General features: G+C 45.9%; 1 protein-coding gene across 1 annotated transcript; it reads right to left on the reverse strand.

Moving 5' to 3' along the window:
- Positions 1 to 14,519: 14,519 nt before the first annotated feature.
- LOC115475142 (band 4.1-like protein 5) lies at positions 14,520 to 217,976 on the reverse strand. Its single transcript, XM_030210881.1, has 27 exons — positions 217,694 to 217,976; positions 216,621 to 216,911; positions 194,827 to 194,931; positions 170,256 to 170,298; positions 169,898 to 169,976; positions 158,585 to 158,629; positions 147,054 to 147,106; positions 143,423 to 143,543; positions 138,851 to 138,938; positions 138,506 to 138,594; positions 138,165 to 138,234; positions 134,419 to 134,588; positions 132,130 to 132,236; positions 124,118 to 124,145; positions 119,900 to 119,942; positions 117,321 to 117,421; positions 103,608 to 103,790; positions 73,902 to 74,056; positions 68,837 to 68,934; positions 60,383 to 60,511; positions 48,764 to 48,825; positions 48,393 to 48,503; positions 39,657 to 39,750; positions 32,526 to 32,603; positions 24,332 to 24,376; positions 19,973 to 20,103; positions 14,520 to 15,276 (listed from the first exon to the last, which is right to left on the reverse strand). The coding sequence occupies exons 2-27, from the start codon at positions 216,798 to 216,800 to the stop codon at positions 15,213 to 15,215; spliced, it is 2,472 nt and encodes an 823-aa protein (XP_030066741.1). The 5' UTR covers positions 216,801 to 216,911; positions 217,694 to 217,976; the 3' UTR covers positions 14,520 to 15,212.
- Positions 217,977 to 218,540: the final 564 nt, after the last annotated feature.

Below are 218,540 nucleotides of genomic sequence, written 5' to 3' on the forward strand. Positions count from 1 at the left end.
TACAACTGCGAATTAAAATACCAGCCAGCACCACTGATTACGCTGCACTCCTTGACTGTCTAGATCCAGACCCGGGTATATACCCAGCAGACAGAACCTGGACCAATTTCGAGACAATATCGGAGGATCTTATCTCCCAAACGCTTAAAAGATTTGCCAAATCACACTGCAAATTGGATATATGCCCAAACAACCTTATGAAATATGCCCCTCACCAATTCATAACAGACCTCACAAATCACGTAAACTATATGCTAAAAATTGGACTCTTTCCGAAGGAAAAAGGAAACATCCTACTCACTCCCATACCCAAAGACACAAAGAAAAGTGCCAGCAAACTAACCAATTACAGACCAGTAGCATCCATACCCTTAATAACCAAGCTAACAGAAGGGATGGTAACAAAACAACTCACAAATTATTTAAACAAATTCTCAATACTACACGACTCCCAATCAGGATTTCGGTCTAACCACAGCACGGAAACAGTACTAGTCACCCTCATGAATAAATTTAAACAAATGATTGAACGTACTACTGCTACAATTCGACATGTCTAGCGCCTTCGACATGGTTGATCATGGAATACTACTACATATCCTCGACTATTTTGGAATCGGAGGAACTGTTCTCAGCTGGTTCAAGGGATTCCTAACCACACGATCATACCAAGTGACATCTAACTCAACCACATCAGATACATGGATACCCGAATGTGGAGTTCCACAAGGATCTCCCTCTCACCGACTCTATTCAACTTAATGATGATACCCTTGGTGAAACTACTATCAAACCAAAACCTTAACCCATACATCTACGCAGACGACGTAACGATCTATATTCCATTTAAACAAGATCTAAAGGAAATCTCTAACGACATTAACCAAAGCCTACACATCATGCACACATGGGCGGACGCATTCAAGTTGAAACTCAACGCGGAAAAACCCAATGCCTAGTACTCACCTCGCAATACAACACGAACAAAACTCACCACCATTGATACACCAAAACTCAATCTTCCAATTTCGGACACCCTAAAAATTCTTGGAGTAACCATTGATCGACACTTAACACTTGAGAGTCACGCGAAAAACACAACCAAGAAGATGTTCTATTCAATGTGGAAACTAAAAAGAATAAGACCTTTCTTCCCAAGAACCGTCTTCCGCAACCTGGTACAATCAATAGTACTCAGTCATCTAGATTACTGCAACGCACTATACGCCGGATGCAAAGAGCAAATAATCAAGAAACTTCAGACAGCTCAGAATACTGCAGCTAGACTCATATTTGGCAAAACAAAATACGAAAGGGCTAAACCCTTACGAGAAAAATTGCACTGGCTCCCACTTAAAGAACACATCACGTTCAAAATATGCACCCTAGTCCACAAAATTATTCACGGAGACGCACCAGCCTACATGTCAGACCTGATAGACTTACCACTCAGGAATGCAAAAAAATCATTCCGTACATTCCTCAATCTTCACTTCCCAAATTGCAAAGGTCTTAAATACAAACTAACGCATGCGTCAACCTTTTCCTACCTGAGCACACAATTCTGGAATGCGCTGTCGAGAAACCTAAAAACAACCTATGAACAAGCCAACTTCTGAAGTCTACTGAAGACCCATCTCTTCAACAAAGCATATAACAAAGATCAACAAATATGAACTCCTGTACACATATCCAGAACTGCCCCTACAATATTGGCTTGCAAAACCACTATCATATTTTTTCGCTATCACTAAATGCATAATCCTATATAATCTCTCTATATAAAACGCACCTCCAACATTCTAATGAAGCCTCACTTTCCCAACATTCTAAAAGTGAAGCTGCAGAGACCACTTTTGATCCATGAGTGTCTGCCCCGCCCACGCATCACAACGTGATAACATCGAGGGCGGAGCTATGACATTCACCCAATCGCATCACTCACCCTATTTCACACGTTGGAGGTGCGTTTTCAACAGAGAGATGACGTCCCATTGGAAGGTAGGAAGCGCAGGATCCGCCCTTCCAAATGCCCCCCCCCCCAAAAGTCGTCGAAACTAGCCCCTACACCCACCGGTACCATCCTGCACCCCCCCAAAACAAACAGCGAACCAGGCAGGGGGAGGAGTAGGGAAACACGTGGAGCGTGTTTCCCTACTCCTCCCTCCCCCTGCCTGGGACTTGCTCAACACTGCTGCCACCCTCCCGAACCAAACCCCCCCCCACCCCCCCTCCTCGGCGCATCACCAAACCCCCCCCCACCCACCAGATCCACACACCCGCCCCCACCCACACACGTCACTCCCTCCATCCCTCCCAGTTCAAAGACCCTCACGCCCCTCCCACCGAGTTCAACACTGCCCCCTCCCTCTGATTTGAACACCCCCCCTCCGCGTTACTGAACCCTGGACCGCCCTGCTGCGACCCTCTGTTCACTTTCCCCACACAGCTGTCATCCCCGTCTACTCAAAACAAACCAAGGAATCCTATGCCCCACCGCCTTCCAAGATACACCTCCGAACTCCAGCCACCCACCTCCCGCCAAGGCTCAGCACCCAGCGAATCTAAACACACAGACTCAGGCCGCTCACACCAGGCAAGTTCCTCACAGCTCCGTCATGCCAAAACCAATCAGGTCAGTTTCAGTTTCCCTTTCCCCGCGTAGCCGTCATCCCCGTCTATGCAAAACAAAGCAAGCAAACCTAGGAGCTCCTGCATCTACATTGTTCTTTATTGTTGGTACCATTTTTATTTAATCTCGCTTATATTTTCAAACATGCCAGCTTCTACAGCATATGGATGTACACAGAGAAGGCATAAAAATGGGATCACTATACTAATTTGTTCTAATTCTTCATCTGTGGTCAGTTGGAACGCCTGGTTACAGGGACACCCTACCACCTGTTATATTGCTGCACACATATTTTTTTCTCCTGCTAATGGACCACTACAAGTCACACAAACAAAAGGGGTGGGTCCCAATACGACATTAGGGGGGGAGGGAGGGGGGAGGAAGGGGGGGAGGTGGGAAAGGAGTAGGGGACGTATCTTACGAAGGGGATGGCCAGAGAGGTGGGGAGTGGGAGTGGGGTCCTTAAACGACAGGGGGAGGAAAGGGCGGATCAACACCAACACCAGCGGGTAAGGGGGTCCTGAACCTACACTCCCAGGAAAACCTTGCTAGTGCCCGTTTCATATCTGCCAGAAACGGGCCTTTTTTTTACTAGTTCTTATATAATTCTTAAATATTTCTTACTATGATTATTTGCTAAAATACCATCATGTTTTATCATTATCATGTACCCAAGATCCTCTGTCAGTACTAAATGTACACTTTCTAATGTACTTTCACTATTCATGATATATTGTAAGCCACAGTGAGCCTGCAAAGAGGTGGGAAGATGTGGGATACAAATACAATAAATAATAATAATAACTAATTTCAGTAGAGTTAAGGTTCATCGTAACATAAAAGATGATTTTAGGGAATACTTGGAGGAGTTGAAGTCCCTTCCCTTATACTCCCCCACCCTTTTTTCCACTGTGGGGGATTTTGCTTGGAGTTTAGGCACCTTAAAGGAGTCATCTGAGTTTGAGGCACTGAAACATCAAGCATGGAAATGCTGACTCAGACCCTGCCTTTTACTGTATTATGTTGAAAACAAAGTAAGGCACAGAAATTGAAGCCATAGAGGTGCTGATTCAGACGCTGGGTTTGCAACTTATTATGCAACAGAGTTGGCACCACTTTGCCTCTAGGTTCTCTGCCCACGCTTCTGTCTTTTCCAGCATTGGTCTGACCAGCAGCTGAGCTCTAAATGAGTGCTGAGGTACGGTTTTAGCAGAGTACTGCTACTACTTATCATTTCTATAGCGCTACTAGACGTACGTAGACACTGAAGTGATGGGTTGGTCTCTGAGTTTTGAGCACAGTGTTGCATAATACAGAAACTTGGAATGAGCAGTACAGTACGGCTCCCTGACTGAGCTAACCGCGTACGTTTCTGAGGTAAGTGGGGCTGATCTCTCTAATGAATAATTGCTGCTCCTTATTGGCTTTTGCTGCTCCAGCCTTTTTGGCCTGGTGAGTCATAGGCAGACTTCCTGTTTGATGCTAGTTTTTATTTTTGCTGTAGGTTACCGGCTAACCTCTCTTTTGTTGTGGCCTTAGGGAGAATCCAATACACTCGATAGCTGAGCGCACTATGCCACTCATCTGTAGTCTTCCTTTTCAATTTGCAACTTCAGGGTGTTCACAAAAGAGAGGGTTTTTTTTGTTGTTGTTGTGTTGTTGTTTTTTTTCTTATTCTGTCAGGATGCTCCTCAGTTTCCTTTCTTCACGGAAACTAAGGAATTGGGGTTGGTCTAGCTGTTCCACATTCCTCTCAAAAAAGAAATATGGTAACTGGCCATTTTTCTTTTCCTGCTCCTGTGGCTATTCTTTAGTAAACGGGTCCTCTGGAAGTTTTCCCTTAAGGCGGAGGACTTATGTTTATTTTTTCCCTTTCTGAAGGACTATACTTATGCAGAGGCATTTTCCCAAATTTCTTGTAGATTTGCAGAGTTCTTACCTCGGACTCTTAAAGCCTTCCAAGTCTTTTTACAATCTCCTTCTGGGACCAGGATCCTGTTATGTGTTTGGTTTGTTGGAGACTTCTAATATTATGGAACCACTGGGACTCCAGTACTCAGCGAGCTGCATGTTGGTCAATTGAGTCTCACTAGAACAGCCTCCTGAGTGTTGATACCTTTTAATGGCTGGAAACTGTGTTCCCCAGAGTATATCTTTCTTACAAGAGAAGTACTTTCAAGCTATCTCTAAGTTACTGGAAGTCCCTTTGGTCCTCTAACCTGTGCATTGAGTCCCAATTTTTGAGCAATCCAGAGTCTTCATTTTCTGAGTTTTGGTCCTTTCAGTAAAGGAAGTTTGACCCCAAAGATTGAGCAGTATAGCGCTCTACAATTTTTCCAGTATCATATTGTGTTTTTGCAGTTGTGGGATGCAAAACTGAAGCCTAGCTGTGTATGATTCAGCAGTACCATACGTTTCTCCCCTAAATCACATTAAGACTTTATGGGGTCCAACAGTATACTGCAGGGCTTACTTGGAAGGTTTTGCCTTATCTCTTTGTCTGCAAGAAATATAGCTATTCAAGTATAGAACACACACAATGGGCTACTGGATTATCTTTACTTTGCATGTCTCTAACATAGGGGCCAACTCTGTGGGTGCTGAGCACCCCTAATATTGAGCAAGCTTCTTCATGGTGTCCAGGTGGGGTGGGGGGCAATTTGTGTTTGGCACCTTCACTTTGAATTGTTGGCCCATATGGTCTCAAATCAGTACTTTTCCCTAGGGTTGCAAGTCCTAGCCTGGTTCATGCCTAACAGCTTTTGAGCTTTTCACAAAAACTTTCCAGAGGCAGTTTAGCTGTTCTTCTGGTTTTCAATTACATTTCTTTATGTTGTGGTGCTTTTTTGGCCTGTTGGAGGTCCTTAGGGGTTAGTAGGAGATAAATACTTAAGAATTACTAGCTCTCTCCTTCTTTTCCATCAGTTGTAATTCTGTTCAGGTTTCTTCCTTTTCCTTGTATATTGCTTCTACACTCCCCATAGAAGCACTCTGTTAGGTCTGCAATTTGAGGAGCCACACCCTCACTCAAAGGAGGTGTTAGCAGATATCTTAATTTCTTCTAGAAAAATTATGAATGACTAATGGTGCCAGTGAGACCCAGAACCGTCCTGCCTTGAGTTTCTGATTTATCTTTCCTACAAAGATTCATTACTTATCACATCACTGCAGTGCTAATTCTGTATACTAAGTTAGGATTTATCTTGGACAAGACTGCTTCAGTACATAGTAACATAGGAGATGACGGCAGAAAAAGACCTGCATGGTCCATCCAGTCTGCCCAACAAGATAAACTCATATGTGCTACTTTTTGTGTATACCTTACCTTGATTTGTATCTGTCATTTTCAGGGCACAGACCGTATAAGTCTGCCCAACACTATCCCTGCCTCCCAACCACCGGCTCTGGGACAGACTGTATAAGTCTGCCCAGCACTATCCTCGCCTCCCACCACCGGCTCTACCAACTAATCTCAGCTAAGCTTCTGAGGATCCATTCCCTCGGAACAGGATTCCTTTGTGTTTATCCCATGCATTTTTGAATTCCGTTACCGTTTTCCTCTCCACCACCTCCCGCAGGAGAGAATTTCAAGCATGCACCACTCTTTCCGTGAAAAAATACTTCCTGACATTTTTCTTGAGTCTGCCCCCCTTCAATCTCGTATCGTGCCCTCTAGTTCTACCGCCTTCCCATCTATGGAAAAGGTTTGTTTGCGGATTAATACCTTTCAGGTATTTGAACGTCTGTATCATATCACCCCTGTTTCTCCTTTCCTCCAGGGTATACATGTTCAGGTCAGCAAGTCTCTCCTCATACGTCTTGTAACGCAAATCCCGTACCATTCTCGTAGCTTTTCTTTGCACCGCTTCAATTCTTTTTACATCCTTAGCAAGATACGGCCTCCAGAACTGAACACAATACTCCAGGTGGGGCCTCACCAACGACTTATACAGGGGCATTAAAACCTCTTTTCTTCTGCTGGTCACTCCCCTTTCTATACAGCCTAGCCACCGCCTTGTCACACTGTTTCGTCGCCTTCAGATCCTCAGATACTATCACCCCAAGATCCCTCTCCCCGTCGGTACCTATCAGACTCTCCCCGCCTAACACATACGTCTCCCGTGGATTTCTACTCCCTAAGTGCATCACTTTGCATTGAATTTTAATTGCCAAACCTTAGACCATTCTTCCAGCTTCCGCAGATCCTTTTTCATGTTTTCCACTCCCTCCCGGATGTCCACTCTGTTACAAATCTTAGTATCATCCGCAAAAAGGCAAACTTTACCTTCTAACCCTTCAGCAATGTCACTCACAAATATATTGAACAGAATCGGTCCTAGCACCGATCCCTGAGGCACTCCACTACTCACCTTTCCCTCCGAGCAAATTCCATTTACCACCACCCTCCGTCAACCAGTTCCTATCCAGTTCACCACTTCAGGTCCTATCTTCAGCCCATCCAGTTTGTTCAAGAGCCTCCTGTGGGGAACCGTGTCAAAAGCATTGCTGTAATCTAGGTAAATTACATCTATATCATATCCCTGATTTAATTCTCCAGTCACCCAGTCAAAGAATTCAATGAGATTTGTTTGGCACGATTTCCCTTTGGTAAAACCATGTTGTCTCGGATCTTGCAACTTATTGGCTTCCAGGAAATTCACTATCCTTTCATTCAGCATCGCTTCCATTACTTTTCCAATAATCGAAGTGAGGCTTACCGGCCTGTAGTTTCCAGCTTCTTCCCTATCACCACTTTTGTGAAGAGGGACCACATCCGCCGTTCTCCAATCCCACGGAACCTCTCCCGTTTCCAATGATTTATTAAACAAATCTTTAAGAGTACCTATTAGTTCTAGCAGTAGCAGGGATGGAGTATGCTTCCTGATGTAAGTGCCACTGCTTGCAATTTTAGACATTTATACCTGTCTCCCTTGCACCTATACACAGTTGCTACCTTAATTTATGGTTTCCTCATGTCTACATTTTATGAATAGTTTCCACTAGATGTGGAAGATTATGCAGAGGGAATTTCAGCCTTGTGCTCTGTACTGAATAGAGAGTCTAAGGTTCCTCTATTCAGGGTACTTTCTGCTGTGGGCAGTCAGCCAGTCAAGATTTTGTAACATAAATGAGAGGTTTTCCTTTCTCTCTTCCAGCTCCTTCTCTTTGGAAGTTTGCTTGCATCCAGTTTCTTCTCTTTCTTTTGGGAAAATATCTTCAAATATCCACAACTTTGCATGGGTTCCGTATTACTGCATAGAAAACTGTTCCATCTCCTTGCTTGGGCAGAAAACCCTTGCTAACTCAATCTCCAGCAGGTTTGTTAGAGGCTTCTGGGTCAGCTGATGAGCTTTTCCTAATAGAATAAGGAATGGCTTATTTGGTATGCGGTTGGGGGAGGGGGGAGGCAAAAGGAATTAAATTGATAAACTGCATTTTTAACAAGAATGAAGGAGTTGACTCAGAGGACTCTTAGTTCCGCGCATGCTTAGATACACTGACTGACCCTGTTTATTCTTGCACACTTTTAGGTCAGTTGACTTCTCTTCTGAATAAGAACCATTCTCTAAGGATAAGCAGGCTTCTATCTTCTCAGAAATGGGTGACGCAGATCCGCGTCACCCGGTCTGGCATTTTGCCAAAGATAAAAAGAGAGCTTTGTGAAGCATAAGTTGAGCTCCACCGCGCATGCGCAAGTGCCTTCCTGCCCATTGTGCAAATACGGTCTCTGTTCTCTTTTTTTCTGCGTGAGGAGACGATTCGTTTTTTTGTCCGTGCCCAGTTTATGAGAGCTGTTTAGTGCCTTCCTGATTTTTTTTACAGTTTCCTATTGTGGCTCCTTTAAATTGGGCCTTTTTCAAACCCGTCCTTTATTTTCCTTAGTTTTAATTTGCCTGGGTTTAAGTTTTCTTGTTTTTCCGTCGTCATTGGACCGTTTTTAGCCCTGACTTCGGTCAGATCGTTCCCTTTCTTTTTTTCTGTGCCTTGCCCCTTTTCTAGGCACCATTGAGTAGTTTAATTTAGCAGGTATTCTCCGAGGACAGCAGGCTGATTGTTCTCACAAACCCGCCCTCCTCCCCTTTGGAGTTGTTGTTTCTTGCTTCTATGCATTTTGATTAAACTGAGGAAGCATGCTCACGCGACGGGCGGGAAGTCGTCCGCGCATGCGTGCGATTCGCGCGCTAGAAGACTCTAGCACAACTTTGTTTTTATTTTGCTGGCAAAATGCCGGTTCCTGGGCCGACGCGGACGTCGACCCACATGTGAGAACAATCAGCCTGCTGTCCTCGGAGAATACCTGGTACAGGTAAGTATCTTCGCTTTGACTTCATCTAAATATTTAGAACCAGGAGGAGAGGTCCCTATGCCTCAGTCCAGGAGAATTTTGGAAATCTGATTTCACTGGGCCATTGGGGGAGGAGCAAAAGCAGGAACAGTTTCCTGGAAGGGATCACCTGAGCTTCCCATATGGTTTGGGATCATGTCCAGCTTCCGTGTACTCACTACTGGAGATCAGTGTGTTGGAGGGCGGGGAAAGGAGGAGAAACAGAGGACTTTTGGATGCCACCATGTGCGTGTCCAAAATTCCTGTGGCAAAAAATTCCTGCACCCAACACAGCCAAAAGTCCTGCTTCGTCCACAAAAATACATGCACCTGAACTACACACAGATTTCAAAATGAAATTCCTGAGCATACTGTCTTTCCTCAGAATTGTTTATTGGGGAGAGGGGGATCCATTCAATTTTCAGTGTTTCATTGGTTTGTTCAATAAACTTATTACATACTATAGTGGTGGTATTTTAGTACTTTTATGCTATTCCTGGTTTCTCCATACCAGATCATTTGTTTGATTACTACTTCCCATAGGGTACACATGTGCACTGGCTAACAGTTTCAAGAAACCAAGGTAGGAGTTGCTAGAGACGATTTATGAAAGATTCCTTTTAACCCCTGCCAATAATATTTTCTGCCAAAGAAGGCAAAGGCTCTTGTATGGATGAGTGAACAAGTGGATTTTGCTCATTTTCTCTTACCACCTTGAACCCACTGTTTTAACCTGCTGCAGGGAATACCAGGGATGACAGCAGCTTAACTGATACACAGTGCATTTCTCCTCTTCTAGTAAGGTCCAGCACAAGCAATTTACTTCTATTGGCAATGTATTAGTAGAAAATAGTGCAGAAAGCTGTCTTTTTTTCTTTAACTATGTTTTCTATAATTAATACATTTCATCAAACCTTATGTCTTGGCTAGGTTTTGTCCCACAAAGAGCAGAATCTGTCATCTACGGATTTGTACAGTGCCATATATAGGCAGGAATGGTTCTACATAAAGGCTTTTTTTTTTTCAAGTTTTTGAGACATTAAGTTATACATCTGAAAAAAATCACCCATGGTTAAAAACTAAAATTGATCTACAATAGTCCATAGTGTTCTCTGGCTGCCTTGTCTATTCCAAGTGTCATAGAAGTGCCCTAATACGATCAAATACCCTCTCCCTCTTTAATCACAAGGTATCCTAATTCAAATTATTATAATGATCATTGATACATTTTTTTTTGCAGTTTATGGTGTTTTTAATTTTATTTGGAATTATACAGACACACACTTGCCAGTTTATCATCAAATAATCACTCCCCCCTAACCAGCACCAAGCAGGTGGTAGGGAACATACTTTTTTATGTTTAAATCTTCCTTACCCCCTTCACAACAATATGCAGTTCATTCCTATATAAGCTACTTCCATCTGTTTGCTTCAGTTACCTCAGAATCTATGCTTTCACGTCAATATTATTTACACATATATGAAAATAAAATTAGAAAGTGATATGGCCAGGAAATTATTCCATCAAAGGGGATAAAAATGGTAAACTACTTATTAAAACATAACCTTACCCAAAGAACAGAAAAATCTTCAAATTCTTACTTTCAAAGTATTTGGTCATTTTAAGCAGTTTTACAGGCCTATAACAGAGGGATCAAATCATTTTCTCTAGCAGATTATACAGAATGGCAGATTGATTTGCACACAAAATACTAGGGCTAATCCAATACCCAAGTGCTCTAGAAAATACCAAAATACAAATAAAACACCATGTACAATAAACAAGAATATAACCAAAAAATTAAGGGCTCTAAGGTGCACTAAAAATTATGCTAGTGTGCCTACAGCGCAGCTTAGTAAACAGGGCCATAAATAAATTATGTATATATACACTAACAATAATCTAAAATATTATGTGAAATGCTCAGTTCACCAGTGTGATCATCTATATTATACCAAAGTGAAAACTGAATTGGGAACCATCATCGCACATCAAGTGTTCTGTATACGCCATTAACTGGGGAGCAAACAATCCCTCCAAAGGCAAATAAGCTAATGCTGCATAATTGAGTCCAGAAGATCAAAAACACAGTCACATTGATCAGCTGGTTGGAAAAAAATAAAGTATAACTCTAGTCCTTAAACAGCATAAAGCTACAAACCCAAGAAAAATAAAAATAATTCACTTATCTGTGGCGAGTATATTGGTCCGGAAAGCCTGCTGCTGTGAGTATTCCAAACATTTGATGCAAGGACCCAATAAAAATGTATAAAAAAAAAAACCAATCCAAAATCACTGTCACCAGCGACAGTCAAATGTTATACACCTTCCCTGAACACCGATCTGGTTTCACCTTGCGCTTCTTCAGGAAGAAAGGGTTGGAAGAAGAACCACCAAAAGACCCTGAGGAAGCAACGCTGAAATTCTACACATTTTTTAAAAAAATTTGTTTATTAGTATATAATCAATTTACAAGTCATAACACTTGAACATGAAAATCAGAATGGTAAATTACATCAAATAATACAAAGAAAAGGCAAATGGTTTATCTTCTTTTAGACCCCAATTTAAGGGGACCTGTGTAACATATCACTCAGGAGATAAGCTTCAAAATATTATTTCACAAGTAAACGCTATAACATGCTATTACCCTCCCCTTATTATTTATTCTCAACTATGGGTAATACTGTGTGGACCTTTTTTAAATCTATGAAGACACGTAATAGTTCTGGAAGAAAAAAGTCATATTTTATCCCAGTATACTCAACACATTTGCATGGATAATTAAGATAAAAAGAAGCCCCCAATGCCAATGTGTCCATTCTTAAAGCCAGAAATGATTTCCTCCTGTTTTGTGTTTGCTTTGTGACATCTGGAAATATCCAAACTTTTTTTCCATAGAACAAAGTTTGCAAATTTCGGAGGGATAGCCTTTTCACTGCTTCCAAGTCTTGCTCAAACACAAACGAAACCAATAAGGTCATCCTATCCAAATCTGCTGATGATGATGTTTCTAAAAGTTCCGATATATTTAATGAATCTTTCTTTTCTTGACCAATCATTTCCAAAGAGTTCGCCGCGATTTTCTTATTAGGTATATAATATATCCGATTGATTTATCGGTGGAATAGTTTCCAGGGTAAATTTCAAAACTTCAAATGTTTCTTAAACACTTCCAAAGGGGTAATGCCTGGAGATTTTGGAAAATTCAGGAAGCAAAAATTTAATCTATGATTGTAATTTTCTGTCTGTTCAATCTTTCGATGTATTATCATTTTATCTTTTACTACCATAGTGGAGTCTTGTAAGTTCTTTACTTCATCTTAAATTTTATTCACTTGAGTATTAAATCTATCTTTATGGCTTCTAATGAGTTAGATAAAGTATCAACAGTACTCACTAACGTCAAAACTTCAGTTGTAGATCTGGCCACTGTATTATTCAACGGTTGGAGAGCTTCCCAAATGCTCTCCAACGTTACCGACTCTGGCTGTTTTAATGGCACTATGCGCTCAGTCGAAGCACAAACAGGCCTCAGACCTCCCTGGGGTCCCCGTCTTCTCAACACCTCGATCCGGAGGTCTTCCCTCAACTTTTTCAAGTTCAGGAGGCCTCCATTGAGACAAACGTCCTTCGGGGAGAGGCGGTGAGTTGAAAGCCAGGGGAGAGAGAGTAACATCTAGCCCCAAGTCGCTGGGGTCTCCTCCACCTGGAGCAACATCAGGGCTCCTCCCGGCATTCTGGGTAGGGGCTCTCGTGGCGACATCAGGGCTCCTCCCGGCATTCTGGGTAGGGGCTCTCGTGGCGAACCTTTTGATGGACTGCTGCTGAGGTGAAGAGGTTCTGGCCATCGAGGAACCAGCCTTAACCGTCCCCTTGCGTTTAGTATGAGGCACCGGATCTGGGGAAAAGTTTTAATTCAGAGCAGAGAATCTAACCACAATCAGCAGCATGCCGCCATCTTGACACGCCCCCCCTGGAATTTTTTCCTACATATTTTTATTGGGTCCTTGCATCGTGTTTGGAATACTCACAGCAGCAACCTTTCCAGACCAATATACTCACCACAGATAAGTGGACTATTTTCATTTTTCTTGGGTTTGTAGTTTTATGCTGCTTAAGGACTAGAGTTATACTTTATTTTTTTCCAACCAGCTGATCAGTGTGACGGTGTTTATTTCGCATTTCTCATTTGTGGAATTTTTAAACTTTTGGACTCAATTATGAAGCTTATTTGCCTTCAGGGGGTTGCTTGCTTTCCAGTTAACGGCATATACGGAACACTTGATGTGCAATGATGATTCCCAATCCAGTTTTCACTTTGGTAGAGGTAATCACACTGGTGAACTGAGCAGATCACGTAATATTATTGTTAATGTGTGTGTGTATAATATAAGTGCAAAGTGATGCACTTAGGGAGTAGAAATCCATGAGAGATGTATGTGTTAGGCGGGGGAGTCTGATATGTACGGACGGGGAGAGGGATCTTGGGGTGATAGTATCTGAGGATCTGAAGGTGATAAAAGAGTGTGACAAGGCGGTGGCCGTAGCTAGAAGGTTGCTAAGCTGTATAGCGAGAGGTGTGACTAGCAGAAGAAAGGAGGGGTTGATGCCCCTGTATAAGTCGTTGGTGAGGCCCCACCTGGAGTATTGTGTTCACTTTTGGAGGCCGTATCTTGCTAAGGATGTAAAAAGAATTGAAGCGGTGCAAAGAAAAGCTACAAGAATGGTATGGGATTTGCGTTACAAAACGTATGAGGAGAGACTTGCTGACCTGAACATGTATACCCTGGAGGAAAGGAGAAATAGGGGTGATATGATACAGACGTTCAAATATTTGAAAGGTATTAATCCACAAATGAACCTCTTCCGGAGATGGGGAGGCGGTAGAACGAGAGGACATGAAATGAGATTGAAGGGGGGCAGACTCAAGAAAGATGTCAGGAAGTATTTTTTCACGGACAGAGTGGTGGATACTTGGAATGCCCTCCCGCGGGAGGTGGTGGAGATAAAAATGGTAACGGAATTCAAAAACGCGTGGTATACACATAAAGGAATCCTGTTCAGAAGGAATGGATCCTCAGAAGCTTAGCGGAGATTGGGTGGCAGAGCCGGTGGTGGGAGGCGGGGCTAGCTGGGCTAGTGCTGGGCAGACTTCTATGGTCTGTGCCCTGAAAATGGCAGATACAAATCAAGGTCAGGTATACACAAAAAGCAGCACATATGAGTTTATCTTGGGCAGACTGGCTGGATCGTGCAGGTCTTTCTCTACCGTCATCTACTATGTTATTTATTTTTTTGTTATATTTTTGCTTATTGTACATGGTGTTTTCTTTTTATTTTGTAGATTGATTTGCATCCATGAAGTAGATTTTTGGTTCTTTCTGGATTCTGCTTACTTGAACAGTGAAAGGGGATGGGATTTGATATACTGCCTTTCTGTGGTTACAATCAAAGCAGTTTACACATTATATTCAGGTACTTATTTTGTACCTGGTGCAATGGAGGGTTAAGTGACTTGCCCAGAGTCAAATGTAGCTGCAGTGAGAATGAAACCAGGTTCTCAGGCTACTGCACTAACCATTATGTTACTCCTCCACTCCAGTAAAAAGGTGCAAAGTGTAAACCAGATCAAAGAGAAGATCAACAGTGACACCAGAAAAAGTGCCAAGCAGCAGTTCAAATGTTAGGCACCAATTCTAGAACTTCCAGATGACACTACTTTTTTTTTCTACTTCCATTATTATCAAGTCACCAAGTACAGCACTGGGCTGGTTCCCATAAGTTCACTGGGCCCAGATTGCTAAGATCATTTCTAACAGACAGCCTGAAGCTGGGCTGTCCTGAAGGCGATGTGGCTGTATAAGGCACGAGGGAGAGAGGGGCACAAAAATCACTCCCTGTATATTATCTCTCCTGCAGTTGCTGTGATGCAGTGGGCACACACTAGCACGATTCTGGCTCGGGATAACCCTGGATTGGTCCTTCCAGTTTGTCAGTGATGTTGTGCTGTCACACAGACTTAACCAAACTGCCCTTAGAAGTCTTTTGTATAGCTTGAGGAGACAGACATAGGGGGTTCTCTCAGCCCCGGGAAACTATCATCTTGTCATTCACATCTGTGCTTCACGGCATCCATCCAGAACTCCTTCACAGTGTATTCCAGCAATGATTTTTTTTAAAAAGCTTTTGTGAAATACTAAAACAATATTCCAGTGATCAGAAAGGCAGCAGTCACAAAAGCTTGTTCTCCTTCAGAGTTCCGTGGTTAATAAGCATTTAGCAGTGGTAGGGTCCTCAGTGATCTGGGTAACAGCACTAAAAAAATAAATTTTGAAAAGTTAAAAAAAATAACCGTCTAGATGTAAAGCTTATTATGAAATCTGACCAATAACTGATCTTCAAATTACAATAACTTTTATTTATCTTGGATGAAGAGAAATAATGCTTTAACAAATAAAAACAGGCAAAATACCCTTTTGGTAACTTAGCTCATGAAAGCTGGTCAAGAAATGCGTAAACATTACTTTCATTAAGTCAGAACAGATGGGCAGATAATTGAAAGCCTCGCGTTGTTCCAAACAGCGCTGTAAAAATAGTGTTGGAACAGCATGGGGCTTTACCGCCCCTATGATCAGAGATAATAGCATGCAAATTTAAGCACGCTATTCACTCTGATCATAGGGTAAAAGTGCAGGATTGTGCCTGAGCATGCGCTTGAGCACAATCCTCCTGCACTTGACAGGTCTAGGCTGTCAAAAGCCCAGAACTGTCAAACGTAGGGGCTAGAAGTACATGGGACCCTCAAGTACCCACACTCCAAGTCCAGCAGACCTCCAGTCCCCCTCGACCCCCCCCAACACAAGTTCAGGGGGCCTGGAGATCCAGTGGGTCTCCAGACCCCCTAACCCCCCTGGGCATCCCCTCCCATGAATGGAGCCCTGGTGGCCCAGTGGGCCTAGAGTCAATCCTCACCCCACCCCTGGTGGTCTTAACGGCCCTTCCCCTTCCCCTACCTTTGGTGGAGGAGGAAGGTGGCCTCCTTCCTCTCCATCGGCACCACCTTGAAAATGGCGGGCTTCACATGTGTCGCATGGGGGGGTGTCAAGTTGGGGTTCCTGCTCCTGCAACGAGGTGTGGGCTGCCGCATTGGGGGGAATGGGGGGCCTGCTAGCATGCAAATGCATGCTGGACAAGGCTCATCATTCCTCCCCAATGGTCTGCAAACCCTAACGCCAGCTCCGAGCTGGCCTAGGGTTTGCCGTGGCCAGCGGGCCAATGTTTATTGCACTGGTTGCTGATCATTGGGGAGGAATAGGTTTAGCATGGATTTGCATGCTACTTGCGCTAAGAGCCCTGTTTTCCATGCATTTGCATACTAGTTGCATTCAGAGACCATGAGCACGTTGTTTCACACGCTCGGGGGCTCTGATTACGGGGCGGTAGCAAACGCAGGCGCTAGTATGGCGTTAACAGCCTCTAGTACCTGCGTTTGCTTCTGATCATCGGCCCAAGAATGAGCAAAATATGACAAGACTAGGAAATGTATGTGAATCATAAAAAGCATTCCAATGATAAGTCTGAAAGGGAAAAGTGGATTGGGGGAGGGGAGGGGAGGGGTGGGGTTGAAAAGTGACAGGTAACAGAATTTTATGGGTCACAAGAAGTTAGAAGTCTATATCTTTATTAGGTACTGATTTTTTTTAGTTTCAAACTGTCTGATCATTACAATATGTGGAGGGTAATTTTATACCTGTTGTGTATGCTGTCTTAGTTGAATCCCAATAAATAGATATAACAGATTGCATAGGTAGGGAGGCCAAGTAAGTGCCTAGTTTGGAGATATTTAAAGACATGTGCTTGTGCCTTTATAAAATCTCAGCACAAAAATCTGCCAAAATTACAGCTACAATCAACTGTATACATTTACACCTGTTTGGGAGCTGACATAAACGTACATAGCTGAAGTATCTGCATAGGAGCATATCTATGTGCATACATCATTACTCCGCCTATGAACCACCCAAACTCCTCAACACAGCTATAGCTGTGTCATATACACGTAGAGCCTATGTATGTATTTTTCATAGTGCATACTTATACGTAGGGGAGTGGTGTAATTTTGTAAGAGGAATTGTACTGCATGGGTGTTTGTGACATGGCATCCTCCAAAGATCAGGTGCTGCAGAAGACATGAGAACCCTTATGGAGCACCACCAGAGGCACGTAGCCAAATCTTGAATTTATAAACGTAGCAAGATATTCAGCTTTGGACAATATTGCATGGGCTGTCTTTGGGAGGGAGGGTGTGTGGGTGGAGGGAAAATATTGTTGTAAAGTTTTATTTATTATGAGAGCCTCTTAAACGTTGCATATCTTGGACCATGCCCAGAAAGCCAGCTTTACGTTAGTTTAACTTGTGGAAGGGGAATTTTTGAGGTTTGTGAAATGTTGTACACTGTTCACGTTCATATCGATTGCTCTTATCAGAGGAATTTTACATGTACATACTGGCAAATATGTATGAAAAATCTTTCTATAAAATTATGCCCCCTCCCCCCCAAACAAAATGCTATCCTGTATTGTTTTAATTTCTCTAAGTATCTCAGTCTTAAGGTTATTTTTCTCTAATCTAATATAATAAAACGCACCATGAACGTTCTAATGAGGACAACGTTCTGAAGTCACTAAAATACTCCCTGAAGGGTTCGTGGCGTGAAGCCACCCAGCTGTCTCTGCCCCGCCCTCGCGTCAAACGTCATGACGTCGAGGGCGGGGAAAACACACGGATCGCGAGGGCAGAAAAAAAACCAAATTGGATCGCACCCACGCACGGTGCGTTTTAGTATATTAGATTTACCTCTGTGGTGGCGGTTCCGGCAGCGCAGCGTCAGGGAAGGAGGCGGCGCTCCCGACGTCTCTAGCCTTCCCTTCGCTGTGTTCCGCCTTCTTCTGACGTCAATGATGACGTCAGAAGAAGGCGGAACACAGCGAAGGGAAGGCTAGACGTCGGAAACGCCGCCTCCTTCCCTGACGCTGCGCTGCCGGAACCGCCACCACGGAGGTAAATTTAAAAAAAAAAAAAAGAAAAGAAAAGGGATGTTGGGGGATAGAAGAGGGTGGGCAGCAAAGTTGAACACTGGGAGCAGGAGGGCAGGGGAAAAACGACAGCATGGATGCGAAGAGGGGGGGGGGGAAGAAGAGGGCGGGCCAGGCTGGGACATGGGACAGAGAGGAGCATGGATGCGAGGGGGGGGGGTCATGGAAGGAAGAGAGGGGAATTACAGGAAAAGGAAGAATGGAGGGGGCAGGGGACAGAGGAGCATGGATTGGGAGGGCATCCCTCAGGGAGAGAGGGAAATTGCTGGAAAGGGATGAATGGAGGGGGCAGGGGACAGAGGAGCATGGATGGGCATGAATTGGGAGGGCATCCCTCAGGGAGAGAGGGAAATTGCTGGAAAGGGATGAATGGAGGGGGCAGGGGACAGAGGAGCATGGATGGGCATGGATTGGGAGGGCATCCCTCAGGGAGAGAGGGAAATTGCTGGAAAGGGATGAATGGAGGGGGCAGGGGACAGAGGAGCATGGATGGGCATGAATTGGGAGGGCATCCCTCAGGGAGAGAGGGAAATTGCTGGAAAGGGATGAATGGAGGGGGCAGGGGACAGAGGAGCATGGATGGGCATGGATTGGGAGGGCAGGGCTCAGGGAGAGAGGGGAATTGCTGGAAAGGGATGAATGGAGGGGGCAGGGGACAGAGGAGCATGGATGGGCATGGATTGGGAGGGCAGGGCTCAGGGAGAGAGGGGAATTGCTGGATAGGGAAAAATGGAGGGGCCAGGTGAGCATGGATGGGCATGGATTGGAAGGGCAGGACTCAGGGCGAGGGGAATTGCTGGATAGGGATGAATGGAGGGGACAGATGGGTATGGATGGATATGGATTGCAGGGCAGGCCTCAGGCAGAGAGGGGAAATGCTGGATAGGGAAAAATGGAGGGGCCAGGTGACAGAGGAGCATGGATGGACATGGATTGGAAGGGCAGGACTCAGGGAGAGGGGAATTGCTGGATAGGGATGAATGGAGGGGACAGATGGGCATGGATGGATATGGATTGCAGGACAGGCCTCACGCAGAGAGGGGAAATGCTGGATAGGGATGAATGGAGGGGGCAGGTGACAGAGAAACATGGATGGCCATGGATTGGGAGGGCAGGGCTCAGGGAGATAGGGGAATTGCTGGAAAATGATGAATGGAGAGGGCAGGGGACAGATGGCCATGGATTGGGAGGGCACGGCTCACACTCTCTCTCTCATATTCAATGTCTTTCTGACTCTCACTCTCACACACTCTGTCTCACACTGTATCACATTCACTCTCTATGTGCCACACAGTCACTCACACACTCGCTTGGTCTCATACACTCACTCTCACAGAGAATCTGTGTCTCACACACACTTTCTCTCTCGCCCACACACACACACTCTCTCTCACACTGTGTCTTACATACACACTTGCACACACTCTCATTCTCACACACACACTCTCTCACAAACACACTCACACCCAGACTCACTCTCTCTCTCACACACTCACACTTTCACTCTGACTCTCAAACAGTCACTCTCACATACACTCTCCCAAACATTTAATTTGTGATGTGCTATCTCTCACTGTTACTAATAACCTACCCTTCAATTATGGGCTGCTCATGTCTTTGTCAGTGGGCAAACTTACAAAATCAGCAAGGGATCAAATACTTATTTCCACCACTGTACGTGCGAGTACTTTATCAGCTAATATTCAGGTCTGCTCCTGAGCAAGCCGAATACCAGTGACCTCAAACTAGGTGCTATTTCTGCAGGATCTGTGCTAGTATTTTATAAAGACACGTTAGATGACTACAGATTATGTCTTTATAAAATAGGTGCCGTTTTCTAAAAAATACCCTCTTAAAAGCACAAGTGGTAAATTATTAGATCTAAAGGAAATATTAGGATCCAGGTTTCCCTTGCCTTTTAACAGCTGGTACAGGCTGTGCCAGTAATGATGTTGCTAATACTGGCAAAGAATCAGGAGTATCGTTGGGTATCTTTGCAGGTAAGGTGATCTCATTTCCCAAAAGCCCGTTCAAAATGGATCCACTCTAAGTAGGAGAAAGAACAAAACATAAAAACACAACTGTAACACGACAATTCCAAGCAAAGGGGAGGGGGGAAGAGTATTTTTAAAAAAATAATTTTATATGGTTGGAGACAAAAACTGGATAAGTTGCTCTCGCTATGGTGTTAGGAGGTCCTCAGGTTTCAGAGCTCCAGGGGTACAAATGGGAGGAGGGGGGAAGTTTCAAAGTTGGGGTGGGTTTAAACTCAAGATTACATGGGCACAACATACCTTTTGAGCTGTTGGCCAGCCTGGCTGGTGTATAATGTTACTATTTCATGTTTCAAGCTGGGACTATATGGTCGGAATAGGAAAGGGGGGGAGAGGTTGGGTGGAGAGGGGATAAAATTGAAACATTTTGATGATGATTTATTATCTTGTTCCTATGAAGCATGTTCTGATTTAATTTTTGCAATATGAACTTGTTGGACATGTTTAACATGCTGAATTATCAATAAAATAGTTGAAACATAAAATTATATATATATATATATATATATATATATATATATATACACACACACACACACACACACACACACATGCACAGTGCAATCTGCTTAAGTGCAAGGGTCTGGGACCAAAGAAATGCATGCAGTTAATTGGAGTGTGCACTTAACCGTTGTGACCCAAAGAAGCTTGGCATCTGATAAACATGTACAGTACTGTTTATTATTATACGTACAGTATACAGTCTCCGTTAACTGACGTTAGGCTTACTTGAAGTAATCAGTTATAATCCTCTACACTATTGGGTCTGTGAGTTCCATAGAATACGTCTACCAGACGGTAAAAACTGTCATAGCACTGACATCCAATGGCCTCCAGATAGGCCCACATGGTGTTGAGACTCTCCAGTGCTCTTGCAAAAGTGACAGGAGGAGGTTGTTGAATTTCGTCAGCATGTGCCTCGCTGCTCATTTCATCATCTGTTTCATCATCAGCTGTTGTTACCTGCCTGTAGGCGCATATCTCGACATCAGTGCTGTTGTCAGCTGTTTGTAGATTGTAATCAACAGCTACGTAGCAATGAAACTCCTCTTCAGTAACATCGGCTGGGATGTCAATAACCTGTTCATCTGACATGTTTGTAACAGCTGCATCTGTTTCGTCCCTCTCCACATCCTTAACAAAGCTTGCCCGCTTGTAGCAGTTCACAATGGTTGCCTGTGTAACATGATTCCAGGCTTCTTTCTGCATATGTAGGGAATCCAACAGTGATAGATTATGAGCCAGTTCAACAGCATGTTTATCCTTGCCAGTTTGGTCATCCATAACGCTCATCAGACAACGTAGCACAAGAGCCCGATAATGTTGTTTGAAATTGGCTATTATGCCCTGATCCATAGGTTGGATCAGAGAGGTAGTGTTTGGTGGCAGGAAGACCACCTTGACGTTAGACAGCCTGACATCATCCCTGTGTGCAGCTGCAAAGGACTAAAATACAAATTAACACATGCATCCAGCTTTTCCTACAAAAGCATGCAGCTATGGAATGCACTACCACTTGACGTGAAAAAAATGCGTGACAATCATCTTTCGGAAATCATTGAAGACCTGCCTCTTCAACAAGGCATACCAAAACGACCCATCATATGAACTTTAACGCAATACTACTTTCTCTTATCCTGAATTGTGATCTCTTTATACTTGTTTGATTAATCTACTATGTCACTCATGATCTTTATGTAATACCACTTGTATCTCTCACTCTGGAATGGCGATCACCACGACAGAACAATGTAAGCCACATTGAGCCTGCAAATAGGTGGGAAAATGTGGGATACAAATGCAGCAAATAAATAAATTATCAAAAAGCAACAAAATCTGACGCTTTTGTGTCCGCATTCTAGTGTCTAACTTCTTTAGCTACTGCGTTAACCTCGTATGACACAGGAAGTTGCTTAACTTTCTTGAAGCAACGGGCCTGTTTGCTCTTTCCAATGACGAGGGGTTCCAACTTCTCACTCCCATCCATATTGCAGCAAAGGAGGATCGTCAGTCGGTCCTTCGACGTTTTACCTCCAGTAGTTTCAGCATCAAGTGTTCCATCAGGAATCGCTCGCCAGTAGAGACCGTTTTCGTCAGCATTGAAAATGTCACTAGGTTCAAACTCGTTCAAGATGGTAGGAAGAACTGAAACAACCCAATTTTCAGCACCAAAAGTCATCAGCGTCATGTATCTCACCATGCTGTTTCTTGAATTTTAAGTTGTTCCTCTCCTTCCATCTTTCCAACCATCCAACAGTGGCTTTGAATTCAGTTACTCCAAGACTTTCAGCTAGCTGGTTAGCTTTCTCCATAAGCAGTGGACCACTGACAGGAAACTGTCTGCTCCTGCCTCGAGAAAACCACCGAAGAAGAGCATCTTCTACCTCCTCAGCTTTTCCCGCCCTTTTACGTTTCCTGTGTGGATTTGTATTGTTTTGCCAGTCTTCCAGAAGCTGATCTTTCTGCTTCAGGACACGTGAAATGTGACTGGGATTGACACCATATTCTTTAGCAATAGATGCTTGACTTTGTTTTCTAATTTTTTAAGAACTTCTATTCGTTCAGCCAGTGTTAAAGTCTTACAGTTCCGCCGCCGCCACCACGACGACGACTCCAGTGTACACTCTAACAACATTCTTTCGCTTATTCTGCCTGTGGCAGTTAAAGGGGTGGTAAATTTGAAATCTTGTTGGTTGTCACGCACCAATCGGCTTCCATATTCCGTGCGCGTGCTTATGTGGAGTCTTCCCTGCATAGGAGCGGTCTTAAACCACCAGGTCATTCACACTATATGTCTCAGTCTCTCCCTATACTTCATCCTCTTTTTCTTAGCCTCATTTCACATGCTCACTCATACTCCTAACCCATTTAACAACCCCCCCCACCCCCCATTCGTACCTACTCACTTGAAATTCCTATCTGTCTCACTACTCCCTAACACACATACAAACCTCTCTATCCCCTCCAAATTCCTGCTCAGTCTCTCCCATCCATAATTCCCTGTTCCATCCCCCAACATATTCCCATTCAACCACCAAGTTCCAGTTCTTTCAAGTCCAGTTTTTTTCTGCTTTGTTCCACTTCTCCCTTCCTAGTCCCATCCAGCTTCTGCTCTATTCTCTTCCCTATCCCTGGAGTCACATCCAGCTTCTGTCCTGTTCCCCCCCCCCCCCCAAGTCCCACCCAGCTTCTGCTGCACTTTCACCCCCCAAAACAACAAAGAGAGTCCAAAATCTCCCGCAAAAAAACACAAGTTCATTTTTCAGTGCCGCCGCCGAGCCGAAGATCGTCTCACTTTTGTGAGATCCTTTGGAGGAATACCCTTGTGTGTGGCGACTGATCTCTTGATATTTGGTCCTCTCCACTCCATTTTTTTGTTGTGGAATACCTGTATATGCCAGTCTGAAGACCCCTGAAGAAGGCCTTTTCGGCCGAAACACGGACCGTGTTGGGTCGTAATAAATTATTTTGGTTTCCAACATCTGCGGCATCAGTCTGGTCCTTCTGGATATCTTCCGCTTGTTTTGTTGTTTTCTTGTACTTCTACCCCCACCATCATCACCACCAGTCGCATCCCTATTGCTCTGTTCCCTTCCTTCAAGTCACATCCAGCTTCTGTTGTGTTCCCTTCCTCTCTTCCTCCCCCCTCCACCACCAGTCACATCCAGCTACTGCTCTGCTCTCCTTCCTCCCACACCCCTGAGACTCATCCAGCTTTTACCTTGCTCCCCTTCCTTCCCTGGAGCCCATCCAACCCAACCTGCTATGCTTGTGCCGGCAATCATTGATGCAAGCTCCATCTTCTCATCTGGGCTGGGCTGTGTGATTTCTCTGCTGCATTTGAACTGCGGGGCTCTATGTCTATGGTGGGGGGTAGGGATTGAGATGAGAAACTGTGGGCTAGTGGAGAGAGGGAAGTAGACATTCCAGATTGTGCCAGCAACAGAGGGTGGGAGGATTGATTTTCTTAGCGCTACAAGGAGTTAACCATAGATAATGCATTTTAGAGCAAACATTTCTCGACTTATAGACAAGTATATATGGTAACACTAAATTCCAATGACATTTTGTAGGTCTTTTTCCAAAATTCATAACTACACCTATGATTCTTATATACTTTTTCTTATATGATCATTTCTGCCTTTGTCTTCAGCAATCACACTTTGATAAAATAAAGAGACATGGATTATAACAGAATCAAAATAAAAAAAAATACTCACAGGCACTTTCCATATGGGTGCAATGGCTGAACAAGATGATGACACCTATTGAAGTAAGGAGATGAACTGTGAATAATATTAATTTTATATAGTCTATAATCTGAATAGTGGAATGGCTTAAATATCAACTAGGGGTTTGCAGACCATTGGAGAAGAATGGTGAGCCCTGTCCAGAATGCATTTGCATGCTAGCAGGTCCCCCCCATTCCCTCCCATACAACCCCCCCCCCCCTTCAGAAGCAGGACCCTGATCCCCAGTCAACAATACGGGGCTGGAGGTCTGGCAGTCCTCTAGTCCCCCCCGACCTCCCCATGACACAAGTTTGTGGGGGGGGGGGGGGGGCTGGAGATCCGGTGGGTCTCCAGCCACCCAACCTCCCCTCACCCCCCCCCCCAAAAAAAAAAGCCCTGGTGGCCCAGTGGGCCGCAAATCAACCCCAAACCTGGTGGTCTAGCACCCCCCCATCTTTGTTGGAGGAGGCAGGTACACTCCCTCCTCGTCCAGCAGCGCCGTCTTGAAAATGGCGTTGCCCAGCCCAGCCCTGCCCAGTATATCTGTTTCTCCTTTATATGGTGTGAAGCCCCATCCAGCACATCCCAGGATGCACTGAGCAGGGCTGGCATTTTCAAGGCAGCGCTGCTAAGAGGAGGGAATGCACCTCCCTCCTCCAACAAACGTAGGGGGGCAGGAAAAGGGCCGCTAGACCACCAGGTTTGGGGGGGGGGGGATTGATTTGCGGCATACTGGGCCACCATGGCTTTTTTGGGGAGGGATGCGCGAGGGAATTATGGGGGCTGGAGACTCACAAGATCTCACGAACTTGTGTTGGGGGGGGGGGGTGAGGTCGGGAGGACTGGAGGTCTGCTGGACCTCCAAGCCCCCGTGTCGATGGCTCAGGGTGGGGTTTGACGGGGGCACTAGGCCAGGAGTCCTCTTACTAAGTTGTGGTATATAGTGGCCTTAGTGTACCCTTATATGGGTTTTTCTGGTGTGCTAAGGCCATTTTTACCTCAGCAGTAAAATGGCCGATTTTCTCATTTTTGCATTAATGGCTATTTTTTTTGTGTGTGCTGGTTTTTGCACTGATTTTGTGTAATGATCACATGTTTGTCAGCAAGTTGAGCAGGGAATTTTGATTTGGTAGTTTGCGTGTTTCTTCTGTGGATTATTGCATTTTTGGCATGCATTAATATTGCCATTAGCACATGAACATTAAAAAACAGGTGTCAATAAGTGCTCACGAGCTATTTTGTACGCGGTAAGGGCTCATGTGGTAATCCTGCACCAATCAGTTAACACACAGTAATGTTGATTAGCACAAAAACACCCACTCTCTGCCCCCAGATAAGCCCCCTGTGCGATAAAATTAAAAGTACTTTTTAACAAGCTGTTTGCATGCACAGATCAGGAAATTACCATAGGATGCCTGATTGCATCACACAGCAAGCCATTTTAAGTTGTGGTAAATGCACGCTTACCACAGGTTAGTAAAAAGACCCTTTAATCAGTGGATTCACTGTAATTTGTATTAAGAATCACCCTGTAAATAAATATATTAGTCACATTATTTTGTATGCTAATGTTCATATAATTACCCTTGATTGGTTTACTTATTTGGCCCTTGCTGCTATCTTGAATATTGTTTACAGTTGTATTTTAAATTTGTTGAAGTCAATACCCAAAATGATGTATCCGTTTAACTTTGGAGTTTATTTAGATTTAGCTCATGCCTTTTCAGTAGTAGTTCAAGGTGAGTTACATTCAGGAACACTAGGTATTTTCTTTACTATTAAAGGCTTACAATCAAAGGGCTAGGTTTACTAACAGGCTCGTTTTCGAAAGAGAAGGATGCCCATCTTTCGACACAAATCGGAAGATGGGCATCCTTCTCACAGGGTCGTCCAAATCGGTATAATCGAAAGCCGATTTTGGGCGTCCCCAACTGCTTTCCGTCGCAGGGACGGCCAAAGTTCAAGGGGGCATATCGGAGGTGTAGCGAAGGCGGGACTTGGGCATGCCTAACACCTGGACGTCCTCGACCCATAATGGAAAAAAAAAAAAAGGGCGTCCCTGACGAGCACTTGGACGACTTTACCTGGTCCTGTTTTTTTTACAACCAAGCCACAAAAAGTTGCCCAAACTGACCAGATGACCACCGGAGAGAATTGGGGATGACCTCCCCTTACTCCCTCAGTGGTCACTAACCCCCTCCCAGCCTCACAAAATATCTTTAAAAATATTTTTTGCCAGCCTCAGATGTCATACTCAGCTCCATCACAGCAGTATGCAGGTCCCTGGAGCAGTTTAGTGGGTGCAGTGCACTTCAGGCAGGCGGACCGAGGCCCATTCCCCCCCCCCCCACCTGTTACGTTTGTGGAGGAAACAGCAAGCCCTCCAAAACCCACCACAAACCCACTGTACCTACATATAGGTGCCCCCCTTCACCTGTAAGGGCTATGGTAGTGGTGTACAGTTGTGGGTAGTGGGTTTTGGGGGGGGGGAGGGTTGGGGGGCTCAGCACACAAAGTAAGGGAGCTATGTTCCTGGGAGCAATTTATGAAGTCCACTGCAGTGCCCCCTAGGGTGCCCGCTTGGTGTCCTGGCATGTCAGGGGGACCAGTGCACTACAAATACTGGCTCCTGCCACGACCAAAGGGCTTGCATTTGGTCGTTTCTGAGATGGGTGTCCTTGGTTTCCATTATCGCCGAAAATCAGAAACGACCAGAGACGACCATCCCTAGGGACGACCAAAATTTCAAGATTTGGGCGTCCCCGACCGTATTATCGCAACGAAAGATGGACGTCCATCTTTTTCGATAATACAGGTTTCCCCGCCCCTCAATCGGGATGTTTTGTGAGGACGTCCGCAACAAAGCTTGTGCATCCCTTTCGATTATGCCCCTATAAGCGGCGCTATGGGTGCGTTAGTGTTTTTAACGCACGTAATTGGTGTACGCGTGTTAAAATGCTAACATACCCATAGAAATGTATAGGCGCATTAGCATTTAATGTGCCTTAAATTTACAGGTGTGTTAAAAATGCTAACGCACCTTAGTAAACACACCCCTAAGCAGGTACCAAAGTCAACGGAAGTCTAAGTGAATTGCATAAGGACATCAGTGGAATTTGAACCCTGGCTTCCCTAGGTAGAGGGGTGGGGTTTGGTGGATGGGATATGTAGGGTGGGTGAGGATTGTTAGTTGCTTTGAGGTTCCTTGGAAGCAGTAAGTAGGTGATTAAATGTCAGTAACCTATTCAGTTATGTTTATTGTGTCAATAGGACCACATGTGTAAATGGCTGTCCTAACAAATGGATAACTTATAGTATCTGTTAAAGTAGGACCTTATATTCAGTCTCCTATGAGGCCTTGTGGTTCAACTGGTAGGCTGCTTGACTACTGTACACATGACGTTTGGTCTACAAATGAGTACCTGACTATAACCATGGGGTAAAGATGAGAGGAAGGCAATGGCAAACCGCCTTGCTAATAAGTCTGCGAAGAAACTGGCGCACAAAGTGGCAGCCTCCATAAGTCATTCACGACTCGATACTTGTGTACAAGGGACCATATTTAACTTTTCTATCTTACTTAAACAGAGTGTGGCTGTAAATCATCCATTAATCTTGTATGGCTACTATCCCCCTGAATATTAGCCTTGTTATTTTTATATAGTATTACTTTGATTTTTGCTTAATGGCTGATGCTGTAACTTGTAAAATATAAATGTAAGTGATCCGAACAGGAGATGCGTATAGGGATCTGCTAGCACATTTCAGGTATAGTTTGTTTAAAAAAAAATGACCAAGCCCTCTTCATCAGAGATGATGGCTGAAGATTTGATTTATATTTGTGTGTGGGTCACAGAATAACAGTCGAGCTGAATATGCCAATAAAAACCCCATCTCTCCCTTAGCCTGTGTCTTGTCTGAAGAGAAGGTGAGCCCTTAGGTCCTGCAAGGCCCCGAAGGACCTCAGAGGACAGCCGTGCAACCCCAAGTCTTCACCCGCGGCGACCGCCGTTCACCGAGGGTTGAGCCCCCAGCTGCAGGCGGCCAACGGGACTTCCGGAACCGCGGGGTTGACGAACTGACCCAATACTGGAACCAGGAGCCCGGAGGGCAGGAGGAAAACAAAGGAATCCAAAACAGGCAACAGGTCAGGGCAGGCAGCTCACAGCGTAGTCGAAACAGGCAATAGGTCAAGGCAGGCAGCTAGCAGAGAAGTCCAAAAACAATGCAAAGGTCAAAACCAGGAGAACAAGGAAAACGAACTGAATACTGGAACACACAGAGACTGGCCTCGGGAAACAGAACCTGAAGCAATGTCCTATCTCAGGCCTGCTCCTTAAATACTGTCCGAAATCAACCACCCAGCCCCAGCCGACATGGCCGGCCAATCAGAACCGGTTACTGACAGAATCCTTCTGATTGGCTCTGTCCGACCTCCCAGGCGGGACTACAGCACCGGCCTCCCAATCAAACTCCTCAGAGGCGGAGCTTCGGGTTCCCGCGCCCGAAAGTGAAGGAGACGCCGGCCATAGCGTCTCGGCGCCATTCTCCCCACTGGCGCGAGTACGGACCGCATAGCCGGCGATCGAGAGCCCGGCAGCCGCGATCGCCGGCACACGGCCTGGGCCCCGGCTCTCCGCCGCGGCCTCAAGAAGGCCGGCCATCGCCGCGATGGACACCGGCTCCTGCTTCCAGCGGAGCAGCCGGAGGGAGCGACGGATGTGACAGCCTGGCTAATTCCAGATCAGAGCAGGCTGCTGGAAGCATCTCTTCCTGACATGTTTAAGAAATGACTCGTGCTTTACAGAGGACATTATAAAAGCAGTTCATCTGAGCGGATTCAAATCTGAATGTTCCATGCTTTTTATTAACTACCCAAACATTTATAACCACCTCTTTCAGATCCTGCCATAAATTCAGAGCATCTTCCGGAGTTGGTGGCATCGCAAGAGACAGTGATAGGGAACACACAGCTGTTTACATTGCAAGACAATCAGCAATCCATCAAGCCCAACCTACTTAACAGTGCTCTCTAAGTTATGAAACCCAACCCCAATGCATCTATAGTCTATTCCACAAAAACTCCTTTTCCATTCCAAATATGTTACACGAAGACCTCTCCATCCCAGAGGTGGCAGGGCTGAATTTAAAGAAGAAATTAAGCAGTTACATCATGTTGCTTCCCTCAAGCTCAAGTGACCACCTTGTTCTCTTTACCCTTGTATTTCTTAGCAGCACTCACTTTCCTCCAGCTGCTCCGGAATAAACCTCTACTGGGCTCCAAATGCCAAGAATTTCCATTCATAACCGCTGTGTTTTTGCCTCATTTTATAGCAGACTTCATTCCAACTAGCCCAGGCATTGTAACGCGTTCTTGACACAATGGAGGGGGTACAGACCAAGTCTCCTCTGAGAACCCAGTACCCTAAATCTGGCCAATAAGTGTCATTGCAGTGGAATGGCAAAGTCCCACCTCCACCAGGAGCGGTGAAAGCCTCCCCAGCGTTTAAGACATGAGAAGATCTGGGATTTAAGGATCATTGAGTAGAAGCAATTAGACATCTCTGTTCTTTTATATTCTTTACACTTGTTAGTTGCTCACTCCTTATGAAATAACAAATAAAGCTATAATAAAACTAACTAAATAAATAAATCAATTCAAAATGTACTTTGGAAGTAAAACGTTTTCAAGACTCTTCAAAAAGTAAAGGAAGAAATCTAATCCTAAAGTTTAATCTCTTGGCATAGGAAAGAGAATTCATACTCTTAAATCTAATCCCTCTCCCTGAGGGAAAAAGTAAGTAGATATGTGTTTTTGATTCCAACGCAATCTTTTTTCCAAAGTCCCTCTTTGCCTTCCTTATCAGCGCTTTGCATTTGACTTGCCATTCCTTACGCTGTTTCTTATTATTTTCAGTCGGATCCTTCTTCCATTTTCTAAGGATTTTCTTTTAGCTCTAATAGCTTCCTTCACCTCACTTTTTATCCATGCCAGCTGTTTGGTCTTCCTTCCTCCTTTTCAAATACACTGAATATATTTGGCCTGGGCTTCCAGGATGGTATTTTTGAACAGCATCCATGCCCGATGTAAATTTTTGACCTCCGCAGCTGCTCCTCTATGGGTTTTTTTTTCCACTGTTCTTCTCATTTTATCATAGTCTCCTTTTTGAATCTTACATCAAAATATTTTTCTCCCTGGTGGTATTCTCTTGCATCAGGCTTCAGCCTTGGGTAGTAGAGCTAAAAATCAGAAAGCTTGGGTAACGAAGGCTTGCATAGTGGGGAAAGAGTGGAGTGGAGGAGTGGCCTAGTGGTTAGGGTGGTGGACTTTGGTCCTGGGGAACTGAGGAACTGAGTTTGATTCCCACTTCAGGCACAGGCAGCTCCTTGTGACTCTGGGCAAGTCACTTAACTCTCCATTGCCCCATGTAAGCCGCATTGAGCCAAACAAAAATAAAATAGATACTATTGGAGATTCTACATGGAATGTTGCTATTCCACTAGCAACATTCCATGTAAAAGCCTGCGCGGCCACATTGGTGATCTGCAAGGGCCAACTTCTACATGGAATGTTGGAATAGCAACATTCCATGTAGAATCTCAAATAGTAGCAACAGTGGAGGAGTGGCCTAGTGGTTAGGGTGGTGGACTTTGGTCCTGAGGAACTGAGTTTGATTCCCACTTCAGGCACAGGCAGCTCCTTGTGACTTTGGGCAAGTCACTTAACCCTCCATTGCCCCATGTAAGCCGCATTGAGTCTGCCATGAGTGGGAAAGTGCGGGGTACAAATATAACAAAAAAAAAAGTAGGGAACTTGCAATACTGAACCAAATCAGAAGCCCTTGAGTACTGGCATTGGAGGAATAAGCTTCACGGACTGTTTCTGATAGAGCTAAGCAGTTTATTTTTAAATCCCAGCGTTACTTTTGGGGGACTACTGTTTGGGGGATGTACATACATTCTTTGGCTCCTCATGCACATAGACATATCTTAAATCAATTGGGTGTCCTTTCAGCTCATATTGGGTGAGGTTTTTGTTGTTGTTTTTCTAATTACCTTGTTGTTTTCTTTAGGAAGGTGGTGGTTGGTTCCTTTATTCCTGATAGTCGGCATTTCTGATAGTGGGAGGTCATAAGAGTCCAGATCCTCCATGAAGGGTGTTTTTCGGTCAGGATTGGGTAGAGGGGGAGTATACGGGGTTGTAGGTTATCTGAAATTTGTTTACATTTAATCTAGAATGACATATCTTACTGTCTTGTTCTTATTATTCCTTCATAATAAGTTCGCAGTACCATTGAGGGTAGGGGTTGGTAGTGGGTAGGGCAGTGTAGGGGGGGGGGATAAAACTATAAAAAGGTTTGATGATGAGATGTATCTTTCTGTCATTCTTGGGTATGCCTTGACATTTGATTGTCTGTATATTTATCTTGTTGTATACTACATGGCTGGTTGTGTTTCACTGAAATGTCATCAATAAAATTATTGAAATATAAATGGCTGGATGCTAATACTAACATTTTCACATGGCCAGAAACTCAATAAATAGAAAAATGCCTCTTTTACGGTCACACTGGAAATGGGCTTTGCACATGGGAAAGACCCACGATAGAACATGCTAAGCCCGTTCACTAGTGCAGCTTAGTAAAAGGGCCCTTAAGTAAAGCAACACTATTAGTAAAATCTCTCTGAACTGGAACAATATAAATGTCATTGACACAAGAACCTGAACGAATCTGGCACATTTAGGTACTATGGTAGCAGTCTCTAGAGGTGTACCTCAGCCATAGGAGCCGACTCTGTGGGTGCTTGAGCACCCCTAATTATTGAGAAAATTCCTTGTATGTGTCCAGGGAGGGGTTATTTCCACTGGGCTTAGCACCCCCAATAATTTTGAAAAGTTGGCTCCTATGACCTCAGCAAATAACATTCCTTTTCTTTTCAAATGTAAACAATGATTTTCACATTTGGAAATGGATGCGTCCTCCTCTCCTGGTACAGGGGACTGGACCATAGGAGTCATCTTTTCAAACGAGTGGGGGTCCTAAACCCAATGGAATTTCTCTCATCCCTGGAGACAATCAAGGAGTTTGCTCAATATTGTGGGTGCTCAGGCACCCACAGAGCTGGCTCCTATGGACTGGACCAGTCTTGCCTCTGAATTATTAGTCTGTTTAACCTTTACCTGAGGAGCAGTATCTGTAAAATCAATTAGATTCTCCATCAGCGAAGCCATCAAATTATTCAGGTCATCTGCGGTGCTCTGGACACACAAAAGAAATCGATCAGCCTGATTAAGTCACTGGTCTGACTTGCTTAACAGTTCAGTAATTACTGGATTTGTGAACAACTCTTTAATTGCTCTTGGAATCCCAGGCTCAGCAGTGGGCTTAGACTTGATCCAGCAACGTAACACCAACAGAGAAGCAGTCCCATCCCTCCCCTGGAGTAAAAGCAGACAGATCTGAGATGGGGACAATATCCTAAAATCCTGCCTATACCCTATTTTAAAGAACCACATCTCAAATGGAATGGCTCATTTGCAAAACCATCCAGGGTATGTAATGCCCACGTGGACAAAGTTTATCATTCAGGCTGGCCATGCAGTATGGTTTTTTTTTTTTTTTTTAATTGGTAAATTTTATTGAGAGCAAAATATCACAACTGCGTTATAACTTATCATAACATTACATATCACTTAATAGCGTAACAATGCTCAGCTACATTTTGAACAATTTTCCCCCCGTCCCTCTACCCCCCTCCTCCTCCCTCCCCCCTTCACCCCCCCCCTCCCTCCTTTAACCCTCAGGATGTCATACCGTTTTCTTCATTCCCTTTGTCTACCAGGATTTCCTGCACCGGTACCCATTCTTTCGCCTCGGTGTTGTATCTCCCTATCCTTTTATCTGTTAGTTTGTCTAGTTCTATGATGTCCCTCAACTTAACCTTCCGATCATTGATTGTGGGCCCCCGATTGCTTTTCCAATGACGTGCTATACTACTACTACTACTACTACTACTACTATTAAACATTTCTATAGCGCTACTAGACTTACGCAGCGCTGTACAAATGAACATGAAAAAGACAGTCCCTGCTCAACAGAGCTTACAATCTAAATTGGACAGACGAGCAGACAGCTAGGGGTGGGGAAAATGCAGTGGTAGGGGTGATAAGTGAGGGTGTTGAGTAAGAGAGTCATGGTTAGGAGTCGAAAGCAGTAGCAAAGAGGTGGGCTTTAAGCCTAGACTTGAAGACAGCCAGAGACTGAGCCTGACGTACTGGCTCAGGGAGTCTATTCCAGGCATAGGGAGCAGTGAGATAGAAGGAACGGAGCCGGGAGTTAGCAGTGGGGGAGAAGGGGGACGACAGGAGACATTTACCCAGCGAATGGAGTTCACGGGGAGGAGTGTAGGGAGAGATGTGAGCGGAAAGGTACTGAGGAGCTACGGTGATTTAACCAGAGCTGACATTGTGATGTCATAATGCCTCAGTCCACCAATGCCTAAGAGCCAACCTCATCAGTGATGTCACAATGACTTGACTGTCCTATACTTGGCTCATACTACTACTATTAAACATTTCTATACGCTACTAGACTTAAGCAGCGCTGTACAAATTAACATGAAAAAGACAGTCCCTGCTCAACAGAGCTTACAATCTAAATTGGACAGACGAACAGACAGCTAGGGGTGGGGAAATTGCAGTGGTAGGGGTGATAAGTGAGGGTGTTGAGTAAGAGAGTCATGGTTAGGAGTCGAAAGCAGTAGCAAAGATGTGTCTCAAGATAAAGAGGGAGTTGGTGCTGCAGCCCAGGAACTGACTCTATGATGTCACTCACAAGGAGGTTAGATTGAGAACAAGGAGGTTAGATTGAGAGCACAGGAGGAGAGGGAAACCACGCCTCTTACATTGATTGGTCACAACATTCGTGAGGCAGGGGATAGGAGGCTAAGATCCCGCCCCTCTGACACTGTGATTTGTCAGATTCCACCTAGGGCGGTCCTAATGGTCCAGGGGTTCCTTCCTGCTTCTCTCTATAACCGTTTTAGCTGCAGCTAGCCCCATTCGTTTGACTCTTTGTTGCCATTTTTGCCCTCTTTGGTTTCCCCATCCAAGCAAAAACCCCATTTAGATTCATATGGGAAGGGAATTTCCAAAACTGTTGATAGTTCTTTCACTATCTCTCTCCAATATTCTTGTATCATCGTACACTCCCACCATATATGATAAAATGTACCCTTGCCTTTCCCACACCGCCAACAGTCCGCCGAAGCCCCAGGGTACATTTTATTGACTTTTGGCCATGCAGTATGTTACTTGGGCAATGCCACATCTTGAATACACTAGAACTGGCTCTAGACTAACTGGTGCCCAGTGTGAAAACTGAAATTCCACCCTCTCGTACTACTACTTATAATTTCTATAGCATTACTACATGTATTCAGCGCTGCACATAAAACACATGAAACAGTCCCTGCTAAACAGAGCTTCAAGCTATTCAAGACAAAGAGGAGAAAAAAGGGGCAGGGGAATTTCTCTCTCCACTCCACCCCTCCCCCCAGTGAAAACCATCAGTTTCATACAAGCCACCACCTGCAACTTCTTAGAGGATCTCGCCTCTGAATTTTTTTTTAATGACACAAACTCCCCTACCTTAACCATTTTTGGACCTTTTGCCACCTCAATTCATGCTTGTATTTTCTCCTGACTGGATTACTGCAATTCTTACCTGGTGGATTTGCCACAAATCTCTTAGGTGTCTCCTCCCCTTACATCTTCGAAAGCTGTTCCTTCTGCTTCCCGGGGATTCTCTCCTCTCACCTTCCATTGTCCCCCCTCCTCTTCCTTTTTCTTACCATCTTCGTGTTCCATCATCCCAGTGGCATAGCGAAGAGTGGGCCCGGGTGGGCCTGAGCCCACCCAGTAGCAGCACACCTATGATGTGGCTGGCAGGGATCCCCCCCAAGCCCCACCAGTCAAACTCCCAACAATTGTCTCTCCTGCATACCTTGTAAACAGCAGATCTTCACCTGCAGCGGCCCCCACAGCCTTCCCTCTGATGTATTTCTGCCTATGCAGAAACAGGAAGTTGCATCAGAGGGAAGGATGTGGGGGTCAACATGAGCAGTGCGTATTAGCTGCTGCTCACCGCCGGTGAAAATCTGCTATTTAAAAGGTATGCAGAGGAGGGGGGATGTTTGAGAGATCATATGGCATGCAGGCGAGAGAGGAAGAGACCCAATCACTTGTGGGACAAGGCAGAGTTCTTCTGCCCACCCATCTTGGGCCCGGGCCCACCCAAAATTGGGTGTCTGGCTACGCCCCTGCATCATCCTCTATTTCCCTCTCCTCCCTTCTCTCAGCTACCATTCATTACCTTCTATCCCACCCTACTTTCCTCACCCATTTTTATCCTTGTGCTCACAGCCTGACCTGGTTCTGCCAGTGCTTCTCCGTCCTGTGTGATTCACTGTTTTAACTGCAAGGGAGAGAGGCGCTGACTACAGCAGGTGGTGTATAGAAGCCATGCATCACTCTTTTACTGGAAGAATCAAAGGGGAGGGGAGAAGGGGGGTCAGCAGCACAAGCCCTTAAGGGTGACGGTTACTGGCTCTATTGGGAAGGAGTAGCCACATCATGAGGGGCACTGATGCCCATTAGTATTTATCGCATTATGTTGCCACCTAGGTCGCATACCTCAAAGGCTGGCCCTTAACACAGAAAACAGACCAACTGAGCAAAGCACTCAAAAGGTTTTTAAGAAGGGTTCCAGAGGAGATCCGGGAAATTATAGACCGGTGAGTCTGACGTCGGTGCCGGGCAAGATGGTGGAGGCTATTATTAAGAATAAAATTGCAGAGCATATACAAAAACATGGACTGATGAGACAAAGTCAGCACGGATTTAGTGAAGGGAAGTCTTGCCTCACCAATCTAATGCATTTTTTTGAGGGGGTAAGCAAACATGTGGACAATGGGGAGCCGGTTGATATTGTATATCTGGATTTTCAGAAGGCGTTTGACAAAGTGCCGCACGAAAGACTCCTGAATAAATTGCAGAGTCATGGAATCGGAGGTAGGGTATTATTATGGATTAAGAACTGGTTGAAAGATAGGAAGCAGAGAGTAGGATTGCGTGGCCAGTATTCTCAGTGGAGGAGGGTAGTTAGTGGGGTCCCGCAGGGGTCTGTGCTGGGTCCGTTGCTTTTTAATGTATTTATAAATGACCTAGAGATGGGAATAACTAGTGAGGTAATTAAATTCGCCGATGACACAAAATTATTCAGGGTCGTCAAGCCGCAGGAGGAATGTGAACGATTACAGGAGGACCTTGCGAGACTGGGAGATTGGGCGTGCAAGTGGCAGATGAAGTTCAATGTTGACAAGTGCAAAGTGATGCATGTGGGTAAGAGGAACCCGAATTATAGCTACGTCTTGCAAGGTTCCGCGTTAGGAGTTACGGATCAAGAAAGGGATCTGGGTGTCGTCGTCGATGATACGCTGAAACCTTCTGCTCAGTGTGCTGCTGCGGCTAGGAAAGCGAATAGAATGTTGGGTGTTATTAGGAAGGGTATGGAGTCCAGGTGTGCGGATGTTATAATGCCGTTGTATCGCTCCATGGTGCGACCGCACCTGGAGTATTGTGTTCAGTACTGGTCTCCGTATCTCAAAAAAGATATAGTAGAATTGGAAAAGGTACAGCGAAGGGCGACGAAAATGATAGTGGGGATGGGACGACTTTCCTATGAAGAGAGGGTGAGAAGGCTAGGGCTTTTTAGCTTGGAGAAGAGACGGCTGAGGGGAGATATGATAGAAGTGTATAAAATAATGAGTGGAATGGATCGGGTGGATGTGAAGCGACTGTTCACGCTATCCAAAAATACTAGGACTAGAGGGCATGAGTTGAAGCTACAGTGTGGTAAATTTAAAACGAATCGGAGAAAATTTTTCTTCACCCAACGTGTAATTAGACTCTGGAATTCGTTGCCGGAGAACGTGGTACGGGCGGTTAGCTTGACGGAGTTTAAAAAGGGGTTAGATAGATTCCTAAAGGACAAGTCCATAGACCGCTATTAAATGGACTTGGAAAAATTCCGCATTTTTAGGTATAACTTGTCTGGAATGTTTTTACGTTTGGGGAGCGTGCCAGGTGCCCTTGACCTGGATTGGCCACTGTCGGTGACAGGATGCTGGGCTAGATGGACCTTTGGTCTTTCCCAGTATGGCACTACTTATGTACTTACTGTATGTACTTATGTAAGGTGCTGTGTTGCAAAGTTAAAATATATCCTGGAGTGTCTTACTGCTAACAAGAAATCTAGTCAAAAGAACCCTTGATTTTAAAACTGTGCGATATCCCCGTCAAGCTCCCAGTTCTCAGGAGAAATAACCCGGATATACAGAGAACACAACATTCAGTTCCCAAAGTGGAGAGAGACAATACATACATAAGCAATGCTATCTGTTAGTTATGAGTGGAGGAGTGGCCTAGTGATTAGGGTGGTGGACTTTGGTCCTGGGGAACTGAGGAACTGAATTTGATTCCCACTTCAGGCACAGGCAGCTCCTTGTGACTCTGGGCAAGTCACTTAACCCTCCATTGCCCCATGTAAGCCGTATTGAGCCTGCCATGAGTGGGAAAGCGCAGGGTACAAATGTAACAAAAATAAAATAGATACTATTGGAGATTCTACATGGAATGTTGCTACTATTGGAGATTCTACATGGAATGTTGCTATTCCACTAGCAACATTCCATGTAGAAGCCTGCGCGGCCACATTGGTGATCTGCAAGGGCCGACTTCTACATGGAATGTTGCTAGTGGGACTCTGGGCAAGTCACTTAACCCTCCATTGCCCCATGTAAGCCGCATTGAGCCTGCCATGAGTGGGAAAAGCGCAGGGTACAAATGTAACAAAAATAAAATAGATACTATTGGAGATTCTACATGGAATGTTGCTACTATTGGAGATTCTACATGGAATGTTGCTATTCCACTAGCAACATTCCATGTAGAAGCCTGCGCGGCCACATTGGTGATCTGCAAGGGCCGACTTCTACATGGAATGTTGCTAGTGGGACTCTGGGCAAGTCACTTAACCCTCCATTGCCCCATGTAAGCCGCATTGAGCCTGCCATGAGTGGGAAAGCGCAGGGTACAAATGTAACAAAAATAAAATAGATACTATTGGAGATTCTACATGGAATGTTGCTACTATTGGAGATTCTACATGGAATGTTGCTATTCCACTAGCAACATTCCATGTAGAAGCCTGTGCGGCCACATTGGTGATCTGCAAGGGCCGACTTCTACATGGAATGTTGGAATAGCAACATTCCATGTAGAATCTCAAATAGTAGCAACAGTGGAGGAGTGGCCTAGTGGTTAGGGTGGTGGACTTTGGTCCTGGGGAACTGAGGAACTGAGTTTGATTCCCACTTCAGGCACAGGCAGCTCCTTGTGACTCTGGGCAAGCCACTTAACCCTCCATTGCTCCAGGTACAAATAAGTACCTGTATACAATATGTAAGCCGCATTGTGCCTGCCATGAGTGGGAAAGCGCAGGGTAGAAATGTAACAAAAACAAAATAAATAAAGCAGAGATCTACATTTATTGATTTCACCAATTCACAACAAATGCTGCTGCAAAACACACTTAAGAGCATAAGAATAGACCTACTGGGTCAGATCAATGGTCCATCGAGCCTAGTATCCTGCTTCCAACAGTGGCCCATCCAGGTCGCAAATACCTGGCAGAAACCCAATTAGCGGCACATTCCATGCTACTAATCCCGGGGATAAGTAATGGCTTCCCCCATATCCATCTCAATAACAGTCTACAGACTTTTCCTCCAAGAACTTTCCCAAACCTTTTTTTTAAACCCAGATACGCTAACTACTGTTACAACATCCTCCGGCAACGAGTTCCAGAGCTTAACTATTCTTTGAGTGAAAAAATATTTCCTCCTATCTGTTTTAAAAGTATTCCCATGCAATTTCATTGAGTGTCCCCTGGTCTTTGACTTTCTGAAAGAGTGAAAAATCGATTCACTTCTACCCATTCTACACCACTTAGAATTTTATAGACCTCAATCATATCCCCTCCTCAACCCTCTCTTTTCCAAGCTGAAAAATCCTAACCTCTTTAGCCTTTCCTCATATGGGAGGAATTCCATCCCCTCTAATACTTTGGCTGCTCTTGGAAATGTATCAAATGATAAATATCTTTAAACAAGGTTATATTCTGAAGAAAGGTGACAGAATTCCAGCTGGAAGAAAACAACTTACATGTAAAGAAAAACATATAAGGCTTACCTGCAAGTCTTTAGCATCTTCTGCTGGATCTGGAACGGATGGGATTGGTGAAGAGTTGGAGCCAATGGCTGTCTTACCCTCATACAGCATATTACTGAAACCAGAAAACATTTCAAGCATCAGAACAGAGGCAGTCAATATCAGGGTTGCAGCCAGGGGCCCAACGAACAACTAGGGATGTGTATGAAAAATTTTTTTAGTTTGTTTTGGTTTATTTTTGGACCTTTTTCTGAATTTTTGGACTTTTTTCATCTTATTTCACACAATTTTTAATGTAAAAAAAAGCTATTAATGTGCAGCATTACTTCGTAAGTTAATGCATGTTAAATTTAATGTGCACTATATTTTTGAAGGCATGCTAAGGAACCAAATGCAAACTGATGAATGGATGTCCCTAGTACATACATCCCTTTCAAACATGATCTGACAGAAATCACGAGCGAAATCAACCTCGGTTTGTATACCATGAACTCATGGGCAAATGCATTCCAACTAAAACTGAACACAGAAAAAACACACTACCTCATCCTCTCATTCCAATACAATATGAACCATACCCACAAACTTAGTCACCCCAGACAGCCTGAAAATCCTCGGTGTCATAATTGGCCGGAACCTTACACTCGAGAGCCAAGTTAACTCCATAATCAAGAAAATGTTCCACTCAATGTGGAAACTTAAATGCGTGAAACCATTCTTCCCGAGGGCAATATTCCGCAACATGATACAATCAATGGTACTAAGCCATGCAGACTACTGCAATGGAATTTATGCGGGATGCAAAGAGCAACTCATAAAGAAACTCCAGACCGCTCAAAACACAGCAGCCAGGCTTATATTTGGAAAATCGCCGATTCGAAAGCGCCAAACCCCTCTGAGAAAAACTGCATTGGCTCCCAATCAAAGAACATATCACTTTCAAAATCTGCACCCTGGTCCACAAAATTATCTATAGCGAAGCCCCAAGATATATGACCGACCTTATAGACCTGCCAACCAGAAACACAATCGGACCATCACGAACATACTTAAATCTTCACTACCCTAGCTGCAAAGAACTCAAGTACAAATCAATTTACGGATCCAGCTTCTCCTATATAAGCACGCAACTGTGGAATGCACTACTGAAAGCCATAAAAGCAACGTACACCCACCTTAACTTCCGGAAATCACTAAAGACCAACCTGTTCAAAAAGGCATACCCTACTGACCCAACTTAAGTGCCTAAACCCAGCAACACAACAAATCCAAAGCCCGTAAAGAACACTATATAACTCTTCTTCTCTACGATTTCCTAATGTGTCTGTAACACATGAACGTCTTTCGACAATAACATCACTTTGTATTTGTTTCATCACCGGAGGTGGCTAACGCCTCACGGTACTATGTAAGCCACATTGAGCCTGCAAACAGGTGGGAAAATGTGGGGTACAAATGTAACAAATAAATAAATAAATACATATTACCTAAAGTTATAAGTATCTCTAGACAGCTTACAGCCCTTTGGTACTAAAGAAAGTTTCCAAGTCATTTATTTTGACCAAGGGCTCTCAACCCAGTCCTCGGGACAGTCAGGTTTCAGGATGTATAACTAATATGCATACAAAAAAATCTGCATGTATTGTATCCATTCCCATCTCATACATATTACGACAGGGATAGTAGGGAACTATCTAGACTACTCCCTAGCCATCGTCCCTATCCTAGAAAATAACACCCCCATCCTTTGGGAAGGGAATATGCTAGCTTGGGAAGAACCTTGTTCACAGTTGTGGGGGGGGGGGGGGGGGGGAGGGAGAGATGCTCTGTCCCATTTCAGACTAAGCAGGAGATGAAGGCTGGATTTCCTGGATCCAGGGATGCGGAAAGCTGTAGGGAGTTTCCCTGGCAACACCGCCAATACACGCTCCGCGCTTCCGGGTTTCTGACTGCTTCCGGGAAGCTGCAGGAAGTAACCTGGAAACCATCCGTAAAGCCATGCCCCTGAGCAGAAGAAGAGGTGGAGTGGACCCCCTCAACACAGCTGAACTCTGAGCATGGGATGGATTCTGGAGACGAAATGGACACATCCTGAACATGGCACCTTTTTGTTTGCTCTCCTCTTTTGGATTGTATAAAGAACTTCTGGACTCCTTGCACCCAACTGAGGCTGGCAACCACAACATATTAAAACCATAGGAGAGAGGAGCGGGGGTGCTGTTGCTCCGGTGGTGCCATTTCTCTGGCACCGTGGGGGAATTTGTGTTCTGGAACTGCTTGTTTGGTAGATGTAACTGCTGGGACTGTGGAATAGCCTGAAAAGGGGAAATTCTAAGTTAGAACTATGATTGATTTAACCAAAAAAGGAGGACTGAATCTGTTTTTGTAATTTTCTGCATGAGCTGGGACAGGTCGACCTGTAGGCCCGGCTTGAAACTGTCAAAAGCTTGGGACCTTTATGGTTTGCTTAGCAGGGATTTCACCCTGGATCTCAGGGCAATTGTGCCCTAGAAACTATGCGGACAAGAGCATTTTTTTGAGGACTGATTTAATCGTTCCCAAGCGCAGACCCCCACATTCTATATACGGCGCATTAAGTTGTGAACACTAATTTGGCCACATGACCAAGTTGCGTGCACAACTTAATTGATTAACCAGCCAATCAGTGCTGATAATTGGTACTTAACTTTAATTAGAATTTATGCACACAACTTTCTAGGTGTATTCTACAATGCTGTGCGTGTATATTCTAATGCGTGCAGTCGAAAAGTGGGCATGGAATGGGCCAGTTGTAGGCGTCTCATAAAACCATGCACACTAATATGGAAGGCACCCGATCTACGCCTTAGACGCGGGTATTTAGGCCTGGTTTTAGGTGACCTAAATAGGTACACCTAAAGTTTAGCTGCTAGAACAGCCGTAGGCATCTATCTATATATATATAAAACTCACCCTCAACGTTCTGAAGACAGTGACGTCAGTGAAGCCAAGCCCTGACTTCCTTCAAAAAGGTTCGAAGGTTCGTGGTGGTGAAGCCACCAAAATCGCTCCGGGCCCTGCCCTCGAGGGCGGAGCAATGGCAGAACGACGAAGGGGTTGGCAGGGAGGCGGGGGAGTGGGAAATCGCTACGGGCCCGCCCTCGAGGGCGGAGCAATGGCAGAACAACCAAGGGGTTGGCAGGCAGGCAAGGAGGGAGGGAGGCGGGGGGGTGGGAAATCGCTACCTGCCCTGCCCTCGCGACAAACGTCATGACGTTGAGGGCGGAGCAATGCCACAACAACGAAGGGGTTGGCGGGGGGGGGGGGGGGGGGGGGGGTGTTGCCGACGAAAACCTTCCTAGCACCCGTTTCATTTGCTCAGAAACGGGCCTCTTTTACTAGTATTCTATAAACTACGCCTAATTTTAGGCATAGTTTATTGAATCACTAACTGCATGGTTTTTCAGCTCCAATTTTTAAAGCTCCATTTATAGAATTTGTACCAGAGTGCTTAACCTTTTAGAAACATGCTGTTTGTGGCAGGAAAATTGTGGAATTGGATTTTAGATTTAATTAATCACGTATCCAAACCTAAGCTCAAGGCAAATCAAATTCAGGTACAAGAAGTAGTTCTCTACTCAAGATAGCTTATAATCTAGGCTTTGTATGCGAGGCAGTGAGAGGTTAAGGGGTTTGCTAAAGATCCCAAGCAGTGTCTCTGCGGGTCAAGTGGTATCTGAATCCTGAATTCCCTGGGCCCCTATGCTCAGAACCCGATGCCAGCGTTAGAGCACTGGACTAGTGCCGACGACGGCCACAAATTGTATTTAAATGTATTAATGAGATCATTTGACATTCCCTCCCAATGTTCAGAGAACAGTGCACAAATAAACCTTGCTCTTAACGCTGGAAACCTACTGCCAGCTCAGAGCTAGCATTGGGGGGGGGGGGGGGGGGGGGGGTTGAAGACAGGATTTCTTGTGAATTTCTGTTTCAAATCTGATGGTTTTGATTTGTTTTGGAAGCAGATGGAAGCCCATGCAAACCTCTAAGTGCAAGTACTGAAAAAACAAATGTGTGCGAGTCTGAGCAAACCCGAAAGTGAAAGCACACATTGAGGGGCATAATCGAACGCGAACGCCTATCTCCATAGGCGTCTTTGTCCGAAAACGGGTACGCGAAGAGGCGGGACAGACCGTATTTTCGAAAAAATGGACGTTTTTGAGCTGGGCGGTTGTTTTTTTTAGCGATAATGGAAACTAAAAACGCCCAGCTCAAAAACGTCCTAATCCGAGCCATTTGGTCATGGGAGGGGCCAGGATTCGTAGTACACTGGCCCCCCTGATATGCCAGGACACCAACTGGGCACCCTAGAGGTCAGTGCGGTGGACTTCAGAAACAGCTCCCACATGCATAGCTCCCTTACCACGGGTGCTGAGCACCCAACCCCCCCTCCCCCAAAACCCACTACCCACAAATGTAAAACACTACCATAGCTCTTAGGGGTGAAGGGGGCACCTACATGTGTGTACAGTGGGTTTTGGAGACCTCCCATTTACCAGCACAAGTGTTACAGGTAGGGGGGGGATGGTCCTGGGTCCACCTTCCTTAAGTGCACTGCGGTACCCACTAAACGTGCTCCAGGGACCTGCATACATGCAGGCCTCTAGGACTTGTTGCTGCTATATAACATTGGCACACCAGTTGACACCTGAAGACTAATCTCTCCGAAAACGTCCTTTATTGGAATAAGCATGCTTACTCACAGTTAACTGCAGATCAAAGGTTGTGCCCTACTGGCAAAGAGTCTCCCTGGTACTGAGATGAGCAGTAGGTCAGAGCTGGCAAAATGCTGTACAATGCCCACTTTCAGCCACATTCAAGGTAAGAACTAAGTGCTGTAACGTGGCTAACACGTGGAAGGGAGCTAAAATTGGCTTACAAAAATGGCCACTACCTCATGGACTACCGGAAACAAAACAGGGCACACTCTGACCCAGTAAGCAGGGGGAAAAGCACCATGGGAGTAGAGCCTACCAACTACCAACACCGTGAGCATTTGCCACAAGCTAGTGGAATCACGGAGCCCAATACCCTACCCCCACCACAATGCATTGCTGATGTGACTCTGCAGTGCGCATAACAGAAAAGGTGTCACACTCACCCGAGAGCCACATCAGAACCAGGGAAAGGCTGTCACAGGATAGAACACATTCTGCTGTCATGGAGGTGGGTACGGCATTTGAGGCTAGCATAGAGGCTGGAAAAAAAGTTTTTAAAGTGGGGGTTTTTTTTGGTGGGAGGGGGTTAGTGACCACTGGGGGAGTCCGGGGAGGTCATCCCCGATTCCCTCCAGTGGTCATCTGGGCAGTTGGGGCACTTTTTTGGGACTTGTTCGTGAAAAAAAAGGGTCTAAAAAAAGTGACCCAAAATTGCGGTAAAAACGCCTTTTTTTTCGATTATCAGTTAAAGACACTCATCTCTCCTTGGCTGATAACCACGCCCCAGTTCCGCCTTCACCACGCCTCCGACACGCCCCCGTCAACTTTACCTGTTTCTGCGACTGATTGCAGTTGGAAACGCCCAAAATGGGCTTTCGATTATACCGATTTGGGCGCCCACAGGAGAAAGACGCCCATCTCTCGATTTGGGTCACAATATAGGCGTTTTTCTCTTTCCATTATAAGCAGGATTGGCACCTGTTCAAGTGGAATAAAATGGAAAAGCTTATATTGAAAGGTGCAGAAGAACAGCGCCAATGTGTGCTGTCACTTTTGAATTTGTCTGGGCATGCACACTAGAACTGCACTTACTGCAAAAAAAACTCTTGTGCGCGTGCACCAGCACATTCTTCCTCCTTACTTTCGGTCTCACAGTGCGCATAGAATTTGCATTCCATTAGCTTTGAGCATTGGAGGGCTACGTTTCTGCCCTGTTCCTACGGCATGGGGTGGGCACTGTTCACCTTAGAACTGGAGCTTTGAGCATCAAGGTCCTAGTTCTCAGCCCAAACCTCTGCTAGGTTACTTCTCTGTGGCTCATCTTGTATAGATGATTATGAGACAAAATAATTCTGCATCTACTTAAGCTCCTCTGTTTTGCTCAGTTCCTAAAAATCCCTTCTGACTTTTGTGTTGTAAAAGTCAGAGGAGGATCTGATGTGTCAGCTGCGGGATTATTAAAACCGTCCCCTGATCTTTGTCGTAGCAGGACACAGGTGTGCTTACATTGTGTTTATCTCGCTGGTTTCATCTACATATGTACAAAAAAAAAAAAAAAAAGTTTCCAGCCTCAGTGATAATTATCTAAGGAGCTTATGGCCAAGATAAAACAAATTAAAAGGTCTTGGTATGCATAACTCATTACTTAAGAGCAATCAATTTAAAATCTTCTAAATCTACAGGAGTTAAAATCATTTACGATCCAGTCAGAGGTAGGCCAAACCACCATTACACAGCGAACCATTTTACTAACCTTTTAATTAAACCAGCTGACAGCACTAGAAAGCCAAGGGTAGAGGAATGAGGGAGCAGCAGAAAAAGAATTCCCTTCCCCCGCTGTTACAACAGCAGTAAATTCAAGGACTGCCCTCCTTCGGTCCTCATGGAGATAGAAAAAAAAAAAAAAAAGAAGAACAGAGGAATGAAGGGAAAGGAAAGGATGTAGAAAAAAAAAAAAGGAGATGGTGAGGGAAAGACAGATTTGGGGAAAAGACAAGGAACACACACTGCACTTTGTCAGCAGGCCACCACCTTCAGGCCTTCCTGCAGGTATGAACTCGGCCGACCCTGGAAGGGCCCTTCCCTGGACACAGCACTCCCAGAAGCAGACTTCAAAAATATGCTTAAAAATGCTTTATTCCATCAGCAAGGCCAAGACACTTCCTCTTTCAGACACGGTCCTTGGTTACAGCACACATCACCCCTTGTTCCTTCCCCCCGCCGGCCACAGTTTCTGGATACAGTTTAAATCATTCACTGCTTCCCCAGCATGGCCTGATTCCTGGACACAGTTTTAAATCACTCACTGTTTCACCAGCATGGCAGTGTTCTGGACACAGTTCAAATCACTCACTGTTTCCCCAGCATGGCATGAATTCTGGACACAGTTCAAATCACTCACTGCTTCCCCAGCATGGCCTGATTCCTGGACACAGTTTATCAATAGAAATCAAACAAAATAAAACATGGAAAAGAAAATAAGATGATACCTTTTTTATTGGACATAACTTAATACATTTCTTGATTAGCTTTCGAAGGTTGCCCTTCTTCCTCAGATCGGAAATCGAAAGCTAATCAAGAAATGTATTAAGTTATGTCCAATAAAAAAGGTATCATCTTATTTTCTTTTCCATGTTTTATTTTGTTTGATTTCTATTGATAACCTTAAGAGTGGACTAACACGGCTACCACACTCCTCTACTTAAGATGGACACAGTTTTAAATCACTCACTGTTTCACCAGCATGGCAGTGTTCTGGACACAGTTCAAATCACTCACTGTTTCCCCAGCATGGCATGAATTCTGGACACAGTTCAAATCACTCACTGCTTCCCCAGCATGGCCAGGTTCCTGGACACAGTTCAAGTCACTACCTGTTTCTCCAGCCGGGTCTGATTTCTGGCCACAGCTGAAATCATTCACTGCTTTACAGCACAGCACCTCTCTCCCCCTTGAGTGGAACAGCTGCTTAACTTTTCCTGCAAGCTTTCCCCGGCCTTGAAGAAGGTTTGTTATGAAGCCTTTCAACTTCTTCCCTTGTACCTGAGCTAGAGCAGAAATCTCCATGGGCTCACTTCCCCAGTCATCCTGGGCTTGGATCTCCTCTCCGACCTCTTTCTCCACCTCCCATTCCATGGGCTCCTCTCCCTTTATGGTCCCCAGCTGGTCCTCTCCCTCCTGATTATTCCTCCTCAGCCAATCCCCCTCCTCTCCCTTGGGATCCTGCTCCCTTTGCTTGCCCCCAGGGCTTTGCAGGGGTTCCTGGGAACTGTAGTCCTCCTCCCTTCTCCAGCTCTTGGGAAACCTATGCCTCCGTGGGGGCGTGGCTTCCCAGCCCCTAGGATCCTGGGACTTGTAGTTGGAATCCCGGATATGAAACCTACCCATCTTGCTCCTCTCCCGGATCCCTTCTTCTCTGACCCTTAGGGGTTCCTCACAACTTCCTGATCTAGTTTAACCCCTAGTGCTTAAGCACTTATCTGCTAATCATTTCCATTTAGAGCTAGTGTGGATGCACTGAATTGGTTTAAAACTTAAAGCTGTGTACAGCGTAAAGCAGAAAAAGTACAATGGGCTTCCAAGAGTGGGTTGGCATCCAAACTTTAATAAAGGACCTGACATGGGTCGTGTTTCAACCTATGTAGGGGATCATCAGTCTCAACAGTACAGCTTGGATCATCTCCTTATTTCTTTCAATATAAATAAAACAATGCCAACATATAAAAACTTGAAAGTGACATTGCAAATTTACTCAAGTCAGTCAATCATCCGATTGTAGCCAAACAGCGAGTGACCTTCCTTTCTATCGGGCTTTGCAACGTTGCTTTCAACGTTTTTTTTTAATGTCGGCATTGCTCATTTATATTTAAAGAAATAAGGACATGATCCCAGTTACACTGCTGAGACTGATGACCCCTGACGCAGGTGTTCTGCTGAAACTCGGCCAGTGTCGGGTTCTTTATTAAAGTTTGGATGTCAACCCACCTTCCGTTGTGCTTTTCTGTGATTTGGACTCCCTCTTTTCAGCTGTATGTACAGTGTAGCCAGAATCACTCACGGAATGAAGGCTTCCAAAGCTGAAATGGACCTTGTGGCCTCTCTGGACTCCTGGACCTCCTGGATTCTGCTGTTTAGAGGACTGCTCTGGATGCTGCCTGCTATCATGATTCTATGGAGAGAAGAGGATTTTGACTTGTCTTTACCTTTTTATAAATGAGACCAATACTATCCTAACTAAACAGAAGCAATTCACCAAGGACTCCATCACCTAGAACAAGACCCTCTAAATCTGATTTCATATAATATCTTCACTCCCTGCAGTGTGCCTTAAATCCATTTTGCTATGTGAGCAAGATGAGGACTTGATATAAACTTTTTAAGTGAAGGCATATTAAGGGCATTTTTCTTCCGGTTGTTTTTGTACAGTACCTGGTTGCTGTATCTTGCACATTTGTGTTTTTGTCCCCCGAAGTGGAGTCCTCTCTATTCACCTGGAATGAAAAATTAACTCAGTAAGCACCACACCAAACTAGCCAAGTTACAAGATGATCTGCTAAGCCAACTGCTTTTACTACATTCTCTGGCAGTGAATTCCAGAGTTTAATTACACGCTGAGTGAAGAAATATTTTCTCCGATTCGTTTTAAATTTACTACTTTGTAGCTTCATTGCGTGCCCCCTAGTCTTAGCATTTTGGAAGGAGTAAACAAGTGATTCATGTCTACCCATTCCACTCCACTCATTATTTTATAGACCTCTATCATACCTCCCCTCAGTTCACTTTTTTCCAAGCTGAAGAGCCCTAGCCGCTTTAGCCTTTGCTCATAGGGAAGTCATCCCACCCCCTTTATCATTTTCATCACCCTTCTCTGTAACTTGGGGGGTGGGGTTAGGAAGGTAGATGTCATCATTCCAATGATGACCTGGGGTCATAAGAGTCCAGACAACGGATCATCTCTGTTGTAGTTCACAGTAATGGTTACAGTAGAGTGGAACGGGGTGGGATTCAGTAAATCAGATCGCAATGGTCTATCCTTGTCTACTCATTATTCTGTATCAGTTTGATATCTTTGCTTACACTAGTCATTTACCAGTTTGATGATTGTTTTTTTCTGATCCTGACAAGAATTAATAATCCTTAAAATCTTGAAATGTGCCAACTATGAAGGGTTGGGTGGGGAGTTTGGGTTAGAAGTGAAAATTGTTAAAATATTGACCAACACATGTTTGTTTAATGTATTTTTATTCATTTGTTCAATAAAAATTGTCAATATGTTTTCATTAAATTTTTAATTGGATTAATCAGAATTTTAAAATTGTTTCCTTAATGTAACTCGCTTAGAACTTGTTTGGTTCAGCGAGATATAAATGTCAGTATTATTCTTCATTGCTTAAGGCTTCACATCCCTGGACTCAACACTTGGTGGAAGCCCTTTTTGCAGCAATAACAGCCAGATTCAAGAAATGGCACCTAAAGTTAGGTACTGGGACGATCCTTGCTAAGCCCTGCATGGAGCATCCTTTACAGAATACTAGTTTAGCACGCGTTTCACTTTGGGTGTGAACATTTACACTTGCCAAAGGCTAGTGTAAATGATTGTGCCCAACTAATAGAACATCCACAACCAGGAGAATGTACCAAATGTATGGAAGAGAGAGGAGCCCCCTCAGAAATTTAAACACCCACATGGTAGTCACTAAAGACCACTAACGGGTGAAACATTGCACTTATTTATTTATTTGTAGCATTTGTATCCCACATTTTCCCACCTATTTGCAGGCTCAATGTGGCTTACAATTGTTCCGTAATGGTAATCACCAATTCGGGAAAAGAGAAATACATAATTAAAATATGGAGGTGGCAGAGTGGAATTAGGTAGTCAAATAAATAAAGTTCATTTTCGTAATAAGAAATAAAAGATAATTGGATAAAACTTCAATCCTAGTAGATTAGACTTGAACAATCAGGAATAAAGAGTTACGTTTTGTGTAGTTCTGGTGTAAATTTTGTTACTGGTATTTAGGATGGATTGTTGTGGTATGCCTTATTGAATAAGTTAGTTTTCAGTAATTTTCGGAAATTATTTATGTCGTGTGTTGTTTTTATTGATTTTGGTAATTCATTCCATATTTGCGTGCTTATATAAGAGAAACTGGATGCATAGGTTGATTTATATTTTAGTCCTTTGCAGTTGGGGTAGTGGAGATTCAGGAACGTACGTGATAATCTAGTAGAATTCCTGGTTGGTAGGTCTATAAGGCCTGACATATATCCCGGAGCTTCATTCATTTGGCCACTCATTCACAGTGGTAATTTTTTGTGTGTAATAACGTGCTATTTTGTGCAATTGTGTGCCCCATTTCCTATATAATAATTCTCACCTCCAATGTTCTAACTTGCTGCCTGGGACCGTGCCTCATTCTGAGTTGGTCTGCTAGGCTCCGTAGATCAGGCTGACATCACCATAGCCATTATGATGTCAATTTCAGAACCCGGGAGGGGGGAGGGGGAAACCATGCCTCACAGCTGATCCATGTCCAGAGGAGGGTCGCTGGACATGGGTGGCTGCAGGGGGGGGGGGCAGGGGGAGAGGAGGGTCGCTGGACACGGGTAGCTGCAGGGGGGGGGGGCAGGGGGAGAGGAGGGTCGCTGGACATGGGTGGCTGCAGGGGGGGGGGCAGGGGAGAGAGGAGGGTCGCTGGACATGGGTGGCTGCAGGGGGGGGGCATGGGGAGAGGAGGGTCGCTGGACATGGGTGGCTGCAGGGGGGGGGGCAGGGGAGAGAGGAGGGTCGCTGGACATGGGTGGCTGCAGGGGGGGGGGGCAGGGGGAGAGGAGGGTCGCTGGACACGGGTAGCTGCAGGGAAGCCGAGGAAAACCTTGCTAGCGCCCGTTTCATTTGTATCAGAAACGGGCCTTTTTTACTAGTGTGCTAATAATACAAATGCACTGCAAATAACCAACTAAACCAGCATAAATGACATCAAAAAGTAAGAAACTTTCACTTTTCTTGTGAGCCCTTCACTGGTCATAAAACCAAACGCTAAGGGCTCCAATGATAAAATCGCTTAATTGTCATAACTTAACTGGACATAACTTAACTCTTCCTTCTCACGATTCCCCAATGTGTCTGTCACACATGAACTTTACTTTACCACAACCTCACTTTGTATTTGTTAAAACCGGTATTGGCGATCGCCTCTACGGTACTATGTAAGCCACATTGGGCCTGCAAATAGGTGGGAAAATGTGGGATACAAATGTAACAAATAATAATATAATAATAATGGAGGAAAGACTGCTCCTCCCTGTGAATATAACATTGCGCCCAACGCCATGGGTTTCAGACAAACTTTCCTCAGGGACTTGGCTGGCGGAAAATCCAAGGGAGAGACGGCCCTAACCATTCTCCTGGTTGTGGATGTTCTATTTGATTTGTTCTACTAGAAAGGTAAGGGATTTTTTTGTTTTGTGCCCAACTAATGACAATTAGACGCACAAATTCACCCATATCCCTCCCAAGGCCACGCCACCTTTGGAGCTGCACGCTATGAAATTTAAGTGTGTATGTTATAGAATAGGACATAAGGCAGATCCACACGTTAATTATTGCCATTTAAGTGCTTAACTCCAATAATTGATTGTCAGCACCTAATTGACTAATTAGTTTACACGCAGATCTGGGATCCACACCCAAATTTGGGCGACCTATACAGAATCCAGGGGGCAAGTGTCTTCTCAACTTTACAAAGTGAGATAGTGACTTCTTGGCAGGATCTCTTATGCCAATTGGCTGGTTATTGTCTGTGGACTGCAGTATTGCCACAGATATTCAATCGGGTTCAGGTCTAGTCTTTCTCTGGGCCAAATGAGGACATTCTGTTTGTTGCCGAGCAACTCCATAGTTACTTTTGCATTGTGCCGAGGATCATTGTTTGTTTGTTACATTTGTACCCCGCGCTTTCCCACTCATGGCAGGCTCAATGCGGCTTACATGGGGCAAGGTAAAATTATGTATAATCATACCTGATAATTTTCTTTCCATTAATCATAGCTGATCAATCCATAGACTGGTGGGTTGTGTCCATCTACCAGCAGGTGGAGATAGAGAGCAAACTTTTGCCTCCCTATATGTGGTCATGTGCTGCCGGAAACTCCTCAGTATGTCGATATCAAAGCTCCATCCGCAGGACTCAGCACTTAGAGAATTACACCCACGAAGGGACACTCTGCCCAGCTCACCACCGCCGAAACGGGGGAGGGGAATTAACCCAGCTCATCCCCACACAAGTGGGGGAGGGGAATCCGTCCAGCTCATCCCCGCGGAGCGGGGGAGGGACACCACACCCGCCGATGCGGGGGGATCTGGCTTATCCTGCAACCGCAACCGCGGGAGGAGCTGACTGACCCGAACACCGCCGAAGCGGGAGGGGTACAAAACTGCCCTACAGCCGCACGAAGCGGGAGGGAGTGCCGGCAGAATTATAAGTCTCAATCCAGCCCCGTAAAACGGAGGGGAGAGGAATGCAGCAGCTCACTGTAACACAAACTCGTCTTAACTCTTGAAGAATCCAAGTGAAAAAACTTGAACACGAAGTCTTTCTGAAGTAACTGAAGACTAAACTTGAACCTGAAATGCAACCAGAATAAAACAATACAGATATCTGGGAGGGGCTATGGATTGATCAGCTATGATTAATGGAAAGAAAATTATCAGGTATGATTATACATAATTTTACCTTCCATATCATCAAGCTGATCAATCCATAGACTGGTGGGATGTACCGAAGCAGTACTCACCCAGGGCGGGACATAGAAATCCCTGACCGCAACACTGAAGCTCCAAACCGGGCCTCCGCCCGAGCAGCCACAGTCAAGCGGTAATGCTTGGAGAATGTATGGGCCGAAGCCCAAGTTGCTGCCTTGCATATCTCTTCCAAGGAGACGGAACCGGCCTCTGCCATCGAGGCCGCCTGAGCTCTTGTGGAGTGAGCCTTCAGCTGGATAGGCGGCACCTTCCCCGCGGCCACATAAGCCGCTGCAATGGCTTCCTTGACCCATCTTGCCACTGTAGGCTTAGCAGCCTGCAGACCCCTACGAGGACCTGCAAACAGGACAAACAGATGATCCGATTTCCGGAAATCATTGGTCACTTCCAAGTATCTGATGATGACTCGTCTCACATCCAGACATTTAAGAGCAGAGTACTCCTCTGGGTAGTCCTCCCTACGAAAGGAAGGGAGACAGAGCTGCTGATTCACATGGAAGCGAGAAACAATCTTGGGCAGAAAGGAAGGCACTGTGCGAATAGTCACTCCTGCCTCAGTGAACTGCAGAAAAGGCTCTCGACATGAGAGCGCCTGGAGCTCGGAAACTCTTCTGGCTGAAGTGATAGCCACCAAAAAGACTGCTTTCAACGTCAGGTCTTTCAGAGATGCCCTCGACAAGGGTTCAAACGGCGGCTTCTGCAATGCTCTTAGCACCAGGTTGAGATTCCACGCAGGCACCACTGAGTGCAGAGGAGGGCGCAGGTGATTAACTCCCTTGAGAAAGCGCACCACATCTGGCTGGGAAGCCAGGGAAGCACCCTTCAGGCGGCCCCTGAAGCAAGCCAGAGCCGCTACCTGGACCTTAAGGGAACTGAGCGACAGGCCTTTGTCCAGACCTTCTTGCAGGAACGCCAACACTGAAGAAATTGGAGCAGTGAAGGGAGAAAGTGAGCCTGCTTCACACCACGCTGCAAAGATACGCCAAACCCTGGCGTAAGCAGTAGAAGTAGAGCGTTTCCTCGCTCTCAGCATAGTGGCGATGACCTTGTCTGAGAAGCCCTTCTTCCTCAGACGCTGCCGCTCAATAGCCAGGCCGTAAGACCAAAGGGGGAGGGATCCTCCATCACCACGGGACCCTGATGTAACAGGCCCTGCTCCACTGGCAGCCGCAGAGGATCGTCGACTGAGAGCCTGATCAAGTCCGCATACCAGGGACGTCTGGGCCAATCCGGACCCACCAGGATTATCCTGCCGGGATGTCTTGCCACCCGGTCTAGGACCCTGCCCAACATGGGCCAGGGTGGGAACACATAGAGAAGCTCTTGTGTCGGCCATTGTTGGAGAAGAGCATCTACTCCCAGGGATCGAGGGTCCCGTCCTCTGCTGAAGAAGCGCGGCACTTGGCAATTGGCCGATGACGCCATCAGATCTAGGCTCGGCTGGCCCCAGCGCTTCGTGATGTCCAAGAACGCCTGAGCAGATAGCTGCCACTCTCCGGGCTCCAAGGTATGGCGACTGAGAAAGTCCGCCTTGACATTCATGACTCCGGCAATGTGGGCCGCTGACAGCTGTTCCAGGTTCGCTTCCGCCCACTGGCATAGACTCATAGCCTCCTTGGCTAGAGGGGCGCTCTTGGTACCTCCCTGGCGGTTGACATAGGCCACAGCCGTGGCATTGTCCGACAGTACCCGTACAGGCTTCAGCACCAGTACCGGGATGAACTCCAAAAGCGCCAACCGAATGGCTCTGAGTTCCAGGAGGTTGATAGACCACTTCGCCTCTGCAGGAGACCAGAGCCCCTGCGCTGTCCTTCCCAAGCAGTGGGCTCCCCAGCCCGACAATGAGGCGTCCGTCGTGACGACAATCCACTCTGGGGTCACCAGAGGCATTCCTGCAGACAACTTGTCTGCCTGCATCCACCAGCTCAGCGCCTTGCGCACTGCTGGATCCAAGGGAAGACGCACCGCATAATCCTCCGACATCGGAGTCCAGCGCTGCAGCAGAGAGTGTTGTAGTGGTCTCATATGAGCCCTGGCCCAGGGCACTACTTCCATCGTGGCCGTCATAGAGCCCAACAGCTGCACATAGTCCCAAGCCCGAAGAGGAGAGGCTACCAGGAACTGGTCCACCTGAGCCTGAAGCTTGACAATCCGATTGTCTGGCAGGAACACTCTGCCCACTTGGGTGTCGAATCGAACTCCCAGATACTCCAGGGACTGAGTCGGGGCGCAGCTGGCTCTTCTCCCAGTTGATGATCCATCCCAGGGAGCTCAAAAGAGCAACTACCCGGTCCACAGCTTTGCCGCACTCTGCATAAGAGGGGGCTCGGATCAACCAGTCGTCCAGATAAGGATGGACTTGTACTCCTTCCTTTCGCAGGAAGGCCGCTATGACCACCATTACTTTGGAAAAGGTCCGCGGAGCAGTAGCCAACCCGAACGGGAGGGCTCTGAACTGGAAGTGTCGGCCCAGGACTGCAAAACGCAGAAAGCGTTGATGAGGAGGCCAGATGGGAATATGCAGGTACGCTTCCTTGATGTCCAAGGATGCCAGGTACTCCCCTGCCTTCACTGCCGCTATAACAGAGCGGAGAGTCTCCATGCGAAAGTGCCGCACTTTCAAGGCCCGATTGACCCCTTTGAGGTCGAGGATAGGCCGGACAGAACCTCCTTTCTTTGGTACCACAAAGTAAATGGAGTAACGCCCCTTGCCAAGCTGACTTTCTGGCACCGGAACGACCGCACCCAGGCGGATCAGATTGTCCAAAGTCTGCTGCACTGCCACAGCTTTGACCGGAGACTTGCAGGGAGAGAGTACAAACCCGTCTCTTAAGGGTCGGCAGAACTCTAGCTTGTAGCCGTCTCTGATGACTTCCAGCACCCAAGCGTCTGAAGTTATTGTGGTCCACTCGCCCAGAAACGAGGACAGCCGTCCTCCAATCTGCACTGGGGCGTGGACCAAGACCCCGTCATTGGGTACGAGACCCTGGGGGAGGACCGGAGGGAGCACCTCCGGGACGGCGGTCTCTGCGAAAGGAACGCTGCTTGGGGGAGAAATGCCTCTTAAAGGAAGAGGGGGCAGAAGAACCCGACCTGCCCGGGCGGTACCGACGGGCTTCCTGAAACCGTCCTCTGGAGGTACCGGGACGAGCACTAGCCCGAGCCCTGACCTCTGGTAACTTCTTGCCCTTAGACGTGCCGAGATCGGTCACGATTTTGTCCAGCTCGACCCCAAAGAGCAGCTTGCCTTTAAAAGGCAACCTAGCCAGGCGGGATTTAGAGGCGTGGTCAGCAGACCAATGTTTCAGCCAAAGCCACCGCCGCGCAGAGACTGTCTGAGCCATGCCTTTAGCTGAGGCTCTCAATACATCATACAGCAAGTCTGCCAAATAGGCTAAGCCCGATTCCAGGGCTGGCCAATCATCCCTCAAGGAATGATCCGAGGGGGAAGCCCGCTGCACCATAGTCAGGCACGCCCTGGCCACATAGGAGCCGCAAACTGAGGCCTGCAAACTTAAAGCAGCCGCCTCAAAGGACAACCTTAAGACCGCCTCCAATCTCCTGTCTTGGGCGTCCTTTAGGGCCGTGCCACCTTCCACCGGCAAAGCCGTTTTCTTAGTCACCGCCGTGATTAAAGAATCCACGGTAGGCCACAGATAGGCCTCACGTTCACTCACAGCCAAAGGATAGAGGCGGGACATAGCCCTAGCCACTTTAAGGCTCGCTTCTGGGACATCCCATTGAGCCGAAATTAAGGTGTGCATGGCATCATGCACGTGGAAGGTTCTAGGCGGGCGCTTCGTCCCCAGCATAATGGCAGAGCCAACAGGGGCTGAGGGAGAGACGTCCTCCGGAGAGGAAATCTTCAAAGTGTCCATGGCCTGTAACAACAGGTTGGGCAAATCCTCTGGGCGAAAAAGCCGCGCTGCAGAGGGGTCATCCGCTCCATCCGAGCGGGGATCCGTCTCCTCCAAGGAATCCGCAAAGGACCGTTGGGAGACCTCAGACACGCTGCCCTCATCTACATCGGAGGAGACAAATTCCTCCAAGGCCTGGGAATCAACCCGAGGGCGTTTACCTCTGGGAACCTCAACCTCTTTACCAGACGAGGGAGCGGGGGCAGCGTTGTGCATGAGGAAGGCCTGATGCAGCAGCAAAACAAACTCGGGGGAGAAACCCCCCAGACTGTGCACTTCCGCAGCCTGGGCAACAGCCCTAGGCGCACTCTCAACCGGCGCTCGCAACAGCGGGGGAGAGGCCTGCTGCGCATCCAAAATGGCGTCCGGCGCGAAACTCCGCGAAGGAGCCGCGCGGGAAGAACGGCTCTTAACTTTAGCCGCTTCTGTGCCGTCGCCCAAATTAAGGGCGTTCATGGCATTAATGTCTCCAACCTCAAGGGCGGCCCAAGAAGAAGCCGTCCGAGCCGCGTGGCCGGCCAAAATGGCGGAGGCGAGGAGCGGGGGGATGGGCGTTTATGGCGGGAAAAACCGCCACGCCGGAGGAAGGACCGGGACATTCATCGGTCACGAAACTGCCACCCAACAAGGGCGAATCAGGCTTTAAGACCCCCGCATCCCCTCTAGAAGCGCTCAAGCGACCCGGGGAGCGACCCTTTGCGCCCTCGCCCTCCGACGCCATGTGCCACGAGGAGAAGAATCGGGGAACCCCCGCCCGCTATAAAAAGGTAAAATTACCTGCTGTCCGCTCCGAGTTGTAACGACCTGGTGTCCCAGTGAGTAGCTGCAATAGACGCTTAAATAAACGTCGAAATAAACGCCTTTAAAGACGTTTAAAATTTTTTTTTTTTTTTTAACGGAGCCAGCGGGAGGGGGGAGAAAAGGAGGGACCTGGCACCACCAGGTTTGCACTTGCTCAAAAGAGCCCTCAACCCCAGGCACTCAACAAAACCTAAAAATTAGGCTTGGAGGCCTAGCCAGAGCTGCTGCTGCTGTGTGTGACCACCACCTGCTGAGATAGAGAACATACTGAGGAGTTTCCGGCAGCACATGACCACATATAGGGAGGCAAAAGTTTGCTCTCTATCTCCACCTGCTGGTAGATGGACACAACCCACCAGTCTATGGATTGATCAGCTTGATGATATGGAATGGAGGGTTAAGTGACTTGCCCAGAGTCCCACTAGCAACATTCCATGTAGAAGTCGGCCCTTGCAGATCACCAATGTGGCCGCGCAGGCTTCTACATGGAATGTTGCTAGTGGAATAGCAACATTCCATGTAGAATCTCCAATAGTAGCAACATTCCATGTAGAATCTCCAATAGTATCTATTTTATTTTTGTTACATTTGTACCCTGCGCTTTCCCACTCATGGCAGGCTCAATGCGGCTTACATGGGGCAATGGAGGGTTAAGTGACTTGCCCAGAGTCCCACTAGCAACATTCCATGTAGAAGTCGGCCCTTGCAGATCACCAATGTGGCCGCGCAGGCTTCTACATGGAATGTTGCTAGTGGAATAGCAACATTCCATGTAGAATCTCCAATAGTAGCAACATTCCATGTAGAATCTCCAATAGTATCTATTTTATTTTTGTTACATTTGTACCCTGCGCTTTCCCACTCATGGCAGGCTCAATGCGGCTTACATGGGGCAATGGAGGGTTAAGTGACTTGCCCAGAGTCACAAGGAGCTGCCTGTGCCTGAAGTGGGAATCGAACTCAGTTCCTCAGGACCAGAGTCTTGCTGAAAGGTCAGTCTTCTCCCTAGTCTCAGGCCCTAGGCTATGGCAGCATTATGTTGTGGGCATGCAAAGCAAAGGTGGTCCACCACAGTGGAGGATCACTGGAATCCCGCAACAAACACAAAGATAAAGGAACAGTGGGAAGTGGACAATGGCACTCGGCATTTTGCCATGACTTTGAGAGCACAACTGCGATTGTCTTCAACGGAGAATCATTAAAGGTCTTTTTCAAGACCAATTTATTTCAACACCTTTTGGCACATTGGCCTTTTGAATGGTTTTATTCTCCAGATTTAACCTTAAGACTCCTGAATCAGGCATCTTTGCTGAAACACAGTCCTCAACCATCAATAAATATTGCTTCTTTGAACATTTGAAGTCTATCTGGTTTGTCCTCGAAGAGCCATTGTCCACTCCCCACTGTTCCTTTATCATTGTGGGGATAAGAAGGCCTGTGACTTTATTTGTACTTATGAAGACTGAGGGAAAAGATGGATGGTGCAAAGCACAAGCAGATTCTGACGGAAAACCTGTTCCAGTCTGTCAAGTGTGGCTCAGTAATAAGAAATGTCCTCAAGTGTTCCCTCTGTTGATGGGCTTAAAATTGCACGATCATGTTTGGCTGTTCTTCGTACCCTGCATTGGTTATCAGTTCAAGCTAGAATTCTTTTTAAAGTTTTGTGTTTAACATTTAAGGTCTTGGCCAAGGGTCTTTTTCTATTTATTTAGAGGAGAAACTTGATTGGTACATACTAGGCAGGGCACTTAGATCATCGCAAGCAAAACTGTTGATTATACAATCTTCAGAGTATGTGGAGATGGCATCAAGAGCGCTCCAAGCTGACAGATTTCCTCGAGTTTTCAAATTAGTGAAGAATTAATCCAGTTTCAGGAAACAGATAAAGGCAAGGTTATTGGAGAAGTTTTGATGTATGGATTAGAGATTTTGTTACCGAGAGAAATGGACTTTTAATAATCTTAACACTAATGTAATGTATCTTATTGTTCATTTAGGATTAGTTTGAAAACAGATTCGTACTCATGTTTACAGGCAGGATAAGTTCCACTGACTGAATCTATCCAGTGATTTTTCAGGGGACAGTGTTGCTGAAAATAATTACTGATCACCCCCCCCCCCCCCTCCATCACTGTCTGGATAATGCCCGGGTGGAGTGTGTGCACAGCAGGAGTGTCCTGGAACTATCCGGATAGCAGCAATATTCAATCTGCTATCCAGGATTTCGGCACCATAATGAGTGAACACTCTTTTATGCATCAAGGCTTCACTGCCCCTTTTCTTCACCACTCCTTAAGCCTCCGTAAATCCCTCCTTTTCCTACTCTCAAGAGTTGTCAAATGCTTTTGCACATCTTTGTTTTCCCTTCAAAAAAGTCACACCTACCTTTCTAAAATACATATGGATTAAAAAAAATCTAGAGAAGAACTGAAAAACAGGCATCGTTGATTGCAACACCCTCCCCCATCCCATCTGAAGGATTGACGTACCAAGATGTCACCTCCTGGACTTCCATTCCTATGCCTATTGGCTGTCATCTCCTAATGGGGACATGATTCTTACCTTGTGTCCCGCCTCCACCTGAGCTTTCAGTATATTGCTCTTAATGTCTGTAGCCATTCGTACCGCTGTCACCCCAGGGCTGTCAATTGAGTTATTCAGGCACTTCTCTGTCAGCTTAACTACTTCTTCCTTAAAAAGTAAAACATTTGATGTTGTCCAGTTCAAGACTGTGGGGGGGGGGGGGGGGGGGGGAGGAGATAATAGGATGGGACTTGATATACTGCCTGTGGTTACAATCAAAGCAGTTTACATATTACATACAGTGCTTATTTTGTACCTGGGGTAATGGAGGGTTAGGTGACTTGCCCAAAGTTCTCAGGCCACCACACTAACCTCCACTTAAATGCAGAACTTAAAATATTTTGCAATCAAGATGGAAATATGAGCATGCAGGTTCAAACTGCTTCAAAATTAAATGCTGTCACAGGTGGAAGACCCAGTGAAAGAAGGAGACTAAGGTCCTCCTCTCTTGCTCCCCTCCCCCCAAAAATATTCCAGTCAATATTCAGCTGGTGGTGAGCTGAAAACTTTTTTTAAAGCTATCATCGGCTAAATTAGCCTCGGATATTCAATGCCAAGCCATGTCTGGGTACCGGAACTGAATATCAGACTCTCACTGGACATGTGATTGCTGCTGAAACTTGTAATATACTTAAGCAGGTCCCATTTGAATATCACCTGAGACCAGCATCAGAGGATCAGTCCTCCCCCCTCACAACCTCCTGATTCCGACTCTGCCTCATGACCCCCCTCCCCAATAAGAGACCCCCTTGATGGTACCTTCTCCCAAAAGTGCACCCCACCCCCAATAACGATTGCCCCTCACGGCACCTTCTTCCAATAAAACACACATATACCCCTGGTAACAGACCCTCTCTCCTGATCCGCTCACTACCACCCCATACGCATTGCTATAGGGTGGCAATCCCAGAATGGCTTGCCTACCACTTTGCCACCCCAGTTTCACCGGGCATGTGGTTCAGCATCTTCCACTCTTCCTCTCCCCTGGCACGAACCAGCACCTCCTCTCTATTCCCTCACTCCCCTCCCATCCCCCAACGGTCCTCTAACTTTTCTAACAGTATTAGCGATTGGCTCCATTAGTCTTCCCTCTGCCACATCCCACCTCCTTTGACGCCACTGAATAGCAACAGCCAGCACACCAAGAATAATTTATGTGGGCAGGAGTCTCTCCTGCCCGCTTAAATCACTTTCAATATTGAGCAGATCGAGTTTTCATTGATTTGTTTGTTTTTTTGTTTATTTTTGATGTCAGCCTTTCTATTAACACATTTTGGAAGATGTTTCTATCTTGAAATACCTGTACCATCCATATCCCCAAAATCACAAAACAATCCGAAGAAAAAATAAATCACTTATTTCTGCTGAATCATTGCAGAGATTCTATACTAAAACTGAAATACTGCCATTACAGGTCAGAGTCAGGAAACTCTCCTCTGAACAAACCTCTCTCCAATTTCGTTCCACACTGTCATTAGTCTCTTTCTACTACTACTACTACTACTTAACATTTCTAGAGCGCTACTAGGGTTACGCAGCGCTGTACAAATTAACGAATAAGGACGATCCCTGCTCAGAAGAGCTTACAATCTCTATAGAAACTGCTACCAGGGCCGTGCCTAGGGTCTCTAGTGCCCCCCTGCAGACTATCAGTTGGCGCCCCCCCCCCGGGTGTGGCACAAGATGGCAAGGCTTACAAGCCTTTCTTGCGAAATATGATTTTTAACCGTGAAAATGATCGCTCACCACTTGCCTTCACTTCCTGACGCAGAGAGGGAAGGGCAGGGGAGAGAGGAGAATCACAACTTCAGGTAAAAGATTTTGCAAGTGAGCGGACCTGGGCGGCGCCCTCCAGAGGTTGGTGCCCCCCTGCAGTGCTTACCCCGCTTACTGTGTTGACACGGCCCTGACTGCTACCATTTTATATTCTATTGAAGCCTGTCAGATAGTTAAGTGAGCTTTCTGTCTATTGCTTGTTTGACTTATTCTTGCAGTACACCGCCTTGAGTGAATTCCATCAAAAATGTGGTAAATAAATCTTAAGCATGGTACCGGAAGATTGGAGGGTGGCCAATGTAACACCAATCTTTAAAATAGGTTCCAGAGGTGATCCCGGAAATTATAGACTGGTGAGTCTGATGTAGGTGCCGGGCAAAATAATAGAGACTATTATAAAGAACAAAATTACAGAGCATATTCAAAAGCATAAATTAATGAGACAAAGCCAACATGGATTTAGTGAAGGGAAATCTTGTCTCACCAATCAATTACATTTCTTTGAAGGGGTGAACAAACATGTCGATAAAGGTGAGCCAGTCCATATTGTATATCTGGATTTTCAAAAGGCATTTGACAAAGTACCTCATGAAAGACTCCAGAGGAAATTGGAGAGTCATGGGATAGGAGGTAGTGTTCTATTGTGGTTTAAAAACTGGTTAAAAAATAGAAAACAGAGTAGGGTTAAATGGTTAGTATTCTCAATACAGAAGGGTAGATAGTGGAGTTCCCCAGGGTTCTGTGCTGGGACCACTGCTTTTTAACATATTTATAAATGACCTAGAGATGGGAGTAATTAGTGAGGTAATTAAATTTGCTGACGACACAAAGTTATTCAAAATTGTTATATCACAAGAGGATTGCGAAAAATTACAAGAGGCCCTTACGAGACTGGGAGACTGGGCATCTAAATGGCAGATGACATTTAATGTGACCAAGCGCAAAGTGATGAACGTGGGAAAGAGGAACCCGAATTATAACTACGTAATGCAAAGCTCCACATTAGGAGTCACTGATCAGGAAAGGGATCTAGGTGTCATCGTCGATGATACATTGAAACCCTCTGCTCAGTGTGCGGCGGCGACTAAATAGAACGTTAGGTATTATTAGGAAAGGAATGGAAAACAAAAATGAGGACATTATAATGCCTTTGTATCGCTCCATGGTGCGACCGCACCTCAAATATTGTGTCTGATATTCTACTGGCTGACCTACGAGGTATCTACAGAAATTACAGAATATCAGTGAATGAGTGGCCTAGTGGTTAGGGTGGTGGACTTTGGTCCTGGGGAACTGAGGAACTGAGTTCGATTCCCACTTCAGGCACAGGCAGCTCCTTGTGACTCTGGGCAAGTCACTTAACCCTCCATTGCCCCATGTAAGCCGCATTGAGCCTGCCATGAGTGGGAAAGCGCAGGGTACAAATGTAACAAAAATAAAATAGATACTATTGGAGATTCTACATGGAATGTTGCTACTATTGGAGATTCTACATGGAATGTTGCTATTCCACTAGCAACATTCCATGTAGAAGGCTGCGCAGGCTTCTGTTTCTGTGAGTCTGACGTCCTGCACGTCAGACTCACAGAAGCAAAAGCCTGCGCGGCCACATTGGTGATCTGCAAGGGCCGACTTCTAGTGGAATAGCAACCTTCCATGTAGAATCTCAAATAGTAGCAACAGTGGAGGAGTGGCCTAGTGGTTAGGGTGGTGGACTTTGGTCCTGGGGAACTGAGGAACTGAGTTGGATTCCCACTTCAGGCACAGGCAGCTCCTTGTGACTCTGGGCAAGTCACTTAACCCTCCATTGCCCCACGTAAGCCGCATTGAGCCTGCCATGAGTGGGAAATATGTAACAAAAAAACAAAACAAAACTGAACAGTGAAAACCTTAAAACCCACCACACTAGCTCATGCCCACAGTGAAAAAAGCCAGATAATGTAACTTCCAACAACACCTCCCTACGTTACCAGTGTCTCTTACATCTCATGAACTTTTTTGTCACAATGCAAGAGTAAATCAGAGATTGAGACTGCCGCTGACGTACCCTGGCATATGTTCATTCCTGTTATGATATAAAGGCAACAACCCCATCTGAAGATACTTCTCCATGTTTGCAAAAGCATAGCTTGGCAGTGTATGCCTACCTTCACGCTACAAGCTAATCTCCTTGAGGAATGTGTAATCTCCTGCCACACATTCAACAGGCACAGAGAGTCCCTGGCAGGCAAGACAACACTCCACAGGGGTGGAGGGAGGGGATGAAGGAAAGTGAGGTTCAGCAATAAGCACAGAGTGTACTCAGGTAACAGATCCTTATGTAGAACTTGGCAGATACAATAAAATCAGTACATTCTCTTCTCTTTGATAAGGATTTTTTTAATTTAATTTATTCCTGGGAGAATCCTCCACCTCCACAGACAGCGCAGAATTCTGCCTTTCCCATGCAGAATTCTGTGCAGTCAGCGTGGCACAGACGCTCCGTTTCCAGCTGCCTCGCTCTCTCCCTGCACATACACACCACTCCAGCACAGCGAGAGGAGGAGCTGCACATCAGGCAGTTTCTGCCTTCTCTTGGTCCCCGGCAGTTCCTTTAAGCTGCACAGTTTGTACGGAGGCCTGTGTGGCTTAAAGGAACAGTTGGGCCCGGAACGGCAGAGGAGGAGGAAGCAGCCCAATGTGCGGGTGGTCAGCTCTTCCTCTACTGGAGGCAGGGGGAGGGGGGTTCCTGGAAAAAAGGTGGCTGGATTGTGGGAGAGTGGCCTGATAAAAGGTGGATTGGAGGCGTGCGTGTGTCATGCAGGGGCGTATCTGCGTGGGGCCTCAGGGGCCTGGGCCCCCGCAGATTTTGCCCTGGCCCCCCCTACCGCCATCAACCCTCCCCCGCTGCCGTTCTTACTTTTGCTGGCGGGGGACCCCAACCCCCGCCAGCCGAGGTCTGCTTCCACCTGCCGCTGCCTTCAAAACTTGTTCTTCAGCCGGCGGGGGACCCCAAACCCCCGCCAGCCGCCCCGCGCTGTTTAAAATTCATCTTCGGCCTCCGTGGCCGTGCTGCTGGGATAGGCGGCGCTGTTGAAATCCACTTCGGAGTTGACGTCGTTGTACGTTGTACGTGCTGCGACGTCAACTCCGAAGTGGATTTCAACAGCGCCGCCTATCCCAGCAGCACGGCCACGGAGGCCGAAGATGAATTTTAAACAGCGCGGGGCGGCTGGCGGGGGTTTGGGGTCCCCCGCCGGCTGAAGAACAAGTTTTGAAGGCAGCGGCAGGTGGAAGCAGACCTCGGCTGGCGGGGGTTGGGGTCCCCCGCCAGCAAAAGTAAGAACGGCAGCGGGGGAGGGTTGGCGGCGGGAGGGGGGTGGAGAGACTAAGTCATTGGTGGCGGTGGGGGCTCGGCGGCGGCGGCGGCGGGGGGGGGGGGGGCGCGCTAAAATGTGCCCCCTCCCTCTGGCTCTGGCCCCCCCTACCGCCGGAGTCCAGATACGCCCCTGGTGTCATGGGAATGGGGTTGAGGGCTGCAACAAGGTGAATGGGATATAGCCATGGTGATGTATGTCATGGGGGTGGGGGGAGACTGAACAAGGTGGATGGGGTGGTATGTGCCAAGGGAGAGGCAGGAGAAAAGTGCATGGAGGAGTGTCACAGGTGGTGGTGGGGCTGCAGAAATGTGGATAGAAAATGTGTGTCATGGGGTGGAGGGCTAGAAGAAGGTGGATGGCGGATGTGTGCGCCATGAGAGAGGAGAGCTGGCAAAATGTGGATGGAGTGTATGCACCGTGGGATTGGGGCAGAGAAATCCCATACAGTTTGTTGGGGTTTGCCTGAGAGAAGGGGGAAGATACCTTGGGGGTGGACAGAACAGGGTTCTTGCTAGGCGTTAGGGGGAAAGCAAAGGGAGAGCTGAGGGATGGGGAGACAAAACCCCAGAATGCTGACAGAGAGCAGAGAACAGGCGAACAAAAAGGGGGTGGAGGAGGGGGAGAAAAATCAGAGGTATTCATCCTGGAGAACGGGGTAGAGAAAGCCAGGGACTGAACTTACCACGTAACCTGAAAGCGGTCCATGAACTAACCAACTTCCGGAAACTACTAAAGACACAATCTCTTTGACAAGACTTATCACAAAGACCAAGTCATGTGAAACTCACACTTATACCATGAATGTAAATCAAGGCCTTCTGTCTCTTACTTTTATGCATTCCATTACCATCCAACACAAACCCTGCTGTAACTCCAAATGCTTAACCTCTTCTCATTTCCACTATCCATGATGTATTGTAAGCCACATTGAGCCTGCAAAGAGGTGGGATAATGTGGGATACAAATGCAATAAATAAATAAACTTAACAGGGGGAGGGGAAACATGCTAAGAGAGAAAAGGAGAATGTGGAACCCGACGACGATGGAAACTGCTGTGCTGGTGACATTTCATGCCTGGGGGCGGGGGGGGAGCCCTTATAATGGGGAAATTCTGCACAAGAAAGTTACAAATAAAAGTGTGCAGAATTCTCCCAGGAGTACTAATTCTTTGGGGGAGATATTAGCATCTCACATTTATTTAAAACGTCTTTTAGTCTCTCTCAGTATCATCAGCCCATTATCTGGAGAGTTCCTATGTTCACCTTTCTCAGAACCCGATGCAGACACTAATACCACATTGCAGTAAATCTAAGACAGCCATGAACGTTCCCTCCCACCTTCTATTCAGGCTAGAACGGTAGAAACACACAGAGCTTACTTCACCCAGGAATGCAGCAGGAAGCTGCAACCTTTGGCTAGAGAATCACCATAGTAACATAGTAGATGACGGCAGAAAAAGACCCGCACGGTCCATCCAGTCTGCCCAACAAGATAAACTCATATGTGTATACCTTACCTTGATTTGTACCTGTCTTTTTCAGGGCACAGACCGTATAAATCTGCCCAGCAGTATTCCCCGCCTCCCAACCACCAGTCCCACCTCCATCACAGACCGTATAAGTCTGCCCTTGATTTGTACCTGTCTTTTTCAGGGCACAGACCGTATAAGTCTGCCCTTGATTTGTACCTTACCTTGATTTGTACCTGTTTTATTTTATTTCAGGGCACAGACCGTATAAGTCTGCCCAGCAGTATTCCCCGCCTCCCAACCACCAGTCCCGCCTCCCATCTCCATCTCAGACCGTATAAGTCTGCCCTTGATTTGTACCTGTCTTTTTCAGGACACAGACCGTATAAGTCTGCCCAGCAGTATTCCCCGCCTCCCAACCACCGGTCCCGCCTCCCATCTCAGACCGTATAATCTGCCCAGCAGTATTCCCTGCCTCCCAACCACCAGACCCGCCTCCCATCATTGGCTCTGCTACAGACCGTATAAGTCTGCCATCTACTATCCTCGCCTCCCAACCACCAACCCCCTCTTCCCCCACCTGCTCCTCAATCCAATTTTGGCTAAGCTTCTGAGGATCTATTTCTTCTGCACAGGATTCCTTTATGTATATCCCACGCATGTTTGAATTCCGTTACCGTTTTCATCTTCACCACCTCCCGCGGGAGGGCATTCCAAGCATCCACCACCCTCTCTGTGAAAAAATACTTCCTGACATCTTTCCTGAGTCTGCCCCCCTTCAATCTCATTTCATGTCCTCTCGTTCTACCACCAACCTGCTATTGGGGAAGAAATGCATTTGAGGCGCTTACACAGAGGAGGACATTTCGAAAAACAGTAACAAATGTGCACTCTTTATTTCAAGATCTAAATATAATTGGATCAAAAGGAAAGGAGGCCAGAGAGGGTGGAAACTAAACAAGTATAGGGTCATTTCCTTATTAAAATACTGACAGACTGCTTTCCCAACATTGAAAAGATCATCTAGTATTTTGAAAGCTGAAGCTAGTAATGCGTTTGAAGCTGGGCTGGACAGTGCTGTTGTCTAAATAATTCTTTAGTCTGCTTTAAAACCAGATTATTAAAATGTTATCACTGAATAAACCATACTGGCTTTTGTACTAAATTTAATGAGTGTGCCACTGGCCATACACTTCTGAACCACAAGGGCAGCTACCTCACAGGAAGATGGTCTCGTCACCAGTTCTGATGCCTTGATGCTTAAGGTGTGTGTGTGGGGGGGGGGGGGGGGGGGAGGGGGGAGGGAAAACAGCAGAGTAATTTGACAGCTGGCCATTTAAATCACCTGTGCAGGACTAACCAGGTATTTTCAGCAGCACTTAACCAATTAAAGTTAACCACATAAAAGGCAATCCTATCTTTATGCACTTAACCAGCTACAATTTTGTATACCGTCAAATTCGATGACAGGACATGGCCCAGCACTAAATTTCAGGGTATAAAGCCAGTGGCGGTCAGCAAAACGCCAATCGCCGCCAGCTGAATATCAGGCCCAGAAACACTGCCATATCTGATGAAAAAGCCGGGGTGGAAAAGTAAAAAAAACATTTGTAACAGGGTAAGAACCTGTCTGAGGCAATAAATCAGTTCCACCTTCAGACCTATAAACTTCTGTAGGTGATATAAGCGACTTGGATAGAAACAACTCAGGAGGTTTCAGGAACCAGAGCTGCTGCACGGATACCCCTGCATCTGGTTTAACGGGAATTAAGCGAGGATATAAGCAAGTCTACAAAATAAAAAAAAAAAGACAACATAACTCCATAATACCTGCTTGTTGACATTAATATCTATGTTGGAGCGAGGAGAGGACAACGGGATGCTTGCCGTTTCCAGGTTCTTCATTTTCACTGACAGATCTTCCAACACTACAAAAGGGAGACCAGAAAGGCACAGATATCAACTCAACCATGAACATGCCAGCATTTTTAGTACACTGGTCCCCCTGACATGCCAAGACTGCAATCGGGCACCCTAGGGGGCACTGCAGTGGACTTCATAAAATCCTCCCAGGTACACAGCTCCCTTATGTGTTGAGCCCCCGAACCCCCCCCCCCCCAAAACCCACTACCATAACCCTTACAGGTGAAGGGGGGCACCTATATGTGGGTACAGTGGGGTTCTGGTGGGTTTTGGAGGGCTCGCAGTTTCGTCCACAAGTGCGACAGGTAGTGGGGGTATATTAAACTACTCCAAGGACCTGCATGCGCTGTCATGGACCCAAGTATGACATCTGAGGCTGGCAAGTAATATTTTTAATCATGTTTTTTTGAGGGTGGGAGGGGGTTAGAAACCACTGGGGGAGTAACGGAAGGTCATCCCTGATTCCCTCTAGTGGTCATCTGGTCATTTCGGTCACCTTTTTGTGCCTTATTCATAATAAAAACAGGTCTGGACGTCTTTGCTTTTTTCCATTATGGCTCAAAGACGTCCAAGTCTTAGGAATGCCCCCTTGAGATTTGGACATCCTTGCGACGGACTTCCGATAAAGACATCCAAAATCGGGTTTCGATTATACCAATCTGGACGTCTCTGTGAGATGGATGTCTAAGTGCCGATTTATGTCACTTTTTGGACATCCATCTCTCTCGAAAATGAGACTCACAGAAATAGAAGCCTGCGCAGCCGCATTGCTGATCTGCAAGGGCAGGCTTCTATATGGAATAGCAACATTCCATGTAGAATGTCAAATAGGGAAAGGGAAATGGGACTTGATATACCGCCTTTCTGAGGTTTTTACAATTACATTCAAAGCGGTTTACATATATTCAGGTACTTATTTTGTACCTGGGGCAATGGAGGGTTAAGTGACTTGCCCAGAGTCACAAGGAGCTGCAGTGGGAATTGAACCTAGTTCCCCAGAATCAAAGTCCACTGCAGTAACCACTAGGCTACTCCTCCACTCTGGCAGCTGGGTGTGTTAATGCCAACACAGTCCATTCAAAGTAAATGGGTTGTGTTGGCACTGATGTGCGGCTTTGTAAAAAAAAAAAAAAAAAGGGGGGCGGGGTTAAACTAAACAGAGATCAGTTGAAAGGTCTGTGGGCTAGGAAGGTACAACATAAATTAGTTATGATTAACCAAAAACACTCTGAAGACGACAACAAAAGCCAGCAAGCTGGTAGAACAGCAAGTTAAAACTAAACAATTGCAAACTCAGATAATATCTATCAAAACTGATGAGGGACATTATGTTAAAGAGCCAGACCAGCAGAAACAATGTTTTATTACTTTTTATTTTAAAAATTCTACACTTACAGCCCTGTTTACTAAGGTGCGCTAATGTTCTTAGCGTGCACTAAAAATTAGAATGCACTAATGCTAGAGACATCCATTTATTCCTATGGGTGTCTCTAGCGTTAGCGCATGCTAAAAATGCTAGTGCGCCTATAGCGCGGCTTAGTAAAAAGGGCCCTTAGTCTCATCCTATATAATAATTCTCACCATCAACGCTCTAAAGTAGCTGCCTGTGTCCGTGGATCCTGAGCTAGGCTCCGTAGCCAGGCTGACATCACTCACAGCTGATTCCCAGGCAGGGGGAGGACTCCCTGACCCCTGGACCCCCCTGCCATGACCCTCTCGAGCCCCCTTCCCACCGCCAACCCACCCCCGCCGCCGTCGCGTACCTGTGCTGGCGGGGGACCCCAACTCCCGCCAGCCGAAGTCCTCTTCTCGGCCGCATGGCGTGGACGAATGACGTGATCAAGTTGGAATCTGTGTGCTTGCGTCTGACATCTGAGTTCCAGACCCCTCCCTCCCACTCCGAGTTCCAGACCCCCCTCCCTCTCTCCGAGTTCCAGACCCCACCTCCCTCCGATTTGCAGACCCCCCTCCCTCTGATTTACAGACCCCCTCGGAGTTCCTGACCCCTGGACCCCCCTGCCGCGACCCTCTCAAGCCCCCCCTTCCCGCTGCCAACCCTCCCCTGCTGCCGTCGTGTACCTGTGCTAGCGTATCCTGACGCTGATACCAAAAAACTGTAAGGAAAATTTGTCAGAAGTAACCAATTATCATCCAGTGGCGTCCATTTGCTAAACTGTTAAGACGGAATAGTTACAGAGCAATTGCAAGAATATTTGGACAGACACAACATCTTGCATGGAGCACAACCTGGCTTTAGACGATTATACAGTACTGAAACAGTTTTACGTACTACCATCACAGAGGGTAGATCATTGCTTAGCAGGGGGCACAGGGCAGTTTTGATACAGTTTGACCTGTCCTGTACTTGTGATTTGGTTGATCCTGTTCAAATGTTAACAACTCACAGTAGGATAGGAATTTCAGGAAATGTATTACAATGGTTTAGTGGGGGGTTTTTTTGTCCTGAGGATCCTATAGTGTGAAGGTACAGAATGGAGAGTCAGATCATTGGAATTTTGTTTGGGGGGGGGGGGGGGGGGTCCCTCAGGGCCTGCCACTGTCACCCTTATTGTTTAATGTGTTTGCAGTTCATTGGGTTTTGTTCTTAGTCAGGCTGCAGGGGCGTAGCCAGAAAATAGATTTTGGGTGGGCCTAGGCAAGAACTGGGTGGGCACCAAGTGTACCCCCCCCCCCCCAAAAAAAAATATATATCTCAGCTGGTGAGAAAACGTTTCTTTCCACCTTGGCAGTCTGCAGCAGGCATGCGCTGAAAACTTAGCATGTGCAGCAGAGGCATATCTGAACTTCAATGGTAGGGGGGGGGCCAGAGCCAAGGAGAGGGGGCACATTTCCCCCCCCCCCCCCCCGCTGAAGACGAAGACAACACCCCAACCCCCGCCAGCCGAAGTCTCCGTCCTTCCTTCGTTTGGGTTTGGTGGTTTCCGACGTCATGCACGCTGCACGTTGGGGTCCCCCGCCAGCAAAGAGAGGTGAGGTGCGACAGCGGAGTGACGGCACGAGGAGGGGGGGGGGGTTGAGAGTGTCGTCGGTAGGGGGGTCCAGGGGCAAATCTGCAGGGGCCAGGCCCCTGTGGCCCCATAGCAGATACGCCCCTGATGTGCAGGTACCGGTAGCGTGGAGACTAGCATTTTTGTTACCATCAGGGGGAAGTCTTCAGCTGGTAGAGCTTGGGATCTCCACCAGCTACCACTAAATGTGTGCTACTGTTGGGTAGGCCTCAGTCCATTTGGTTGGCCAATCCTCTGGCATATGAAACGATAATATTTTAAAGGTGGCTAATCTACATTTTAAATTTGATTCTAACTACACAGATACCATTAGATCCAAAGATTTTTTTACTGAATTGTATTTGTGATGGAATTGCTAATGACAAGGTCAAAATCTTATTACCATGCTATTAGATTATAAGCTCTTTGAGCAGGGACTGTCTTTCTTCTATGTTTGTGCAGCGCTGTGTACGCTTTGTAGCGCTATAAAAATGCTAAATAGTAGTAGTAGTTTGGCTGTTCTCCAAAGGAGATAGCTAGAAGGTGGAGCACTATAAGAGTATCAACGGTGTTGACTATGAAACCTAAACTCTGGCAAGCTTACTATCTAAGCACACTCATTTTTTTGTCAAATTTAACTTGTTTTGATCACATTTCGCCTGTTTTAAAGGAGTTACACTGACTTCCTATAATTTGGAGCATACAATTTAACATCTTGACCGATTCATAAAGCCATGAACGACAATGCTCCTTTGACTTTGGCAAGTTCTTTGAAAACCTATAGACCAAATAGGTTTAAGACAAATTGTTGCTCGATGTTCCATCCTTTCGACATGTTCGATTGGATTAATATCGTTCTTCTATTTTTTTTATATAGAAATGGCTGTCTAAAGGAATGCTTTATCAGAAACACTGCATAAAATCTTTTCTACTGGGCAATTTAGGGAGCAATTAAAGACATATATATTTACTTGAGCATTTACTGATGTTTAGATAGAACTTATTTTTAAGTAACTGCTGTGATGAAAAACTGGCTGCTAATTGTGTTATTTTTTGTATCTGTGATTAATATGTTATGTTAAAAGGCGATTTTATTGTGTATGGAAACTGCCTAGAATTGTGAGATAGAGTGGTCTAAAACTTTTAAAATAAATAAATTAGGGGTCTGTTTATGAAGCACTGCTAAGTGGCTGTCCATGGACCAAAGTGAACGGGCCATGTCAGCACTAGCGCACGGACAGCCGCTAGCCCTGCTTAGTAAACCAGAGTGTAGGATACTACTTGAAAATTCTGATCTGGATCAGAGTCTAAGATAAAGTTTGAAATAGAGATGTCATATACGATACTTTGGTTACAGATCTCAATAATATGAGTCTGTAAACAGGTCTAACTCTGTAAATTGAATGTTTTTGGTTCTGGAATATGTTGTATATTTAATTTTCTTTTTTGGATGGGGGGAATTTGGGGATTTGATGTTATTTTTATTTTGTTATATGAAAACTATAAATTTTGTCCGATTCATTTTAAATTTAGCTACAATGTAGTAAATTTAAAACGAACCGGAGAAAATGTTTCTTCACTCAACATGTGATTAAACTCTGGAATTCGTTGTCAGATGTGGTAAAGGCAGTTAGCTTAGCGGAGTTTAAAAAAGGTTTGGACGGCTTCCTAAAGGAAAAGTCCATAGACCGTTATTAAATGGACTTGAGAAAATCCACTATTTCTGGGATAAGCAGTATAAAATGTTTTGTACATTTTTGGGATCTTGCCGGGTATTTGTGACCTGGATTGACCACTGTTGGAAACAGGATGCTGGGCTCGATGGACCTTTGGTCTTTCCCAGTATGGCAATACTTATGTACTTACGTAATAAAGATTTAAATTTTAAAAAGAATATATGCAGAATTTTAAAATGAAACACATTCTCATCTCTTTCCTCAGAATCCTCTAGGTTGTTGCCTCACCAGAAAGATCCAGTTTTTCAGGGGCAGTTTCGCTCATGCTGGGGTTGGTGAAGCAGAGATCTGGCACTTCAAGTACTCCAGTGGTTGCCACAGAGGAAGGCGCTTCTACAGCGTCAGCAATACAGGTCTCCAGCAAATCACCGATTAGAGACACACTGCAAGGGTGAGAAGAAGGCAAGGACGTCAAACACGGCACAACAGCATGACATGAATTTTACAAAAGCAATCAAACTCTGCATTCAGATAAGCTTGCATTTTGATCCATTAATAAGATTTCCATTCTTCTGAGTTGAAGAATTAAAGACAGTATTTTATAAACATTTTCATATGTAAAACGGCAATTTATACACAAAAATGGGCTTTTATAAGTCACATCTACAAGTATGTATGATGCAAGCTAGTACATTTTGTACAGTGAATATGTTCAGAGAAACAGTTTGGGTGGAGTGTGGGGAGAGTCACAATTTATGCATATACTTTACGGAGTGGAGAGAACAGCCACAAAGATGTGGAGGAACACTCTTACCCTACGACCGTAGCACGCACAGACCAATGAGTAGGGTGGGTTGGCTCTTCCAAAAGACACAAGGGAGACGCAATGATTCTAGAGCATGGTGCCTATGCGCCATGTTTCTGCGCATAGGCACCTGCCTCTGGAGTCAGAATACGGTGTATGCTAGTGTATTTTGTGCTTCCAATCCTGCATGAGGGTAAACAGAGTTGCAAAGCAACACTATACAAATGGGAAAAACAGCTACAATTATCATAATTACATTCTGAAACGGCTACAGACTGCTCAAAACACGGCAGCGAGGCTAATATTGGGCAAATCGCGTTTTCATCATGCACAGCCACTGCGTTATAAACTACACTGGCACCCAGTCAAAGATCAAATTGCATTTAAAATCTGCTCACTAACGCACAAGACAATTTATGGAGAAGCCCATGAATATATGCTCCATCTCATCGATCTAGCTTCTAGAAATGCGCTAATAACTGCAAGGACCTACCTCAATCTACAGGTCAGAATCCTGGGATACGGAGGGGAGGGCAAGGCAGAGGAGAATCACTGGACATGGAGGGGACACCAGAATCGCGGGACACCAAGGGGAGGGCAGTGCAGAGGAGAATTGCTGGACATGGAGGGAAGGCCAGAATCCTGGGATACGGAGGGGAGGGCAAGGCAGAGGAGAATCACTGGACATGGAGGGGACGCCAGAATCGCGGGACACCAAGGGGAGGGCAGTGCAGAGGAGAATTGCTGGACATGGAGGGAAGGCCAGAATCCTGGGATACGGAGGGGAGGGCAAGGCAGAGGAGAATCACTGGACATGGAGGGGATGCCAGAATCACGGGACACCAAGGGGAGGGCAGGGCAAAGGAGAATCGCTGGACATGGAGGGGAGGCCAGAATCACAGAACACAGAGGGGGCGAGAGGAGAGGGAAGAATCGCTGGACATGGAGGGGAGGCCAGAATCACAGAACACAGAGGGGGCGAGTGGAGAGGGAAGAATCACTGGACATGGAGGGGAGGGCAGGGGAGAGAGGAGAAATCGCTGGACATGGAGGGAAGGCCAGAATCCTGGGATACGGAGGGGAGGGCAAGGCAGAGGAGAATCACTGGACATGGAGGGGACGCCAGAATCGTGGGACACCAAGGGGAGGGCAGTGCAGAGGAGAATTGCTGGACATGGAGGGAAGGCCAGAATCCTGGGATACGGAGGGGAGGGCAGGGCAGAGGAGAATCGCTGGACATGGAGGGGAGGCCAGAATCACAGGACACAGAGGGGGCGAGAGGAGAGGGAAGAATCACTGGACATGGAGGGGAGGGCAGGGGAGAGAGGAGAAATCGCTTCGACCAGAGCCTTAAAAACATAATCACTATTACAAGATAGCCTTGCTAGCGTCCATTTCATTTTTTTGAGAAACGGGCCTTTTTTACTAGTATATCACTAAGATTCCACTTTGGAATTGGCATCCAGTCAGTCCACCCCCTCCATGCTAATAAGTTTGACACCCAAAGGACTGGGTGGTGTGGGATTTTCTGTTTGGGGTTTTGGATGCATATGGATCTTTCCAGGATGCGACCCGTGCTTTGCATATCCTTCCTCAGGCACAGGATTGCATTGCTCCCATTTTTTTAATACATAGCAGTACAAGACAGGGCTGCCCGTTATCACCTCTATTGTTTGTACTTACCCTTGATCCGTGACATTGAGAAGAATCCAGACATACAAGATCTTGCATTAAGGCACAGATACGTTTAAAATAGCGGCCACTGCCGATGACTTGTAGCCCATGTGGTAAATCCCCCTGCCTCAATGGATTTCTCAGGCTTTAAACTAAATCTGGAGAAATCAGAGGCCATGCAAAGAGAAGGGATATATACTTGGACAGCGTGGACCCTTCCCATTGAAGTGGGTGGGCAGCGCTTTTCGTTATCTTGGGGTGCTATCTAAAGAGATGCAAAATATATATCGGTTGAATGTAAAGAGGCTGTTACAGGATACTAAACTTAAGTACACTTCTTCCCTTGGTTCATTAATCTCATCTCATGGCTTTTCCTACCATCTCTATGCTGATGACTCCCAAATCTACCTTTCTACCCCTGATATCTCACCTTGCATCCAAACCAAAGTTTCAGCGTGCTTGTCTGACATTGCTGTCTGGATGTCTCAACGCCACCTGAAATTAAATATGACCAAAACCGAGCTTCTCATTTTCCCCCCCAAACCCACCTCCCTGCTCCCCCCATTTTCTATTTCTGTTGATGGCTCTCTCATTCTCCCTGTCTCCTCAGCTCGAAACCTTGGGGTCATCTTTGACTCTTCTCTCTCCTTCTCTGCTCATATCCAGCAGATTGCCAAGACCTGTCGTTTCTTTCTTTACAACATCCGTAAAATCCGCCCCTTTCTTTCCGAGTACTCTACCAAAACCCTCATCCACACCCTTGTCACCTCTCGTTTAGACTACTGCGATCTGCTTCTTGCTGGCCTCCCACTTAGTCACCTCTCCCCTCTCCAGTCGGTTCAAAACTCTGCTGCCCGTCTCATCTTCCGCCAGGGTCACTTTACTCATACTACCCCTCTCCTCAAGACCCTTCACTGGCTCCCTATCCATTTTCGCATCCTGTTCAAACTTCTTCTACTAACCTATAAATGTACTCACTCTGCTGCTCCCCAGTATCTTTCCACACTCGTCCTTCCCTACACCCCTTCCCGTGCACTCCGCTCCATGGATAAATCCTTCTTATCTGTTCCCTTCTCCACTACTGCCAACTCCAGACTTCGCGCCTTTTGTCTCGCTGCACCCTACGCCTGGAATAAACTTCCTGAGCCCCTACGTCTTGCCCCATCCTTGGCCACCTTTAAATCTAGACTGAAAGCCCACCTCTTTAACATTGCTTTTGACTCGTAACCACTTGTAACCACTCGCCTCCACCTACCCTCCTCTCTTCCTTCCCGTTCACATTAATTGATTTGATTTGCTTACTTTATTTATTTTTTGTCTATTAGATTGTAAGCTCTTTGAGCAGGGACTGTCTTTCTTCTATGTTTGTGCAGCGCTGCGTACGCTTTGTAGCTCTATAGAAATGCTAAATAGTAGTAGTAGTAGTAGGAGGAGGACAGACTGAAGGTCCATCAAGCCCAGCATCCTGTTTCCAACAGTGGCCAATCCAGGTCACAAGTACCTGGCAAGAACCCAAAACAATACAATACGTTTTATGTTGCTTATCCTAGAAATAAGAAGTGGATTTTTCCCAAGTCATTTTAATAATGGCTTATGGGCTTTTCTTTTAGGAAGCTATTCAAACCTTTTTTTAAACCCTGCCAAGTTAACTGCTTTTCCTACATTCTCTGGCAATTAATTCCAGTGTTTAATTACATGTTGAGTGAAGAAATATTTTCTCCAATTTGTTTTAAATTTACTACTTTGTAGCTTCATTGTTGCCCCCTAATCCTAGTATTTTTGGAAAGAGTAAATAATCGATTCACATCTACCCGTTCCACTCCTCATTATTTTATAGATCTCTATCGTATCGCCCCTCAGCCGTTTCCTCTGCAAACTGAAGAGCCCTATCCACTTTAGCCTTTCCTCATAAAGAATTCGTCCCATCCCCTTTTTCATTTCGTCCTTCTCTGTATCTTTTCTAATTCCACCATATCTTTTTTGAGATGCAGTGACCATAACTACACAGAGTATTCAAGGTGTGGTCACACCATGGAGCAATACAAAGGCGTTATAACATCCTCATTTTTGTTTTCCATTCCTTTCCTAACAATACCTAACATTCTATTTGCTTTCTTAGCCGCTGCCACACACTGAGCAGAGGGTTTCAGCGTATGATCAGCAATGACATCTAAATCCCTTTCCTGGTGGGTGACTTCCAATGTGGAACCCTGCACTACGTAAGCCATAGTTCGGGTTCCTCTTCCCAACATGCACCACCCCGCACCTGCCCACACCAAACGTGATCCGCCACCTGTATGCCCAGTCTCCCAAGGTCCCCCCTGCAACACCTCACAATCCTCCAGCGATCCAACAATTTTGAATAACTTTGTGTTGTCAGTTTCCATTTGAAAAATAGAGCCATTTACCTTTATCATTAATGAGTAGGAATAATCTCTTTAAAATGGTGAGTATTCCTAGCTGGCTTTACGTTTTGCAAGTTTTAAAACTTCATCTCTTGTGAAAAGAATGTGTAGGAAGTTTTTTTGGGTGGAAAGAAATCAAAAATGCGTATGGAGTACCTTTATGATAATTGGTCACAGGGGTGTTTACCCTGCCTTAAGCGATACAACCAGGTCTGTTTGTTACAGCATCTTCACGATTGGATATTGGTCTCTGAGCAACTTACTCTAATATATTGGGAGAGAGCATCTCATTACTCTGTGGCATTTGGATTTTCTTTGTGGAAACAAAGCAGATCAGTGGTAAATCCGAACAAATCTTTATTGCAGAATTTCAGTGTAATAGAATGCCCAACACAGGCCGTGTTTCGCCCAAAGGGGTTACACTGTTATCTTCATCACCAAGATAACTAAATGGTGTATCAATAGTTTCCATCACACACAATTGGGAGAAGATGGCAGTGCCTTTTACTTGAAGTAGAGATTGTGCTGGTTTTTGTTGTTGTTTTTTTTTTTTTTAAATCTGCCCTGGTGCCATATTCAATTGACACCAAGGCAGATAAAACTATTGAATACACCATTTATAGGCTTATTTTCAAAAGAGAAGGGCGCCCATCTTTCAACACAAATTGGGAGATGGGTGTCCTTCTCTCAGAGTCGCCCAAATCGGCTGCTTTCTGTCGCGGGGACAACCAAAGTTCCTGGGGGCCTGTCAGAAGCATAGTGAAGGCGGGACTGGGGCATGCTTAACACATGGGCGTCCTTGGCCAATAATGGAAAAAGAAGTGCGTCCCTGACAAGCACTTGGCCGACTTTACTTGGTCCATTTTTTATTGCGACCAAGCCTCAAAAAGGTGCCCGAACTGACCAGATGACCACCAGAGGGAATCTGGGATCACCTCCCTTTACTCCCCAACCCCCTCCCACCCTAAATAAAAAAACCTAAAAATATTTTTTGCCAGCCTCAAATGTCATACCCAGCTCCGTGACAGCAGTATGCAGATCCCTGGAGCAGTTTTAGTGGGTGCAGTGCACTTCAGGCAGGCAGACCCAGATCCAGGCCCATCCCCTCTCCTACCTGTTACACTTGTGGTGGTAAATGTGAGCCCTCAAAACCCACCACACCCACATGTAGGTGTCCCCCTTCACCCCTTAGGGCTATGGTAGTATTGTACAGTTGTGGAGAGTGGGTTTTGGGGGGGGGGGGGGCTTGGGGGCTCAGCATCCAAGGTAAGGGAGCTATGCACCTGGGAACAATTTAAGTCCACTGCAGTGCCCCCTAGGGTGCCCGGTTGGTGTCCTGGAATGCGAGGGGGACCAGTGCACTACAAATGCTGGCTCCTCCCACCACCAAATGGCTTGGATTTGGCTGTTTTTGAGATGGACGTCTTTGGTTTCCATTATCAGCGAAAACCAAGGTCGGCCATCTCTAAGGTCAACCCAAATTTTGAGATTTGGCCGTCCCCAACCATATTATCGAAACGAAAGATGGACGCCCATCTTGTTTCGATAATACGGGTTTCTCCGCCCCTTCGCAGGGGACACCCTGCAAGGATGCCCTCATGAAAACTTGGGCGCCCCATTTGATTATGCCCCTCCATGTCATTTTTGTGATGAAGATCACAGTATAGCCCCTGACGCAGCTCCTTTGGGTGAAGTATGGCCTGTGTTGGGCTTTCTATTAGAATGAAATTCTGCAATAAAGATTCGTTCAGATTTACCACTGATCTGCTTTGTTTCCACACTGGAGCTTGTGGATTGTCTGCCTTGTTGTTTTTTGGGACCATATTTGAATTTTCTTTTGCAGGCCCAGGCTAAGAGTTTGCCAAACACATGCCGCAGTAGTATTCCGCTGCAACCTTTGAGATGTATCTTGCAAGAGCTTTTACAATTTTAGAACCAGAATCCTAATCTTAGTGACTTGTTTCCATGTAGGGGTAACGCTGAATGTTTTTGCTAGGAATGGAGTCTGGACTCTTTAGATGATCAGATTTAGGCATAAGCCTGCTTGAACATCTCTTGAACGAGGAAGGCAGATTCTATTCCATCTTAGAATTAACAGCACAGGCTTTCTTTAACCCAGAAAAATGATTTTGCTTATTTGCAGTTGTATCACTATCGCGCCAGTTTAGATCAGGCAGCCTTGAAAACAGTATTGGGTCAAAAGCTAAGGGAATTTTACAAGGGGATGCTTTTGGACAGGTCTTTATTTCTGGGCTACATAAGACTTTGATTTCTCTTCTTCCTCCACGGGAATATGGTCCTCTCAAGGCAGTAGAAACCTTGGATATGATTGGAGGGGCTGGACTTTCCCAAATTGATTAAGGGCTATCCCGCAGCAGGTTTTCAACACTCAACTTCAAGAGAGTCAATACCGCATACTTCATCTAAAGCGAGTTGGGTGTCTATTGCTCAATATCCAAGTGTCAGTGGGGGGGAACAATACTCTCTTTCATACCTTCTGGAGATGCAGTAGTATTCATGCATTTTACAGAATAATTCAGAGATACTTGGGGAATATTTTTAGTCAACATGTAATCTTTTCTTGGAAAGCGGTTCTACTGGCTAAGTGGGAAACTTATGGGATCTCTGATAAAGTAGTACTACTACTTATCATTTCTATAGCGCTACCGGATGTACGCAGCGCTTCACACTTGAACACGGAGAGACAGTCCCTGCTCAATAGAGCTTACAATCTAATTATGACAGACAGGACAAGTAAGGGATAAGGGTTAGGACAGACAGGACATATCAGGGATAGGGGACCATCCTATATAATAATTCTCACCTCCTAAGGCTGCCTGGAACCGTGGAAAAGGAAAGTGGAGTAGATAAAAGTGACATCATTCCTGAAGTGCCACTGATTGGCTGCTATGACATGCTGCAGAACGTTCAATAGACAGGAGTGGAAGTGAACAAAGCAAGTCTATGGTAAGCAAGGAAGCCCATTGGTTAATCTCTGATTCCACTCCCCAAAGCAGCTGTCATTCCTATACACTCAAAAAAAAAAAAAAAGGAAACCTAGGAGCTGCTTCTCATTGCCGTTTTTACAGCTGTTTCCACTGGACAAAAGGAGGGGGGGGAGACACACAGACCCTGCAACTGGGAGGGGGGACCCTGCAACTGGGAAAAAGGGAGGGGGGAGAGGGGACCCTGCAACTGGAAAAAAGGAAGGATGGGAGGAGGGGGGACCCTGCAACTGGGAGGAAGGAAGGGAGGGGGGACACCCCTGCAAACGGGAGACATACCGGGAGGGGGTGACTCGAACTGGGAGAGAGGGGGGACCCTGGCACATACTCTCATTCTCACACACACACTCGCACCCAGTCTCACTCTGTCTCTGTCAAACACAAACACACACTCGCACATTCACACTCTCTCAAACATACACACTCCAAGGAAAACCTTGCTAGCGCCCGTTTCCTTTAAAACGGAAACGGGCCTTTTTTACTAGTATTTTATAAAGCCTCTTGTTTGTTTCTTAGCAAAGCTTATACACTGGGGAAGAAGTGTATCGCTGGTTGCAGGATTTGCCTCCCTCTTTTTGGAACTGGAGAAACAGACTACAAGCCTTAGTGCTATGGGATGCACTACTCAAAGACAGCAAAAGACATTTTGTCTGTCTGGAATTGTTATTTACAAACTCTCTCACATAGGGCAAGAAGTGCAGTACTAAATAAATTCCAGAATGCATCATGAACACCTACCATCAGGCTGTCTTGGGGTCAACTACCTTTGGGGGGGGGGGGGGGGGTAGTTTGGATATGTTTTTTCTCATGAGGACAGTCTGGAGTCATAAGCATCCAGACACTGGGCTATCACAGTTGTATTCTTACAGGATAAAATCATGGGGACGGGTAGTAATGGGTGGTTCGCAAAATTGGGAACGTGAGTTTCTTTTGTGTCATGCTGTAATGATGCTTTACCACCTCATTCTTTCTTTGTTGTCAACCTTGCTGTGTGTTATTGTTCATAAGCTTTCAGCATAGATTTTTCTTTTTTTGATCCTCAATAAAAAAAATTGTTAAACCTTAAAACTGTCAAAATAAATAAACTAGGTCAGAATTTGTAGGCAGTTTCAGAGGATACCCTTTATGTTACTACACTACTGGAAAATTCTCAGTTGGAGCTTGTGGGACGCTCCTGGCAACTTTTGCTGTGGAACCTGACAAAGTTTGGACGCAGCAGCTTTTCTTTAAATACAGAGCTGCCTCTTTTTTGGGGTGCAATGATTTCTGTTTTTCCAGATATTTCAAGAGCTACTCAGGAAAGACAGAGACTCTTTTTTGCTTTGAAGGAACCAGTAATTTCTAAGGGCACTTCCCTTGCGTATAATTATCAAAATGATAAGTATTTTTTCTATGGCCCATGTTTTTGGACAATAGTCAGTCCAGATTTCCTCCAATATTATATGTGAATGCCAGAAGCCTAAGAAATAAGATGGGAGAGTTAGAATATATTGCACTAAATGAAAAATTAGAAATAGGCATCTCCGAGACCTGGTGGAAGGAGGATAACCAGTGGGACACTGTCATACCAGGGTACAAGTTATATCGTAGGGATAGGGTGGATCAAATTGGTGAAAGGGTAACATTGTATGTTAAGGAGGCCCTTGAATCAAATAGATTGAAAATTCTGTAGGAAACAAAACACATCTTAGAATCCCTATGGATTGAAATTCCATGTGTAAAGGGGAAAAGGATAGTGATAGGAGTGTACTAATGGCCACCTGGCCAGAACTGACAGATATAGAAAAGTTATCAGAAATTAGGGAGGCTAACAAACTGGGGAACACAATAATAATGGGTGTTTCAATTACCATGATATTAACTGGGTAAATGTAACATCAGGGCATGCTAGGAAGGTAAAATTCCTTGATGAAATCAAGGACTGCTTTATGGAGCAGCTGGTATAGGAGCCGACAAGAGAAGGAAAAATTCTAGACCTAGTCCTTAGTGGAGCGCATGATCTGGTGCAGGAGGTAATGGTGCTGGGGCTACTTGAGTACTGGAGTACGCACATACAGGAAATACAATACATTACCATTTAACGCTGAAAAAGGAGACTATGTTAAAATAAGAATGGTAAAAATAAAAAAAAAAACAAAAAAAAAAAAACTTAGAGGAGCAGTTGCAAAGGTCAAACATTTACATCAGGTGTGGATGTTGTACAAAAAAAAACATCCTGGAAGTCCAGGCCAGTTATATTCCATGTATTAAACAAGGAGTTAGGGAGGCAAAACGACAGCCAGAATGGTTAAAAAGTGTGAAGAAGGAAGGTATTAGAGCTAAAAGAAAATCCTCCAGAACATGGAAGAAGAATCCAGTTGATAATAATAACAGCATAAGGAATAGCAAGTTGACTGAAAACTGCTGATAAGGTCTCCCACTTAGCCATCTCTCTCCTCTTCAATCTGTTCAAAATTCTGCTACACGACTAATATTCCGCCAGTGTCGTTAAGCTCATATTAGCCCTGTCCTCAAGTCACTTCACTGGCTTCCTATCCGTTTCCGCATACAGTTCAAACTCCTCTTATTGACCTATAAGTGCATTCACTCTGCAGCTCCTCAGTACCTTTCCACTCTCATCTCTCCCTACACTCCCCCCCCCCCCCCCCTGGGTAAATCTCTCTTATCTGCACCCTTCTCCTCCACTGCTAACTCCAGACTCCGTTCCTTTTATCTTGCTGCACCATATGCCTGGAATAGACTTCCTGAGCCGGTACGTCAAGCTCCATCTCTGGCCGTCTTCAAATCTAAGCTAAAAGCCCACCTTTTTGATGCTGCTTTTAACTCCTAACCCTTATTCACTTGTTCAGAACCCTCACTTTAATATTCCCTTATCTCTTGTTTGTTCTGTCTGTCTGTCCTAATCAAACATATAAATGGCAAGAAGCGTACTCACTCGCAAATGCGCAGTAGAGACCCTCTCTGTCCCGCCCCCGCGTCAATACGTGATGACGGCGGCGTGACAGAGAGGGAACCTGCGCACCTGCGAGTGAGGGAACCGCCGTCGCCACCGCTCCCCACCCCACCCTCCACCCGGCCTGGGTACCTGGCTTCACTATTCAAACCGCCGGAACGCAGCACACAGCTCATCTGAGCTGCCGTTGGCCTTCCTTACCTGCCTGTGTCCCGCCCTCGCCGACGTTACGTCACACGAGGGCGGAACACACGCAAAGAAGGAAGGCCGACGGCAGCTCAGATGAGCTGTGTGCTGAGTTCCGGCGGTTTGAATAGTGAAGCCAGGTACCCGGCCCGGATGGAGGGGTGGCGGAGGGGACTCCGGGAGGTGGGGGCTTTCAACCCCCCCTTCTTTTACTAGCCCGTTTTTACGGGCTCCACGGCTAGTTAGATTATAAGCTCTGTCGAGCAGGGACTGTCTCTTCATGTTCAAGTGTACAGCGCTGCGTACATCTAGTAGCGCTTTAGAAATGATAAGTAGTAGTAATAAGGAAGGCAATGAGGGACTTTGAAAAAAAAAATGTTGTTGGAGGCAAAAAAAAAAAAAAAAAGTAAAAGGTTTTTTATGCCCAAGCTGGACTGACTCTTGAGGATCATGTCAGGGCTCACAATGTCAGAGCCATGGCTGAGTTGGTAGCCCATCTGAGGTCGGCCTCAATTGAAGAAATTTGCAAGACTGTGAAGTAGTCTTCAGTCCACACATTCATATCTCATTACTGCAGTAAGCAGGATATCTGACACGAAAGTTGATTTGGACAGAGAGTTCTACAGAATTTGTTTGCGGTCTAGAGTCCAACTCCACCCTCCTAGGCCCATTTTGTTCTGTTCCAAGCTGCACTCTCACTCAGTTGTATATAGTTTCAGGTTAATTACTTTTTTGCCCTCGCCATTCCGAGGTCCAATTGACCACTGGTGGTTGTTTTTGGTGAGCCAGGTAGCTAAGGATTCCCATCTGTGAGAATTATAGGCCTGCTTGTCCTCGGAGAAAGCGAAGATACTTACCTGTAGAAGGAATTCCCTGAGGACAACAGGCCTTATGTTTTCACATACCCTCCCCACCTCCCCTTGGAGTAGTCTCCTTTTTATTATGCTATATATTGTACCGCTGGTCCTGCGCTCTTGCGGAGATTAGGAGGGCGCTCGCACACGCATGTGTGTGTGGTGGGGTGCGTCTCGCTCTCGAGGGCCTATTTTTGGGCTTGTTGCAGGCTCCGAGCTGGCAACACATGGGCCAGTGTTGCCCATCTGTGAGAAAATAAGGCCTGCTGTCCTCGGAGAATACCCGCTACAGATAAGTATCTTCGCTTTATTAGTATTTTCTTGCATGTTTCTTGTCTCATATGTTGGTGTCTGTTTACTCCCTAGAGGTGCACGATAAGTACATAAGTAATGCCTCACTGGGAAAAGGCCAAGGGTCCATCGAGCCCAGCATCCTGTCCACGACAGCGGCCAATCTAGGCCAAGGGCACCTGGCGAGCTTCCCAAACGTACAAACATTCTATACATGTTATTCCTGGAATTGTGGATTTTTCCCAAGTCCATTTAGTAGTGGTTTATGGACTTGTCCTTTAGGAAACAGTCTAACCCCTTTTTAAACTCTGCCAAGCTAACCGCCTTCACCACGTTTTCCGGCAACAAATTCTAGAATTTAATTACACGTTGGGTGAAGAAACATTTTCTCCGATTTGTTTTAAATTTACTACACTGTAGTTTCATCGCATGCCCCCTAGTCCTAGTATTTTTGGAAAGCGTGAACAGACGCTTCACATCCACCTGTTCCACTCCACTCATTATTTTATATACCTCTATCATGTCTCCCCTCAGCCGTCTGTTCTCCAAGCTGATAAGATTTACTGTTTTCCTTATTGAATGGATTTTCATTTCTAATTTTTTTTTTTTTTACTGTTCTATTCGTTTTCTTGTAACATTATGTTGCAAAAATCTGGAATTAAAACAAAAAAATGTAGGTGCCCACATTCCTTTAGAGAATATGCTCGTCCTCTGCAGCCACCAGCTGCCTAATTCTAGGTGCCCTGTTCTAGAATTGCCCTGTTAGGTTCACTGTTAGCACTCACACTGCCGGGAACAGGCATCTATTTCCAGCCTCAACCTTTTGACTAGGAAGACAGATCTGGTTTTTGAAATCAAAAAAATGCTTATTTATTTAATAAGCCAATTATATTTCAATACATTTCAATGGATGGGCGTAATACACTCGGGCAAATAACTAGTGCCCCAGTGCCTCCAAAATTTCATGCTACACAGCTATAATTCACTTTGTAATAATTATGTCACAGACCTCAGTGGCGACTCATTTCACAAGGGCAAAAAAAAGGTCTTGGCTCGCCTTGCCTCTTCGCTGGTCCATTTAGACTTCTAATACTTTTAATATTTTACTATTCAAACAACTTCATGTTGAGATATTTTTTAAATTTTTTCACATTTTTCATAAAAAGCCTTTAAACTAAGGACTTATCTTAATGAATTGGGAGACCATCCACCAACACGCGGCATGTTTCGCATCAGTTGCGTCAAGGACTGGTCCTCAAGCTTTGATAGCTTTAGGACGAGCTTCGATGTAGCTTGAAAGTTAGGAGACGCTAGGTCACTAGTTATTTGCCTGTATTTAAAACATCTTTGTTTACTGTAATATGTTTCTGGATCATTATAATAGATTTGTATTAAATAATTAAAAACTGTACAAGTTATTTCAAGGACAATTCTTTAACAAGTCACTTACAAGTGCCACTGTGTCTCTAAATCTAGAGAATACGGACATTTAGGAGCCTGTGTACATTTCATTGAAGGGGTGAACACTTGCCAGTCGATATTGTGTATCTGGATTTTCAAAAGGCATTTGACAAAGTATCTCATGAAAGACTCCAGAGGAAATTAGATCATGGGATAGGGGGTAGTGTTCTACTGTGGATTAAAAACTGGTTAAAAGATAGAAAACAGAGAGTAGGGTTAAATGGTCAGTAATTGAGAATATTCAGTATTCTCAATGGAGAAGGGTAGATAGTGAGGTTCCCCAGGGGTCTGTGAGGGGACCGTTGCTTTTTAACATATTTATACATGATCTAGAGATGGGAGCAACTACTGAGGTAATTAAATTTGCTGACGACACAAAGTTATTCAAAGCTGTTAAATCAAGAGAGGACTGTGAAAAATTACAAGAGGACCTTACAAGACTGGGAGACTGGGCATCCAAAAGGGAAATGACGTTTAATGTTGAGCAAGTGCAAAGTGATGCATGTAGGAAAGAGAAACCCGAATTATAGCTACATAATGCAAGAATCCACATTAGGAGTCACTGACCAGGAAAGGGATCTAGGCGTCATCATTGATATGTTGAAACCCTCTGCAGCTAGGAAAGCAAATAGAATGTTAGGTATTATTAGGAAAGGAATGGAAAACAAAAATGACTGCGTACGCTATGTAGCGCTATAGAAATGCTAAATAGTAGTAGTAGTAGTAGTATAATGCCTTTGTATCGTTCCATGGTGTGACTGCATCTCAAATATTGTGTTCAATTCTGGTCACCACATCTCAAAAAAGAATTAAAAATGGTACAGAGAAAGGAAACAAAAATGATAAAGGGTATGAGATGACTTTCCTATGAGGAAACGCTGAAGAGGCTAGGGTTCTTCATCTTGAAGAAAAGATGGCTGACCGATAGGATATGATAGAGGTGTATAAAATAATGAGTGGAGTGGAATGGGTAGACGTGAATTGCTTGTTTACTCTTTCCAAAAATATTAGGACTAGGGGGCTGGCAATGAAGCTACAAAGTAGTAAATATAAAAAGAATCGGAGAAAATATTTCTTCACTCATGTAATTAAACTCTGGAATTTGTTGCCGGAGAATGTAGTAAAAGCAATTAGCTTAGCAGGGTTTAAAAAAGGTTTGTATGGCTTCCTAAAGGAAAAGTCCATAGACTTTAATTAAAATGGACTTGAGGGAAATCCACTGCTTACTTCTAGGACAAGCAGCGTAAAATGTATTGTCCTGTTTTGGGATCTTGCAATGTACTTGTGACCTGGATTAGCCACTGTTAGAAACAGGATGCTGGGCTTGATGGACCTTCAGTCTGGCTCAGCATGGCAACACTTATGTACATTTACCCGCAAAACTGTCAATTTGGCACCTAAGTGGTATTCTACAAATAGGAACTCAAATGGAGTAGCACATATTTTTACGGGGGCAGAGAATGGGTAGGTCATAGGCAGGGCAGACATTTAGGTGGGTAAGTTAGCCACATGCCTGTTACATTCAGTTGTCTTCATTTATGCCAGGTCTATGGTAGGTGTAAATGGGGGCACCTAAATATACACTGATATTGGGCACCCAAAGGAGCATGAGTATTCTATATGGAAACGTGTCCATCGCTTTGATTGTGTCACTCCCCTCCTCCATTCTGAACACTGGCTCCCCGTTTCCTCCCTCCTGCATTATATTTGAGCTGTTAGTTCTTACGTTTAAAGGTCATTTACCCGCTCCTCTTCTCCGCCAATGAGAATTTACTGTCTCCCTTCTCTTTCCTCCCTTCAGGTCACCATCTTTCATGATACAGCCTTTAGCTACTTTGTCCCAAAGCTGTGGAACTTCCCTTCCCTCAGGTCGATTAACTCCTGCTACACGTTCAAAGCCCTCCTGAAAATTCACCTCTTCGCTGAGGCCTTCAGCTCCCCTCCTTCTTAACCCCATCTCAGCTTGCTTTGTCTATCTTTTCGCTTATCTCCACTTCAGCCAATTGTTGGCTATTACTTTTAGTAAACTATTTCTTTTTCCTGTATGTTTTTATGGTTTGTTTTTTTATAATATGTAAACCATTTTGAATGGCATTTTTTTAAATCAGTAAAATGGAATATAAATGTAAATATTGTGTAAACCGTATAATCACCATTGATGGTTCCATTTGCAGTAGATCAAGCGCTGTAAATAAAATACTAACTTCCTGAGTCCTGAATTCATCTTACAGGGTTCCCCCCCCCTCCCTCATTAAACTTTCAGGCCCTCCAGCCCTGCCCAAGGCAACAGCCACTAGCTGGCAGAACCCAGAGCAACCATTAAGGAAGCTGTATAGGGTTAAGTCACTAGATTTCATAGTAGAATTTTTTTTTTAATGAAAGAGTCAACAATTCCTAAAAGGCAGCCCCCATCAGCGACTGGGGAAGCATGCAGGTCATCTTTACAGAATTAACTGCAGATTGTCAGAGCGTGTTGGGTATGCACATGTGCATCTGTGTTGGTTTTTCATGTGTATGTGAACAACAGCCTAGAGAAGAGAAAGTTTGAAAACGCAGTTCTTTAACTGATACATTCACTATATCAAAGTTTCTATGCTACTGCTGCAGCAGCTAAACTGCTTTTCAAAACAATGGATTGGGCCATTTCTTCGGGAGCTGAGCCCCAATCTGGCCTGTTTTTGTACTCAATGTGTCGTTCCACTGATTTATTTCTCTACTAGCCGTTGAGCCCGTTAAAACGGGCCAGTATGGGGTTTTTCCAAGGCCCCTCCCCTCGCCACTACAGGCCCCCCCCCCCCCGGAGTCACCGCCGCCACCCCTCCACCCAACCCAGGCCCTCTCTTCGCTATTGAACTTACATCGCTGAAACGCAGCCCGGGCGCAGATCAGCAGAGCTCCCGTCAGCCTTCCTTCTCTGCCTGTGTCCCGCCCTCGTGTGACGTAATGTCGGCGAGGGCGGGACACAGGCAGGGAAGGAAGGCCAACGGGAGCTCAGCTGATCTGCTTGCTGTGTGTCAGCGACGTAAGTTCAATACTAAAGAGAGTGCTCGGGCTGGGTGGAGGGGGGCGGCGGCAGCGACCTCGGGGGGGGGGGGGAGCGGTAGCAGCGTCGACGATTCCCTGCCTCCCCTTCGCGCAGTTTCCCTCTCTGTCCCGCCCCCGTCATCACGTATTGACGCGGGGGCGGGACAGAGAGGGAAGTCTCTACTGCGCATTTGCGGGTGAGTATGATCACTCGCCATTTATATGTTTGATGCCAAAAACATATATCTATCCTCGACCCTCTAGGACAGTGGTTTGCAAACCTGGTCCTGAAGGCACTCCAGTCAGTCAGTCAGGTATTTAGGATACCTACTACTACTATTTAGCATTTCTATAGCGCTACAAGGCATACGCAGCGCTGCACAAACATAGAAGAAAGACAGTCCCTGCTCAAAGAGCTTACAATCTAATAGACAAAAAATAAAGTAATCAAATCAATTAATGTGTACGGGAAGGAGGAGAGGAGGGTAGGTGGAGGCGAGTGGTTACAAGTGGTTACGAGTCAAAAGCTTTCAGTCTAGATTTAAAGGTGGCCAAGGATAGGGCAAGACGTAGGGGCTCAGGAAGTTTATTCCAGGCGTAGGGTGCAGCGAGACAGAAGGCGCGAAGTCTGGAGTTGGCAGTAGTGGAGAAGGGAACAGATAAGAAGGATTTATCCATGGAGCGGAGTGCACGGGAAGGGGTGTAGGGAAGGACGAGTGTGGAGAGATACTGGAGAGCAGCAGAGTGAGTACATTTATAGGTTAGTAGAAGTTTGAACAGGATGCGAAAACGGATAGGGAGCCAGTGAAGGGTCTTGAGGAGAGGGGTAGTATGAGTAAAGCGACCCTGGCGGAAGAGACAAGCAGCAGAGTTTTGAACAGACTGGAGAGGGATACCCACAATGAAGATTCATGAGACAGAGAGAGATTTGCATGCACTGCTTCCACTGCATGCAAATCTTATCTTATGAATATTCATTGTGGGTATACTAAAAACCTGACTGGCTGGGGTGCCTCCAGGACCAGATTTGGGAAACGCTGCCCTATAAATAATTTCCAACATCCAGCGGCTTGGCAAGAATAAAAAAAAAAAAAAAAGACCTCAACAGAGTGTGAAAAATGACATTTAACAAATCTCTAAGAGACAGCAGCATGGCAACCACAGACTTAGTTGTTACCCACTGGTTAAGAAACAACTTGGCATTTTCTTTGTGCTCCTTTGACCTTTGCTTTTCGCCTTTTTAAGAGAACCATCTGTTAGGACACAGCGTGTGAAACTGGTCATTGCCTGCGGTGGAATGGCAAAAAGAAGCAATAGAGTGGCAGCTGGACCAGGACAGATGAGCTCATCCTCAGGCTTCGATGCGTACTTCATTCCTATTGTACCAGCAGTGTAGAAACAAAGCTTCCACAGCCCCCCCACCACCACCCCATGCAAAATGCCCCTTTAGACCCCTGGAGGCCTACAACATAGAATTATCACTTACTGTCCCAAAGTAAAGCAAAACATAACAAGCAAAGACAACTGTTTAGGAACTGAGTTCAATTCCCACTTCAGGCACAGGCAGCTCCTTGTGACTATGGACAAGTCACTTAACCCTCCATTGCCCCATGTAAGCCACATTGAGCCTGCCATGAGTGGGAAAGCGCAGGGTACAAATGTAACAAAACTAAAATAGATACTATTGGAGATTCTACATGGAATGTTGCTACTATTGGAGATTCTACATGGAATGTTGCTATTCCACTAGCAACATTCCATGTAGAAGGCTGCGCAGGCTTCTGTTTCTGTGAGTCTGACGTCCTGCACGTCAGACTCGCAGAAGCCTGCAAGGGCCAACTTCTACATGGAATGTTGCTAGGGGGACTCTGGGCAAGTCACTTAACCCTCCATTGCCTCATGTAAGCTGCATTGAGCCTGCCATGAGTGGGAAAGCACGGGGTACAAATGTAACAAAAAAAAAAAATAAATAGAGTTTGTCTTTCTTACATATGACCACAAATGATGGCTTATGATCAAAAATCCCACCAATTAAAAACAGCAAAGATAAGATGTTTACTACAACATCTGTAAGCTTTGTTTGCCCTTTCATAAAGCCCTCTGTTCAAGGGACTGAGAAGAACGGATGGATGTTGCTTTATCATCTTGATCAGATTTCATTGCTTTGTAATGCAACCCCCATTCACTTCGTACATCTTCTTCTGTATATTATTTGAAGTGCCATATGAATCCACACACACAACGTAGTCGGGCACAATTCAGTTATAACCGAAGAATTCTTGGCATGGTGCGTTGCAGTGGATTACACAGCACTTTAAGATTAAGGTGTTCAGAATGGTCCCTTGAACTGAGCGGAGTAGATTATATAATTTTTTTTTTTTTAATTTCATGTACAGTCAGACGGCTCTCCAGCTTCGCTGCAAACATCTCCCTACAACAGGATCTTGTGCCCGTTTTTAAAAAAATTTGATCGACTTTATTTATAACAGTGTTATGTTACGCTGTAAGTTTGCTTTGCCTTTTATATGATGAATGTCATTTTGTGATCCGCTAAGAACTATGGATTAAGCGGATTGTAAGCTCCGTGATAATTAAATAAATAAAAGGCAGTAACTGGACTTCAGCCTTACACCACAGGTCACGCAACTGCTGAAGCTGAGGGGCCGCACTTTTCTCTGAAAGTAGAGGTGATTAAGCCCTCCTGTGTAGGGTTACCATAGGTCCAGATTTACCCAGACATGTCCTCTTTTTGAGGGCATGTCCGGGCAACCAGGTGGGTTTTGCCAATCTGTCCGGATTTCTGGACAAATGGGCAGGCTGGTGGGCGGGCAGATTGCTAGCCTCCCCTCCCCTTACTTACTACTGCCTTGGTGGTCTAGTGACCTCTTTGGAGCAGGAAAGAGCCCCCTCTTTCCTGCCCGGAGCACTGCCCCTCATGCATCCTTCCTGTTCCTGATCCTTGGCGCCGATTCAAAATGGCTGCGGAGACTTGAAGTGACCCCGCGAGACTGCAACTCTCGGCGGCCATTTTGAATCGGCACCAACAATCAGGAACAGGAAGGATGCAAGCAGGGCAGTGCTCCGGGCAGGAAAGAGGGGGCTCTTTCCTGCTCCAAAGAGGTCACTAGACCACCAAGGCAGTAGTAAGGTAAGGGGAGGGGGGTGACAGGGGGGAGGGGAAAATGTGACAGGGGGCGGAGTGAGGGTGTGACAGGGGGCAGGGCATGTGTCCTTTTTGGGGGACAAAATATGGTAACCCCTACTCCTGTGACAACAACTCGGGTTTAGTCTGACAGTTCCTGCTCCAATTATTCAATAAACTATGTACAAAAGTATGATAAATGTATCTCAAACTAAAAAAAAAACCCTACTGGAGTTGTGAAATTTACAAACATCTTAAATTTACTATCATATGAAGTACAAACATTCATGCTTATCGCCATGGCTTAAAAGCAGAAATCTCAAAAATACTGAAAAGCAAAAAAACAAAAGCAAAATAAAATCACCAAATTTGCTCTAGAACCCGAACAGTTAACCCCAGAGATTACAGGTAAATAATATATTAAAGAAAAGAGACCTCAATAGCCCAAAGATGGTCTAACCCTAAAAAAGGGCACTTATCAGCACAATCAATCCTCTGAAAACAAACTTCAGCGGGAAAACTCCTCCTCACAGGGAGAAAAACGAGCTGAAGCCAAAAAAAAAAAACAAACAGAGGAAAAAGTTTAAAAACTGTAAAATCTCTCTAGGGTTTGTGTCAGGAACTACATAAACTACTGAAAAAAAAATAATGTTCAAAACGTGCTGTGAGGGCACAGGGGAAAAGTTTTATTACTGCCGACTAAACGATATCCGTTTGGAATCTTCAACCGGGTCCAGCTCTACAAGTAATAGCCCTGTATTGCAGCTCCCCGTTTGTAAGCAGGGCCGTGCCAACACGGTAAGCGAGGTAAGCATGGAAGGGGCGCCATCCTCTGGGGGGCGCCTCGCCGCACCATGCTTACCTCGCCCTCTTCTCCCCAGATCTTTTTACTTTTTTATTTAAATTTACCTCTGTCCGGCGGCAGCGTAGCGTTAGTGAGAAGGAGGCGGCGCTCCCCTGCCCCGACATGTCAGTCTTCCCTTCGCTCAGTTCCGCCTTCTTCTGACATCAGAAATGACGTCAGAAGAAGGCGGGACACTGAGCGAAGGGAAGACTGACACGTCGGGGCGGGGGAGCGCCGCCTCCTTCTCACTAACGCTACGCTGCTGCCGGACAGAGATAAATTTAAACAAAAGGAAAAGGATCTGGGGAGAAGAGGGTGGTTAGTGTAGCGATCGTTTTCGGGAGGGGGGGGGCGCCGGGGCCAACTGCAGTGGGCACCGGAGACCCTAGGCACGGCCCTGTTTGTAAGCACCCTGGGCTACTGAGGTTTCTTTTCTTTAATATATTATTAATCTGTAAATCTCTGGGGTTACTGTTGGGTTCTAGAGCAAAATAGGCGATATTAACAGCAGAAATGCAAAAGGTCATTACATATCGTCTTCTTAGCAGTTCTGTTGATTAGTAATTTTTGTTTAAAGGATCTAACAGTGGGGAGTTGGAAGAAGCTTATACACCACTGCCAAAGTACTGAACAATGGGATTTTAATCTGATACACTCGATAAAAATCAATCATTCACTCCTAGTACAAACTAAAACATGAAAAAGAAAATAAGATGATACCTTTTTTATTTCACACTAGTAAAAGAGGCCCTTTTCTGGAGCAAATGAAACGGGCGCTAGCAAGGTTTTCCTCCCCAACACCCCCCCTCCCTTCTCCATCTCTCCCTACCTACCGACTTCTTCGTCGTTCCGACGCCATTGCTCCGCACCTCCTGAACGCACCGTACGCCATTGCTCCGCCCTCTGTAACGCCATTGCTCAGCCCTCGACGTCATCACGTTTGACGCGAGGGAGGGGCCCCGAGACTTGGCGATTTCGGTGGCTTCACCACCACGAACCCTTCGAACCCGTCTTGAAGGAAGTGACGTCAGTGGCTTGGCTTCACTGACGTCAGTGTCTTCAGAACGTTGAGGGTGAGTTTTATTATATAGGATAAACTTAGTACATTTCTTGATTAGCTTTCGAAGGTTGCCCTTCTTCGTCAGATCGGAAATAAGCAAATCTTAGTAGATGACAGTATATGTAAGTGAGACATCAAAGCATTTCAGTGACAATCTAACAGGGTGGGGGTGGAGATTTGCTTATTTCCGATCTGACGAAGAAGGGCAACCTTCGAAAGCTAATCAAGAAATGGACCAAGTTATGTCCAATAAAAAAAAAGGTATCTTATTTTCTTTTTCATGTTTTTATTTTGTTGTATTTCTATTGATTACCTTTAAAAGTGGACTAACACGGCTACCACACCTCTGTAGTACAAACTGAAATAGAGTCTTTCTATGAGAGATTGTATTTTGCTAAAATCTAGTCATAGCGCTGGGATGAACACTGAAAAAGTACCCACTGGGTGATCACACCACCTCAATTTACACATTTACTTTAAAAGGCCACATCCTCAACAGTGCCACGCCTTCCTTCCATACTGTTATTGGGCCAGTAACACAGTGGTGTAGCCAAGGATGGGCCCAGGCCCACCCACTTTGGGCTTAGGCCCACCCAGTAGCAAGCACACCTATGATGCATACCTGCCAAGTCTCCCGCATTCAGTGGGCCATCTGCCGCACTCCAGCCAAAGCAGGAAAGTCTCCCGCTGACATAAGGAATCGCCGTTTTTCTCACTGCCCCTGCTACACCGCCGCTACTGCTTCTCCCGATGCAGCGGTGGCGGCGGCAAAACAAAAAGCAGCGCGGGGCTGCAGCAGCCTTCAGGCATGCGCTGTCAGTTCTGCCGGTCCTCTGCCCCCCCGGAACTCGAAGTTGACATCAGCAGGGGCACAGGACCAGCAGAGAAGGCCTGAAGGCTGCTGAGGCTCCGAGCTTGGCTTTTTTTCCTTTTTGTCACGGCTGCTGCAGAGGTTGCATCATGAAAACCGGAGAAAGACGGGATGAAATCAAAGTTGAAGCCAACAGATTAGTCTCTGTTTCCCCTTCAAAACAAAGGGAGCAAACCTATGAAGTGCTGCAGGCCACACTGTCATTGTTTATTGTTGGTAGCATTTTTAAAATTTAATCTCACTAATATTTTCGAACATGCTGGCTTGTGCAGTATACAGATGTACACAGAGGAAGTAGAATAACAGAATAACTTTTCATAGGTAGAGTAGTAATTTATTAGAAATTCTAATCAGTGTTGTCATTTGGAGGGGCTGCTTATAGGGGCATCCTAGCACTGTTATATCTGTGCAGAGATTTTTGTTTCTCAAGGTAAAGGGTCTCTAAAACAGACATCATGTTATGAGAATCAGGTGTTCAACATTCAGAGTTTCTATTTATTTACTTATTTATGTCATTTATTTCCCACATTAAACATAAATTGGGTTGAAACCTGGAAGCATTTAAAATCTTTTTTTTTTCCTATGCCTACATCAAAACAAAAAGATGACATGAGGCAGAGTGGGTGGAGGCAGGGCACAGTGGGCACGGCTGGGGCGTGTACTAAAATCTCCCTCAAAAATCGGAACCCCTTGGCAGCTCTGAGGGAGATAAAGAGGGGAGATGGATGAAAGGATGCAGTGAGAAAGGGGAGAGACTGGAAGGATGTGGAGAGAGAAGGGACACTGAACAGAAAAGGGTAGAGAGATAGAGACACACTGGATAGAAGGAGGGGGGGGGGAGAGAGAGAAACATTAGATGGAAGGATCAGGAGAGAGGGTGGATGGGTGGAAGGATGAGGAGAGAAAGAGGAAAGACGCTGGATGGAAAAGGGGAGTAGTGAAAGACTGGAGAATAAGAGGAAGGGGCACAGGGAGAACAAGGGTGAGAAAAAGATGAAAAGCCATAGGTAGATGAAATAAAAAGAAGGAAATTAAAGAATGGATAGTAGGAATGAATTAAATATGGACAGAGAGAGAGAGGCAAAAAATATTGAAGAAAAAGAAAAAGGAGAGAAAAATTACAAATGGCCAGGAAACCCTGGCAGAAGAGTTAAGAGAAGACGAAGGAAAGCAGAATCTAGATACTGGGAGCGACACAATGAGAAAAAGTAAATGGCCATACAACAAAGGTAAAGAAAATAATTTTATTTTTAATTTAGGATAAAGTAATATGGTGTTAATAAAGTTTCAGAGACCAATACTTCCTTCCTTAGGTCAGGCGAGGATACCGTAACAGCATTATACTGACCTGAGGAAGGAGGTTTTGGCCTCTGAAAGCTCATTGAAAAGGGTGTTAGGCTATTAAATAAATTATTTTCTGAAATGGCAATGGGTTTGAGGTGTGCCGGGGGTGGAGCCATATATAGTGGGTGGAGCCAATGCAAAGTGGGGTGGGGCTGTGGGTGTGTACTAAAATGTCCCTCAAAAATTGGGGCCCTTTGGCAGCTCTGAACATGAGCAGTGTATATTAGTTGTTGCTCGTGGCCGGTGAAAACCTGCAGGCAAGAGAGGGAGAGACCAAATCACTTGTGGGGCAGGGCGGAGGTCCTTCTGCCCACCCATCTTGGGCCCAGGCCCTCCCAAAACTGGGTGTCTGGCTATGCCCCTACAGTAACATGACTGCAGGAGTAAAGTCCCCCTACTGAACCCCCACCACCATTTCCTACAGAGTCCATTCATAAGACAGCACACACAGACCCACAAGACACATCAACATAGGCAGCTGGTGATTCCTGAGTTTGGAGGGGCGAAGAGGCAGGAGGCTGAAAGCAGGTATGGCCCCAGACTACGTAGAGATTCTCTCTGCCTGCACTCCCACCACTCAGGGAGTTACTGTTTCCTTAATATTCTCTAAAAGAAAATACCAATTCCAACCTTTGGTGTCGGGGGCATGATTTTCTAGCTCAGGCTCCCTCACTCTCTGCTCGTGTCTAGTCTTTGTTTTCCTTTGCTTGCTAGTGTCTTCTGTTTCAGTTCTTTTTTTTTCTTCAGCAGTAAATACTTCAGTGTTCTCCTCTTGTCTTCTTTTTTTCACCTACCCCTCCCCCAGATTTCTTTCTTTCCCAAATCAGCATCCTCTGCTCCACTTGTGCTCCCATCCCTTACTTGCCACTGTTTCTCTCCTTAAGTTTCCCTCTCAGTCACCTTGTCATTCATGTCTCCATTGTACACATTACTCTCCCCCCCCCCCAAACTAAATATAATCTTGCTCTCCTCTGCCCCTCCCCTCCCCACTTGTCCCCTCCCTCTTCTCCAACTCTGATACCCCTTCATATACACAGTCTCCTGCATTCTCCTCTGTCCCCCTACCCTCGGTCACTCACCGTCTCTTCTTACTGCCCCCCCCCCCCGTCTTCTGTGCCTCCCCTCACCCACTGCTCAGGTCACTGAAGAAACTGCACAAACTGTTTCCCCACCTCTGGCTTTTGACTGGTCCAGGCCAGTAGGATAAGTCAATCAGACAGGAAGTAGGGAATCAGGGTCACCAGCGTAGAAGCGCCTCTAGGTTCCTGGCTCAGTTACTGTCCTAGAACCCACCCCGTTCTCAATTTAAACTGTTGGCACTTTATGCTCTCTCTCGCTACAGTCTACTAGCCCAGGTTTTGGGCAGGCTGAGCCACCAAGCACCTTATACTCACCAAGCCCGCCATTTTGTGTAGATGCATAAATAAAAACTCTAGGGGTAAACAGACGGAATATTTTCATTTCAGACAATTTCCTGCGCTATTTTGAGACTTTTCGTTTTGTTCCCATAACAGGAGTAATATTTGTTAAGAATGCACAGTCTTCTGAACGAGTGTGCAGTTTTTGCAAAGAACACACATTATTCGCAAGACAACACATTTTTTTTTCCTGATTCAAGTACTATTCGGAAAGTGTGTACCCCCATTGCCAAAAATGTGCCCCAAACGACACCAGAAAACCTGAAATGTTATAGTTTTTTTTTCTCGCTTTACTCATACTACCCCTCTCCTCAAGACCCTTCACTGGCTCCCTATCCGTTTTCGCATCCTGTTCAAACTTCTACTAACCTATAAATGTACTCACTCTGCTGCTCCCCAGTATCTCTCCACACTCGTCCTTCCCTACACCCCTTCCCGTGCACTCCGCTCCATGGATAAATCCTTCTTATCTGTTCCCTTCTCCACTACTGCCAACTCCAGACTCCGCGCCTTCTGTCTCGCTGCACCCTACGCCTGGAATAAACTTCCTGAGCCCCTACGTCTTGCCCCATCCTTGGCCACCTTTAAATCTAGACTGAAAGCCCACCTCTTTAACATTGCTTTTGACTCGTAACCACTTGTAACCACTCGCCTCCACCTACCCTCCTCTCTTCCTTCCTGTACACAATAATTGATTTGATTTGCTTACTTTATTTCTTGTCTATTAGATTGTAAGCTCTTTGAGCAGGGACTGTCTTTCTTCTATGTTTGTGCAGCGCTGCGTACGCCTTGTAGCGCTATAGAAATGCTAAATAGTAGTAGTAGTAGTAGTAGCAACATTCCATGTAGAATCTCAAATAGTAGCAACATTCCATGTAGAATCTCACATAGTAGCAACAGAATCTCAATAGTAGCAACATTCCATCTAGAATCTCCAATAGTAGTAGACTTTGCGCCTTCTGTCTCGCTGCACCCTACGCCTGGAATAAACTTCCTGAGCCCCTACGTCTTGCCCCATCCTTGGCCACCTTTAAATCTAGACTGAAAGCCCACCTCTTTAACATTGCTTTTGACTCGTAACCACTTGTAACCACTCGCCTCCACCTACCCTCCTCTCTTCCTTCCTGTACACAATAATTGATTTGATTTGCTTACTTTATTTCTTGTCTATTAGATTGTAAGCTCTTTGAGCAGGGACTGTCTTTCTTCTATGTTTGTGCAGCGCTGCGTATGCTTTGTAGCGCTATAGAAATGCTAAATAGTAGTAGTAGTAGAGGAGTAGCCTATTGGTTAGTGCAGTGCAGCTTCTTGTGACTCTGGGTAAGTCACTAAACCCTCCATTGCCCCTGGTACAAAATAAGTACCTGAATATATGTAAACCGCTTTGAATGTAGTTGCAAAAACCTCAGAAAGGCGGTAAATCAAGTCCCATTTCCCTTTCCCTTATGACATCACAATATCAGAAGTGAGCCAAGTATCAGGCAATCAAGCCATTGTGACATCACTGATGAGGTTGGCTCTTATTGGTGGACTGAGCCTCCACCTACCCTCCCTCTCCTCCTTCCTGTACACATTAATTGATTTGATTTGCTTACTTTATTTATTTTTTGTCTATTAGATTGTAAGCTCTTTGAGCAGGGACTGTCTTTCTTCTATGTTTGTGCAGCGCTGCGTACGCCTTGTAGCGCTATAGAAATGCTAAATAGTAGTAGTAGTAGTTTTTTTTTCTGTCTTTTGGGGAAAAATGATATGGAAAGTTTTGAATGAATGCACATCTCTAATACATTCACACACAGAACCCAACTCCCCTTCCCATTTCTCCCTCACCCAAACTTTAAGTAGACAATTGCCTTTTACTGTACAGATGCAACTGCTGCTCCATGTAGGTTCCCCCTCCCCCCATGTACAATAGTTATTTCCACCCTCTTTTCTTAGGGATGCTCAGCATTCATCCCACACATCTCATTTGTCCCATCTCCATTCCAGAAAAAGGAATCCAGGCAGCCACAACCCTTTCTGTGAAAACAAATTTTCCAATATTATTCTTGAGTCTACCCTTTTGGAGTTTCCTGTGTGATCCCTAGTTCGTACCAACAGAATAGGTTCATTTCTTCAGCATTATTAATACCTTCTAGGTATTAAAATATCTACTATATCCCTCCTCTAGGATATGCATAGTTGGTCTGTGTATATAACAGAGGCCATGGCAAGGTGCAAACCCTCCATATAATATAGCTATTTTGCTTTTTTTTGAGCTGGGAACAGCAAGACAGCTATAAAATGTGTTTGTTTCTGAAAACTACCCTTCTAAGGATGTGGTTTGGCATTTGGCCTATGCTAACTTGCCTGGCAGCAACTAAGAGCCAGACACTCCTATGACTAAGGACACCTGCAGTATCCAGATAAACAATCAAAAGGAGAAGTAAGTGGGAGTGGGTAAAATTGTAACTCCAGCAAGATGGTGTGGACACTATAATGGTGACTTCAACCATTATCTAATGAAAACTTATGCTTTATATGACAGGCTTTTAAACTGTCCATGCAATTGGGAAATAAATGATAGAAGTTGTAAGATGGTAGGAAGTGCTGGAACAGGATCCACCATAAAAGGAAATAGAATATTCTGGAAAGATGCATATTCATTAGGTAGGAAAGGTAATTACAATTAAGATAAGGAAGAAAAAAAATATTTAAGAGGAAACAGAACTGAGGATGGCGAGCCTCAGTGTGTCCACTAGCAGGTGGACATATTGACAGCTCCCAGGGAAAACTCTGTTCATTATTTGCTACATATATACTCTATTGGAATTTTATTTGTTGATATTTCAATAATTACCGATTGGCTTCTTTGACTATTTGAATAAACATTATGTCTAGTAATACGTATTTAGTAGCCAGAGTTTTTCTTTGCTGGGGTTCCGCTTTGGGGGGGGGGGGGGGGGGAGCGCAAGGGTCCACCCTCCAGGAGACCTCCAGAAGTTTACTCTTGTCTCAGAGGCAAAGACAGTAGTACAACTGCATCGGACTTCTAATACAGACCCCCCCCCCCACCCCCACCACCATTCTGGTATCCTAATTCTTTTTGAGAGAGTCTCAAACTGAATACCATAATGCAGATTAGGACACACTAGAAATCTGTACATGTGTACTGAATAAAACACTCTTTCGATCTTTGTTGTCTGAGAACTGTTTTTCCATTTGTTTTGGTACCAGTATCTCTACCTATTTTTTTTCCGCTCTTTCCATAGTCACTTACTTTTCCTCTCTCCCTCCGTTCTTCCTCTGGGTCTAATATCTCCCTCTCTCCCTCCTTCTCTGGGTCCAATATTGCCCTCTCTCCCTCCCCACCTCCTCCGGGTCCAATATCTTCCATCTCACTTCATTCCTTCCTTCCCTCCCATTGTCCAGTATAGCTCTCTCACTCCCCTCCCCGTCCAATATCTCTTTCCATCTTGCTTCCTTCCTTTCCAGTCTCCCATTATCCAGTATAGCTCTCTCTCCCTCCCCTCCTCCTCTGGGTCCAATATCTTCCATCTCATTTCATTCCTTCCCTCCCATTGTCCAGTATAGCTCTCTCTCCCTCACCTCCTCATCCAGGTCCAATATCTCATTTCATCTCTCCGTCAACCACTTCATCTGGCCCCAGGTCCAGTCTCCCTACCTTCAATCATTTCTCTATCTAGATCGCAGGCAGCAGTAGCGATTCACACAGTCAGCACGAGTCCTGAGCCTGTTCTGTGCTGCATCCAACTCCCTTCTGACCTAACTTCCTGCTTCCACAAGGGTGGGGCACAAAAGACAGCAGGCTCCAGGCTCAGGCAGACTTGCTTGCGTGAATCGCTGCTGCTGGAGACCTGGCCAGAGAAATGATTTCTAAACACTGAACCTGGCGCAAGATGAGGGGGTCAGACCACTTCCCGTGGTGATAAAAAAAATGGCACCCCCCAGTGGTCCACAAGGGAGTGCTCCTTGGTGCAGAGTGCAATCTGCCATTTAAGTAGCCTTGATCTACTCTCTTTCTCCTCCTTTCCGCCCCCCCCCCCCCCCCCCACGTTACTGCTCTGCAAAAGTAGACCTTGCCTCTCTGGCTTTGCAGGGTCCCCTCCCTCCCCCAATCCTCCCATTTCAGCACAAGCTGAGGCATGGGTAAGGGGAAAAGAATACTGCAACATCCTGTATACCTGCTCAGGGTTCTAGTGGCATTTCATGGGAACAGGAATATACCCAAAGCCTTCCCTTCCCCCCCAACTTTTCACAGTTGTTTTAAGAAACATTTGGCAAAATTACAGCAACAGATGGCAGGAATTTCAACTTGGAATGTACAGTTTAATTAAAAAAAAAAAAAAATAGGGGTAAACTTATACTGAACATAATGAACTTAAATATAAAACTTGACCTTTATAAGGCACAGACAGCTGAAGGAGGAACCTCTGAGGCCCCCAACAAGATCCCACAACGTTTAAGTTATTCTCATTCTTGGGAGCAAGACAGTAACAAACATTTTTATCCACGTGAGCTAGTGCGTACTGAAGCAGGCTCCGTCCAGATTGCAGTTCCCGATCACCGTCGCCTGCTCTATTCTCTACATCGTGGTTTAACTTGAGATATGCTGGGTTAGTATCCAGGGCAGGTTACGGAACAGTCAAAAGGCAAGTATTATAGATCAGTTATGGTTCGCTCGACAGTAATCCCAAACTCGTGTCTGGGAATCCCAGCGTTCCTCACGTTGCGCTGATGGACAAAATCAGTGCCGTTCCTATCCGCAGTCTGGGAAGAGGGCGGTGCCCATGCGTTCCGTGCGCTTCCACCGTACCGAGAGCTGTCATCTGCACCAGAGGGCCTGTATCATTAGGGGGTGGATTGATTAGTACTTGCTAAATGACAGACATGGACAGAGCAGCAGCACATCAGGGAAGCTGGTCTGAATGAAGGTAGCATTTATCTTATCGAACAGTAAGACCAAGTCAAATGAGCCACAACTATTCCTGCAAGGATCACAGTTGCGTAAGTTATCAAAATTAGACTAGACTATATATCTGAACTAGTAAGTTAGACCTGTGTAAGCTACTGTACACATCAGGAGGGGGGAATGATGGAATTCAATTCTCTGATGCTGTTAGTCTACAGAATCAACTCCACCTCGCATCCCTTTGACAATTTCTAGTCTTAACGAATACTCAAATCAGAAAACTGTTACCATTCCCAGTGTGTTCACAATGAGAGGTTTACCTGACAGCATCCAGGGAGGACAGCGCTTTGCCATTACGAGTGTGTTAACCTATTTTCTTTTGTAATTAAATAAACAATTTTGAGTCCACTAACAAGTGTAGTGGACTCAGAATTGCAGAACTGGAAAAAAAAAATCTACCTCATCTTGGTGGCCACATATCCATCTAAGTGACCAGAAAAATGTTGAGTATCTCAATTGCTAAAACCAAGACTGAATATGCTGAAATATAAATAAGGCTACCAGCATTTAAATATATCAGTTTTTTCTTTGTCTTTTTTCTTATGTTACAGAGTGCCCTCAGCAAAAAAGAAAAACCCCACTGTTTAAGGCAATATATGAGTGGCCTAATGGTTAGGGTGGTGGACTTTGGTCCTGGGGAACTGAGGAACTGAGTTCGATTCCCACTTCAGGCACAGGCAGCTCCTTGTGACTCTGGGCAAGTCACTTAACCCTCCATTGCCCCACGTAAGCCGCATTGAGCCAAACAAAAATAAAATAGATACTATTGGAGATTCTACATGGAATGCTGCTACTACTGAGATTCTGTTGCTACTATTGGAGATTCTACATGGAATGTTGCTATTCCACTAGCAACATTCCATGTAGAAGGCTGCGCAGGCTTCTGTTTCTGTGAGTCTGACATCCTGTAGACTCACAGAAGCAGAAGCCTGCGCGGCCACATTGGTGATCTGCAAGGGCCGATGCAGACTTCTACATGGAATGTTGCTAGTGCAATAGCAACATTCCATGTAGAATCTCAAATAGTAGCAACAGTGGAGGAGTGGCCTAGTTGTTTGTTTGTTACATTTGTACCCCGCGCTTTCCCACTCATGGCAGGCTCAATGCGGCTTACATGGGTCAATGGAGGGTTAGGGTGGTGGACTTTGGTCCTGAGGAACTGAGTTCGATTCCCACTTCAGGCACAGGCAGCTCCTTGTGACTCTGGGCAAGTCACTTAACCCTCCATTGCCCCATGTAAGCCGCATTGAGCCTGCCATGAGTGGGAAAGCACAGGGTACAAATGTAACAAAAATAAAATAGATACTATTGGAGATTCTACATGGAATGTTGCTATTCCACTAGCAATATTCCATGTAGAAGCCTGCGCGGCCATATTGGTGATCTGCAAGGGCCGACTTCTACATGGAATGCTGCTAGTGGAATAGCAATATTCCATGTAGAATCTCAAATAGTAGCAACAGTGGAGGAGTGGCCTAGTGGGGTTAGGGGGTGGACTCTGGTCCTGAGGAACTGAGTTCGATTCCCACTTCAGGCACAGGCAGCTCCTTGTGACTCTAGGCAAGTCACCCTCCATTGCCCCATGTAAGCCGCATTGAGCCTGTCATGAGTGGGAAAGCGCGGGGTACAAATGTAACAAAAATAAAAAATATATGCCTAGTGGTCTAGCACTACTTTCATCGGGTCACTCTTATTTTTTATGTGCTATAGCCTATAATATAGTGCTAAATCAAAACAACTCAAAACGTGAACTTACCTCAGTTAGAGTGAACAAGAGTGAAGTTAAGCAACACAGCGCACTTCGAAGAGAACGTTAAGAGATAAGTTCACGTTTTGAGTTATTTTGATTTATATTTCAGCATTTTCAGTCTTGGTTTTAGTAGTTTATGTTACCACTGATTTTCCAAAGACTGTGGGATTTAATTGTTGACTATTGAGTATCTCAATTGGCCATTCAGTTGGGAAGTGGGGCGGGGGTGCAAATCTTGTTGACGTTCGTGAAGTTAGACAGTGGTACAATTTTTACCTGTATGGAAACTCTGCTAGTACAGTCCACAGTAAGCGGAGGATTGATTACCCAGCCTGCACTGCAGGAATTGATAGAGTTGATTTCTGGATTATCAGGTCAGTATCCAGGGTACTGGATGTTGCTATGGTATTTAAATTTGGTTCTTTGCCAGAAGTTGTAGGGTGGCAAAGGATGAGTCTGTCCTGGATTCAGGTTCTGACCAGTTGGCGGATGAGTTGACAACTCTTGTGGCTGAGAATTTGTTGGATCCGATTTTTGTGCTTAAATTGGGGTGGGGGGGGGGGGGGGGGGGAAGAGAAATACTGCCTGTATTTATCTAGCTTGGCCAAAATTCTGGCTGTGCCATGGTTGGACCATTTGTTGAGATATCAGCTCAGGTTAATAAACTGTATAAATCTTATTTCTCACTTAAGATTACAGCGAATTTACAGGATGGGTCTGCAAATTGGAGCAGGTAGAGGTCACATTCATCAGAGAGTGGGGATATTTTGGTGGTTTGGTATGGGGAAACTAATACGTCAAGAGAAGAATTTGGTGCCCACAAAGACCACTGTGGTCTGTGAAAGCAGGGTGTATCCATGGTCGATTCTGGAGCAATGGCAAGTCAACTGGCTGTTGAGGAGGAAGGAGTGTTTGTGATGGACGAGGAAGACCAAGGATAACAAGAAAGATTACTTGGACTTGTGTTTGACAAAATAGCAATTACCGAGGCTAAGAAAAGTCAAGCTATCGAGTGGCAGAGGTGTTTAAGGTGGTTTGTAAATAACACTGTAACCACTGCAGCTTAATATTGGCAAAGCACTTTAAGGAATTATGGATCAGTTGAATTTGGAACAATGTTTGGAGAGTAAGATTAGAATGGGAAACTTCTCTCCCTTCACCAATTTCACATGCCTGTCAGTGGATGAGACTAAGTTTGATTGGTGGATGCATCCTGTTGTCATTACTGGACCAATATATCCTTTTGGAGTCTCCTTTACTCCATAGGCAATAATGAGTACATTACTTGATAAGGGGGAAAAGGGGGTTCCTCCCCCTTTGAAAGTGGTAGAAATTAGGCCTTTGCTGAAAAAAAAAAATCTTTAGACCAACTAGGTCCATGGGAGATGTTAGCATTCCCAGTGGGAAATTCTACTGGACACATCTGGTAAAGGAGTAGCTCAGATCTACGGCTCACTCCTGTGCGTGTATTTATGTATATACTAGGAAAAAATGCCCGTTTCTGAGCGCAATGAAACGGGCGCTAGCAAGGGGCCCCCTCCCTCCGTCCCTCCGAGCTACTTGCCTTGTTCGCTGTGGCGTTTCCGTTTGGGCCCTCGAGTGTCATAGCTCCGCCCTCGACGTCATGACGTTTTGACGCGAGGGCGGTGCAGACACTCCAGGGCACACTGGATCGGGCGCCTCAACTTCCGTGGAGGCTTCAGAACATTGGGGTTGCCTTTTATATAGAGAGATTAATAAATACATTAACCACCTTTATGAAAAGATTCCCCCCCAAGGCATTAATATCCCCATCTGGTGGTACAAATTACCCCAAGATGTCTGTCTGGTGACCGATTTGCTTCGGTTTTAGAAACAGTTGAAAACATTGGGATAGTCAGTTGGCCTTGAGGTTAGGAGGCCGCTGGGAGGAATTGGTCTTTAATTTATATATGTTTTAAAATGTGGCCTGCCCTGGGCTTCTGGTAAGATATTTACACCAATAGATACAAGATAAATGCATTCAAAATGTTATGGCAAATATCTTTAAAAAACTGAAGGTAATGCAAAAATGCTTTGGTATTCCAAGATTTTTGCCGCAGCAAGTTAAAAAAAAAAAAAAAGCCAAAAAAATGAAATGGCCGTGCGATAACTTTGCAATTGCTGGGTGGCCATTTCGGAGGGGGGGGGAGCACTTAATGCCACCCACGAAGGTGGCGGTAAGGGCCCTGCGGTAACATGGCAGCAAACGATGCTGCCAGATAGCCATTGGGTAACAACTTGCGGAAATATTTTTTAAAAATATTTCCACTAGCACCGGGAATGGCGTGCGCTGGGGGGGGGGGGGGGTGGAACTACCACCGGCAACCCTTTACTAAAGAGCCCCATATGTGTACAGCAGTGCGCATGTCTAGTAGCGCTACAGAAACGATTTACCATTAGAAAAATCTTTTCCAACACTGATCCTAGGGGTGCAGAGCACTCACTATGTTTCACCCACATATATGCATTCCACTTTAATTGATATTTCAGTGTGAGCTGAGTTAAACACTGCTTTCAGCATATCCCATGCTCAGGGCCGGTCTTAGGCAGAGGCGACCAAGGCGGCCGCATAGGGCCCCGTGCCTAAGGGGGCCCCGCTCAGCGTGCCTCAACTCTGCCTCGTGCCTCCGCTCCGACCCGGACGGGGACCGCATCGAGTCACTCAACCTCTCTCCAACCATAGGCAGATAAAGCATTCCTGGCATACCTTGTACACTGTAGCACTGTGCTGGATCTTTTCTTAATATTTTTCTTTATTTTCTCCTTTGTTATGAGAATTGGAACTACTAATTGTAGTGGACTTGAACTGAATAATTTCTGGGGAGGGGAGGTTTCATGATCATAGCATTGTGATTATTATTTCAATCAGTTTTTTTTGTACAAGTTTAGCTTCATTTGTCTTTATTTGAAATTTCATAAATAAAAAAAATTTCTAAAAATGGAATAATCTTATCAATGGGGTGGAGCTAGGGTGGGGGCGGAGCTAGGGTGGGGCCCCACCAAATTGGTCTGCACAGGGCCCAGCACTTGCTAAGACCGGCCCTGCCCATGCTACACTATATAGAACAGGTGGGATACTGGTTACCCTTTTTATGGGGGGTGGGGGGGAGTGAACAAGCAAAAGACAGATAAACAGTAATGCACAAACACGTCTCATCATGTTCACTTCGCCATACAGCCAAACAAACATTTGATCAGACTTGTGAGTAACAAACATTTGATCAGACTTGTGAGTACGAGTGTCCACAATGATTTATGGATTCAGACAAGTCCTATCCTGAAGGTAAGAATAATTACTGGTTTCTTTCCTTCGTACTAAACGTTTCTCCATTTTATTGCATACGTTACATACAGCAGGAAAAGCCTGCAAACACCTTCCTATTATAGGGGCAACTGCACCCACCAACTGGGATGCACTGGTTCACAGAAACATAGTAAATGATGGCAGATAAAAACCTGTGTGGTCCATCCAGTCTGGCCAATAAAGGTTGCAGAGTGGTACCTGCCTCTCTCGGCAGGTTACAACCCCCTCCGTGCCTTTAAGGTTGTACCTGTTGCTTCATGAAGACGACACCCCTCTAGATCATTAAAAAAAAAAAAAAACGTAACCTAGGGGATGGGAAGCAGGAGTGGCAGAGGTCAATACTCAGCTGCTGAAGTCTGCTTTTAAAAATGCCAGCGATCAAAGAATGTCGATTTTCAGTGCTACTATCCAGATAAGGTGGTCCGTGGCAATATTCTGTCTGCTATCCAGATAACGTAGGACAGCCTTCCACCCATCCTAAATTATCCAGAGAGCAGAGTAAATAATGCCACTATATAGGTAAGTTCCAGGACCACTCCTGCTCTGCCCCAGTACAGAAGTGATCTGCAAGGATATTCAGACACATTATCCAAATACCAGATAAATGCTTTGGAATACTAGCCCAATCATTTTTGGGTTGCTTTCCTAGGTTTGCCATTACTCTGGGCCCTAATTACGATTTGATGACCTCTCCCCTCCCCAGGAACCCAACAGAATTTTGCAATGGCAGACAGAGAGATTTGGGCCTGCCCTAGTAAGCAGTTCAGTTACAAACCCAGCCCAATTGTGAGATGTTACCGCACCGTGCCAAGCCCCCAGATCTGTTACTTAACAGGACCATCTTATATACTCACAAGAAGATCAAATTTCAAGAGTTAATTCCAATAAGATCAACTTCATGTTTCAAGAAAACCAGGCTCAGTGGTACGTAAACAGCACGCAGGGTTAAAGAACAGCAGAATGCATGATTCACAAGAGGTAAAAATTAAACTGTAAGCATGCTGAAAACTCAGCCCCCATTTGAATGATTTTGTTCTTTGCAAGGCATTAATTCTTACACGAAACCACGTGTGTTTATAATATTTGCATGGTTAATTATGTATGACAAAATTAATGGCTTATCTACAAGCCCACACTGCCTCCACCAACACCCACTCACTCATTCCCGAGATACAGTGCCTTGCTATGTATATTTAAGTTCCCTGTATGCAGAGCCGTAGCGAGGGGAGCCGACACCCGGGGCGGGTCGCCGCTGCGCACCCCCCCCCCCCCCCCGGTGCAGCACGGCGCACCCTCCTCCCGCTGGAGCGCACCCCCCCCCCCGGAGCGCATACCTTCCTCCCCCCCCGGACCGCATACCTGCGGGGAGGGACGGGCGGGAGGGCTGATCCGCCCCGACTGCACGTTGCTGGGGTGTGTCGGCTCCGCGCTGGTTCACTGCTCTCTCTGTCCCGGAACAGGAAGTAACCTGTTCCAGGGCAGAGAGGGCAGTGCACCAGCGCAGAGCCGACACCCCCCAGCGGTGTGCACCCGGGGCGGACCGCCCCCCCCTTCCTACGCCACTGCCTGTATGTATGCTTCACTGATGTACACAACATTCATTATTACCTGAATTGGTTACTGCTCTATTTACCATTAACTTTCTCTTTGCTTCATGTACAATTTGTCATTCATAATAGATTTTCTAAATGTTAAACATCCATAGTTATCCCAGTACGTTTATGATACTGTATTGTAAAATTGGATTCTTACAACAAATTACTTTTTTATGCATTATTCTTAGTTATGTGTCCAGTACTGTTTATTGTAAGCCACAATGGACTCAAACTTGTTTGGGATAATGTGGGATATAAAATGTCACAAGTAAATTAAAAAAAAAATAAAAATTATAGAAATATTCAACAGAATTCAGAAACCAAAAGGTCTCGATAATCTTCACACCCCTTGTTCATAGCAAAGCCAGGTTTGCTCAGTTTCCAAAATGCACCTTAAAAGTACAGAAGTTAAAACCCACTTGTGTCCAATCACAGTTCTGAATATACCTGGATGAACACTCAAGCTGTTTGTTGTATGAAGTGAAAATGAAGCAAAGGTCTAAACAAGAAAACTACCTGAATAACTTTATCCCATAGTTCTTTTAAGCAGTGCCATAGCGAGGGCGGCTGACACACGGGGAGGGTCGCCGCTGCGCACCTCTCCCCCGGGTGTAGCACGGCGCACCCCCCCCCCCCCCCCGGAGCGCATTCTTACCACTGGCGTACGAAGGGGGCCGGGTGGGAGGGCCGCTCCGCCCCGAGTGCACGTCGCTGGGAGCTGCGTCGGCTCCACTGGTTCCCTGCTCTCTCTCTGCCCCGGAACAGGAAGTAACCTGTTCCGGGGCAGAGAGAGAGCAGGGAACCAGCGGAGCCGACACTCCCCCAGCGGCGTGCACCCGGGATGGACCGCCCCACCGCCCCCCTTCCTACGCCACTGCTTTTAAGATAGAGTTGGAAAGTTTTCTTAATAGTCTTCCCCATGTTTGAATATACTTTGGAGCTCTTGCCAGGTAAAGTGGAAAGCATCTAGCGTCACCGAGGCAGTGTCTGAACCAGGCTGTCCCTCCACAAGAGTACAAAGACGCCAGAGCTCACCAAGGTGCAAAAGAAAACAGAACAGCAGACCTCTAAGGTCAGAAATATTAGGAACTAGTGCAACCAAGCCCGTTTCGTCAAAAATGAAACGGGCCCTAGGAAGGCTCTTGTCTAAGTGATTACTCCTCTCCCCCCTCCCATCCTCCCCTCCATGTCCCGTGATTCTTCCCTCCCATTCAATCCTCCCCTCCATGTCCCGCGATTCTTCCCTCCCCTCCATGTCCAGCGATTCTCCTCTGCCATGCCCTCCCCTCCGTATCCCAGGATTCTGGCCTCCCATCCATGTTCAGCGATTGTCCTCTGCCCTGGCCTCCCCTCCATTGGGCTCGCGTCCCCTCCAGCCTTCCATTACCTTCACTTGCTTGCGTTCGTAACATCCCGACATCAGCTCACCTCCAGCGTTCCCTTCCCTCTCACTGTTCCGCCCTCCTCTGATGTCATTTTGTCTTTACCCGAGGGAGGGACAGTGAGAGGGAAGGAAACGCTGGAGGCTTGCTGACGTCAGGATGTTACGAACCCAGCCAGCCAGCCATAGAACGTTGAGGTACAAATTATTATCTAATACAATAATTTGCTCCTCCAACGTTCCAATGAGGCTACCTGCGTCCGTAACCATCTCCTGACGTCACGAACGCAGTGAGAGACATTGGAATGTTGCAGAAGCAGCTTCAGCCCCTTCCTCCACACGCACCAACATCTCCACCCAGGGCCGCCAAGAGACTGGGCCGGGCCGCCATGCCCCCCCTCCACCCCCCCCAAGGCCACCACTGCTCTCCATCTCCACCCCCCCTTCCCAAGTCGCCGCAGCCACTGCTCCCCCCTGCACCCCTCCCAGGATGCCGCCGCTCCCCCCCTCCGTCTGCCCAGCCACTTTCCCTCCAGGCCCGCACACCCAACACAGACCTGCCAAGTCTCCCGTGAAACACGTGGCGCCAGCTCCCATTTCCAGCCACTGCTGCTTCTCCTGTTTAGCAGCAGCGGCCGCTACAAAACAGCTAAATAAACCCACCAAAATGTTTTTAAAAAGCAAGCGCGGCACCGCAGGCAGCCATCAGGCATTGGCTGTCGGCTCTGCAGCCGCTCCTCTCACGTCACTGCCCCTGGAGCAGAACCCCGGAGCAGCACAGCGACATGAGAGGAGCGGCTGCAGGACGTCAAAAACAGAAGGAAGCCTTTTGCGGGAAGAAGAGGACCTCGGCTGGCGGGGGATGGGGTCCCCCACCAACAAAGACAGGTGACGGTGGGGGGGGGGGAGGGTCGAGAGGGTCGTCGGCAGGGGGGTCCAGGGGCCAAATCTATGGGGGCCCAGGCCCCCCTGGCCCCATGTAGCTACGCCACTGCTGCACGGGCAGAGTCTGGGAGGGGCGTGGGCACAGGCATGCTTCCAAGAGACACACACACATACACAAGTGGACTCGAGTGGCGCACTTAGGTGCACCCACTACCCTGGCATAAACAGGCTTTCCCATTCAGGTTTATGCTAGCATCCTGTAATTGCATATGACACCATTATAGAACTGGCAGTCAGCGAGTGGCATCAGCGCACAGTTGCCTTCCAAGATCCAGGAAACCCCTAGTGTACCTAAAACGAGCCAATACTGAAAAATTGAGCTATATAGAAGAATGGTTGGCAATTGCTGCACAGCTTGGACTTTTGCCAAGAATGGGCCCAAACTGCTGAAAAATGGTAGACATTTAGCTTTAAATGACTTGCGGCAGTTACTGCTGCAAAACGGACGGCCACCAAAATATTGAGTCAAAGGGTGTGAAAGGCTTTTTGGTTTCCCATTCTTAATACTTTTTGAATATTTCTATAATAGTTCTTCACATTAAACATGTAGTATGTTGTGTAAATCAGAGAAGCAAAACATCGTCTAATACATTCTGAATTATTTTTTTTCCCCCCACACGAGGCACTGTACAAAACTAGACAAAGAGGAGAAAGGTCCAGCTCAGTTAAGGGAGTTGTTCCTTTAGTTCAGCAGCAGCAGAAACCAAGGTCTAGACCAGGGGTGGGCAACCACAGTACTCGAGGGCTGCAACCCAGTCGGGTTTTCAGGATTTCCCCGATGAATATGCACGAGATCTATTCGCATACAATGGAGACAGTGCATGCAAACAGACCTCATGCATATTCATTGGGGAAATCCTGAAAACCCGACTGGGTCGTAGCCCTCAAATCACTGAGGTTGCCCATACCTGATCTAGAGAGCCAGAACACTGTGGGTTCTGCTCCTAAGGATCTCAGACGGAATCCTCACAGGCAGTGAATTCAAGTGTGCATGACAAGAAACCATCAGCGCGATTACAATATCATAAAATTAAAAAAAAAAAAAAAAAAGCTGCCAATGACATTGTTGTAAGGGAGTTTCACTCCTCATTCCCCAGGCACCACATACAGAATGATCAAACAAAAAATGGCAGAAAGTTTCAGAGGACAAAAGTTATCTACAAAGTAGTTACTGCTATTCAAAACTACAGTAATTATCCAAATAGGACTTAACAGGTTGTCAGATAAGAGATGTCGTTGGATAATCTGGACGCTTTGGGAACACTACTACCTCCCCTCCACTCGCCCCACCCCCAACATTGGCAACAGCATGCCCTGGAACTCCTGACCCCCTTAAGTGCCTCCTCCCCTGCCTACAGATGGGTGGGGGGTGAGAAACTTGAGGGAGGTGTCTGAGATGTGCAGCTGCTACTGTTCAGGTGGGTGCATGGGGGGGGGGGGGGGCAGTTTTTGGGTGTTCGCGGAGGTGCGCCAGAGAGGGAGGGAGGGATTCAGCAAGTGACGGTAGTGCCCCAACATTCAAGGGAGAGGGAAGGAAGGGACGGAGCCCAGGCTACCTGCTATCGGATATTCCAACACGTTGGATAACTGAGACTCTACTGTATTTAGAATTATCCCACCACCCTCCCTGAAGAGCCAGATTCACACTTTAAGCCTTTTCGAACCATTACCAGCACCAGGACGGCCTGGCAGGCTTGAACTTGGAAGGCACTGATCTGATATGAGTGAAGTCAACGATGTGGATAAAAAACAAAAAAACAGGGCAAATTTAACTTGTTGATCTGGTGTTTTCAAATCTATTATAGTAATGTACATTGCACTTCATTTGCAAAGAACAAAATTCCCTATAAAAAAAAAAAAAAGAGCATTTTCATAATTTCGAAGCAAGGTAGATAATAATGATCGGCGCAATCATTTTCCAAAGAAGCACAATCAAGGTGCCACAGACGCAAGATTGACCCAGAGGCGTAGCCAGATGGCCGATTTTGGGTGGATCTGAGCCCAAGGTGGATGGGCATGGAATTCGCCTGCACCCTCCCCCACCCCCCCGGTACCCCTCCAGTTTGCTCCTCTCTCCACCCCTCCCTACCTACAAATCCCAAATATTAAACAGTTGAGCTGGCGGGATCCTCAAACCCTGCCAGCTGAAGATTTCCTCCGCCTTCTCCTCGAGCAGCCAGCGCTCTTCCGAACAGCATCCGGCAGCACTTGCCTTAAACTGATGCTGCTGCCCGCAGGCCGTGCATGCTCAGTGCTTTTGCATGTGCGAAAACTGAGCTTGTGCGGAAGGGCCAGTCTCGGCATCAGCTCAAGGCAAGTGCTGCTGGCTGACATTTGGAAGACCGCTGGCTGCCCAAGGAGAGCAAATCTTCAGCTGGCAAGGTTTGGGGATCCCCACCAACCACAGCAAAACTGTCACAATTTTAGGTGGGCCTCGGCCCACCTATGGCTACGCCACTGGATTGACCCATTAGCAACAAGATACCATCAAGGCCAGAACCAAGCCCAAAATCAGCAATTCATTCCAATAAAAACTGATCGCAGCAGAGCAGCACATGGCTATCAAGACACAGCTCCAAACCACTCTTGAAATTTAGAGGGTCAATTTCATATACTGTGTGGCCAAAGTGGAACATGTTTTTACCATCTGATTACTAGAAGCACACCAATAACGAACACCTGCAAGTTTTACACTAGTCCAATTGTTTTAAAATGTAAAGTCGCCCAGTTAAACATGCACACTCCCCTTTTGTACACCTTTAACTGTATGGCATTAGATATCTTGCAATTTCAAAACCTCCCCCCTTTCCCTCCAGAGATCAGGTACAGTATTGGGTAAAACTAGTTCAGCTCTTTCGTGCCTAGACGTTGGGATTCTTGAACTTGGAAGATGCTTTGGGCAACCATTCCAAATATAAAGGCTACCGATGGTTTTTAATATCTCATTCTCAATGATGGAGGGGGGGGGGGGGGGGGGGGAATGATTCAAGGAAAACAGTGCCCACTTTTATCAATGGTTCTCAACTCCGTCCTAACAACGTGGTCCGTAGAACATCCACAGTTCGGACACACGAGTGTTTTATATACAAATGACGCGCACTCATGCGTTTTCACTTTGGAATCCTGCAGACTAAGGAGGAGGGTGGAAGGCCTGAGGCCTACAGGACCAGAATGGCAACCACTGCTTTAAGGATTAATCTATTTTAGAGCCATTTGGAGCTGGAGCCTGTGCAGGTCTGAGCCAAGAGATTAAAATCAAAATCTAGAAAAAGCACCTTGTAATTAAAACATGTCTGAGCACAATCAAGAAAAAGAAAATATTTATCATCACACGGTGCTGGAGCAGACAATCTTTCATCCAGCACCAGAGACAACGTTTTAGAAATGAGAGATAAGCAGAGTGATTTCACTACAAGCATCCCAAGAGATTTCAGAAGCGAAACGGATGAGACACAGACAATAGAAGCCTCGTCATCATTGGTTTTGATTCAGATCGGGTGAGCAAAGCATAAAATCAAAAAAAAAAACACCTTCCAACTGAACAAACATCACACGTTACGCAAAGCCTTAATCACATCACACGTTAAGATAAACATGTTTCCTCTGCATCCCAGAAATCAGAACAAACTTCATGTTTTGTTTACTTTGTGAAGACAGACACCAAGTCGTCCAGTACCACTCAACGTCTGTCTGCGTCAGGTGTGCGCCTGCAGACCATATGCAGCGGTGGGGAGCGACAGTTGTGGTACACTGCACGTAAAGGGTTAAGGCAGCAGGGATGTGTGCGTTATACTATGGTACACCCACAACATTAAAAAATTAGACCCTTCTTTATAATATAGGATACCTGCTATACATAGCCGTTACGTGAATTCATTTTTCTTTCATGGCAATGTGAAGCTGGCTGATATCATTATAACTGTCTTAACATTGTTTTAAGGATTTCAGTAATTTAAGCTTGACATTTTGTTAACTGCGCTGTAAACAGGCAGGGTGATATTGATCAATCAACGTAACATTTATACTTAACATTTTTTTTTTTCAGATCTTGATATGGCTGGGAACAGAGTGCTAATGCCATTCTAAATCATAAAACGATTAACCTGCTGGCACTCTCTCAGGCCACATTATTTTCCTTAAGTGAGCTCTGTCACTTGAGATTTCATATCTGAAAGTCTGTTTGGAGACATCAGGTTGCAAAGTTACATTAGATTTGCTACACCATCAGCAAAAACAGACCCAGTCCAAATTTTGATTTTTTTTTTTTAAACAAAACATGAAGGGTTCATTTGATCTTTCACATCTTAAAATCAAGGCAAAGGCAGAGAAGAAAGCGCAGTGTACGTGAAAACCGATTCATTTTGAAGCCAAGCAAAAACTAAGCCAAGAGTTTTGTACAACAAACCATTTTTCCGGATGGTTCCACTGGACTCTCCCCGTCTCCGCCAAGGATGGGACATGAGGTGTTACTGTCGCTACCGCCAGGGGTGGCTTCACGTTCCAGGCCTTGGTTAAAACAACAAAAAAAAAAAAAAGCACAAAAAGAGGGAAATTACTGAAAAATACATTATCACCCAATGCTCACTACACTGGCCGTTACTATCTCTGAGGGATGTTGTATGGCACCCGTGCTCATGGGGGCAATGCAATATTTCAGTACTGGAAACACTCATATGTGTATGTTTCATGACTACCTATCAAAAACAATTCTTCAATGCTCACCAAAAAAAAAAAAAAAAAGACCAAAAATCAGCCTAATATGTGAATGTCAGGCTCCCACCACCATGATTTTAAAATAGAGCAAATGTGCCAAGGAACCTCAAAGCATCTAGAGTTTCAGAAGGTACAGTGCTGCCGAAAGCCACCGCCCCCCCCTCCCCCCCCCCCCCCCCGAGGTCGTCGTCGCCACCCCCATCCGTCCACCACCGGGCTGGGCCCCCCTGAATTCAAACCATAGCGCCTCACCTCGACCTCGCTCCGTGTGAAAGCAGCGCAGCAGCGGCAGTCTGCAGATCGCCTCCCTTCGGGCCTTCCCCGGGCAGGACACAGGGAGGGAAGGCCCAAAGGGAGGCGATCTGCAGACTGCCGCTGCTGCACTTCTTTCACACGGAGCGAGGTCGAGGTGAGGCGCTATGATTTGAATTCAGAGGGGCCCAGTGGTGGACAGAGGGGGGTGGGTGGAGGGGACTGTGGTGCCGGGCTCCCCTTGGAGGCCCGGGCCATTTTGTCCCCCCTGCCCCCCCCCCTCTCGGCGGCCCTGTATAGGGCTAAACAATCTTCTAGCAGATATCAGCCCTCTCTCACAGGCCACAGTTCCCTCCATCTATTAGTTAACAAAAGCTTCAAATTCCCAAATCACTTGTAAAAAAAATCAGTTTACACAGGTAAGGATCTACAATGGGCCATAGGAGCCGACTCTGTGGGTGCTTGAGCACCCCCGATACTGAGAAAATTCCTTGTATGTGTCCAGGCAAGGGTTATTTCCACTGGGCTTAGCACCCCCAATAAGTTTGAAAAGTTGGCTCCTACGCAACGGACAACAACAATTTTACAAGACATGACAGAAAAATCACTATGTCCTGCTCCTTTTAACCCATCAAACAGGGGAAAGGCTACAGAAGTTCTACCTATACCAGATGAGACACCTGGATTGGCAAGTCTCGTGCTTTCTGCATGAAACTGCTTTAGAAGGTACCAGAATCTAGCGGGTGTCCAAGGCCCCTGCAAAGGATGAGGGCTTCCCATGTGAAAATGTGCTCAGAGAGTTACCATTTATCTACATTCCGCTCCCCTTCTCCCCCCCCCAGCCCCGCCAATGAGATAAATCCAGTCAATCAAAACCTCTTCACCACAGCTGGAAATCATGTTCACAACCAGCTCACAAGTTGGCTTCACTAATGTGCTCTGTGCACACCGCATCACAAGGTTCAGAGCCCACTATCAAAACAGACCCCGTCATTACGCTCTCATCGGCAGTGGTGTACCGAGGGCAGGGCGGTCCGCTTCGGGTGCACGCTGCAGGAGGGGTGCTGGGAGAGGCCTCGCGGCTGTCGGCTCCGCCAGTTCCCTGCTCCCTCTGCCCCGGAACAGGAAGTAACATTGGGGGGGGGGGGGGAGACTTGGGAAGTAATGTGCCGGGAGGGGGGTGTCGTGTTGGACCCAGGGTGGGGGCGCACTGGCGACCACCCCGGGTGGCAGCTGACCAAGGAAGCCACTGGTCATCAGGAAGCCACTAGCAACAGTCTCTCCCCTTCCCCACCCCACCCCCAAATTCCATGCAATGGCACTACAGCAACATAGTATACACCTGAGCAGAACCATTTCAAGGTGACCGACTCACGGTTCAAGAGGAGAAGGAGAAGGAACACCAAACAGGAAGAACCTCTATGTGAAATTGTCCAAGCATGCAAGAGTCGAGGCTGATCAAAAGACAAGTCCAACGCTGGACATAGTGCTTAAAAAAACCCTCTTTATTACTGATGATACAGGAGAACCCGACGCGGTCTGTGTTTCGGCGTCACTAAACACCTGCGTCAGGGGTCTTGCTAGTAATTCAAAGATATACGCTACGTAAGCAAAACTGACCGAAGGCATCAGCTCAAAGAGATATACAGTGCAAACAAATCAGCCTGAAGGCATGCACTCGAGTGAGCATGAGCAGACCCAAGGCTGATTTGGTTATTCTCAGTCGAGCGCATGCCTTCGGGCTGTTTTCCTTAGTCTACATCTCTGAGCCGATGCCTTTGGGCAGTTTCGCTTACACGGCATATATCTTTGAATACTAACAAGACCCCTGACGTAGGCGTTTAGTGTTGCCAAAACACGGACCGCATCGGGTTCTCCTGTTATCGGCAGTAATAAAGAATTCTTTTCAGCACTGTCTACAGGGTTGGACTCTTCTTTTGGCCAGCCTTTACTCTTGCTTGCTTCCACTAAAACAGAACAGATTACTGCTGCTTTGGAAACCAGGCAGGAGAGTCTTACTTCTTGTGATCCATTATTCGGCTTTAGTGCACTGTTCTGACCACTGTGAAAAGAAAAAGGGTTATTAGTGAACTCATCTGCACAGTTGCTTCCATCTCTCTATTGTGATGAAAATGTAGTTTTATCAACCCTCCTGTTTACAATGCCGGGCTGCAATGCCGACACAGCCCGTTCACAGTGAATGGGCTGTGTCGGCAGTACCGCATTGCCAGCCACTACTACTACTTGACATTTCTAAAGCGCTACTAGGGTTACGCAGCGCTGTACAATTTAACATAGAAGGACAGTCCCTGCTCAAAGAGCTTACAGTCTAATAGATAAGAGTGAGACAAATATAGGACAATCAAGCCATTGTGACATCACTGATGAGGTTGGCTCTTAGGCATTGGTGGAATGAGGCATTATGACATCACAATCTCAGCTCTGGTTAAATCACTGCTATATGTAATACTACTACTACTACTTAACATTTCTAAAGCGCTACTAGGTTTATGCAGCGCTGTACAATTTAACAAAGAGAGACAGTCCCTGCTCAAGGAGCTTACAATCTAATAGATAAGAGTGAGACAAATATAGGACAATCAAGCCATTGTGACATCACTGATGAGGTTGGCTCTTAGGCATTGGTGGAATGAGGCATTATGACATCACAATCTCAGCTCTGGTTAAATCACTGCTATATGTAATACTACTACTACTACTTAACATTTCTAGAGCGCTACTAGGGTTACGCAGCGCTGTACAATTTAACAAAGAGAGACAGTCCCTGCTCAAAGAGGTTACAATCTAAAGGACAAATGTACAGTCAGTCAAATAGGAGCAGTCTAGATTTCCTGAAAGTCACTAGGCACAGCTTTGTAAACAGGGGTCCAAGTTTGTCATCACTCATTCACCCCCTACCTCCATTTCCTCCTTAGCCCCCCCCCCAAAAAAAAAAACCCCAAAGAAAGTCTTGCAAAAACAAACTTTGGTTTTCATAAAAATTACTGTATTTTTGTGCATATTAAGCTGCGGCTTATGTTAGTTTTTACATTTTTGACTCCATGTTGCTGTTTATATAAATGTGCAGTGGACTACGCAATATCTGAAGTTATCAAATTTTATACACAGTTAAATTGCGCTACTAAACTGAAAGTGTGTGTTGGGGGGAGGGGGGGGGGGGGAGACAAAAAAAGGAATGTTCCAGGCACATGTACACAAAGGTTTAGAAGTAGGTGCAGCTCTTGCGCACGTGCCCAGACAAAATGGAAGCATCAGCACACATCGGTGCCTGTTCTCCTGCACCCGTGTTGCTTTCAGTTCCAGTTTTGTTCTGTCAAGCGCACACATCTGTCACTTATTATCTGCGTTTTTTGTGGCAATCTGTACTGTGAACGCTAACACCCAAGCTTGCGCATTCATAGTAACATAGTAAATGATGGCACATAAAGACCTGTCCGGTCCATCCAGTCTGCCCAACAAGATAAAGTATCACATACCATGTAAAATGAGTTTATATGTATACCCGAGTTTGATTTGTCCTCGTCATTCTCAGGGCACAGACCGTAAAAGTCTGCCCAGCACTGTTCTTGTACTAAAAGTTCTGAAGATTCTGGAATCCTAAGAGTTACAAGGTTCTGGAATCCCAATTAGTAGCAACATTCCATGTAAAACCCCAAAGAGTAGCATAGTAACATAGAAAATGACGACAGATAAAGACCTGTACGGTCCATCCAGTCTGCCCAACAAGATAAACTCATTTTACATGGTATGTGATACTTTATATGTATACCCGAGTTTGATTTGTCCTTGCCTTTCTCAGGGCACAGATCGAAGAAGTCTGCCCAGTACTGTTCTTGTACTAAGTTCTGAAGCTAACAAGGAAGCCCCTTAAAATTTACACTCCAGCCCATCCCTATCTATTCAGTCACGATCAGGGCATAGACCGTAGAAGTCTGCCCAGCTCCTGTTTTGCTTCCAATTACCGGCGTCGCCACCCAATCTCCGCTAAGATTCCACGGAACCATTCCTTCTAAACAGGATTCCTTTGTGTTTATCCCACACACATTTGAATTCCGTTACCATTTTCATCTCCACCACCTCCCGCGGGAGGGCATTCCACATATCCACCACCCTCTCCGTGAAAAAATATTTCCTGACATTAGTCCTGAGTCTGCCCGCCTTCAACCTCAATTCATGTCCTCTAGTTCTACCGCCTTCTCGTGTCCGGAAAAGGTTAATTTGCGGATTAATACCTTTCAAATATTTGAACGTCTGTATCATGTCACCCCTGTTTCTCCTTTCCTCCAAGGTATACATGTTCAGGTCAGCAAGTCTCTCCTTGTACGGTTTGCAACGCAAATCCCATATCATTTTCATAGCTTTTCTTTGCACCGCTTCCAGTCTTTTTACATCTTTAGCAAGATACGGCCTCCAAACCTGAACACAATACTTCAAGTGGGGCCTCACCAACGACTTGTAGAGGGGCATCAACACCTCCTTTCTTCTGCTGGTTATGCCCCTCTCTACGCAGCCTAGCATCCTTCTGGCCATGGCCATCGCCTTGTCGCATTGTTTCTTCACCTTCAGATCCTCCGACACCAACAGCCCAAGGTCTCTCTCCTGAGTCGAGCTTACTAATCTCTCCCCTCCTACCCGGTATCTCTCTTTTGGGTTTCTGCACTCCAAGGTGCGAGGCCACTTCAACTCTCGGTGGCCATTTTGAATCCCGAGACCATCACAGCAACAGGATGCAGGGCAAGGGCAGCGCTCCGGGCAGAAAAGAGGGGGCTCTTTCCTGCCCCGAAGAGGTCACTAGAGCAACAGGGCAGCACATAGTAGGGAAGGGGAGGCTAGGATAGGCCTGCCGCCCGCCTGTCCAGAAATCTGGACAAACGGGCGGACTGGCAAAACCCATCCAGACGCCCGGACATGTCTGGGTAAATCTGGACATATTGTAACCCTACCTTAAGCCCGTCTGGAGCTAGCAGTACTGTTTGCCTGAAAGAAGAAAAGGGGAGGAGGGGGCTGGGCACACTGATCTTTCAGCAGCAGAACTGATGAACTCAAACAGGAATTCATTCTAATCTCAGAAGCAGTCAGCCCCCTCCCCCACAGCAAGAAATGAGATTCAGCTCTGATCTTCTGTTCAGGAGCTTAACACTGCCTTTAATCCCTCAGAGTGGGCAGGATGCAGCATCTACCCATTACAACACAGGGCTGTGAAAAAAACGAACACAATCCCAACCCCCAACACATCATCAGGTGACCTTCTGCACACGGCCTTCCCCAAGACTGGTGGAACAGAAGCATAAAGGACTCCCATTGCACAAAATTCATACAGAACAATACTGCATGAGTTGCAAACAACGCTAAATAAATCCATTTCCAATGGGCGAGGATGACAGTAAAAAAAAAAAAAAAAGTGATAAATCTCATGCATTTATCTAAACTTCGTGCTTCCTTGTCTCCCCCCCTTCGTATGAAGAATGAAGTGTGATGACATTTTATTTATATCAGGGACGTAGCCAGACACTCAGTTTTGGGTGGGCCTGGGCCCAACATGGGTGGGCAAAAGAACTCCACCCTGTCCGAAAAGTAATTTGGTCTCTCCCTCTCTCGCCTGCATACCATAGGGTCTCTCAAACATCCCCCTCCCCCACATAACTTTTAAGTAGCAGATTTTCACCAGCAGCGAGCAGCAACTAATACACACTGCTCATGTTGGCCCCGCAGCCTTCCCTCTGATGCAACTTCCTGTTTCTGCATAGGCGGGAATACATCAGAGGGAAGGCTGTGGGGCCGGTAAGAACAGTATGTATCAGTCGCTGCTTGCTGCAGGCAAAGATCTGCTATTTACAAGGTATGCAGGAGAGAGAGTAGTTGAGAGTTTTCGGCTGGTGGGCCTTGGAGATCCCTGCCAGCCACATCATAGGTGTGCTGCTACTGGGTGGGCTTGAGCCCAAAGTGGGTGGGCATGGGCCCACCCTTGGCTACGCCACTGATTTATATAAAGAGATGCACTAACACAGAGGAAAGAAACCCCCCCCCCCCATTCGGACCATGAGCCACCCCCCCCCCCTCCCCAAGCTGTGAAATAGGGAAGTTTAACTTAAAAGGCCGACAGACGGTCTCTCTGCCCCCTACGTCAACACCAGAAAATCAGCTCAAGCCATCACTGAAAAGCCAGAAAAAGAAAAAAATTAAGAGGAAAGGAAGCAACTGAGCCATGTGTCTCACCTTGACAAGTCTGGTTTTGCAATGTTTGCTAGAAGACAAGAAAAAGAAAGCATTTTAATATAATTTGTTCTCTGTCGTCGTGTACAATCTTAACTGAATTACTGGGATAACTTTCTTGTCCTATGGCTATCTACACACCCCCTTCCTTGTGCTCCATTTTGCTTTGTTTTACATTTTTCTGCGAAGGCATTTGGACATGCTGCAAACTACAGCAAACTCAGCTTTCAGGTACAGGGACACCTGTATCACCTTTCTATATATACAAGCCAGTTTACATACATTATTTTTTACAGGTACTTTTCTGTCCTGAATGGGCTGACAATCTAAGGTAATGAAATGTAATTAAAACTCTGTAATGAAGGACTCCTCTCTTTGTTATCCTAATTAGAATAACTGACTATAAATTAAGAGATGAGCTAGGGGTGTCCAATGGGCTGGTAGTTAAAAAAAAAACCCCGATTGCTAGGTCTGAAAATAGACCCGATATTCATGGGTAGCTACTAAGAGGTCCTTTTACTAAGGTGCGTCGAAAAGTGGCCTGCGCTGGTGTAGACGCGTGCAGGTTCATTTTTCAGCGCACCTGCAAAAAAGGCCTTTCATTTGGCCTAAAATGGACATCTGGCCATTTTGGGCCTGAGACCTTACTGCCACCCAGTGACCTAGCAGTAAGATCTCACGTGTTAACTGGGCAGTAATGGTCTATACACGTACAAAGCCGATTACTGCCCGGTTAGCGCCGTGCGCTGGAAAACGTCCAGCATACTTAGAGGGGCATAATCGAAAGGGACGCCCAAGTTTTGTTGAGAACGTCCTCGCAAAACGTCCCAATCGAGGGGCGGGGAAACCCGTATTATCGAAAAAGATGGATGTCCATCTTTCGTTTCAATAATACAGTCGGGGATGCCCAAATCTTGAAATTTAGGTCGTCCCTAGACTTGGTAGTTTCTGATTTTTGGCGATAATGGAAACCAAGGACGCCCATCTCAGAAACGACCAAATGCAAGCCCTTTGGTCTTGGGAGGAGCCAGCATTTGTAGTGCACTGGTCCCCCTGACATGCCAGAACAGCAACCGGGCACCCTAGGGGGCACTGCAGTGGACTTCACAAATTGCTCCCAGGTGCATAGCTCCCTTACCTTGTGCGCTGAGCCCCCCAAAACCCACTACCCACAACTGTACACCACTACCATAGCCCTTACCGGTGAAGGGGGGCACCTATATGTGGGTACAGTGGGCTTTGGAGGGCTCGCTGTTTCCTCCACAAACGTAACAGGTAGAGAGCGGGATGGGCCTGGGTCTGCCTGCCTGAAGTGCACTGCACCCACTAAAACTGCTCCAGGGACCTGCACACTGCTGTCACGGACCTGAGTATGACATCTGAGGCTGGCATAGAGGCTGGCTCAAAATATTTTGAAATATATATTTTTTTTGAGGGTGGGAGGTCATCCCCGATTCTCTCCAGTGGTCATCTGGTCATTTCAGGCACCTTTTTGTGCCTTGGTCATAAGAAAAACACGACCAGGTAAAGTAATCCAAGTGTTCGTCGGGGACGTCCTTGTTTCTTTCGACTATGGGCCGAGGACGTCCATGTGTTAGGCACGCCCAAGTTCCGCCTTCGCTACGCCCCCTTGAACTTTGGCCGTCCCTGCGACGGAAAGCAGTTGGGGACGTCCAAAATCGGCTTTCGGTTATATCGATTTGGACGACCCTGTGAGAAGGACGCTCATCTTCCGATCTGTGTCGAAAGATGGGCGTCCTTCTCTTTCGAAAAGGTGAAATTAGGCCTTACCTGCTAATTTTCTTTCCTCGAGACCCTCCAGACCGGTCAAGACGCGTGGGTTATGCTCGCCTACCAGCAGAGGGAGACTGAGAACACTAACTTCAACTATGTACATATAACCTGTGCCCATCCCACAAAAGCCAGTATACACTTAGCAAAGCAGAGAAAAACCCCCTGCAACCTGAACTCTGAATCTAGAAAAACCCCTGTACCTGGAAAACCAATAGTCAACACCAACAGTGTGCTCAGACAGACGGAACGTCAAGCGCCCCGCTCTGTCAAGTATTATGGACGAAGAAAACTCTCCGACCCAATGAAAGATAAAAGGAATAGTCATAGCAGAACACGGCTCAAATACTTCTGATACGAACAATATCTCTGAAATCCATAGGGCGGGCTCTTGACCGGTCTGGAGGGTCTCGTGGAAAGAAAATTAGCAGGTAAGGCCTAATTTCACCTTCCTCATCGACCCTCCAGACCGGTCAAGACGCGTGGGAAGTACCAAAGCAGTAGAAACTTAAGGGTGGGACCCTCGAAACGCAGAAGACAGCACAGCCGCTCCAAAACATGCATCCTCTTTTGCCTGCACATCAATCCTATAATGCTTCACAAAGGAATGAATGGACGACCATGCCGCTGCTTTACAAATATCCTGCGGAGGAACAAAACTACTCTCCGCCCAGGAAGCAGCCACCCCCCGAGTTGAATGCGCCTTAAGTAACGGGGGCACCGCACGCTGCCTCAACAAATAAGCCGAGGCAATAGCCTCCTTCAACCACCTAGCCAGAGTCCCCTTGGAGGCCGCAGCTCCTCTCTTGGGACCTCCAAACAAAATGAACAAACCTATCCGAAGCCCGGAAATCTCGCGTTCTGCTCAAATAGGACCGCAAGGCGCACCGAACATCCAACTTAACCAACCGACGCTGAGAGGCATCCCCCGAACGATCCCCCAACACCAATAACGAAATCACTTGATTCACATGGAACGCTGAAACCACCTTAGGAACAAAGGAAGGAACCGTCCTCAAAGTCACTTTCTCTTTCGCAAAGGACAGAAAAGGCTCCCTACAAGACAAGGCTTGCAACTCTGACACTCTCCGAGCGGAAGCAATGGCCACCAGAAAAACTGTTTTCAAGGTAAGATCCTTACATGTGATGGACGCCAATGGTTCAAACGGAGGACCCACCAGAGTCTCCAAGACCAAATTCAAATCCCAAGGCGGAACCATCGGACGACGGGGCGGCCGAATCAACTTCACTGCCCTCAGGAATCGCCCTACGTCCGGAGAAGCTGCCAAGGAGACTCCTGCAATCTTACCTCTGAAACAAGACAAGGCAGCAACCTGCACCTTCAGGGAAGAAAGGGAGAGCCCCCTGTCCAAACCATCCTGCAAAAACTCCAAAACCTCCATCACCGAAGCCCGCAAAGGGACAACATTCCGTTCAAGACACCAACTCTCAAAGATGCGCCACACCCGCACATAAGCCAACGACGTGGACTTCTTACGCGATCGCAACATTGTATCAATGACTCTGGCCGAGAAACCCTTCTTTCTCAATCTGTGCCTTTCAAGAGCCAAGCCGTAAGCAAGAATGGAGAGGGGTCGGCCATCTCGATCGGCCCCTGCACCAGTCTCACCTGAGACCCCAGGGGAAAAGGATCCTGCATTAACAACCGCACCAGATCTCCGTACCATGGCCGACGAGGCCAATTGGGCGCTATCAGAATCACTAAGCCGGGATGACGCCCGATCCGCTGCACCACGCGGCCCACCAGCGGCCACGGCGGAAACACATAGAGCAACTGCTGAGTCGGCCACGGCAAAACCAACGCGTCGAGACCCTCGGCTCGAGCATCTCTTCGACGACTGAAGTACCGCGCGACCTGCGCATTGTCGGCCGATGCCATGAGATCCAACACCGGCCGACCCCACTGCAACACTATCCGCTCGAACACTGAGTGATGGAGAGCCCACTCTCCGGGATCCAACATGTGCCTGCTCAGATAATCCGCGTCCACATTGTCCACTCCTGCTACGTGGCCTGCCGAAAGAGCCTGAAGATGAGCCTCTGCCCACCCCAACAGCTCCGCTGCCTCTACAGCTAATCCTGGGCTCTTCGTCCCCCCTTGCCGATTCACATAAGCTACGGCCGTGGCATTGTCGGAAAGAACTCTGACCGCCTTGCCCTCTAGCAGACTCTGGAAGGACCGAAGAGCCAACCGAATTGCTCGAGTCTCCAGGCGATTGATGGACCACGACGCCTCTTCCGACGTCCATCGCCCTTGGGCCACCTGCCCTAGACAATGCGCCCCCCAGCCTAACAGACTCGCATCCGTGGTCAGTACCATCCAATTTGGCACCTCTAGCGGCATACCCTTCGCTAGATTCGGAGTGTGAAGCCACCAGCGGAGGCTGCGCCGAACCCTCTCCGGCAGCGCTAACCGCTCCTCCAACTCCTGGGACTGAGGGGACCAACGAGTCAACAACGAGCTCTGCAACTGTCTCATGTGGGCCCTGGCCCAAGGTACTACCTCTATAGCCGCAGCCATCAGACCTAACACCTGAAGATACTCCCGTGCCGCAGGCGCCCTCTGAGCTCGGAGCTGACGTATCTGAAGCTGCAGTTTGGAAATGCGCGGAGCCGTCAAAAACACCCGGCCTCGCTCCGTGTCGAACCGAACTCCCAGATATTCTAGAGACTGTGACGGAACTAGGTGACTCTTGGCTAGATTGACAACCCAACCCAGCGACTGCAAAAAGGTCACCACCCCGGGCGGTAGCCTCCTCGCTCTCCGCCTGCGTTTTGGCTCGAATTAACCAGTCGTCGAGGTACGGATGCACCAAAATGCCCTGCAACCGTAAAGCCGCTGCCACGACCACCATCACCTTGGAGAAAGTGTGAGGAGCCGTAGCCAGGCCGAACGGGAGCGCACAAAACTGAAAGTGACTCCCTAACACCACAAAACGAAGAAAACGCTGGTGCGCCTCTAGAATGGGGATGTGTAAATAAGCTTCTGTCAAATCCAATGAAGTCAGAAATTCCCCTTCCTGAACCGCTACAATGACCGAGCGCAACGTTTCCATCCGAAAGGAAGGAATCTTTAGAGCCGCATTGACCCTCTTGAGGTCTAAAATGGGCCGAAAAGAATCCTCTTTCTTTGGCACCACGAAGTAAATGGAGTAACAACCGGTCCCTCGTTCTTTTGGCGGAACAGGCACCACAGCGCCTAACTCTACCAGACGTGACAGAGTGTCTCGCACTGCCCTTGCCTTGCGCCTTGAATGACAGGGAGAGACGAGAAAGAAATCGGACAGAGGACCGTTGAACTCCAGCGCGTACCCGTCTCGCACTATCTGCAGCACCCACTGGTCTGACGTGATTTGGGCCCACCTCTGGTAAAACAAGCGTAAGCGAGCCCCCACACGAACCAGAGGCTGGACCCCCAAACCATCATTGCGACCCACGGGACATGCTGGCCGCTCCCGAAGAGGCAGCTCGCCCCCCCCGGCGGCCCCCACGAAAGGGCTGGGTTCTCTGAAAATAACGACCCCGGAACCCCCCCGAGGACCTACCCGGCCGATACCGTCTAGCTTCCTGAAAACGGCCTCGCACTGCAGAGCCCCTAGACGCCTTAGGCCGAAGCTCTGGAAGCCGCGGGATCTTAGTATCACCAAGACCCCTAACCAACTTATCCAACTCGTCTCCAAAAAGCAAAGCGCCCTTAAAGGGAAGTGAACACAACTTTGCCTTGGACGCGGCATCTGCCAGCCAGCCCCGCAACCACAGGGCCCTCCGAGCCGCCACTGCGAGGGTCATATTCTTCGCCGAGGCACGTAACAAATCATAGAGCGCATCTGCCAAGAAGGACGAGCCCATCTCCAACTTTGCCAAATCCTGCACTAAGGCGGCTCTATCAACCTGCGGAGCATCCAGCAGCCGCTCAGCCCAGCGGAAACATGCCCGAGCCACCGGACCTCCACAAACTGAAGCCTGCAAAGCCAGCGCCGATAAATCAAAACTGCGCTTCAGAAAAGTCTCCAATTTCCTGTCTTGAGGGTCCCTCAAGGCAGCCCCTCCATCTACAGGAATTGCAGTAGCCTTAGTCACCGCCGTCACTACAGCATCCACAGTCGGAGGCTTTAAAGAATCTCTATCTTCCTGCGGAAGGGGATAGAGCTTAGCCATGGCCCGTGCCACCTTACACGGTGCCTCCGGCGAGAGCCATTCCTGCGTTACCATCTCTCTAAGATCCGCATTCATAGGAAAAGTCCGAGAGACCCTTCGGATCCCCTTAACTAGCGGGTCCTGCTTCTCAGAGGGAGCTGGATCTACTGCCGGGTCAAATTTGAGCATAGCAGACACCTGCTCAATAAGATCCGCCAATTCCTCCCTGTGAAAAATGCGGACCACCGACGGATCCTCCCCGGGCACTGTCTCTCTCTCTGGGCCGGACAAGGACCCCTCCTCCTCCTCCAGGGGACTAAGTCGCCCTCTGACTCTGGAGGAGAAAAACAGTCCAAGTCCTCAGCCCACTCAACACGTGGCCTCTTAGCGCTCAAGCCCGCCCCCAGACTAAGGGGCTCCGTGCGCGACGGTCCCGCCTGCCAGGCCTGAAATAAGGACCAAACAAACTCCGGAGGGAAACCCATCCTTCCCGAAACGTCCCCTCCAGAAGTACCAGCCACCGGGCTGCCCTGAGATCCGCTGACTAAATCCGGAATTCTCGGGCCCGAATCCAAGATGGCGGCGGTTCCCGCCAAAACCGGGATCGCCGCTGCACCGCTAACCGAAGCTCCTGCAACCTCCTGCAAGGCTGGCGCGGGAAGCTCCGCCGCTAACACCGGCGGGGCGGAGGCCTGAGACTTCGGTTCCCCGCAAAAGCGGCAGGAACCGCCAACCGCATCGACCCCCCGACGCGCGCAAGACCGACATCGAAGCGGCTTCGTGGACATCTTCGCGCCAAAAAAAACAAACCTCTCCAAGGTAAAAGAAATGGGAAACTCACCCCACAGAAGCCACTCACAGGTCACCACGGCGTACTGCTCAGCTCCGGCACTCCGGAGTGCAGCTGCACAGCTCTCCACACCGTCTGGGTCTTTTTTTTTTTTTTTTTTTAAACTTTATTGCAGCACAATTTGAGCCCTGCTGCTATTAAATCCCTGGCACTCAAGGCTGCAATATAAAAACTGCAGCCGAGGCACAAAGCTGCCCAAACTGGAGAGCTAGCTCGGGGGAGGGACCCGGCCACCCGGGTGTGACACCCCAGGGGGGACAATGGCAGGCCCCACCGGCACCACCAACCCCCCGCACACAGAGAATTCCAGGCACAGGGATGCTCCTCAGGAAACCAGCCTAAAACTCTCAACTGATTGACTCCTACCAGACCGGCCAAGCTGCACAGGCTGCCTGTCTACCCTCTGCTGAGACTGAGAAAATACTGGCTTTTGTGGGATGGGCACAGGTTATATGTACATAGTTGAAGTTAGTGTTCTCAGTCTCCCTCTGCTGGTAGGCGAGCATAAGCCACGCGTCTTGACCGGTCTGGAGGGTCGATGAGGAATGAGCCCGTTAGTGAACGTGCCTAAAAAATTAAATAACTGCCCGGGCCACCCAGTAGACGGGTGGTAGTTCAAAATTGACGCACGTAGGACGCAGTAAAAGGGCCCCCTAAGTTTGGTAGAACTCGTTTTTTCCTGCAGCCCAATATACCATTCATTCAAGTCTCTAACCTGCGGTACCTCATTATTTTTTGTCATATGTTGCAGTGGCTGATGGACAAAAATGGTATTGGCTCTTCCCACACCAAGGTTGTTAGACATGGTGAAAAATCTGCTCCACAAAGAACCAGCTGGCGATACCGAACAGCAGGCAAAAAGAAGCAACCCCAAGTCCTCCCATGCAAAGATTGCTCTGAAGGAGATGGAAGAAGCGGACGGAAAGATCATGCCATGTCCACGTCTTAGACCCCTGATGCAGGCACTTGGGTCATCGAGACATGGCCCATGTCGGGTCTTTCCAATAAAAAAAACTCTTCATTGTCCTGTTTCTGGAGGTTAACGTGTGCTTTTGTATTTAGAATCTGACACGTCACATTACGTTTTACCACCCGAATGCCGTTAGCTTCCCCTCGACTACAGCCACAGCACGCTGCCAGCCCCCTCCTCTGCAGACATACTACCAGCTTTGATATGAGGCTATGAGAGGTCAGTGGAGTCAGCAAAGTGTATTACCTTTCACCTGTGTCGGTCTCCTGGAGTAGCGCTTGCTCGGTCTCCTTTCAAATGTCGCAGACCGTCTGGCTTTGTTGCCCTTCGTAGTCTGATATTCTGTTTTACCGCTACAAGTTTAACACACAACAAATGAGTAATCGAGGCGCCACATGCATTACATGAGACTTCAAAAGGTGTTGTCAGCTCAGCTTTTGCTTCAGTATGTTTCGCCTATGCCAGTTCACATCAAGCGCGAGCATGCAAGTTTCACAGAATCAAAGCAAGAGTGGCATGGCAGGGGCATAGCAAGTGGTGAGATGGGCACCTTTCCCTTTCTTCTCCCCCCCCCACCCCCCCCTGGCAAGAGGAGAGCAGAGCAACATGCACTCACCCAGCCTAAACAGGATGGGGGTCAGACGTGGTGGGTGGCAGGTAAGTGCTAAGTGGAACGCTAAGTGCATTGGAAGAGGATGAGATTGGGGGAAAGCAGTTATCAGAATGGGACAGAGCTAAAATTACATAAAGGGGCATTTTTGAAAAAACATCTAAGTTGGAATTTGGATGTCTTTGTAAAACGTCCAAATTCGGAAGCGGGGGAAAGGTCATTTTCGAAAAAAAGATGGACGACTTATCGTTGTTTTCGAAATACCATGGACGACCTTGGATTTGGACGTCTTTGATTTTTGGCCATTTTCAAACGCAAAGACGTCCAAGTCTAAAACGTCCAAATTCAAGCCATTTGGACGTGGGAGGAGCCAGCATTTGTCATACACTGGTCCCCCTGACATGCCAGGACACCAAGCGGGCACCCTAGGGGGCACTGCAGCGGACTTCATAAAATGCTCCCAGGTACACAACTCCCTTACCTTGTGTGTTGAGCCCCCCAAAACCCCCAACTGTACACCACTATCATAGCCCTTACGGGTGAAGGGGGGCACCTGGGGTACAGAGGGTTTCTGGTGGGTTTTGGAGGGCTCGCTGTGTCCTCCACAAATGTAACAGGTAGGAGGGGTATGGGCCTGGGTCCACTGCACCCACTAAAACTGCTCCAGGGACCGGGCATGCGCTGTCATAGACCTCAGTATGACATCTGAGGCTGGCAAGTAATATTTTTAATGATGTTTCTTGAGGGTGGGAGGGGGTTAGTGACCACTGGGTGAGTAAGGGGAAGTCCTCTGGTCATTTTGGGCACCTTTTTGTGCCTTATTCGTAATAAAAACAGGTCTGGGTGAAAAAGTCCAAGTTTCAGTGCTGGACGTCTTTGCTTTTTCCATTATGGCTCAAATATGTCCAAGTCTTAGGAACGCCCAAGTCCTGCCTTAACCACACCTGCAGTACACCCCCTTGAGATTTGGATGTCTTTGCGACGGACTTCCAATACAGACGTCCAAAATTGGGTTTTGATTACACCGATTTGGACGTCTGAGAGATGGACGTCCAAGTGCCGATTTATGTTACTTTTTGGGCATCCATCTCTTTCGAAAATGAGCCTGAGAGTAACATAGTAGATGGCAGCAGATAAAAACCTGTACGGTTTTCCAATCCCCTTACCGTGAAAAACCTAACGGGAGGTCTACACCCCTCATTGGGGCAAATCGGAAGAAAAAAATGTCGTCAGGGGCGTCCTTTTTGGACGTCCTTCACCTGAGAAGGAAAATAAAACCCCACTCCACGCGTTGTGATTGGCTCAGAGACTTCAAGGTCTCTCAGCTGAATGAAGTACGTCCAAAAAGGAAGTTTTTATTATTGGGGGGGGGGGGGGGGGGGCGTCCAAAAAGGACGTCCTCAACTGCATTCTCCTGCTACGATCGAGCCGCATCGGAGCCTTCCTGCAGCAGGCCGTGGAGGGAGTGAGCGGCGCGGCGTCTTCCTTTCAGGCGGCACAGAGGCATATTTGGTATACGCAGAGCAGCCAGCATAACGCTTGGCTGCTCTGCGCATGCTCGACCGGCTGAGTGGCCGACTGTTTACTGATGGAATAGAGAATCCAAGTGAGCTACAACGAGCAGCTCATTTGCATTCCTTTTCCATGATGCATGCCCGTTCCTTACTGATTTTTTGTGCATCTTGGCCCAGGTGAAGTGTCTGTGCCCACAGTTAGGCCACAAATTAAAAAACAGCTCTATTCTGGAAGGACTCTCGGTGGCGGAGAAGATTGAAATTGGTCTATTGGACCAACATGAAAAATAGCACAGGAGCTTTTCACTTTAGAGAGACTGTTCCTTCTTCAGGAGCCTTATTTGTGTAAGTGCTCATGACGGAAACTGGAGTCACACCCAATAGAGTCCAGCTCCCTGAGAACAATCAAACCTGTATCTGAAGCGTGAGCCCAGGCGGATGAACCCCGATCTCCTGGCGTTCTTCTGGACAGGCCCTCGGAGTCGGAAGAAGGCGTGATGTTCTACGGCACATTTCCAGAGGTGCTTACAAGCTTTGGGGTGCTCCATGCGGAATACAAAGGTGTGCTCCTGCTCCTTGCCCTGCAAGACCAAAAAGCAAGGAAAGCATGCAAAGTGAGGGCTGGAGAGTTAGAGGAAGCAACAGTCCCGTCCTAAAACTCAGAACAATATCTACAATGGGATCCAGAACCCCTCTCTGAGCCTCACACTAAGACCAATTTCCATGGCTACCAAACAAAAGAACACTAATCAAAAATTAACCACCATATCCATATACTGGTTTTCTAGACCCCAATGATAACTTCATTTTCACACTCAATCCACAGTTCACCTGCCTCCTCATTAGTTACTAACTATTTAGCCCAAATTAGAAGTTGAGGACCGCACCCTGATGCAGCCAAACACAAAACATGGCCCATGTTGGCAGCAGATCCATTATAAAATTAAGATAAGTAGCGTTGAGCTTATATATGAAATTTATAAGAACATTTTTCTTTTTAAAAAAGGATTTGATATTGATAATGAAGGGGTTATATAAAGTTGATGAATAAATAGTAACCCAAGAGGAGGCAGGCATACTGCGAATTGAGTTGTCCGTGTGAAAAAATTTGCCGCCAAGGTCTAGAAAACTAGTATATGATATGGCGGCTTAATAATATTTGATTAATGTTGGGTGTTATATGGTACGTGTATGAATGACTCCACTACTGAATTCAAGTTGGACTGGTGTATTTGATGTACCATCCAAAAGAAAGCACCTTCTAACATCATAAGTGCTCTGGATTAGAAAACATTGAGAATCAGGAATCTACCTTAGCCGGGGGGGGGGGGGGGGGGGGGGTGGTCTGTGAATGATCTGTAGCCGCAGACTGGACAAAAATGTTTCACCGTTACCAGGTAACGGCCCTCAAAGGAAAAGGATTCTGAAAAGGTACTGCCATAGCTAAAAACATATCACAGCAAGAGAGCGCTTCATGAGACTGTGGCTTGGCAGCTGAAACGAGATGTGCTTTCTGCCGAGACTGCTCAAAACCTTCCACAGAACCAATTTTACAAGGTACTGCAGCTCAGTCAATGAAAAACACCCTGGAAAGGAGAAAAAGCTCCTAGAATGAAAAGTTCTGACTTAGGACCTGGCCCAAGCTCCAGGTTTCTACAGCACTTACCTGAAAGCAAACAGAGAGGTTCCGGGGGGGGGGGGGGGGTACAGAAGGAAGGGTGGACTAAACAGAATAGGCTAAACAGTCTCTGGGCTCAGTGGCGTAGAAAGGGCGGGGCGGTCCGCCCCTGGTGTCAACAGGTGGGGGGGTGCTCCGCTCCATCCATCCACCCCCCCCCCCCCTTGGCATGGAACCGCCTCCCCCCCCCCCCCCGACGCAGTCCCCACCTGCCAACCAGGTTCCAGCTCCGTCCATCCCCAGCGTGGCGCCGCCTCCCCCCCACATGCAGTCCCCACCTGCCAACCAGGTTCCAGCTCCGTCCACCCCAGCGTGGCGCCTCGCATCTGCAGCACTGCTGTAAAAAGAAGAAAATCGCCTCCTCGTCGGCCCTTCCCTCACTGTGTCCCACCCTCGAGGAAATAGGAAGTTATGTCAGAGGGCGCCACGCTGGGGTGAACGGAGCTGGAACTTGGAAGGCAGGTGGGGACTGTGTGGGGAAGGGGGGTGCGCAGTGGCGATCCGCCCTGGGTGTCAGGCAACCACAGAACGCCACTGTCTGGGCTACCCAGTTCCAAGAGGGAGATTTTAGGCCAGTCCTTTCCTGGATTTCTAACCCCTCTATCCTGTTGCATTATGGGACCTGCAGTTCTGAGTTTAATGGGGGGGGGGGGGGGGGTGATCAGACTACAAATCCCACACTGCTCTGGGACTGAGATCTAAACACCAGGCCAAAACGTCTCCCTCTGGAATTGGGTCACTTGACAGCTCTGTTTAAACCACGAAGAAACATCTTAACTTAGACATTTTCTACATCAAATCTATTTAAAAAGTTTGAAGAGCTGTTAAGTCAGCGGTGTGAAATGTCTCAAGGCATTGGATTTTGCACATCACCCCTCCTTCCCACACAAAGGCCCAACCCAGGCTTATGAGTTTTTGTTTTCCGGGATAATTAGCTCAGAAGCGTGGAAACCAAGGCTGGAGGAGTACAGAGAAGGTCTTGTCAGTAGAGCAGTACGTAAAGCATCCATGGCGGTAGCTTTCACCAAAACCAAATCATGGATTTATTTAGAACCAGATGCTCTTCCTTACAAAGTGAACCCAAATGGTTTAAAAAAAAAATCTTCAACTGAAACCAATCCCTTTGTTAGGACTGACTTGGACTTTATATATATATATATTTTTTTTTTTTTAATTATGACAATAAAATTGAATTTAGTTAGGGAACAAGGTCAAATATTAAACTTTTTTTTTTTTCAGACTACTCTGGTTTTCCAAATTAACCACTATAATTACAGAATGCAAGAGTTATGAGGAAGGGAAGGGGGGAGAAAAGTTTATTTAAAAAAAACTATTAGCTGTTGAACATTCAAGTATTTGGAATGTTGTAGCTTGGTTTGTTGGCGAAGTTTGCCCTATGAAAGTATGTAACGCTATAACATGTGAAACCGTTAATAAAAACTGTTTAAATATAAAAATTACAGAATGCAATTTCTACAAACAGGATCCTCAGTGCTTGAAAAACCCCTGGCCTGGAAGAGACAAAGTGCTCATTTTAAGCACTAATATATCTCTCGGAATCTCTCTCTTGTGCAAGTTCTGAACGTACAAATTTCTCGATGGACCAAAGTAAAATGTTTTCTTAAAGATGTGACCTGGGGTAAATAAGAATACTGAACCATAGCTATAAATGGCCGTCATTTTATCTGTTATGCAGCCCCACCTAATCCTAAACCTCCACCCTATCTACTATAATAAAACTCACCCTCAACGTTCTGAGGACACTGACGTCAGTGAAGCCAAGCCCTGACTTCCTTCAAAAAGGTTCGAAGGTTCGTGGTGGTGAAGCCACCAAAATCGCTCCGGGCCTCGCCCTCGAGGGCGGAGCAATGGCAGAACGAATGGGTTGGCAGGGAGGGTGGGAAATCACTCCGGGCCCCGCCCTCGCATCAAACGTCATGACGTTGGGGGTGGAGCAATGGCAGAACAACGAAGGAGTTGGCCAGGGAGGGAGGGGGGGTTCCCGACGAAAACCTTGCTAGCGCCCGTTTCATTTGCTCTGAAACGGGCCTCTTTTACTAGTGTATCTATAAATCTATAGATACAGTTAGAATGAGATATTGGATTTTTTAGTCAAAATGGCCTCTCTTCCTTTCTAGGGTCTCTTCCTTTCTAGGGATGGGCTTGAGTGTAAATTTTAAGGGGCTTCGACGTTAGCTTCAGAACATTTAGTACAAGAAGAGTGCTGGGTATCAAGAAAAATGAATTTATCTTGTTGGGCAGACTGGATGGACCGTTCAGGTCTTTATCTGCCTATGTTAACTGCCATGATATATATCACATTTTACCAGATGTCCATCTGTCTCCCGCACCAAACTGCAAGAGAAGGTCTCTTCTGAAGTCAGACGCCTTTATTTGTGGCAGTCAGGGGTCGCTCCACATGTTTAACATGTTTTCAAAAGGTTGGCAAATAACGCTCCACCCCTAACAGTACACGCACCTGCTCGTCATCTTCTACCACCACCAGGGTAAGTTTGCTCTTCTTAAAATCCAGTTTGGTGATTTTTGGCCTTGAGCAGAGAAAAAGAAACAGATGCCGGTAAATAGAGATGCCAGACACCCGCAAAGTCTCAAGCCCTCATCCCCACTGAAGCAGACGTTAAATTTCCCTCCCCCCCTATCTACCCAAGTTTGAACATGATTGGACTTGATAAGATAGTCTACCAGCATCATCTACTACTCAAGGAGAAATAGTACATCCCTTTTGGAAAAAGAGGGAAGACGAAGACAGTATCCAGCTGTCAACCTTACAGTTTACTACTTTTACCTTATTTAGCTTACCAGAAAAACAAACCAATCTTGGTCTCGCCTTCAAACACAAGAACACCAGTTGGGGTCAAGCCGAGCTTGTAATCGTTGCCGTCTCGAGCCTAAGCAACAAACAAAGATTGGGTTTGCATTACTAAATCAGCAGCCTAAATCAAGTCTTGACCTAAGAAAGTTGGGTGAGCAGCTAGTAAGCCCATCTGGGACAGCCCAAAGCCCACCGCCAGTTTATTCAACAGGTAATTGATTTATGAGAAAACCAAAGCAGCTGCAGGAAAGGCCAGGCTGTCTTACAATTTTTAACAAAACCCAGACAGTAGAGCTGAATTTGCTATAAAATGATCCTCGGCGCCCCCTCACCTTCACCACATGCATGTCCACACCGTACATTTCCAGCCACTTTGCTTTATTAAGGTAGTTTGTTTCAGCTTCTGCTGGCATCTGGCCTCTACAGATATTGGGAAAAACAGAAAACCAAACATTAAAATGCTTCAAAGCTCCTGAAAACAAGAGTACTATAGGACTGTGTGAAGGGTAAAAAAAACACAATTGCTCTCCAACGTACGCCTAGCAGCCAAGTGCTCCTCACAAACCAGGATCTACACGTAAACTGACAAATTTGGAGTCTGAACTGAATATTGCCCTCATGTTGGAGCCAAAAGTGAACCACGTTATGTGGGCTACTTGAACACAAAGTAAAGAAGCTGCCCTGCTACTGGCAGGTTGTGTGCTAAATTCAGTATTTACAGGGAGTTTTGGCAGCCAATATCATTAGCATCCTTAAGGGGTTAGGGGCATATCTGGACTTCGCCGGTAAGGGGGTCCAGAGCCGAGGTGAGGGGGCACATTTTAGCCCCCCCCCCCCCCGGCGGCGCCACCACCGCCCCCCGCCAGAACCACCTCCGTGGCCCGCCTGATGACCGTCTTGACCGCCGCCGACCCTCCGCCCGCTGTCGCCAACCCTTGCTGGTGGGGGACCCCAACCCCCGCCAGCCGAAGCCGTCTTCCTTCATTGTTTCTTCTTTCTGAATCTGACTCCGACGTCCTGCATGTACACAACGTGCAGGACGTCGGAGTCAGACTCAGAAAGAAGAATCAAACAACGAAGGAAGGAAGACGGCTTCGGCTGGCGGGGGTTGGGGTCCCCCGCCAGCAAAGGCAGGCGACGGCAGGTTGGCGGCGGGAGGGGGGGTTGCGAGGGCCGTCGGTAGGGGGGTCCAGGGCCAAATCTACGGGGGCCCTGGCCCCCATTACAGATACGCCCCTGGGTTAAGGGATCCATGGAGAGGCCAGGTTTAGGGTCCATATTCAGGAGGCCTCTAAAGTGATAAAAGTTTAATCTTTTTGACACACTCGTGGTCACACACTTCCTGGAGACTTTTCTACAGCTTCTGTCTCTCAAATCTGCAAAATCAGTGTCGCCCCGTTTATTCCAGTCATGGTCTCCTTTTAGCTGGTAGGCCCTAGAATAGTGACCATTCGAGTTATTACTGCATTGATTGGTGTCACCTCTCAGAAAATATCAGTGACAGGGCACACTGCACCTTTTCCAAGTCTCTCTTGTAAAGTTTCTAGAACCCTCAGTTTCACTGCTCCTGTGGTTATCAAGTAATTGCTTCGTCCTGAATGCAGCTAAATTAGAAAATGCGATGCATGAAGGTTCCAGATTTAGAATGTACCCAAGTGCCTTCTGGGATACCGGAGCAGTAAGAAGACTGCCTTTTTATCGAGAACATACTATTCTATCTAGCCTCTTTTTGTGACCCACTTCACCAAAGCACCAAGATTTGGGATCCACCAGAGTGAGATCCTTGAAGTTGCTTCCAGTGCCCCCTCCTCTCCACTCCCTGCTTTCATCCTTAACAGTCACTCAGATCACAAAGCACAGTAAAGACTATTTGCTTCCAACTTGAAAACCAATGGCAAAAATGTGGTCCTTTTTCTTTTAAATTCTAGGGCTTCTCCAATCTTTGAGCCACTAGTAACCTTCCAGGATTTCCTATATTGGCACAATACCCCAGTGCACTGTCAGAGTCCCCACCAGTGGAAAAAACCTTGCCCAAGACCCCACCGTTGTATGGGGGTATCCTAGCAAGTTCAGGATGGGAGCACAGTAAACAGTGTACCATATTTTTATGCATATATCGCGCCCACACATATAATGCGCTCTATACCACTTAATGTTTCTAAGATGCACTAATTGCAAAACTAACATTTGTTTTTAAGGGCTTTTCTTAGGTTCTTTGCAGGCATTATTAGTGCATAAGTACTGCCACACTGGGACATACTGAAGGTCCATCAAGGTCAACATGATGGATCTGCTGGAAAAGGTGGTTAAGGCGGTTAACTTAGCGGACTTCAAAAAAGGTTTGGACGGCTTCCTGGAGGAAAAAAGTCATAGGATGTTATTGAATGGACGAGGGAATACAGTATTTCTAGGATGGGTGAGACAAACTGCTTGTTCTTTTGGCCGCTGTCGGTGACAGGGTGCTGGGCTTGATGGACCCTTGGCCTGTCCCAGCATGGCGATGCTTATGTACTTAACATCTTGTTTCCAACAGTGGCCAATCCAGGTCACAAGTACTTGGCAAGATCCCAAAAACAGTACATTTTACTCTGCTTATCCTAGAAATAAGCAGTGGATTTCCCCCCCAAGTCCATTTAAAAATAATGGTCTATGGACTTTTCCTTTAGGAAGCCATCCAAACCATTTCTTTTTAAACCCTGCTAAGTTAACCACTTTTACTACATTCTCTGGCAACGAATTCCAGAGTTTAAATTACACGTAGAATGAAGAAATACTTTCTCCGATTCGTTTTAAATTTACTACTTTGTAGCTTAGTTGCGTGCCTCCTAGTCCTAGTATTTTTGGAAAGAGTAAACAACTGCATGAAACTTGCAAAAAAAAAAAAATCTAGAGAGGACAAAGCCTTATAAGCAAAATGTGCTAATTTTCCAATTAGAGCATCTTAGTAAAAATACACTGGTATAGCACACCCATGCATATAGCACGCAGGGGGTGGGCATGGTTTGTAAAAACACACAATGCGTATGTTATATGCGTGAAAATATGGTACTTATCCTTAAACAGTGCTACCGTGCCGCCTCCTGATATGTTTATGCAATTAAATGACTTGATCCCACCCAACAGCCAGAGAAGCACATGGACATCTCCAGCTGCTGTGGCCAACTCATGATACAATATAACAAAACAGTGGGTAAAAAAACCAGGAGTTCCAGAGTGAAAATGAACCAAACTTTATCGATCAGTATATTGACTCGACACAACGTTGTGTTTCGGCCAAAGGGCCTACATCAGGAGTCTAAATACTTGAGAACGATAATGATGATCCAGAATTAGCAATGTTGTAAAATACAGTCTGTATTGTAGTGGTCTTAAAAAAGACCTTTGTTCTGAAGCGTGAGCCAGATCTCTCGCATGAGCGTCTGGGCTGTGCAGTCTAAGAAACAGCTGATAGTGAATGACAGCCCTTTTGAGCTTTTTCTCTTTTGTTTCCTAAGCTCAAAAGGGCTGTCCATTCACTATCAGCTGTTTCTTAGACTGCACAGCCCAGATGCTCATGCGAGAGATCTGGCTCACGCTTCAGAACAAAGGTCTTTTTTAAGGCCACTACAATACAGACTGTTATTTTACAACATTGCTAATTCTGGATCACCATTATCGTTCTCAAGTATTTAGACTCCTGATGTAGGCCCTTTGGCCGAAACACAACGCTGTGTCGAGTCAATATACTGATCAATAAAGTTTGGTTCATCTTCACTCTGGAACTCCTGGTTTTTTACCCACTGTTTTGTTATATTGTGACTATCCGTGGGATTTCGTTGAGTTCTCTACTCAACTCATGATACAGCCATGTTACTGTGCAGCTGCTATTGTGAGACTTGGCCCCAGCAGCAGAGGGCAACATAGAAACACTGTACAGTGCTTAATGCGCCCCACCCCCACCCAGCCCACATGAACTCCATCCACAGGCAACAAACAAGTATTTATAAGCAAACTTGATCCCTTCTCGTCCTTAATTTGGACTTGGTTAACTCCCAATTGAGCCCCTGAGAACAAAGCAGAACAAATCCACTTATGTTACTCCGCAACACATGGACATGGCCGAAAGGCAAATGCATAAAAAGTTGCCCAGATGACAAAATTAGTTTGGGTAACGTTCATACCTATTTTTCTTCAAAGTCTTTAGGCCATAGAGGCTATGAATCAGCGCATAGCTGAAATAATGCCCTATCCATTGAAAGCAGGTTTTCTTGAATTAAGGGAACTTTTAAAGCCACTTCGACAGGTAAAACAGCACTTCACTCGTCAACCTGGGTTTCTGGAACACTGCTCTCCCTGTGTGTGGGTAAAATATATGCATACAACCTGTGTATACGCTCATTTCCCTGCAGCGAGTAGGCATGGTCCTGGGGGGGGGGGGGGGGGGGGTCATGGTTGCATTTATCCACATTTTTGAAAACTCAAAGTCGTGTGCATGCAAACTAACCCAGAAAATGAATGTGTTCTGGATTTAGCTCAAGGTAAGGAAGTCCACCGAGGACGAACACCAAAATCCCACGAAAAGATAACAAAAGGTCAAGGAAAGTGGTACGTGGACCAAATGACTCAAGAGACCAGGACAACTGACTAATTAAAAAACTTTATTGTAGAGTCTACAGGAGAGTTAATTGAGTCATTGGTCCACGTCCCACTTTCCTTGACCTTCTGGATTTAGCTTACATCTTTCTCAGTAGTTCAAGGTGCATTACAGTCAACATGTCCTGGAGAAATTTCCAAAGTGGGCGAATATTTCCCACTGAAAGTCTGATGATGCAGGTGTGTAGCTGTAAAAATTACCCTTCACTTATTGTAGACCACAGGCCTTCAAGCATGGCACAGGCAGGAGTAGCAGAAGCAGGGGTCCATACCTGAACTCCTTCCACTTCTCAGATATGGCCAGTTCCATCTCTTCAATCTGATTCGGTACAAACCGGAACTCCGATACAACATCAGGCGTGTGCTCGTTATGATCGAAGTCACCCAGCTCAGCTAAAAAGACACAGTTACCTCCTTAGCAGATCTGAAAACGCAAGATTCCTGCTTCCAGAAAGAGTGAACATCAAGTTTATATATATATATATTTTTTTTGACAACTGATGACATTTCAGGCAGATGGTGTGACCAACTCTCATTCATGGTTGTGCTTGGAGGGAAGACGTGGACAACTACATTCAGTGAAAGGTTAAGATATTTTCTCTCCTGACTAAATACCAGACTACTAATCCACACATAGATACCCAAGACTGCAGAGACAGGTCATCTGAAATGAACGCAGTGGAGGATGTGGTAACAGTGGTTAGCGTATCTGGGTTTAAAAAAAAAAGGGTTTGGACAAGTTCCTGGAGGAAAAGTCCATAGTCTGTTATTAAGATGGACATGGGGGAAGGCACTGCTTGGCCCAGGAATGGTAGCATGGAACGTTGCAACTATGAGATTCCATATGGACTGTTCACTCGTCCTCTAGATTGTTCACTTGTCTTTAGATTGTTCTCTTGTCTTTTAGATTGTAAGCTCTTTGAGCAGGGACCGTCCTTCTATGTCTAAATTGTACAGCGCTGCGTAACCCTAGTAGCGCTTTAGAAATGCTAGTTAGTAGTAGTAGTAGAATGTTGCTACTCTTTAGGGTTCCACATGGAATGTTGCAAGTATTTGAGATTCCATAGGGAATGTTGCTACTCTTTCGGGTTCTACATGGAATGTTGCTACTTTTGGGGATTCCGGAATGTTGCTACTCTTTGGGTTTCTGTCAGGTACTTGTGAGCTGGATTGGTCACTTTTGGAAACAGGATACTGGGCTAAATGGACCATCGGTCTGACCCAGTATGGCTATTCTCATGTTCTGTGATGAATAATGCATCTCTGTCACTATCCACCTCCCACCCCTCATTACATCTTTCCTCTACCATGTCTGAGTTTTAGCCACTTGCTTTTGTAGGTTTGTTGCTTACTGATAAGCCTTTGTAAGACCATGTATTTGTCTTATGCTATGATTATGGAAGTTGTAAACCACTTTGTTGCATCACTTTCACTTGCTCGTTTGCACTGGTTACCAATTTAATACAGGATTACATTTAAAATACTCATGCACGGAGTTGCACTCGAGTAAAAGGGTTCTGGACTCAGGTTTGGGGCTTTTGGGAAAGGAGATTGGGTATTAAAGTTCGGAAGACAGTTGAACAATTAATATTAGATTTACCTGATTCTTTTCGAGGACAGAATCGTTTTGAAGTATTATTGATTCGTAAGATGTGCTTACTGGCAAGGAAATGTATTTTACAATACTGGACGGTTAAAGACCCTCCAGCATATTGGCACTGGAGGAACCAGGTGCATCAACTGGCCTCTTGGGAGGCTGGAGAGATTAGACACTCACAAAGAAAGAGAACTACGTTTTTGGCCATTTGGGGTCCCTATTTAAACATCCTAAATCCCAGGGGTCGGAGCTTGCTTCTAAATGCAAGGTGAACTTCCTATGGTGATTTGGTAACGTTCCTTCAGGGGGGGAATGAGGGGGGGAGGGGGGAGAATGAGGGACGGGGAGGGGAGTTAAGAGAGGGGGAGGGAGGGGGGTAGTTAAAGGGTGGGTTAGGGGCTGAGAGAGGGGAGAGGGCTTTTATCTCAGGGTTCTTCTAAGTTGGTTATATTGGGAATATGTTCTTTAATTGATTATAATTTATGAGGGGCCATACTCTGCGAGCCCATCCCTGTAAGGATAGTATCATAAATGGAGATCATTGTGTATGATGCAGGAGTATTTCAGTTGTGGGTAAGATATTGGGGATGTATTTAGATCTCTGTTGAACGGCTGCTCAGTCATTAAAATGGGGGTTATTAACAATACTAATAATATTATCTTGTTGGAATATAAAGTTCAAACACTGAAGGTTGATAAATAAGTCGTTGTATAATTGTATCAAGACTCGATGTACGCTATATGAAGAGCCCTGTATGACAATGTTTATTTTGTTGTATTTTCAATAAAAATCGTTTAAACATAAAATACTCATGCACAAAGTTTATCGTACTGGTATACCATCTTATCTGGCCTCACTTGTTATTTCTTATACCCCTTCACGGACCCTTAGATCTCTTACTGATAATAGGCTTTTTCTACTTATTCCTTCAAAAGCCAGATGGGAATCGACCAGGTACAGCACATTTTATTTTCTAGCTCCTATGCTCTGGAACTCTCTTCCATACTATCTTCAACTGGGAAAAAAAACAACTCTTGTCACTTTCCATTCTTCACTGAAAACTGACTTTTTGAGTAAGCTTTTTCCACCCATTAATACATCCTCATCTAACTTTGTTTTTTTTTTTTTTTTTTTGGGGGGGGGGGGAGGAAGCGAGGTCACTTGTGTGGATAGTTCCTTCTCTTTTGAATTAACGAATGTTGCTTTCTTATCGTTTCATGGAGTTCTACTTTTATTTTCTGAGTTAAATTATTTTTATTGGACATGAACATGTTACGTGATTAGCAAAATATACCACCATGAATTAACAATAAGAATAATCTTCTTCCCTATCCTCAAAACATGCAAACAGTATGAAAAGCCTACTAAACCAATGAAGGGTCTCCACTCTTATGACTCAGAACCTACTCATTAAACCATTAAATCCCCAACACCCCGTAAGACCCCTGGCTCCTACCCATCTAAAGATCTATTTACTTTTATTTTCTTAACATTGTTTTTATTGCTAACCACTTTGATTTGTCCGACGACTAAAGTGGTATATTAAGTTTTTATTAAATGATCAAGGCAAAATAGAATCTTCAAATAAAGTAATATATAGTCACCGATTTGAGTTTTACATTACTCGCCTTTTCCAAATCTGAGCTCAAGGTGAGTTAAAGCAGCCTATAATCTACAGGCTACATTTCCTATCCTGTAGTAATATGCAGTATCAAATTGGTCAACCTAGCCCTAAGCTCTTCATGTGAGATAAAGGAGGAACAAGTGATGTCAACGGGAGAAGGATTTGAGCTGTGCCTTGCCTAATCTCACAGCAGCGTAGCTGGGAAATTTTTACAGGGGGCAAACGTCTCCCACTGCCCCTGGCTTTGGTCTTCATCTGGGCAGGGGCACTCATAGGATGCCTGGGCCTGATCCGGGACTTCTTCTCTGAACTGTCCTGCCCCCTTCTGATGCAACTTCCTGTTTTGTGAAGGGGCGGGATGGTTCAGGGAGGAAGTCCCAGAGCAGGCCACAGGCAGCATATGAGTGCTGCTGCTGCTGCTGCCTGGATGAAGACCAAAGCAGAGAGGATTTTAAGGTGGAGGGGGGAGGGGCAGGTCTGACAGGAAGCGTACGCCACCGACAGACCTGGTTTAAATACACCACATCTACTAGGTCCCTCTCAGGTTAACAGATAACACATACCATTCCTCTATTACTTCACTCACCCCCATGTGAAGTCTCCACTCTTTACAGACATATTTAGTCTGCACACTATTTTCAGTTGTGGAAGGAAAATTAAAATGGTAAGACGACCACTTGCCTTGTAAAGCGTAAGCTGCCAACTGGACCGTTGTATCAAAAGGACACTCCAGCCTAAAGAAAGAGAATTAGCATTAAGTGTCTGTTTGTCCTGATTTAGATTGTAAGCTCTTTGAGCAGGGACTGTCTTTCTTCATGTTCAATTGTAGAGCGCTGCGTACGACTGGTAGCGCTATAGAAGTGATTTATAGTAGTAGCAGTAGCTTGAATGGGGCAAATCCATAGACCAAACCGCCTGCCAGGGCAGATCCTGAAGCTGCTGGAGCAGCTCCATTTTCTTCTACACCTTGCCTCGTCCTGGCTAGCTGCTGAGGTGCAGGAGGGAAGCTCTCTGAAAACCATGGGTGCCACTTTTCAATGAACCCGATAATATGAGCATGTAACATTACAGAGACCAGTTCTGAAAATGATTTATGCAGTTAAAAGTATATCTGTGTAAATGGCCTGTTTAAACATAGTAAACATAGTAGATGACGGCAGAAAAAGACCTGCACGGTCCATCCAGTCTGCCCAAGAAGATAAATTCATATGTGCTACTTTTTGTGTATACCCTACCTTGATTTGTACCTGTCCTCTTCGGGGCATAGACCGTATAAGTCTGCCCAGCACTAGCCCCGCCTCCCAACCACCAGCTCTGCCACCAATTCTAGGCTAAGCTCCTGAGGATCCCTTCCTTCCTTGGCCTGTTTGACATTTTCCCACTCTTAACACAGCTAAAAGCACACACATTGGTCCACACCACACACAGGTGGTGTTCTTGAGGACATGTTTAGGTCATAGGGGGAAGACAGCTAATGCACATGCCATTTTCAAATCTTTGTGTCTACATTTTAGTGCAGTGCCTGTGGATGCTTTCTGCCTGGGCTATTTTTCATTTTGAAAACTGGTACACAGCAGGGACGTAGCCAGTCGTCCGTCCATTTTTTTTTTGGGGGGGGGGGGGGGGGACAACAACGCACCCCCCCCCCCCTGCTTTAAAAATACCACTGTTGCTGATGGGGATGCTGAAGCCATGCCGGCCAAAGATTCACTGCCAGAACTGCCCCTTCCTCCTTGTGTTGCCGCAGGACAGAAGAGGTTGGCAGCGGGCTTCCAGTTGCTGACCCTGGGACTCTTTGCACGTGCTCAGTTCTCGCAAGAGTTGAGCATGCGTGGGGAGTGCCAGCATCCACAACTGGAAGCACACCGCTAACTTCCTCCTTCCTGCAGCAACATGAGGAGGAGGGGGCGGCCCTGGCAGCACTTTGGCATTCCCGCCAGCCATTGTTTTCGGGGGGGGGGGGGGGGCATGGCTACACCACTGGTACATATACCAATACCAAAATAGATCTTTTAAAAAAAACAAAAAACATATATACCTTTCACAGTTCACTGCAGGATACAAAACAAGATATACAACTCCTTCATAACACAATCATTAACATTTAATTAAACCACATTTTGAAAAAGAAAAGCCTTCAATCATTTCCTAATAATCTGTAATTGGACGCTGATCTTAGCTCGGAAGACAAACTATTTTGTAATTTTGCAGCCTGATAAGTTAACATTAAAAAAACGGTCACTCTTTCACCCCCTTCCCACCAGGGAAATGAAGTTTCGTTTAATTTCCCCCGACAAGAATTACTATATACTGAAGTAAAGACTAATAAATCACCGCTATAATTTGGAGCTTTACCACAAACTATTTTAAAAGCCATCCGAGACAGCTTAAAAATCACATGTGCTTCCCTTGGTAAAAATCAGAGCAGTTTCACAGCTGCGTCACCCTATCAAACCTGTTAACTGAACGCAGTAATCTTGCTGTTATATTTTGCAGAATTTGTAACTGTGAAGTGTTTTATCCAAGCAGCCCTTACATAATACAGTAGTTTAATTGTGTCAAAGCTAATACTTGTTCCACCAGTCTCAGCTGTTCGAATGCCAAAGTAGCTCCTATCCTGTCAGACCTCTTAACAGGAAAACATTTGAGCTTCCCACAAATATTCAAACAACGGTAGGGTCAGGTGTAACCCGTCAAGAACCAACTACAAGAAATTTAGGGGCCCTTTTACTGCTTATGTGCTAAGAGAATTCGCGGGCGCTATGCTAAAACCAATTATATTCCTATGGGCTTAGCACACACACGCTAAGCTTAAATAAAAGGGCCCTTTACATTTTGTTAAAATCGAAGAAAGATAAAATCAGAGATGCCCAATGTTCTACCAATTCTATGTAACTTTGAATCAAAGAAAAACTGATCCTATATCTTAAGAAGATTGTATCAGAAGAGTAATGTCATCTGCACAGATAAATAAATACTTGTGACCCTAACTTCTTTACCTCTTTTCCCAATGAACACATTAGAATATTAAATACTAGTAAAAAAAAAGGCCCGTTTCGTTATGAAATGAAACGGGCGCTAGCAAGGCAATCCCCCACCCTCCCTCGCTGTCTCGTTCTGTCCCCTCAGAGTTCCACACCCCCTCCCACCCAGTTCAATGCCCCCTCACTGAGTTCCAAACTCCGCCCTCCCTCCTTCCAATTTCAACCCCCCCCCCCATGTTACAGACCCCTGGACCTCCCTCCGCGACCCTGTCAACCCCCCCTTTCCACCAAAAACCGTGCCGACGGGGGACCCCAACCCCCGACAGCCGAAGTTCTGTTGTCGTCTGTGCCAGCATTGCTTGTTGAATGATCATCTGTTCAAGTTTCAGTGCGTGCATCTGACGTCAGACGCACGCACAGAAACCTGAACAGATGATCATTCATCAAGCAATGCCGCACAGCCGAAAATAGGACTTCGGCTTTCGGGGGTTGGGGTCCCCCGTCAGCACAGGTAGATGACGACGGCGGGGGAGTGTTTTCGTCGAGAAGGGGGGGGGGGTTTGAAATCAGAGGGAGGGCGGAGTCTGGAACTCAGTGGGAGTGGCATGAGGGGATCACGTCACTGATGGTGCCTAGCAGACCACAGGAGCCACGGTCCCAGGCAGGATAGAACGTTGGAGGTGAGAATTATTATATAGGACGAGCGACAGTGAAGATTCTTAAGGTAACCTACACAAAGCATTCCCTGAATCTGATATTTTTCTACCATCTTAACCCTATAGGATCTATTAAATAAGAAAAAAGTGATTATATATTGCAAAAGGGCTGTATGTCCCGTCACAGGGAGATGAAGGCAGGGCTGCTGGGGGGGGGGGGGGGAATTCCCCGGACCCAGGCCTCCAAGGGGGCCCCGGCGCTGCAGTCCCCAGTCTAACCCGCCCGCCATCGGCTCCATCGACCATCCACCACCGGGCCGGGCCCCCTGCATTCAAATCACAGAGCCTCACCACCATCTGAAAGCGCAGCAGCGGCAGATCGCCTCCTTTCCCTCCCTGTGTCCCACCCTCGTCTGATGTAACTGCCACGAGGACGGGAAACAGGGTGGGAAGGCCCAAAGGGAGGCGATCTGCCGCTGCTGTGCTTTCACGCGGAGGTGAGGCGCTGTGATTTGAATGCAGGGGGCCCGGTCCGGTGACGGACGGAGAGGCTGTCAACGGGGCTGGGGGGGGGTGGCAGCCTTGCCCCGGGCCCGGCCCAGTCTCTTGGTGGCCCTGGATGAAAGCATCGATACCTTTCCTATAATTCCAATATTATTTATGATCAACTAGATCAATTTTATCATCAAAACCTGCTGTCCCTTACTTGACAAAAGTCTAATTCCAAACATCAATATTCCCAAAACAATCTTTGTACTAAACTATTTCCTAAAGCCCAGCTGAGACTCATATGGAAGGTATCATGCATTTCTAAGTATTCAGAAAGTTGTTTGGCAAACAATCCCTTCATTATCTTTGCAGAAAAATGGGCTATTCAAAATTTTAGATGCCTCCTCATTTGGCTTTTTAGGTGTTGGGGAGTCAGCACTCTCCCCCTCAAATACTTTCTCCAGCCAGCCCTTCAATCAACATACAAATTCCTGGAGTGCATTTCTCAGTAAATATATAGGACACACATTCAATATACAATGGGAGGCAGCATATTTCTTAGACAGGCTTCCATCAACGTGTACTATTGGCAAAACCTCCCATAATCTACAGGAATTATCTGTCTGCTATATAGATATTTTCCAAATTCACCTTACAAATCATTTCATTCTGGAGTGGAGGAGAAGCCTAGTGGTTAGTGCAGTGGACTTTGATCCTGGGGAACTGAGTTCGATTCCCACTGCAGCTCCTTGTGACTCTGGGCAAGTCACTTAACCCTCTATTGCCCCTGGTACAAAATAAGTACCTGAATATATGTAAACCACTTTGAATGTAGTTGCAAAAACCTCAGAAAGGTAGTATATCAAGTCCCATTTCCCTTTCCCTAGTTGAGATTCTACATGGAATGTTAATGTTACTATTCTACAAGCAACATTCCATGTAGAAGCCTGGCCTTGCAGATCAGCAATGCGGCCACGTCAGACTCACAGAAACAGAAGCCTGCATGGCCGCATTGCTGATCTGCAAGGCCAGGCTTCTACATGGAATGTTGCTAGTGGAGGAGTAGCCTAGTGGTTAGTGCAGCGGACTCTGATTCTGGGGAACTGGGTTCAATTCCCACTGCAGCTCCTTGTGACTTTGGACAAGTCACTTAACCCTCCATTGCCCCTGGTACAAAATAAGTACCTGAATATATGTAAACCACTTTGAATGTAGTTGCAAAAACCTCAGAAAGGCATTTCCCTTCTAAAAAAAAAAAAAAAAAAAGATTAACTAAAGTTTCCGTAGTTGGAGTTTTCTGGTCCTTTAATAAGGTCAATTCAGTAGGTTTACAAATATAGGGGTCCTTTTACTAAGCCGCATAAGCGTCTATGCGCACCCAACGCGCACTAAAACAGTTACCGCACAGCTACTGCGTGGCTCTTGAGGTAATTTCATTTTTGCTGCGCATCCGATACGCATGGCCGAAAAATAATTTTTCTTTTCTGCTGCGCGTATCGGACGCGAGCCAAGTGGCATTTGGAGCGCGTAGGTCATTACTGCCCGGTTACCACATGAGACTTTACCACCAGGTCAATGGCTGGCAATAAGGTCTCAGACCCAAAATAGATGTGTGGCAATTTTCATTTTGCCACACGTCCACTTTTCAGCAAAAAGTTTAAAAAGGCATTTTTTGTAGGTGCGCTGAAAAATAAATTCTGCGTGCACCCAAAACACACGTCTACACTACCGCAGGCCATTTTTCAGCGTGCCTTTGTAAAAAGGACCCCATAGTTGACAACCCTAAAAATAGTATCTTTTGCTCTACCTCTATCTATTAAACGTAGGTTGTGGATAGTTTAATAGCACAATTTTTGTCCAACCCTGGATTTTCAATAACCCTGCCAAAAGCATTCTGTAAGAAGGTCCAAGGTCCACTGATTGTAGACTAGTACTGAGTATAGACGAATATAAATCGAGAACATTTTTCCTCTTTAAAAAGGAGCAAGGGGGAACGTTAAACATAATCTGAGTGTTCATATTCAAGCATTCCTGTCCTCCCCTCCCCCCCCCCCCATGATGTCCAGCATTCCTTCTCTTCAGCCTACTGCCCCCACTTCCTCTGTGTAGGGAGACAGAAGTAAGAGGTGTCTGGTCCATCCTTGGAAGGGAGCTGCAGTAATTCATCTACTGTATTATTTTAATACAATTTTAATACCGCAAGGATTAAAACATATAAATCCCATATACATCATAATAATGCCTCAAGACATTATCTGACGTACTCCACTTCCCCGTACTCTCTCCCATTCAACAATCTACCCACAGATAAAAACTGTCTACCCATCACTCTCTTGTTGTTATTCGATCACCGTAGTAATTCCCCAACGTCATATCCTATAGTTTCTACGCCCCAAAGGTGACCGATACAACTCTGTCTTCCTTAACTATTCACAATGTAACCATAATCGTAATGTAACAAACTGTATTTCCATTATTTACAATGTATTGTAAGCCACACTGAGCCCGCAAATAGGTGGGAAAATGTGGGATACAAATGCAACTAAATAAATAAAAATAAATAATGATTGTATTTTATGTTCTTATGACTGTTTAGCTTTGTAAACTGCTTAAAAAAAAAAAATTATATTTTAATAAGCGGGAAACATTTCGCAACTTGATACAATCAATGGTACTAAGCTATGTAGACTACTGCAACGGAATTTATGCGGGATGCAAAGAACAAATTATAAAGAAACTTCAGACCGCTCGAAACACGGCAGCCAGGCTGATATTTGGAAAAACGCGATTCAAAAGCGCCAAACCCCGCCGCGAAAAACTGCACTGGCTCCCAATCAAAGAACGTTTCTGCACCCTGGTTTATAAAAATTATCTACGACGAAGCCCCAGGATACATGACAGACCTCAAAGACCTACCAACCAGAAACATAACAGTATCAACACGAACATACCTAAATCTCCACTACCCAAGCTGCAAAGGACTCAAATACAAAACCACCTATGCATCCAGCTTTTCCTACATAAGCACACAACTATGGAACGCATTACCAAAAGCCGTGAAAACAACATATGGTCACCTAAACTTCCGGAAATCATTAAAAACTAACCTGTTCAAAAAGGCATACCCTACCGACCCAACTTAAATGCCTGAACCCTGCAACACAACCAAACCAAAGCTCGTAATTGACATATAATAACTCTTCCTCTCTACGATTCCCTAATGTGTCTGTACACACGAACCTTATTCTACCACAACATTACTGTATTTGTTCATACGGGAATTGGCGAACGCCTTTACGGTACTATGTAAGCCACATTGAGCCTGCAAATAGGTGGAAAAATGTGGGATACAAATGTAACAAATACAAAATAAATATCAAGTAATTAAATCAAATCAACTCATTGGGACCTGCCAGGTATTTTGAAATGACCTGGATCAGCCACCATCAAGAGATCAGATTCTTAGCTTGGGGCGGGGGTGTATGATGTACAACACTGTAGGGCTTATTTAAGTTCAAAGTTGACAAACTAAGGATCTAGTGCAATAAGGTGCAACTCAGGATTTGTGCAGGGTTTTGCGCATATGCTAATGCTGTGCAAAACCTTGCCTTAGACACCAGTACTCGCTGTTCACGCTGGCCTTGAACCTTACCTCTTATGCCCCTTCTTGTTGGCAGAACTAGGAAGTTGAGTCAGAGAGAAGGCTCGGGGCAGGAGCGAGAAGGGCGAGTCACTGCTCGCTGCCAGCAAAGAACTGAAGGATTTAAAAAGGGGGGGGGGGGGGACTGAGTTTGAGGTAGCAGCAGTAGCTGTAGAAGAGGCCAGAGCTGTGACAGATGAGGGAGAAGGCAACATGGCGGGAGGAGGGATCAATGTATCCAAAATTCTGGGACATTTTGAGAGGGGGGGAGGGGGAATCAAGACCAATATAAACTAGTTAAACTTTTTTTTTTTAATTTTTTTTTTTTTTTAATCATTCCCTTAATGAAGCTGGTTAAAGAAGTTTTAACAAATCTTAAACCTTTTCAAAAAGCCCGAGGAGCAGAAGCTGAAGCCAAAAGGTCCCCGACCAGGCTAGAGTTTTGTTTAAAAGGTGGAAAGAGCCTGTACTGGGGAGTTCACCAATCCCCACGCTTCAGCAGGTGGCAGATTGAGCGCGGAGAGGGGACCACAGAGGAAAGTGTCACAGGAAATAAAATTAATGTTTCTAAGCACAACCACAGACTAATTATTCACAGTCACTTCTTCCATCTGTACAGCTCAGAAACACATTTGAGGGATGTTGGGGGGGGGGTGGGGGGGAAGTTAAGGGGCAAAGAGGCTCTTAAGGAAGGAAGAACACAGCCGCAGAGAGACTGTGACAACTTTAGAAACCTTATGGGTACTGGGGCAGTGGCACTTTATTAAAAGGAACTGATTTATCGCTTCAGGGCTTCAGGAGGGAAGCTTGCAACAAAGGGCTGAGTGAAGAGGGAAAGAAAAAAAACAAAAATCATAAAAGCCTCAGGATTATCTGAGCCAGAAGAACAGTTTTCTTGTTCACGGGCTGCAAACTGGACATTTCATGTGGTTAGAAAGCACTGTCCTCTTTGGAGTAATATGGAAAGCCGATTTTTTTCTCCTGCAATTTCTTTTTTGTTCCGGTTGGGAGGCGGCATTCATTGTATTCTGTGTTCATCCTATATAATAAAACTCACCTCCAACGTTCGAAACCTGGCTGCCTGTGTCCGTAACTTGGGTCTCCGAAGCCCTCTGACGTCACGACGCATTACGCGGAAAACCAATCAAGTTGGACTCTGTTTGTGTGCGTGCGTCTGACGTCAGACGCACGAGCACAAACTGGATGAGTCCAACTTCACTGCGTTTTCCTCCATCGTGCGCCGCCGAGAAGGGGAGACTTCGGCCGGCTGGCGGGGGTTAAGGACGGGTCCCCCGCCAGCACAGGTACGCCACAGCGGCTGGGGCGGTTTGGCGGAGGGAACGGGGCTCCAGGCGCTCGCGACAGTGGGGTCCACGGGTCAGGAACTGCGAGGGAGGGGGGTCTTGAACTCAGACAGCGGGAGGGAGGGGTCTGGAACACGGAGGGGGGTGAATTCGGACTGAACGAGGGAGGGGGGGAGTAAAACCTTGCTAGCGCCCGTTTCCTTTGCCGGAAACGAGCCTTTTTTACTAGTAGTATATAAAGCAGCAAAACTCAGATCTTTAAACACAATTTCCTCGCTAGGTTTGGAAAAGTGTACGTTATCGCATTTGTTGGTGCACAAGACGTTTGTTACCCTGGGACCGGGGTATATTTTTATTTAACAGGAGATATGCCAGGGCTGAAACATCACCAGGTACAGCTTTTGTGCAACACTTTTTGAACATGGCAAAGTTGATATTGGCTGGGAACTGCAAAAGGGTGGAACCACCATATTTATACACTTTAAAAGGTTAAACTGAGCTACACATAACATAGAAAAGTTAACTGTTATATGACCCAACGGTATGGTAAGGTGGAAAGAGACTTGGGGATCCTTGCAAAACTTTACTCTGGTTTAATACGTTATAACTGGAATTGGGGGGGTGGTGAGGATTGTGAACACAGATAGGAAATTTGTTTCCAGTATTCTCTTCGGGGAATGGACAAAAGTGGGAGTGTGCATTAGAAGAAAAAGATACTCTAGAACCTTTTATTTAAAAGTTCATGCTCAAATGTACACTCTGTTCAGTATGTTTTACTTGCCAAGGTTTTTTTTTTTCTATTTGTAAGACTTTTTTTGCAAACCTCAAGGCAACCACCTTTAAATTAAAACACACAAAAGTAAAATGTTGAGAATAATGTTATTAAACAGGATTTTGGGTGCCCTTAGGTGAACCTTAAAGTGCACTGAGAAGGGGCACAAGGCTTAAGGCCCCCCAATTAAAAGCAAATCATGACGACCTCAATGCCAGCCCTCCCAGAACTATCCCGTAAGCCTGCATAACTGGACGTCATACTTTTCAGCCAAGGGAAATAGCAACGTGGGCGGTTTCCAGAAGACTTGGGGACAGCAAAGCAAGCTCAGTCAGACTGAAGAGAACCATCAGCCCTAAGTGGGCTATTCTGAAGACCACCTACCCCCCCCCCCCCCCCCCCCCAGAACCTTCTGCGACTGTCTGGACTGTTGCTTTGATCCAAGTGTGTTCTGCCACCCCCTCAAAGCTGCTACCCTAGGCAACTACCTAGCTTGCCCAATTGTTGCGCTAGCCCCTTTATAATTTTTATTTTTGTTACATTTGTACCCCGCGCTTTCCCACTCATGGCAGGCTCAATGCGGCTTACATGGGGCAATGGAGGGTTAAGTGACTTGCCCAGAGTCACAAGGAGCTGCCTGTGCCTGAAGTGGGAATCGAACTCAGTTCCTCAGGACCAAAGTCCACCACCCTAACCACTAGGCCACTCCTCCACTGTTGCTACTATTTCAGATTCTACATGGAATGTTGCTATTCCAACATTCCATGTAGAAGTCGGCCCTTGCAGATCACCAATGTGGCCGCGCAGGCTTCTGCTTCTGTGAGTCTAACGTCCTGCACGTACGTGCAGGACGTCAGACTCACAGAAACAGAAGCCTGCGCAGCCTTCTACATGGAATGTTGCTAGTGGAATAGCAACATTCTATGTAGAATGTCCAATAGTAGCAACATTCCATGTAGAATCTCCAATAGTATCTATTTTATTTTTGTTACATTTGTACCCTGCGCTTTCCCACTCCTGGCAGGCTCAATGCAGCTTACATGGGGCAATGGAGGGTTAAGTGACTTGCCCAGAGTCACAAGGAGCTGCCTGTGCCTGAAGTGGGAATTGAACTCAGTTCCTCAGGACCAAAGTCCACCACCCTAACCACTAGGCCATTCCTCCACTAAGCATGTACAGTGTACTTTACACATGGAAAATGGCCATTATACAATTATGCAGGGGCAAACACTTGTACGAAGCAGGCAGAAAGCAACCAAACATCAGCATATCTTAGGCAGAGATCTCATGTGCACTTTACAACACGGACTACATATACACTGCTGTACCCACCTTGGAGGTCATGTGGATTTGTGCAAGAGGATTACACACCACTGGTGATAATTCAGAGACCCTTTTTTTTTTTTTTTTTTAAATAAAGGACAGACAAGCACCTATGCTGCATTTATAAAACAGGTGCATTTTTAGACATTTTTGTAAGTGCCCTGTTGGAAAAAAAAAAAAAAAAAAAAAGACACCCTCCACCCTGGACACAAGTTAAGTTGTCAGGGCTAACCCCTGACACCAAAGCTTAACCCTACAGGAGAAAATGGTCAATCATTTTGAGCAATCCATATTCAAACCTGTATCTTCCCTGTCTTCTCACAACTTGGTGCCCAAGGCAAGTAATTTACATAAGAAGGACCCAGGACAAGAACAAGACTACTACTACTACTACTATTTAGCATTTCTATAGCGCTACAACGCATACGCAGCGCTGTACAAACATAGAAGAAAGACAGTCCCTGCTCAAAGAGCTTACAATCTAATAGACAAAAAATAAATAAAGTAAGCAAATCAAATCAATTAATGTGAACGGGAAGGAAGAGAGGAGGGTAGGTGGAGGCGAGTGGTTACGAGTCAAAAGCAATGTTAAAGACCTGTAGGAAGCCTTTATAAAAATACTTGTCAGCCAGTGAAGGTCCAATTTGATCAGTTAGTGGTGGGCAAACCTCTTGTCATCAAAGGCCAAAACCCAGTTGGGTTTTCAGAATTGCCCCAGTGAAAACGCTCTGCCTCCATCGTATGCAAATAGAGCTCATGTATATTTCATCAGGGAAATTCTGAAAAGCCAACTGGGTTGCAGCCCTCGAGGATCAAGAGAGCCCACCCTCTGTACGAAAGGCTGCTCCAGGTCAATGGACATGGAGTACCCAAAGCATTCCGATCCCCATCTGACTTGGTGAGCAGAAACATCAACTTTACTTATTATTTTATTTACTACTTTTATATCCCACCTTTATAGTCTTAATTTGGACTGAACCAGGGACTCTCAGAATGGCAGTGCACATTGTCAATGGACCAGCTCCAACACAAACTTGTACTTACTTTCCACTCAAAAGGTCTTGTTTCAGCTGCAGAACAAATAAGTACCTATGGAGAAAGGACAGACATTCGAATGAGCGAGTGAGATGCCCCAGTTGGAGCACGTACAATCAGAATTACAGCCCCCACCTCCACCCACCCATTCCATATTTCCTAATCTTTTCTTGCTTTTGTCACATTTGTCATAAAAACAGATGGAAATGCCCCTGAAGCGACATCAGTTTCATCTGTGCAGGCAAAGAGAACCAAAATGGCGAAAAAGTTTATTTCCAGGCTAGCACAGAAGGCATAGGGTCTACGGACCAGTGTAAGGAGTTTAGAAGTCATGGCAAGCTTCAACATAGAGCACCGGTCTTCACATCCAGAGGTGGCCGGTTCAAATCCCGCCGCTGCTCCTTGTGATCTTGGGCAAGTCACTTAACCCTCCATTGCCTCAGGTACAAACTTAGATTGTGAGCCCTCCTGGGACAGAGAAATATCCAGAGTACCTAAATGTAACTCACCTTGAGCTACTACTGAAAAAGGTGTGAGAAAAATCTAAATAAAGAGTCTAGAATTCTAAAGAACAACAAGATTCCATGCAGAATTTCAAAGTGTAGCAACATTCCATGTAGAACCCCAAAGAGTAACAAGATTCTTCAGGGTGGAGGAGTGGCCTAGTGGTTAGAGCACCGGTCTTGCAATCCAGAGGTGGCCGGTTCAAATCCTGCCGCTGCTCCTTGTGATCTTGGGCAAGTCACTTAACCTTCCATTGCCTCAGGTCCAAACTTAGATTGTGAGCCCTCTTGGGACAGAGAAATATCCAGAGTACCTGAATGTAACTCACCTTGAGCTACTACTGAAAAAGGTGTAAGCAAAATCTAAATAAATAAATAAATATATGGAATGTTGCTACTAGTGAAGATTCTACATGGAATGTTGCCACTTTTTGAGATTCTGGAATGTTGCTATGAGATTCTAGATGGAATGTTGCTAGTGGAGGAGTGGCCTAGTGATTAGAGCACCAGTCTTGCAATCCAGAGGTGGCCGGTTCAAATCCTGCCGCTGCTCCTTGTGATCTTGGGCAAGTCACTTAACCTTCCATTGCCTCAGGTCCAAACTTAGATTGTGAGCCCTCCTGGGACAGAGAAATATCCAGAGTACCTGAATGTAACTCACCTTGAGCTACTACTGAAAAAGGTGTGAGCAAAATCTAAATAAATAAACATACAACATCCTGAATGTTTTTTGCTAATGAGTCTGGGCAAAAGAGGAAGGCAGGTTCCCAAACTGCACCATGAACCGATTAATGCAACTTAAAATGAGCTGTGAAGAGACTCACTCACATTAATGCCAGCTAAAATAAATAAGGGTACATATTTTTAAACACTATGAGCCGTATTTTCAAAGCACTTAGCCTTACAAAGTTCCATAGGTTACTATGGAACTTTGTAAGGCTACGTGCTTTGAAAATGAGCCCCTATATAAACCTCATTATCCTGTGCCCTTACATATGCCCAATCCTAGTATTGGCTCACTTGTTCCCCAAGCCAGTAAAGGGTCTTCCAACACCAGTATCACCATGGACAGGACAAGTCTAGATCCTGGGGTCACGATTTGAGAACAAAACATAAAAATAACTCTGTGAAGGGGTGGCCAACAATGAAACGAATAGCATCAAAAGTCAAGTACTGATTTGGTACTTCCAAGCATCAACTAGTCAAGGACAGGAAATTGGCTCAGTCTGGGGCAGGGGTTCTCAACCCAGTTCTGAAGACAGACCCAGCTGGTCAGGTTTTCAGGAATACGTTTATGAGGCAGCTTTGCATACAATGAAGGCAGTGCATGCAAACTTCTCTCAAGAATATTAATTGTGAATATCTTGAAAACCAGACTGGCTTGGTGTGTTCTGAGGATTGAATTGAGAACCTTGATCTAGGGGCTTTTTATTTATATGGGCATGAGATCCACACATTTGTCATATGCTCATGAACGGGTTAAATACCACTTCAGGAATGTCTGTTTTGTACGACCTTGAAATAAGCTCTCAGACAGCATTTGAGAGATCTGCAGGAGATCTGAAATACAGAGTTGCATGGGGACGGATATTTCGTCCACCCTCCATCCCCAATGGAATCTAACCCATACCCACCCGTACCCGTTAAGATCCATTTCATCACTACAATTAATCTCTTCCATCCACACCCATATCCATGGGAGTTGATGTTGTTTACTTGCTCGCAGCCCTCTGTTTTATCCCAACCCCCAACAGTCTCCCACGTTTTTTTGGCTGGTATTCAATATTCAACCCAATGAATGTTCCAAGCCTCAGTCTGGTGTTCTGGCTGCCTCTCTGGGAATTCCAAGCCTCAGTCTGGTGCTCCAACTGCCTTTCATAGGGGCCCTTTTACTAAGCAGTGTAGGCACCTACGCGCCAAACGTGTGCCAATAAGGAACTACCGTGTGGCCTGGGATGTAATTTCATTTTTTGTGCGCGTCCACTACATGCACCGGAAAATATATCTTATTTTACAGCACGTGGTGGTAATTGGCACTATACACACGTTGACAATTACTACTACTACTAATTTCTATAGCGCTACTAGACGTACGCAGCGCTGTACACTTGAACATGAAGAGACAGTCCCTGCTCGACAGAGCTTACAATCTAATTAGGACAAACAGGACAATTACCTTACCGCTAAGTCAATGGGTGGCAGTAAGGTCTCAGACCCAAAATGGATGTACGCCAATTTTCATTTTGCCACACGTCCATTTTCAGCCCCCCCAAAAAAAGATTTTTTACAGGTACGCTGAAAAATGGATCTGTGCGTGTCCAAAACACACGTCTACACTAGCGCAGGTCATTTTTCCGCGCACTTAGTAAAAAAAAAAAAAAAAAGGACCCCTCAGTGTATTTCAAGCCTCATTCTGGAGCCACCAGAGATTTTGACTACACTCCCGCAGGAAGCCCACAGCAACTTCTTCCGTACCTGCACGATTCCCGCAATACCCATTCCCGTGCAGCTCTCTACTCTGAACTTGGGAGCATCTCAGGCCACTCCAACATGAAATGTCACAGGTCGGCAGGTTTTGCAAAATTGAGGCATTACAGCACACAGTGATCCAGCGAACACCCCACCTCTAAAACAAGTATTTTATGACCTATGGCAGCTCCAGGAGTACCTGGGCTTCTGGCTCCCGTAAACAGTAGGGATACTATATATTACCAGCTGCTCTTCATCATCACAAGCTGCCCTATTCCTGGCAGTAGAGGAAGGCAGGCCGGGACCCTGTGCTGATACTCCATCAAACAGCTTGAGGAACACGACAAGCTGGCATTTAACACGAGCTCCATCACCAGAGTCTCCATAGGGGCTGGCACACAGTAACATACATAGAAGGTGATGGCAGAGAAAGACCTATACGGTCCATCCAGTCTGCCCAACAAGATAAACTCATACGTACTACTTTTTGTGTATACATTACCTTGATTTGTATTTGCCATTTTCAGGGCACAGACTGTAGAAGTCTTGCCCAGCACTAGCCCCGCCTCCCACCACCGGTGCTGCCACCCAATCTCCGCTAAGCTTCTGAGGATCCATTCCTTCTGAACAGGATTCCTTTATGCATATCCCACGCATGTTTGAATTCCGTTAACGTTTTCATCTCCACCACCTCCCGCGGGAGGACATTCCAAGCATCCACCACTCTCTCTGTGAAAAAATACTTCCTGACATTTTTCTTGAGTCTGCCCCCCTTCAATCTCATTTCATGTCCTCTAGTTCTACCGCCTTCCCATCTACGGCAAAGGTTTGTTTGCAGATTAATACCGTTCAAACATTTGAACGTCTGTATCATATCACCCCTGTTTCTCCTTTCCTCCAGGGTATACATGTTCAGGTCAGCAATTCTCTCCTCATACGTCTTGTAACGCAAATCCCATACCATTTTTGGGATTTGCGTTACAAGACAAGAGCTGCAGCTAGCGCAGAGTGCCTTGGAAGTAAACAGCACCCCAACCCTGCGGGAGCACGCCCCCAAACTCCTAGTTCTCAGAAAAGACTAGAACTGAAGAGGAAGTAGGGTGAGCACAAGGCAGCTGACAGAAAGGATTGGCTGATATGATGCCAGGTATGAAGATTCAGAAAAAAAAAAGCAAACAGGGAAGAGGCAAAGGGGGAGGGAGGGGGGTAAGAAGAAGAGCCAGGATCCCTGTTTCAGACATGCGAGAGAGTTAGGGGGAGGGGTCAAGATATAGGGGTAATGGAAATTGCTGGGACACACTCATTCTTCACAGTTATGAGAAATCCAGGTCTTCCTGTTTCCTCCTTTTTAAAAGAGCAAGCAGAGAAAGAGGCCTGGAATCATCCTGCACATTCCCCAATTTACATGAGAAGGGAGGGTGTGAAGACCTGGCAGACAGCAGCCTTGCTCTCCTCCTCCCCTTCCCATTCCAGATGGAATCCAGAAAATCTGGTCTGACAGAGCTTTTGAAGGAAAGGCCAGGCCAGGCACCTCTCAGGTTCTTATTCACTTTCAGCTGGAAGGAAGCCCTGACCTGCCAGGAACAGCGCTGACAGATGAACTGACAAATCAACATAGGGCACCTCAATTAGCATTAGGATCCCAGGAAGCGAAGCTCCTAACCACACAGGAAAACTCCGCCTAATGTCACCATCACCCTCCAGACAACTGCAAACACAATACAAACAGCTGGCACAGATGCCTAATGGGTTAGAGCAATGATCTCAGAAAAGCGTTTTAACTGCCGTTACTCTCTGGGGGACACAGCTTACGGTAGCTGAATTCTAACAAAAGTGTAAGCCCGCCTCAGCATCATTTGCAGTGGACTTTAAAAAAGCTTTCCAGCAAGGGAACAAAGAATTAGTCGAGTTTAAAAAGAGTGAAAAAAGGACAATGTAAAACCCCACAAATTGCGACATCAATGGGTTACCATATGCAAACGAAAATCTTTTCTATTATCAGTCCAGAGTCTGCCAAGGGGCTGATGGGATTTGCTAGTGGGCCGTAAAGCAACGGATAGAGACAGGCCAATGCCTCTTGCTACATACTTTTGTCAACATAAATTTTCCCGATTTTTAACACGGTAGACTTCGGCTGCGTTTTTAAACCATGCTGAGTGCCTACACTTGGCGTAAGAACGTTAATTTCTCTGCATTGGTTACCCAATGGCTCCTGGTAGGACAAACCACTGCCGTATGCCTGAAATTCACTTGTGTATTCCGACATCATCCTTTGCCGATTGCACTGTCTTATGAAGGGGGAAATAGCTCCCAAAGGCAGGGCCGGCCTTAAGCAGGGGGCAACATGGATTGCGGCAGAGGGGCCTCACGCTTAACCAAGTCAGCTTTGCAGCTGGCGGCTGACCAAAAGTTAAAGCTTCTTCTCCCTTTCCATGCCCATCTCTCCCCCTCCCCCGCCTCGGTAATCCTGCTCTTCCACACCAAGGCTCTATACTCCTCCCATCACATCTGTTCCTTCTCCCTCCCCAAAGCTGTAAATCACTAAGATTACAATAGTAGTCGCCATTAAAGAATTCTGTTCAAATAAATCCTGACACCTCATTTGAAATCTTGAGTCCCACTGGGAGGAGGAGGCGGCACCAAACAGATTCGCACAGAGCCCACAGTTGTAAAGGTTGGCCCCAACCAGCTGTCTCTGGCTGCATTTGTAAGTGAATATTCAGCCAAACAGCATATTAAAATCTAGGTACACAAAACTGGTATGGTTAGATTTAACAAACTATAACAGAAACCTTAATTGAAATTTTTAAAGTATTAAAAATGTTCTCATTTACTCATATTGTATACATAATTACTTTTTGTAAAAAGCTCAATAAAATTATATAAATATTAATTTGTTGTGCTCAGTTTTTTTGGTGTATTGCTGTGGACTAAAAGTCCAAGCTTTGCAGGTTTGTGAACCGGACAGGGTGGTGTTCCTCCCTGGTTTTGCTGAAAAATCAGTTCCCCTGAATGGCCCATGTAGGGAACTAAAATCGATGAACAGTGATTCTTTTGTTCTTAAGTCTTGCACGGAGTGATTTTTCTGAAAAAAGTATTGCAGTGGACAAGAACTTTGCAGGAAGAAGATCTTTGGTTCTGCACAATCTCTACCTAAGCTAAGTAGCTGTTATTCAATTTTTTGAACATCAGTTTTTTTAACATCCTTTTTTTTTTGGACATCGTCCATCAATTAAGCATTATGATCAGGATGGAGGTAGGATGTGCTATGATGTAAATGTGGTGTCCCTGCAAAGCTTGGATTTTTAGTCCACAGCAATACACCAAAAAAACTGAGCACAACAAATAAATATTTATACAATTTTATTGAGCTTTTTACAAAAAGTAATTACGTATACAATATGAGTAAATGAGAACATTTTTAATACTTTAAAATTTCAATTAAGGTTTCTGTTATAGTTTGCTAATTTTGTAATTTGAAACTGATTTTTGCTGAATACCCAGAATTACGTTTGGTATGGTTAGATTTAAGACAGATCTGGCAACGTTAGTTTTGGCTGGTCCACACTGAATCACACATCCTGGCTACATCTGGAAAGCCAGATCTCTTTCACGTCCATTGATGTGTGTGGTTAAAAACCAAATTTTCTAAAGTCTCCCTTGATTTCTGCAATCAATAGGTTATAAAAAAAAAATATTTTCAGGATATCCTTGGTATGCCTGAATACAAATCTGCCCCTTGTTAGGACAACTGATCTATTCAACTTGTGTGTTGTGGACTCAGGAGGAGCAGCTGGTGATCAAGAGTTGGCCCGAGCAGGACTCCTTAATCTGACTGAAGTTCTGGAAACATCTTTGGAGATTATAACGATTAAACGACACTCTTGGCCACATTTGCTTTGGAACAAGACCGTAATACTGTACTCCACCTTTAGACATATTTTTGAACTGTTTATGGGGTCAGGGTTTTTTTCCCTGACTTTTCTAGAAGGAAAAGAGAAGCCAGAATCCTGGCTCTGGGGGACTTACTTGCTCTTACTTAAAAATTTCCTTGTAGATGTTTTGTTATGTCTGGTGGACAACATTTTTTATTTTTTGATCTAAAACATTGGCTTTTTTTTTTTTTTTTTTTTACACAAGTGAGAGAGTCTCCAAATGTTGTTAATTCTGTACCTTGCTTAGGGCCCTGTTTACCAAGGCGTGTTGGTGTTTTTAACAAGCCTACAATTCAGTGGCGTAGCCAGAATGTAATTTTTGGGTGGGCCAGTGGGTAGGTTGGGTGGCCATGCATTTCTTCTTCCCTTCTCTACCCCCCCCCCCATGAACTTTAAAAGTTAAATACTATAAATTTGAACCCCTCCCCACCCCACCCCGACATCCCATCTGAGTCCCCCTGCACGACCCAGTCCCCACCTGCCTACCAGCTCCATGATCGACGCGCAGATGACCCTCGTCTTCCATCCGGCATCGAGTCTTAAAAAAAAAAAAAAAAAGCCCGGAGAAACGCCTCGCGTCTGCTGTGCACTGCTGTAAAGCAAGCAGCAAATCGTCTCGTCGGTCCTTCCTTCACTGTGTCCCGCCCTCTGATGTAACTTCCTATTTCCGCAAGGGCGGGCACAGTGAAGGAAGGACCGACGAGACGATTTGCTGCTTGCTTTACTGCAGTGCACAGCAGACGCGAGGCGTTTCTCCGGGTTTTTTATTTTTAAGACTCGATGCCGGATGGAAGACGAGGGTCGTCTGCTCGTCGATCGTGGAGCTGGTAGGCAGGTGGGGACTGCAGCGCCAGCAGAGCACCCCCCTCCCCACCTGCTGACACCCGGGGCTGGGGGGGCCTGGAGGGAAACTGGCTGGGCCTGGGCCCGTCCAGGCCCACCCGTGGCTACACCCCTGCTACAATTAGCATGTGCGTTAACTGTGTAGGTGCCTTTTAAATCTTCTATTAATGCATTTATTTATGGCACTTTAAAATGCAAATGTAAACTTTATACTGGAGCTTATTTTAACTTTAACTGCATAAAAAGGGTCTTTTGCAAAGGCGGGCTAGCGTTTTTAGCACACGCTAAACACTAGACACCCCCATAAAAATATGTAGGCATCTAGCACTCGCTTATTTTTTAGCACGCCTTTGCAAAAGGACTCCTAACTGCACTTAACCGATCATCGCAAACCAACCGGCACGGGCCATGTTTTGCTACTGCGTCGGGACAGTCCTACATAAACATACCAAAATGCAATTAAACACATTTGCAAACCATACCAACTACTTCAAAACTAAAGCATGACGTGCCAGGCTGTAACTGGGTAGTTTGTTATTAGCTGACCCTCACAAGTATAAAGTCAACACACCGATATCACAGTAGAAAATATACAAAAGAGATTTACTGGCACAAGTATAGTCTTGCATTACGTTTGGTTTAGTTTTTAAGCAGTTTGAGTGTGGTTTGCAAATGTGTTTAAATTTGCAGTTTGGTATGTTTTGATGTAGTACCGCCCGCTGACGCAGTAGCGAAACGTGGCCCACGTCGGTTGGTCTGCAATGATCAGATAAGTGCAGTTAATGCAGCTAAAGTCAAAATAAGCTTGAGTATAAAATTGACGTTTGTATTTAAAGTGGCTTGAATAAACATATTTAAGCTCACTGGTATTTTATTTGTTACATTTGTATCCCACATTCTCCCACCTATTTGCAGGCTCAACGTGGCTTACATAGTGCCGGAATGACATTTGCCGTTTCCGGTGAGAACAAATACATTGTGCTGTTGTGGTTAAGATGAAGTTTATGTGGCAAAGCCACAGAATGGTCGGGATGTGTTGTGATCATACGTGCTTTGGTTTTCTTGTGTAGCCAAGGTCAGTCTTAAGTTGGATCGGGATGGTAAGCCTTTTTGAACAGGGTGGTTTTTAGTATCTTCCAGTAGAGAGGTGTGGTAGCCGTGTTAGTCCACTCTCAAAGGTTATCAATAGAAATCAAACAAAATAAAACACGGAAAAGAAAATAAGATGATACCTTTTTTATTGGACATAACTTAATACATTTCTTGATTAGCTTTCGAAGGTTGCCCTTCTTCCTCAGATCGGAAATAAGCAAATGTGCTAGCTGACAGTGTATATAAGTGAAACCATTCAAGCATTACTATGACAGTAAAATAGATACTATTGGAGATTCTACATGGAATGTTGCTACTATTGGAGATTCTACATGGAATGTTGCTATTCCAGTAGCAACATTCCATGTAGAAGCCTGCGCGGCCACATTGCTGATCTACAAGGGCCGACTTCTACATGGAATGTTGTTAGTGGAATAGCAACATTCCTTGTAGAATCTATAGAAATCAAACAAAATAAAACATGGAAAAGAAAATAAGATGATACCTTTTTTATTGGACATAACTTAATACATTTCTTGATTAGCTTTCCAAGGTTGCCCTTCTTCGTCAGATCGGGTTCTACATGGAACGTTGCTACTCTTTGAGATTCTGCTGTGGAATCTTGTCACTCTTTAGCATTCCGGAATCTTGCTATTTTTGGGGGTTCTACATGTAGAAAGATGTGTGGTAGCCGTGTTAGTCCACTCTTAAAGGTTATCAATAGAAATCAAACAAAATAAAACACGGAAAAGAAAATAAGATGATACCTTTTTTATTGGACAACTTAATACACCTATCCACACCCATCCTGTTAGAATATCAATGATATGCTTTGATGGCCCCATGCATACCTCCGACTCACCCCCATCCTCCCACCCTGTCAGACTGTCATAGTAATGCTTGAATGTTTTCACTTATATACACTGTCAGCTAGCACATTTGCTTATTTCCGATCTGACGAAGAAGGGCAACCTTCGAAAGCTAATCAAGAAATGTATTAAGTTATGTCCAATAAAAAAGGTATCATCTTATTTTCTTTTCCATGTTTTATTTTGTTTGATTTCTATAGATTCTACATGGAATGTTGCTATTCCACTAGCAACATTCCATGTAGAAGTCGGCCCTTGTAGATCACCAATGTGGCCGCGCAGGCTTCTGCTTCTGTGAGTCTGACGTCCTGCACGTACGTGCAGGACGTCAGACTCACAGAAACAGAAGCCTGCGCAGCCTTCTACATGGAATGTTGCTAGTGGAATAGCAACATTCCATGTAGAATCTCCAATAGTAGCAACATTCCATGTAGAATCTCCAATGGTATCTATTTTACTGTCATAGTAATGCTTGAATGTTTTCACTTATATACACTGTCAGCTAGCACATTTGCTTATTTCCGATCTGACGAAGAAGGGCAACCTTCGAAAGCTAATCAAGAAATGTATTAAGTTATGTCCAATAAAAAAGGTATCTTATTTTCTTTTCCGTGTTTTATTTTGTTTGATTTCTATTGATAACCTAGTATCTTCCAGAAGTTTAGGTGGTCATAGGTTGTTTTCACTGCTTTTGGTAGTGTGTTCCACAGTTGTGTGCTTATGTAGGAGAAGCTGGATGGACAAGTAGATTTGTATTTAAGACCTTTGCAGCTTGGGTACTGTAGGTAGAGATATGATCATGTTGAATTGGAGGTGTTTTTGGTTGGTAGGTCGATTAAGTCTATCGACCATAGAGAATTTTATGAACCACGGTGCAGATTTTAAAGGCAATGCGTTCTTTGATTGGGAGCCAGTGTAGTTTTTCTCGGAGGGGTTTTGCACTTTTGAATGGCGTTTTTCCAAATATGGAATCTAGCTGCCGTGTTTTGAGCGGTCTGAAATTTCTTTAAGGTTTGTTCTTTGCATCCTGCGTACATTCCATTGCAGTAGTCTAGTTGGCTTCTTACCATTGATTGTATCAGGTTGCGAAGGGTATCGCTCGTGAAATATTGGTTCACGCGTTTGAGCTTGCACATTATGACCCGATGAAGAAGGCAGGCGAGTCACGAAGTTTCTTTCCCCATATGAAACAAGTCGCCACTGAGGAGTCAAGTAGTGTTGCGTTCATATTTTTTAAAAAAATTTTTTTTAAATATGATATGAGCACTGGGATTACTTAGTTGATCACAAATCATAGGCTGGAATGTCCTGTGAGCTGATCTGATGACAAGATGAGAACACAGGAAAATGCTGACTCATGAGGTCTGAATGTGCTTCCAGGGCTAGTAAATAGGGAAGGGGCAATAGCAATTTCCCCAGGAGAAATGTGAGAGGGAGAGGGTAAGAAAGCAGGAGAGGATGTTCGGGGGGAGGGGGGGGAGGGGGGGGGGAGGGGAGAGGAAGAAGTGAAAGACACTCCTGCTGCTTTCTCACTGTCTAAAACTAACTTTTTCAAAACTAGGAGTGTAGCAGTTACGTCAAAATTACTGCAAAGGAAGTAAAGTCACTTACCGTGTCAGCTCTTCACGAAGATTGTTAGGCTCAGACGAGTAAAACTTGACACGCAAATGGAGACAGTACGGTGGGCCAACTACCAGAAAAAAGAAATAAAAAAGGTTCAGCTTTGGCTGCCAGTCATTCCCCTTTCACCAAAAAGAGAGAGAAATCCACCTACTGACAACTGCTCAAACTAGGGGAACACTTTCAGTGCAAGTCCGCACGTCAACGGCTCACTCTCACTGTCAGGGCTGAACCAGCCACAAACACACGAGCATGAAATCAATCGCCCCGAGAGTCAGCGGCTGAGCCCAAAGTGCCCATGAAAGCAACCACGAGCCATGAGTACCACGAAAGTGGAGAAGTTACTCACTTTTCACTTGTTTCTTGATGCTCTTCGTATTATCCAACCAGTGCTAGGGAGGAAAGGAAAAACAACGGTTAGACTTTAACACGGCCTGTGTTCATGAAGAGAAGGGATGGAACAACGCAGTCGAGTTACCACATCGTTGTGGGCCAAACTACTGGCTGGTCCAGAAATCTTTCTAAAAATCAAAGCACCTCCCAGAGTTTGACTTAAAACTGCCACCTTTCAACTGAATCTGATACACATTTATTGGGATTTATTAACCACCTTTATGAAGAGATTCACCCAAGGCGGAATACAACAGGTACAGTTTAACCTAAAACTTACAATTTTGTTAATAGCATAACAATAATAAAATAACCAAAGAATAAACAAATACAATAAATGAAAACTGTAAATTGAAACCTAATAGAATTACTGTGAAACAGTATCAAAAATATACATATTTAACAGCACTGGAATTCAAATACCAGAGATATAATATAATGTTAGCATAATACTAATGATACACCTAACAAACATGCATAAGAACATTCAACTAACAGATACGATGCTAGTGACTTTCTACAATACAGCTTACTATATAGCTGAGGGACCAATACACACTAATAGAAATGCATCAATACTCTCTTCTGAATTCTCTTTCCCCATACTCTCACCACACTTAAAACTCTACCACAGATAAAATTGTTTTACCCTAATGTTCTCTTGCTATTGTTCTATCGCCCTATCATTTCCCCACTGTTACATTCCATTGTTCTATTCCCCAAATGATATTTTGACTTTGACTTCCCCTAACTCCTCACAATGTAACCCATAATCGTACTGTAACAAATTGTATTTCCATCATTCACAATGTATTGTAAGCCACACTGAGCCTGCAAATAGGTGGGGAAATGTGGGATACAAATGCAACAAATAATAATAATAATAAGAGCAAATATATGATGGGAACAGGATGGGTGGTACCAGGGGCGTAGCCAGCCTTCCGTGGGAGAGGGGTCCGAGCCCGGGGGGAGGGGGCACATTTTAGCCCTCCCCCCGGCGCCGCCCCCCCACCGCCGACATTGCCGCCCCCCCTCCCGCCGCGAACCCGCCGCCGCTACATCCTACCTTTACTTTTGCTGGCGGGGGATCCCACTCCCCGCCAGCCGACGTCTTCTTCTTAGTCGCTTCCCGCTCTTCAATTTGTTTGCTGACGTCCTGCACGTTGTACGTGCAGTACGTCAGACTCAGAGAACAGAACTGTTCTCTGAGTCTGACGTCCTGCACGTATAATTACGTGCAGGACGTCAGCAAACAAATTGAAGTGCAGGAAGGACTGAGAAGACGTCGGCTGGCGGGGAGTGGGATCCCCCGCCAGCAAAAGTAAAGTTAGGCGGCGGCGGGGGCGGGTTCGCCGGGAGGGGGGTCCTGGGGTGAATCTGCGGGGGCCCCGGCCCCCTCAGGCCCCACGTAGCTACGCCACTGGGTGGTACAGAGTCAGTTGGGATAATTTGACGGTTGGCTAAACTCAAGGCAAGTTCTTTATATAGTTAAGCAAGAGATACGGAACTGATTTAAGTTACAGTGTGTGTAGCAAGCTAGTCCATGTGCAGATTGAGTGTATATAGTCAGTCACCTCTGTGTATTAAAAGCTTAGGAGAAGAGCCAGGCTTTCACCTGCTTCCTGAAGTAGAGGTAGTCTCAAGTTACAAGTAGCTCCCTCTGGGAGTAAATTTCAGACCATGGGGGCTATTCCTGAGAAGGCTCAATGGTGGGTATCACATCGTAAAATTTCTTTTGATGAGGGGACAGATAGTGATGATCCTTGAGAGGACCATAGAGGTCTCAAAAGGTGTGTAAAGGGTTAACTTATTCTTTAAGTACTCTGGCCCATTTTTTCTGAGGACCTTGAAAATCAAACAGTTTTAACGCTGTAAGATAACGTCAGAAGAAGGCGGGGCAGTGAGCAGCGAACAAGGGAAGGCTAGAGACGTCGGGACTGGGAGCACCGCCTCCTTCACTGACGCTGCGCTGCTAGAGGAAGGTAAATTTAAAAGAAAAAAAAAAGGAACGGGATCTTGGGGGGGGGGGGGGGGGGGAGAAGAGGGCGGGCAGTTCCTACATGGGAGCGGGAGGGCAGGGTAAGCACGCAGCGGCGGCGCCCCCCCAGAGGATAGCGCCCCCTGCGGCGCTTACCGCATCGGCACGGCCCTGCTCTCAGGTGTGTGACAATGAGAGCTAGCACTGCGAGAACAAGTCTTAAACAGGGAATGCAAAGGTGCGAGGCCATGACCTGAAGCTATAGAAACATTTATCCCTGATGTGTTGAGGAATTAACATGTAATGTGATATGGATAGCTCGCCAACTCCCAACACAATGGTTCAAAGTGGGTTACAATAAGACAAAAACAAAACAAAAAAATTTTAACAACAACATTTTTGGAATAGATAGGTCTTCAGATTCGTTCGAAAGCTCAAGTAGGTTGGCATTTTTTTCTACATGAAAGAGAGAGAGCACCAAGAATTAATGGCCTGGTAAAGAAATGACAATTCCTAAGACTTCGTATACTTAATTCCCACCACTGATGGAAAGTAAAGAAGACAAGGCATTCCTGATCTAGAAGAAAAAAAAAAAAAAAGGAGAGCGAGAGAAAGATAAATACTCTACACAAAAACCTTCAAATATGTTGTAAATTAAACAACTTCTTAATCCTAATAGGGGATATATATATACTAGGAAAAAAGGCCCGTTTCTGAGCGCAATGAAACGGGCGCTAGCAAGGTTCTATAATGGTAGAGGCCCCCTCCCACCGTCCCTCCGAGCTGCTTGCCTGCCTCCGTGTGACCGTCGAACGTTGTTCGTGGTTCGCTCTGTGTGGGGAGGGTTTTTTTTTTTTGCTGCGCCTCCGTGCCTGTGCCGTTTCCATTTCGGCCCTCGAGTGTCACTGCTCCGCCCTCGACGTCATCACGTTTTGACGCGAGGGCGGTGCAGACACTCATGGGCACACCGGATATCTCTGGCGCCTCAACTTCCGTGGAGGCTTCATTAGAAGGTTGGGGTTGCCTTTTATATATAGAGATAATAGGAGGTACCTAAAACATTAACAACAAACAGTACTCCTGTTCTATATAAAATTACAAAATCTTTATTAGTGAAAACAAACCAGTGCATTAAAAGCATTACCAAATAGTATCCCTGCAACCCACTCACACTTCCATCCACACCAGACCAGTGGCGTTCCTAGTGAGGGGGGGGGGGCGGTGGGTGCGGTCCGCCCCGGGTGCATGCCGCTTCCTGTTCCGGGGCAGAGGGAGCATGGAACGAGCGAAGCCGACAGGCGCGCGGCACCCACCCAGCAGGTAAAAATGCACCCGGGGGGGTGGGGTGTCGTTTCACCAGGGGGGGGGGGAGAAGGTGTTTCGCTGGGGGTGGGGCACTGCACCAGCGATCCGCCCCGGGTGTCAGCCGCCCTAGGAACGCCACTGCACCAGACTTATACCCTGATCACATATGTAAATCTCACAAAGAACATTGAACATAAACCCTAAATTGCAGTTTCTTCAGTCTCTGTGTATCATCAGAGCACAATCTCAATAAAGATCAGTCAGTGAGCCCTAAAAAAAACACAAGGGCACACAAAACCCAGTTCTTAATAATTGTAGCAGATATTGAACATTGCTGATCTTTGTATCCAACAAGTTCTCAAGTGAAGAAAGAAAAAAAAAAACTCCACTGCAATATAAAGCCACTGTTCTTATCCCTGGGATAAAAAAAACCACAGAGAAACACTGGGAATTGCAAAGTCACACAAATCTTCTGTGATCCTCCTGCACACGGTCAAACCTTTAAATTAAAGGCAGCCAAAGAATGCTTCAGGTAAGTGGGAGGCTTCCAGGGATAGGTAAATTAAACCCACATAGTTGGTATACTCCAAAGTTCCCCAATGCGAGACTGCATTTCGTAGCTCTTCCTCAGGGGGAACCACCCCCTTATTACCAACGGGACTAACGTCCAGGCAGGGAATCCCAGCCCCACCTCCAAGCTTCCAGCAATGTTCAATATCTGCTACAATTATTAAGAACTGGGTATAAAGTCTGGTGCAGTGGCGTTCCTAGGGCGGCTGACACCCGGGGCGGATCGCCGACGCGCCCCCCCCCCCCCAGTGACATGACACCTTCCTCCCCCCTGGCGAAACGACACCCCACCCCACCCCCCCTGGGTGCAGTGCCCCCCCCCCAGCAAAATGACACCCCACCCCCCGGGTGCATTTTTACCTGCTGGGTGGGTGCCGCGCGCCTGTCTTCTTTGCTCGTTCCATGCTCCCTCTGCCCCGGAACAGGAAGTAACCTGTTCTGGGGCAGAGGGAGCACGGAACGAGTGGAGCCGACAGGCGCGTGGCACCCCCCCAGCGGCATGCACCCAGGGCGGACCGCCCCCGCCCCCCCCTAAGAACGCCACTGGTCTGGTGTGGATGGCAGTGTGAGTGAGTTGCAGGGATACTATTTGGTAATTCTTTTAATGCACTGGTTTGTTTTCACTAAAAGATTTTGTAATTTTATATAGAACAGGAGTACGGTTTGTTGTTAATGTTAGTAAATTAAACAAGCCAACTAAAGGAAACTGGCAGCAACTGGAAGCCAACATAAATCCACCAAAGAGTTGCATGGTGAAATCTCGTTACCATAAATCAATTTAGGTGCAGCATTCTGTAACGTCTGCAGTCAAGAGTGTAGATGATAGAAAACAATATAGACTACTAGTAAAAAAGGGCCCGTTTCGGAAAAAAAAATGAAACGGGCGCTAGCCAGGTGCTTACTGAGGGGGGCACCGGGATCTCCCAGAAGTGCTGTTTTGGCGCTGCTTTCTGTACCGGCCCGCCCTCGACGTCATAGCGTTTTGATGCGAGGGCGGAGCTACAGTTCCCTCTCGGTGTTTTATTTTTGTTTTGGGCTCGCTGCTACTCCGCTGTGTCAGCCGAAATTCGGAGGGGGGCTCCAGGATCTCCCTCAAAGTCCTGTATCTGCGCCGCTCTGTGTACCGCCCTGCCCTTCACATCATGGCGTTGTGACGCGTGGGCGGGGCATACAGACATTGGGAGTTGGATGGGCTTTAGCAGCACGAATCCACGATCCCTTTCCTGTGGAGGCGCATGTGTGTTGTCGGCTGCGGGGCGTTCCTGGTTTAATTGGCACTTGTGTTCTGTGGCACGGGGCGTCGTGACGTAGCATCAACGTCATGGCGTTCGACGCGAGGGCATGACAGACAGGTATGGGCAGTGGAGAGGCTTCACCACCATGAATCCACGAACCCTTCACGAAAGTGGGTGGAGCTTGGGTGGCTTCATTCGAACGTTGGGGTTGCGAATTATGTCCAGATGGGGCGTGGCTGAGGGCGAGGCTGAGGGCGGGTGTATGAGTGAGAGTGAGAATGAGTGGTGTGAGAGGCTGAAACAGTACAGGGCTTCAGTGTTTCCCTGCCACACAGTGAGCTTCAGAATTGGAGGTGAGAATTATTTATATAGATTACATTAATCTACAGTCATCGGCATAGAGAAAAAAAGTTTGCCCCCAGAGAGGAAAAACCATAACAAAATGAAGTCATGTACACATTAAATAATATTGGGGAAAGGGGAGACCCTTGTGGGACTCCATAACGTGATCTCTACTAAGCCGAAAGTTTATTATTCATCTTGACTTGATAAAATCTATGTATCAAAAACTCTCTTATCCAATCCAGTACACTACCTGTAATACCTAACAGGCTCAACTTATATAGTAAAATACCACAGTCGACCGTATCGAAGGCAGCAGCAAGATCGAACTGCAATAGTACAGCAGTGGTACCCTGAGAAAACAAGGTTCCCCTGACTAAAGGGTTCAGGAATTCACACAGATTCTGAAAAGTATATACCGTATTTTTCGGACTATAAGACGCACTTTTTTCCCCCAAAATTTGGGAGGAAAATGGGGGGTGCGTCTTATAGTCCGAAGGTAGCGTTTTTTGACCTCCGTTCCGTACTTACAGGATTCCATGTTCCCTGGTGGTCTAGTGACGTCGGGGCAGGAAAGAGCCCCCTCTTTCCTGCCCATCGCGCTGCTCTCCGTGCTTCTCAATGCTTTCCGACGGTCTCGGCGAGATTCAAAATGGCCGCCGAGATTCTCGGCGGCCATTTTGAATCTCGCCGAGACCGTCGGAAAGCATTGAGAAGCACGGAGAGCAGCGCGATGGGCAGGAAAGAGGGGGCTCTTTCCTGCCCCGACGTCACTAGACCACCAGGGAACACGGAATCCTGTAAGTACGGGACGGAGGTCCAAAACCCGGACAAGACGCACCGGAGCACCTAGGTTTTAGAGGAGGGAAAGAGGAAAATTTTTTTTTTCCTATTTCCCTCCTCTAAAACCTAGGTGCGTCTTATGGTCCGGTGCGTCTTATAGTCCGAAAAATACGGTAACGCATACCTCGCTGGTTTTACCACAGAAAAACAGTTGAGCATCGGAAGAGAACTGTACCACACTTCAAGGGAAAGGGTTACGTTTGCTAAACCTCAAGGTGTTGAATTTGGTAATGTCTTTCTTCCCCACCATCTCAAAGTGTGCTGGGCCTCAGGGAGCGCACCCAACCGCCGACACGTGGGAGAAGGGACACGAACAGTAGTTTATGATGAATCGCGTAATAATTCCTTGAAGGAGTGCGAGAAGCAGTCATGTCACGAGACGTTCAGCATAGAGAGGAGACTGGCTTACACCCAGAGCAGAGCAGGAGGTGGTCCCAAGTAAGGTTACCATATTTGGTCCCCCCCCCCCCCCCCAAAAAAAAGAGGACACATGCCCCGCCCCTGTCACATATCACCCCACCCCTTTCACCCACACTCCCCTAAGGGGGCCATTTTGAATTGGTGCCAGGACCGTCAGCATTGCAAGGGGAAGAGAGAGAATGCAGGGCGGCTCCTTTCCTGCCCCGAAGAGGTCACTAGACCACCAGGGCAATAGAGTAAAGTAAGAGGAGGGGATAGGACACCATTAGGCCCACCCACCGCCTGCCCGTTTGTCCAGAAATCCAGACAAACTGGCAGGCTGGCAAAACCCGCCCGGTTGCCCAGCCATGTCCTCAAAAAGAGGACACGTCCGGGTAAAACCGTACTTATGGTAACCCTAGTCCCAAGAAACAGGAGTCCACTCTGATCCCCATGGAAATAGATTGGGTTTTCCAAGGAAAAGGAGATTTGTGAATCCAAATCCCCCAGCTACCTAATTTTGTGTTTCCCGCCTTTAAGAAACTGTACCAAGGATCGCACAAATTTTTTGTCTTCACTGCTGTGGTTCTGCCATCTCAAGAGTCCATCAGTAAAGGAGCAGGGACTGTCCTTCTATGTTAAACTGTAAAGCGCTGCGTAACCCTAGTAGCGCTTTAGAAATGTTAAGTAGTAGTAGACTTCTGTTTCTGAGGAATCCTACTAGAAAGTGCTTGGAATTTCCTCCCACTTCATAAATATAAAAATATGGTTAAATTCCTCCAAAATCCCACATATAGCCTCTAGAATTAACACGAAATGAATGCAGAACAATGCGCAAAACAATGAACATGACGCAGCACAATACAAATTTGCTCTTCGACTCTACATTTCTCCCAGAAAAGCCTTTCACATGGGACTCTCGCCTTGGGGAGAAGTGCCTCAAATGCAGGGATCCGGGGGGCCACCCTCGGGCACATGTTTTGGTCCTCCTGCAAGGGCACAGTCCGAATTTGGAAGGAGCTAGTGCAATATGTTTCTGAGATGTGGAAGGCGGGCTGGAAGTATGGCGCTGCTCATGGGCCATCCTATTCTCATACACCCTGTCCCATCAGGATTTACCGCTCTTGTACGCAAAGCTATTGTAGTGGCTAAACAAGCAATACTCTCAGAATGACTTACATACAACTACCCTACAGTATCGCAGTGGCGTTGTGCATATGATAACGTTACTGCGGGTAGAGAGGGTGGAGTGCGTTTCCAACTCACTTGGACTCCCTTTTGGAATACTCTGACTCCAACTGCCAGGAGTAGACTGTTAAACTTCTAGATATTGCCCTGTACCCTGCGTTATTATGTTCTATTAGATTGTAAGCTCTTTGAGCAGGGATTGTCTTTCTTCTATGTTTGTGCAGCGCTGCTTACGCCTTGTAGCGCTATAGAAATGCTAAATAGTAGTAGTAGTAGTCTCTTGTAACCAGAGCTAATATTGTGATGTCATAATGCCTCAGGCCACCAATAAGAGCCAACCTCATCAGTGATGTCACAATGGCTTGATTGTCCTATACTTGGCTCACTTTTATTACATAGCTCTTTGAGCAGGGACTGTCTTTCTTCTATGTTTGTGCAGCGCTGCGTATGCCTTGTAGCGCTATAGAAATGCTAAATAGTAGTAGTAGTCATTTGATGCCATAGCAAGGGAAAAAGGGGGGGAGGGGAAGGGGAGGGAAGGTTAAGTTCTATTTGTTGGGGTAGAAGTTCTATGTGTTAGTTTAGCCACATGGGGGGAAAATATCAGACGTTCATACATGATGATGTTAACTTTTCTTCTTAAGTTTTGAATAAAAATGATTGAAACACAAAATGAATGCAGAGGAAGTCAACTTGCTTGATTCCTCCCCCCCCCCCCCCCTGTTTACAAAGCTGCGCAGCAACAGCCACTAGCACGGCTTTGTAAACTGGGGGGGGGGGGGGGGTTGTTATTCTTTCAATCATCCTCTAATCATAAACCCACCCGGTTAAATTCTGGGGGAAAAAAAAAATACCCCACCCTACCCCTTTGCATCTATCCCCTGAAATGGAGCCCCATCCTAAAAGAAAATCCTATCCCAAAATTAATTCCCCCTTCATAGCATTTCATAAACCAGACTCATTTACTTAAATCTGATAAAAATAAGTCCAATAAGGTACTTAGAATAACTTCAAAATCCTTATTAATTAAATCAAACAAAATAAAACATGGAAAAGAAAATAAGATGATACCTTTTTTTATTGGACATAACTTAATACATTTCTTGATTAGCTTTCGAAGGTTGCCCTTCTTCGTCAGATCGGAAATAAGCAAATGTGGTAGCTGACAGTGTATATAAGTGAAAACATTCAAGCATTACTATGACAGTCTGACAGGGTGGGTAGGAGGTATGCATGGGGACATCAAAGCATATCATTGATATTCTAACAGGACGGGTGTGGATAGGTGAGGGGAGGGTGATCAACAGAGACATACAGCTTTATGGTTTATAATGGACTAGGAACCCCAGATCCTTGTTAAGTCCTTTCTGTTGGGTGTTAAAATATTCAATCATTCTGACTTCAAAGGTCTTACGTTCTTGTATGGTTTTAAAGTTACCTTTCAGTATTCTCACTGTGAAATCACTGGTACAGTGTCCTGGTTCTGTGAAGTGCTGTCCCACTGGGGCGGGGGCCCTACTGGCTGTATTGTTCATGTGATGTGTATGTAAATTGAATCTTGTCTTAAGCATCTGGTCTGTTTCTCCAATATAGCATCCTTCGTTACATATTTTACACTGAATGATATATACCACATAGGAAGATGAGCAAGTGAAAGATCCCTTTATGTTGAGTATCTTTCCTTTGTGGGTAACTGTGGGGTCCTGTGAAATATTTTGGCATAGTTTGCAACTGGATAAATTACAGGGAAGTGTGCCCTTCTGTTCCTTTTCAGTCTGTGATGGAAGTTTACTTCTGATTAGCTTGTGTTTTAAGTTGGGTGGTTGTCTGAAGGCCAGTACTGGTGGGGATGGGAATATCTCTTTCAGTAATTCATCCTCCTGGAGTATAGGTTGTAGATCTCTTATGATTTTCCTCAGTTTTTCCAGCTCTGGATTGTATGTCACTACAAGGGGAATTCTGTCTGTGGATTTTTTCTCCTTGTACTGTAGCAGATTCTCCCTGGGTGTTTTGAGGGACCTGGGGTTCCTAGCCCATTATAAACCATAAAGCTGTATGTCTCTGTTGATCACCCCACCCCTCACCTATCCACACCCATCCTGTTAGAATATCAATGATATGCTTTGATGTCCCCATGCATACCTCCGACCCACCCCCATCTTCCCACCCTGTCAGACTGTCATAGTAATGCTTGAATGATTTCACTTATATACACTGTCAGCTAGCACATTTGCTTATTTCCGATCTGACGAAGAAGGGCAACCTCCGAAAGCTAATCAAGAAATGTATTAAGTTATGTCCAATAAAAAAAGGTATCATCTTATTTTCTTTTCCATGTTTTATTTTGTTTGATTTCTATTGTATACAGGTACTTATTTGAACCTGGGGCAATGGAGGGTTAAGTGACTTGCCCAGAGTCACAAGGAGCTGCCTGTGCCTGAAGTGGGAATCGAACTCAGTTCCAAAGTCCACCACCCTAACCACAGTTATTTAAACTTAATAACTAATTAAAATGATTTGACTGAAAAGAAACCTATTTCTCCACAGAGCTGAGCTTTGAATTCTGGTCCCAGTCTCCTGTAGGAACCGTATCCTCACAGACCTTGGGCCACTGGTCATTACAGCTACAGAAATCTTATCCTGCAAGTGTGCCAGGCCTAGCATTAGGGGATGGTGGCAAACAGGGCAACTGCCCTGGGCCTCCATGCCACAGGGGTCCACAAGCCTGTAGGTGAACTTTAGGCCCGTTCCCCCCCCCCCCCCCACACTCTCTGTCCCAGGCCCCTTGCATGTCTAATACCAGCCCTGAGGGGAGCAGACAGACTTGCTCTGCTCAACCCCCCATAATGAATATTCATCAGGCATTTAATGCAAGAACAGGGTTAATGCACAGAAGTCAGTTAGGCAGACAAGACTAGGGGTATTAAGTCACAGAACTGGCAAGGGTGTTTTCACATTCTTCAGGATTCAATCTTTTCAAACATAGATGCAGGTGTGAATTTGCAGAAAAATGGCTATTTATCAGATCAGGTGAACCTGTTCCACTGTTCGCCCACCTCTGCTCGCTCCGTTAGAGGAGACCTAGCTCCAGACACAGAAACACATGATGCTTCTATAAGCCCTCCTTGGGCTGGGGACTGAATGGGGAAAAAAAGAAAGTGAAGCCAGAGGGAGAGGGGAGGGAAGGGAAGGGGGAGGGAAGCAAAAGGACTTTGCATTCATGTCTGCTTCAGCTGAAATCTGTTTTCTTTCAGCTCCTCCACATTCCAAGGGTGGGCAGCTCCGAGCCAGGCACCAAGGATGGGGAGCCCAAGCAGGGAAAGGCCTCACCACCAACTCCTCCAAGGTTTAGACTAATTAGCGTCTCCCAAGAGGTCTGAAAATATACAACTCCTAGATTAAAAACAAAGGCTTAAGGTCTTTCGTATCAAACCTTACATGACAACAACGGAAGACATAGTAACATAGTAGATGACGGCAGATAAAGACCTGCACGGTCCATCCAGTCTGCCCAACAAGATAACTCATTTGCTGCTTTTTGTGTATACCCTACTTTGATTTGTACCTATGCTCTTCAGGGCACAGACCGTATAAGTCTGCCCAGCACTATCCCCGCCTCCCAACCACCAGCCCCGCCTCCCAACCACCGGCTCTGGCACAGACCGTATAAGTCTGCCCAGCACTATCCTCACCTCCCAACCACCAGCCCCGCCTCCCAACCACCAGCTCTGGCACAGACCGTACAAGTCTGCCCAGCACTATCCCCGCCTCCCAACCACCAGCCCCGCCTCCCAACCACCGGCTCTGGCACAGACCGTATAAGTCTGCCCAGCACTATCCTCACCTCCCAACCACCAGCCCTGCCTCCCAACCACCAGCTCTGGCACAGACCGTACAAGTCTGTCCAGCACTATCCCCGCCTCCCAACCACCAGTCCCGCTTCCCACCACCGGCTCTGGCACAGACCGTATAAGTCTGCCCAGCCCTATCCCCGCCTCCCAACCACCAGCCCCGCCTCCCGATCTTGACTAAGCTCCTGAGGATCCATTCCTTCGGCACAGGATTCCTTTATGCTTATCCCACGCATGTTTGAATTCAGTTACCGTTTTCATTTCCACCACCTCCCGCGGGAGGGCATCCCAAGCATCCACCACTCTCTCTGTGAATAAATACTTCCTGACATTTTTCTTGAGTCTGCCCCCCTTCAATCTCATTTCATGTCCTCTCGTTCTACCACCTTCCCATCTCCGGAAAAGATTAGTTTGCGGATTAATACCTTTCAAATATTTGAACGTCTGTATCATATCACCCGTGTTTCTCCTTTCCTCCAGAGTATACATGTTTAGTTCAGCAAGTCTCTCCTCATATGTCCTGTAACGCAAATCCCATACCATTCTCGTAGCTTTTCTTTGCACCGCTTCAATTCTTTTTACATCCTTAACAAGATACGGCCTCCAAAACTGAACACAATACTCTAGGTGGGGCCTCACCAACGACTTATACAGGGGCATCAACACCCCCTTTCTTCTGCTAGTCACACCTCTCTTTATACAGCCTAACAACCTTCTAGCTACGGCCACCGCCTTGTCAAGGCTGAGAAGCCATTTGTATAGTAACGGATAGAAAGTTATTTTTTGACCCTGGTTGCTTTAATGTGCAGTTACACTGTTATACCTAACAGAAGATGTAATTGAGTTTCTCTATCAGACTAGGCTAAAATAAGTCCTCCCACAAGAATTTAATTGAACCCTGCTCAGATGAATGCAAAACATCTGCAATATCAGTTCCATAAGCTGTGGCTGTTTGCATACAAGAATCTTGGGCCAACCAGGCTTCCTTACCTGAGAATACATCTACACCAGAGATAGCACAACCACTGGGCAAGACTAGGGGGGGGGGGGCAGCAAGGAACAGCTGCAGTAAAAGCATAATAAATTCCAACAGCCAAACAAATTCAAAAGAACCATCAACCTGTACTTGTACACCCAGGAAGAGTGAGAATTTACAAAATACCCCATTTACCCAGGAAAGGTTAGAAACTTGCCCTCAGATATATGCATTTAATATTTCAACGTATTTGTGTTTGGAGTCGTCTAACGGTTAAAGAAGCAAGATAATAAGCAGGGAAGCCCAGTGGAGATGAAAACGGTAACGGAGTTCAAACATGCGTGGGATATGCATAAAGGAATTCTGTGCATAAGGAATGGATCCTCAGAAGTTTAGCTGAAATTGGGTGGCGGAGCAGGTGAGGGGAAGAGGGGTTGGTGGTTGGGAGGCGAGGATAGTGGAGGGCAGACTTATACGGTCTGTATCAGAGCCGATGATGGGAGGCGGGAAATACTGCTGGGCAGACTTACAGTGGGGGAAATAAGTATTTGATCCCTTGCTGATTTTGTAAGTTTGCCCACTGACAAAGACATGAGCAGCCCATAATTGAAGGGTAGGTTATTGGTAACAGTGAGAGATAGCACATCACAAATTAAATCCGGAAAATCACATTGTGGAAAGTATATGAATTTATTTGCATTCTGCAGAGGGAAATAAGTATTTGATCCCCCACCAACCAGTAAGAGATCTGGCCCCTACAGACCAGGTAGATGCTCCAAATCAACTCGTTACCTGCATGACAGACAGCTGTCGGCAATGGTCACCTGTATGAAAGACACCTGTCCACAGACTCAGTGAATCAGTCAGACTCTAACCTCTACAAAATGGCCAAGAGCAAGGAGCTGTCTAAGGATGTCAGGGACAAGATCATACACCTGCACAAGGCTGGAATGGGCTACAAAACCATCAGTAAGACGCTGGGCGAGAAGGAGACAACTGTTGGTGCCATAGTAAGAAAATGGAAGAAGTACAAAATGACTGTCAATCGACAAAGATCTGGGGCTCCACGCAAAATCTCACCTCGTGGGGTATCCTTGATCATGAGGAAGGTTAGAAATCAGCCTACAACTACAAGGGGGGAACTTGTCAATGATCTCAAGGCAGCTGGGACCACTGTCACCACGAAAACCATTGGTAACACATTACGACATAACGGATTGCAATCCTGCAGTGCCCGCAAGGTCCCCCTGCTCCGGAAGGCACATGTGACGGCCCGTCTGAAGTTTGCCAGTGAACACCTGGATGATGCCGAGAGTGATTGGGAGAAGGTGCTGTGGTCAGATGAGACAAAAATTGAGCTCTTTGGCATGAACTCAACTCGCCGTGTTTGGAGGAAGAGAAATGCTGCCTATGACCCAAAGAACACCGTCCCCACTGTCAAGCATGGAGGTGGAAATGTTATGTTTTGGGGGTGTTTCTCTGCTAAGGGCACAGGACTACTTCACCGCATCAATGGGAGAATGGATGGGGCCATGTACCGTACAATTCTGAGTGACAACCTCCTTCCCTCCGCCAGGGCCTTAAAAATGGGTCGTGGCTGGGTCTTCCAGCACGACAATGACCCAAAACATACAGCCAAGGCAACAAAGGAGTGGCTCAGGAAGAAGCACATTAGGGTCATGGAGTGGCCTAGCCAGTCACCAGACCTTAATCCCATTGAAAACTTATGGAGGGAGCTGAAGCTGCGAGTTGCCAAGCGACAGCCCAGAACTCTTAATGATTTAGAGATGATCTGCAAAGAGGAGTGGACCAAAATTCCTCCTGACATGTGTGCAAACCTCATCATCAACTACAGAAGACGTCTGACCGCTGTGCTTGCCAACAAGGGTTTTGCCACCAAGTATTAGGTCTTGTTTGCCAGAGGGATCAAATACTTATTTCCCTCTGCAGAATGCAAATAAATTCATATACTTTCCACAATGTGATTTTCCGGATTTAATTTGTGATGTGCTATCTCTCACTGTTACCAATAACCTACCCTTCAATTATGGGCTGCTCATGTCTTTGTCAGTGGGCAAACTTACAAAATCAGCAAGGGATCAAATACTTATTTCCCCCACTGTATACGGTCTGTGCCCTGAAAAGGACAGGTACAAATTCAAGGTAAGGTATACACATATGAGTTTGTCTTGGGCAGACTGGATGGACCATGCAGGTCTTTTTCTGCCGTCATCTACTATGTTACTATGTTCAAATCCCACTGCAGCAACTTATCTTGGGCAAGTCACTTAACCATCCACTGCCTCGGGTTCAGATTGTGAGTCTTCCAGGGACAGGAATCTTCTGTACCTGAATGTACACTGGTCCGATATCTTCTGTGCTTGTAGGTGATATAAGAAATTAAATTACGCATTTTTCAGGATGGTTCTGGAAAGCATGGCATTCAAGTGACTATAGTTATTGAGTTTACCAAAATCTCAGGGGGGAGCCTAGGGCCCTGGAAGTTAAAGATGGGCGCAAGGCTGAATGTGCACCTGGGGAGCCTAACATCCTTGCCATCAACCCTGTCCTACCCTGCACCCGTTGCAAAGTCCATCACGGGTTGCGGGCAAGCTGCTCCGGGGATCAAGTTGAGCGCTCAGTTCTCTCTCAGCGTTAGAACACACGCACACTAAGACAGATCCGGACATTTGCAAGAGAGGCGTTATGCAATGGTCTTTGGCATGGAAGTACATTTTATGGAACGGCCAGAGAACGGTACGAAATGAGTCTACTGGAGATACTAGTGGCAATAGGATCCTACGGCAAATATAATCTGGAGATGGGCCAATAAGTCTCAAGAAGCAAGACAAGAGCGGAACAGCTTGGTAAAATTCTGCTGCACGACTAATATTCTGCCAAAGTTGCTATGCTCATATCAGCCCTCTCCTAAAGTCACTTCATTGGCTCCCTATCCGTTTCCGTATACAATTCAAGCTCCTCTTATTGACCTATAAGTGCATTCACTCTGCAGCCCCTCACTACCCTCATTTCTCCCTACACTCCTTCCCAGGAACTCCGTTCACTAGGTAAATCTCTCCTAACTGCACCCTTCTCCTCCACCGCTAACTCCAGACTCCGTTCCTTTTATCTTGCCGCACCTTATGCCTGGAATAAACTTCCTGAGCCGCTACGTCAAGCTCCATCTCTAGCCACCTTCAAATCCGGACTAAAGGCCTGTTTGATGCTGCTTTTGACTCCTAACTTTTCACTTGTTCGTAACCTTTATCTTGTCTTCCTCTCTTCAACAGTCCCTCATCCCTATGTGTCCTGTCTGTCCTACCCTTACCCTTAATTGTCCTGTCTGTCTGTCCTGATTTAGATTGTAAGCTCTCGAGCATGGACTGTCTCTTCTTCATGTTCAATTGTAAAGCGCTGCGTACGACTGGTAGCACTACAGAAATGATTAGTAGTAGTAGTAGTAGTAAAAGGAATTAAATCCTAGAAGCCCCATTAGGTGTACAATGATCTTCCAATACTTAGGCTCACGTTCCAAAAAAAAAAAAAAAAAAGTCTTTTAGGACACAGCATGAACCAAAACAACTACCCAAAGTGAGTAAGTCATTCACGTTAGATCTCATTTTTCATGTTCCAGGCCTTTGGAAAGAGATACTCATCACTGCAAAAATATTGCACAATTCATGTAATGAATCATGAAGCATAATGAACTGTAATTATTCATTAAGACATCCCACAGTGCAGCTGCGTGATTGGCTAATGGGGATCACATGGCCAAGTCAATACACAACAAGTACAGAGACCGGTTTCAAACTACCTGTTTACAGCTGAACAGCAGGAATGAGTTATGAAGGATGAGCAGGACTGCAATTCACTGGCCGATCTGAAAGACACCTAATCTTCCTTCTCATTAGCTTTAACCGAGATGTGCGCTAACCCCCCCCCCCCCCCACACACACACACACACACACACACATAAATCTGTGTGTCATGTCTCATCATAGATTATTATAATAAAAGGCTGGAGACATTTCACAACAAATGAAGCATGAACACACGCTATTTAGAAATATATGAAAATAAGTACACAACAGGGTATATCAGCAAGGCTCTGAAGATGCTACAGCAGTGACAGGCCTGTTTCTTGCAAAAGACGAGTAGGAAAGCCAAGGGGCGTTTTCCAAACATCTTCTCCAGAACAAATTAAGTCCCAATGGTGAAAGCTGCACAAAGTTTGTATTTCTTTTGGGTCATCTTGTAGCGGAAGGTTGAATCTAGGGCACTCTCGTGAGGCAAACTGGTCTCACCAACTGTATGTGAACAGAGTTGCTACAAGGGTATTAGATGTTTTAGATGACCCTTTAGCCTTGTGCCACCTGCAACTAGTTTTTAGGCTCCTCCCGTCAGACTTTGATAATCAAACTCATTCATTAATTGCTCCATCACCACCTCTCCCAGAGCAATCCTGTAAAAATATAATTGGATCATACTTCTAAATATTAAACTTTGCTTCATGTATAACGTAAATGAGGGCAATTTCTAAAAGCCTGGGACAATGGTTCTCTGAAAATACTGTCTACTCTTCCCACAGGGAGAAGTACACGCTAATGGTTCGCCAAGTTTGCTTTATCTATCTGGACAAACTGTTCTGTTTCAACTGCGTCTGCTCTTTTCCACCTATGCAAGCTCCTAATCTGGCCTACTGGTTGATGTCAAGTCCTGCATGTGTCAAACTTGAGCACCAGTAGAGAGGCAGAGAGTGAACAACTCAGAACGGGAGAAAATGTTACAGAAGAGCAGACATAAACACACTAGGGAAACTGCTCGATAGGAGCTCCACAATGGATGCCATCACCCTGCGTTTGGTCTTTGGGTCAATGAGGGGATAAAGATCCAGTGTGCACAACCCTGAGAAGGACGATACTGCCACTGGTGACACCTGCTGGCTGGTTTAAGAAAAAAAAAACACACACACACATCAGGTGGGCTTTGGTGAGAAGGTGGTCTACTACTAAACATTTCTAGAGCGCTACTAGGGTTACGCAGCGCTGTACAGATTAACAAAAAAGGCCAGTCCCTGCTCCAAGGAGCTTACAATCTAATGGTCTATGCTACAGAATGACACGGGGACAGAGCTTGCGGGGTGGGGACGGGGACAAACTAGTTGGAAGGGTAGAGGGTGGTGGTGGGAAGGAGGGTTATTACAGCTGGTCATGGTTATTGTTGTTTTCTATTTGTAATTTATACACAACAGTTGCACAACACATTGTTCCATTCTATACTTTAATAAAAAGATTTAAATATAAAATCATAAGCGTTCAAGGCTTCTGTAGATGAGGACAGAGCCCACAGGGACAGAACCTGCGGGGACAAGGACAGAACCCATGGGGACTTTGTCCCCGTGTCATTCTCTACTCACAAAATTGCTATAGCAACAGCTAGACTACCCTGGAATGAGATTAAGGAAAGGAGAATACCCTGAGCAATTACAAAGGATGGCTCGTACCATGCGGACCCAGTGAAAGACCATTACAATTGAACCCCACTTCCAAAACATTACCTAAAAAAAAATATGTCACAAAATGAGGTCACTTTGCAAAGTAATGTATTTATGAAACAAGCATTAAACGAGTACTCAGCATGATTCCTGCACGGTCATAAAAGGGACTTAAAATTTTCCTTAAGCTTCTTTAAAAAAGGTGAAGAACCAGTATACTAATAACCAACACACCACGGAATCCGTTTTTATGGGTATCCTATAGCCGACAGTGATGCACCGTACCTAGCAAAAACCTATAAACACCAAAATCCCATAACCAAATTCCAGTATCCCGCCCCCCCCCCCCCCATTAAATTACAAGAGCAGAGCAGACCTCCCCATCACATCAGGGACAGACAAGGTAGCGTCCACCCAGCTGACTCTGGAAAATATCAGGTCAAGAAGAAGTCACATACGAGGCTCCACACCCACTCTAACTCACTGGAAAATATCCCCTCAATGATCCTGCTGCCGGCATTAAATCCGGATAGTCAATGACTGGCAATATCCGGCCACCGGCATTGAATATCTAGGGGCTTTTTTTTTTTTGGATGCTAAAATGTTAACTGGTTCAGGGCTACCGAGAGACACAGCCGGGGCAGGGCAGCCGCCGCCCCCTGAACCGACTCAGGCCGCCAGCTTTAAAGATGTTCTTTTTCTCTCTCAAAGCATTTGATAGACATTAGAAGCTCCAGCAACGATAGAGAAAGTTTCTTGAAGCATCTACAACCCGCAAAGTCCACCTCCTCTCTATTTTAAGATATAGTCTACCAAATTGTAAAACACCTTAATGCACTGCAAAGGGTGGTATGTCAATTTTAAAATAAACAAAATGGGTCAGTGGTCCTAGCCGAGGAATCCTACGAACAGCTAAAATCTGCAAATACCAATTTCTGTAAAGGCCTTACTAGGCCACATTCCTCACGCAAATGTCACTGATTTATTTACTCATGCCAAACTTCATTACATGGTTAATGATACTCAATACTATGGTAATCCTTTTGCCCCTATCGAAGAGCCTCTATTTGCTGCTCTACGTGCCCGCTTTCCCACGCGGAAAGATTTTTCCGTCCTCACTTCCCAGCGATGGAATCCAGAAACTGATCCCATCGAAACGTACATTCTTAAAATGCAGCAACTATACCGTGATGAAACTGAAGAAAGATTTGATGCTACCAATAACCTCCCAATTTTTTATCACCTCTTTAAAGAAACTTTACCCATTAAAGTTAAAGAGGGGCTTGAGAACACTGTAGGCATTTCACAGAAACCTTGGCCAGAAATGAAAGAACACAAACTCCACCATCTTTCTGCTTCTTCTGGTTTATTTCCAGGTCTTCTATTTTGCTCTAAATATTTTGTTGCGTTTGTAATGGGAGGAGGAAAGGGCATTACTTTCAGACCACCCACTGGATGCCTGCAAAGTATTTTGCTAACAAATCAGTTAGCATTAGCACTGCCTATACCATTGTGAAAAGGGGATTTTAAAAGCTCTAAATCATGAACACTTCAATTATCAAGCAAAACATACAAGGAAAAATAGGGGTGAACCTAGGAATTTTGGCTAAATTATTACCAAAGGAATAATCTGGATCCCCTCTGCTGGATGTGTGATCTACTTAAATTTGATTTTCATACTGTACACCATGCTGCTCCTGTCCCTTCCCCATTGTCCTTACAATCTGATAGGTCACCCCGTACATGTGACCATTTCCCTCCAATCACTGAAGCACTGGCAATTGCTGCCTTCAGTGCCTTTAAGTGACATACAGTGTTGCCAGGTGGGCGGTTTTCCGCGACCCGCCGCAGGAAATGTTTGCCCGCGGCGGGTTGCGGTTTTTCGGGCTTCTTTTATGTCTTTTGGCCGGTTTTTTTTCGGCTGCGGGGGGCGGGGTTAGTGACGTTTTGGGCGGAGCCGATGACGCGGGGGTGGGGGTGTCAGGGGCGGGGTTTGGGGCTGGATTTAGGCTGGTTTGGGTGGGAAAAAAATTTTCCACCTGGCAACCTTGGTGACATACACTGTCAGTCTCCAGCACGGACCCTATTGGTCCCTTTCAGAGTTGCAGGTCACGGGTTATTGGGCTACTTTCTTACACTCGCGCAGCCGCACGCTGGAGCCCTGGAGAAGAGAAACAGGAACTATTGGACATCCAGAATGAGGCTTGAAATGAGTTTCAAGCCTCATTCTGGATATCCAATGGGAGAGAGGCTGTGACAGGAAGGAAACATCACGCTGAGTCTGCTTGTACTGCTGTCACACAGCATATACAGGCAGGCCCACTCACACTCGCAGGAGTAACTGCAGTGAGAGGAGATGAAAGCGAGCACATGGGCCACGCCGGAGGATGGAGGCAGAGCACATTGGTGAGCCCCGCTCTTCAGATAGCCTATTGGGCAGCTTGGGCTATCTTTGGGCTCACGTTGGGCTGGGAAATATTTTCCCCATCTGGCAACCCTGGCTTCCCTTTCCTTGCCTTGTGGGTCCTTCTTGCCCCCTCATCCTGTAAAGCAGATTCTCCACTGCTCTACCCCTCTCTCCTCCTGGAAATCAGACTCATTTCACCACAAGCCATCTCCTTTTAAACCCATCACCAGTAAAGGAGTGTGGTAGCCGTGTTAGTCCACTCTTAAGGTTATCAATAGAAATCAAACAAAATAAAACATGGAAAAGAAAATAAGATGATACCTTTTTTATTGGACATAACTTAATACATTTCTTGATTAGCTTTCGAAGGTTGCCCTTCTTCGTCAGATCGGAAAAAAGCAAATGTGTTAGCTGACAGTGTGTATAACAGTCCCTCATAGATGGTCTAGCAGGGTGGGTAGGAGATGTGCATGTGGACTTAAAGCATTTCTGATCTGATGAAGAAGGGCAACCTTCGAAAGCTAATCAAGAAATGTATTAAGTTATGTCCAATAAAAAAGGTATCATCTTATTTTCTTTTCCATGTTTTATTTTGTTTGATTTCTATTGAAAACCCACCACCACAAATTTCCTTTTCAGCCCAACCCTTTAAGGATGTCCCCTTTTCAAGCTCTACTTCTGCAATAGATCAGCTCATTCCACAGACATTCCATATCCACCTCTCTGCAATACCAGCTTGTCAGGAACTGTGAACACCCAGTACAAAGACACTTGCCCCCAGGCAAACAGACTTCCAGTTTTCAGTTTCTACAAGCAGTAACTGATCTACTTATTATGCAACCTACTGTTGAAAGTCAAGAAAAACAACAGTCTTCTTTTTGGATGCTGGGCTGCAGCTGGTTTAACTGTCAGGATAGTAATGTATGCACATGCTTTAAAAGCCCAGATAATGTGCATTTAAGTAAATCAACATTTGCATGGCATTTGACAATGTAACCCTCTGCCCATCTCCTACTGACCAATGCCAAGCAGGGACAGGGCCGATATAAAGCGTAAGGCTGCTAACCGGCTCCATTTTCTTCTGGACAGGCTGATTCGGCCATGGCTTTATCCCCCACTCTGTGTACAGCCTTACAGGCCCAATTTTCCCCATTTCCCTACGAAAATTCTAGACGTTCATGAATGCATCGGTATCAAGTTGGAACTGAATTAGCCTTAAAAACAATCCTACACGCACAGAGGCCCAGCTGCGAGCCCTATTCCAAGCTGTGCCTATTTCTAGATACGGAGCAGCTTGGTTTTTCTCCCTTTTATAGCGGAATCAAAGGTTCAAAGAAGGGCAAACAAAATGAATAAGGGGGCGAAGAGACGACTGAGGTATTTGTGACCTGGATTGGCCATTGTTGGAAACAGGATGCTGGGCTTGATGGGCCTTTGGTCTTTCCCAGTATGGCAATACTTATGTACTTATGGGGGGGGGGGGGGGGGGATGCAATCGAGGTCTATAAATCCTGAGTGGCGTAGAACGGGTAAAAGTGAATCGATTTTTTTACTCTTTCAAAAAATATAAAGAGCAGGGGACACTCAATGAAATTACATGGAAACACTTGAAACAAATAGAAGGGAATATTTTTTTTCACTGAATAGTTCAGCTCGAACTCACTGAAGGAGGATGTGTTAACAGAAGTTAGTGTATCTGGATTAAAAAAAAAAAAAAGGTTTGGACAAGTTCCTGGAGGAAAAGTCCACAGTGTTATTGAGATTACTACTACTACTACTACTATTTAGCATTTCTATAGCGCTACAAGGCGTACGCAGCGCTGCACAAACATAGAAGGAAGACAGTCCCTGCTCAAAGAGCTTACAATCTAATAGACAAAAAATAAAGTAAGCAAATCAAATCAATTAATATGTACAGGAAGGAGGAGAGGAGGGTAGGTGGAGGAGAGTGGTTACAAGTCAAAAGCAATGTTAAAGAGATGGACATGGGGAAGCCACTGCTTGCTCCCCCGGATCGGTAGCATGGAATCTTGCTACTAGCTAGGTTTCTGCCCGATACATGTGACCTGGTTTGGCCACTGCTGGAAGCAGGATACTGGGCTAGATGGACCATTGGTCTGACCCAGTATGGCTACTCTTATTCCCAAGTGCCATTTCATCCCTGTTAACTTCATCTACGCACACGTTATAATTATTTAGTGCACTGTACAGAATTAGGGAAATGGTATCCAAAGTCTTGTGCACTTCTCTCTGAGCAAGAAAGGTGATCGGACACCACGTAGGCAAATTCACCGAAAGCCACATGATACTGAAGAGAACAACACAAGGAGAAAGGTCCCCTATGAAAGGAATGCCAAAAGACAAGAAAAGGGGAGGGGGGGAAGAGTTGTGGGCCAACATAAAACAAATCCCCCCAAAAAGGTGGAAATTCAGAAGATAGGTTGAGACAACACGGTTCCGTGTTTCGATGCGAAGGGCCTGCATCAGGAGTCATCAATGTGAATGATTTAAAACACAAGTGACCGTGATTGGGGGATTAGGTAATCTTCGAAGGGAAATAAATTGGTATAAAAATACTCTCTGCTTCAAGCGCCAACAAAAACCAGCATGAAAGTGTCACACTGTGTGACAAAACCGTGTCAAGTCTGAATCTATCTTCTGAACTTCCACCGTCTTTTGGAGATTTGTTTTTTTAAATTACAATAAACCGCGTTTTATTAGCTCTTACTCCAAGGTTCCACTATATTGGTCCACCCCTACTTCCTTGTCTACTGAAGAGACTAAAACAGATGTACAAAAACAGGCACCAGCAGCAAGCCTCCAGAGAGGGCAGAGGGAGGGAAAGCGTGAAGATGGGAGAGACATTGGCAGGACCGGCGTTAGGCTAACAGGGCAATTGCCATGTCACTGGGGGCCCCAAATCTGCCTGAAGTCAAGAGGGACAACATACAAGCAAGCTTTGGGGCCCCTCCCTAGCATCTGCCCTGGGCTCCGGGCACGGAGGCAGGTTGGAGAAGAGCTCGTACTGAAAGGAGAAGGTCTAAGGCATCAGTTACAAGTGTTTTGCTCGAATGCGCTAGGCATGCAGTATTACCAATGAATGCACAGCTCCTTGTACCACACTGCGCAAGATGCTGGCTGCCAGCTGCGTCATTCAGCAATAACCCCGACTTTCACAATGAAGTCATCGTGACATGGCGGCCCCCATATAAATACTGAAAATCACAGTTCTAAAACCAACAAACTTGCATAGTGAAAAGCTATTTAAATGACATTTTACACAGATTAAAAAGAAAAACAAAATCTGAACATTTCCTCTTTTCTTTCTTGAAAAGAATTTCTAGACTGCGTGATCTACCATTGTAAAATGGTTGTCAAAAGGAAAACATACAATCGTATTAAAAATATAGAAATACACATATTGGTCAGAACCACTGAAGAGAGTCTACAGATGGTGTCCTCAAGGTCAGGGCGACAACATCAGAGCAGGTTTAAGAGGTACAGGAGCCCTTTACTAAGCTGCGTACGCATGTCCTACGCGCGTCAATTTCACATGGCCCGGGTGATCATTTTTACACACACATCCGTTACACGTGCCAGAAAATTTTCCGGTGTGCGGCGCTAACCAGGCGGTAATCAATATTGTATGTACGCCAACGATCACCGCCCAGTTAACGTGCAAGACCTTACCGCTAAAGTCAATGGGGGGCGGTAAGGTCTCGGGTCCAAAATGGAAACGTGCATGTCCATTTTCAGCCTGCCCCCCCCCCCAAAGGGGAGGGGGCTTTCTAGCAGGTGCGCTGAAAAATGGACCTGCGCGCGTCCAATACACGCGTCTACACCAGCACAGGCCATTTTTCGGCGCACCTTAGTAAAAAGGACCCCTTAAGGAGGAGGAAAGAATTCACCTTAACAGAGGGAATGTCAGAGTTGCACACTTACCGCTACCTGTGCCGAATCCATGAACCTCAGCCCAAAGTAATCCTTCTCAATGAGATCCAAGTGATACATGATCTGATCGAACAGCTCCTGGCCTTTTGCTTTTTTCTGAAGAGGAGAAAATAGGTATCGCTTCAGCTGTGTGTCAAAATTCTGTCGCCGTAATTACATTTTTCTAAATTAGACTGCAGAATGGAACACATTTGACCCTCATGAGTCCTATACATCAAAAGCTTCTGCTCAAAAGCGTGTGTCCTGGAGGAACTAAGGAGCTCGACCCGGACAGAAACTTGGTGCGATCTCTCCTCTGAACAAAGACTATTTTGCTAGAAAAAAAAAATAATCACTGGATTTTTTTCAACAAACTTATCAACAAATATTCATTCTTCTCTATCAAGGCAGAGTCCAAGAATTCTCAACCTGATCAGCATTATTCAGTTTCTTCTGGACTTAAGAGTAGAGAATGACATGGGGACAGGGAACCGCAGTAACCGCGGGAATAGGGACGGGGACAAACTTTGTTCCCATGTCATTTTCTACTTTTAAAACTGTTAATGAATTGGACTGTTATTTATGTTTGAGTGATGCAGACAATATTTTGATGTTTTGGGAAAAACAAGCAAACATGCTGGCCACAGCTAGCAAAATTTGCATGGGAGACCCTGTACATCCTGCTACCAGCACATCTTCTAAGAAGACACCTTCTATTGCAGGAAGGACTGTGGAAGACAAGAGAACTAGACTGAATCCTGAGATTGTTGATGACTTCTTATTCATCCACAGATTAAAAAACCATAACAGTGCTTCATAGGGCATATTTCTCCCCTCTAGGGCATACAGAAAGAGTTGTATTTTGTACCCCTGGACATTTTAACAGGGTGGATTAGGATTCCTTGGTGTAGTAGAAATCACCTATTGTTGGGGTTGGAAGGGTAGAGGGTGGTGGTGGGAAGGAGGGTTATTATAACTGCTCACTGTTATTATTGCTTTCTATTTGTAATTTATAGACCTCTATCATACAATATCTCCCCTCAACCGTCTTTCATCCATGCTGAAGAGCCCTAGCTGCTTCAGCGTTTCCTCATAAGGAAGTCATCCCATCCCCTTTATCATTTTCGTTGCCCTTTTCTGTACCTTTTCTAATTCAGCTATATCTTTTTTGAGATACGGTGACCAGAATTGCACACACAGTATTCGAGGTGCGGTCGCACCATGGAGCGATACAAAGGCATTATAACGTCCTCATTTTTGTTTTCCCCATTCCTTTCCTGACCTTAAAGACACGGGTGCAAAATTTAGACTATTATAACCAGCCAGAGCGATAGTAACTTTGAAATACTTTATATGTAGGTCCTGAAAAATTGTACAATTTCATGGATAAGCAAAAGATGCAATGTCTACTACTACTACTAATCATTTCTACTACTACTATTTAGCATTTCTATAGAGCTACAAGGCGTACGCAGCGCTGCACAAACATAGAAGACAGTCCCTGCTCAAAGAGCTTACAATCTAATAGACAAAAATAAAGCAAACAAATCAATTAATGTGTAGAGGAAAGAGGAGAGGAGGGTAGGTGGAGGCGAGTGGTTACGAGTCAAAAGCAATGTTAAAGAGGTGGGCTTTCAGTCTAGATTTAAAGGTGGCCAAGGATGGGGCAAGACATAGGGGCTCAGGAAGTTTATTCCAGGCGTAGGGTGCAGCGAGACAGAAGGCGCGAAGTCTGGAGTTGGCAATAGTGGAGAAGGGAACAGATAAGGATTTATCCATGGAGTGGAATGCACGGGACTTTTGTTTTCTCAGCATTTTGTGACTACAGATACTAACAATTCATCTTAAAAATTGGTTCTGATGTTTGCTCACAATCTCTGCCTTCTACCTGCAGGAAGGCCCTTGAAAAAGAATCACAATCTTGGTGAAAACCTTGAAATTTTAGCCACATGATGCAACGATACCAAACATCTGGAAATTTCTGGAAACTTCTGGATTACACATTCGATGGAGCCTTGAGAATTATTTCTTTGATCAAGGCTGAATTCAACATTTTGAAAGACATATCTCCATATCAGTAATAAATCTTCACTCTGCAGAATTAATTTATCATCGGTTTTATGCTGTTGATCTGCTTGCTTATTGAGCCCTCTTCAAAGCTACTTCTGCAGGCAACAGAGGAATATCACTACCTCGTTACCTTTACCCACTTTCAAGGATATAGATTTGTATTTTTATTTGCTTTGAAACTGAAACAGATGAGAACAACTTTATCAATACGGATGCAATGCTCTGCCTAGCTGCCTTCATCATATGTTACTAGCAAGGGTTTATTAATCATCTCTATTTGTTTTTGCATTATTGATAACCAGGAAAATATTTTATTTTGAGACTGCTAAGCTTGTACTTCAATGTACTTAAGTCTCATAAGTTTATTTTCAGCATGCCACTTTTAGCGCTGCCCTAATACTTCATGGAACTTAGTATTACAAAGTACTTTCTATTTGAGACCATACCTACAGTAGAAGTCCAAAAATCGGAATGCTGGAAATCCAGACCGCCCCTCCCCACCACACCCCCCAAATTCAGCATCTCTCCCTCTGTAGCTTATTCTCACTCACTCTCACCTGTTCAGAAGTCTTCCGTGCTGCAGCGCCAGCAGCAGGCTAACTTAAAGGAGGTTGCCTCTGGCCTGCACCAGGCCTTTCCCTCTGACCCTTCCCTCTCTTCGAAAAACAGGAAGTTGCATTAGAAGGAAAGAAGCTGCCACCATGCTGTTGGTTCTCTCCACTGAGCTTGTATGTGGAGGAAACTTGAATTGTATAGAGGGCATCTTTGGTATCAATTTATATAGCGTGTGTACTCTGTGAATCATATTTGTAACCCCCGGAGGCAGACACCATGATGCGTCGAACCACGGACCGTGTCGGGTCTCTTGAATAATCAATAAAGCATTTTCTCAGCACCATCGCCCGAGTTGGTTTAATCTGTGGTCGGCCTTTACTCTTCATGTGCTGTGTGGATTCACCGTAGAGGCTTCTTCTGTTTGGTACTTTTAAACGCTAGAGAGACCCATATATTCATATGGGTGATTCTAACATCAGTGCGAGCTAAAAACTGTACTGAGTCTGTAGCATGGCTTAGTAAATAAGGCCCTTAGTGTAGAAACTTATTAAAAAGGAAGGCCTTTAGGAATTTACCGAATGTCAGGTAACTGGTGATACATTTTTATTTCACTTGGGATGTCACTCCACCATTTGGTACCCAGGCGTGAGAAACACTTATATAATATAGCTTTATATTTGATATTTTTGAAGCTAGGGAAGTGCAGAATAAGATAATCCACTGAAGTTGGAGCTGTATTGCAGGTGGAAGATCTATTAAATCCAGCATATGGACTTATGCCAACCCATAGATTATTTTATAGATAATGCTACTGGGGTCCTTTTACAAAGCTGTGGCAAAAGGGAGCCTGCGCTGGCATGGGAACGTGATTTTGACGTGTGCCCATATGTGCCAACTCCGTGTGTACTGTGGGTGCTCCAGAACCCCCAATATTTCACCCACCGGAAGTTCGTTCCCTCCCTCCTCCCATCGAGTTCCAGGTCCCCTCCCTCCAAATTTAAAAAAATGTCATCTATTTTACCTAGTCAGGGTTAGGGCGGCAACAGCGGTAAAAAGCATGCAGGCTCGGCGCTTAGTTGTTTTCCCTTCTCTCTCTCAGCTCGTCCCACCCTCATTTCCTGTTTCCGCAAGGGCGGGGCCAGAGCTGAGAGAGAGAGAGAGAGAGAGAACAACTAAGCGCTGAGCCTGCATGCTTTTTACCGCTGCTGCCGCACTAACCCCGACGAGGTAAGATAGATGACTTAAAATTCGGAGGGAGGGACCCCCTGGAACTCGGAGGGAGGGGGGAATGCACCACCTGTAAAAAAAAAAAAAAATTCAGCACCCCCAATCATTTTGAATAGTTGGCTCCTATGCGTGCACCAAGGCCCTTTTTTACCACAGCGGGTAAAAGGCAGGATTCTTTTTTTTTTTTTTTAAGAAATGGACATGCAGCAAGTGAAGCACTAGCCGCCAGCCATCGAGGTACACACCAGCGCCATAAAAATAAAAATATTTTTGTAGCAACGGAAATAGCACGCACTGGGGGTGGGAACTACCCCCAGGCTGCTGTGGTAGTATAGTAACGCAGTAATTGACAGCAGATAAAAAGACCTGAACAGTCCATCCAGTCTGCCCAACAAGATAAACTCATTTTACATGGTATGCGATACTTTATACCAGAGTTTGATTTGTCCTTGCCATTCTCAGGGCACAGACCGTAGAAGTCTGTACTGCACTGTTCTTGTACTAAAAGTTCTGAAGCCCCTTAAATTTTACACTCAAGCCCATCCATATCTATTCAGTCACAATCAGGGCATAGACCATAGAAGTCTGCCCAGCACTGGTTTCACTTCCCAATTAACAGCGTTGCCATCCAATCTCCGCTAAGGTTCCGTGGATCCATTCCTTCTAAACAGGATTCCTTTATGTTTATCCCACACATTTTTGAATTCCGTTACTGTTTTCATCTCCACCACCTCCCGCGGGATGGCATTCCAAGTATCCATCACTCTCGCCGTGAAAAAATACTTCCTGTAATTTTTCTTGAGTCTGCCCCCTTCAATCTCATTTCATGTCCTCTAGTTCTACCGCCTTCCCATCTCCGAAAAAGGTTCATTTGCGGATTAATACCTTTCAAATATTTTAACGTCTGTATCGTGTCACCCCAGGTAGCCCGGTGGTACTTCCCTTTTAGCGAGCAGTAAGCCCGGACTGGGCTTACCGCTGCTTTGTAAAAGTACCCCAGTGTGATTCAAAAATTGTCTAAATTCCTTTGGAAATACAAACCTCCAAGAATAGCCATGAAAACACTTAAAGCTATTAAGAATAAAGAGGATATTAAACTTTCCTGATTTCTATTCGTATCACACTGCTACTTTGCTTTGTTTGATATGGTATCTATTGGTTAACATCAGATAAATCACAAGAACAAGAATTTATATGGTTGCAACTTGAACGGAAGTGTCTCCACTTACTTTACATTTACTCTCAACTTGAGTAATCTCTCCCAAGGTCATAGATTGGGGAACTATTAGACACTTATAAAGCCTTACTATTAGACAAAATGTATAAAAATTGGCTGTACTCCCTTAATAGGTCACTTAGATTGAATCCCAAATTTAAAACTTGATCACTCAATTATAGTTTGGCCCCTTTGGCATTCTCATGGTATTTAGTCTGTGAAACAACTTTGCTCTAACCATATCTTTTACTCTTTTGAAGAACTTTTGCAGAAATATAACTAAAAATCAATACGTTAATTGGCTACACCTTATACAAAAAAAAAAAAACCTTACAAGAAACCTCTTACATAGTAACATAGCAGATGACGCAGAAAAAAGACCTGCATGGTCCATCCAGTCTGCCCAACAAGACAAACTCATATGTGCTACTTTTTGTGTATACCCTACTTTGATTTGTACCTGTGCTCTTCAGGGCACAGACCGTATAAGTCTGCCCAGCACTATCCCCGCCTCCCAACCACCAGCCCCGCCTCCCACCACCGGCTCTGGCACAGACCGTATAAGTCTGCCCAGCACTATCACCGCCTCCCAACCACCAGCCCCGCCTCCCACCACCGGCTTTGGCACAGACCGTATAAATCTGCCCAGCACTATCCCCGCCTCCTAACCACCAGGCCCCACCTCCCGATCCTGACTAAGCTCCTGAGGATCCCTTCCTTCTGCACAGGATTCCTTTATGCTTACCCCACGCATGCTTGAATTCCGTTACCGTTTTCATTTCCACCAGCTCCCGCGGGAGGGCATTCCAAGCATCCACTACTCTTCTATTTATGATCTAAGTAAAAACATTATTAGTGGAAGTCAAGTTTGTCTCACCCATCTACAAAATTCTTAAATTTCCCTTTTCATGGACATCTTGGACTTAAAGTCTGAGAACAAGATCAGGAAATTATTGATCAAACTGTCAACTGTCAACCTACCCAATCAGCCTATCCCAATCTGTTTATTTTTCTAGACCACAGGGCATTTTGGACTCCAGTTACAAAACAAAGGGCAAACATTACAAATGCCAGCAAAGGTTGGTATTGGCAAAAAAAATGATTGCACCTCATCTCATATAATCATGGCCAGTGCTCGGTATGCGGTGGCAGCCAAAAAAGTAAACAGGAACAAGGAATAATTAGGAGAGGTATGCCAAATAAGACCAAAAATATTATAACGCCTCTGTATCGCTCCATGTTGTGAAACCACCTTGACTACAGCATACAATTCTGTCACCGTATCTCAAAAAAAGATATAGTGGAATTAGATAAGGTTCAAAGATATCACCAAAATGATCGAGGGGATGGAACTGCTCTCACATGAGGAAAGGCTAAAGAGGTTAGGGCTCTTCAGCTTGGAAAAGAAAGATAGCTGGGGGAGGGGCGGGGGGGACATGATTGAGGTCTACAAAAATCCCAAGTGGTGTGGAGCGGGTAGAGGTCAAAAAGTACAAAGATCAGTATACGCTGAATGAAATCGCATGGAAATACGTTTTCACTAAAAGAATAGGTAAGCTCTGGAACTTGCCAGCAGAGGGTGTGGTAACAGCGGTTAGCGTATCTGGGTTTTAAAAAGGTTTGGACAAGCTCCTGGAGGAAAAGTCCATAGTCTGTTATTGAGATGGAAATGGGGGCAGCAGCTGCTTGCCTTGGGAGTGGTAGCACGGAATGTTGCTACTAATTGGGTTTCCGCCAGGTACTTGGATTGGCAACTGTTGGAAGCAGGACACTGGGCTAGATCAACTATCGGTCTGACCCAGTATGGCTGTTCTTATGTTCACGATGACGGCATGCGATGGAAGAACTGTCCTCCGAAGCAATGGAGAACACAGTGGTGGTTTTCTCCATTAGCTTCCGAAATCTTTTCCCCAAACTTGCTCCTCAGGATCAACTAACACAATCTGATGTGAAGGCTCCCACAATTACTACTACAAATCGTTTCTATAGTGCTACCAGTCGTACGCAGTGCCTCACAATTGAACATGAAGAAAAGACAGTCCCTGCTCAAAAGAGCTTACAAACTAAATCAGGACAGACAGACAGGACAAATAAGGGATAAGGGTAGGACAGACAGATAATATTCATTTGGGGAAGGGTTAAGGACCTCAAATTTAAAGAGGCCGATCTGGGTCAGAAACTCCCAGAGACCTGCCGTCGTGCCACGTTTCTGGTAGAACAGAATCAAACTGAAACACTACCACTACACATTCAGAATAACATCTGAGAAGAGAGAATGAGGGCAGCAAAGGGTGGTGAAGGGTCAGACAGATGTGCGCCCGGGCTGTGGACTAGAACAGTGCGGCTCTGGGCACTAGCCTTAAACCTTTCAGTGAGGCCTGCCTGGCCCAGACTGGAAAGCATCCCAGTGTTTGTTTGGTTTTTTTTTTTTTAGGGGGAGGAGGATGAACAAAGGTCCTTTTGTGCTTTTAACAGTGCCACACAGGAAATTTCAGTTCTGTCCTTATTCCCAGTCAAGAACAAGCTAAATAAATTATTTACAAGGTTTCAAATTCAGCAGTCCTGAAAAAAAAAAATGGGGGCGGGAGGGAGGAAATGCCGGCGTCACATGATCCCTATCAGAATCACTTTATAGACAAAATAAAGTGCATTTTGCATAGCACTGCCATTCCTCCTCTCTTAACACATACCCTTATGAATAACCAACTGCCAGATTATTTTTATCTTTGTTACATTTGTACCCCACACTTTCCCCACTCATGGCAGGCTCAATACGGCTTACATGGGGCAATGGAGGGTTAAGTGACTTGCCCAGAGTCACAAGGAGCTGCCTGTGCCTGAAGTGGGAATTGAACTCAGTTCCTCAGGACCAAAGTCCACCACCCTAACCACTAGGCCACTCCTCCACTGTTGCTACTATTTGAGATTCTACATGGAATGTTGCTATTCCACTAGCAACATTCCATGTAGAGGTCGGCCCTTGCAGATCACCAATGTGGCCGCGCAGGCTTCTGCTTCTGTGAGTCTGGTGCAGGACGTCAGACTCAGCAGGACGTCAGACTCACAGAAGCAGAAGCCTGCGCGGCCACATTGGTGATCTGCAAGGGCCGACTTCTAGTGGAATGTTGCTAGTGGAAAAGCAACATTCCATGTAGAATCTCAAATAGTAGCAACAGTGGAGGAGTGGCCAGTGGAATAGCAACATTCCATGTAGAATCTCCAATAGTAGCAACATTCCATGTAGAATCTCCAATAGTATCTATTTTATTTTGGTTACATTTGTACCCCGCACTTTCCCACTCATGGCAGGCTCAATGTGGCTTACATGGGGCAATGGAGGGTTAAGTGACTTGCCCAGAGTCACAAGGAGCTGCCTGTGCCTGAAGTGGGACTCGAACTCAGTTCCTCAGAACCAAAGTCCACCACCCTAACCACTAGGCCACTCCTCCTGTAGATTATTTTTGGGGTCCTGGAACCAGTGGCGTAGCTACGTGGGGCCTGAGGGGGCCTGGGCCCACATAGATTTGGCCCTGGGCCCCCCCCCCCGGCCGCCGATCCCCTTGAACCCCCCTCCTGCCCCAACCCTCCCCCACCGCATCAGATACCTTGTTTGCTGGCGGGGGTCCCCGTGATCAGCTGTTTTGACACCTTACGTCCTGCACGGGGCTACATGCATGGTGCAGGACGTAAGGCGTCGAAACAGCTGATCGCACCAGGAACTTCGTTGAACGAAGGCGCTACTCCGGGCTCTGAAGAAGACTTTCTTCGGCTGGCGGGGTTCGGGGACCCCCGCCAGCAAACAAGGTATCTGATGCGGTGGCAGGGCGGGCGGCAGGGGAGGGTTGGTGGCGGGAGGGGGATTCAAGGGGGTCGTCGGCAGGCCGGCGGTGGCGGCTTGGGGGGGGGGGGGCGGCGGCGGGCGGCTAAACAGTGCCCCCTGCACCTCAGGCTCTGGCCCCCCCTCCTGGCGAGGTCTGGCTACGCCCCTGCCTGGAACACAGGTTTGTTACAGTCTGACTGTCCCTGTGCTGCCCTGTCACTATGAGATTAAAGTCCAGCTCTGGTTTTCCAAGTGGCATCCCGGAAATGCACCAGTATAGACAGCAAAACGTCATGCAGGGTACCAGCAGAAAAGCAAGTGCAGGCAGCCACTGGGCAACACAGGTATTTATTTTATTTTGTTACATTTGCACCCCACATTTTCCCACCTCTTTGTAGGTTCAATGTGGCTTACATAGTGCCGGAGAGCAGTTGCAGACTCCGTTGTATACAAATACAAGGTGAAGTTGTGATAGGGTAAGGTTCATGTGGTAGGACGGGAGAGTTCGGTGATGGCCATTCCGAACTTCTGCGTTGTTGTGTCGCACAGATCAGGCATTTATGTTGGATCTGTAGGGGGTGCCTTTTTAAACAGGAGGGTCTTGAGTGTCTTTCTGAAGTGTAGATGGTCGCATATGGTTTTCAAGTCTTTTGGTAGTGCGTTACATAGTTGTGTGCTGATGTAGGAAAAACTGGATGCGTAAGTTGATTTGTATTTGAGTCCTTTGCAGCTTGGGTAGCGTAGATTTAGGTACGTTCGTGTATAGGTGGGAAGAGCGGCTGCTTCCCCCCCCCCCCCCCCCCCCAACAGAGAGGAACGAATCAGAAACAAGCAAAGTCAAATTTTTTAAAAAGAATTTAAACTATTCCTCCAGTTCCAGCTGAATCGGAGCCGAGATACGGTCTCATTCGCCACAACTGGGCGTTTTCCCTATTTTATAGACCCTCCCCATGTATACCTAGTCTAGAGACTGCAGACATGCTCCCGAGCTGGCAGCCACACAAGGGTCTCCTTCCAGAACCCTGCAACCACTGACCCTGGACCAGCAGCCTGGTGTCACCTACACCGACCCTAACTGCTGTTCCTGCAGAATGTACTGGAGAGCACAAGACCCAACTCAGATGGACCTTGTACATGACACAGAGCACTCAGGCTACTAGGCTAGCCCAAATTTTAAAAAATTTATTTAAAACTATAAAAACATTTCTCTACAGAGCCCAAAAAAATATTTCCACTAGTGCCCAATGTCTCAAAGCAAGGCTCTGCTCTATGATGCCTCCGTTCTCCGATCCATCCACATGCCAGGCAATAAGCAGAAAATTCAATCTAGAAATTAGAAGGCTCTTCGGTCCATCTGGCAGGCTATGATGAACCAGTAGTAACCAAAGAGAAGTAGTATCCTGATGGCACATATAGATACATATAGAAATATATCGGTGCTGATCAATATATTTGTGAGCAACATTGCCAAAAGTTTAGAAGGTTAAGATCTGCTTTTTTGCGGATACCACCAAGATTTGTAACAGAGTGGACGCTTCGGAGGGAGTGGAAAACATGAAAAAGGATCTACAGAAGTTAGAAGACTAGTCTAATGTTCGGCAATTAACATTCAATATGAAGTGCAAAGTGATGCACTTAGGGAGTAGAAATTCAAGGGAGACATATGTGCTAGGTGGTGAGAGGCTGATACGCACAGACAGAGCAATGGATCTTGGGGCGTTAGTATCTGAGGATCTGAAAGTGATGAAGCAGTGTGACAAGGCAGTGGACGTAGCCAGAAGGATGGTAGGCTGTATAGGGAGAGGTGTAATCAGCAGAAGAAAGGAGGTGTTGATGCCCCTGTACAAGTCGTTCATGAGGCCCCACCTGGAGTATTGTGTTCGGTTTTGGAGGCTGTATCTTGCTAAAGATGTTAAGACTTGAAGCGGTCCAGGGGAAGGCGACAAGAATGAAATGGAGTTTGCACCAAAAGACATATGAGAAGAGACAGGAAAACCTGAATATGTATACCTTAGAGGAGAGATATGATACAGACATTTAAATACTTGAAAGGTATTAACCCATAAGTGCCCATATGGGAACACTGGGTACTAATGGGTTAATATAGAAACAACTCGGACTGGAGGAGTGGCCTAGTGGTTAGGGTGGTGGACTTTGGTCCTGGGGAACTGAGGAACTGAGTTCAATTCCCGGCACAGGCAGCTCCTTGTGACTCTGGGCAAGTCACTTAACCCTCCATTGCCTGCCGCATTGAGCCTGCCATGAGTGGGAAAGCGCGGGGTACAAACGTAACAAAAAAAAAAAAAAAAAAAAAATACTGTCCAGAGAAGGTAAAATGTAAAACTAGAGGACATGAATTGAAGTTGCGAGGTGGTAGACTTACGAGTAACGTCAGAAAATTCTTTTTCACAGAGAGAGGGTGGTGGATGCCTGAAATGACCTTCCAAGGGAGGTGGTGGAAATTAAAAAAAAAAAAAAAAAGGAGCATAGGATAAACTCAAAGGACCTCTAATTAGAAAATAAATGATATAAAAAAACAAATCTTAAAGAGTTGCATATGTGTTTGCATGTCAAGTGGTGCTTAGATGGCGACTCTGGATGCATCAACTAAGGCCGGTGCTGGGCTGGCTTGTACGGTCTGAGTCCTGCATATGGTGATCCGGTTTAGGATGGGCTGGAGAGAGCTTTACAAGCAAGCCAAACCACCACAAGGGTGGAGGTACACAAATTCCTACGAAAAGTAGAATCTGAGGAAAGGGGGAGTAGGAGTAGGCTCTTGAACAACACCAGTAGGCGACGTAGATAGGAACAATCTCTTTATTTAAATATACACTCGACTCAACACAGCTGTGTTTCGGCGCTACAGACGCCTTCTTCAGGAGTCTTGTGATATATAAATATACAAATATTAAGCTCAAAGAGAATGAAAGCAAGGCTTCTGCTACAATTGTAATCCACTGCCGATGCAGGAAAAAAGCTCAGCGTATTCACAGAAGTGCAATTGAATACGCTGAGCTTTTTTCCTGCATCGGCAGTGGATTACAATTGTAGCAGAAGCCTTGCTTTCATTCTCTTTGAGCTTAATATTTGTATATTTATATATCACAAGACTCCTGAAAAAGGCGTCTGTAGCGCCGAAACACGGCTGTGTTGAGTCGAGTGTATATTTAAATAAAGAGATTGTTCCTATCTACGTCGCCTACTGGTGTTGTTCAAGAGCCTACTCCTCCTACTCCCCCTTTCCTCAGATTCTGGAGAGAGCTTTGACAGAAACTGCAGTGGTTTGGAATGCAAGGACAGCGCCGGGCAGACTTTTACGGTCTTTGTCTCACAAATGACAAGACAGATTTGGATAGGCTGGAGTGGGCTTTGACAGCAACTCCAATAGTTAGAACTAATGTTCCATGTCCCAGAAAGACCATGATCAAGTAAATATCACGTTCATTGTTGATTTAAATCTTGAATTGAGTGTGACTGTTGGGCAGACTGTACGGACCGTTCAGGTCTTTATCTGCCGTCACTTACTATGTTACTACAACAGGTGACACGATTAGCTACAGATGTGTTAGGGAAATACAGCTCTACTCCTCAGGAGAGGACTGGGTCAGTGAGGTGGACCGGTGACAGCAGAATGTCATCCGGAAAGGCCACGCAAGGGTTGGCGACCGGCTGAATTAAACATGGGAAGGGAGGTTTGCCAAAGGTGATCTAAACAGGGAATCGTGTACACTCTTTCTAACCAGGACAGTACAGGAAGTCCAAACCAGCTTGGATAAGGAACAATATCCTACACGTTGTCAAATTGAATACTGTCTTCAAAACCTAATCATGTTAAGTTAATTCAATACAAGAAAATAAGAGAATACCTTTTTTTTAAATTTCTGTTTATTACCTAGAATTTGGGGGGGTTCTCTCAGTAGAGTCTGATGAACTTGAAACATTTGGGAGATACGCTGCCAGAGATGCTAAGTATGAAGGTTAAAAAAATAAAAAAATTGTTTTATCTGTATTTCTACAACTTTAAAAACACAGTTGGGAGCTAACATGGGCAGTGCGGCTATTTGTCCTACACATAGTAGCCTTGGAAATTTCTGTGATGCTAATATTTACGTGCATGACAATTTCCCCAGAGGTGTGCAGACACTTACATTTTCTTCAAATACACACACAAGCTACCCCTCTTACCGCTGAACCTTTGTGCGCATGTCTGGCATGCATTCTCGGATTAGTGCGCAAATTCCTCGTGCATAAAACTCGCAGAGAATTAGCTTTCTGTAGGACATGGTTTTAAGCTCAGCCGTTTGCACACGGCCCGACCGTGTGGCTTTCTGCATCGACTCGTAAGTTAGGGGAGCCTGCCTGGCAAGTCCCGCTCATGAAGTGGTGAGCGTTTGATGAAATGGGAGGCCTCTGGTGGACGCCGGGCATTTGTGTAAAATACATCTTGCTCTTAAGAGAAATTACAAGTTTTTTAAATTTTATAATTTTTTGATTCACTTAATACATGTATCGATTATAATTTGGGGAAACAGTAACGGAAAGTGATATATTGTACTTGGGAGTCAGAGGACTGGTGATGAGTTAACTCCTTAAAGCAATAGAGGGCTTCTTTTTTTCTAACTCCTTAATATTTAAAGTACCTGTTAGAGAAAAAAAAAAAGTCAGAATAACTTATGGGTTTTTTAATCAAATGGTGGTGTGTGTTTGACCCACCTGCCTTTCTGTAGTTGTTGATGTAATTTAAGTAGTAATCTAAGAAAATACTTCTTTAAAGAAATTATAGTGGATGCATGGTAGAGGTGATGGAGACGAGGACCGTCTGAATTCAAGAAAGCATGGTACAGATATGTGGGATCTCTTAGAGGGAGGAAGAGACTGTGGATGATATGGATGGGCAGAATGGGTGGGCCATGTGTTCTCTACCTGCTGTCATTTTCTCTGTTTCTATCCTGAGTAATGCAATGGGGGGTGGGGGGAAGAGAAGAGGGATAAATCAGGCCAAGTGGGCGAGACAACGGATCCTTAGCTGCCAGCATCTATGGTCAAGGATCAGCAAATCCGGTCCTCGAGTGCCACAGCTAATCAGATTTTCAGGATCCACAATGAATATGCATGACAAATTTGCATATGACCGAGGTAATACACGCAAATCTCTCATGCATATTCATTGTGGATCCTGAAAATCTCATCAAGCTGTGGCACTCAAGGACTGGAGCTGCCGATCCCTCCCTGTAATGTGGAGGGTTGGCCTAGTGGTTAGAGCACCGGTCTTGCAATCCAGAGGTGGCCGGTTCAAATCCCACTGCTGCTCCTTGTGTCACTTAACCCTCCATTGCCTCAGGTACAAACTTAGATTGTGAGGCTTCCTGGGACAGAGAAATAGCCAGAGTACCTGAATGGTACTACCGAAAAACGTGTGAGCAAAAATCTAAATAAATAAATGTTATTTCCCACTGGAGCTGCCTTTTACAAAATGCCTGCTGTGGACAGTAAATAAGTACGCCCCTCACACAGCGCACTCTGCACCTCCGGTAAGTGCCATTAGTGTGCTTCCCAAACATTCATCCAAATGTTCATGCGACCCCCCCCCCCCCAGATGAGGAGGAAAACAAGAACAGCAGGCCATACTCCCCTCCCCCCTCCTCCTGCCATATATCCAAAGCAACAGTGGTTAGATCAAGGCTCTGGAGTGCTAGTGCACACTCAATCCAGTATTGTATACGAATGACCAGTCTAACAGGAGAGGGAAAGGCCTGTGAACCTTCACTGGTCCAGATGCTCCAAACTGACTGCCAGTACCAGGCATAGGTTACACTGGAGGGACCACTGCCCTGTTTCTATAGGCCTCATCTACCGATGAGACTTCATGTGAAGTACCAACCTACAGTTTGAGAACCACGGGCCTACTGACAGTTAACACCTAGACATTTGCTATTCTGCACCCGGAATTGGTTCTACCCTCTCAGTCCCCCTCCTTTTCCCCCTACGCTGTGAGTAAACCTTAGAAGGGATGACATTCTGTGAGCTGTCAAGGAGTTTCAGCTTACGCAATCCCGTTCTCCGTCAGTCACTCAGTTCAAAACACAGATAAGACTTAAAAAAAAACACAACCCATCACCCTGGTTTCACAACCTAGAGAAACTAGATGAGACAAGCCCTCGGAAGCGGCAGACAATTGTGTTGCTAACCGGAGACATTAAGAGCTACTAAGGAATTCCAGTCAGGGACCACCTCAGCTTTATGTTTGCCACATAAAGTGGTCTCGGAGTGGCTTCCCAGCCTAGACCCATGTCAGCAGGCACAGTGAGATAGTACAGTACAACAGCAGAAAAATGAAGACAGCAACGCCCTTCTCAGAAAGATCACCTTCCATAACAAGGTGCTGCTTTCTCTGTTACCATAAAGTTAAAAAAAAAAAAAAAAGCAAAGAGAAGTCCATACATCCCATGTTTCTAATGACATCATGAAAGCTTCCAAAAGTGGGATGATAGAACTCGCATCAAAAAAGGAAGGGAGTAAAATGAACGTACAAGCTTAAAGGACACAGTGGAACGCAATATAGTACATTTTCCGTCAACTTCCTCCCCTCAACTCTCCATTAAAGCTAGATGGTCTTCCCCCTCCCCGGGGCATAGCCAAACCTCACGGTGGGAGGAGTCCAAAGCCTGAAGTGTGTGTGTGGGGGGGGCATATTTTGATGTGCTGCCTCACCCCCCCCCCCCCCACCTCCGCCGCTGCCTCGCCACTGCAAATACCTTGGCTGACGGGGGTCCCCAACCCCCGCCAGCTGAAGCCTTTGTTCAGCACCGGTCTCTGGCGCCACTGTGTTGCCTGCCCCGCTGTCTTCTTCCCCTCATGTCCTGCGTGCCGGACGTGAGAAGGAGAGAGAGAGGGGGAAGGCAATCCAACGACGCCAAAGACTGGCGCTGGATAAAGGCTTCAGCTGGCGGGGACCCCCGTCAGACAAGGTATTTGCAACAAAACCAGGGGCCCAGAAGAAATTTGAGGGGGCCCAAACCCCCATGGCCCCACCGAGCTACGCCACTGCCCCCCCCCCCAATCTAATGGGGAAAACCACTCCCAAGCTCTTAACCCAGAGCACAACAGCTTTTTAAACACAATTCTTCCATCACACCCTGCCATCTTGAGTACTGGCCATTTCTCTCTGTTCCACTGGGTTTCCAGGTCAATCAGAATCAGCCCTTTTTGGGCTGCAGGACCAGTGGTTTTCATGGGACCAAATCATTCCCACTGTCATGCCACAGTCTCATATTTTAAGAGAGGTTAAATTGCTCCTTGTGTTCAAACCACTTCATGGTATTTCAAACAAAACAAAAAAGTGTAAATCGGGGGGGGGGGGGGGGGGGGTGGAGGGAGGGATTGTGGAACAGTGCAAACAGTAAGGGCCTTGCAAAAGATCGCTAGCAACCTGCGAACCGTACCAAAGAGCAAAGCCACTAGTTCCACTGATAATCCAGGCCAAGCAGAACATGTCTCGAACTCTTACATTCAAGGGAAACCAAAGAAGAGAACGTTGAAAAAAAAAATTTAAGACTTTTTTTGTTAATTTTTAATGTTTGTGTGTGAGGTTTTTTTTTTTTTTGTTTTTTTTTTTGTTTTTTTTTTTAATTGCTACTTTGTTTCAAAGAGATTGAAGGCCTATGTTAAAGCTGGGGGTGGATACTCTGACACGTAAATTGTACCACTTGAATGGATGTTATTTTACTGTGTTCTAACTCAAAATATTTTTCATACTCAAAAATCGCTAGGTAGCAAAGCTAAAACATCAGTAACATCAACATAGCTTAAGCTAATTAAATGTTATATGATAACTAAAAAAAAAAGAGTACATAAAATTTCTCGTTGAAATTCAAAGCGGTTCCAGAGAAAACTGCAGGGGGGTTACTTTTTTTTGCCTCACCCTGTACGTAATGGTGTGACGCTGCCCCTACGTTAGAGACCCTCGGATTCATGTTTTTTCTTTTACTCGGCAGATTTTTTTACCGCCCAGCTTCAGTTTACCACCTGCACTTGCCACTGGCCCTCATGTCTGCTCATTCATATGAGTTTATCTTGTCGGGCAGACTGGATGGACCATGCAGGTCTTTTTCTGCCGTCATCTACTATGTTACTATATTCAGCAATGAGCACAGTCAGTTTGTCAATCCGAACAACCAAAGTTCCAGAGGACATCTTGGAAATGTCGAATGCATGGGAGGGAAGGTTTCGTTCCCTTTTCCTAAAATTACTTTGCAGGCATTGTCACAGTCCAGCTTCTTAACAGCTTGCAGCATTTTTGGGTTTGCTAAAATCTTGAGGGTCCCTTTCACCTCTGTTTTGGGGAATATTCATATATTTCACTACTATCAAAGGCTCAGTATCTTGGAAACTATTTAAATAACTACTGGCCTAACCCCCCTCCCTTGTTTACTAAGCCGTGCGCTAATGCCAACACAGCCCATTCAATTTGAATGGGCGCACAGCTTAGTAAATGGGGAGGGGGGGGGGGCTACAGTTCTGTCAAAGACCACTACAAGATCAGAAATCATAGGTACTGGTGTCATCTCGTCATCTGCCCAGGGCTTTTCTGAGAGGATACCGAGTACCGGCACCTTTTCCATTGTCTGCTAAAACTGACCCACGGTCCTCATATTTTAATGAAAGCTCAGGCTCCACGTATCTGCCTTGTCACATATTCTGTGACTGGTTGCAGGGGACCTGGCTATTATGGGGTGGGTCCCTCAGTGATCACCCTACCCCTGAAGGGTGGCCTGGCGTTTGAGTACCGGCACCTTTTTCGCTAGGAAAAAAAAAACGCACTGCATCTCTCACCACCCCCACACGCAAGAAAATGCCTCTCACTGTTAACACTTCCATCATTCAGAACCATAGTAAAAATGCCTCACAGATGTAATCTGCTTAGAAGCATTAACCAGACAGGAAAAAGTTTTAAAGTGTCACAATCACTATAGCCTTGGTTCAACACACCCCCCCCCCCCCCCCCAATGCATTTTTCTGAAAGGTATCAAACTTACACCCCTCCACATCTAAAATCACTCACCAATTAAAAAATAAAAAAACACAGCTGGGATTACCACCAATAATTGCCACGTAAAATTTGTTAGACTAGAGCCCTGCCATTTCAGCAAAGATATAAAGGGTGGGGGGACACACAGAAGCCACATTCCTAAGAAACTGTCAACTTTAACACCTCCCAAAATAACTGGCCTTAGAAAACAGAGCCTCAAGCTGCCCACCCCCCCCCCCCCCCAAAAAAAGGATCACTACACAAAATGCTAGTGCATCTTATAAATATGGGGCGGGACAGGGGTCTCACACCCACATCAGCCTCTACAGTTAACACTGGCAAAGAGAAACACACCAGGAATCTCTGAGGAAAGCAGGTCTCCAGAAATCTTCATTTGCAATCAATTTTACTTTTTTTTAAATCATCAATGCTGAGAGGGCGACCTGGGCAGCAGTTGGCTACCACATGAGAAACAGAAATCTTAAAAGGGGGAGGGGGTGTGGGAGGGTGGCAGCAAATGAGGGTAGCAACATAAAACAAGAGGTGAAGATGCAAAGTTACAGGTCCCGAAGGGTGAACTTCAGAGCTTGTACGAAGCTGAAGTTTTCAGAGGATAACCAGGCAAGATGACCCTGCAATCTATCATGTTTCACAGAGTTATGTGCTGCTGGCTGTGCCTACAAGGTCAGCACAAACAAACCTTGACTAATACTGCAAGATTATTTGCACCCACAGAACTGGCTTCTGCTCCCGAGAAGGCTAAGCTGAATGCTGGTCTCTTAAAACCTTTTAACTCCACTGTGGTGCAGAATTTTCACCATCAAAAGGAGCTTTGATCACTACAAGAGGAATTTTATGAAGGTATTTTCAAGTAACTACAACATAAAAAAAGGGGGAAACGCTGTTTATAAAAAAATACACTCCCCCCCCCCACACACACACACAGAGTTAGCTCCTGTTATCCTCAGCGCTTGTCCCATTAGAGTCCGTGACAAACTATTTTTCAGTGAATTTACTAAATTGTTCTTAAAACTGTTTTTGTTTTTTTTTTCTCACCATAACAGATCTTCACACCCAAGGAATCAAAGGCTGACATGATTCATTAGGAAACTGTGCACCGTGAATCACTGGAACCCACTTTTGTTAAGAAGTGCATCCACTACACACACACACAATTATGCAGGATGACAAGGACCTGCAAATTTTTAATGCGACTGGGTTAGGCGTGTTCCGGGCACAGAGTTTAAGCGTAGGTAGAGTTGTAATCAGTGTGTGCACTTTACATGTGAACCTGCACACCTGCTTCAGAGCGACACAAAATGCTGTGAGTTTTATAGAATGGTGTACTGCTATTTTATTTTTAAAAAAAACACAGTGGAAACATAGAAATATAGAAATATGACGGCAGATAAAGGCCACATGACCCATCCAGTCTGCCCATCCTCTGTAACCCCTAATTCTTCCTGTTCCTAAGCGATCCCACATGCTTATCCCATGCCTTTTTAAATTCTGGAACAGTCCTCGACTCCACCACCTCCACCGGGAGGCCATTCCACGCCTCCACCACCCTTTCTGTGAAATAATACTTCCTTAGGTTACTCCTTAGCCTATTCCCTCTTAACTTTGTCGTATGCCCCCTCATTCCAGAGCTCTCCTTCATTTGAAAAAGGCTCTCCTCCTGACCATAAATGCCCTTGAGATATTTAAACGACTCTATCATGTCTCCTCTCTCCCAGCGTATACATGTTGAGGTTCATAAGCCTGTCCCTGTAATTTTTGCGTTCAAGACCACTTACTAATTTCGTAGCCGCCCTCCGGACTGACCCACCACTCACATCCCAGGCAGGTTGGTTGGAAACGTAGTGAAGAATTTGGTTAACGGCAGAACAGCTGGCGAGTTATTATGGAACAAGTGAATTGTCACCTAATTGTATTTTATTGCGTTATGAGCCAATAAACGGAATTTTCAAAAATAAAATAAAATTTTAAAAACAGATGCCTGTGTGCCTCTATAAAAACAGGCACTTTCTTGTCCTCTTATCCTAGGCTAGAGGTAGGCAATTCCAGTGCACCAGGCAGGTCAGGTTTTCAGGATATCCACAATGAATATGCAGGAGGTGGATTTGCATACCAAGGAGGCAGTGTGTATAAATCCATCTCCTTCATATTCACTGTGGATATCCGGAAAACCTGACCTGCGATTCTCGAGGACTGGAACTACCTACCTCAGCCTAAGTAGCCTGTTATAAAATGACTCCATATAGCGGCCTGCACTGATCCACATGGGAAAAAGAATAAAAATTCAAGACTTCAGAACAGTTTTCAATAAGAAATAGTCACTATAAAAAGTAGCACCTGCCATGTGTAGGAGCCACAATACAAAGTGCTCACCAATGGGAGAACAGGGATGCAAAAAAAATAAAAAAAGTAATGAAGATACAAGAAAAGGGTGAAGTCAAGTACTGCTTTTTGCATCACCTCACTTTTTAGACCTACCAGCTGCCTCAGATATGGAGTGGAGGAGTGGCCTAGTGGTTAGGGTGCTGGACTTTGGTCCCTGGGGAACTGAGTTTGATTCCCACTTCAGGCACAGGCAGCTCCTTGTGACTCTGGGCAAGTCACTTAACCCTCCATTGCCCCATGTAAGCCGCATTGAGCCTGCCATGAGTGGGAAAGCGCAGGGTACAAATGTAACAAAAATAAAATAGATACTATTGGAGATTCTACATGGAATGTTGCTACTATTGGAGATTCTACATGGAATGTTGCTACTATTGGAGATTCTGTGGCTACTATTGGAGATTCTACATGGAATGTTGCTATTCCACTAGCAACATTCCATGTAGATGCCTGCGCAGGCTTCTGTTTCTGTGAGTCTGACGTCCTGCACGTATGTGCAGGACGTCAGACTCACAGAAGCAGAAGCCTGCGCGGCCACATTGGTGATCTGCAAGGGCCGACTTCTACATGGAATGTTGCTAGTGGGACTCTGGGCTAGTCACTTAACCCTCCATTGCCCCATGTAAGCCGCATTGAGCCTGCCATGAGTGGGAAAGCGCGGGGTACAAATGTAACAAAAAAAAGATATAACTATCATACTTACAACGCACACATCTGGATCAGAGGGAGTCTGTCACTCACATTTTTTCCCTACCTAGAAGTACAGGACGGCATCAGTGCAAGTGAATTTTCACTATACCGACACGATACTCCAATTAACCTTCATTTATTCACTCCCCCCTCACAAACATTTCATGGGCTCTTTGGTTCAAGAACGTGACACACTCATGGCCACAAATGTGAAACCAACACTATATTAGAAAGGCACAAAACAACCTAAAAATTAATACATAAACTCCAAGGAGACCACTCAGCAAAGGACAATAACCTAGCTGATATTATTATTATTTATTGCACTTGTATCCCACATTTTCCCACCTATTTGCAGGCTCAATGTGGCTTAGAAAGATCCGTTATGGCATCGCCATTACAGGTTAAAAGATACAATTGGAGTTACAAAGAGATCAAGGATGACAGAGAAGAACTAGGCCAACCATTAAAGAAAGACGTGGCTTAGAGTTAGGGTGAGGTGGTGAAGTGTTATAGTTAAGTTACGGATATAACACTTGTCCGTAATTTCTGTGTGTTACCCTTGACGGTAGTGAAGGATCCTTCTAAGGTCATAGAAGTGGCCCACCTTCTAACAACAGCTATTTAAATATCAGAGCTGAACAAAACCTCTGTAGCAATAAATATACACAGAGCAGAAAAAAAAGGGTGTGGGGGGGGGGGGGGGGGGGGAAGACCTCAAATACAATACAGTGACCCAGTATCACCAGGTACGCAGCCACTCGTACGGCCTCGACAGTGTTCTCACTTCATTCACTTACCGGTAAGTCCACGCTCACATCCGTTCCGTCCAGTAAGGAGATTCTGCAAGTGATGATTGATCTCGCATCCCCAGCGGCGGGGATGTGTGTGGCAGACCGCTGTGCCTCCCGCAAGCGCTCCTTCTCCGCCTGCCTGCGCATCGAGTGGCGCCCCAACGTTCGCCGGAAGAAACGCAACATCTTCTCCTCTACCGATCTCCAGACAAGCGGCAGGTGTGAAGCGTTAGAGGCCTTGTAGAAAGACTCCGGTCCTGTCGATGCTGAGACGTCAACCTGGACTCGGGTAAGAACCTGAAACAATGGATTCAAAGTCTTTAGAAACCCTGCTTTATGCCAAGCAGTATAAAGATGTCACAGGATACAAACTGTACAGCCATTACTAGATCTGAACAAGGGTTACCTTCGAAATCTAATTGAAACATTTTTTTCCATATTTTTATTCAAGGTTTTTTCAAAATATATAACAGAAAAGTAAACACGAAAGCAAACAAAATCAACAATCCATGGTAAACTGAAACATGTATTAAGTTAGTCCAATAAAAAAGGTAGCCTCTTATTTTCTTTTCTACGTTTTGATTTATTTTCTATGTATTACCTTTAAAAGTGGACTAACAGGCTACCACACCACTTTACTCCGGATAAACACAGAAACTGACAGCAGATAAAAGCCATCTGGCTTATGAAGTCTGCACGCCAGAGATCCTGCAACAGAATCGAACCAAAATTGGTATCCACTAATCTCTGGTAGTTAGGATCAATGATGACAAAATACTATAACCAGGATATAATAAACCTAACAATTTCAACAATACTGCTTATAATTTTTTTAAGAGCACCCTCAGATATTCCCACTATAAGAAGCACAACGAATTTTTGTTGCTTAGTGGTCTAACACTCCAGAGATCCTCGGCAGAAGCACCGACATTTCAAACGCGATACAAATGACCCCTCCCTGGGCACAAACGCAGGAGTTCTCGCAATCTCGGGGCTGCTCAACACCCCTAAGCTCCTGTTGTCCTCAGCGCTTGTCCCCTTTTGAGTCCCTTTTTTTTTTTTTTAGTGGCTCTACTAACCTGTTCTTAAAACTGTTTTTTGTTTTTTTTTTCCCCCCCTCGCAAAAGATCTTCAAACCCAAAAAATTCAAAGGAACGACATGATTCATTAGGAGACCGAGCAAAAAAATAAAAAATCACTGGAATCCAATTTTGTTAAGAAATGCATGCATGCATCCAACTCCACAGTTTGGAGAAAGGTGCTTTCCGCCTGGTGACACACACTAAACAAGCATAAAGTTAACCCCCACCCCCCAAAAAAGAGCAGCAGGGATACAGATGGGCAAGATAATGACCAGATTGCTGACCACTCCTCCCTTTCAAGCACGGTCAGCAAAACCTGGACAACAGGCAGAAGCCTTGGCAGACACGCCCACCCCGGGGAGAGGGGGGGGAAGGGAGGGGGGATCGGGGGCCTCACCTGCTACAACCACCAGGGGGGGGAGAGGGGTGGGGGGCTGGGGCTCCCCCAGCCACAGAGAATCGTGCACACGACCAAGCCAAGCCTCCGGCGAAAGGTAAAGCACGGAGAGTGCAGCCAGGATCCTCTGGATTCACCCGGACACCAACCTCTCCCCCCCTCGTTATATGCAGACGCCGCTCCGGTAAATCCTCAATCAAAGGGCGCCGAGGACCGGGAGCGGAAGCAAAGGCAACGCCACCCCTCCTCCCGTGATCACCTGCCGGCCCGGGGCAGGGAACAAAAAAAAAGGAGGCGGCACAACCAGCTGGATTAAAGCTCAGGCAACTTAGACACGCCCCTTGGATGCAAAAGTTAGGATGGGGGGGGGGGGGGAGAGGAACCCTGTCACGTGTACACAGGATTCAGGAATTGGCACCTGCCTGGATTTTTTTTTCCAGGCTTCTA

Source organism: Microcaecilia unicolor, chromosome 7, assembly GCF_901765095.1.
Source record: "Microcaecilia unicolor chromosome 7, aMicUni1.1, whole genome shotgun sequence".
NCBI classification, from domain to species: Eukaryota; Metazoa; Chordata; class Amphibia; order Gymnophiona; family Siphonopidae; genus Microcaecilia; species Microcaecilia unicolor.

Coding starts and splice junctions, on each gene's coding strand:
- LOC115475142 (XM_030210881.1), bottom strand. CDS start 216,800: ATGTTGCGTTTCTTCCGGCGAACGTTGGGGCGCCACTCGATGCGCAGG. Junction 134,589..138,164: donor TGGTAGAAGATGACGAGCAG/GTGCGTGTACTG, acceptor TTGGTCTTGCAG/GGCAAGGAGCAGGAGCACAC. Junction 68,935..73,901: donor TGAAAAACTGGATCTTTCTG/GTGAGGCAACAA, acceptor TCCCTTTTGTAG/TGTTGGAAGATCTGTCAGTG.